This window comes from Bacillus rossius, chromosome 3 (genome assembly GCF_032445375.1).
Source record: "Bacillus rossius redtenbacheri isolate Brsri chromosome 3, Brsri_v3, whole genome shotgun sequence".
NCBI lineage: Eukaryota > Metazoa > Arthropoda > Insecta > Phasmatodea > Bacillidae > Bacillus > Bacillus rossius.
The window spans coordinates 40,914,774-41,203,131 of record NC_086332.1 but is presented as its reverse complement, the minus strand read 5'-3'; the positions used below and the strand labels follow the sequence as shown (position 1 = coordinate 41,203,131).

Sequence of the window (288,358 nt, the reverse complement as noted above, 5' to 3'; positions counted from 1 at the left end):
CCGGCGTGACGCGCCGCGAGAACGAATGGGCGCGGCCAATTCCCCCCCTCCTCCCCATTTACCAAGTCATTTCCGGAAGCCTCGCGCCCGATAACAGACGTCCGAGGACTTGGGACGGCCTCCGACGAGGGAGGGGGGGTGGGGGGGGGAGGGAAAAATTCACACTCCCTGCTTGATATTTCAGTGATAAATGCGCCATTCAAGTGTCTCAATCAGGAACACAAATTTATGTGCTTTTTTTTTATTAATATTTTTGCCGGACTCTCTCTCGTCGTGGATTGATTTCACATATGGCCGCTGGGAGGAAAAAAAAGAAGGGGGGAAAAAATCAACAGAATACAGGCGTTCTCTTCTGCTGGAGCGAGGGAGGGGGAGACGGTCGAACGGAGTTCTCTTCCGCCAGACGGAATATAAATATGGCGTGGCCGGTCGGTAGGAATTATTCTCCGGTCGAATGGCGCAGGAGCGGGATTCCATCATTTGAATATATTTGAATAATCGGCTGTCGCGGCGCCTGGACCTGACAGTTCTTGACCGTCCAGGCGAGAAGCGACCGCAACTCCCCCCTTCCCCCCCCCCCCCACACCCAGGGGCCCCATTGACGGAGATGACATCTGTTATCGGTCCGCGGAACTACTGTATATGCGGTGTCAGCCGTTCTCGCCTCGCCTCTTCCCCTCTCTCGACCCCTTCCATTCTCTCCAGCTACAGAGCGGTCAGTAGCCGGCCGATGGCCACTGATTACTGCCCTCCTCCTCCGGCGCTGGGCTGCCTCCGGGGAGTGCCGCGTGCGCAGGGCCCGCGCGGCGTGCCACACAAACAGGAGCTGCGCGACTCTCGCGACCCTCTCCCTTTTCCATAGTGCTGTAAACACGCTGTCCAAAACAGCACTGCTAGGTTTAACTAACCTTAGATATACTTATAGATAATATTATGAAGAGATGTGCGTTTGATGGTTTGTACGAAAATTAATGAACCAATCTCAAAAATGCGTTTACTGTTATAAAGCTACTTTATTCCAGATTGACACAGACTGTGTTTTTTTCTTCTTCTTTTTAACAAATTATGTTTCCGTAAGATATAGCAATATATGTAACTGTTTGTACTGGAATCACTTAAAAACTATTACAGAATTCCACCCTTAAGGCGGCGAGGGGGTAAATATGGTATAATATTATCAAGCATACCTACCAAAATAATCAAGCGCAAGTAAATATGCTAGGAAATAATAATAAACATACCAATTCATTTTGTGAAATTCCATCCCCAATGGGAGTAAAATAAATAACTTTTGTATGTGGAGAAAAATTCGTTTCTCTGTATCTGCTAGAGCAGAAGATAACAAATTGAGCATGAACTACATACTATTACGAGTGAGGGGAACCAGTTCGTAAGGATAGCCCAATTAATATTTTACAGTTTTTTTTAATTAACTACTAACATTTACATTACAAATTAAATCATCATACTTAAAATGTCTGTTCACAAATCACTATGTATCTGCCAAGTCCACAGTTCACATTCCTCACTGGAGCTAGGCTCAACAGTGGTTAGACCCTTACCTCGCACCTGTCCACACACACAGTCTCGCGCCACTCGGTCGCACTCGCACAGCCCCATCGCTCCTCGTCGCGCCGCTCTCGGAACTCCAGCAGAGGCTGGCGTCACCGCTTTTGTACCCGTTGACCGTCTTTCTGGAACGGACTGAAGTAGTTGTGATGTGCGCATCATCCCGGGCCGACCCGACTCTTGAAACATCCAGAACAGCGGCGCGTTATTCACACCAAAAGTGAGAATACATTCCAGCCGAATTCAAGTAGATCTTTCCTACTTTGTAAAAATAATGGACTCCTAAAAAGGAAGCATGAAGACGATGAAGACGCTTCGACATCATCGACATCGAATTCTTACGGTAATCTGGGTGAAGATGATGCCTTCTACGGTGATTGCTACAGCGACTCTGAGGCTGTTGACAAAGGTATAGACTGTGATGAAGCAACTAAAGCAGGCAAGATCGAAGACTGTGGTGGTGTCCTGAGACCGAAAAGATGGAAACTTCGTGATATATTAAATAAATCGGATCAAGCTTGTGATGATCATTGTCTCGATAATGAAAGTTACCCTGAGGATGGTGTTAAAAAGGAAGACACCAGAGAAAATAATATTTATAATAAACAAACAAGTAAGATGGTGGTAGAAGAGACTGATTACATATGATGGAAAGATCCAAACATATTGGTTGACCGGCTAAGACTTCTACATGACTCGCTTTGTGCAGGAAACTATTCGTGCATCAATGAAACATCATTCATACTCAAAGAACTGAGGAAAGCTGTCTACATACAATAATGGATTGTTTTACTTGCATTTGTATAATGTAAAGAAATAAATAATTGCAAATATAAAAATTTAATGTTTTTTTTTTCTTCTTGTAATCAGATTTCTAACTCAGACTAAGTTCTCGTAACTTGTGCTTCCAAATGTGCTTCCTTTTCGTTGATGGTGCGGCCTTTTCGTTGATGGTGCTGCCTTTTCGTTGCCGATGCTTCCAAATGTGCTGCCTTTTCGTTGGCGGTGCTGCCTTTTCGTTGACGGTGCTTCCAAATGTGCTGCCTTTTCGTTGGCGGTGCTTCCAAATGAGCTGTCTTTTCGATGGCGGTGCTATAAAGGAGCTGCCTTTTCGTTGGCGGTGCTTCCAAATGTGCTGTCTTTTCGATGTCGGTGCTTCCAAATGTGCTGCCTTTTCTTTGGCGGTGCTGCCTTTTCGTTGTCGGTGCTACCAAATGTGCTGCCTTTTAATTGATGGTGCTGCCTTTTCGTTGTCGGTGCTTCCAAATGTGCTGCCTTTACGATGACGGTGCTGCCTTTTCGTTGTCGGTGCTTCCTTGTGTGCTGCTTTTTCGATGTCGGTGCTTCCAAATGTGCTGCCTTTTCGTTGACTGTGCTTCCTTTTTGTTGACGGTGCTTCCAAATGTGCTGCCTTTTCGTTAGCGGTGCTGTCTTTTAGTTGTCGGTGCTTCCAAATGAGCTGCCTTTTCGTTGGCGGTGCCACCTTTTCGATGACTGTGCTTCCAAATGTGCTGCCTTTTCGTTGGCGGTGCTGTCTTTTCGTTGTCAGTGCTTCCCTTTTGTTGATTGCGCGTAGTACAAAATGTAGTGATTGAATATTTACTAATTTAAAACCTCTTGGTGTTACTAAAATATTTTTTCAAGGACACTTGGTCCTTTAGTATGTATAAAAAATGACACGATGGATTAATGAAATGTAATTAGATAACGACGAAGTTCATGCGGTCCTGAAATGACTAGCCTATACGTCTGATAATGTCATGACTCGGTCTCATGGACTGAAGACAATTGATCTATATGTGTGGCTTTGTACATGAACGACTTATAGGTTATTCAGATTATTGAAAAATTAGACTTTTATAATAGGCTAATCGGCACTGTATTAATTCGTTGGTCAGGTATATTGACTTGAGTTGTTTTTCGTAGAGCGAATGATTAATAAAATCCGCGAAAGGTAATGGAAATCAGAATCTAAAATTTATTTAATAATTAGTTACAACTGTCACTGTTCAGGAATCAAACCGTGGACAGGAATCCATCGATTCAATTTGAAAATTAATAATTGATTCTTTCGGAGACTTTTGGAATTTTCCCCGCATTTCTAGCTAAATAATTACATGATTTCAAGATGGCGGCCAAATTTCAAGATGGCGGGCACCTCAGTAATAATAAATGATTACTGCACTGTAGCAGGCAGGGGCGGATTCAAAGGGGGGGAAATGGGGGAAATTCCCCCCCCCCCCCCAAAAGCCAGTGGCAAAAAAATGGAATGCTGTTTTTTATCACCGAACATTCATTTGTCAAAGGATCTGAAAATATTTTTTGTATCAAATATTACAATTTTATGATTTTGTCGAGGAATTTATTACAACTAAATTGGGAACATTGCTTGGTAACAACTGTATAATGATAGCATGTATCTTGAATGGGAAATTTGTGCCTTTTTTTATTTTTTATTTTTTTTATTAAGGATTTCTCAATTCGGATGTGGCAACTCTGCTTGATATCTGTAGTGTCTGAGATTGTTTCGCGCGCTTTAAAAGAAAACTAGCAGAAAGACAGTGATAGAAAATGTAATAGTGAGTGTTCCGTAAATCATGTTTTTGTGAGGTGTATGGTGGCAAGGATTACTCGAGCATGGTGAGAGTCTCTTAGACTAGCCTACTGTAGCTTCACAAATGCCTTTCAGTGAAGTCAACACAAGTTTTTGCGAGATACCAGGCGGAAGCATCTCATTATTTTATACAGTACAAGTCAATTAAGCATTTTAAAATAAATTTTAACTTTTTTGTACATCTGATCGGACCATAAAATTAGTTTTTAAATGACAATAATCCTGCCAGAATGTGTGTATCAATATCTAACACGCATTTTTTTTTACATGATTTTGACTCTTTTTTCAACTTAAAATTAATTTAACCTGAAATATTTAAGATATTTTAATGTCCTTTGTATTATTATGATTTTTTTTTTAAATTGTGAAATACGAATATTATAGTGAGGAAAAATAACGCATGTGTTACGTATGTAGAGAGAAATACATTGTCATAAAGATTTTACTAAAGTTGTATTCAGCTCAAAAATAAAAACCGTAGTAAATATTTTCAGTTCTATTTATATTAATTTTGCGCAAATTAGCTTTGAATAAGATCCCATGAACCGGCTTCAAGTGTGGTGGAATTACGTGATACTGCACTGACGATATGCTATTGCAATGCATAGAGCAGACTGTGGTATCATCTAGTGGCAGACTTGGAACTAAGTATATTTTGTTACACCATGACCAGTGTCTCACTTCTTGACTTCATCAGCGAACAACTCTGGCTCTCTGGCCACAGTCCCAAACAGTAAACTTTCTAACATTTATGAAAAAATATTTATTCAAATACTCTAACTTTCGAAAATTATAAAAAAGCAAAAACAATAAGCAGAAGCAAACCTAACTGTTATGAATAGAATTGAATTAATTAAAACAAAAAAATAACATCTGAAGTTAATAATATTTTTACCAGTATGTTTAATACACCAACCACAGTTACAAACTGTTTAAAAAGTCTCATCTGGCGAATATTAAATTGTAACCTAGCTAAGAAATCCGCATGTAAATAATTTCTTAGTCAAATGCAAAAAAAAAAACTATTAAATGTGCATTTATAAAGTAATAATTAATAAAAAAAGGGCAGTCAGCAGAATTCAACTAAACTGTGATACAAAGTCAAAGGTGACCATGTATTTTATAAATATTAAAAAACATTAGAAATATAATAGTTTATATAAATACCTTAAAACAACAACATCCAAGGCATTACAAATATCAAAACACTCCATCGTTTCATATTCTAACATCAAAGACACATTTAAATTGCTCGCAGTAAGCGACATTTTATAACTGTTTTCTTACTCTTCACAAATTACCACAGTCTAATACTGTCACAAAATTATGTATATATGTGCGGATTATACAGTTAACCCAAACATGTTTAATGCTGTGTCTCGCGCAAGTTCATTAAATTAGGGGCCTACCGCCTAGATAAATTTGCGGGTATGTTGTATACTCGAGTGTTACACCAAACTAAAGATATTATTGTCAGCTGCTGAAGTAATATCCACTAGGTGTTGGTAAAATAATATATCGCAAATACTTAACACCTGTTAAAAATTACACATTACACTCGTGTACAAGCTAATTTGTCGTGAAGGGGCTAGCTCAAAATAGGCAAGGCAAAAGTGCAATAAATTGCCAAACACTTTCTTGTGTTGGTTTCACTGTTTCATAGAAACTCAAAATGTTGATTTGCAACATTCTTTTGTACTGGTTTATGATTTTTTTTCCAAACAGGCTGTTCAACAAGGAGGAAAACAAAGCTTGCTATCTTCTTTCTTTGGGCCACCTCAGAAGAAGTCACGTGTGGAAGTGAATTCTGAGGATGCCTCAGAATCAGTTGAGCAGCCCACTGATTTGAATTGTGGTAAAACACACAATGATATTGTTTTGGAAAATGATTTTACTTCGATTATCAATAATGATGAGAAAGTTGCATCATCTTCAAGCTCTTCTGACCAATATCATATCCAAAAGCCTTATCCAGATGAGGTTAACAATGGCATATTACATTCAGCATTACTTAGCTCTTCGTCTTCTGTTGGAAGTGTTTCCAGTGACATTGGCCACTTTGTTGGAGGAAATATTGATGACTACACTAAGTCCGTTCTGCTAGAAAATCCGTGGCAACCACCAGAATCTTATGTCTTTCCACATTCCACCCGTGTTGTCTCTGGATAGCCTGTGCGGAATTTTGTGAGGCGGAGTCATCTGCAAACCTATAAAGAATGGCTGGTTCTATCAGATGTTAAAAAAGGTCTGTTTTGTAAATATTGTCCATGTTTTACAACTAGGAATGAAGGTGGGTACTGCAGAAATGTTCCCCTCAAAACTTTAGTTACAGAACCTCTTACAAATTTTAAAGATTTGATTGGAGCTAAAGGTTAATTGGAACAACATGCAAGCCATCAATACCATATGACTGCAGTTGCCATGGGGAAGAACTTCCTTAAGACATATCATAATCCTTGCTCCGAGGTAGTAAGTCTTGTCAAAGAACAACATTTGGAAGAGGCTGAGGTAAATCGGAAAAAAATACTACCGATTGTGAAAACAGTTATACTACTTGGAAGGCAAAATATTCCTTTCCGTGGTCATCGGGATGATGGTCCACTTACTACCGATGCTCCATCTTATAATGAAGGAAATTTTCGGACAATGCTTCGTTTTCGGGTGGATGCTGGAGATAAAATACTTGAAAATCACATTAAAACTGCTCATTTTAATGCTACATATATCAGCAAAACTGTGCAAAACGAGCTTATCGACTTCTGTGGACTAGACATATTAGATACAATTCTCAAGAGAGTAAGATTATCTGGGTTTTATGCTATTATATTTGACGAAACCAGTGACATGTCAAATAAATCCCAAGTGAGTCTTGTCCTTCGCTATGTACATTTTGGTCAGAACACGGTTGTAAGGAAAGATTTTGTTTCATTTATAGATGCATTTGGTGATATGTCTGAAACCACAGCTCTCCAAACAAACAACAAATTTTCAATACTTCAGAATGGTACCAAAGATAATTCAACAAACAAACCAGTCACAACGGCCACTGAAGAACTGTCTCTTACAGGAAAGTCACTAGGCCAAATTATTATCAGGAAAATAAAATCATTGCAGCTTCTTCCCCTCCAGTGTGTAGCAATTGGTACTGGTGGCTGCTCTGTCATGTTATCAGAAGACAGAGGTGCAGTAAAGGAAGTGCAGAGTTTGACAACCAATGTTGTGGAAATGCCATGTTACAATCACAAACTTAACAATTCTCTATCTCAGTTTTCAAAGATACATGTGGTCCAAAATGCAGTGGGTATAATGAAAGAAACTATCTCTTTCTTTTCTTTTCCAAAACGCAGTAAAACTCTTCTTCAGTTTCTTGGGAAAAAACTAGCTCATTTATCAGATACAAGATGGGTCGAACGACATGACGGTGTACTTCAGTTTGTTTTTGATTTGCCAAACATAATAGAAGCTCTCGAGAAGATTTCTAGCTGGAAAGACAAATCTGTAGCTGGAAAAGCAGCATCACTTATAGCTGCTCTATGTGAAAGTAAATTTTTGGTTGTTGTCTTCTGCCTTAGTAATGTTCTGGCCCTTAAACTTCCTTTGAGCAAACTTCTTCAAAAAGAAACACTTGACCTTGTACATGCTTCTAAGAGTATTACAAATGTTATTTCGGTCTTAGAGACTCGTCGTGCGGATTGTGACAATTACTTCAAAGAAATTTATGCCGAGACAGAGAAAATGGCAGAGAAACTTAATGTTGAGCTTCGGAAACCCAGGACTGTTGGGCGACAGGTTCATCGCAGTAACTACCCAGTACCAGTAGAGTCGCAATCTGTAAAGGATTATTAGAGAATTTCAGTATTCATACCACTTCTAGATGGCATATTACAAGATATCAAGACAAGATTTTCTTCTAAAGACCTTGATATATTTAGACTCCCAGTTCTACTTCCACAATTGATAGTGAACACAACCTTAGCTGAAATAAACGATTCAATTCGGTTCCTGGTAAACAAGTTTTCTCAATTACTAGAGGGCACCAAAGAAATTCAGCTAATAAAGTTAAAAGGTGAAATTTTTCACTGGCAGCAGACATGGAAAACTGAAAAAGCTCGTGGTGCCGAACTTCTCAAAACAGCTTTTGATGCACTAGCTGCTTGTGACAAGGACATATACAACATTATTTATACACTGCTTCATGTTCTTTGCACATTTCCAGTCAGCAATGCCAGTGCAGTGAGAACTTTCTCAACGTTACGTCGCACCAAAACGTGGCTCCGAACTACAATGATTGAGAGACGACTTGAGGGTCTCGCTCTTCTCCATATTCATTATGACATACCAGTGGACGCTTTTCACGTGATTGAGCGTTTCTCAAAATCTGGCAAACGCCGTATCTTTCTCTAATTATATATTTTTACTTCATGATGATTCTTAAATTGCAATATGAAGCAAAATAATTTATTTCATATGCTTTTATTCAGCAAATATTACATGTTCTACGTCATTTCATATTTATACAACGAATATTATTACATTAATATAAAATAATACACAATAAACAGTGTATATTACATTAATTGAAGTGTTTTTATTCAAAACCAGCTCAATCTATTTTTAAAGATTTACGGGAATTACCAAACATAATTTACAGCCAAAAAACATGGTTTAATTTTTTTATTTTTTTTTATTGGAAACGAGGAAGGTCTCTAAGAATTTAAAATTGCAGTACTTTCAAATTAGCTAGATTTTGTAAGTAGCCAGTTTTGAAGTAATCCAGTTAGATAACCAATTTTTTTCATGAATAATTTGCAATTACTCCCACTTCATTTCCCCATGAGTTTGTAAATGCCCCAAGTATTACATTCTACTTGAGATAAATTGTTACAGTAATAAAAAATTTTGCTTCCTAATTTTAATATTTAATTTTTCAAAATAAATTTTTGATTTTTTTCTTCTGGTTGGTATTATTATATGCCTATGTTATATTCTATAACAATTATTTTATGCCCAGGATTCCATAAGAACCATGTTGTCAATACCGTTCAATGTTCTTCGGGCACCAGTTCCCCCCCCCCCCCAAAACTGATCACTGGATCCGCCCCTGGTAGCAGGTAAAACTTAGACTAGCATGATGGTACGATGAGTACACGCACAATATGGTGACCTCCAGCAGATGAAAACAAGATGTTGGTAATGGCCACTGGCATGTTGCAGCTCCTGGTAGCGTGTACTGAATGCAAAAATGTCGGATCCATGATGGTTGTCAAGGTCAAAGTCGTATATCAAGGTTAAGGTCAAATTTCAAGGTCAAAGTCAAATATCAAGGTCAAGGTCAAATTTCAAAGTCAAGGTCAAAGTTCAAGGTCAAATTTCAAGGTCAATGTCAAAGTTCAATGCCAACAGTTGAGGACGAAGGTATGGTGACAAGAAAATTATACTAACATGGTATCAGCACTCTAGCAGACGAAAGCAAGATGACGGTCTCCAGCGGACGAAGACAAGATTACGTACATGACGTCATACCAGCTGATGATGTATACCTTGGTATTGGTGGTAACAATATATACCTTGATATTGGTGGTAGGTCAGTCTGTAGGTGGCTTCTGTGGAGGAAGGATCTGATGTTTTTTTTTATTTTTTGCCCTCACCGGTTTCTAACCAAGGACAGGAATCGATATAATCATTCAGAATTCTATTAAGTTAATTTGTTTATGAATTTTGGAATTTTTACCGAATCTCTAGCATTAAAATTACGGATTTCCAAGATGGCGTCTAAATTTTAAGATGGCGACCATAACGATGATTGCAACATTAATAGGATCCAATATGACTGTCGTAACATAAAGTGTAACGATGGCATAGTACTCAACCAAGATGGCGGGCGTAACGAAATATGCAACATTTATATAATCCAAGATGGCGACCGTAACGATAACTACAACAGTGGTTTTTAAGATTTTTATTATTTAATTCGATCAAATAATTTTTTTAATGATTTTTAAAATTTTTCCCGATTTTCTAACATAAAAATTTCGGATTTGAATGATTGCGAGCGTAACGATAATTGCAACAGTTACGACTTAATACAAGATGGTGGTTCTGTCTCGAACAGGAAGTGCTATTATTACTTAAAATTAAAAAAAAATTCAAGTCCCGATATGCATATTTTTTTTATATACTTACCTTATTTTATTCTCCCTGTGGTAGGTGACTCGATAGCCGAGTGGTTAAAGGCGTATGTTTACCAACCTAGAGCTCAGAGCTGCGCTGGTTCGAATCACAGTGCCTCCAATGTATTTTGCATTAAAAAAAAAAAATTAATATGTCGATAAGGACCATAATAGCTCTGGTAGGTAATGGAACATCGACCTTATGTGGTGAGACAGAGCGACGCTGGCGCTATCTAGGAACAAACAACAGAAACCAGGTCGACGGAATCCAAGATGGCGGCCTCCAGTGGAACAGAAAAAAATCAAGAGCGCCGCTGGCGCTATCTAGGAACAAACAACAGAAACAAAGTCGACGGTATCCAAGATGGCGGCCTCCAGTGGAACAGAAAAAAATCAAGAGCGACGCTGGTGCTATCTAGGAACAAATAACAGAATCAAAGTCGAAGGTATTCAAGATGTCTGATCCAATATGGCAGATACAATATGTCTGCCGGGGTCAAGGACCAGTTAAAAGGTCGTTAAAGGTCAAGGTCACGGTCATCCAAGATGGCCGCCGTGATCTACTTGTCCCGTTACGTTGTGTCCCGTTATGTTCATCCAATATGGCGGACCGACAATCAATCTACTACCCGCATCCTGTTTCAGGAGCCCCTATTACATGCTACTAGTGTACTTTTTTTCATCTTTGAACATTCAACTACTATTGGTGAGAAAAAGGGGGGGGGGGGGTTGGTTGGTGAAAAGGGCTTAAGTTTGGTGTTATTCTATAAAATAATAAAGCTCTTTAAACGAGAGGTAAAATATTGAATATGTTAATAAGCCATCAAATATTATTAATTTCCTTTTTACCATTTTGCAAAAATTCCAGTCCTAAGGAATGTAAAAATGGTAGTTTTGGTCTTAAAAAGAAAAATTTCAATTTCTCATCATTCACTAGAATGGTATGTAAGAAATTGAGTAGATATTAACATAATTCATACCGAGTTACTAACTGTGATTTTTCCAATTTTAGAAATTTGACAGTTAAAGGCGTTTAATCAATTAGTGACGTTAATTAATATCAGTGTTGTAAACAGTCACCCGTTTACAGGTTGATTTCATTATCTCATGTTTATTGTAAATTAATTATTATATTTAAATATGTATTCGTATTATAAGTTGTACCAGCAATCACACTAATAGTGATAGCTAAGGCCAGCCAGTATGTTTAGTCTTTGGAAATTGCAGCTGTTTAATAATTTATTGTCTTCATTTTATTATTCTTTGGACGCCTATTCCCTTTTCTGCAAGCTTTACATGAGTTAAACACAGGTTTAATTACCGTACATTGGATTTTACTACAACTGCTGAGTATTTCTTCCTGCTAGTTGCGAGCTCGCTGGTTGCTACAACAATCCTGGGAAGTTGAGGTTGGAAAGGAATAGGGAGGATTCTAAGACGCCATGGTCGAGAGAAGACGTTTCCCTTGCGATGTGTCGCCAAAAACCTGGTGCCCACAAAGGAAACAAGAAGATTGTGTCAGCTACGATAGTATTCAGATAGGAGAATTCTGAGTTCATCTACCTTAGAATACAGGGTATACGCCCTACCACGACATACGAGGCGTTTCGCGAGTGCTTCCAGCATCGCGACTTCTACATCTGATTCCTGTCATCTCGTGGTGAGAACTTTCCTTGTACCACGTTTTTCAGTACCATTTTGGTGTCGCCGATCCAGTTAACGAGTCGTAGCCTATGACAGTCGTAGTGGATTATAACTCTATTGCAGCGTCCCTTTCTACAAGTTCCTGCGACCATCCACCGATCTACCCAGAAGTCCTGAATGGCCGAAGAACCTGCCCTACCACAAATTGAGCTAGTACCGGTAGTTTCAAACCTTGAGAATTCAGCAATGACGGTGTAGTATCGAAACTGGACCCGAATCCATTCATGTCTGGCTATCTGTAGTTGGTAGGTTATTTATAAGCTGGTACAACGTTAGGATAATCTGAACATAATCTTGCGCTTCATCTGCACGTGCAACACCAAACTTGTATGTGTCGCAACCTATTGTGACCTGCGATGCATCTACACAGACGTCTAAACGACGTGCGTCATGTAGTAGTTGTCAGTCATTCCGTCCCTAAAAGCACCGAGGCAAAGCCAAGTCGCAGCCGTGGTCGCAGACTTCGTCGTCCATGTCTCACCGAGGCAGTCGTCGCCGAAGATGACGACCAGTGAGTCCGAGACCAGACTATCCAGAATCGACGAAGCAGTCAGTGCAGGTTTACAGACTTTGTTTACGAAAATGCTTAATGCCTTAACTGAATAGGTATTCGTGCATTTTTTGAAATAAATTTGTGAAACTTTAACATTGAGTGTTTTTATTTCTACAGTTTTAAGGTACCTGCATTTTAACCTAGTAAAAAAAAAATTGAAAAAAAAAAAGTTGTTGTTTGGACTTACACAGTACACCAGATGCCGCGGGTATCAGGTCCAGGCGACAGGACACTTAGTCCACCTCTGACTGTGGCACAGTATGGATCATCTAGTTTGACTAGTCTGGTTGATAAGACTCATAATCGTCTATTTTTGAGAATTCAATTACATCTTTACCATCTTTAATGACAACGTTGATAGGAGGAAAATGTAATTCTACCATATTTTCTTATACACTCCATTGCATGAGTAAAACAGTTTCGATCTCAGAGTTTTGAGAAAGAAGTGTATACAATACTTCGGTAGGAAGCGCTCTGAACCCCAGCAGGTTCCTAGGTTATATTAAATGACTACATATTGCACTCCTGATGGTGACTAGATGTGGTTGTAAACTCAGAAATCCAATCAAAATAATGCATGCAAGAAGAAGCAAATATGTAGCAAGAGATGGTTGTGCCCCTGCTTTCAGGCTACCTGCGCAAGTAGACGCCAACCCCCCAGGCTGACTCATCTTAGTGTGAGAAAGGTGGTGTCCTGGTGTCCAAGTAGGCGGGTCTGATCGGTGGATACCTCGCTGTCTGCCTGAATGAGCTGAGACGCTACTCAGCCATTGTTGTTGCACTGCTTCCTGAAGCTATTGCCGCTGGCTTCCTAGTGAACCTGAATACTTGCTGTGCCAGAATCTACCTGAACTCTGTGGACCCAGTTTATCATTCAGCTCTGAACAGAAATCTGCCTTTGTGTCAACATTTTCTTCTAGGACTGGCCAACTGCAACTGTGTCACTTGCAAATATACGTCTACCTGAAGATACAGCCAGAGGACAGGCGAATTGAACCGGGCCCCGAAAACCTCAAGAACCGATCTCCTTGGTATTACTTTCTCTGCCCTCTTTTTGTACTGACCACCCCTCCTTGGAGTCGTCATCACGTGTGCGCAGGCACGGCTTGTGCACCCGACTCACGTAAGTAGGGTTTGCGCCCCTAATTTGTTCTGTTCTGGTCCGTACATGGTTTAGTACTCAGTCGTTGCAGCAAGCATGAGGCGAGTCATGGCAAACCTGAAATAATTAAAGTGTTTCTAAGCAGTTTTTGTTGGTCAAATCTCTTAGTCTTTTATCAATTTTCTCTGCAATTCTCTTCTAAATTCATTCTCTGCTTCCGCCATTTAAATTCATTTTAACTTAGCTGGTTCTGCATTTTTCTTTTGTATTCATAATTATTATATGCCTTAAAACTTTTGCCATGATTATATTCAGTCTCCAAGCTTCAAGTTGCTGCACATGTTTTTTGTGTCATTGCCTGGCTTGATGAGCATTTTGTAATGTAGGTACTGATTCTTTCGTACTATTTATCGATTCAAGGATTTTACTTGTTTGTATGCTCAATTCCCTATTGGATAGTGAACTCAGTACTCTAAAAATCAACAATTTCTATTTACACCTTTCCTGGAAAGCTTGCATGCATATGTAGTTGTGTAATCAATGGTTTATATTTTTTTATTACTCTTGCAATAACAAGACACGGTAGTCTTTGAATATTTTAAATGAGTAACTACCCTATGTCAATGGATATTCTAGTGTAACCCCTAGTTTAAAAACTATCTAGTCTCTTGTTTTGTGAGAGTACTTTTCCTTAAAACATTTTAACAAGGAACGTATAGTCATGTATTAATTTGCTGTTGGATATACTATTAACTTTTTGTTTATTTAAAGATGTATTTTCTTGCTCAGTAATTGAACCTGCTCACAGGATTATTTGTAATTTTGCTGAGAAGTATAATTATCTTTGATTAAGTTGTGACTATTGAGGCCTTGATTGTACTATAGTCACAAAAAGAATAAAATCATAATTCATGACTTTTTTTCCTACATTATGTTCAGCTTAAACTTGTTATCACAAGGTTACTTCTCTTGTCATTATCCTTAAAAGAATGGAAAGTTAATATTACTGTTTTTGGCAGTTTTCCAGTGTTTTAGCATGACTAACCTATCGGCATCCTCGTGAGCCAATGCATTGCGGGCTAATTTTATTTCTATGGCTACAAAACCATTTTTTTATTTTAACATATACCCACTCAACTGCAATCTCACTCTAACTGCATTAAGCTAACCAACCTGCTTGCTATACTAATGTCCTCACAGACCATACAGGCTACAGTAGAGGCAGGATTGCAATAATTCACCCCAAACCTTTAGAATTACTATTGGTAAATGGTAAAAATTTTTAACAATATTTTTTAGCACTTTTAAAAAACTTATTGCAACATCTACCACAAAATGGACAAAGAAATTCTATAATCTGTAACTAGTTCAAATAACATACAGCCATAATGTAAAGGGGCATATGTTTAAAAAAACTGCAACTAATGAAACAAACAAAAAATAATTGCAAAAAAATGTATTATCAAAAATGTGTTGTAACATTTTTTACACTGTTTTTCAAAGTTAAGTATAAATATCCAAAACACCATAGAAATCTTCAAACATTTTCACAAATTAATATATTCCCTGGTAAGAAAACATGACCAGCAAATTTTCATAATGGCATTTGACTCACATTATAAAACTTCAAAAGTAAACATAAGAAAAAAAATCCCTTTCGGCACAGCGACCAGGCATAGGTAGATTTCAAAGTACACATATTTTTCTGGAAATGTTTTGGTAAACACTATTCTTCATCCCTTGCACTAATATATGGTCGTATAAAATTTTCTGTACAATGGTTAGAAGGTAATATTAATATAGTTTAAAATAAATTCAAACATATTTGATACTAAGGAAATTTTTTTTAAATTTCAACCCTGTTTTTAAGGTAATAGTTTGTTTCATCAAAAATTGTTTCAGCAAAGGTTTTAGAAAAGTTTAGGAGGTTTACAATAAATTATAACAGATTTGATAGTATATCTTGATAAATATTTTTTGTCTTTATACCCTTATTTCCACCCCTTGCAATAATGGTCTGTTACATAAAATTTATTTTAGACAAAAGTTCAGCAATATTTAAAAAGTTAAACAAAAGTAAACATTAATTCAACAGAGTACATGGTAAAGAAGTTTTATTTATTTTCTTATTTCGACCCCAGATTTTTTCAATCCCTTGTAGTAACGGTTTGTATCATCAAAATATGTTTCAGACAAAAATTTTAGCATAAAAATTATAATAATTACAAACAATTTCAACGGATATTGATAGTGTACCTCTAAGGGTGTTATGAGTTTTTTTTCTAGTTCTACCCATAATTTTTTCAATTCCTTGCAGCAATGTTTCATCCAAACAGAAATTGTTTCAGACAAAAATTTTGGATAAAAATTATAAGATTTACAAACAATCTGAACAAATTTGATGGTATGCTTACAAAGGGAGTTATAATTTTTTTTTGTGATCCAACTCTTGTTTTTTCAACCCCTGGTAGTTATGGTTGGTCGTATTAAAAATACATTTAGACAAAAGATTTTGGTATTACCCCTACAAGTTATAGTATGTTCAAATAGATGTGATATTTTCCATATTATGGGAGCTACATAAATTTTTCTGTTTTTCAAAAATCTTCCAAAGTCTACTCATTTATTTGGATACTGCCCATTAATGAACTTGACAGAGATTTTCAATTATTAGATTTTTATGTACCAGTTTGGAAGTGATTTGTGAAAAATTGTGGCAGTTATTATGTCCAGATACACCTACCTGCACACACAAACAAGCTTTTAAGTCAAAAGATATAAAAAATATATAAAAATTTTCCGGAAGTTGCACCATGGTAACAGCTACAATACATAGTATTTCTTTGAAATCTACCTAATACAGTACTCTGAAGCCAAAAATGATAACGATTGTCTCCAATATAAATGAGTTTCCTCATAAAAAGGCATATTTGTACATACTGTGGTATAAAACTGAAACCATATTCAAAACAGTAAAATAAAACCAACCTGGTAAATACACTACAAATAAATTGTAACATTACTTTTAGGCAACAAATATGCATTACAATTTATTTAAAACAATGCTTTATTATAAAATTCTCACAAAAATGATATTTCACTAAATAATTTTTACCTTTGCCAGATTTAAATAAAGATGTATCATTCCTACTAGCAAACAGGGGGGAAAAAAAAGTACAATAAACATCACACTGCAAATAATTTACTAAACAAGGGACATGACTAACAATGCAAATATGTATTCACAAAGAAGGTTACAAATCAGAAGCACTATATAGCTGCCCGGGTTGAAACAGAATATACTCATCTGTAGCTGCTTACAGAAGCCAAGTGGTTTTGAAGAAACCAGAACAGTGTAAAAAGATAAATGAATGATCAAAAGCCAAGGAAGGATCATACACTCCCCTTCTCACTGGCCAAGAGGAGTGAGGTTCGCACCAAGCATACATGCCTGCTTACTCAAAAAGATACGAGGAGAAGAGGATGGTAAGGAAGAGCGAAGAGTGGGGGGGGGGGGGGGGGGGGGGGGGGGGGGGAAATATGAACACTTCCCAGTGTGAACAGGAAACTTTCTTAATCTGCTCCCAGAATGATTAATGTTAAAGACACTACGTAAGCAGTCTCTCAATGAACTCAATACTCCCCCCCCCTCCCCCCAAGCATAAAAAAGCTTGCTACATAAAGTTGCGGTGCATATTTAACATCAGGTGGTCACAATCTAAGGGCGGGGCCGCAGTGGTCAGATCACTCGCATCACTTCCAGACGGTCCTGTTAGGGTCGAACTGGGAATTTTCCTAAGTGGGAAACATGGACCACGTTGCCATGCATATTACACATGGAAACAGTTTGTACTCCTTGTTCACAAAAATAATTAAAAACTAAGACGGAACAGAGGAACATAAAACTTATAAAGTAGGAACTCAACACCACCAATTCAATTAGTAGTTATAAAAATGTCTTAACATTCACAATACTTCTTTATTATATTCACTGTTTTTCCCCCTCAGAAATAAACATTTTATACATAGTTTAATTTAAAGGCAATAAAACATCACAGTTCATGTTAATTTATAATCTATATAAGAAAGATCTTAGAGGCAGACACTAGGTTTTGAGGTAGCCTATTTTTGTTGTTGTTGCTAATTTTGGCTATTTCCAGACCAATGTAGATATTATTGCATTTTGTAAAATTTATCTTACATTCAAATTAATACCCTCCCTTCCCTCACCAAATGCATTTTAGAACTTTTTTTAAAATATATATATGCTTCAATCAATCTTACACTATAAGAAAGACCTATAAAACTATTGATAGTTTCAATATTTTGAAAAATGCTTCAATAGTAACTTAAAATTTCCAAGCCCACAATCATAGTTCTCTAACTACACATACTATATTTACTTGTGATATATTTGTTTGTTGTTCTAATTACAATATTAAAGAACCAGTGTATGATAAAGGTCTATATCATAAAGGCACTTTGAAATACCAACCACTGATACATAAACTGTATAAATACTACCACATTTCCTAGCTTATAATACAAATTTTCCCATAAAACATAGTTTTGACATCAAACCAGTTTCACAGTCATGCTTTTGCGAGTGCAAGCAGGCTACCTCAGTGAGGGGCTTCTTAATTCCAGGGGTGGCTCTGGTGCCCCTGGCCCCCCGGAATCCAATTATTTCAATTACCGTGTTTTATTACACAATCGTTGCACCGTTATTTTAGGACATCAAAATATGGAGAGAAAAATTTCTCACATAAAAGTCGCATGATTATTTAGATTCCGTGCTCTTTAGGTAGTTTTTTCGTATAAAAAAAATGTATTTAAAAGTTGAAATCTATTACGTATTTATTCTAATATTAAGCTTAATAATTTAATTAACAGAAATACAAAGTTGTCTGATGTGTAAATTTTCTTTTAAAGACATTTCCAAACGTTATAACCTTCATATTATCTATCGCCTTCGTCGCCGCTGTGTACCACTTATAAAAATGTAGCCAGAGCTAGTTGGCATCATTCAAGTTAGGTAATGTTGCTTCCCGTATAGAGAGTGTACATTTAGTCGAATATCAATACTGACAGATCATCGATTGCATGCAATGCGCGCACTCTGTCTAGTGCCGAGTTAACTACATTTGATAGCCCACGCTTTCTCGTGGTGTGCACTACGATAGTTATGCGCTTCGACTCACATTAACGTTACAGTTTTGGTTTTTGTATTTAATATTGAACAAAATGTTTTTGTTGCATGACTTATTAATTTCAATTGTTTGGCGTGCTTTTGTATACTCTACTTTTTAAGTGAACATAATTTCCTTGAATAGGTTTAGCTTTTTATGAATAACTTTACCTAACAAAAAATTCTTTTCTCGCATAAACGTGGCCCCCCTACTTTTCAAACTTGATTTTAGTATAAAATGTGCGACAATTATGCGATAAAACACTGTATTCACACAGGGCCTATTAAGCACTTATCTCACTATCCTCAATTATATTTTCTCTATTTATTTATGTTTCCAAGGTTATTAGCCTTTTCAGTACACTTCTGTATTTTGATACACATTTGTTTCAAACACAAAACCCTAAAATGTGTTTATAACAATTAAAGAAAAAAAATTTTCAGTTAAATGAAAAAATCTTAAAATCCATTCAAGATACGAAAATTGACATACAATACCTTCAAATAATTTTGGAGATTTCAATTTTATCTGCCCGTAAACCAAAAGACAAAGTTTTGCATACTTTTGAAGGATGTACAGATGGAATTATTTGAGCCACCCAAATTTCTTAATTACTTTCTTTGAACAGCAAAAATAAAACAAAATGTTTAAGGATGTAATTAATAACAATAATAATTGTATCTCTAAGCTAGTACGTACACAAAAGAAACTTACAACAGCAACCAAAAATAAAAACATTTGTTAAAATCTACTAGTATGCAGATACTTGGGAAAATCTTGGGCAAGAAATGGAAAAATTTTGGAGTGAAGCAAACATACTTGATAAAAATAAAGAGTACAAAATGTTATCAAAGTTTACCAATATCCATCATAGACTTTTTAAAAAACAAAGAAAAAAAAAGTGCAAAACAGATAAAAAAAAATGTGACAAAATACATGACCTAAAAAACACAAACATTATTTTTAATGTGATTAATACATAATAACCGTTCTCCAGAAGAGAAAATTGACTTATGTTCCCAGATATGGATTAGTTGCACATGATTTTGTTTTGACAAGCTATTTCATACTTTGCATTAAGAAATAAATATTCATAATTCTTTATACATGTAATTGACATGACAATGGCTAAGAAAAAATTAGGCAATTCTAACTCTTTTAGTAATATGTAATGTAGCTCTTCTTCACAAGACTACAATATTTTAGTTAGTAAAAGTAACTAATAACAGCATTGCACACACTTAAATACACATACACATACTAACCTTACAATCATGATCAATAAGCTACATTGATTTTCATATGCCAGTTAAAAAAAGGTGGAAATAATACTCATAGGGAATTATAAAAAAAGGTGGAAATAATACTCATACAGAAATTATTTTGGTAAAAGAGAGGCCCAGAGGCAATTTACATTGATAGTTAACTACAATCACAGTTAGGTTTCATTACATGCCCACTTATCAATGAATGGCTAAGAAGCAGCAGAAATACACTGACATTTCTTAAGTGATTTTCTTATTAATTGTTTCTTCTATATTGAAGGGTTCCTATAAAATTTGTACAACATTCTTAATTAGCTCAGACCAAGAATGGAAAAAAAATTCTAAAAACTGAATTACTCCAAAGGGCAAGATATCCAAGTGATGTCAGTTTAAAAAAAAAAAAAGCATTTTAAAACACAATGAGATGGAAATAGCACTTTTGTTTCCAGATTTGATTTTTAAACTGTATTTTTATTAGTGTGAAAATGACTAAAATGTGCTTTTACAGAATAATTTTTAGAATGAAACTCCCAGTACAGGATCTTATTAAAGAGTCTAGGGGACTTGAAAAACACCTTTATCTTCATTTATACACCATTAAAATTCATGGTTATCACTTAAATCTCAAAGTTAACCTATGCACAAAGGGAATACTGTGATCTAAGAAGATGGGTCGCAGAAATGTTAAACTTACGGTGTTGATAATAAAACTAAAAAGGTTAGACTAAACGCAAGTATAGCATCTAACATGTATTGGTTTTATTTATTGATTTTATTTCTTTCATCCAGGTCCAGCAAAAATTCCGGACACGTTACAGATGCACTCCTATCACGTACGACCATCCCGTAGGGCAGACCTGCCAACATTCAAATTTAAAAAATCATGAGGTCCTCGATAAAAATTTTCAGGCCCATAAATACAGGTTAGATATAAAAAACAACAAATGAGAATCTTTAAATTTAAGTGACATACCTGTACATATGTTACATGGTCTCTGCTTCAAAATTTATTTCAACAAATTATAGGTTGCAGATTTAATTTAGTTGAACATAATTTAGCGCTGTCGTGTGATCATGCGGGCCGCAACTAAAAAAGATGTAAAATAACAATCTGCTCGTGTAACATTATTATCACTGTTCACAGCAAAATTAATTTTTTTTATTGGAAGCAATACACTTCACGTGTTAGTTGTGTTTTTTTGTAGTGACATGTTTCACAATGTCTCCTCTTCCACTATGCGAGATAGAAAAATCAGCATGGCGCACGCTACAAAACGCAAAATTGCTTCCTTTACGTGACTCGAGTATTGATGGCAACTCGTTACTGTAAGCTTTCGTAAAACTTGTTTTGTAACTTTTACAAACAAAATCTTGGGGCCCCAAAAAATCGTGAGGAAACACTATTTTGGCGTGAGGGCGTGAGATGGACCTAAAAATCGTGAGCCTCACTCCAAAATCGTGAGAGTTGGCAGGTCTGCGTAGGGGTACACAAGGTTCGAGGAAACCGGAAGTTTCATGAAGAGAACGAGTTCTGGATGTCTGAGCACAAGTGAGGCACAGGTGGGACGGGTGCAACAGGCCAAAGCACAAAGATTTTGCAACTGAGATTCTGGATCGCATCAATGAGGACCCAGGCTTCCTGACAAACGTGATGGGGTGTGGGTCTGTAACGTGACCAGAAGTTTAGCTGGACCTGGTGGCAGATTTGGTCTCTATCCACCATCCCATACACTGTTCCACTCCTGGGAGTGGCCATTTTAATATATGCCTCAACTGTACAAACAAAAAAAAAAATATTTAAGAGAGATTTGTTGTAACTGTAGTATATAACAAAACTTTATGTGTGTGTGAACATTATAGTGCACTGCACCTTTCTATCTATCCCCAATTTTGACTTATGCACCATCAAAGCTAGGAATATCATTCTGGAAGACACTGTATTACTGAAACCATAAAAATGTATGAAAAACAACATTCAATTCTAAAATCAGTATCTTAAAATGTAAGTAAATTGGAAACGTAAATCGAGGACCAACAGCATAGGAGATTCTAACAGTGATAGATAGCTAAAAGCAGTGCAGCAGAAGAGAGCATAGTCACACAAAAAATAAGAGAGAGGTGCATTCTTTATCAGAACATCTAGTGTTAATAGAGTTAGTATGGCTAATGTTAAAAATTAATATGCTACACACATTTTGAATTTCAGTAACAAATATTTCTTCTACTTCAGAGACCGACCTCAATTCTTTTTGTAAAGTCATAAAAAAAAAATTAAAAAATATATATAAAAAAATTATAACTTAATCAGATCAAAATCAAACCTGAATGGCACAGATAAGACTCACATTACTTAAATAATTAACAGTGTTGTTTCTCTCAAATCCAAATAAATATCTAATAGCCTATTACTCATTGTAAAAAAATGCTTGGACCAAAAAAATAAAAAAATTAATCTGTCCTCCAATGAGGATACTGAAAATGGCAAATCTTGTATCGCGAGTACAAGTAAAGATGCGGGAGCCAAAGGCAGGTGGGGTCAAGAGCGAGTCTTGCCCACGTTCTCAGCCTCCTCCACAGTGTCGGGCAGGTTGCGGCCGAGCGTCTCGGGGAAAAACAGGGCCAAAATTGCCGCAAAAAGTGACATTCCCGCAAATAACAGCAGTGGTATGCTTTCGCCATACTTCATCTGGAACATACCACAACACCAAAACTTTACCTCAGACATTTTCTCGCATGATAGATATTTATAGGAAAATAATAATAATAATAACAATAAATAATAATAATAATAACCTATACAAACTCCATTTTGAAACAAACATTAAGGATAAAAGAATAAGGGAATTAATCATAAAGAGATTTTACATAAATATAGAATATGCAATTTTGCAATAGATTTCGAGAAGATACCATTACTATCAGGCTGGTGAACACTATAACTACTGAAACGCACTCCCATGTTCACAGTAAGCTCTATTCTCAATAAAACCATATTTTTAATATAATTCAGTAGACTGATAATTGCATAATGCATAATTTCTCGTGCCACACGCTACATTAGATGTGCCTCCACCAAAAGGGCAAGAGAGCAGGGGTCAAGGCACGTACCAGCAGCGGGGTGAGAGGCGCCACCATGGTTCCCAGGCGGCTCAGCATGCACGACACCGTGATCACGGAGTGTCTGATGGGCGTGGGGAACATCTCTGCCGTGTACACGTACAGCGCAGTGTATGAGACAGTGATGACCATCTTCGACAGGAAGAACAGCACTAGGCGAAACCACTCCAGCCCTAAAACACGCACTCGACTAGCTGAGATCTTTCGACTGGCTACTCAGAGCACAGCCAATCCCCTTAGAAGCGTTCCAGTGCTAGACCGATAACGATTCTGAAACATCCTGATCCACTGGCTTCTGGCACCCATCACACAAATTATTAAGCTGATCATTTTACAATGAAAATCTCAACATAGCTCTCATTACCTAATAACTCACCACATCACATTGAGATAGAAAAATAAGAAACTGAAACATTTACAGTCTTATCTTACTATTACAATTTACAGGATGTTTTTAAGTGAGTTAACATTTTGGCAATTGCATGTTTTTCAAATAATCAGTACGTATAAAACCCAGCAAGAAACAATGTGACCAACAAACCTACATGATTTATTCATAATAATAATACCTTTTAGAGACACTACATGAACTGAATATCATTTTTAAAAATGTCATCGTACTGATTCAAAATTTGACAAAAAGAGATGAAAAAAGAGACATATTTTAATATAAATGATTTTGCATAATTTTATGCAAAAACAAATTACAAACTAGTTATTTTATAGTTACAGTATATGACTTTCACATTTCTGGTTACAGTCAAACCTCATTAATACGAATCCGCTTAGTACGAAATTCCCGTTTAAACGAAGTACTTTCACAGTCCCGTGAAATGAAGTATGTTTTCCAATGTTATTCAGTACGTTTAATATGAAATACGGTTAATATGAAATACAAAGTTGTTCTGATTCCTCAAGTTACTGTTTACATGTGTAAGTAAACGGTTAATACGAATTTCACGGGCAAAGTTTAACAAAACATAATCACGTATACACAATTATGTAAACAAACATTTCTCCAAAGATGTATGTACGTATCGTACAACACAAAATGGTTTAAAAACAAGATGAAAAGCGTAACTCTAGTGGTGATGATCATAACTAAACTAGCAAAAAAAAAATGCCGTTTTGTAAACTGAAAACTAAAAGGAAGGTACTCTATAGCTTATTTATATAAGTCGGAAGTGCACATACGAAGTTGAGATATCTATGGTAATAAGTTTCGGTATTTCCTTTTGTGTGCACGTGTACTATAACCTACATTTTACAGTTTTTCTAGTGTAAAATGACTGCAAAACGTAAACGTAATGATCTAACATTGCAAGTAAAGCTTAATATTATAAAAGAAGTTGACAATGGAGGAAAAACAAAAACTGAAATCGCTAAAGAATTCAATATTCCGCTCTCGTCCTTGTCGACGATACTAAAAAATCGTGAAAAAATTGAATTAGCTTTGACGAGTTCTTGCGAGTTATCTAGAAAAAGACTGCGTGGTCCAAAACACGAAGAAATGGAAGCTACCTTGTTACAGTGGTATCAAGAAATGTGTGCAGCAAACTTGCCAATTTCTCGCCCAATGATACAGAAAAAGGCAGATTACCTAGCATTGAGGTTAGGGATTTCGGACTTTAAGTTCAGCAGTGGTTGGCTACAAAGATTTAAAGATCGCAACAATCTTGTTGCAAAAACTGTATGTGGGGAGTCTGCAGCTGTTGATACGACCAAAGTGAAGGATTGGTTACAGTCTGTTCAGCCAATACTTGATCAGTACGATCAAGATGACATATTTAACATGGATGAGACAGGTATATTTTATAACTTGTTACCAAAAAAGACATTGGCTGTAAAAGGTGAAAAGTGCCATGGAGGGAAACACAGCAAAGAACGGCTTTGTTGTGTTGTAACCAAAGCGGCAAAACAAAAATTCCTCACCTTGTTGTGGGAAAATTCCAAAAACCAAGGTGTTTTAAGAATATAAGCAATCTCCCATGTGACTATGAAGCCAACTCAGCTGCTTGGGTAACCATCCCAATTTTCCAGAAATGGTTAATTAAACTTGAAAGACACATGGCTTGCAAAAACAAGAAAATTTTACTGCTGTTAGACAGGTGTTCTGCTCACTCTTCTGCAGGACTTGAGCTGTCACATGTGAGATTGCTGTACCTCCCAGCCAACACAAGTTTCCTGCAACCTTTAGATCTGGGGATCATCCAGAACGTGAAAAAAAAACTACAGGACTCGTCTCACCTCATACTTGATTTGTCAGATTGAGTTGAAAAAGGAGGCAAACTTCAAGTGGAATGTTTTGAATGCAATGAAAAATATTGTTATGGCATGGGATGCAGTTACACCTGTTACCATTGCAAATTGCTTCAGGAAAGCTGGTATTGGTGCCAGTGAAGTTCAGGCTCCAGAAGTAGAAGTAGAAGATTGCAATGTGGAAGAATGGGACCAGCTTGAGGAACATCTACAGTTTCAGGAACCATTCAGTGAGTTTGTGCGAGTGGATGACGATGTGGCAACAAGCGCAGCACCAGTGGATGATGAACTGATGTGTATCAACAAGGCTCAGTCTTGTGCTGTGCAGGCAAGTGTTGACGAAACTGGAAGTGAAGAAAATGAAGATGATGAAGTTTGTTCATCACTACCGAGTAAGAAGGATGCCAACAGTGCTTTAGCAACATTAGAAAATGTGCTATCAAATATTGATGTTGGCACTGAAACACTTCTGGCCTTTGATAAACTTTGTTCTACAGTAAACAATGCCTATAAAAACAAAATAACGCAAACCAGAATTGACAATTTTTTCAAACGGAAGGTTGAAACAGATAATGTTTGAATCTATTAAGTGCTATGTAATTTTGTATGCAAGATTTTTTTAAGGTTTTTGTTTGTATGGGTTCTTCTGTAGGTATTGCACTGAGTTGGTTTTTTAGTGTTTTTAAATAATTTTATGTATGTAGTGAAGCCAGCATATATTACAAACCGAGTATTTTCTTGTTGGTTGTAACTATAGTTATATCAATTTTTATTCTTCTGTTGTGATGTTTTCCAATAGTTTGGTTAATACAAACTTTGTTATTACAAAGTGCTAAGGTTTGAACAGTTAATGTTTGTATCTATAAAGTGCTATGTAATTTTGTAAGTTTTTGAAGCTTTTTGTTTGTATTATGGGTTCTTCTATAGGTACTGCATTGAAATGTTTTTTTTAGAGTTTTCAAATAATGTTATGTGTATAGTGGAGCCAGCTTATATTACAGTGTATTTTCTTTGTGGTAATATTACAGGGATTACAAGTTAAATCAATTTTTTTTTTTTCCTGTTGTCATGATTTCCAATAGTTTGGTTAATACAAACCCTCGTTATTACAAAGTGCTAAAATTTGGACCCTACAGGTTTGTAATAATGAGGTTTGACTGAATACACAATGCTGGTGACTTCCTTGAAGAACAGTAAAAATTTGTAACATGTATCACTTTTAGGCCAGTAGCATTTCACAAAAATCACCCATTCAGAAATAATTCCTACAATTATTTTTTGTTTCAATGGCTTCATTTGTGACCCAATATGAATGATTACCCTACATTTCCACCCTCGAGGGAGTCGTGGAAAAGTGGTGGGTGGTAAAAATATGCCCCCCAAAAGGGACGTTTTTGCAATTTCCTCTTATATCTCCTAAACAATTCAAAATTTTGAAAAAGTGCTTCGAATAAAAGTTGCAGAACATTAAATTCTGCATCAGATGAAACCAAAACAATTTTTTTGGACCATCCGCTACTTAACTTCAGTAGGTCGAAGTTTGACCAATTTCTCACATTTACGAAGTACCGCACATATTTATGAAATGCAATATGAATTGGCACCATACACCCTTTATGACTTATTTGATCCTCTGGGAGAAGTCAACCTTGATGTAGCTGCTCACATCATTGATGGAGGATATTTATTACGAGTGGTATGGAAGAATTGTGATACCTTTCAAGGTATATATCATCAACAAGAATGTTGACTACTTGAAATGCCACTACAAAAGAAAAGCAAACACTGGTTTTTGATGGCTACCCTGAAGACCTGCCTACCAAAAGCATTAAATCTGTAGATTGGATCAGCAGAATGAAGACACACATTACTCCTGAGGTTATCTTCATAAAGTCAATGGTGGTTACGACTCAGGAGAAATTCCTTTCAAATGAGGAACAAGGAACGAATCATTAGCTTGCTTACCGAGAGGTAGGAAAGTGAAGGCATCCATCGAAGATGCCCAGTCATGAGAAGGTTGCTCTAGTCGGCGAGGATATGGATTTGTTGGCCATCCTCACTGCTCTAGCCACACAATCGGCCAACATTTATTTCCTCAAACCAAGAAGAGCAACACCACACCACCACCAAAAATGTTCGCCCACCACAGCTGTAAACTTGCCGACATCAAAAATTTCCTTATCTTCCTCCATGTCATAAGTGTACAGTGGTGGTAACTGCTGCAAGACCTACATCAACAGATATATTCCTACCTTGCGGCCGGCATTTCTTAACGTTCCCCTCCCAATATGTGCCCTTGAATGGTAGTGTGGGAGTATCTTCCTGTTCTGTTTTAAAACATTCCAGAGCTTTTTTTAAATTACAGAACTGTTAGGGATCCCTCCCTGTTGTTGATTGGGAGGGTATTGGAGCTTCAGCGGCGACCAGAGGCCAGGGCCAACCAACATCAACAACAGCCATATTGTCAACTGCCCATGTGCAGGTTTTATATCATTCTGGTACACCCAGTATTGAACATGTGCTATTGGACATTGCCAGCCAAGCCTGCTTATTGAAAGAGGAGTGCCTTAAAAAGCTCCTGGTTTGCAGACAGGCCCGCCCATCTGTCCACACAAGATTTGTCCAGCAAACCTGTCCATGTATGTCTTGCAACTGGTTCCTAGTTGACGAGCCGATCCGACCACTATCTTGGATCATGATGACACATCCGTCATTTTTTTTAAACATATTCCTCCCATCTTGTGCAATCAAAAATTAATTAGTTTTTAAGGACCCTTCACCACCATTAAGAGGTAGAAAACTATTTGTACATCACAAAATCCCTCAAGAAACAACAATGTTGAATAGTACATGCACTATTGATAAGATAATACACATGTGCGCGACAATTACGTGCACTTGGGGCACATCTTAAAATATGGAAATCATATTTTTTTTTGTAGAAATGTCAATACTAATTCATAAATTGAGAATAATTAGCTACAAAAACTTTAAGACACAAGACAAATGTTTGTTAAAATCACGAGTACAAACTATTTATCTTATAGTACAGTAAAACTGTTTAGATGTTTCTCAAGGTTCTTAAGACGTTTAGACTAATTGACAAAACTTATTAAAAGGGTCAAACTTGTAGTATGAATATATGTATGTCTTCAAATGTTTTAATTTGGGTTGCTTAAAAAGGAGGGTTTTAATGTATATGATATAAATAAGCATACAACTGTAATGTCCCTTTGTAATCCAGCAGAGAAAATTACCCTGCATCATGGATAACAAAAGATATTAATGTAGCACCTTTTCTTAGCAATTAGCATAAGAATGCAAACTGCTCTGTATGAGGTGCATTCAACACATTTTGATAGTTACATTGTCAATTACCTGTTTTGATTGATATATGTAAATGTAAGTTAAATATATGATTTCAGTAGTTTTTAAATCACAAATTGATTTTATGTATTCATACACAATAAGTGATTTTTTTATTATTTAATGGAGTAAGTTTTTCTAAAAGAATGAAAACTGATAGTCGCAAGTGCAGCATGACAACCATAGCCTCAAGCATCAGTCAGACTCTAATTATTTACATAATTATTTTCCCAGCCATATACATATAAACTAAGGAATAAGCAGCAACACACGGAACCGTTACACACGCATCTTACTTTCAAAATTTAACCTCAATTACAATTTAACTAGATTTTTTAAATAGTTAACAAACTGACAATTGCATTATTTTCAAATGATCAATATCAATCCCAAAAAGAAACAATCCTCTAAATGATTTATGTATAATAATGTTGCCTTTCAGAATTTTTTTTTGGAAAAAATTGAGAACTAGCTTCAAAAAACTTAAAACACAAAACACACATTCAACATAAGTGAGTTAGTATAGTTAATTTAAGTAACTAGTACATATAGGTTACAAGGAAACCATGTCTAGAAGTTTTTCAAGGTACTATGTAATTAACAGACTGAACTTATTAAAAGGGTAAATTTGTAGGTTTTTTTATAAATTTTCGCTAACATTTTTCAACTTATTAAATAAAATATTTTATAAGTGGGATTTTCAAAAAAATAATGCCTTTTTTCAGTCTTTATTTTAAAAGCAATTCATTTATAAAAAATATCCTCAATAAAATGGCACTCATTGTTTTCAAAATTGTACAAAATATATCTTTACACACTTACAACACATCTACCAACTTTGCCATGTATTTCCTCATCTCTCAGACGAAAGGTGTAAAGTTGTCTAATAAAGATGAAAATATAACACACTGCACTTTCTTGCATTTTGCTATAGCAGGAATGTGAAGTAAACTACAGCCGTGACCACCGCAGCGATGATTTTCTGGTAACTATTCACTATACTAGTCTCTGTGATGCAGTCAAGTTAAACGTATCCTAAATAACTTCCAAACATAAGACACACACAATTAATCCAGTTAAATTGTGAAATTTTTTATGTATTAAGCATGCAACTTAATGTTTGTTAGCATATTGTACTACCAACTATTTTTTAATGTTAAACAAGCTTTAATTTTTTTTGTGTTTCAGAACTAGAAAAAATTGAAAATATTTTCTGAACAAAACTGAAATAGAGGGTATTTGTACATATACCTGCCCCTCAAAGTAACGCTGATCAATTTGCACGGTTTATAAATTCTGTGTCCAATGGAACCAAGAACGAATTTTACGGACAACTCGTTACCAAACTAGAGCAGGCCAAAGTTGGACCAATTTTCAGCATCAGAGGAAATGACTGGTTTTAACTTCAGGTTTTAGAAAATATCATCTTCAAAAATGATGAATGGGCCAACTGGGCTGTCTTCAGTATAGTACTATCGTATACTACAGTACTGTAGTACTCTATAGTAATAATACATTATAGTATTAATAGTGATAAAAAGTGAGCAAGTCTTCCAGTACTCACCAGAGTTGTGTACTGTAAACATGTAACCTTGGTAACATACAAATTCATGTGTTCTCATGTTGCAAATAAACTTACAATACAAAACTTTGGGACACAACATTTAATGCTACAGAGTGTAATAAATTGTTAATTTTAAAGAAAAAGGTTCAACATTTTTCTACTTTTAAAACCTAACTAAAATTCTATTTAATAAATGGTATCATTGATTTCTCAGGGATAGCCTAAGAGTAATACTGATGTATAATATATATATTATATAATAAATGATAGCAACTTTAATAATAACTATTATTTATTATCTAGGAATATATTGTTGGGACAAACATGAAATCAAAGATATTTAACATTTTGTTGGTTCTCTAAATCATCACAAACGTGCAGATACCTTAAAGTATTTTTCAAAATAAAAGTTGTAATTCATTAGATCCCAGCTACGTTATTGATTTTCAACAAGGAATTATATTTAAGTACTGCACATCTTTATGATATCCAATATGAATTGGCATCATACCCTCTTTATGACTTATTTGATCCTCTGGGAGAAGTCAACCTTGATGTAGCTGCTCACATCATTGATGGAGGATATTTATTACTAGTGGTATGGAAGAATGGTGATACCTTTCAAGGTATCATCAACAAGTATGTTGACTACTTGAAATGCCACTACAACAGAAAAGCAAACACTGTGGTTTTTGATGGCTACCCCGAAGACCTGCCTACCAAAAGCATTAAATCTGTAGAGTGGATCAGCAGAATGAAGACACACATTGCTCCTGAGGTTATCTTCATAAAGTCAATAGTGGTTACGACTCAGGAGAAATTCCTTTCAAATGACGAACAAGGAACGACTCATTAGCTTGCTTACCGAGAGGTAGGAAAGTGAAGGCATCTCAGTCAAGCATGCTGACCATATTATCATTGCCACAGCCATCGAAGATGCCCAGTCATGAGAAGATTGCTCTAGTCGGCGAGGATATGGATTTGTTGGCCATCCTCACTGCTCTAGCCACACAATCGGCCAACATTTATTTCCTCAAACCAAGAAGAGCAACACCACACCACCACCAAAAATGTTCGCCCACCACAGCTGTAAACTCGCCGACGACCTCAAAAAGTTCATCTTCCTCCATGTCATAAGTGTACAGTGGCGATAACTGCTGCAAGACCAACATCAACAGATATATTCCGACCTTGCGGCCGGCATTTCTCAACGTTCCCCTCCCAATATGTGCCCTTGAATGGTAGTGTGGGAGTATCTTCCTGTTCTGTTTTAAAACATTCCAGAGCTTTTTTCAAATTACAGAACTGTTAGGGATCCCTCCCTGTTGTTGATTGGGAGGGTATTGGAGCTTCTGCGGCGACCAGAGGCCGGGGCCAACCAACATCAACAACAGCCATATTGTCAACTGCCCATGTGCAGATTTTATATCATTCTGGTACACCCAGTATTTAACATGTGCTATTGGACATTGCCAGCCAAGCCTGATATTGAAAGAGGAGTGCCTTAAAAAGCTCCTGGTTTGCAGACAGGCCCGCCCATCTGTCCACACAAGATTTGTCCAGCAAACCTGTCCATGTATGTCTTGCAACTGGTTCATAGTAGACGAGCCGAGCCGACCACTATCTTGGATCATGATGACACATCCGTCATTTTTTTTAAACATATTCATCCCATCTTGTGCAATCAAAAATTAATTAGTTTTTAAGGACCCTTCACCACCATTAAGAGGTAGAAAACTATTTGTACATCACAAAATTCCTCAAGAAACAACAATGTTAAATAGTCCATGCACTATAGATAATACACATGTGCGCGACAATTACGTGCACGAGGCCAACACACACATGCGGCACTTGGGGCGCATCATAAAATACAGAAATCATATTTTTTTTGTAGAAATGTCTATACTAATTCATAAATTGAGAATAATTAGCTACAAAAACTTTAAGACACAAAACAAATGTTTGTTCAAATCACCAGTACAAACTATTTATCTTATAGCACAGTAAAGCTGTTTAGATGTTTCTCAAGGTTCTTAGACGTTTAGACTAATTGACAAAACTTATTAAAAGGGTCAAACTTGTAGTATGAATATATGTATGTGTTCAAATGTTTTAATTTGGGTTGCTTAAAAAGGAGGGTTTTAATGTATATGATATAAATAAGCTTACAACTGTAATGTCCCTTTGTAATCCAGCAGAGAAAATTACCCTGCATCATGGATAACAAAATATATTAATGTAGCACCTTTTCTTAGCAATTAGCATAAGAATGCTAACTGCTCTGTATGAGGTGCATTCAACAAATTTTGATAGTTACATTGTCAATTACCTGTTTTGATTGATATATGTAAATGTAAGTTAAATATATGATTTCAGTAGTTTTAAAATCACAAATTGATTTTATGTATTCATACACAATAAGTGAATTTTTTATTATTTAATGGAGTAAGTTTTTCTAAAAGAATGAAAACTGCTAGTCGCAATTGCAGCACGACAACAATAGCCTCAAACATCAGTCCGACTCTAATTATTTACATAATTACTTTCCCAGCCATATATAAACTAAGGAATAAGGAGCAAAACACGGAACCGTTACACACGCATCTTACTTTCAAACTCTAACCTCAATTACAATTTAACTAGATTTTTTAACGAGTTAACCAACTGACAATTGCATTATTTTCAAATGATCAGTATCAATTCCAACAAGAAACAATCCTCTAAACGATTTATGCATAATAATGTTGCCTTTCAGAATTTTTTTTTTTTTTTTGAAAAAAATTGAGAACTAGCTTCAAAAAACTTAAAACACAAAACACACATTTCAACATAAGTGAGTTAGTATAGTTAATTTAAGTAACCAGTACATATAGGTTACACTGAAACCATGTCTAGAAGTTTTTCAAGGTACTATGTAATTAACAGACTAAACTTATTAAAAGGGTAAATTTGTAGGTTTTTAAAAATTAAACGTTAACATTTTTCAACTGATTAAATAAAATATTTTATAAGTGGTATTTTCTTAATAGGTAAGGGTCAGAAATATTAGCATCTTGCTATAGATGCAATTTGTTTGCTAATTTATATTTATATGCTTTTTTGTCTAATTTCCAATATACGTAAATCCATTTTAGTTAATTCACCAAATGAATACTTTATTTCAGTCCAAATTTTAAAAGTGATTCATTTATAAAAAATATCCTCAATAAAATGGCACACATTGTTTTCAAAATTGTACAAAATATATCTTTACACACTTAGAAAGAAACAATTCAGTCTTGAGGACTTGTAACCTGACTCACCTTATATTTGTACTTCATAGTTTGTATAGGACACATGCACAAATATAAATAAATTATTTTTATGTTTCTGTCTGTAACTGAAGACTTAAAAGCACTTCAGTCAATATCCAAATACAACACATCTACCATCTTTGCCATGTATTTCCTCATCTCTTAGATGAAAGGTGTAAAGTTTGCTAATAAAGATGAAAATATAACACGCTGCACTTTCTTGCATTTTGCTATAGCAGGAATGTGAAGTAAACTACAGCCGTGACCACCGCAGCGATGATTTTCTGGTAACTGTTCACTACACTAGTCTCTGTAATGCAGTCAAGTTACATGTATCCTAAATAACTTTCAAATATAAGACACACACAATTAATCCAGTTAGATTGTGAAATTTTTTATGGATTAAGCAAGCAACTTAATGTTTGTTAGCAATTATAATAGATTAGACCTAATAATAACAAGTTTAACCAATTAGTAAATTATTTTAGTAGCACTTACAGTCAACTCAATTAACTGTGTATCTGTGTTTGTTGGCATTCTAAATTTACTATTATTCTAAATTCACTAATTTTCTGTATTTTAGTATTTTTGTATTTTTGAATTTCTTAATATTTGTTTTTAATTTTTCTTGTTTTGTGTCCTTTGTCTGTGGTGTCTCTAGTGTATTGTGTTTTTTTTTGTACCGTGCACACCCCTGTAATCTCTTCTCAGTGTTGGTTTGCATGTCACAATTTATAAATAACTAAATATTGTACTACCAATTTTTTTTTTTTTAAAGTAAAACAAGCTTTAATTTTTTACGTGACAATGTCCAATAAATTGATGAACGCTGGCTGCATGCACGAAAGTGTCCCGTTATGCACATTGTCCCATTACGCTGTGTCCCATTACGCTCATTGTACGCTTGCGCCGCATCTACCTCTCTTCCACTTGATTAAACAACCATCGATTTGACTTTTTCGAGGCACATTTAACTTGAAACACTCCCATTCGTTTCCTACTTTTCCTATCATCGTCCTATCCTTAACAGAATAACACAGATTGGAAGAAGTTAAATAGCAAACAAGTATAAAAGTTATAGAAAAAATAATCTCTTCGTTAAAGTAATAAACATATTTGAATTAATGAGTGCAAATAAAAGTAAATTTATCAATTAAATTGTAGATTTCATTTCACTCCTCCTTTGTATCCATACAAAATAGTGATAATTCAATAAAAATTATTCAATTTTATTCATAAAAGTATACAATCATTTCATCAATGTTTTGTTATGACGTCACGTTAAACTATCGTCCATAAACCAACTTTACAGACAACCATTTTTTTTTTGTGTTTTTGAACTAGAAAAAATTGAAAATATTTTTTGAACAAAACTGAAATAGAGGGTTATTTGTACGTATACCTGCCCCTCAAAGTAACGCACATCGATTTGCACGGTTTTTGAGTAATGACGCGAAATAAATTACGGCATGATTTGAAGTAGCATGATCATTGATTCAAAGTAGAGCTGTTTTCTTTTAAATGAAATTTAATTTCAGTGCACGCACAATGGCACTTGTGTAGTACAGTAGAACCCCTGTCATTACTTTTTCAACGGAGGGCACAAAAATGGTGTATGATGCGTATATGAAAAGGGAATGGCAATAATAAATTTTTTTTCCAATCTAGCATACTAACATAATGTCAGATTAAACACAAATACATATGTGTAAATAATGACATTATATTAATGAAAGATATGAATTCATCATTATATATACATACGTACAATAAAACCACCAGAAATGCAAAATACAGATGTAAATAATCAAGTAAAGCTGACATGAGACACAGTACCCTATAAAATGTTATGAAGTTCTTTCTTGGAGGGGGGGAAAAAGCAACCAAGCCTAAATTAGAAATAAAGAAAAAAAATTAGGCTATTTCTTGGAAAAAATATCAGAAATCTTTGTTTGTTTTTACAAAAAAATTAAATTAACAGAACCACTTTCAATAAAATTTTAACTTTAGAAACATAGAATACAAAACAATCCGATCATAAGAAAACAATAACAAACAGGTACATATATTCAGTTCAAAGAGTAATGAATAGTGCTGAGCCGATACCGATAACCAATACTAAATATTGGCCGATATTAACGTATCAAAATCGTCCGGACTGATACTTTTTTGTGCCGATAGTCACAAAATTTTGTATTTATTTTCACCCATTGTGATAGAAAACATTTCATAAATCAGCTGTCCATATAAAAACGCACAGAATTTAAAACAATAAATTTTATTCACAGAAAACCACGTCTTTTTAACATAAAGCACCGCCAAGTATTTTCTAACCTAGGCGTCACTTGTTCAGCGATACAGCACGACGCACGTAAGTAACAACGATCGATGGCTGCGCAGTCATTTCGCATGCGAGAGTGATATTTGCGATTGTCTCGAAGCAAGATTTATACTACGTCACGATTGTTGTTAGCGATACCTTTGTATGTTTACTATTTACGTGATTTTGTCAAACAGCATTATTTTCTTTCCAGTTTATTTGTATTTTACATGGTGCTGCTTTCTTCAACAAAATATAATATTACAGAAATGAATCACAAGAGTGATGTATGGAGTTTCTTTTCTGTTAGTAAAAGCAATGACCAAAAGGCTTTGTGCAATAATTGTCACTGCCTTGTTTCTCGTGGTGGAAAGGACACGCAATCTTACACTACTACTAATTTGAAGTGTCACATGGAAAGATCGCATCCATCTGTAAATAATAAATAACTAAAGTTAGATGTTCCGCAGGCGTCTGCATCGCTGTCATCTGAAACAGCTGCAACATTGTTTGTTTAAACTGCCGCAACATCGTCTGAATGTAGGCCTACAATGGCATCATCAGCCAAAATTGTGCACGCAGAATATATATTACGTTGAAAAGACACCAGTTAACCTTATCCTCCTACTCACAAAAGGGCAACAGAAATAACATCACTGATTGCAAATATGATTTGCACAGACTTTTTGACTTTTAGTATTGTGGAGTCAGAAGGTAAGAAACATTTTAACTGAGGCCTAATACATTTAAACTTTGTAACTCTTTGCTTAACTTGCAGGGATGATGTGTTAAGTTAGGCCTAATGTAGGCTATACTTTTAATGTTGCTTTTTATAGACTTAAGTGACAATAATATGTGATGTGATTAAAATCCCAATGTTTTTTTTATTTCAAGTTTCAATAATCTAATGAGATACCTCGACCCGAGGTACAAAATACCACACAGGACAACCTTTTCTCGCAGCGTAATTCCTGAGCTGTATGATGTAGTTTACCGGAAAGTAACAGACATTTTGGAGGCTGCAGACCATATCAGCTGTACAACTGACATGTGGTCATCTCTGGCAAATGATGATTTTCTGTCACTGACATGTAATTTCATTTCTCCTGATTTTGAGAAGATCATTGTGTGTGTGGAAGTTGTGCCGTTCAGTTATATTAACCACACTGGGCAGAATATATGTGATTTTATCACACAGTATCTAGATGATTGGGGTATAGGGTAAGGTGCATCGTATTGTAAGAGATCATTATGCTTACATGGTTCGGGCTTGCTAATTATTACAAATTCTGAGTGTTGGGTGTGCTGCTCATACTTTACAACTTGTCATCAAGGAGTCGTTACTGAACCATAAAAATGTCTCTGATGTGTGTAGCAAAGTTCGGTGTGTGGTAGGGCATTTCAGGCACTCTATTTCAGCTAACAAACATTTGACTGAATTCCAAGAAGCCAACAAAATGCCATGCCACAAACTGAAACACAATGAACCAACCAGATGGAACAGTACCTTTAATATGTTGGAGAGGTTTTTGGAGCAGAGACGTGCCATATCATATCTTGGTTCAGACCTCAATTTGAATGTGGAACTAAAAAATGCTGACTGGGAATTGGTAGGAGAAATTGTGAAATTGCTGAAATTTTTCTTAATGTCCACCCAAACCATTAGCAATGAGAATACTAGTATTTCAGAAGTTATCCCCCTTGTTAATGGTTTGACAAAACTTCTGTCTACTTGTAAGCCCAGGAAATAAGTTGAAATCTGCCTACACTGACATGGTTAACAACCTAAATACTCCCTACGCAGATATGGAAAAAAAGTTCATTGCAGTTTAAGTACTCTGCTTGATCCACACTTCAAACAATTAGTTTTTTCCAGTGAGGAAGATGTAACTTCTGCCAAGTCAACTCTTAAACAACAGCTGAGTTTGTTACAGTTACAGACCCCAGAACTTCATTCACCTGCCCTTGACAATACCGCTACAAGTTCCAGTGACACTTGTCATTCCATACATTTTTGTACACAAATCTAATTTCCAGTAGTAGTAGTGTTGGAGCTAGTACATCTTTATTGCCTACACAAGAACTTACTAGGTACCTTGAGGAATCACTCTGTGTCATTAATACAAGCCCACTTCTATACTGGAAAACATCTCACCAATCACTAAAAAACTTGCTCAGAAATATTTGTCAACACCTTGTGGTAGTGTGGCACCAGAGAGACTTTAGTACAGCTTGTGCTATGTGCACAAACAAAAGGAGCTCCATGAGCCCTCAAAAGTTGCGAAAGTTAGTTTTTTTGAACAAAAAATCAAAATATTTATAGTGCTCTAAAAAAGTGGATATTTTGAGATGCTTCAAAAATTCACATCTTTTGAAACAAAAAATGTTGCTTAAAAACTTTAAAAAATTAAGAAGAACTGCAAGAATGGATGGATTTATTGTTTTCACCATTTGAGATAATAATGTTCTAGTTAATAAAAACTTAAGCATCTCTGCCTTTTTTTTTAGTGTGGTGTAATTTGCTACTTGTTTCCATCATAGTGAAGACAAAAACACTTTTTGAACACTTCCCCCTTTTTACAGTTTCCAGTGTTTACATATTGTTGTCCTGGTTCCATGAAAGAAGTAAAACTATTTTCTACTGCAATTGTAAAAACAAATATTGACAGCCTATTACGATAATTCAATAATAGAAGGTTAACATTTCTTGAAATATAACATTTTTCATGTCCTGCGTATAGAACAACCGTGCACCTAGACCAAAAGTCTCCTCCCATGAGAAAACCCATTTTCTTCCTAATCTGTACTAGAATAAAATTGACTTTAGGTCAATTTTTAAAATCTTCATGTTACATAATGAGTTGAACTTAATTATTTTATGCCCATCAAAAAACATTGCAATTTAAGATGCATAATTTTTTAATAGGCTTTATGTTAGCTACTTTAAAAATAATGTTTAAACTTATTACTTGTAACTGTTGGGGAGGCGGGGAAATGTCTCAGTAACATACCAAAACAGTGATGCAACACTGAATGCTTGTAAAAATAAATGCTAATAAAGTAATAAAAACTATAGGACTTACCATGGCTTCAAGTTCAATATGATATATATTTTCCATTTCTGAACTTAGGTTGTTGCTTCATACATCCAATTAGGTAAAACATACTACCCAACATCATGGATGAAAGAGCAAGTTATTATAGCAACGTTTCTTAGCAATGTGCTTAGTTACACACACTACTCCGTATGAAGTGCATTGACAAAGCACATCCCATACAAAATAATACACAACATACCCCCCCCCTAGGCCTGTGCGAATAGTGTTTTTTGGATGCGAAGCGAATATCGAATCGAATACTAAAAATATTCGCGAAGCCGAATCGAATTGCGAATATGTATATTTCTTGACAAGGCAATATTACACTTAAATTATTAAATACTGGATTAATAGGTAATAGTAAGGCTTTGATTCAAAGTTTAATCTGTATTATATTTTTAATAGTAACAAAGCAAAGTAATAAGCAAGAAATTGAATTCTAAAAATTACAATGAATAAAGAAAATCATATTTTTTATGCAGTTACATTAGAACTACAATGGTGCTTTGTATTTTAGGCAGTTAAGTAAAAAAAAAATTAACTATCTAAAGATTTGTTATTATAGTTAAACATACCAAATGTCATTGTTCAACATATCAAATGTCATTTTAAATTTGCCTTCAAAAAAACCAAATGTTCAACATGTTGAGGGAGAAGGCATTCCCTTCTACTGGTAACAACATTACCTGCCACTGAAAACAGTCGTTCAGAACTCACTTGAGTGGCAGGAATCCCTAAATATTTTGAAGCTACAACACACAAGTTTGGATATTTGTTGCTTCCATGATTTCTCCACCAACCCAGTGGATCGTCACTTCTTGGAAGACGCGGTTCACTGAGATAATTTCTTATTTCGTCTTCTTTATGGTTAGTGGCTGGTTGGTTGGGCAGTGAGTCAAGTGCAGCCCACAAAACAGATTTTTCTTCACTAGATTTTACAATCACCTTTTCATTTGCTTCTTTTGGTAAAATTTTTAATTCAGTACCAAGAATACTTCCTGCCTCAACATCAGACATCAGCACGCCCTTAAATCTAGGGTCTACTAGCATTGCAATGCAACTGACTTGCTCCTTCTTGAAATTTGGAAATCTTGACTTCAAGTTTTTGCACAATGCTTTGGCAAACAAAATACCATCTTTCTGCTGTTGTGCATGGCTTTCTAGGTTGGATGTTAGACAGTGGAGAATTGGTATTATCATTGATGTGGTTGGATAACTTTCGCCACTCATTTCTTCTGTTGCTTCAGCTAATGGTTGTAGCACCTCAACAATACTTTCTGCTTGTTTCCATTCCGATGATGACAACATTTCTGTATTTCCACTGTTGGCATGTTCTGCGACCAAGGCAGCTTTTATTTGTAACAGCCGCTTTAACATGAGAAATTCAGAGCTCCAACGTGTGTCTACATTTTGTATTACCTCAAGCTGAGGCATATTTAGTTGTGCCTGGAGTTTGTGCAGTCGTTTTCTAGCCGAACTACTCCTCCTGTAGTGAGCAACAATACCTCTAGCCTTGCTCAGTAGAGTTTTCACACCGGGACAATCCTTTTTACTGTCTTCAATGGCTATTTGGAGGGTGTGGGCAAAGCAATATCGTGAACGTTCATGAAACAGTGAAGAGAAAGCCAGCTTAAAATTGGCTGCATTGTCTGTAATGGAAAATATGGGAACAGTACATGTTTCCGTACATATTCCCCACTCTGACAAAAGAGACTTGATCGTTGTGCTGATATTAACACTCGTGTGGGACTCTTGCAACACAACAGTGTTCAGTGCAAATGAAACGTAGGTAAAATCTGGTTGCAGGTAATGACACGTCAGGCTGACATAACTGTCAGTGGACCGAGATGTCCAACTATCTGATGTCAGAGACAGAGCTGATATTCTAGGCAAATCATTCGACAACTGGGACTTAAGCGTTTCTTTGGTTTCATTGTACAACGCTGGTATGTAGTGTTCTGAAAACGTTGTTCTGGAGGGCACTTGGTAAGTGGGCGCTATGTACTTGTTGCCAAGTAACTCCCTGAAACCTTTGCCTTCAACAAAGTCATAAGGCAGCATCTCAGAAGCCAACATTTTTGCAATTTGTTTAGTGATGCTTTGTGCAGCAGGGTCACCTGGTTGCATTTTTTTGTGTTTGTTAACAAAATCGGAAATTTTTGGTTGTGTTAGGCCTACTTGAAGATTTTTTGATGTTTGAGACATCTCTGAATTTTTGCATTCCTGTAACTTCGCATACAGCATCTTGTGTTTGTTTTGCAAATGGTTTTGCAGTGTAGTAGTAGTACCTAAAAAAAAAAAATAATTAAATAACCATTTTCATAAAATTATAATTATATTTAATGTTGCATACCTAACCTAACCAACCGTTCACAATCCACACCAATTCACAGTATTTTTTATGTAGCTCACCTAGCCTAGGCAATTATTAATGGGAGGGGTGAAAACAGAAAAAATAAAAAAAATAAAAAAAAAATAATAATTTTGCTAGTGTTCTTTCATTGTCCCACAAAGCATCTTAAATGCTACAAACCAAACTCAACCATTCATATGACTTTGTATGTTAAATGTCGCAAACTTAACCTAACAAACAATTCAAACAAATTTACAGAGTTTTAAATGTAGCTAAGTAACCTAGCCTTCCCAAAAATTTTACATTATTTTTACTGTAGCCATACTAACCTAACCAACCATTAAAACGATAAATTACCAGGAAACTACTTAAACTATTGCAATTCCATTATACAGAATTAGAAAAAATGTAAGCAAGAAAAAATGCATTTGGAAATTTTTGATTACTTTGTTTTGATGTGCCCCTCTCATCAGTAACTATCCTAACATAATCATTCCAATAATTGAAACCATTTTATTGTATTATAAATAAAGCTAACCTAACTGTTCAAATGGTTGACTGTAAGTATTGCAGTGTTGTTTCACAGAATCATCAAATATGGTGAGAGGTATTTAACAATACCTTTTTTTAAATTTATATTTAATTGTTTTCAAAAGAACTTATTATATTCTATAAAAATTATCCATTTTAAATTAAACGAAACGTCTCTGTATCTTATGATAATATACTATAAAATATTTTATTATTTGTATTTCTTAGTCGGAAATGGTAACAAACACAAAATAAAAGTTTTTTTTTTGCACAATCTTATTTTGAAAGGCAGAAGGATTATTGAAATCTCTAAATAAAGTGTGATTATGTCCTCACAATATCATTTGCGTCTTTACTCCTAAAATTAAACAAGTTTATTTTATAGTTAAGTTCAAACAGATATTTACATATAAAAAGAAAGATTATATAATTTCAAAAGTATTGAATACTACTTCCGTGAAAAACAAAAAGCAGATGTATGCTAGTAGACATAATTTTCTTTATACAATTTGTTTGGACTTGGGTAGTGTAAATAAACTTGCCTCGTGGCGTCGAGAAGATTTTATTGCAATCGTTGCACATTGCCGCCGAACTTCCCGATTCGGTGAAATAATCCCAAATAAGGCTTGTTCTTTTACGTTTTAAAGAAAAACCCGGTGATTCGTCACAACTTCGGCTTGAACTAGCCATTTTACGTGGTAAAGAGAATGTTTACTCTATGTCGTCATAACCTCACAGCTCACACCTCACGACTGAAAACAAAGAAGCAACTACGGCCGTGGCTGCAACTGGAGATTGTCGATTTTCATCTGTTCAATACAATCGATTTACGTGGCCATTATTATTCGTATTCGTAGCGTGTTTGATGATTTGCAGGAAAAACAAAGGCTGTATTGGGACTCACTGAGCTAGCACTTTCTCGCACGACGGTATTTACCGACAGTTTTATTTTTTTTTTAAAAAAAAAAGCTTCGCAATGCATGCGAAGCTTCGCATCACGTTCGAAGCTTCAAATGAAACGAATAGCAAATTACTGGCGAAGCCGAATCGAATATCGAAACAAGCTTCGATTCGATTCGCAAAGTCGAAGCTTCGCACAGGCCTACCCCCCCCCCCCCCCCCACACACACACACAAATCATGCGCACCATTATATATATATATATATATATATAAATTAGGGATGGGTCGTACTGGTTCTTGGTTCCTACGGTCCTCAGCATTTTAACCGGCACCAAGAACCGCAGCTTAAATGTCGGTGCCCCAGTACCGGCAGTATAGCAAAACCCTTTACGAAAATAGTCCTTCACTACAACTTAACTGCAGCATGAAATGGCTCAACTCACGTCCAATCCACATATGAATTATATTTTTGGACTTTAGTGAAATAATATTCATCTATAACTATAAATTAAATTACACGTGAAAATATTTAATAGTCTCGTCTATCTGTAAACAAAGTACGTTTTTCAATCAAAACATAACAGTTGAATGTGCCATAGATGTAGTTCATCGATGTCTGCAATTTCATAAGGTGCCTCAGCAGAGGTATGAGAACAGAAAGACGTCATTATTGTTTCACTGGTTTTTAAAATAAGCAGTTCATTGAGTCGTTGACACGTAAGTATTGGTGACTGGTGTATAAAGAACAATTAAAAGTGCAAATTCCATAGTATATTTGTTTAATAGAATTGATGATTGATTTTAAATATTTCCGTCAATTTTCGGCATTCTAAAATTTTATGCTTTTTGTGAAGTGCTGTGAAGCCATCTAGCGGAATGGCTAACTTTCTCTTTTAGGCAAACGGGACTGCTTCGAAAGTGGCACGTCTTTGTTTTTCGTGTAAATAGCGTTGACAAAGATCCCGCGGACACATGATAAAAAATAATGTTTTTAAAGTTGTTTATATTTTAGCAAAGCGGTGTATGTATTTACTGTTGACTGGTCAAACAAAATGCTTGTTGACACTTGTAAAGTACATATAATTATTCTGGCAAAATAGTGCAAATTGTGTTAACAAATGCCATCAGAAGTGTAGCAGTAATTTCCTGTTGACTGTGCAAACAAACTGAATTTGATGTAAACAATAAGTTTGATGGACAATTTATTATTTTAATTCTTTGAAAGTTCACCATCATTTTATTTATTTCCATTATTGAAATATTTTCTTTTTATTCCTATGTTTTAAAGGAGGGTGTATGTAGATTTCTTGAGGTAATTGATAGATTATTACAGTAAATTTTATTTTTATTGAGTGTTCTTTATATTATTTAGAATTATTTTTCACTAATAAATATTACATTTGTAATAGGTTGGGGTGTTTGCTGTAGCTTGAAAACTATACTAAATCTTTTATTTGCTTTGATATCCTCTTTAAAGACTGAAACATTATGCCAATGAATTTCTTTGCAAGCATACAATAAAAACATTCAGGACAGAACAATACAAATAAATTATTATTTTCAGTGTTATAAAAGTAAATTGTTGAAGATGTAAGTCTGGATACAGGCTTAGTGCTTGTATTTGTAGCCAAAACAATACATAGTTTATTACTCGAAACACCTCATAAATAATGTGTGAATAATGTTTTTTTTTTTTTTTTAAGTCAGAACCGAGAACCGATTTTTAAGAACCATACCGAACCGAGAACAGGAAAAAAACAGGAATTGACCCATCACTAATATAAATTAATGTAAATGTAGTACCGATGGGTGCGAAGGAAAAGACCAGCAGACTAGCGCAACAGAGTGCGAGGCAGGCAGCCTGGTAATATCTGCGGCGGAAGCGGTCCATCGTGAAGTAGATGACAACGTACGCCGGCACTTCTATCAAGCCCACCATCATGAAGTTCACATATTTGTCCCCCGCCACCACCACGGAGTTAAGGGTCAAGCCGAAGAAAACAAACGCGCTCGCCAACCTGCAAGCAGAAAGTAACCAGGCCGCTTCACACCCACACTTCTTGGCCACTAACAAAACTAGCTTAACATTACACTAAATGACACACAAAAGGCAACTCATTACATCCTTTGTTAGTTTTTACACAAACAAAAAGACATGGAAGCTGAGATATAGATTTAGATGTAGATATCAGCCTGTTTTGTGCCACATAATTAGGCACAACTGAATAAAATTTATCACATGATAAAGCCTGGAGACAATTAACATTTTTCCTGAAAGTTTTGAACATGATTACTCCAAAATTTGTGTTTTTGCATTTTAGCTCATGTGATGAACTTCCCGTACACATCTGATGACACAACATTTGACTGACCAGCAAAAGCAGCAGGTGATGAAACGTAACAGCAGTACCCTGGATGTGAGGATGCCTCGCACCAGACCCACAGAGCCTTCCTCCTTGGGGAGCTGCTCCTCAACATCCTGCAAAACGGATCCGGATGTTCACTCACTCCAGCAAAGGATGGTCTCTACTCACCACAGCCAATACCCAAAACAGGTTGAGGGGGCAGAGGGAATGCACATTAAAAATCTAAAATGAATGCGAGAAACTCTTCTTCCAGCTTAAGTGTACATGATACCAAAACTTCTAAAAGAAAAATGAAATTATCAGCAACATTTTTTTCCCGTTAATTGTACTACTTAGTTTTTTATGCTACCAGTATATACATGAACAACATAAACATACTGTAAACACCTCAATTTATATCAGGATATACAGTGTTTTGCACAGGGAAAAAAATTCAAGAAAACCCGAGCCATATGTAATGCAAGAAAGTCACACGTCTTCTTTCCATTTTCCCTGACAATTCTTCCTCTATTCAGGAGCACCCCCACTTGGAAAGGGGGCGAAAAGGGGTTGAGACACTTGTAGGTGTCTTAGTGGCCCACCTTACCACTAGGAAGCAGAGAAACAAACGACTAAGTTGCAAAAGGCGCGATTATGACTCGTTCAGGGGTTTTAACGAGGCAGGGGTTCTATGCCAGAGCAAGCACAAGATCGACAGCTAGTAAATGACAAGCTGAGACCATTTTCGGTGTAAAGCTGTTCATTGTGCCTATTTGTAATTTACTGGTATTTTAAAAACCTTCAACTTCTTGCACTTTTGCCTCATGTTCGTAGATTCATGAAACACTGAAATGAAGTTATATACAGCAAAACCCCTTTTCTAAACATTTCAGGGGCAACAAAGAAAAAACTGTTAATTGCGGGAAAGTGTAAACTGAGGAAAAACTAAAACTCATTGAATACAAACATACCAAATTTCCTGTATGCATTCCTTCTTAAACAAATACCCTTTTTTATCGCATAATTGTTGCACTTGCGTAATTGTCGCACCCATATTTTAGGGCGTCAAAATTTTGATAAAAAAAACTCTTGCGTAGCACAATGTTTTTGGTCCCGCTATTAGATTCCGAGCGCTTTGTGTGGGTATTTTTCCGTATAATACGATGTATTTTAAAATATAAATCTAATATTTATTTGGACATTACCTCTTACTTATTTAATTAACAAAAATACGAAGTTGTATGATGTGAAAATGTTCTTTTAAAGACTTTTTAAACGTTATAACTAGGCATGTGCGAGAAAGACTTTTTTGAATTTGAGACGAGATCGAGAAAGCAATTTAAAAATTCTCGAGAATTGAGTCGAGATCGAGAAATCTGTACTTTAGTTAACAGGATAATATGATCCAAAAAAGTAAAACTCAATAATCTGACAAACATACATAATAATTATTCAATAATTTTATCAAGTATCCACAATTGCAATTGCCATTACAACTTTACCTTTACACTCAACAGTTTATTTGCCTACTGTCGTATGTAAACATACGTTATTGACTCCATAGTCTATACAGTTTCCTTGAGCCATGGACGGTACTTGATCATGAAAGTCTGAACATTCACCACTATTGATATGTCACTATCGATACGGACCGCAATTTAAACATCATGTTGCTTGTTATATACTGCTGGCCGTGTGTATAACCTAAGGCCATAAAACAAAATGCAATCGCGGAAGAATTCTGCAGTCATGTTTATATTTTTATTTTTTACCGTACCGTTTTACGTTGATACTTGATATTGATACCGAAAATGATTTATTTTTAACTTTAATGTTGGTTTTATTAACGGAAAATAATCATTTTCTTCTGTAATTTAATGTGATAACCACAGCACAATTCATTGTTTACGTTTACCGTTTCATGTAGTGACTTGTGAACGGAAGTTGTTTGTTTTTAACTTTTTAATAATTTATCGTGTATACTATCGTAACAAGTATATTTTATTTTATTCGATCTACGTTACGTTGAAGATATGTTAATTATTTCAACACGCAACGCAAAATGCTGCCTCAATATATTATATTACCTGACCTATTTCTTGTTTACAAAATTCTCGAAAATTCCGAGCCAAAAAAATTATCTCGAGACGAGATCGAGAAAATTTCTGTCTCGACTCGTTCTCGATGATGTCGAGACTCGCACATCACTAGTTATAACCTTCATCTGTTCGTCTGCTTCTCCACTGTGTACCGCTTACAAAAATGTAGCCAGCGCTCGTTGCAATCATTAATGTTTGGTTATGTTGGCTTTCCCTATAGAGCGCGCACACATAGCCGAATATTGATACCTTGCCAAGTGCATGCTACGCACGCTTTCTGTTTGTTTATGTTACATTCCGTATAGAGCGCGCACACGTAGCTGAATATCGATATCTCGCCGAGTGCATACAACGCGTGCTCTGTCGAGTGCCAAGGTAACTACATCTGATGGCCCGCACATTTCGTGGTGCATACTACAATAGTTACGCGTTCGTTCAGGCTCGCATTCGAATCACAGATATTGTTTTACTATTTAAAGTTGAAGAAAGGTTTTTGTTACATGACTTCTTAAGTTCTTATTAATTACAATTGTTGGCATGTTCTTTTATACTTCACTTTTTAAATAAACATACTTTCCATGAATGGGTTTTGTTTTTATCAATAACTTTACCTAACAAAATTTTTTTTACGCATAATCATTGCTCCCCTACTTTTCAAACTTGATTTTAGAATAGAATGTGCGACGATTATGCGAGAAAACACGGTATTAGCTTAATGAATTTTGAGCATTCTTAGCACTACAGGGCAGCATGAGGATAAAGTGTTTGCAACATCCACAGTGCGAGAGTTCATGCAGATAGGTTGAAAATTAAAATTAGCTTCAATAATAACTGAAAATCGGAAGACACACAAAAAGTATGCCTGGGAGAGATCATAATGATAGGCAGTAGGCTTATATGTACTCTATTTCATTAACCCGTTCACTCCTGACGAAACAGTCATGCTGTTTTTTTTCCTTTTCGAAACTACTGATGCTAAACACAATAGCCCTAAATTTTTTATTTTTTGTGTTTGGCCTTCACTATTTAAACATTAAAAGGCTGGACAAGTCTTTTCTAAACTTTGTCTCACTATACTATAGACCAGGCCTGCCGTTTTTACGGATTTTATCCGTTTTCACTGATATTTACAACGCTTCGCCTATATTTTCATATTTGAATTTTGTTTGTGTAAATATTTACATTCAACTACCTATTTGAAGTTGTCAAACAATACAAGCATCCAACAGCAAAGGAAACACTCACATTAGGTGTAGCGCCATGGAACTTCCAATCGTTTAACCACAAACCAAAAACATATACTCCCACATATCGTTTCTTGAAGTACAATATCTATGATTTCAGGGGAAATGTTTTTTGTTTGTTGAGTTAAACGCTAAGAAGTGTCATGGCGTCAGTAAACATTGGAATTTTTTTGCCATTACAATGTTTTAGGTGCGGCATTTGTTTACAAACTTCTTACGTGATTTAAGTTGTAGTTTTGGTCTTAGCTAATTGTGATGGAGAAAAAACGAAAGGCTTCGCCGGATAGGTTACTTTATAAACAGCGTTATCGTAAAGAATGGAAGCAAGAATTGAAATGGTTGAGGCGTGGCAAAACGGAATTTTCCACCATTTGTTCGACTTGCAACTCGAAACTGAACATGACAAAGGGCGGCTTGAAGGATCTTCGGCGGCATGAAAATACGCAAGTTCATGCGAAAAACCAACGAGCTGCTGATCAGAGTTGTTCTTTGACGAGTTTTGTAACCAAACCAAACAAAATAATTGATGCAGAACTGTTATGGGCGAACTTCGTTTGTGAAAACAATTTATCTGTGAAACTCAGTGATAATTTCACGAAACTTGTCCCGCAAATGTTTCCAGATAGCGAAATCGTAAACTTTCATTGTTCTCACATTAAAACTAGCCACATACATAATTATTCAATCTTTGGGTACATCAGCTGCAGATTATGTTCCCTATGCAATGAAAACACAATTTTTCACACTGATGATTGATGAATCAACTGATGTTACAGTCACTAAGCAGGTTGTAGTGTTAGCAAGTTTCTTTCCATCAGAGATTGTTGAAACTCATCTGTACAAAGTAATGGCTTTGAGTGGTGCTGCAACTGGAGAAAATCTCTTTGCTTTGGTGAACTCCTCATTTGAAGAGGATGTTGTTATTCCCTGGAAGAGATGCGGTAAAGAGCACAGAACATGAAAAAGTAGCTACTTAATGATGTGAAATACATTTGTTTTTTTAAACTTGTAAATAACTTAAGTTGTATGGATGTATTTATAGTTTGTAAATAAGAAAAGCACCAAAGCATATGCTGAAGAGAAACATTTAAATAACTTTTCATTTTATTGTGATACCAACTATTAGTTTTGTAATGTAAGTGGCAAATCTTTAACAATTTTTTACATTCATTTTTTTTTTTAAATTATGTTTTGGAATGCAATGTATATTTAAAATTACCGCGAAAAATAAATTATGTCAATTACGGCTAAAAATTTTACAGGATTTTACAGGATTTTTAAATGCTGTGAAGAGGATTTAGGAACCTACCTTGGTGGCAGGCCTGCTATAGACTATAAATGCAAAAGGTTTTGAAACATATAGCTATTAATTCAATAATTGTATTTAGCCTGTATTTCATAAGAAGCACATCCCCATGCCCTATTTTTTTTTAAAGAACATAACATTAACTTTCCACAGTAAGCAACAGAGGCAAATATGCGAAATCCCACCTCTTTGTTGAGGGACACGAGTTCAATCTTATGGAGGACGTTGTCTCCCAGGGCGACGCCATTCTTCTTGGCCGCGTGGCGGAGGATCTCCTCGGCCTTGTGCAGCTTCCCCTTGGAGACGAGCCAGCGCACCGACTCTGGGATCAGCCTGGCACAAGCACTCTCGTCAGGTCTGCCGCCCACACACGTTGCACCAGCATCCACTGGCACCCTCACAAGCAAGGATACATGCTTTGCTACTTGGCATTGCTACAGTAACAAGATCAACAAACAGAACTAGGGGAAAAAAAAAAAAATACCAGCCTTTTAACTTGCTTCATCTCATTCTCCTGCATGTTACACTTATTGTCACTTTAATCTATAATTTTTTTACTACACTTCAACAAACTGTTCACGAATTTACCTAGTAATTTAACAGCACAGCTTTGCCTAACTGATACAAAAAATGTTTAGACACTGACAAAAGAACCTGGAAAATATGTGCAGCAATGTTTTTTTTTTTGCATCACTACAAGAAACATCACAGACCGAATTCAAACCCATACAATACAGTGTACAAGTAGGGAATATATTAAAGCTTAGCTCATACTTGGCACACCAGAATTTCATCATGATAAAAAATTAAACCTAAATAGTAGAGGCAGCATTTATGAACGAGTGTGATGCCTTTGTGCTTTGTCCGTTCAATACACGTGCGAAGTTGATGCTTGTTACATGACACAGAAAATGACAAAAAATTAAGCCCTATTTGTTTTTATAATATAAAAATTTAGTTCACGGGAAATTTTTACTATTAAAAAAAATTAGTTTTCCCGAGGTACTATCCGAGGAGAAAAAATTATTTTCTCAAAGTTTTATCCCGAGTTTCGGGATCCCGTCTACCTCTACTAAATAGTTGTACGAATTAATTATGGCATAATGTCTCATAAAGGCCATTGAAAAATATGAGGAATGATGAGATGAAAATGGCGCATTGCCTCATGACATCCACCCTATTTTAAACTTACAAAAAATCCAGAGTAACATTGGCTCTTATAAATACAATATGCATTGCACAGTTAGTAGGTTGGCAATGGCGGCCATGCCTGTACTCAACATTTTGATTTCAATATTGTTACCTAACATTTATTTTTTGACTATTCAATACAACATTTTATTGCACAATCGTCGCACATTTTATACTAAAATCAAGTCTGAAAAGTACGAATGCTAATTCTATGTGGAAAAAAGCATTTTTTGTTAGGTAAAATTACAGTGGAACCTCATTATTACGAGTACGGGATACTACGAGACCTTCGTTGTTACGACAGTTTTGTAATACACCGTCAGTTTGACTACGTAAATCATACTAAATTAAACCGGTTATTACGAGCACCTCCTTGTTGGCCCTTTCGTAAGTACGAGTGATTTGAATGGCATTTTTAAAAAAAAGAACACACCATCAGTTGAAAAAATAACGTTGGTTCACACAGTAAACATAAACACAGACAGCTGCTTGGCTACATGGCTGCCAGACGGACTGGGCCCTTTGCAGGTATAAGCCTGGATGAGGGGAGGAAGAACTGGTGACAAACAATATGTGCACTCTCTCTCATTCCCTCCCCCTCTCTTTCTGTTGACGGCGCCAGTTGCTCCCCCTCCTAAGTCGGCAGAGGGGTAAATCTAAAAATAGACCAGCCAACACCCTTTCATTCTTCCTTCGTTCTTTTTTTTTTTCACTCTTCACATACCTTCCCTCTGTGACTCTGAATGGCGCCGGTCTTTGTATCGGGCCATTTCATTCGCGATTAAATCAAAAACTGTTGTAGATACGAAAAATTCCATTAAGACACTTTCTATTCATAATTTAATTTCCTACAACCTTTCTTCGACACTTTTTTCACTATAGTGCACCGTTTTCAAGTTATGGTGTGTAATTAAGACTGTTTGGATGGCCCAGAATCTAACTTGACTTTAATTTTTTATATTCGGTTATTACAAGTACTTGTTGGGAAAATTTTTGCCACCGTTGTCAGCTCTCGTAGTATCGAGGTTCCACTGTATTCATAAAAACAAAACCTTATCATGGAAAGTACGTTTATTTAAAAACGTAGAGTATACAAAAATATGCCACAACAAAAATATTTTATTCAACTTCAAACAGAAAAACGAAAACCGTGGCACAAAAGTGAACCGGAACAAATACACAACTGTCATCGTAGTACACACTTACCACGAAAGTGTATGGACTATCAAATGTAGTTACCTTAGCACAAGACAGAGCACGCGCATTGCATACAATCGGTGAGCTATCAATAGCTATATTTGACTACATGCACATGCTCTGTACGGTAATCGACATAACCAAACATAAATGATGCCCACCAGCGCTGGCTATATTTTTATAAGCGGTACACAGCAGCAATGAATACGAACAGACAAAGATTATAATGTTTCAAAAAGTCTTTAAAAGAAAGTTTACACACCAGACAACTTCGTATTTCTGTTAATTAAAGAAGTAAGCTGTAATATCCAAACGAATATTAGCTTTCAACTTTTAAACACATTGTTTTACACCAGAAAACTACCTAGACAAAGCGCTCAGAGTTTAACAGCCTGACCAAAAATATCATGCGACATTTATGCAAAAAAAAATTTCTTTCAACACTCAAAAATAATGGTTTGACGTTATGCACGTTTAAAGATAATGCGATAAAACATGGTAAAAGGTTAGTGTTTGGTTAGTGAACTACACGTCCTAAAAATATTGTATTTGATACAAAGTTTCACTTAAAGTAAAATTATTTGTATCTGGCTCCTTAAAAAAAACAGTGTTTTAGGGTGGTTTGTGAGGTACCTACCTGCGGTGTGCACCGAGCTTATCATCGCGCATAGCCTACCAGATGTAAGAGATGAAGACGAGGGCAGGCAGGTAGGTGGTCCTGAGCAGCAACCTCCAGCTGCGGAGCCACATGGCGAGGGCTCCGAGCAGGGCCTCACCCACTGCGTAGAACACACTGATGACGGTCCCGGCCAAGACCCGCTTGTCTGGCCCCACCAGTTCCATGCCTGTAGGCACAAGCCAGCCGCTGCCACCGTGACGTTGCCTCATCCCCGCCACAAGCAACTGTGCCACGTTCACTGCCAGGCAACCTTACCCTCCCCCTAAGCAGAAAAAAAATAAATACCTACATAAAAATTGGAAATAAATAAACTTTAAATTTAAAAAAAAATTTTTAATATAGCCTAAGCCTAAGCGATAGAAAACAGAAATATGCAATTTTGTTTTGACATTTTTTTCCGTGCTCGTGTCACCAAGGTTGTAGTTTATCGCCACATGGTTTACCCGCCAAACAAATTGGAAATTAAGGTTGTTTACTATGACAAACTAAGGTGCTGTAACCACATGCAATAACATATGATAGATAGCTTCACAATATTCACTTTCAAATTTTTTCTCATGGTTTGCTACTAAACGCAGTACTGTTGCAACGTAAAATGTAGGAAATGCTTTTGCATAAAGCAGAAAAGTGAGGCATTAATACTATATAGAAAATGACAATGCAAGTAAAATAATATGCTAAATATAAGAATTCATAAATGAAAACGTAAAAAAGAGGTTCTACTGTTTTCGTACTTTTTAATGAATAAGAGATGGAACCACAAACATTAGCTTACCTATTTAACTGGGTGAATGCAAGGTGATTTTTTAATTAAATTACAACCCATTATAGATCAGTATTGGAATAAGCCAGAGCGCAGAGCACATTACCAAAAGACTTGCGAGGGAACACTCACCAAGGACAAAGCTGGTGGAGTAGACCCCTGCACTGACAAGCGGGTCCAGAGACTCAAACACAGCAAAGGACTCGTAGCTCCACGCAAACGAGCGCACGACCCCCATCATGCAAGTGAGGCACAGGGCAACCACTAGGGCTGTCTTGCGACCAATCCTGCGACAATATACATAGTAGCTACTGCAACACACTAATTTTTTCTTCTTCATTTGATTGGTTAAATTTTAAAATTCCTAAAATATTAATTTAATTTTAAAAAAAATTTTAAAACTTTGGCATCTAAAACCAGTATGCATTTTCAAGAATAAGTGTATGAAACAAAAACATTCCGTTCTTATTCATGGTGGAAGCATTCTCAAACTACTCATGAATAAAATTATGAGAAAACACAATAATAAATAAAGTAAATTTTGGAACAAATATATATAAGGTAACATTTGTGTTAAAAATAGAAAAAAATAATAGTTATAGCAAAAAGAACTGTATTAATCACGAATTAATACAATATTCAAAGATAAAAGAAGAAAAATAATCTTTAAAATTTTGTGATAATCTTTGAGGAGGCTATATTATGTATTAAAATGTTTGTAAATACTTAAGAAGACAAAAAAAAATCTCTCAACTATGAATATTACATAAACATCAAACAGTCAAAATAACATTAGATCTTTACACAGACAAATAAACAAATACTCATGCCAAATACAGTAGAATCCCGCTGATGCGACCCCTCACGGTTTCCGGAAAAACGGACTTATAAACAGAATGGTCGCAATAGAGAATTCGGGGTGTCGCCGCATCGTCGGATACATACACGTGAATGCCGCTAAGGCAGTGTCTCGGCGTGTCCACTATCGCACGAAAAGCAGTCTCAGCTGACATGTTATCTTACACCCCCCCCCCCCCCCCCCCCCCGCACGAAAAGCTGCTGTGGTAGCTTCTGCGAGAGCGTAAGAAACTCGTCCGGCCAGGCTGGCGGTAGCGGCGGCTTGACATCATACGTGACGTGACGCTTACCTCTCCATCCCCTGCTAATTTTTCAAGGTTAATCCCTCCCAGAGCCACAAAAAATGTAAAAACACCTTCCCCTCCTTTTCCAACTAACATTTCAAAACATTCCCTCCCTTATTTCAACCTTCTGCGTGAGAAACTGTCATGTCAGCATCCTCCTCCCCTCCCACACCGCGTGCGACAAAAGCCAGGTTGTATAGTCCATTCTCGGTAAAATAAATATTTTTATGGGCTTATACGACTGTCCTTCGCCGTTAATAAATACGTTATAATAAGTTATTATGATACAATTCGTTTATTAGTAACACAGCAGTTTCTGCTGAAAAATTACTAATACCTCAAATTTTATTTAATAGAAAAATTTAGCAGGGCCGTAAATATATTTATTTTGCTGCAAAGTTACTTTTCCATCTGCATTCTAACGTATTTTTTTTTCTTTTTTTTACGCTGTGAAGGGACGTGGAAAAGATAATTGCTTGAGCTGTCAAAATAAACATCGCTGACGGCTAGGGCGGGAGCGCATCCTGTCGGCCTGTCGCTGTGATTATCTACTCCAAAAACATGTCACAGCATTTCAGGATCTCATTGTTCTTATATATTTTGTTTATAGCTGAATGTTTTCTACCTGATCCACACAAGTTCCTTCGCCACGTTTTGAACGAAAATAACCACCAGCCGGCTAGCATAGCCGAACTCGCGTGACGCGAATTCACTTGGCGCGAGTATTAAATACTTTTATCGGAACCCATTGTTTGGGGTATGCGAGTCCGAGGTGTATAGCATAATTCCACGCTTTTTTTTTGTTTATCTGCGCATGTGCGAAGTCAGCGATGTTATAGAAAAATAGCCGAGAACCAAACACCTGGCGACGTCGTTAACACAGTGAACACAGCTTTGTGTGGCCAGTGACACCTGAGATGCAGCTGGCAAGATCACACTAACCAGTTGAAAGACAAAGGCACGGGACCGGGACGGCAATAGACGCGCGCGCAGATTACCGGTATTGGCTAGCGTGGACAGTCTGGAGGGTTGGTATCTATTTTTATCCGTCTTTTGTATGCCTGCCTGCTTACAGTACAGCGCTGGCCAAGATAAACGTGAACACATAGCGCCCAACAAAGTGTAACAGTCTTGTTTTTCAGCCGATTTTACTCAAATTTTCGACTTTCTCTGTTCAAATTTTTCACGGTTTCTCAAAAAACGGTTGTATAAACGGAATGGATGCATCAGAGGGGGGTCGCATCGGCGGGATTCTACTGTACAATGGCAATTGTATATATGTACTAGGTAAGAAAATATTCCCACATTTAACATCAATGAACATCCCAGTAATTTATTTATTTGATAACTTTAAGCAATGGTTGCGTAGGAATTTTCAAAAGTTCAAAATTGGATTATTTTCAATAAAATACAGGAATGTTTATTAAATTCACATATGACACAGACTTAACTCACTGAATGATGTGCAAGAAAATGACTTACTCAACACCAAGTGGTATGCACTGAAGTTAAACTTTCCTATCAGCCTAATACATAAATACTGCTTTTGACTATACTATATGTACTACATTAACACTGAGACTCGTCAGTAGCCAAAACGTGGCAAACTAAGCCAGGGCTCGCTACTTTGTCACCAAAAAATGCTGAAACTATCGGCCTCATCAAAATCATACTATGTCACCATGTAAAACAAGAAGAATCCCTAGAAATTTAGTAATCATCAAACAATGTTAAAATTTAAAAATTCATTCAAAATATTGGCCTTGCGCCATGGACTTGGCAGCAATACTAGGAGGAACGAGATTGAAAAAATAAAAGCAATGAAAATGTTATACATACTGTTATCACATTAAAACAGAATTCATTGATGCTTTAAAATAAAACAGAATTTCAGATGGTTTTGCAAGCTGTATTTTCCCGAAAATAATGCAAATGAATCTGAATCAAATGGGATCACAAATATTTTTGATAATGAGTTTATGAAAAAGACTTTATGGAGTATAAATCACAATTCAAGTACTTAGCACCAAGCTGCAGTTACAAGGAAAAAAAATTGTGTATAATGACTGTAGTTCAAAAGCAATCCTTCAGAAAGCAAAGAATGCAGTGGTTGCCAAGGAGAAGTGGAACGAACCCTGGACTAACTCTGACATTCTCCTTCATCCCACATGCCAAGTGTTATCTTCTCTCGTTTGTCACACATGTGCAAAGGTTCAGGAAGTCCTGGACTAAAGTGGCACAGTGATACAGTTTACAGGCAGAGCATATAGTTTTCCAACTAAGCTGTTCCCAATGGCAAGATACAAATTTATGATTATGAGTTGTGTAACAGGATTTCACCACCACGGAGAAATTTGAATGCCTTTTCCACAGAGGTACATTACATTTCTAAAGACACATTAACCTAGTTAAACACTTTTAATGAAAAAGTACAGCCATCTAGGCTGATTTTCAGCTACAACTGTTACATACAAGACTGCAAGAGAAACAATTGGCAAGGTGCCCAATTAGGATGAACCCAAGAGGAACAGAAGAACAGTAAACAATCTGAAAATTAAGAACCAATGTGCTCCAAAATTAATAATACACCACATAACACCGAAATGCGAGTTAAGATACATGTAGCACCAAAATGCAAGTTTTATCATGGAACAAACAACATTTAACCAAAACTTTATTTAAATTACAAAAAAAGTAATATTTTAATGTTTAAAATTCAAGAAATGTTCTTTATTTCTGGACAAAAATTGTACTAAAGTGCATAGATCAGAAATATATTTACAGTAGAACCTCCCATATCCGACCGTCCCACAACCGACTCCTCCCGATATCCGACCTAGTGTCCGACTGTCAGTGATTCACACGGGCTTCCGGTTGGTGAGCCTGTTAGGCTTGAAGGAGTGACTCATCTACGATATGCTTTGTTTTCGTATCAAAAACTGTCAGTTCAGCCGTGAATCTTGATGTGTAATGTGCTCTGACTATAATCTTGTACAGTTCTGTGTTTGTTAACGTCAATACTGTTTGAGTTTTTCCCCATTATTTATTCACGACTACAGAATTTAAAGTGTGCAATACGTAGTGCTTTACGTGTGTGACAATGGCAACTCAAAAACGTAAACGTGTTTGTGTTTCTCTGCAACAAAAACATGAGATTTTACAACGATTGGACCATGGAGAGTCTCTTATTAAATTAGCTTCTGAGTTGGGTGTAGGGGTGACTACGATAAAAGATTGGAAAAAAACCCGTAAAGATCTGGAAAGGTACTCAACAACAGTTGAGACAGAAGATGCCTTAAAAAGTAGAAAAATGTTGAAAAAACCAAAACTTGAACTTGTCGATGAAGCATTATGGGTTTGGTTTTGTCAGAAAATGCGCAAGGGAATACCATTGTCAGGCCCCATCGTAAAGGAAAAAGCCATAAAATTGCATGAAAAGCTGGGAGGTGATCTAGAAAAATTTAGCGCTAGCGAAGGGTGGCTACATAAATGGAAGTTGCGTCATGGCATGGGAAGCCTACATTTCACAAAGGGTTGAGGACCAACCCGAACATGCCCGAAGACTTCACCTTCGGCCAACTTCGGGACTTTGCTTTTATTTTCATAACAGCACGGCCATGTTGGTGGATATCAAAAACACTTATTAATAATAATTGTGAGGTTAAGTGTTTAATTCATAGAAAGCAAGTGCATATTTAGTAATAATCTTAAGATTATTATTCACTGTTATATTACAAGTATTCGTTATGTTCAGGATCTTTCAACGCACTAAATTAAAACAGCAAGCATGATGTACCTCGGGATCAAGTGAAAAACTTGGATATGCGATACTGAACTTTAACTAACTTTCAGATTTGCGTGTAAATTAAGAGATATGTATCATCATTTAGTTCATATTTTCTCTCTACAGGTTTTAAAGTTTAGCCTAGGTTGACGTATTTTTTTTCGTATCACGTGTCCAAATTGATCCCTTGGTTTTGTGGTACAAGATGCTTGCTGTTTTAATTTGTTACGTCGAAAGAGTATGGACATAACAAATACTAGAACATCACAAGACAAACAAATTATCTCAGGTGTTGTGAAATAATTTATTTTGTAACTGTTTTACATTCATATATAAATTGTAATAACACAAGTTAGTATGCCCATGTTCTTTCAATGTACCAAATCAAAACATCAAGCAAAATGTACCACAGGAACAATGTATACAAGATCATGCCTTCTGGATCAAGGGATGAATTTGAATATGTTATACGGAACTTTTACCAATTTCACTTTCGGGACAAGTATGTATCACAATATCATTATCACATTAATGATGACATTAACATGGCACATTTATGTCATTACCATATCTGCATTATTATGTGACTAGCATGATTATATGGGGGTTTTAGTTGGTGAGTATTCTAATGCTTGTTTTGCACAAAATATGTTTGTATTAAACTAGCTTTCTGGTAACGTATTTTATGCTATGGCCATGCTTATTCTAGATTTAGAACATACCTACTACAGTATATATTTTACCTGTGGTATCATATTCTATACTTAAGAACAAGCCCTACCTGTACTAGTATAATAGAACACCATACTGAAGATATATTACATTTCATTATTATTTCTCAAGATATATATCTGATGTAACAGAAGCATATGAATGTCCTCCGTCCAAAAGTTTTTTTTCCAGTGTTTGTACTTTAAGAACGTACAGGTATGTGTGAATGCACAGGTATTATAATATTTATAATGTAAGCTTTAAACTTTGATTACTTGCAAACCTGTAGAAATTTAAAGTCTGTTTTCAGGATAAATTCAGGGCTAAGACTAGTGTCAAAAAAAGTTTTTGTCTAATTTTTTTTTAGTTTGTGGAAAAGCCACAACGTAAGATTATTACCCACCTCACTCCTAACAGCAAATAAAATGCACAGAGTAATTGTATTGTTTTGCGGCTTTTAAATGAATAAAGAAAAAAATTCTGAAAAACTTTTTTTCAATTCCTGACATGTATCAAAATATTTCCCAAGAGAATGTTGAGGTACTTTAAGTTGTTTATCGTTTTTAAAACTGCACAAGATTTTATTAAGTTTGTTTTAATCAACAAAAGTAAGAAGAGTAAAAATTATAACTTTTTTTTTTACTTCCTGATATGTTTTTCAGTCATTACCCAAGAGAGCAATACTTGCAGCAAGAAACACATAACTCCATATGTGACAAAATCTGATTATGAGGCCCTTGTTTTTATTGAAGCAAGCTTTTTGCAAGCACAGCAGGGACTCGCACATGGCGGCGCTTGCGATATCGCAATCATGAATGTTAAAACTATAAAACTATTGGTAGACTGCTTGATGTAACACAGTGCTGTCTTACAAAATGATTCCAAAGCATTTCAGGAAGCAAAAGGTATTTTGTAATTTTTATTTTCTTGTTTGCAAAAAATCTGATAAACTATAAAATTACAATAAACACAAAACACTACTACTTAATTACTATAACATTTTATAAAATCATAAAAATAAACCACCTACTTTTCTGGCTGCTTGTCTTAAGTTTACATAAAAAATATTTACTGTTCTGCCATTAATCTCACTTAGTGTTGCAGCATACAGTATCGCAAAATGCAGTTACTACTACAATCACCACACGTTTATATTCTATACATCTACCTGAGAAACATTAAGAGCTAAGTGCTTTTAACTATTGTTACCACTTGTATTTATAAGCAGTAGTAGTTTTTTTTTTTTAATTAATGTGTGTAGGTGCTAATTTTGCCATTGCATTAAATCACCAAACACTCTTTGTGATGTAGGTATACGATATTTCCAATTATTTATGTAACTGAATGTTTGACAAATATTAAAAACAAAAAAAAATATTGAAAGCTGTGAATACATGAAGAACAGTATACATTTAAATAAGATAGGCCTACCAAAACTATTGAGCTTATCAAATTATACATATACTCACCAAATGAAATGTGTTGACTATCTGGTGTGTATCATGTTGCCATGAATATTATTTTTCTGCTATATAGTTTCTGTTAAATACTATGTATTACTTTATTGCTCTACAGTTTCTGTTATGGACTTTGTCTCCAGATTGCCATTTATATGACTTATTCTCTACATTCTCAGTACTTGTAATTGTTTCTGTTTGTTGCAGGTATGTAAGGAAATTAGAAAATGAGCTGAATCATTAAACTCCTTGGACACTCCATAGAAAGGAAGAATTATTTTCTGTTTAATGCTGGCATGTGAAGACATTAGAACATTTTCTTGTAGATTAAATTCTTTGGACATTCAATGAAAATGAATTATTTTGTGAATTTTTGTTATAATAGTGCTTTTTTTATTTCACTTAGAATTTTATTTCATTGGCAGTTAATTGATAGTAACTAAGAAAGTGAAATATTTTTTTTTTTTTTTTTTTTTTTTTGAGAAATAAAGAGTATTTTTTACAACCTTATATTTCATGATTGTCTATCTTCAAAACTTACCAAACTTGGGTGATTCATATGGAAAAAAAAATGCTGTCATTTAAAGGAAAGAAAAGTGTAAAGATTTTTGCTGAACATTCATAATAAATAATTTTACCTTTTGACATGTCAGTTATCTTTAAAAAACATTGTAGTTATTAGTATGTACAAGAAAGAAAGTGCAAGATTTTATGCCTTTAAAATATTAGTGTTTAAATATTCAATGTGTCTTCGTTTTTTTTCATTCCACAGCACATAAATGAATTTTTTTTATAAAGTGAACATATAAATTTAAATGTAACATGTAACCTTTTATGTGGTATCGCTTTCAAGATACATTCACCCACTGTGTTGGTACATATCAAGTAAACCAACGAATAAGTGTTGGTACATATCAAGTAAACCAACGAATAAGTGTTGGTACATATCAAGTAAACCAACGAACAATTAGAAAAGCTACAATGATAGGATTTTTTATACAGGAATGTTACGGATAAAATAATACAATGGAAAGAGATTACTGTGGACACAAAAAAAATTTAATATTTATGTTTTTTTTTTCATAAAAAAAAATATTCTTTAGTGACAATCTAGGCTGCAAATGTCTCATACATTACTGAATTTCTATACTGAGCATTACCAACACAGAGCTTACACAGTATTATTTCCTCTTTACATTATACCATCAGGTGACACTACAAAGTCTCATAACATGCTATTGTTTTAAACAACCTCAGTATGTACCTTTATGGACAATTACTTTTATGGTGAGAAACATAATGTAGTAATTTGTGCATAAAATAATTGTTTATATAATTTACTTAATAGTCATGCAGTATAGCTGCACAGTATGAACCTCACAAATATAATGAAACCAGTTTTTAGTGAATGACCACAATATTAACTCTCAGCATTTTCACACACATGTCTTGAAATATTGTGGTAAATGTTTTATAGACTTTCTCACCTCTAAATCTTTTTTCTCTCGTTACCCACACATCCCTGGGTCATCTTTGCGGAGCCGGGCTTATCCCAACCGCCTTAGATTTAACCCTGCCACGTGACCACGCCGCAGGGTCGACAATTATGGAACTCGCTGACTCCAGAGGTAAGTGTTTTAATTTAATGTAGCCGTGCATATGTTTGCTGGCCCAAACAAAGACATTAAAGCACTTGTAGATTCACGGCTCGTAGAGCCTGTTCGAGTCGTAATTCAAAAACTTACGGGTATGGCCGACTCCATGCAAATCCCCAATAAGACTGCTGTTAGATGTAACGTAAGCACATAATGAAGCAATCAGAAACTTTTGTCAGGGTAAAGTATAAGGTATAACGCATAGTGTAACACCGCAATGCATAGCATGCGAATAAATGCGAGAACAAATTGACAGTGATTTCCAGTGCCCCCTTACCTAAGTTAGGCATCAGCCAACCATGCTGCCTGAGGAGTGTGATACTACTTCTCTAGTTAGTAATTCAACCACTGCCACGATCCTAATGAACAAAGCTGGGGCCGACGACCCACCAAACAGCTGCATAAGTTAGCCTGGCACCCTCCCGGAAAGAAAATAAAATTTTTAAGCTGTAAATATATAAAGGTGATTTTGAATTTTCCATGAAAAACAATTGAAACATGCTATAGATACAACACTGAATATAATTATCCTGAAACATGTTGAATTCAGTTAAGTTCTGTTACATAGTTGAACAGTGACGAGATTCTGCAAGATAGGAATAGCCTCTGTCCGTAAGTATGGGCGGTGGGCCTTCACTAATCAAAATTCCCGCGCGTCTTGTTAAAAGAAAAACAAAGTCCCGAAGTTGGCCGAAGGTGAAGTCTTCGGGCATGTTCGGGTTGGTCCTCAACCCTTTGTGAAATGTAGGCTTCCCGTCATGGCATACGACATCTTATTATTGCGGGGGAAAAACTCTCAGCTGATGATAATGCTGCTACAGAATTTGTAGCAACATTTGAGAAGTTGGTCACAGAACAGAAACTTGTACCCGAACAAGTGTACAATGTAGATGAAACAGGCCTAAATTACAAAATGCTTCCAAAAACCACTCTAGCTGCTAAAAATGAACCTGTGTTAGGAACAAAGCTGGCTAAAGACAGGCTCACAATTGCAACTTGTAGCAATGCCACGGGAAGCCACAAAATGCCGCTGTTCGTCATAGGAAAATCTAAGAAACCAAGAGCATTCAAAAATCTAAACATGGCAACACTTCCAGTTTTCTATCGGAATCAATCATCTGCTTGGATGGATGGCGATTTATTTAAGGAGTGGTTTTTTGGCGAATTTGTCCCCGCAGTAAAAAAACATTTAAAGTCTAAAAACTTACCTGCTCGTGCTGTTTTGCTGTTAGATAACGCTCCTAGTCACCCCTCTGAATGTGAATTAAATAAAGGAAACATCAAGGCTTTATTTTTACCGCCCCATGTTACACCTTTAATACGTACAACCTATGGATCAGGGCGTCATTGAGTTGTTAAAGAGAAGATACAGAAGAAAATATGTCGGCTCTCTGCTGGACAAAACAGAAGAAGGAGGTAACCTTTTTGAGGCGATGAAAAGTTTCAACATAAAAGACGCAATCTACACCGTTGCTGCAGCCTGGGACAAAATTAATCAAACTACCCTTCAGAAGGCTTGGAAAAAGATTTGGCCATCATTGAAACAAGAAGAACCTGAGACAGAAGCACAAGTTGAGACAGACAACACAGAAGTATTACAAAATTTACAAGTGTTTCAGCATGATCTCCAGATGAATGATGTAGAAGAGTGGTTTGTTGAAGCTGATGTTTCGGAAGACACCAATGAAGAACTAAATGACGACGAAATTATCGCTGTTGTGCAGAACAAAGCCGTGGAAGAAGATATTGACTCGGATGAAGACGAAACCACCGGTGACAACGTAGTGAGTCATTCTGCTTCTAAGGACGCCTTCGAAGTTGCGCTGAAATACATTGAGCAACATCCAAATGCAAACCCAATGGACGTATTGTGGGCAAAAAAGTGGAGGGACACTTCTGCAAAGTCAAGATTGACAAAATTAAAACAAGTCTATTACTGAATTCTTTAAATAAGGTATGCTTAGATTTTATTGATCTCATTTAATTTAAAAACAGTAAATGTTTGAAATATATACAGCAACATTTTTATAAGTACATACTTTACAATAAAGTTGTATTACAGTACGATATAGCTGTTTTTCTATATGAGAAAGTCGTTTTTTTTGCTCCTCCCGATATCCGACCTTTTGGCCGTTCCGACCATGGCCTGGTCCCGTCATGGTCGGATATGTGAGGTTCTACTGTAATTTAGTTTATAGTGCATCTCTTATTGAAATCTGTTTTAAAACTAATTTTTTAATATAAAAATTAGGGATGGGACGAATCCACATTTTGGTCGAATCCGAATCCTTGTTCGAATCCTCAGTGTTTGTCATCTAATCTCGAATCCCAGTCCCACAATAAACTTCACCACATGTTATTAAAAAAAATCACACATTTATTTCAAAAAATTACATAGGCCTATGTATTAAAAAAAATCACATGTGTATTTATAAAATTGTAAAATAAGTGCATAGTGTTTACACCTGATATAAAATAGAGACAAATAACCTCAAAAACCACAAACGTAAGTTTGCATCTGTCTAATTCTCTGTTAAATTAATCCTTCCTATGTTTTCAATAAAATATGTTTGTATAACAGACACCATTTAAAAAAAGTTACATTTTTTCTGCAATGTTATATTATTGAAGGTTGGAAATGATCGAGTAGTTATGCCAATTGACAAAATGCAGCGTAGTTTATCTTATGTTTGTGCTATTTCCGTTACCTTTATAATACAGTTTAGGTATACAATTTTCTAGAGCTGGGCGAACCTCAGTTCTCTGGTTTCGAACCGAATCGAACTGAATCGAACCATAGAAAAAAATTTCGAACCGAGCCAAACCTCATACAGAAATAATTGTTTTGAATTAAAATGAACCGACCACCAGCGTTTTGGTCTTTAACTGAATGGTGAGAAAGAAAGGTTCTCCAGCCATATGTAAAATTAAAACATTATATAGGTTAGCTTTATTAAAACATTGCAAAACATTTTATAAGTAAAGTTTATGCAATAAATAATGAAGGAAAGAAAACAGTTTAGAGAAAATCATTTTGCATTTAATTTCTTTATATATGTATACTTTCAATTCATTAAGAAGTTCCATGTAAATTTCAAAAAGACTATCTTCCTTTTTTCAGTGTACACTAACCTTCATTAAAAAAAAAAATATAAGATTATAAAGATGACGAACATTCAGCATAAGGCCACATAACATATTTTTGTGGTAGACATAACCTAAGATTTTTAAAAAGTAAAACTTTTTAATAGGACATTAAAAAAAAGTCGAATGTGAATTAAGTTACCAATCTACATTACAAACCCGCTGACTGCAGTTGCTGTTTTCTTGGAAGAATGCTGCTCGTCAGAAGAAACTTTAGACATTTTTTGGGGTGGTTCTGGGTCATCTTTATCTTTTCTCCATTTGGAAAACTTAAACGACATAAGCCTGCTCATCGCAAATCACCTCAAGAACAATAATATTGTAAACGTAACTTAAGTCAGTGTGGTTATAAAAATTTGCGTCGGAAAAAAGAAAACACGAGAAATAATGATGGCTGCCACGACTACGCTAGTCAACTTAGTACCGTACTGTAAAATTTACTGGACCAGTACTTTTAATAAACAAGATTAAATTAATATTTTCAGTACCTGACTGTTATAACCAAAAAGGCCAAAGAAAATAAATACATTACAGTAATTTAAAATACGTAATTTTCGTAATCATTTCCTACCGCATTTGTCTTGTGTTAACTTGATCACGTTAGTTTTGCCGAAATACGAGAGTTCTCGTACATCAGGGTGGCCACATATTTTTGAAAATGAAATTCCCTGCATTTTCCCTGTTTTCCAGAAAATTCCAAGTTTTTTCCCTGAAGGAGATAATTGTGCTACAAGTTAAATTGCATTAAAAAAAATTACATATTATGCAATGGTGTAATCATTAACGTAATTACAACTTATTATGACTGATTAAATATCCTAAATAATAATAAACTAATTTTTTATCATATATTTTCTTACCTATTATCAGATCTGTAACCACAATATTCTAGTAATTAAAAACAAAGTTTATGGATGGAAAAGAATGAGTTACTTGTTTACAGCATATCTTAAGTAAGTTAAATAATGTTTGTTGAAAAACATGTCCACAAAACTTTCACGGAAAATTGCATAAACATACACTCTAGAATAAGTGTCCTACTTTAAAAAAGACATCCTGACAAACAAATTTTAAAAGCAAAACTAAAAACATGAGGCATAAAACATATTTTTTTAAAGATTGAAATTAAATAAGAAATGTTGAATGAGATGGAACACTGAATAAATGATGACTAATAAAAGGCACTTTGGGAGTTCGGCGCACAAACTAGTGTCTTATTTTGAAATTGCTTTTATCTCATCTTCAATAAGAGCAGACTGTTTCATGGCATCTTCCATCAATTTTCTCCGCTTCTCTTCTAACTCTTTAACAAGGGAAACTGACCTTCTCTTCTCTACTTCTGCATGATGTAGAGCTTCTTTTTTTTCTTTTGCATCCTTGAGGGCGTCTGAGTATCGCAAACGAGCACAGCGATATGACTTTACCAGATCTTTTGTTAAGGTCATATTTTGAATGCCTCCTAGCGCTGAAACTGCATCATAAACTTGTCTCTGTGACACTATTGAAGATTCGTGTAGGTTTTCCACTAAGAATTCTTTATTAATAGAGAATCCTCTCTCAACACTAGAGTTCCCATGAGACAAACAGAAAACCATCTTCAAAAAGTCGACTAATGCCTGATAGTCTCCATTCTCTGGAATAATGCTTAGCCACAACTCAGCAAGAGAAGTGCTTTCAGATGAAAAAGTTTTCTTTTTCTCACAAAATTCTGATGATTTACACACACTTTTGAATTGCCTGTCAACATTATCAGCAACTGTTCCCGACAACCATTTACTTTCAACAAGTAGTTTTAATGTTGTGGAAAGACGAGCATCACAGACTTTAGGAATAACAGCAACAGACGGATCCAGACATGAAATTCCCTTTGCCAAAGAATATTTCAAGGGTGACCTAATCATTATCTTCTGACAAAGAACCTGAAAACATTTCATGCAGTCGTCCTTAAAAAGCAGTATTTCTTTCTCTGTTGAACCTTTTACCTTCTGCAAAGCACTTCTTGTAGCATACCCAACATCTACATACTTTGGCTTAACTAAACTTGCTTTATCATTGAGTGGAACATCTTTGATGGATTTAGATTTCTCCAAAATATGCGTTACCACAAACCTCAACATGAACTTTTCCAACAAGTTACTTAAAGACTCGTAAAGGAGGGGAGCAAGTGGAGCATCCGACTGGAATTTCTTCAAAATGGCTCCATTTCCAAAGCTATAGCTTGAAAGAAAACTAACTTTGGAATCAGAAATTTGTCCCCAATAGTTTTAGAAACAACACAAAAACTCTGGCAAGATGGAACACGTTTCATTGCTGTAGCCTTCTCCACAAACACTTTCAAATGAGGAACCATTAAAACAGCACGTTCTGCAACACCAGAATTTTCCAGCCATCGTATGGCACAAAACTTTTTTGGAAAATTTGAAGACCTTGAAAATTGAACATAATCTGCTCTTCTTGCTGGTACATTCTTAAATAAATTATACAGAGCACGAAGGAACTCTACAATTTTCCAGTCTGTGGCTTTTATGGCAGCTTTCAAGGCACAATGCAATGTGTGTAAGCCACAACTACCTATGTCAAGGAATGATGGATCATTTTCACTTGTAACTATTTCTTCTTTCAAATCCCAGAGGAACTTAAAATTTACATGAGGTCCATCCATGGATATCTGTAGTATTTTTTCATGTCGACTTCTGAAAGTGCTTCCACAAAAGCCTTAACAAGATCACTTGCTGAAGAATGTTCTAAAAAAGCAGATCCAAAATAATGGGTGCGCAAATTGTTTTCACTCCAAAACCTAACTGTTATGTCCATTTGACCTTTTTGAGCAACTTTATTAAGACTCTCATCAAAACCAACAACACAGTATTTACATTCCCTCAACTTCCGAATCAACTCTTTATGAAAATGTGGGGCAAGACCATGCACTATTGAGTATGCCAATTTTGTTCTTTGTAGCTGCATTTTGCAAGCAATTTGAGAGTCTGGAAACATTATAGGGAAAAGATTAACACTGCTAGCAGCATTTCGCATTGAGTTGTGTGATAATATCATATTGAGACACCAAATAATTTCTGCATGTACAACAGAATCATTCAATAAAAAATGGCTTATGTTTTTGAATGTAGTTTCTTGAGAATGAATATCAGGTTGCGAATCTTGTGAAGAAGTGCCAGCAACTACTTTTTCTGAATTAACATTAGTCATTTCAGAATCTGAACCAGGTAAGTCTTTTGGTTTAAGAAACACTCCCATCAGCAGAGATCTCTTCCTAGCATTAACAAATTTAATATGTTTTTTACTAGTCATGTGGCTAGTAACTGCTCTCTTGCCCATGTTACTCAAGCCGAACACATTCTGGCAAAAACTACACCTTGCTGCATACTGATTGTGTACAACTGGCCTCAACCATTCTGAAAAATCTTCATTCTGCAGCCATGTTTCTTTAAATGCAGATTTAGTATATTTTGAGTGTGACATCTTGGCTCTAAAAAAAAGAAAAAATATAATTAATTTCCTATTACTCTCAAAAATCCTAAAAATACTATACTTAATGCAATGTAAGTCTAACTTGCCTAACCTTTAAAGAAAATTAAAAATGTTTAAACATAACTGAATACCGGCGGCCACACAGTTTAACGCAATTTTTTCCCCAGTGTTATTGTGAAGATAAAAAAAAACACTCGTGCGGCACTCTTAAGTTTCAACGTACTCCACCAAGACGCACGGTGATATAATTATGTGCTATTGAGATTTCAGCTTGACTTGCTACATATATATGAAAATTTTTAACTATGCTTTGTAATTGTTGAATAAACTGACAAGTTGTAAAATTGACAAACAAAACAAAAGCTTACCTTATCAATGTTTCCACAAAACATTCAAATTTTCACACAAACGCATCAACCACAACATAACTAGGCCTATTATACATTCTTGGCCCGCGCTCCCGCCATTTAATTCAGGTTATGCACCCGTATTTTCAGATACGATGGACTACAAATTATTGTCAAAATGGTTATAGTTTCAATTCACCACAAAATACACTTCGGAATTTGTGAAAAATTGCTGTTCAATGGTTTATTATGCAAAACAAACAACAAACACTAACTAAGCAAATAAACCATGCACAATCCGGTCATGTCTGATATTCATGCGCTTGCTCCAAATACAAATAGCACGGCAATGTTCAGCTATTTCGGCAAATACACGAAAAATACGACATTCAGTATACCAGAATATGGTACACTGGCCAGAAATACAGTACGTTAATTTTATTGTCTGCTTACATACGCACGTTGTATGGTGCTATTATCAGCAATATGGTACAAATACTATATAAATGGAATGTTGGTACCGTACCAAATTCCACGTAGCCGATGCGCGGTACGGCGTGGAAAATTCTGCATTTTAATAAGATAGTATAAATTAAATAGCGTGTTTTATAAAATTAGCACTAATAAAAACGTTGAGAATTGCACGTTGCCCTTAAATTTTACGGAGGAAATGTTTCTATAATGTACAAATTCACATTTGAAATAATTACTACCAGCAAAAAAAATTCCAGGGTCAAATCACTAATTCCCTGTATTTTTCCCGGTTTTCCATTGCAAAATGATATTCCCTGTAATTTCCCGGTTTTCCCGGATTTCCCTGTGTGTGGCCACCCTGGTACATGCGCTTTAGTTTAACGTATGGGATACGCAATTTTTGGTGATTTTACAACACTTCTCGTACACGCACTATAGTTTGGCATTTGTACGATAGTTTATATTACGTAGTACGAGAAATGCATACAAAATTCTCTAAAGTAAACAAAAAACAAAGCGCGCCTATATGAAAAAATGCTATGAGAGTTATGCGATGATTAATAATTTTTTTTTATTATTTTGTCTGCGCTTGAAACTGCTGAGGCGACGATTATACGATAAAAGTCGGAATATTACAAGTAATGGAATTCTGTTGTGCTGTTTTTTGAATGGTCTCAAATGGAGGTTAGAAAATGATAAAAACGTAATTTTTTTTTAAACGAACGTTCAGTTTTTCAAATATATTTTAAGAGGTTTCGAACCGAACGTAAGTATTCGGTTCGGTTCGAAATTTTCAATCTTCGCCCAGCACTACAATTTTCAATTACTACCTAAAACTCTTAAAAACCCACCTCGAATCCCACCTCGGATCCTACGAATCCTCGAATCCATAGGATTCAGTATATTCGACGAATTCAAGATTCGAAAATCCCATCCCTAATAAAAATGTACCAAACAAATTCACTATTTTAGAATAATAGTATTAAAACACAGTATTTATAAAAATCTAACAATGAAACCGAAATATTCTGTTTAAAAACTGAATTTGGACTAAAAATAAAACCATAAAATTTGGTCTCTTTCATTGCAACCGGGTTTCATTTGCTCAACTCATGAATCACAAGCCCAGAAAAAAATCAATTTTTGCTCTGATTAGAAAAAACCTACCTCATCACCATAGAATAGTTGCAAAACTTAATGGCAGCAAGGATACTGAAGTTCTACAAAGAACAAATATCTACAGAAATATGTATACTGTAAAAAGATGGTAGCAAGATGTTAATAAATGTACATTAAAAATATGCAAATCACAAAAAGTTTTCTCTTTATGAATCATTTTGAATGCGCTCTATCTAACCTGTCTGAAAGAATACCCGTGATGGGCAGACCCACGAACTGGCCAATGTTGTTGACAGTGCCGACGAAATTCCTCTTCCACTCTATGTCGCATGTCAGCTGGAACTGAGAATCACAGAAAGACATACACTATTTAGTATCCTTAGTGTGATACCGGTTGGAGCAACAACGGAGGGTACGTGAAAACTCAAACCTCGCTTGCAACAGTCGACTCAGTTTCATCGTAAACCCAGCTGTCGCACTCCACCGTGGTGTTCCCCAATTCACAAGTCGCAGTTTCGTTTTGGTGCAGTGTCCAGTTGAGCGGAGCAAACCGCTTGCACCTGGAGAGCTTGGTGCCATCCAGCGGGACGGCTGTGTCGAACCAGTCAGAGCGGTAACGTGGAGGGCTGCCATCACACTCCGCTACCAAGCATCTACAACACACACATGGATGGATAAACACTGATACTATCCCACACCAGTCTTCTGAGTGAAATTTGATAAGTCGCCTCAAGTTTGCTTCACTCTTAGTACTATTTAACTCAAGGGTAAAATAATTGCAACCTCAGGCATAGGTAGGTGAATTGTTTAAACAAAATAAATAAAAATTAATTTTCGTAGTTGAAATCTATAATTTGATGTATGAATAATAGATAAATTCAAATGAAAACCTGGCAACATATGCAGTCTCAAAATGTGACAAACATGCATTCACATGTTTTTAGCACATTGATTGACAAAACATTTAAAATCAAAAAATGTTTTAAAATAAAAATTACTGTTATGCTGAACAACACAAAATCTTCAATATTTAAACTTAATTCGCCAGACACAGAATCTTATATTTAAAATTTTATTTGAATGGTTTTTAAAGAAGCAGTATAACGGCTAAAAGCCACCTGGCTTAAATTTACACAGAAACCTCCATGACATATATGAAGGGTAATTAACAGTAGAACATAGTGTGTGTATTGCAATCGAACCTCGGACATTATAATTAAAATTTATAAAGTACAGTAAAGGCACACCTCCTATTGTTTAAAAATCAGGATGCCTAAAAACACGAGTGCTTCCATTCTTACAATATTAAAAACCAAATTGTGATGATATTACACTATCAGCGACGTAAATATGCACTGAAATCCTAACATCCACTGATCCTTGTGCTCACAGCAACAGCAAACAAATGAGGAATGTCACAGTGAAAGACATTGCTGCTAGGTGATGGAAAAACATTTTAGTGTGCCAAACTTATAAGAAGATCTTCCGAAACTGTAGTATACCTAACCTAACTAATGTGAAATACTGCTCTTATTACTAAAGAATGTTAAAAAATAAGACTAACAAAGAAAAAAGTTTAAAAAAAAAAGTATGGTTTACATAGTATAAAACAAACATTAATCCATAACTGGCTCAGTAAATTGAAGCAACCCATGGTTTTGTTACATCCAATAATAGTTATATTCTCATGTTCCTAGAAACAGGCTGTGACTCTCAGGGAGGTCCCTGCAACAGTGGCTTAAAGGACCACTGAACTAATGTGAGCTAGCTCTAGTACGTACTACTGGCTCTAACAGCGAAGTGTGGTATCAGGAGGGCGGAGAGCCCACCTGTAGTCCACGTCGCCTGCAGTGAACACATAGCTCAGGTCGAAGAAGGCGGAAAATGTGATGGGCAGTGCAATGAGCACGTAGTTGTACAGCTGGAACCTCCCAAACTGGCCCAGCTCCTTCAAAACCTCCTCGAAGTTGGATTCCATAGCTGCTTCTTCCGCTATCTCCCACCTGCTCCGAGGCAACACACACGCATCTCTTGGTCATGCGAATGTTCCAAGTGATTTAGAAAGGAACAAATTACCATGCATTGCAGCGCAAAGTACAATTCCCACATGACGCCCATGCAGAACTACAAATGGGTACATCATGAGGACCAGAACCACGGGTAGACCTCACAACTTATAGAGATTAAAGATCTTTGTAAGAAAACATTAAAAAACCATGTGCTAAACCAATGAGCAGCAGCCCAAACTATCCCAGGAAGGAGGAGATTGTAGCTCTCTAAATGCAAAAGCTAACATATCTCCACACCCAATTGACTGACCACTGAATACATTAACTTGCAACAAACTTACTGGTGAATTCAAAATTAATCTTAAGGTAAATAAGTAAAAACCTAAGTTAAGTACATAAATTATAACACAAATAAAAAGCTAAGTCCATCCTACAAGCAAATGAACATGAGAGAGCCTTAGATCCGTGCTGGGCAAGGAGCTAAACGGAGCAAAAATCATGCCTCACGCCATCAGCACAGAGCAGAGTGGTTGTCCATTTGTACGTATTCGACTTACTTCAGTAGTCCGCACACCTGCACCCAGCACAGATAGTGCAAAGCATTTAATGTTTCAAAGGTAGCCAAAGCTTAGGAGAGAGATTACGATTAAATTGAATTTATGTTACCTTACGGATGTGATGTTATTAAATTGAATACTGCCATGGTTCTCGCACTGTGTGAAAGATAACTCTTTTACTTGCCTACCAAATACGTATTTTTACAATTTGTGCTTTTCTCTTTGGTTTATGTTGTCTTGATTCCGTAAAATGCATCCAACATTTTCTGTTCCCTTGATCCTGAAGGCATAATCCTATGGTACATGATGCTTGCTGTTTTAAAATCTAGTACATCGAAAGATACTGCACGTAACAGAAGCTTCTGGGAAATACGGCAAATAATAACCAAAGTGAAAGGTTGATTAGGTAAGTTCTACATTAATAATTGTAAAATTAGAGCAATTAAATATTTTTAAAATTATTTTACATATTATTGACGTGACGTCTAATAAATGGAATAACGCCGGCTGCACGCATTAAAAAGTGTCCCACTACGGATATCCCACTACGGATGTCCCACTACGGATGTGTCCTGTTTGTACGCACACGTGGCATCTCTCTTCATGCTCATTGTACGCATGCGTGGTATCTCTCTTCCACTCGATTGGAACAACCATCGATTTGACTTTTCAATCATATTTTCGTTGTTTGAATTATTAATATTATGTAATCTAACGATTGTCCACCGATTTTCAGCACAATCGATACGGTTATTTAAAAGTAATGTTGAATATTCAAATACGTTTTGAACCAACAATGGTGTTTTACAGTTGCACATAATAATTCAAATTACACCCGGGATCTTTTGCACAATGTTTTAAAAAATATTGTAACACATTATAAATGAGTTTGGTGTATTTGGGATGCGTATTTGTTATAAAATCGTGTTATAAAAATGAAATAATGTTATTCCCCTACAGTGAACAAAATTTTTATAAATATATATATTACATCTGAAACTATAATCTTTCAAGTATGGGCTCGTGGTCATGCGGTCAGCGTAGCTAACTTCCTATTTAAAGGTTGTCGGTTCAAATTCCGGCAGCTGCGAAATTTTTTTTTTGTACTTGTAAAAATAAATACGGCGCACATCACATTCAAAAGTAATAAATATATTTGGGTAAATATGTATTGTACGGATTAGCGCCAAAAAAAATCGTACAAATATGAAATAACTTTCATTATATGCTCTTTTACGTCCTCTTTTCAAAACCGCCTGCGGAGATTAAAAATTCCAATTACTTTTGGAGATATCGCCGTTCTTATTTTGCAATACAAGCCCTATGTAATCATTCAACAGACGCCATTTTATATTTTGCCGTGTGTGCGTGAATGCCTAAATAACAGAAATTTTCCATTAGGTAAGGTTAGTTACATGATAAATACTTCAAAATAAACGGAAATTAAAAATAATATCAATTAATTTTACTTGTATAGTTTTAAGTATTTATAATGTAACTGACCTGACCTAACAAAACGGGACAAAGGTAGATTAGGTCAGGTCAGCTACAGTATAAATACTTTGAAACTGAACGGACATTAAAAATAATAAAAATTAATTTTAATGGTAGTTTGGTTTTAAAGTATTTATAATGTAGCTGACCTGACCTAACAAACCGGGAAAAAGGATGAACAGTAGGAACTCACGTAATTTTCTTTTTACGTGATGTAGTCGTTCAACTACATCGCGAAAAAAAAAAAAATCATACTTGTAAACAAGCAACAATGGTGAACGCGGGAAGCCTACGATTCACTCATCATTCTGGACATACCCGAATACTCACGTTGGCAAGCCTTCTTTCAACAGACGAGAGGCAAACGCCCGATCGTGCATCTTCGGTTTTTTTTTTTGTTTATTGTAAATAAATATGCAACTCATGAAAACTAATGGTCAATTAGATTATGTTAGCTACATTATAAATACTTCAAAACATTGTGGATGGTTGATTTGGTTAGGATAGCTACAATAAAAATACTGTGGAATCATGTAAACGGTTTCCTAGCGCTGGATAGCTACATATTAAAAAGTTATTTGCTAAGCAACCATAAAATGATTTACAGTTTTTTTAATGTAGCTATACTTACCTAATATAACCAACCATCCACAGTGTTTTAAAGTATTTTTAATTACTTCTTGCTAATTTTAAGAAAAGAAGGCTTGCCAACGTGAGTATTCGGGTATGTCCAGAAGGATGTGTGAATCGTAGGCTTCCCGCTGAACGCCGCATCAGTGCACATCATGAAAATTAAAAAATTCCATATCTCCTAAAGTATTTGGAATTTCTGATCTCCGCCGGGTTCAATAAAAAGAGGAAGTTAAAGAGCACAGAATGAAGGTATTTTCGGATTTTTAAAATTTTTTTTTAAAAAAAATCACCAAAAAATGAATATTAAAAAATTCGATGTCTCCAAAAGTAATTGGAATTTTTTATCTCCGCAGGCAGTTCTGAAAAGAGGACGTAAGATAGCATATAATGAAAGTTATTTCATATTTGTACGATTTTTTTTGGCGCTAATCCGTACAATACATATTTACCTATATTTGAATTAATAAATGCAAATAAAAGTAAATTTATTAAATAATTGTACATTTAATTTCACTCCTTTGTATCCATACAAAATAGTGATAATTCAATAAAAATTATTCAATTTTATTCATAAAAGTATGCAATCATTTCATCAATGTTTTGTTATGACATCACGTTAAACTATCGTCCGTAAACCAACTTTACAGACGACCAAATTTTTTTTTTTTTATGTAGCTGACCTAACTTAAAACAACATTTTACTTTTGATAAATCTACCTTATTTCCAGAAGCCACATCAAATATATGTCAGCATTAATGTATACACTATCATGATTTAGTAACAAGTTTTTGATGATCACTAGGAATTTCAAACCTTCCTTTTCGGGATTAATCAAGAGACGTATTTTCCAATTTTTTTCTAAGTGGAAAAGCCTCATCTATGGTCTTATAAAAAATTTTTTTTTTCCAAAATAATTTATTAATGTCAATACAGTAAACGTGTTCAGCTAACTAATATTGTTTAACGAGGCCAAACACATTGAAACTATCCAGAAGTGCCTCATACGCTAAAAAAGAAAGTGAAATACGCAAGTCAAAAGTACACAACCGCACAAATGATTTCGGACACACACTGAAGAGCTTAATGCAACAGCAATATCTGAAATTGGTAAATATGTAGAGTCGCGGTAAGGTAAGTGCCCCAGTACTCGTCACTGCTCCAATGGTCGTCACTAGCAACTTCAAATGTAAATAATAGAGAAGTAGCTCAATATATCGCCAACTTAAATATTGACAAAAATTTAGTCGACGTTCTAGCTGAAATTACCACAATAGTTTTCGGAACAAACACTATTTTCAATCAAAAAAAGTCCGTGCATCAAAAGTTCGTAGAGCAGTGAAGATAAATAGGGGAATTCCTATACTAAAACACTAAGGACGTTAGTGCACATTTTTACTTCTAATTCTGTAATTTTTCATGTTTATTCGTGATGTTTTGTGCTGAATGTGTTAGTTAAATGTTCTTGAAGAGGTGAGAGTGTTTATTTAAAAAAATTCGTTTTCTTTGTATGATTTAGTTAGGGTGACGAAAACCGGATCAATAAAAACCTTGTATTGCTAGTGTTCGTCATACCTGACGAGCACTGGTACATTTAATATTTTATTTAAAGTTGTGCTAAGTTACACCCTAAAGTTCTTAAATAATATTGGTTCTTTGTTGTTAATAGACAAAGTACGTTATTATGATCAGATCCAGTAGTCGTCACCTATGACGACTTCCGATGCATGTGTATGACGACTTCTGGGTCGGAAATTACTTTACTTTATTGATTGCAAAAATTGTGTAGGCATTGTTGTTTACATTAATTTAGGGGTCATTCAATATATATTTTGACATTAATAAGTAAACTAAACATTGTAATGTGTCTCGTTCTTTAATTACAGGGCAAAATGCCAAAACGGAAAATACTGTTGTATGAAGAGTCAGCCATGGAAGCTGCTCTTAAAGATGTAGCGAATGGTATGAGTATAAAATGTGCAGCGGAAAAAAATAGTGTGCCAAGGAACACATTGTCCGATAAACACAAAGGCAAATCGCCCTTGGGTAGGAAGATGGGCGGGCCCTGATTCATTTTTATATTTTACTTGTGATACCGCATAACATGCTATGTTATGTTGCAGCAACGAATTGAGTCGTATTGCGTACGCGTACAGTATGACGTCGCGTAAATAATAATAAATATAATATAAACAATTAACAATATTTGATAATTAAACAGTTTTTGTTAACCAAGAAACAATTAAATCTCATTAGAGCGGCTTTATTATATATCTTTTAAGATAAGAACAAAAAAACGTGAAAATACGCGATAGTGAAAAACAAAAACATACATATTTCTAATTTGTAAAAAAATACTTTGTTACGTTGTTTCTGTTCCAATCTCAAACTTTGTCTACACACATAATACCTTTAATAAACAGTAAAAAAACTTAGACGAGGAATTTCCAAATTATACTTTATTAATAAACAAACATCGTTCTTTGTATCGTAAATTCATTGAATATGCGCGCACATGCGTAAAATATACAAGAAATGCGAGTAACAAAATGCAGCCGTGTGTAACGTTTCGTTACTCGTTACTAGACGGCACACCCGTTACTCAGTAACGAATACATTCGGTTTGCTACAGCTCTATGTGCTGTCCCTCTTTGTTCCGTGAGTGCTGTAAGTAAATTCAAAATTTAATGAGGATTATTCATTATATTACTGAACGATCTTTATGAAATGCCATTTTGATGTTTAAAATATAGTACCAAATAAAATTTGAAGCCCAAATAGTACAATACTACCATTCTGGATCCATGAATTAAAACTAATGCAGCCGAAATCGCACATGACGACTACTGGCACAAACATGTGACGAACACTGGCAAACACGAAAATTTGCATGACGACTACTGGCTCGAAATCACACTTTTTTCAAAATTATAAATCTACAAAAATAATTTGTGTTTATCGTAGAGTGTTGGATAGCATTGTAGAGTAAAGTTTGAGGTTAAAAACAAACATGTAGGGGCAGTAATACACCTACAAGGTTATGTACACAATTTTTTTTTTTATAAAACTCTTCTTAGCATGACGACTACTGGTACATCTACCTTATATGCGAAAAAAAATGCTAAAAATCCGAAAATACTTTTATTCTATGCTCTTTCACTTCCTCTTTTCAAATCAACCGGCGGAGATAAGAAATTCCAAATACTTGAGGAGATATCGAATTTTTTCATTTTCATCACAATACCTGCGTATTCATGCTGCGATTACCATTGTTTCTTGTTTACGAGTATCTATTATGTTTCTTATTGGACAATTTTGTCACGTGAAAGTTCCGTGATTGGCCAGTATTCAAATTAACCAATACGTGATTATTTATTTATTTATTAATGTTCCGTCGGAGGTATCACGACGTAGGTGAACGACTACATCATTTCCTTCTAATGGCAAAGGAAATGTACCCGCCTCCAACTTAGGTGGGCTTTTAACGTTTCTAATTTTAAAGTCTTATTTTTTATTTGGATATTGTTGCGCAAGTAATAAGTAACAAAAAAATTTTACGTGAGTTGTTAATGTTCATCATTTGTCCGGGTTTGTTAGGTCAGGTCAGTTACATTATAAATACTTTAAAACTAAAGAACCATTGATATTAAATATTATTTTTAATGTCCGCTTAGTTTGAAAGTATTCATAATGTAACTGACCTGACCTAATCGACCATTTTAGTTCCTACTGTTCATCCTTTGTCCTGGTTTGTTTGGTCAGGTCAGTTACATTATAAATATTTTAAAACTGAACAGCCATTAAAATTAATTCACATTATTTTTTTTGTCCGCTTAGTTTGAAAGTATTAATAATGTAACTGACCTGACCTAATCAACCATTTTATTTATTACGCATTCACGAACACACGGCAAAATAAAAATGGCGTCGTTCGAATGGTTGTACAGGTGTAGTATTGGTAAATTAAGAAATTCGATATCTCCTAAAGTATTTGGAATTTCTGATCTCCGCCGGTTTTAATGAAAAGAGGAAGTGAAAGAGCATATAATAAAAGTAATTTCAGATTTTTAGAAATTTTTTTTCGCAAATACCGCTACTCTACATGTTAAAAATTAAAACATTTGATATCTCCTAAAGTATTTGGAATTTCTCCTCCGCCGGTTGATTTGAAAAGAGGAAGTGAAAGAGCATAGAATAAAAGTATTTTCGGATTTTTAGCATTTTTTTTCGCATATACCGCTACTCTACATATTTACCCTGAAATTTTGCCAGGACACATTTTTGATTGGTCTACATGATTCTCCAACGTCATGGGTGGTGTGGACCGGTTCTAAAACATTGGTCAACTTTTGGTCCCTATCTGTGTCCTTTGGTAGCGTAGAATAAAAAGAAATCTCACAATATTTGAGGTTTCCAATTCAAAAATGTGCTCTTAAAAAGAAATCTTAAAGGTAGTCTCTCCTCGGTTTCTGCAAAATAGAAATATTATCATCAAAAACTACAATATCATAATATACACTAATTGATTTTTGACAGTGTGATTAGAATTGATTTATTAGCATTCATTTGTGGCTAACCGAATAATTAAATTTCGTTGAACTCCTCTAGCTTTCATAAGTTAAATTAATATTCAAATCTTAGCTGCGTACTCACAATGTATGAAAACAATAAAAGAAACAATGAATAAAAATTTTATTTTGGCACCATATATTTACTCCACTCTGGTGACTACATTAAAAATCAGTATATTCGGTCATCGCAATTATAGGCAGGGCAATTTTTTCCGTGATGTCATTTACATTAAGGCCGGGTTTATAGAAAACGCAAGAACGCAGAAACGCAAGAACGCAGGACGCGACAACCGCAAGAAATTCACAGTCGTTTATAAAAAACTCAAGGACGCCGGCCATCGCCAACGTCAAAAAATAAAATTTCAGGAATAAGTCATGATTATTTTTAAAATCTTTATTGTACTTATCGTACAGGCAGGGAAAATTTTGGATAAGCTGAATAAGAAATTAATCAGCTTCCTCCATTGCGCTGTATTCACTAGAAGAATGCCAGACCAAAACATAAATAAAGAAACACAAGCGTCACGATTACAATCGCAGAGCCTTCTATATGCATTACATGACAGTTTCAGTTTCCACATACTAAAGCAACCAGTATAGAAGGCCGAAACGCAAGGAGAAAACGCAAGAAGTAGAAAGTTCAACAACTTCTGCGTTGCGTTCTTGCGTGTCTTGCGTTTTTTATAAACGTGCTGGTAGAAGAGTTAAGGTTGGACTTTTTCCGTAGTTGCGTTTCTTGCGTTTCTGCGTTCTTGCGTTTTCTATAAACCCGGCCTAAGATAGGGACACAGACCGCCCACATGTTGTCGACGGGCCTTCGAGCAGACGCAAGTCTGATGCGGATATGAGATTTGATTTTATCTCCACCAATACATTTACATTAATACATTAAAATAGCCAAAACTTATTATTTTGTTCACATACAAATGCCATCAGAGTCGACAGCTGTACAAAACCACGTGGAGCCGGTAACACAACATGCATGTCATAATATAAATATTTATGAAATAGAGCTCAGCCAAGCAGTACACTATATGATTTGTATTAAATTATTCACATACTTAACAAATGTATTATGACTATATTTCTAAACTTAAACAATGAAATAAATTGCCTCACACAAAGAGAGTCACAATTGGGCAAGCATCAATAACTGCAAATAACTAAGCGTTAGTGATAGATAAGATAACCCGAATAGAGGATGTCTCCACAAAACAGTCACGAAACAAATGTAAGATTGTTTATTATCTTACCGGCTCGCAATTGCTCCTAACACAACAGTAAACAACACCACGCTTGTTACCCGAGAGAGAAAAAAAACTAAGTCAGGAAGTACCATAGATGTTAAAAAAATATTTGTGAAGCTTGTGAAGTACTTATGGGAAATACTGACCACGGTAATATAAAACAGCCTGGCAACTTCTTATCATTTTGTCCTAGCGGTCTCGTCGACTTAAATATATTGTTTGAAAATACTTAATTTCTGATATTTTATTGGAAAATGGAAAATTTAGTGTTTTTCTGATAAAAAATAAAAAGCAGAGTAGATAATTACTTGCTAGAATTTTCGTAAATGTTTATTTTATTCAAAATCTCGATTATCAGCCCATACATTTTACCACTTCACTGCACGCTGTTTAACAACTTAAGAAAAAGTATCGGTTAAATAGTATCTTTGCTAGACTAAAACATTAACTGAAAATTGCTACAAAGTTACAAATTATTGCTGTGTATTGCCGTCGTCCGGGGTCTCGGGCTCGAGTCCCGGTGCGGTTCCTAGCGGGAGTGGCTGTTGCGAATGTAATGAGTCCGGGTGGGCGCCAGACTAGTTCTGGTGCTAGTCGGTAGTTGGGTCGTGGGGTCGATTGCCCTGCGTGGCCCACTAGGACCGTCGGCGGTGTTACGTGGGTCTGAGAGATTCCCTACTCGGCGGTGGTTGGGGATAGCAGGTTTAAAGAAGCGTACGCTGGAGTGAGTTAATAAATGACGTGTGTCATTTATTCAGTCGACAGTGGCTCTGGTGTAACGTTGTCGGTTACACGCCACGTCGCACAATAGGTGACGTTACAAGATACAAATCACACAATTACACTCAACTGAGTCTGAGAGTTACTGAATTACCGTAGCACAAGTTTACAAAAGGAATGTTACACGAGGTTGCGTTATATAAGTTCACGAATGTTACGTGGAGAGGTGCGTCGCACAAGTTTACAAAAGAATGTTACACGAGGGTGCGTTGCACAAGTTTACAAAAGAAATGTTACACGAGGTTGCGTTGCACAAGTTTATAAAAGAATGTTACAACGTCAGTAGTTGTTCCGTATTATCGTGTCCCTAGTCGTTTCTGAGCCTGACTGCTCAACGAGGGGTGAGGGTGATTGGAGGCGGCCAATCCCGTAAATCTGCGTACTGAGGCGGTGCTCGCGTCCACGGCAGTGGAGCGCGGACCGCAGCTAAATTCGCTCAAGAGTTCCCTTACGGGGAGTGTCAGCGCCGGAGCGACTGAGATTAACAAAAGTTCTGTCCTCGGGAGTCGGCCCGTACCGGATAGTGCACCTACCCCGCGGACTAAGTGTGGTGCAGGGGGGGGTGTGATATTTATGCGGCCGGATTAGGTCCTGGACCGAAAAAGCTGGACCGGGTACACACGGAGAGATTATTAAAAAGGTTTTGAAGAATGACTATAGTTACCAGAAGTGAACTCGGTGTGGACAAAGGATGATGTCTCTCCGTGGGACGTGCGTCCGCCCCGGTCCACGAGTCGCGCTGTACTGGCGTCATGTCATGGCGTCCGGCCGAGGCTCGGTGGCCCTCGCGCCAGGGTTGACCTCATTACGTTAATTTCTGATCTGATAAGTTAATAAGAGAATTTAATGATGTTAAATTCTTATATAAATTATAAAGGCTGAATTAAGGTCATTTGCCCCTTCTATGAATTGAAAGTTATTATATTTAAGAATTATTGTGTTTGAATTTTTACGTCACACCAGCGACTGTTCGTTTCTTGTCAGATTGTTTTGGTGTGGTTAATGACGCAACACAAGGTTTGAATAATTATGTCATAAGGTCTGATTGATTGATTCAGGCAGAAGGCCGCCAGGGGAACACTCTAACGCGTATTTATGTAGTTGCACACATGAGTGCCCGGGCACTGTCAACCGACTTTAAATTACTACGTAATATAGTTAATAATTAGTGTTTGTTTTTATACGTGGTTGATTGAAGTGATGGTCTGTTTATTTGGGGAAGGCCGGGTTCTACCTTAGTTGTTGGTGGCTCGCCTGACTCGGGTGGGTCATGGCTAGGGGCGCGTTCCGTTAGCGGGGTGAATACTGGCGGTTGCAGGTCGGGCTTTAGGGTGGCCTTCGGTCGGACGACGTCAGTATTAAAACCCTACAAAACTTCCAAACAAATTTCAAACAACCTAAACTTGACTCACTAATCCAGAGCCCTCCCAAACACATTTAGTTTTAGTTTTGGTAAGGAAAAAATAAAATAAATAATAATTGCTCTCCTCTCCCAGCTAATCTGGGATTAGAAACACCATTGTAAGCTCTCCTCTCTCAGCCAATCTGAGAGAATAAATTCCAACTCATCATAAAGTGGAATAATTGGAATTAGGGATGGGCTAGAGGTGGGTTGTTACAGCAATTTTCGGTATCTGTTCCAACCTGATACTGATATGTACAGTAATGTAACTAGATACAAGTATCTGATACTTTTGTATCAGAGCAGTAGCGGTCCCAGGAAGCGACAAGGTATCAGCATTCTCGTTACAGGGTACACATCCTCCGTGCCGTCATCACCAGCGTAAAAAGGTATCGGTGTCTCTGATACATTATTTATCACGCCCGGTAATTCTCTGCCTCTGTTACTCTCATGCCCGCCTGATACAACCAGTATCAATCAGTTCAACATTCACTGCAGTTCGTCCTGGCCGTGTATTAATTACCACCATGTACATTGTTGCGGGCTGTCATGCTATGTAGTTAGTATCTTTATAGTGAAATAAGGAATGGATAAGTGCAGGAAAAAGACTTCATTTGTGTGGAATTTTTTTACGGAAAATAATGAGTTTGCTAATTGTAATTTGTGTAAACAAAAACTGAGTTATAAATCATCATCGACTAATCTGAAGAAACATTTGAAACGTAAACATTGATATAGTATGCTCACTAATGTACGTATCTGTTTTTATTTTTTTATTTTTGATAAAATCGTAATCTTTTAATCTATGAAAACACTAGTTACTAATTGTTTTCGGAAAAAAAAGTCCATATGTTGATTACATCTGTTATTAGTGTCAACTGAGAATTTATTTGCATTTTCATAGCTGTTAGGTGCACAAATATAAATATTATATCTTGTATTAATGTACTTTTTAATATTATAATTTCATTAGTTTTATTATTGAACGAGACTGTGCACGCACTGCGCACTGAGCGTACTTTGATGTGGGACAATAACCAAACGACTCGTAACAATTTCGCTTTGCGCCTCTCCTTCAACGCCTTCCCCTGCGCTTCCTCCCCTACATTATTTCCCTTCTTTATCCCTTATTCGTCAATCCTGCTCCCTCCCCTTTCACAAGCACCGCCCAAGTGACCGTCATCTGCGATCGGGTTCTGCGCACATTGGCGTGGTGTTGTTCCAGGCGAATTCTGAACTGATACTAAAGTACTTGATACTTTTCAAGTGTACTCGTTTGCAGTTCCTGATACAGACGCATATCAGTGCCAAAGTATCAGGTTGATACTTTTCGACCCACCTCTAGGATGGGCAGTACGGTTCATTCCAGTGAATGGTTCGGAACCAATTCGTTCTTCAAAGTGAACCAGTTCTTTTAAATGGTTCAGTGGTTCATTAAAAAAAGTCTCGTACAACTCGAAGGAATCGCTCGTTTTCTCTTGATATTCGGCTTCGGCACTCGCCTCACCGAGTCGGTTCTTTCTAATGCTCAATGCTCAAGTCTTTCTTTTCTCATATTCCTCAGTACTATACTGACTCATCGATTCCGGCTGTTGTTTGAAAATTGAAATGACTGTCGTTATGGTTTGACTTAGTAAAATTAATTTTAATTTTATGCAAAAAACATTGCTTTCAACAGCATGGAGAAAAAGTTCACTATTTCATAAGCGAAAGATTGAGGAACGGTTTCAGAAACGTTAAAAAAAAAAACCAAAGGCTTACAACATCGTAAGCACAGTAATTAAAAATATCTATATTAGAACCATTTAAATTTAAAATTAAACTCTGAAAAAAAAATTGTTGATATCAATTCTGCAGTGTTAAAATTAATTAACATTATAACTGAAATTCGCATTTGCAAAAATTATTTTGGCAATATTCATTAATTGAAACAAATTACCATAACAGTAAAATTTATAAAAATTATATTAATGTATAAGTATGTACTTAACCAGAGGAAAGCGTATTAATTAAACATTACTTTGATTTGTAACACAATGCACAGAAACACACTTGTCGTCGCCTGGCCGACTAGCCCCTGAATGATAGTATTTTGCCGGCTACTCAGTGTTCGGTAGAGAGGGGTTCGGGCCGTGTGGCCAAGGGACTAAGTCACCAGGATAGCAATTAATACACTCAAAGACGGTTTCCAGGTTCTTTATATACGGAAAATCAAACCCTTTACAAGGGGCTGCTGCGTTCCCGCCTGTGACCGATCCTGTAGGGCAGAGCCCGGTTCCGCGCACTGTTGCTGTATGGGAAAATACGTGATGTCCCATTCGTGTGGAGCAAGACCCGAAAATTACCGTCTTAACGAAGGCTAAATTCCAGCCCACAAAAGAACTCCGCGACTCGTAAACTGCCGGAGAAAACACGCACGCGAGAGAAGTGACTGACTGCATGCCGCGACTGAATGATACGATGACACACCTAAATGACCACACGACTGTGACAGAGCAATCACTTCCTTCCGGCAATGCATGAACTGCAGCGAGACACTGCGCCCATTCTCACACGTCTCTCGCCTCCTGAGTCCAGCTGCCGACTGACTCCCTCCCCGCCTCGCGCGACCCAGCGCCCGCATCCCACCCCTCCTCGCGAGCCCGCGGAACACGCTGATTGGTCACAGGCGGAAGCCACGGCCTTGGCGCCCGGTGAACACGTGAGAACTTATTCTACATAACATTTCATACAATATAATAAACTATTTACATCAAAGAAAACACGACCCTTCAAATAATAATAAAAAAAATTACAAATAAGAATGTTTCTTATGTATTTTATATTAAACTTCCCCTAGCGTGCGAATCTCCCCCCCCCCCCTCCTGCCCTAGCTGCACTGCACATCGGCGCACACGCAACACTGGGCAGGAGAAGGCGTTGGCGCGGCATAACGGGCTGTGAGAGCTGGGTCGACACCTGGGTCGACGTCACACTAAAGAAATAATACTAACGACACTAGAGTTATTTATCTCCACGCTCTTCTGTGAAGTTGGTCACAGTTATCGCTCGAGTTGATTAATCGGTATACATCACGAGCGAGAGTTGAGAGAAGTGTAAGCAGATATCTGGGGGAAACAGAGAGAGAGAGAGAGAGAGAGAGAGAGAGAGAGAGAAATAGCTAAAAACAGTGAAACAGTACCCTTGCGTCCTCCGGGGGGTTGGGGAAGGGGGGGGGGGGGGCAAAGAATTGTGGGGAGCGAATCAGCGTCCAGCGATGACAAGAAGAAAGAAGGATGAACCAAGAACCACGAGTCCGCGCCGGACGCGATATCCGAGAGTTGTGGAGGAGAAGGAACAAAGAACCACTAGCGAACCAGCGAACCTCTCCTTCAGTGTTCTTCCCACTGTCCGCGATTGCTGAGCTGGTGAACCACGGTTCTTTTTCTGGGAACTAGTTCCTGAGTGTTCTTGGACACGAACCGATTCATTTGAATGGTTCGTGAACCATCGGCCCATCTCTAATTGGAATACCTCTCTCTCCTTCTCATCAGCTAGCGACTCTTAGTGAGACCGCGGGCTTCCTTCTCTCTCTCTCTCTCTCATCCTACCTCTCTCTGACTACCTATCCGCTAGCGACTCCTTGTGAGACCGCGGGCAATCCTCTGCTAGCGACTCTTCGTGAGACCGCGGGCATTCCCCTCTCCTGCTCCCAGACTCTCCTGCTAGCTACTCCTTGTCAGCACGTCCTCGGTCAGCTACACTGGGCCGGACGGTCCACTCCCGCCTCAGAGTGTGAGGCTGCTCTACCCAAGAGCTGGCGCCGGGCAAACAAAACACAACTACTGAACGACCGAGCGACGTCCACCCCGTCTCCACATCTTCACCAGAGACGAGGCCGCGACAAACTTTACCCGTCGTTTAAAACCAAACAGTATTTTTTTTTAAACCCTTGTATATGAAACTTCCATTTAATTCACTATTAATGAAGGAAACCTACTACTAGTGCTATTAGTTCGCAGGCCATCGCGAGCTTTTCTAAGCCTACGGAGAATGAAGGTAAGTTACCAGATCTATTTATATGAACGTGGTACCGATCCAAAATAGTTCAGGACGCTAAAATATTTTATTTCCGTGTTTTCAGGTAATTGTGGAATTTTGTTTGACTACATTGCATTACATTAATATAAATGCCAATTTAACTCTTGAAATGATTCGGTATTTTAGGCAGTATAGAGACGTGGTGGACGTTTCTCGTTAATGTTGATACCCTATGCCAACTCTCTCAAGAAAAGCACCCTCCCATGGGAAGTTGAGTCGTGGACCGTTCGGCCCCTTGTGGCTTACCGAGGGACATCACTCACGCAAAACAACGATGATGTGTAGCTTAGCCTGAACACATGCTGACCCACGTGTTGCAGACACGATTATTCTGAAAGTTATTTGGTAAGTGAGCCTTTATTCAATGTTAATGTTGACACTGTTCCGGCTGCCTCCCCGTCAAAGCTATCAAGTTTTGCGGGATGGGTCTCGGGGTTTGGGTTCGGCCAAGTGGCGGGAGGCAGGGACGTGTCCGTAGAGGTGATCCTTGGGCTGTTTAGGCCACCCAAGACGCCTTATAATACAAATGATGCACTCCGCTACGTGAAGTGTGGTTTTTATTACACACCAACCTCTACATGGTGCTATCCATCCCCTGGCCGCGACTGTTCGGGGTTAGAGAGCTCTGCGCATGTACGGCTGTTCGGCGATGACCCCGCTTACTATGGAGAGGGGGGAGTTTTGAGCGAACAGTACGTGGCAGACGTTGCTGCTAAGACCTGCGCGGTGATGCGCGGTGATGCACGGCCAGTGGTGTTGTAACTCACGATCTAGATGCGGTTGCGGAATTGGCGCGAAGGTGGCCTCTCAACGTTGCGCGAAGACGACCAGCCTCTTCGAGCTCCCGGTGGGTACTGACTCACTCGTGTAGCACAGCGCTACAGCAGGCCTGCCAATTGCGCGCCAGAAGCGCAGCGCGCGGGAAACAGACGCGGCCAAGTTTAGGACCTATTCGCACGTTGAACAATGGAATTAACAAATAAAAACATTTGATGAAATATACATTACATAGTTTATGTCTGTGAGAGAAAACATGTGCCCTTGATGCTATAGTCCGGCGGAAGCACATTGCCACACCCGGCGGAGTGCTTCCGCCGAGGTGGCCGGTAGTGGTGCTAGCTGCGGGTCGTTCGGTGCACTCACACTCGTTGCACCATGTTGCACGCGCGGGCGTGTTCGTGGCACACGGCTTTGAGAGGCGTCGGAGAGGCATCGCGGCCTGTGCGACTAAGAGGCGCACTATCGGCTGGCGTCAATGTATTTATTTTAACTTGTCAACATAGGGTCAATTCTAAATCAGTATTATATGCCATGGAATGGGTCTATTATATGTTATAGTCTATGGATCTGACACACGTTGCACGTGATGCGGTATTACGAAATTATAATGTTGTTTGTCACCTGACATTGATGTGTAGATAAGGTGTCATTAGAGATTTATTGTTCTATTTAGTGTTTGGTTAGAGGTGATATTTTCCTTTGAGATACGCGAAGTTTTGCGATGGGTCTAACTGGTAATTCAGTCTTGGTAAAATACCTGATATTCGCCTTCAATTTATTATTTGTGGTAAGCGAATGATAAATTTGGTACTGCAATTTCTCTGTAAATCAATTTAGTTACGTTTTCTGTTATGATAGTGTGTATAGTAGGACGTATGTGGTAATTATGTTTGTAAAATGTTGGGTTAGAAAAGAGAAAACTCATAAATTAATAAGTTTTTTTAATACTTAACCCTAAATTAGTACCTCGTGGTTTAGGTATGCAATACACTAAATTTTTTGATGTATTGGTAATTAAAGTAACAATTTTGCGCAAGCCAGCAATGTATTTTCCATTATAAATTTTTAGAACGATTTTACAGTATTTTAAATATAGGTGTTTGGTAAGTTGCCACCCAAGAAGGTGATGGAAAAGATTAATAGTCTGATAGAGGACAGTTGAGTGGTGAATTGGACAGGGGACTTCCCGAGAGATAGGAAACAGCGGCTGAAGGTGGGAATGAAATGGTCAGAAGAAGGGTACGTGACATCAGGGGTACTGCAGGGGATGAACGATGTTGGAGGGGAATTGGATAACAAACTGAGAATTCATTGATTACTGCATGAACTATGAAACTGTAGAGGAAGCGCACACCTGCAGGAAGACTTGGAAGAAGATGGAAGGTTGGTCAAGGGCAAATGAAATGGGGATAAATATCAACAAAACGAAGGTGGTCAGATTCACAAGGAGGTAAAAGGTTGTTAAGCAAATATATTGTTGGAAGGGGCAAGAGATTCAGGAGATAGGGGAATACAAGTAGGCTTACCTGGGAGTAACCCAAAAGAGTGACCTAGGTTGGGGAAAGCAGGTGCAGCAGGTGGTAAAGAAGGGGTGAAGAGGGCTGGGGCTGATTGCTAGGACACTGAAGGGGACAGAGCGGAGAGTAAAAGAGAAGGCATATTCAGTGTTGGTGAGGCCAATGCTTGAATATGCAGCAGCAATTTGGGACCTATACCTAGGGGTAGAAATTAAATAACTGGAAAGGGTGCAACATAGAGCAGCTAGATGGGCGATGGTGTGTGGAAGAGGAGGGAAGGGGCGAAGGGTGAGACCTATAGGCCACCGGTGATGGAGCTGGGGTGGGACACACTAGGTACACAGAAGGAGGAAAGTAGAGAGATTGATGGAAGTTTTTTTAGGGTCACAAGGGGCGAGGGGGGCTGGGGAATCGTGGGAGACAGGTTTAACAAAGGGGTGTATAGAGTGAGGAATATCATGGGTGGAAGATTCAGAGATATTGGAGAAGAATGGAAAGAGGTAGGCAAGTATTCCTGGTGAGGACAGGGCGGGAGTAGCATAGGATTGAGGGAAAGGTACTGGATGTGAGAAGAGGAAAGGACGGGTAAGATGCTTGAGAAATTGGGCAAGTAGGGAGGGGACTTCTTGCCACAGGGCAGAAGCCCAATTGCAAGTGTATCAATCAATTAACTGGGACTAGTACCTATATATTGCAGTAACATAATATTATTGACATCATCAACATGGCAGCGTTGACGTCATTACCACTGCTACATTCTTGTGGTACAAGCCTGGAAATAAAAATATCAAGAGATTATAGGATAGCCGAAATAGCAACTTCTGGTTCAGACATTTTACAGCTCATGTGAACAAAGCATCTCTTCTCCAGTTATGGTGTAACTAAGGAAGGACCTGTATTTTTTCAGTTACAGCTTTTTATTAAGAAACCTTCAATATATAGATTTTTAATTGAATCCTTTATTGGGGGTGAAATTTTTTTCATGTGTGGGCTGAATTCAGATCTTAAGTTTGTGTTGAAAACCACGCAGACATAAATTTTTTTCTGTACTGAAGTTAGCTATATCCGTTGGGACTATCCAGTTTTTGAATTAAGTAATTTTAATGCAAGTTGCTTTTAGTCGTATACTCGTCTCTTTCGACTGTTGTTTGGCTTTGCAGCAAGTGAATCAATCTTACTGGAAAAATAAATTTGTAGGATATGTAACAACTATAAGTTACAAACAATATTCTGGTTGGCATACTGTTTGTTGCTATGTTTTAGTGTATTTAAATGTTTTTTTAAAGATACCCATTTTCACTTAGTTTTATATTATTAAAATAATAATTAGCCAAATAACTTAAAATTAAATTTTTTTGCAGTAAACTGTTTGGATGCATGGAATGTGTGTAATAGTTGAGTTGATCCAAGTGGAATATTTGAGATCTTACACAGTTCCTACGTTTCAAAATCATTCTCAAAAGTTTCCAAATGTTCCAGAAATTTTTTTGAATTACATAAAATAAATATAAACTTCAATATCAACCTGCACCTGTAGGCAAAATTTTATTAAGTGTATAGATAATGGTGTGCAGGAGCTGTGATGTATTCTTCAATTGCGGAAAATGGTTTGAAAGTAAAATGTATGCAAAATCCCAATTGGGCAGAACTTTATCTTGTTGAAACTTAAAATTTGTATTGTCCTCACTCATGTGTGGAAATAATATTTGCAACATTTCTAAACAATAGCTACCCATTCTCAGTGAAAAAATAGCCCATTCAGATTTTTTTTTTGTGAAATTAGACAAAAAAATTTACGGTAAATATGTATTGTACGGATTAGCGCCAAAAAAAATCGTACAAATATGAAATAACTTTCATTATATGCTATCTTACGTCCTCTTTTCAGAACCGCCTGCGGAGATAAAAAAATTCCAATTACTTTAGGAGATATCCAATTTTTTAACATTCATTTTTTGGCGATTTTTTTAAAAAAAATTTGAAAAATTTGAAAATACCTTTATTCTGTGCTCTTAAACTTCCTCTTTTCATTAAACCCGGCTGAGATAAGAAATTCCAAATACTTTTGGAGATATCGAATTTTTTAATTTTCATCCTGTGCACTCATGCGGCTATACAAGACGTGTGTAATAATTTGACCGTTGCCATTTTATATTTTGCGGTGTTCGCCTGAATGTCTAAATAACAGAAATTTTCCATTAGGTAAGGTTACTTACATTATAAATACTTCAAAATAAACGGAAATTAAAAATAATATCAATTTATTTTACATGTTGTATAGTTTTAAGTATTTATAATGTAGCTGACCTGACCTAACAAACCGGGACAAAGGATGAACAGAATAAACTCACGTAAGTTTCTTTTTACATGATGTATTCGTTCACGAGTCCTAAGATCCACATTAAGTTCTGCCATTCCCGATTACACCCGAATATTCACCTTCGGCCAACCTCGGGATTTATTTATTTTTGCGCAGGAAAAATGAATTGAAATATTAAAAGTGGTCGGATAGGTTAGCTACATTAAAACACTTTAAAACCCTTTGGATGGTTAGTTAGGTTAGTATAGCTACATTAAAATAAACAGAGAAATATAAATATTAATAAATAAACCCGAGGTTGGCCGAAGGTGAATTGTTCGGGTGTAATCGGGAATGGCAGAACTTTATGTGCATCTTAAGTTTCTCCGTTCGGGAACATCGCAAAAAAAAAAAAATCATACATGTAAACAAGCAACCGTTATGGCCGCATGAGTGCACAGGATGAAAATTAAAAAATTCGATATCTCCAAAAGTATTTGGAATTTCTTATCTCAGCCGGGTTCAATGAAAAGAGGATGTTTAAGAGCACAGAATAAAGGTATTTTCGGATTTTTTAAATTATTTTTTAAAAAAATCGCAAAAAAATGAAGATTAAAAAATTCGATATCTCCTAAAGTAATTGGAATTTTTTATCTCCGCAGGCGGTTCTGAAAAGAGGACGTAAGATAGCATATAATGAAAGTTATTTCATATTTGTACGAATTTTTTTGGCGCTAATCCGTACAATACATATTTACCAAATTTACTTTTGGTGACTTTCTCCAAATCCACAATTTAACGGGGAGTTGTGCCCCACATTGTGAAATTGTGATGATTTCGGTACTCCTCCTGTTAAAAGGAACATGGCTTCATTGAAGAATATCAGCTTATTGGAGAAATCTTCACTTTCCAATGCTTCTTGCATGCAATTGTAAACATCAAATCTTAGAATTTTTTTTTTGTATTAAATTTTGCAGAAATTGTAAGTGTAGTGGTTTGAATTGTAATCCTTTTCATAACTTTTTCCATGCTGTGTTCCGGGGAATTACAAGTTCATTGACTCCAGCTACAGATGAATTCAGTGGACTTCGAATATAGCTTTGTTAGTTAGGTACCACTTATCTTTTGCCTTTTAGCCTACCTCAGAATATTCTTGTGACTTGGTGCTTCCTTTCTGTAGAAATTTCTAAACCCACATTGCATAGAAATAATGGAAGAAATCTTTGCATGCTCATTTTCACAACTACTTTTCTCTGTTATTGTCATTTTGAAATTTAATCTTTACATTCTAAAGGAGTGTTGCCATCTATTGAGCGATATTGGGGGGAAAAAACTTGTAATGTTTCTCTTTATTTTCCAGTATCACTGATTAGGATATTATGTGTATAATTTGGAATTGAAAATATGAATTTTTTAAATCTGGTCATTCATTTCTGCTAACCTCATATTTTCAAAGAAGCTGGAAAATATATTTTTTTTTTATAAATTTCTTATTGAGTATTTAACTATTGAACTAATAAAGTCTCCCTTGTCTATTAACACTCTTAAGACTAAGAAAAGGGCATGGTACACTAAAAAGCCCACACAAGATTAAAAATGGCCTAAATTGTTAAATTTTCGCAATAGATTATGACACAATTAAAATTTAAGTACGGTATGTGTGGTTATGGTGATTGGTGGAAGGTAATGCTGATAGCCAGTCACTAGACTTGTGTCTCACACTATGTCATGGCGACAACTTCACACTATCAACGCATGGTGCTGCAGATGTCTTTAGCCAGCCGTACACATGATACTTCCACAAGCCTATAGCAATTGGGAGGTAACGAGCCGGGAGCAGGATAGTCTGTTTCACCTAAAATGCTACAGACAACAAGAAACACCTGTTTTGCCTGATGTCATATTTGAGATTATGTAATCATTATTAACATCATCCTCAACTGCTTCCAGCCTGTAGCCGGGTCAGCAAAGTAAACTACCTCCATCTTCCTCTTTTCTTCCACCATTCCTAATCTTTCACTTGATTCCACTTCTCCTCTCTCCTGCACTACTTTAACTATCTGATCTTCCCACCTCCTCCTTGTTTTATCGTGGGGTTTTCTTTTGCCATTATTATATATAGCTTTTTTTTATTTTATATTTTACTATTAAAATTTTTTGATAATTTTTCACATATTTTTTTAATGGTTTTTAATTCATATTTTGAAATACATTTTGGATTTTTTTTTTTGGATTTTAAATCTTGCTGTTTTATAATTTAAAAATTTTAATGATATAAATTTTCTTGAACACCAACTAAACTTAACTGATTACAGTACACTCCCGATTATCCACAAAATTAAGTGGCGAGGCCGCCGCGGATAGTGAAAATCGCGGATAATCTGCAAAAGAGACGAAAATGGGAAACAAAAAAGGAAACATTAAAAAATTAAAAAATGTATGTTCAGTTAAAGTTACAATTAACAGTAAAAATTATTAAATGATGTTAAAATTTTAGTATTTTACTGAATAATTAACATACAATACATTTCAGTGATGTAAACATAAAAGTGCTCGGTACTAACTTCGTAACAAGGATACAGCACATACTTGTACGTACTCAGAGACTTTGTTAGACATTAAAAAAGCACAACTCTTTAAATTTACAACTTTTTGAAAAAAATCAGTCACTTGCTTTTGTTTCTTACTTTGGAAACATTTTTTCTTAATTCTTGATTGAATTTCCACAACATAAGTTTTTCAGCCAACTGCGCATCGTCGTCTTGTTCCTCTAATTAGTGAAGCAGTCCGACGATGTGTTGCAAAGCCGCTCTGCGCCTTCGCACTGGGCTCGCCTGTGGCTGTACTGTACTGTATACTGCACACAATACACTCGTCAGTAGAGTTCAAATTTGCTCACTTGTAATAAAATACAGATTTGCATATGTACTGTATTTTTTCGTAGCATGCGCGGATTATCCGCCCGCGGATAATAGGGAGTTTACTGTACTTTTTTTGACAACTTTTCCAAATGTCTTCCAATAGTTTTAGTTGATCCATCCACAAATGTGTATCATGAAATGTTGCCTCCTTAAAAACACAAAATATCTAAAACTTTGAGCTCAAGCTTAGAAAGAAATTGTGACTGCCTATGTTTTTGTAAATGGAAAATTCAGTGCATGTTAGTACAGTGGAGTGCTGATAATCAAAACTTAGATAATCTGTAAGTCTGTTTAATCTAAAACCAAAAGATATAAACAGAGGTGCACACCCCCCCCAAACACTATGACTCACCCCCCCTAACCTAATGTTACCCCCCCCCCCCCCCCCCCCCCCGTAATTTTTAATGCCATTTTCTCAATGATTTACTCAATTATTTTATAATATTATACTTTTTTAGTATTATATTTTATCACATTTTGCATTAATTACAACTGATTTTCTAATAATAATTTTGGTCATATCAGGTAATATTTCCATCCTGAACCGACAGATGTCAAACTGCTTTTGTTGAGGAAAGTGCAGGGTTGCCAATTTGATTTACAGGATCCCTTTCAATTATCAAAGCACCAGAAACATATTTTCACATTAGAAGCTATAATTATATAAATAATATATATATATTTCTCGTCTTTTAACCACCCCCTCCTCCCCTGAAATTTTAATGACGCAGTCTGCGTCGTTACCCCCCCCTTGTGGGCACCCCTGATATAAAGAACCAAGGTTACAATAAAATCAGTGATACTAAATAAAACAAAGTATATTTCTGCTAAAATTACTATAAGATTCAAAGTTAGACAATGTACTGAAATAATATTATTACTAAACTACATTGGCCTAAAGAATTCTGTTAATTTTTTTTTAAAATTCTGCTCTTTAAGCACCCATTTATATCCGAGATTTGGTTAAGTTTAAACATCTTTTAAAACAAATTGTGTATTCACATGTAATAATACGTATTTGTCATCACACATTATTATGAAATTTAAGTTTATTTTAAAAAATGACTTCGCTTAATCTGTAAAATTCGTTAATCCAAAAAGGGTCTGGTTCCAATCATTTTGGATTATTTCGGAATTTACTGTATTACCATCTTGGTTACTTTGGGTTTTTATTGTCTTTTGCAGTCCCTGCAAATACATGCTAATGGCTGCTTGTGTATGTTGGCCAATTGCGATAGTGCCTACCTATTGTGGTACTTCCTTCAGGTGGGGCCTGCTTGCTCTTGGTGCCTGCATGAAAGCAGTGCCAGTGTAATTGCCATGGCTACATTGTCTTATGTCATTGTGTCTGTGTCGTGCCCTCCGTGAAAGTGTCAGAACTGTTGGTGGGTATGTGACAAAAAAAATAAATTACACTTTCAAGTATGTCTGCCCTGATTTATTTTGCATTTTTTTATTTGTTGTGCATGTTTTGTAAAGGAATTACAGCAGTGAGAAAGTTAGTTATCTAATTCACATGTGTTTGATATATATATATTTTTTTTACAGATCTTTGGCATAGTGCTAATATCAGTGGGTGCTGCTGTTAAAGCAAAGTACCACGAGTATGAATTATTCCTGGATGACAAGTTCTTCTCTGTACCAGCCCTGCTTATAGCAATTGGTGTTATTATCTTTGTTGTGGCATTTTTTGGCTGCTGTGGTTCTGTCAAAGAGAACTACTGCATGGTGCTAACAGTAAGTACTGATGACCTTGAAAATAGTAATTGTGTATATCAGCATTTTTGACTTTTTCTCAATCAAGATATTGCTGAATCAACTGTTGAAATTGGCGGCACACTACATACATTTAAACAAAATTTTTATACACATTATTTATTTATTTTTTTGTTGGTTTTTAAATTGTTAAACCCTGCATAATACAAATAAACCAGTTTAAAAAAAAAAACTGTAGTATTCAGAAAAGAATATGTTGAATTTTGATTTGAAAAGGCTACTCATTTGAAGATTTTATGTACAACTAGCTGAAGTATCTGTGCTTTGCTATGGCATTCTACAGAACACACTTGCATAGTTCATTATAAATACCCCTTCTCATGGGAACATTATTGCCATGCCTTGAATGAAAAAAAAAATCAAACAATGCAATCCATGGATAAGAAGAAAGCATCAACATTGCAATAGGAAAAGTTTAACAGTTCTCTCTATCAGAGTTACGTTTTGTTACTATCCCACAGGAACCGTTCATTTTTCTGGGATGGAAAGTACTACCCTATGTACTATTCCAGGACCTAAAGTAACTATATTCCGAATTTCATGAAAATCCATTACATACACACAAACAGAAACTTTCACATTTATAATATTAGTATAATAGTACATTTTTATTTACTAAAATGTTTCGGCACACCTCAGAGGCCTCTCGACATGCTAGTGATAGGGAAACCCTGGTATACATCAGTGGTATAGGTTAACACTCTTTTTGGTTTAACATATAACATATCAAAATTAAGGGCATTAAAACATTTAGTTGGGGTAGTGTGGCTTGCACAGAATGAATGGAACACAAATGGAGTGTGTCTGTTTATGTGAATGTTGTGTTACTTGACGTAACAAAATATTTTTTAATTGACAGGGTAAGGAATTGCTGTATATGTAAGTATGTAGCATGTTTGTCTCTACAATCTAAAGAATGAAAATTCTCTCAGAACTGACTAGTTGTTGGTAGTTCTGTGCTTATATAATAGAGATGATTGAGTCTGCAAAGTTTTGGGTCGAATCAAGTTCAGTATTTATGTCTTTTGAGTCAGGTTGAGTTCGAGTCCTTTATTTTTTAATTTTAGTCAACCTCAGGTAATAGTTGCAGATTTTTTATTTAGGTGTGGAGTATTAAACTGGATTATGTTTTAGGACAAGTGTCAAAATAAATTTAGAAACAAAGAGTACAAATTATATTTTTGTAAACATTATATTCTTTATGTATATTACCATAAATACTAGTAAAATTTCTCATTCAATTCTTACATTTTTTAAATTATAAACCTTGAATAAACATTACATTTTGCTAGAGAAAGTTTCATTTAATGATGAAGTCTGGTTTCATCAGTTGTAAAAATTTAATTATAGCAGTAATAGCATAAATTCTTTGAAATATTTCTGATTAAAAAACATCCATACAAGTTGTGAATAGGATGATTTTTTTGCAAGGTTTTCTTTATAATGTATGACTAATACCATGAATGGACTGAGTATGGCCCGGAAATGATCACTGAGCGACAAGGGTGGATAATGCAGATTCTGCGATGCGTCACGATTGCCTTCTGCTGTATGAAGATGGACATTCTAACATTCACTTCCTAACCCCTAAAGTTTAACATCTTCAAGTTTCCGTTGCACAAGTGTTGCAAATAGGGCCCGGCAGGATGGAGGGACAAACCATCTCGTACAGGGAGAGGCGAATAGCTGGTAATATGCTGTGGCGAGATCAGTGGGAGAAGGAGCGATGGTGTTGGGTTTGTGTTTCAGTTCTCTCTTCTGCTGGTCGTCATCTTCATACTGGAATTTTCAGCAGGAATTGCTGGTTATGTGCTCAGAGATAATGCAGAGACATTTTTAGAAAGCAAGCTCAAAGAGTCCATTAATAACTACAAACAATCTAATAGCACTGCGAAAGTCTGGGATGTCATGCAGACTAATGTAAGTTAATTTGTAATTTTATCTGTATTAATTCTTGAAGACTATATTGGCAAAATGTTTTAGTGGTAATGGTTTATGGAGAAAAATCTTACCGTTATTTGTACAATAGTTTGGTATTTTATCTTTTAGACATACTGTCTAATTTTAATGTTACTTAATCACAAAAATTTACTAGTCCACCTATATAGATAAGTTTTGTAAAATAAGGATAGTGCTGCTATATTACGGTAAAAATATCCTGCCTTAAAAATAAAAATCATCATTGACCAAATTGTGTAAAACTAAAACATACAATAAAATATTTTTATAAGACTATAACTACCCAACATATCTTTAATTAACCAGATATGTATACATTTTTCGATTATTTTTAATTTTTCATGCATAACTTTTCATTTTAAAATGGGTACCAGTGCTGTTTCCTCAAATGAAAGTACAGAGCCTGTCTTTAGGAACAATAAAAATGGTGATTTTTGTGATCTATTATAATTTTGTAAAAGAACATTAACTGGTCTAACTTTTACAATACTTATGTGAATGTTCTAGTTGAACAACTATGTGTGTATGTGATAAAATTAATACCTTCATCCCGATAACTGCTCAAATGGTCTCCAAACATCCTCTGATTTTCATAAGAATTCAAGACTTAAGAAAACATTTTCAAAAGCATTTAAACAAATTTAACAATCAATATTATACATACTTATCGCATTACAGAAAATAAGTAAAAAAAATCTCATCATATAAGATAAAATTTGCTGGACCCACAAAAGATGAACAATAATGTCAAGAATAATAAAACAAATTGACATTACCTATGTTAAAATTGTGAACATCAATTTCTTAATGTGAGTGGTTTTGTTTCAAGTGATCTATGTTTAATATCTAATACTTTTGCTCATTATTTTTTGAATGTATGTATGTATCATCCACGTACAACCCTCAATTTTCAGTAATAAATGTGAGCCCTCACACAATTCCTGTTGCCTTCATTTCTGAGTGTCTGGTCCTTTGGGGCATAAAATCTTTTAAATCTACTATGTCAATAGACCCTGATGGTATACCAAATTTCATTTTTGAAAGGATGCTCTTTTAGACTTATATGCTAATAGCTTTGATGCAACATTTAATTTAACACAAGTATAAAAACTCAGTTTTTTCAACTAAATGGAAAACAGCTGAAGTTATTCCACCACAAAGAGCCCTTCAATGCTGATAGCGTGATAGGCCTAGCCCATAACCTCCAACTGTTAATCTGACTGATCTATTTCCACACTGGTGTGTGGAGGAGCATCTTAATTCATCTTCTGTGAAGCCTTATTCCAAGGAGTGGTTACAGTAATGTATCATAACACTGCATGGTAATCAAAATAAACTCAACGTTTTGCTTTGTGAGAACAGATAATATTTACCTAGCTTTTGACTGAAAAGGGCTAAGACAGTTGTGTTTCAAACTATCGAGCAAAACATGTGTTTTCAATTTTTGGGGGGTGGGGGGAATGGGTTACAAGATGGTTGCAGACAGCAGACGTGACAGAGTACAGGCGCAGTTCATGGTGTTCCAAAATCCAGAGATAAGACATTTTAATGAAACATGTTTACTGGTACTGACGATGTTATAGTTATTAAAAACCAACACAGTCTTGTTAAAATTTTTATTTCTACACAAAGTTAAAAACTTGCATGTGAATCACACTACATTTTTTAAACTCAAATTTTGCATAAAATATATCATACATACAGTACTAGAATCCTCTTCATATTGAATTACCAGCATATGCAGATGTGGTACTTGGCATGAACTTTGAGGTTTTCTGCAGGAGTGGTTAAGGCAATTTGTGAGAAGTGTTGTGGTGTAATGTTCCCAGTTCAACTGCTGTGGCATAAACAAGCCTGAAGACTGGGACAGGGAGTACCATGACACAAACGGAACTTTGCCGGCATCTTGCTGCCACACCGAGTATGGGTTGTGGGGTGGCGAGCCGTGTTCGACGGCCAGCCCGTACCGAAATAAGGAAGGATGTCTCCCGAAACTGGGTGCCTACGTGGCGGACCACGCAGCGATGCTTGGGGGAGTCGGCATAGGTATTGCTGTCATCCAGGTAAGTTTCTTCCGAGACCTCAGCTTGTCACGTTGTTTGCATACTCCTTGTGTTTGTATGGTGACCTGGCCTGTACGTTACCCTGTAGAATACATTTTGTGGTATCCTCGCAATTTGAGTGTTAGATCAGTGTGTCTGGCAAAACATAGCATTTCCCAACTTTTGGTCATTTTAAATTTTCATTGATCAGAAGGCAATATTTCCTTGGAAAAAAAATCGCTATATGTTTTGTTTTGTATTACCTTTCAACACTTCTGTAGTACAATGCACTTGTGGATTCTTTAATGATGTGACAAAACTTTTCCCACTTTAACAAAAATCTTGGAAACTGTGCACAAAATAATGTTTCTAACATTACACTCCGAGGCAATGTCACAGATTAAATTCAGCCTCACATGCCAGAAAAACATCTCTTTTGAAAAATAAACTGTCACTACATTGCAACGAAGAAAGACAGAACACAAATACAATATATTTGACATAGATTATGGTTAAGCTATACAGAATGAACTTTTTTTTTTTTTTTTTGTATTTCATGTGAATTTCTTGAGCGAACATATTCCTCCATCTATTCCCTGATTTCCTGACAATTCTCTGTGTTCTCCGTTTTCCTAGATGCTGTTGCCATGCGTTAGTATTGGCTATTTTGTCTATGTGTAAAGTTGTGTCATTGGTTGAAAGAGTAAGCTATGTTGTGATTGGTTGTTGAGGCATCACGAGTCCGGCTCCTTCCAGTTGGAAAGAAGCTTTAGTTGTAGGTCGCCATGTTAGTCGTGACTTGGGCGTGAGTGAAAAATTTTACTGCTGAGGTCCAGGTCACTTTTTTTTTGTCGAACCGTTAATTATAAGTTTTCAACCTAGGCCCAGTTGGAGCCATTTTTGGTAAATCTGTAGCCACGCTGGGCAGACAATGTTCTGTCTGCCATTTGTACCATGAGTCGCTAGTAACCCTGGATTTAATTAAACGAACTGTATGTAAAAGTGATGATCTGATGAATCAATTTGTTTTGAGAAGTTGTGCAAGTTATTTTTTTGCTATGGATGTAAAGTTTTCCAAGTCGTTAAATGGTGACCATGTTTAGTGTTTGGGAAAGGGAAAGCTTAACTGACTAACTTTATTTATGCAAGGCATTCTTCAAGTAAACAGACATAATCTCAAAAAGTAAAATCCTATTGAACTTAAATGATTCTTGGCGCCCAGCAAAATTCTTCAAGTGTTTATGTATGTGCAATTCAGATCATAGCTAGCCGGTTGATGACTGGATTGTAACAGTTAAATAAAAACTGACTTTCAGTAATATAATTTGGTAGAGAAATGTAACTAAAATAGAACGCGTGAAACACAGTACACATGATAAAAGCGAAACTTCTTTGGCAGTTCAAACCTCCACTTGTAAGTATCACAAGGGGTAAAATGACAAAGAGAGAGAAGACAATTTTCTAAAAATAACTTAGCACAGGGTTTTTGGTTGTCATTTCATTTTCAAGTATTTAAGAATCGAAACCTTTGATGTGTTTATTAGAAAATTGATCAAAATTAAAATAAATTAATGAACATGAATTAACAAAATAATTACTCCAAAATAACTGCTCAGGGTATCAATAATTATTGAACAATCAATAATGATTAATTAACAATAAATATTACCCACTTTTGAAATACACCATAACGAAAAACTGTGTGTTTCTATTTCTTCAAACAATTCTGCCATTTGGATAATGCCAAATCTGAATTAAATGTGAAATTCATAACAGTTAACGCTAGCTATGCAGGAAATGCAGGGACTGTCTCAACCGCGCTCTATCACTGCTGGTTGAATGAGGAATGCGAGGGTGCTAGTAGCAAATATAAAATTTAAGGTATGCAAGTTACCTGTATCAATTTTTTGCAACAAGCTCATGCGCACGTACACACACTCATATTCTTTCATTCATCTATCTCTCTCGGGGCAGGGGATGAATCATTGCACAAAGAGGAGAACAAAAATGAACCCAGCAACGTATATAGCATAGTGCTCTATTTATCTCTCTTTGGCCAAGTACCTATTCTCTATCCTTTTTGTGTCAGAAACGTTTGACAACAATGTTTCACGAAAATGTTGCATTAAAATTGGGTCTTGATATTTTATTCTCATTGTGTCCAAAGAAGTTTCACTTCAATAAACATCTCTCTACCTTCTAAAACCTAGCGGTGCAGTTAGTGGTTGGGTAGGAATAAAAAATTTTAATACTATGTAGCAGTACATGTAACATACATTTTGACTTATGGTATACATAACAAGATATCTTATAGTTGATTATATTATTATGGGGCAAATAATAATGCGTAATAAATATTTTAAATTGAAAACCAAGTGAGAAAACAATGATCGTTTAGGTATGTTAGCAAATTTTAATTTTACTTACATTTTAAAATAATGAATTTACAGTCCATGCAAACAAGTCTTGATGAATTCTAAGAGCATTTATTGATATTGGCATGATAATATTACTGTATAATTTCTTTCAAAAGGCTTTTACATGCTCTGCACAAGTCCATTCATTACTACAATAGTTTATTTTTTTGTAAAACCCGAAAAATTGAGTTTAGAAATAGGTTAAAATAATTATGTATTGGTGTGATGTTTTAGTTATGAAAGCTGAAATGAGAAAAAGAAGTGCAGTTTGTACTTGCAAACAGAATTTTTAGATAAGCTTGTTCGTCGTGTTTCAGTTCTTGGGCATGGTGATGGCGTGCAATTTGGCCCGCACCATCAAGAAGTCATATGAGTCTGTGTAGCACAGAGACAATGTTGCCTTCGTGGTTGAGTACATCACATGTTCTACCATTGTTTCCTTATGCCACAGAAATATTTTTTAGGTATAGTATTTTTACTACTATAGAGATAAATTGTGGTTTTTATGCTAGAAAAAAGTTTGAATTATGTATTATTGTTCAATTTTTAATTAGGGAATGTTAACACAGTATCCTTTAGTAAAACATGTAGCTTTTATTTTAGGAGCATTGTGGTTTTATTTTAAAATTATTTTAATTTGATAATGCAACTATTAAGCTAAAATAGTGGGTAAAATTTTATTAGATTCACATTTTGCAAAGGTTCTGTAATGTAGCAGCCGTTGTGGATGTCGGGACTCCAGCAACTAGATGTAATATTTTCTCTCTTCGGTTTAGATAATGTTGCACATTACTAATCAGAAATGGGCACTGTGTATAGGTATTACATTAGCGTATTTACTATGGTATTGAGACTGAATCCCAAAATGGAAAATATTTAATTTACGAACCGAGGCTCAGAGGCGGATGCAGAAATTTATTTAGGGAGGAGATTAGGAAAGAATAAATTTTGAATTAAAAAAAAAAGAACATCAACAAGGCATTTGAATAGTTGCATTATTATTCTCAACATGTATCACTGCTTTCGTGGATTGTAATTCGAGGTAGTGTAACAGCTCACCTTTCATCACTCAATATAACCGAGATGTCACTTTTTTTTTCTTCCCAAAATTTCTAGATGGGGGGGGAATATCTTCTCCTCCATTTTGCATCCACCCGTTCTGAGCCTTTATTCTTGTAGATTTTAAAAACCCAGCAAACATTAATTTCTAAGTCACCCAGTGTTAGAATTTAAGTAAAAACGTTTGCAAGTAAACAAGAACCAGCAAGAACTGTGAAGATGACAAAAAAAATGTAGATTATTACCTTAGTTATGAGTATGCGAAGAAAAGGTATTGATGTGGATTACTATAATAGGAAATCCTTAGGGAAAATGAATATTTTATGACTTGCTCAAGAAAAGCCCAAAAATGTTGTTCAGAGTATAATTAATAATGTAATTTTAATATCCATATATTTTTTAAAATATATTATGTAAAATAAGATAAATAAAGTGAGATTAAAGTAGACCTCTGGGGTAGATGTAGATCACTAGAAATGATAGAAAATAGTGATATACATACATTTAAAGCTAATGTTACATTAATTGCACAAAAATTTTTTTCCCCCTTGTGATATATTTGTTATTGCATAATGAAATAATACTACATATACACTGTCACTAAAATGGTTAATGCCACCTTTTGTAACTGTCTGTATTAGTGATGTGGTAGTTTTTTTTCTCAGCAGAAACTCATATAAATATAAAATGTGCCTGAAATATTAAAAAAAAATTTAACTTAAGACTGGTTAGGAAACTTGGGCAGTTTCATCTATTGTGTTAGTTGAAAATGCATTAAAATAGTTTGCGGATTAAATCACATTTGCAGAGCACTAGGATATTTTTTTTTCAATAAATTGTTAGTCAATATGTACAGTGAAGAATGTAGAAAGTATTATAATAAAGTGTGTTTTCTTAGCAAACACTTTGGCTTGTTCATTCACATACTCCTTAATTTTTTTTAAATAATTTTACTAACTCGTGAGTTTTTAAGTCATTGAAGACACTGCTTACTACTAAATAATTGGAAAGTTATTTTCTATTCCCCCCCCCCCCGACACACACCCAGGGTCAACCACAATACTGCTTAACAGGTCACATATTCAGACTATTGCAAAAATGAATAAAATCCCCATTGATCCATTGAAGCATTTCCTTGTCATATGGCTGAGCAAAATACCAGACTGGTTCTCAGAAATTTATGAAAATCGTGTCCACACTTAATTTAATGTGTTATAAACATTGTCATAAGCTGTGTATTTTTTTTGTTACGAAAACTGTAACATTATAGCTACTCAAACTATACATAATTTTAGTGTACTCATCTCAAAATAAAAAATGGCAGTTGGCTGAATACTTTAAATATCATTAATTTGTTTTGTTTTATGAAAATAACTACAGTAGTCTCCCGCTAATCCGAAAATCCGCCTTATCTGAACAGGGCTAGGACAAAAAAAAAAAATAATTTTTATAACATTTAAGGACTAGGAAAAGTAAAGAAAAACATGTTTTTTCAAGTAATGTTGTACGTTTATTAATATGTACATAAGAAACTTATAATTTATTTATTTCACTGTCTAACTGAAAAATGAAAAAAATAGGATTACATACATAGTACGTGTACTTAAATACATATGTACGTATTTAAAATTTTTGAATTTACTTACATACTATATGTAGAATTCATGTTCTGTACAGGATTGACACAAAACAAAACGTAAAAAAGCAAACCATTTTCTAAGAGGCAAAGTCAGTAATCTTCCTTTGACGCAATGCACTAAATCGGCTTGAAGATACAATGTTTCGCCAACGCCACATAAACATAACATCTGTTGGGGTTGCATCGGCATATTGCTCGACGTAGCGCAAAGCCAGATCAAGGCACTGGCTGCGGCAGTGTGAGAAACATCAGTGGGCATGTTCCCTTCCTCCTCACTGTCGTCTGCATCGAGATCAGTTGACGTTCCTTGCACAGCTACAATATCTTCATCTGTGTATTCCTCGTGGCCACAGTCAATGGCCGTCCACTTTTCAGCGCACTCATCTGCAGTTTCGCAACCTGGTACCATTTTTTTCACTAGACCATTTGGACAAACTCTAAATCAGGCCAGAGATTTTTCCATGATTTCTGTAAAGATTCCTTTTGTGTTTTCTCCCAAGCTTCTGCTACCCAGTAAATGATATCTTTGATGGTGATTTTCTTGAGTTTATGCAAGATTGTCAGTTCTTCATTCTCTTCAAGCAGGCTACGAAGAAGCTCTTTTCTGTAATTCTGTTTCAAAGCCTGCAAAACTCCTTGGCTTGGTCCATTGGCTGCAAAATTGAAGTGACGTTTGGTGGGAGAAAAATGGCTATGATATCACCGCAAACAAGTTGCATTTCTTCAGGATGTGACGAAGCATTGTCTATGAGTAACAAAGCACTAGGAGGCAATCCATTTTCTTAGTTAAAGGTCTTTACTTTTGGCACAAATTGTTTTTCAGACCAGTCTTGGAACAAGACACGATACATCAAGCTTTCTTTTGGTTTCTGTAAAATACAGGGAGAGTGTTCATGTTCATGTTTTTAAAACAGCGTGGTTTTTCCGATTTGCCGATAACCATCAGTGGAAGCTTATTTGTGGCAGAAGCGTTGCAGCAGGCTAACACAGTTAGGCGTTGTTTATCCATTTTAAACCCTGGTGCAGATGATTCCTCTTGTGATGCAAGACTTTTGGTAGGCAATCCTTTAAAGTTAAGTCCTGTCTCATCCGTGTTATAAACTTGGTGTGGCAAGTAGGAAGGAATGATATCTTTCAACTCCTCAAGGTATTCAATAGCTGCTTCGTTGTTTGCTGACAGTTTCTTCCCAGTTATTGTAAGCTGCCTGATTCCATGTCGTTTCTTCATCGGTCTAAGAAATCGCAACTAGCCGTAAATTTTTGCGTCACCATCCATGAGCTTGTTCAATTGAAGCACTTTTTCTTGAATCAGAGGGCCAGTGATGGGGATTCCTTTTTGTCTTTCTTGGGTAAACCATAAAAAAAGTGCATACAATTTTTTGTAAGACACTCATTTTGCTACGTTTTTCAATAATTTTTTCACTTGTGGTAGTACAAAACTGCTCCATTTTACCTCTGTTCTTTTTCCAATCGGAAATGGTTGCTTTGCCGGCACCCAATTCTTTCGGTAACAGAGTGGCACTTTCACCTTTGTCAAGTCTTTTCAGCACTTCCAGTTTTTCATTTAATGTACACGAGTTATGTTTACGCTTGCTTGTCATGATGACCAACAGCAGGGACAAGCACAAAATGTAAAAAACCACACTACACACCGCTCACAAGGGCTCACAAAACACAGGGCAAGTGCGCAGTAGCAGGTGACGCACTGACTGTCTAACTCCTCAGAGTTGGGAACGGAAGAGGAGAGGAATGTGTAAGCCTATGCGGGAAGGAGGATGGGAGCTTTATTTACTCTGGTTGAAGGTCACTGCCCTTCCGCTAATACACACTCACGAACCGCCCTTCATTTCGACCTAATGTTGTCACGTAATGTAAGCTGTTGGGTTTTTTAAACTCTGAATATTTGAAATGGCAGTTTAAGCTATATGATACTAATATGTACGCTAAATAATAAAGGTGTATTTTTCGTCTGACCTTTCATACATATGACATATCAGACACTAAATACGCCTCAAAAAGACAATATATGGCATATGACAAAATTCCGCCTACTAATCCAAATTTTCGCTAAACAGGGTTCGGTCCCAATTATGTAGTTCAGATTTGCAGGATTCTACTGTATTTTGATATCATTAATTTCTTTAAAATACTGTATTTTACAGTAAATATCCTTTCCATTATATACCAAGAACAAAATCATTATAAAATTTAATTTTTTCTGGGTCCCCAAAAAAATATCATTCCCTCACTTTTTTTATTAACACTTGCATTGTACTTTTGAATTTGATAGTATATTGCAGCACTTATAACATTTTGTAGTTGGCAGTACTGCCAATGTAACCAGATCAGCATTGTTGTACAGCACAAAGAGATGTATTGCAGTCAACTAATTTTAGTTTCATTATTTAAAGTTTACATTTTTATGTATCATGCCTTCACCTCAAATTAGAACAAGGTAATTATTTTATTTTGTAATAATTATTATATTGTTTTACATGTTTTGAGGAGTAAACAACTTGCCTTAAGTTGCTATTTAATTTGAGGTTATGCACAACCATTTTTTGTAGGCTATGTTCAAATTCAAAAGTTCAAAATCAAAATTATTAATGAGGGAATGAGAATTTATGAGAGAATAACAATAAAATATTGAAAATATCAGTAAATTTAAAGAAATATATTGATTAAAATGTAAAAAAAAAAAAAAAACTAGTTCTTGAAAAAATTAATTCATGATTAAAGAAAATGATGATTTTTATTCGAATTTAATGTAAATTTAGCAATACTATAAAAAATGTCATTCCATTCCCTATATAATCATTCCCTCATAATTGATATTATTCATGTACATACTATTTTAAATTGAGAAATACTGGGGACCACATACTAGTCAGTTGAGGTAAGGCACTTGTGTACTGTTTATTTTATACAAAATTTGTCAATTAAAGCAAATTATATATATTTTGAAAATTCATTTTTCTCAATTTCGTGAGAACTAGTCACTACCATGTCTTGCTATCAAGCCAGTATTTCTTACTTTTTCCTTTGCCTTTGCTATGCACCATTCCACCTTGACATATACGAGGGTTATCTGAAAAGTTTCCGCCCTCAACATGAAGATGGTACATAGCACTCGTCAACAAAAATTGGGGAGGTTGTTTGCTCATGCTTTAGATGTTTAGAACATACCCTCTCAAATTTCAGCCATTTTGGACTGCAGTTATTTTTTAGCAATCATTTGTGTGAATCTCTGCAAAATAGTTGTTTACGAAGGTGATGGCCTCACTAGAAAAAAATCTCTGTCCGAGCACAATTTTTAGCCTAGGGAACAATAAAAAAAGTAAATTGGATTTAGATCTGGTGAGTAAGGAGGGTGATCAAGCAGTTCAAACTGTAATTCGTAGATTTTCACCATGGCAACTGCTAAGGTGTGTGCTGGTGCATTGTCTTTGTGAAACAATTTTTTTTTTTTTTTTTTTTGGTTTCTGCAATTTCTGCCTTCCATCTTTTCAAGTATTGATGCATAGTATGCTCTTGCCGTGTTTTTCCTTTTTCAAGATGATTAAGACGATTCCATGACTATCCTAGAAAACAGTCACCACCACTTTCCTGGCAAAAGGAACAGTCTTTGCTTTTTTTGGAGCTGATTATCCCTTCGCAGTTTTTATTGTGTCTCAAAAGTTTGTCACCCAAGCTGGTACGGCCATGTTTGAATTCAACTGTCCAAATCATTACTGTGGTAAGTGGTACATTAATTTAGCATAGGTGTTTTACCTTTCAAAAACAAATGAATCAAGTATTTGAGAAACAACATAAGTCACAAAAAACAGATTTTACAGAAAGTGAATAAAATGTAATAGTCAATGGCATGTGGCAAAATATGTATATGTGATACTATGGATACATTACAACATTAATTTACTTCCTTTTAATGTAAAAAAAAGAAAGACAAAGTATTTACAACCCCCCCCCCCCCCCCCAAAAAAAAAAAAAACAATATTTAAAAATGCTGGACTTATGTTGTTTCTCAATTTCCTACATAAACTCAAAATAAATTTGCTATTTTTGCTTTATGGTAGTCATAATACTCCACAAAACATAATATTTATTTGTGTACACAAAGTAATACTATAATTTTACTTATAACATAAAAAAATACAAATAATTATATGAATATAAATGCATCCAGTCCCTAATGCACTAATCTTGCTGATATGAGAAAGTCTACACGATGTAGTTTTTAGATCTACCTTTGTGTATGCAGCCTACACCAACTTTAACATTGAGAGATTGTATTTTAATATAAATAAGTATGCACATGTCCCTCTTCAAAATGGACTATTTGCTGATGATTTGCGGTAAAGTCTACATTGATGTGGTTTATCATCATGCTGGTTTTGCGTTACTTCTGTTAAACATGTTGGCCACAAGAATAGCTAATTAATTATAGAATGACTGGCAATCTTCTGTGTGTGGCAAGTAGTTTTGCAACTTGTGGAGGTCATCTATTTTGTTCTGGTTGATAGGGATGCATACCTGCCAACCTTTCCGATTTTTCCGGAAGTCTTCCGAATTATAACTGCTCTTTACGATTTTCCGAAATTGTCTGAATTCTTCCTATTTTAAAATAGCTTCGCGGTAAAATAAAGTCGGTGTCTTCCAAATCGATTCAACATTCATGTCGATCGATGTATCGTTTGTTGTGCTCATGACTATCGATTGTTTTTTTTCTCGTTTACACAGTTCTACAGAGAGTACGTCGTCGCTTGTTCGTTCGATGGTTAGTTAAGACGGGTGATTTTGATTTATAATTTACGAGCTGCTATTACGTATTAAAATTTGAATTTCAAATACATTTAAACTGGCAAAATACGCTGTGGTCAACGAGTGCAACGTGAAACAGCTGTTTACGAATTTGTTTACTTTGTTACGGGCTATTGCCGTTGCCTCGTTTAGACGTTTGTGACAGGTTATGAAGCACAAACTGTCTGCATTATGTTTTCAAAGATGAGTAAGAAAAAACAATATTATTACCAGACATTCCGTGATACGTATAGTGCAGAGTTTCCATGCATTTTAAATTCTGACAAAGGGGAAAGGTTTGGCTTTTGTAAGATATGCAGATGCGACATCAACATATCGCATGGCGGTAAAAGTGACATCAGCGTGCACATCAAAAGTGCGAAGCATTTATCCAACGTGAAATGCCAAGAAGATAATCACAAACTTTCAAGGTTCTTTGTTAAATCTGGGGGTGCAGATCTAGACATTACGCGAGCTGAGTGTTTATTTACTTCGTTTTTGATAGAACATAACATTCCTCTAGCGGCCGCAGATCATGCAGGTGCGCTTGTCAAAAAAATGTTCCCAGACTCGGAAATTGCCAAGAAATATGGATGTGGGCGTACCAAAACTTCTGCTATTATGAAAGAGATGGCTTCGGATGCAAAATCCGGAGTAGTGCAGTACTTAAAAAGTGGGCCGTTTTCAGTCGCAACTGATGGTAGCAACGATACTAGTTTTAAGTTGTATCCCATTGTAGTTACGTTTTATGATGAAGCACAGTATAAAATTGTAAATGTTGTTCTTTCCATTCCTGTTCTGGAAGGTGACTGCACCGGACGGAATATTGGTAATTTAATGCTTTCCCAATTTGAATGTAATGGTATTCCCATTGAACACTGCATTGCATTTTGCTCAGACAATGCAGCTGTTATGATAGGGCATAAAAATGGTGTTGCAGCAGTGTTGAAGGAAAAACACCCTGGGCTTATTGAGATTGGCTGTGTTTGTCATCTAATAAACTTAGCTGCAGAAAAAGCTGCATCTTCTCTGCCAGTAAAAGTCGATGACATTCTTGTAGACATTTTTTATTATTTGGAGAAGAGTTCCAAGAGAAAAGAAAGGTTACACAAGTTTCAAGATCTGTACGATACAGAAGCCAAGAAAATTCTTAAACATGTGTATTCAAGATGGCTTTCTCTTGGAAGAAGTTTGTTGAGGGTTTTTGAGCAATGGCAACCATTACTTAGCTTTTTTAAGGCAGAGGTATTAAATCAGAAACAATCTGTGAGTCTAACCTCTTACAAAATTCCTAAGCTTCAACAGTCATCCTGTGCAAGCTCAAGTGGAGCCCATCAAGGCCTAGATAAAGAGACAGAGAAGAAAAGGAAACCAAGTTCTGTTTCCTTTACCAGCCATAAAAAAGTTGCTTCACCTTCGGCAAAAAATGATGTTTCTATTCTGAAGAATGAAAGTCCTTTTATGAATCGAGAAGAAAAACTATTTATGTTTCTTTCTTCTGACTTCAATAAAGCACTGTGTGCATTTCTCCTAAGTGTTGTGCCATCATTTGAAAAACTGAATGTCATTCTTCAATCATCATCACCTCATATTCACATTTTAAGAGAACTGTTGTTTAATTTTTTAAGAGAATTGATTTCAAACTTTGTAAAACCAAGAACTGTAAATAGTTGCTCATTACTTGAACTTGACTACCATAGTGTCCAGAATCAAAAAGATGACGTGGATTTAGTTATTGGATGTCAAGCATCTAGAATTGCACAAACACTTGATGAAAAGAAAAAACAGCTTTTCTTTGCAGCTGTTAGGAACTACTTTGTTACAGCTTGTGACTACATTGTTAATAAATTCCCCATCAGAAATGCAGTGTTGAAGAATGCAGAAGTGGCAAGAATGAAAAATATTCAGGATTCCAGCTTTTCATCTGTTCACTATTTTGTGGATTTGTTTCCTATTATTCTTCCTGTTCAAGAAGGCGAATCAAGAGATGCAGCTATGGATAAAGTGACAAAACAATTCTCAGCTCTTCAGATTGATGATATTTTGGGCATTGTTGACATGGAAGAGAGTGAAGATGTGAAGTGGGCTAAGTTAGCCAAAATTCGTGGAGTTGATGGTATTTTGAAATATGATAAAATTTGTAGAATAATGCTGTCAATACTTTCCATTCCACACAGCAATGCGGAATGTGAAAGGATTTTCAGTTTGGTGAAAAAGAACAGAACACAATTCAGATCCTCCATGTCCAGTGACACTTTAGAATCCCTTTCAATATTGAAGACAAGAAAATCAAATTTGTGTTACGAACAAAATTTTAGTTCTGAGTTCTTAAAGAGAGCAAAGAAGGCAACAGTTGCTTCTTTAAAGCCACAGTGCTCCAGTGCTCCAAATTAGCTAAGCATTTATTTATTTATTTTTCTTCTTATAATCCACATTTTTTGACTATATTACATTAATTTTCTGGCAAAATTATTATCGGAAGCAAAGATAGATTCTGTGAGTTGTATTCTTGTGTGAAATATTGTGCTGATCTTCAAGTATCACAGTGAACAGGTAACAACACACAAATATTTTTTAATGTAGCTATAGCTTATTTGATAGTGGGTGGTTTGTGTAATTTAGTTGTATTTTAGCAGTACAAGTCTGCATTGTAGCCATATAGGTAATTTTTTTTGTCGAAATCGGTAATTTTATTTGTGTTAATAATCTTCCTAATTCAGATTTTCATAGGTTGGCAGGTATGGGGATGTAACCTGCAGGATACACCATGTTTTTTTTGGAAGAACAAGGTCCGCAAGTGTGCAATTTGGAACCCTAAAATGGTGCTTGACAAGGGAATCAATGAATGGTTGTGCCACAACAAGTCCAGCATTGTCACTTGCATAACTGAAGTGCATGAACTGACTTGGTTTGAAGCTTGTTTTATGGTCTCTAGGCACAGATTTTCCATAGGACCCTTGTGACAGCACATTCCTCTTAAAATACTTGGGCCACCATTGCTTGATGTCGAGAATGCCGATGGAATCTGCTATTACAACAGTGAAGGATCTCTTGCAGGATGAAGTTACAATTATCTCAACATACTCCTTGATGGTGTACACTCTGTCGTACTTCTTGATTATTCTCTTGAGTACTGAGAAATCCCTATTGCAGGACAGGAAGGAGTGTCCTCTTATTGGGAAGTAATGTTCGATATGTCTAAAATGTTTAAGAGAAGTCAAAGCAGACAACATTCTGATAAATGTATGGTTCTTATTTTGTGCGCTGCACCCATCGTAAAATATGTACAACTCTTTGACTCCCTTCAATGACGTTTTCAAGAACTCAAAAACAAATGAACATACCTCATTAGGCCCCTTTGTTCCAATTCCCTCATGGTACACAAAGAAAGTTGCTTTGCCATCTTTTAGATTATGTATGCAGAAAACACTGATGGTTAACTGTCTTAGGTAAATCACATCCTGGACTGGAATGCAAGGCAACTGTAAATTCTGCATGAAATCAATGCAAATGGCTCCCAAATCACCCGTTTTATCAGCTTTGATTATCTCGCTGATTTCCTTTATTTTCGCTGAAAATTTCTTAGCCCGACGCAATTGCACACATTTTTCTGCTTCAGCTACTTTCTTTGCTTTTTGGTTTAAAAAGGGGCTTTTAAGTTTTACATCCAACTCCTCACAAGTCGCACATGTATCTACCTGGGGTTGTCCAAACGACAGAGAAAAATGCTCTCTGAAAACTTTCAGACAGAAGCGATAGTTTGCAGCTGACATCTCAGGGTACTTCTCTTGGAAGAGTGAGTACATGATCTTGACGTTTAGCTTCTCGCTTAAGTTGTGGTATTCTTTGCTACTGTAGTGTGATATATAAACTGGAAAAGAGGATATATGCTGCTTCATAGCATTTATTACCAACCCTGATTTGGTATTACCTGGGATTGATTTTCCACGCATATCATGTGGACTTTTACCTTCAGAGAGCAACTTTCAGAGTCTACGAACACGTTCCTCCGAGATAGCATGTATGTTACAACAAGCTGTTTTACATACTTGATGTTTTCCTGAACTCGTTGATATCTTGTATACATATGTACATCCTCTCGATGGTTTAGAAGAAGCTTCCTTTGAAATGTGACGTCTACGTCACATCACCTTTTTGTGGAAATAATAAATCTATGGCTATACGGGAATCAAGCAAATTGGTGCTTTGTGGTGTTTGAGCGGGGTATTTGAGAAACAACATAAGTCCTGGACTTATGTTGTTTCTCAAAAACATAGCAAGTAGAGAAGGCTATATCTATGCAATGATTGCGTGGACTTACGTCGTTATTTGCTAGCATGTACAACTACCCTTCAAAAACCTGTTATTGTTGGTAACTCATTTTCGCCAAAATGTAGACTTATGTTGTTTCTCAAATTCCAGACTCAAATATTCAATGACAGCTCGATACTCAATTTTCCATTTTCACAAAAACATGTGCATTGACTCATAAAATTTACTGTAAAAAAATATATGCAAGTCCAAATTGGCTGAAATTTCAGAGTACATTCTAAAGCATAAGCAAACACATTCCCCAATTTTTGTTCACAAGTGCTGCTATCTTCATGTTGAGGTCGGAAACTTTTCATATAACCCTAGTATGTACCTACTTCACTTTGCCTTTTAATCCTTCAACTAGTGTTGCTAGCAAACTATGTTTATGTAAACACAAAAATATATTAACTCTGGTTCTGGTCGAAAATTGAAAACATTGTTGCCACCAAATTATCAACATTTACAGGGTTTGCCAAAGTTCTTTAAACAAAGAATTTTTTTTTTTTTTAAAAGAAATTCACATGTTCTATCAATGTTTCCTTATGCGTTATGCCACAGCCATATTTTTTAGATGTATATTTTTTAGGGATGTGCGAAAGTGACTTTATCCACACGAAATGAAAGTGAAAGAAAATTTATCAAGTTTCGCGAAAGTGAAACGAAAATGAATTTTTCTATGAGATAAATATATTCTTAACGAAAGTTAAGCGAAATTTTTTAATTAACAAAGAAAAAAAGTGCCCCAAAATTTGCTCTTCAGTAATACATTCTATTACATAAATCATTTTGGTGTCTTTTGATGTATATATAAATATTACTATTTAATATAATCAACATCCACCCTAGACCACACAACACAGACCCATGTAATTCGTATATTTCAAGAATCAATCCAGATCTTTCAGCGCACAGACTATTTCCTTTACAGTCGTAATGTCGCAGTCTATTATATATTTATCACGTGCATGGTACTGATGAAAAAATACGTGAATACTGCGGAACGGTCGCCATCTTGCACCACTGTCACACATGGCTAGCTCAGGAAGCTGTAGACCAGGCAAGGGACATGGTCAAAACAAAACATAACAAATGGTTGCTGCCAAGTGGTCATTACATGCAGTGACTTGTTGACCTCTTTGTCTAATTGGCTGTATATTATGAGGATTTTATATGCCAGTCAGAGTATGTAAAATTTAAATAAAGCAGACGCCAATGTTTTTGTTTGGCTGTGCGCGAATAAAAGTAGGTAAGTTCTTTGTTTATGTGTATATGGTAAATACTAAATAGTGTACTAACAGTTCTGGAATGTATGTTTTACGAATATAGTACCTACACTACTGTTTGAAAGCAAATGAATCAGGTAATTTTTCAAATATTGCATGATTTTGTTTTGATACCTAGGCCTACTGTAATCACGGTTGAATTTTGTTTACTTTATCTGCCATGTTTGTTCAAATCATGATTTTACCGTATTTTCATTAACGTGAGTTTTTTTCATCACCACGTAAATTAATCTTAATGGAAATCTTTTTCTAATTAATGTCTTTATATGATCTGCATATGTTATTACATTATTAGTAATAACAAACAAATCATAAAAAGACATTACAGTAGAATTTCAGTGCTAAGTACTTACAGGTACCTCAAGTTTTTGTACTAAGTACTGAAACATGCATACATATCTTTACAAAGAGAAAAAAATATATTAAAAAAATAGCTACAGGAGAGCCGCAATGCCATATGTATTCGCAACTGCGACTTGCTTTTTTCCCCTTGTCTAGTTCTCTGAGTATATCCACTATTTCCTTAAGCGTGAATTGATTTCGTTTCTTTTTATCTCCAAGATCATTCATATTGTAGCACAAATACAATGCGGTGTCTAAATAACGTAACCTGAAAATAAACTCAACAATAACAATAAACAATCCCGGCACAGACATCAAACAGTATTTTTAGCGTAGCGTAACACTTTGGTCTAAATAATTAATACTTCTCTCAAACCTCCGTCTTTCGATGTATCGAATGGTGTTGTGTTGCTCACGTCGCATACTACGTACGGTATAATCTATGGTTGTGCGCGCAACTGTTTGTTAACTTTGTTTTGAGAATTTAGAGGTTAGAAAATACGTTGCGGTGGTATTTGTATACCTTTGTTCTAGTACATTAATCATTTAGCTGGAAAATAGGGATGGGAAATATAGTTCTTTGGAAAGAACTAGTTCGTTCGGAACTAGTCACTTCAAAGACTAGTTCTTTAGGAACCGTTCTATTGAACTACATCGGTCGCGGACGGTATCGTGGTTTCCAATGTTTAAACAAAATATTCCATACATGACACCAACACAATCGTTACGGACTTTTTGTTTTATGGGCATTTCTTTTTCTATAAATAAAAGAGGCACACAGTAATCCGATGCTTGTAAACAATATCTCCCATTACAAATGAACGACAATCATATTGTTTTTCTTTCACACACTTCTTACATTTTTGAATGTGTATCAATTTATTTTCTGCAAGTAAAGTGCTTATTTTCACATGTGTACAAAACAAAATAATGGTATAGTGTTTTCTCATCTGTGACAACCTAAGCTGATTTTTTTCGTATTAGGTAAGTTTTATTATGTTTCTTTAAATTTTAGTGTAGTTTTGTAATGTGTGGTCTATGTGTTATTAAAGTTTAATTTCAGATTGTATAGGCTATCTGAAATTTAACGTAGGTAATTACACTTATTTACGTGACACGTTTTTTAATGCCAATATGTAATGTAAATGTCTAAAGAATATTAGATAAAAATTTAGAGTTCACGATCGTCAAACGATACATCATTGCGCAAGAAAGAACGAAACGAAAATAATGACCGATAGCCTAACTTACTGTGTGAACATCTATGTCTTTGAACTAGCTAGTTCAGTGTATATGTACTCCCTTTCTCTTCGGTCTTCGTAGTTCAGATCAGTACTTGGAACTGAAGAAGCGATGGGGAAATATAAAAAAAGGGGGGGGGGGGGATGAGACCAAATAAAGAACAAACGTAAGAGAGGGAAGAAAGGAAGAAAGAAAGACGTGGCATATTGGCTGACTTGATTGTTTGCTTGAGAAGAGGGGGGGGGGGGGGGGGAAACTTTCGCGCATGCGCAGTAAGGACCAAACAGAGAAGGAGACGAGAAACACGCAAAGAACGAAAGAACGATTGTTTTTGGTAACAGCGAACGAGCGAACTAGTCACCTAGGGATCTTTCGCGCATGCGCAGTAAGGACCAAACCACGACCAAACAGAGTAGGAGAAGAGAAACACGCAAAGAACGAAAGAACGATTGTTTTTGGTAACAGCGAACTAGTCACCTAGTTCGCTCGTCAGAACAGTTCAAAATGAACTGGTAGTTCGCGAACTACCCATCCCTACTGGAAAAATATTTACCAGTTTAAGTAAATTTTGGTGTAGTAATGCCACGCTACTAGTAGAGTTTATACGTTATAGTGAAAATATGATACTTTAAACTGAAACCGTTTTGCATGGCGAAGATACGATTTTTGGCGGGGACTGAAAAAAAATTCGTTAAAGTGAAATATACGTTATAATAAGGTACGTTATTGTACCGGTATTTTACTGTACATTTTTATTAAATTACGAGTTCTTTTTCAACTAGACCAAACGAACTTCGGTAAGCTATTGAACTTTCGTTTGGCTCGAAATATTTCGCTAAAAACGAACTTCGACAGATGAAATTCTTACCGAAATCGAAAATGAAAGTAGCAAATTTTCGATTTCGGTATCGGTATACCGAACATTCGCACAACCCTAATATTTTTACTCCTATAGAGATAAATAATTGTGGTGTTTATGCTAGAAAAAACAGCTGAAATTATATGTTAAAGAAGTTAGTATTTTGGCACATAATCATTTCTTGATTGTCTCTGAAGTATCTGTAGAGAGAACATATGGTTGTGTACCGAGTATAATGTGATCAGAAAGATGGTTGCCAAAATGTAACCGATGTTACAGTGGGATAAAATAAAGACAACATTAAACAGTTAGGTAGTTGAGCAAGAGAAAATAAGTATTATCACTGATCAATATTGTAGCCACTTTTGAGATTCAACATTTTTGACGGAACATATCAATTGCTTATTGATTGCAAAAACTATTTTAACTTTTTGTACTATTTTTATTGTAAAAAAAAATGCAAGCTGGTACAGTAAAATTATGTTCTACTGCAAATTATGTTAAATAAAGTAAAGTTTTGTTATAGTGCATCTGAAAGGTCCTTACAAATTCATTAAAAATTACCTTAACCCCATTTTACTGATATTAAACATTTATTTATGCATTAACACATGCAAAACAAAGATTTTTAAGGCTTTTCCAGGAAATTTAATAAAATGTTACTACATTAATAAAAATATAGATAGCTAATAAAATAAACTGTTTAATATTAAGTACCAACCATCCATTTAATACAGTAAAACTTGCTTAAGACGTTCCCTTATAATAAGTTTTCCCGCTTATTAAGTTAAAAAAAATTATTCCTTTGATCACTTCCATACATTCCTATGTTAAATTTTCCCATCCATAACATTTGTGTTGTTAGATGCTTCCCGCTTATAACGTTCAACATTTTAGGGGAGGGGGGGGGGGGGGAGGGGGAATTTTTCATCTTGAAACTTTTACACTTTGTTAATATTTTAAAATGTACATATTTGTACTTTAAAACATTAGTTTCTGATAAATTTTGACCAAATAAAATAATAATTCCATCAAATATATATATGTGTATAAAAATATAATGACGAAATAGTTATTTTTTCTAACTGAACAATTTTTTTTTCCACCGAAATAACTCTCACTCTGTTTATTCACCGAAAAGGGCCTTTTTAATTTACCAATTTTCATTGCCCCTAATTATAAGTCACTTTCAGTAGTTCTTCAGCAAAATTTAAAATCCTCTAGGAAACAGCGAGTTGACAGCCAACATATTTTCACACACACACACACACACACATAAAATTGTGACTTTTACGAAAGTCTAGGACTTTCTAAAGATAAGCGTTTAAATCTATATGCCTAACAAGGATGAATTACTGACAAAATAAAAAAGGGCTAATTGTTTTGTCAACATCAAGATTTAGAGACAAGGAAAGTTGATTTTATGAGTATAAAGCATTGACAAAATGCACTGATGGAGAAAAAAAAACAATTTTATTTTGGTACATGAATACACTAATGTAATAACGCCCACTAGCTCATGGCAAGGTCTGTACATTTACACCTTGCGAGAAATCAAGGTTCGATGACTAAAAAGGTTTCATTTCAACATGCCACAAATGACAGTGACAGCTGAATCTTAATTCTCTACAAACTTGTATGTGGCTACCAAAACTAAGAGTTTGCGCAACTTACTGTATAAGTAAACCACAGAAAGAATGTTTAAATTACAGGGAATATGTGTAAATTTAGACTACACAGATGAATCATAGGGACCTCAATTTATTCTGATTTTTACTACTGCTTCACATGTAGTGTGACTTACATTACACTATTTTTTTTAAGTTATACTATACTTCTAATGCGACTTCCAACAAAGTTGCGTTAAACGTTTAACGCTACCATGGAGGGGGTAGAAAGCACTGTTGCGTTAAACGTTCAACGCTCCTGGGGAGGGGGAATAGAAAGAGACAGAGCGAGAGTGAATGAGTGGCACTCGAACGCATGCACGTAGTATACTTGTTACAGGCCAGCGCGAGCATTAGCAACGAGCAGCGTCCAATATTCCAAGCACATGCGTGTGGTATTATTGCTATGCAGCGAAGTAAACAGTGTAAGCATCGTGAAATTAGCTGAAATACGTACTTGTTATATTTTAATTTATAATATTCATTATTTCATTTACTTGTTGATAAAAATGAAAAGTGAATATTAAATTAAGAAAATAATAAATATTTAAAATTAAGAATCTTATAATATTTAGTACAAATTATGTCATATACATTTATTATTGTCTAAATTGATTTATTTAATTTTTCAAATTTAAACTGAACTTTATTGACTGTGTTGACTATCTTTTTCCAGCCCTTTTATTATTTTATTGTAGTTAATTATTTGCATGCAATTAAAAACTATTTTTTAATGATACCAAATAAGTATAACTTCTCACGCGCGTACCTTAGTACATGCAACTTTTTTTTTACTATTGTTACCCATTTACTCCAAAATAATGCAAATTTTTTAAAAAATAAAATTTACAGGAAATATGAACACAGTTTTATTTGATCACCAAACATTAACACTACAGTAATTGACAACAAGAGTTTATACTCAAGCCACGCTTGCTCATCAGTCATCACTATCATAGGGCTGAAGGGGAGACTTGCTACTCATGAAAAGATCTAGCTCACAGTACACTATCCAAATTTTTGGTTTGAGGTGGTGAATTATTTTTCTCATTGCACCATTTCACTCTTGTAGTTCAATCTATGTTCTATCAAACAAGCATAAAGCCATGCTGCATGTAGAAATATCAATGTGCATTTTACATGTTTAATACACTGAATATGAAAGATGCTAGATGAAACATCCACACAACATCCTAGCACTGGAAACTTTGTTTCTATTTTCAAGCTACTTGCCATAAATAAAACAATGTCCTGATGCAGGACCAAAACAATTATGTTAACTACCAATAGCTAGAACAAGAGCTTATTACTAGAAGCTAAGAAATGCAGGTTTAACCATTTTATTTTTAGTAATATAGGACACACACATTCTATCAAACAGACAGTAATTACTATATTGATGAACCATGTTAAAGCTTAAATTACAATAATGGAAAGCATTTATTTATTACTGAACAAACAGATAAAACACAAGCAAATGCATAAATACCACTGTGGAATTTGAACAAATGATGCACTGTTCATGAGATCAACTCTAACATTTACCACTATGTTGCTACAATGTTTATGTGAGGCAGACTTTGTCTTTACTACCGTTTAGTGAGTGGTTTTACCCCCTGTTATTCTTTGTTGATTTCAAAGATTAGAAATAAAGAGTAGCTGCTTCCTGTTCATGAAACCAGGGAGCTTCTTTACGTGTCTTTAAATGATGTAGTAAGCATTTCTTTCCCTCCCCGTGCATCACAACATCCAGTTGGTGTAGAGTTTTAGTTTCTAAAAAATAAATACATGTATTCAGATGAAGAAAAAAATATTAAAATAGAATAGTTTCCTCTGACTTTTTGTCAAAAATATTTTTTTACATTTGTGAGGGAAATGTTTTAATTCACATCACAATTTTTATAGCACATATCTCCAGAAAAAAAATTATATTATGGTTTTTGTTCAATAAAAACTTGTACAGTTAAGTTTTCTGTTAATATTTGTTGTACATTATACACATAGAAACATAGTTTGGTTACTTTTATTATATCAAATGGTATATTTCTTCTGTACCAGGAAAAAATTCGAATTTCTGCAAATGTCATAACAGTATATCTGCCGAAAACTGTGTATCAGCACAGCTTTAGTTTGGAATTAGTAGTACAAACGTGCTGCATTAAAGTATCCACATTAATTTTTCCTAAACCTTTTAAATAGTGTTCTAACTACAGTAAAAACCCCTTAGGAAAATTTCCTGCATAAAAGGTTAAAAATGTATACTAGACCAATAAATACCCTTTTAACAAAATTTCTCTGTTAATAAGTCAATTTCTTATTGTCTTTAGAAACTTCTTAACAGGGATTTATTGTATTTTGCTATATTAAAATTTGAACACTTTAAAATGACTATGCCAAAGACTCTCCCCCTTGAAAATACATGAGTACTTACTGAAACTAAAGCGCAGCACAATTGACAATGATAAATAATCGAACAAAACATGAGCAATATCACAGAAAATGATATCATTATTAACAAGAAATGTTCATTGTGAAAATCATTCCTACATTTGCCACTTCAACTGATGGCACCAAATTTACATAAATTCTTGTTACCTTATGCATATACCTAATGCACATCATTTTTTGGTGGACCCAAACCATCCAAAACCAGCCAACACCATGTGGAAAAAGCAATTTTCCTTAGAGGATGAAGGGCAAGATAGCTTTCCTGTTGCGGGGGTAGTTGGGGAACTCCTTCTTATACGCCCTGTGCTTTCCCAGGGCCCACACAGCCATCTGATACAATCCCGCCAGGGTGAACAGTCCCGCTGAAAAAGAAAATGTGCATCCTGCATTACTTCATTTATCGTTTTGAACAAATTGTGTTTACATTGAACCAAAATATCAGCAGATATACCGTGTTTTATCGCATAAAGATCGCATGCGCGTAATCGTCGCAACCATATTTTAGGCTGTCAAAATTGGGATAAAAAAACTTCTCGCGCAAACGTCGCATGATGTTTTTGGTCCCGCTAGTAGATGCCGAGCGCTTTGTGTAGGTATCTTTTCCGTATAAAACAATGTATTTTAAAGTAGAAATCCAATATTTATTCGGTCATTAACACTTACTTAGTAAACTAACGGAAAAATATGAAGTTGTTTGACGTGTAAATTTTCTTATAAAGACGTTTCTAAACGTTATTTCCTTTATCTGATCGTCTGCATCGCCGCAGATTTAATTTCGGTCATTACCACTTATTTATTTAATCAACGGAAATACAGAAGTTGTCTGACGTGTAAATTTTCTTTTAAAGACGTTTTTAAACGGTATTTCCTTTATCTGATTGTCTGCGTTACCGCGGCGTACCGCTTATAAAAATGAAGCAAGCGCATCATTCATGTTTGGTTATGTTGCTTCACGTAGTCGAATATCGATATCTCGCCGATTGGATGCAACGCGCGCTCTCTGTCAGGTGCTGAGTTAACTACATTTGATAGCCCGCATTCTTTCGTGGCAAGTGTATACTACGACACGTTAGTTCATGTCAGTTTTAAGTGGCTTGCGTTCGCGTTAGACTTTTTCTATTTAAAGTTGAAGAAAGGTTTTTGTTTAAGGAATTATTAATATAGATTGTTTGGCGTGCTCTTGTATACTACACCTTTTTTTAAATAAACGTACTTTCCATGAACAGGTTTTGTTTTTATGAATAACTTTACCTAACAAAATTTTTTTTTCCGCATAATCGACGCACCCCTACTTTTCAAACTTGGTTTTAGAATAAAATGTGCGACGATTATACGAGAAAACACGGTAACCGCATGCCACAACGGATGACCTGCATGCTTTACATTGCCTCAACAGTTGCAAAATAATTATAATTAAATTTACATTTGTATTTTTGTATTTGTTTCGTACTTCTGTTCATAAATGTGTGTCCCGATTTTCAATATGACCCTAATTTATTTTTTTTACTACTTGGGTTATTCACTAAATCTCTGTCGGGTTGAATGGCCTTGCGCTCTGTTGACCTATATATCCACTTCAGTTTATTAAATTGCTGTCTGATAAAAAAATGTTAGCTTGCTTGCTGTCTGCATTCCTTGAAACGTATTTCTACAAATTTATATCCAGCCTGGATCAAAATAAACTGATAAACTCAATGAAATGAATTTCAAAAACATATAACTGTAAATTAATCTTGTTCGTTGACTTATTTTTACCATGACAAGTCAACCAAATAAATACTCCAAATGTGTAAGTAAATTTCACTGTGAATTCTAAGTGCCTATGAAGATATGATTTTGCAGAGATGCGATTAGCCGATTAATACTGTGACTAATAACTCCAAAGGGGGTTAGCCACCCTGATCCCTCGCTGTCTTTCACTCTAAATATTAATGCAAAAAATGTGCAATACAAAATAGTCAGATAATTAGCTAGTTAAGTTAGTGAGCAAATAAACCTTCATTAACTACTAATTTATAGGGACTGGGAAACTTTCTTTTGAAATGCCAGAAAGCTACACTTCAAATGGGAAAAAAGCTTTGTTTTAATTTCATTGCTTTGACCAAAATAATTTTACTGCCTTGTATAACCCAGAAAAATATAATATAAATATTTGAAGGATATATATATAAAAAATGTTTTTTTTTTAAATAAGTATTATAATCCCAATAATTTTTAATGAAACTGGTACCAATAACTGTCTAAAGTTTAATCAAAATAATTGACACATGCCAGTACTCTATCTTCTTATACATATACTAGATAATGCCCGGCATGCGTTGCAATGCCTCAATCAATTTTTTAATTTATTAATAATGTAATTTTTTAAACGTATACTAAGCATCTCTCTTTATCTCTCTAATTCTCTATATCTCTCTCTATCTTTCTATTTATATCTGTATCTCTCTACATATCTTTCTACATATATATCTCTATATATCTTTCTAGCGGACCCGACAGACATTGTCCTGCCCAAATGTACTTTTTGTGAGATATGGATATGGCGGTAAGTATTTCTACGCTGGACATTTTGTATCTTCTCATTATACATACCCCTCCTCTTGGGCACGCCACTGCCGTTACCAAAAACCTTTCCCATGGTTATGCAGAAGGCAACAACAATGCAAAAGCCCGTTGCCATGGAGGCTAATTATCAACAATATTTGGTTTTTTTGCTTTAAAAGCGTGTTTTTTTTAGTTTTTTCTTAACTCAGAATCGAGATAAAATATCCAATTGTGAATCCAAACCATCCTCGAATCCCCGTGAACTCACACACAAAATTTCATCAAAATCGGTCCAGCCGTCTAGGAGGATTTCAGTGACATACACACGCACACAAGAAATATATATATAAAGATATTATCAACACATGAATCTAAATTTGCGTACGTAGTTGAGTTTAGGTCAAAATACCTTTTTAAAACCAGTGTTTAGGTAAATTGTTAAAAGTACAACTAATCTGTTAAAAAAAAAAAAAAAAATATTATAAATTAATGAAAATGGTATTTGAGAGTTCCTCTCATTATACTTGATGATTCTGGAAAATAGCATTGCAAGATTTCAAGTAGTTTACTGGTACGGGATTTAAGAGTTTTAACATTATTTGTCAGGTTAAGTTAGTATACTTGTAAAATAAAATATATTTACAACACTTTAAAATAGAGCAAAGGTTTGATTAGGTTAGAAACATTATGTGCTTTTTGTAAGTTTTTGAAGATATATATACTGAAGATGAACAGTCAGCCAGTCTTCATTTTGGCACATTCTGTAATCATGCTCTAATCAAGCAGCTTGCAGTCAGATTTTTTTGGATGTTCTTTTCGGGCATTTGTTGATGTTTGTTGCAACGTGATATCAGATACTTCTTTCAAACAGTAACGCTCGTATGTATTTTTTCTTGTTATGGAGCAACAGTTTACAACATTGGTACTACACTAGAACCCTGATTTTAACCATGCGCACAGACCCACGGATTGCATTCGTAAAATCACTACTTGCATAAAATCGGGGTGGCATCATGCCATCAGCCTAGCCAGACAAGTCACGTGTGTGCCCACTTACGTTGCAGATGCTACCACCGCCACATTTTTAAACAGAATGTTGTCTTCTTCTTGTAGGATCATAATTTAGAGTATTAAAAACCACACAAAAACATTTTTACAAGCTTTCATTGCAATTTTTTCCGATTTCCCTACAGTTCCTGAGAATATAATCATAAAATTGCTGCTTCATTAAATCCGGGGTTCTAGTGCCTTCCAGTTATCAAAAATATTAATGTTCAATAATCCACCCCAGCCATGGTCCAAAATGTGCCAAACTAAAGAGTCTTCACTGTACATCCATGACTAAACTACAATACCGTGTGAATGATCAGGTGAAGCATACCTGGCAAGCACTGGGTCATGATGGTGAAGGACAGCCAGCTCCCCACCTCATAGGTGTAGTTGGGGCACGACACCCAGTTGAAAAGAGAGGTGAAGGGGTTGGAGGTGGCGACCGGGACCTTGCGGACCGAGGTGCCTGCCGGCCGCAGGTTGCGCAGGGTCACGTGGATGCTCAGGTTGCCCAACTCGCACAGCTACGACACCCCCCACCACAGTACGTCCCATTCTTAGTTTGCATTACATAGTAAATGGCACAAACTGCTGTCAGATCCATACTACCCGGCCCGTTAACATTAAAAATCTTGTTTTGTCTACCATTGATAAGTATTTTTTTACATTTTTTTTTTTAAATTTCACTGTATGTTGATTTATTTAAGACCATAAAAAAAGTATCTATCGACAGCATTATTACTGCTGAGTTATTCAGACAGAAAAAAAAATTAAATGCCATACACCAATTATTATTACCACACATGAGCAACTATTTGTAGCAGTCAGTCTCTGTAAATACAAGGCATTCTATTAAATCATGTGCTATACTCACACAGAGCCAATTTTAATATTTAATGACTTTAAAAAAGTTTGCAGACAAAAATGGTTTAAAATAAGATAGGGTCTTCATTTACACCTCCTTAGAAGTAAAAATGGAATATTATCAGGTGATGCTTTTGATGAAATATAAAAAGAAAATGTATCTCCAAAATTATCATTGCAAACTTTGCTTTACAAAATTTAATGTTTCTAATATAAATACATATTGTCATTGATTTACAGTTGTGTCTAAAACCTTTGCGCTCAATGGCGCATATCTGAGAATTCTCTCCAAACAAATACTTGAATGATTTCTTATTAGGCATGCCCGTGTCCTTCCCCACGAACAGTAATATTGTATGTACCCTTTTTTAATGTTGTTGAAAAGATGTAAAGCATGATAAAAAAAAAGGAACCTCAAAACACCACATATGATATCCCTCTTTCTGGGCAACGTTTAATATATAAAAAAAAAGTAATCTTGAATTTTGAATCTATGAACAAATTTCTGAAACTTTGGAACTGAGCCGAAAACATGGGTAATTTGGAGGGGAAAAAAAACCTTTCTTATACATATACAATAAACGGGTGGAGATAGCAACATCGTTCTTGTGTGCAGGTATCCACTGGGTATTGAGAAATGGAGTTAGAAGATTGTTTTGCATTTGACTCATCTGCTACATCTGCTACTAATACTGTCGTAGAAAATACTGCCAAATGACAAAACTCACACAAGTCATCCAAAACAGTATCAGGTACTTACTGATGCTGTTGCAGAGTAGCTTTATTTCCCGGTTGCATATTTTTTTTTTTAAGTAGTTATTTCAAAACATTATGACAAGTCCTTCAATGCAAGTGGTGATTTTGACAAAAAGTAAAGTACAGCTGTAATTTTCAACTGTACGTAATTACATTTCTGTAACTACGAGTATCTGCCATTGATCACCAAACTGAGAATTTTTCCGATTTACCTCTTGGTTATCAAAGAAATCTTTAGAATGTCTACTTACTAATCCATAGAAATTTTTTCAAGCAGAAACGAAGGTGCACTACATGCAATTGGACTCACAATGAAGCCGGCCAGGCCGCAGTATATCTGCATGGTGCGGGGAGGGGTGTACAAGGGGTGGTTGACATGGTAGGCCACATAGGCCGTGAAGAGCCAGTAGTAACTACAGTTCTTGAACAGGTTGAAGAGAGGCATGGTTGCGTGGGAGAACCGGTGCACAAACAGTGTTTCCAGTAACCGCTTGGCATAGTGCACCGCCCAACACACTGCCGCAATACTGCAACACAACATGACCCCATCCGACACTGTCACTAGCCTGCCAACACACTCTAGCCTCTGATCAGGTTGCATTCAATTCCAACCATGTGGAGCTCCTTTAAACACCACTGGGCCTCCAACAATGTCTCCCTGCTCCGATTCTTCACACCTGTACCCTTGGTCTTATCATTAATGCAATTATTTTAACGTTTTAAAATTGTATTTTTCCCAATTTCATGAACACACTCAAACTATTTAGTAGCTGAGCTCTCTAAATATTAGAGATTCTTAGGGTGGTATCAGCATTAACCTACTCCAACAGGACAGCATCATATTATCTGCCTGTATGGTAAACTAAATTTATAAGCCAATCAAATTTCTGATTTTCCTATAATGTTGTACATTATAGGAATTCTGAGGGTGTTGCACTGTTTGCAAAAGCACCAGTTATTCTGCTAGGTGGTAAGAATGATTGTTGAATGGCTGTGGGCTTTAGTAAGGGCTGAGTACTGCACATCACACTGCCCCCAAAACTCACATGATTTTTGATAACTAGTGTTTAAAATGTTTCTTGTAAAAATACACAAAATAATTATTGTATCATGTGTACTGTGGCTCATACCACCATGAATATGTAATTTAACAATGCATTTACTCAAAAGTAATCTGTAGCTGTACTTTATTTGCATCAGTTATTTTTATAAAAATGTATTTGGAATGGCGATATGGCTTGTAAAACTGTGAATAATGTAAAAGGGCCAGTATAAGAAAGAAAATGCCTCTGTCTACATGGTCTCGCGCACACACACCCTGAAGAGAAGACAAATGAGTAGTTATGTTTCTGTATTTCATTCTTAATTTTTTAGGCATGAAACTACCAGTAAATATTCTTGAAAGCTATGAAATGATTACATTACACATTAATGGTCATTTCTCCACCATACATGTTATTATAGTTACAGCTCAAATCTCATAGTTGTCATATGCATGATGAGAAGACTGTGCGCCAGTTCAGAGCCTTGCGCTTGGAGACGATACTGCGCTAGAAGAACCCACGAGCATCGCTCTTTATCATCCCGCCTCACAAACACAAACACACCCCTGTCTAGGCATGACCCTCAAACAACACCTTTAAGGTGTTGAAAATAAAAATAACGTGTGCATGCCGCCACGAAGGTACTTACTGTACGACCTGGTGGGGAGGTACGGTGTTGGCCCCCTCTCCGTAGAAGAGCCAGGGGCGCTGGTACAGCCACAGGTACACAAAGAGCGGACCCGCGTACTCCGCGAGGAACACAGTCTTCCAGCCGATCTGCGGACCCAGGTCCTTGACGTAGAGGCGGCAGTCTGCCCGCACGTTTAGCGAGCTGAGGGTGTCGTCGTCCCCGAGGGACTTGCCCTTGGGCTCCAGCCTGAGCGACTGCCGGCAGGGGGGCAGCCGCTTGCACTCCGCGTGCAGCCGCGCCTTCAGCTCTCGCACGCTGGTCGACGGCAGCACCTGCGGTTCAACCGTGCGTCACCGACACCAACCACCAGGCCGGCACTGCATTCCAGCAACATTTACAAACACGTCAACATTTATTCCAGTATTGCCAAGAATTGTTGGGAAAAAAAAAATATGTTTGTTGTACAATTTTTTACAAAAACTTTTCTTTCCTTTTGTCCACGAGTCCATCAACATTCACTTGCTCAATACCTCCAAATAATTGTACCTGTACCGAAACCCAATAAATCCTACTTTACACATAAAATGCCTTAATGTGTACTTTCAATTGTATTTAACCTGGAAATAAAAAAGAGTTATTTAGAGCATAATTTATTTTATTCTTGATTAATAAATACGTGTAGGTATCATATAATTCAAGCACTTAAGACCTTCCTGCACCATTTAGTAGTACATATTTTCAACATATAATTACAATTTATTTATACTGTACTAGCTATGGTACCCTATGGTATCCAGCTATGGTACATGAGGGCAGATAAATGCTTTATATATACAGTATTGGTAAAATAACCTTGAATTTTAAGGCTAAATACAAAAATAAATTTGTTTGAAAATTATAAGAATTTAAATGTAAGAAATTTAATAATATTTAAAAAAAAAAAAAACACTCTTTAAAAAACTTTTATCTACCAGTGCAAAGCCAGGTACAGCAATTATTTCAAAATTATTTTCTTCCAAAATATCACAAACAAACAAAAATACATGCTATAATTATACAGTTGAGAACTATTTAATTTACAAGTATTCTATGAAAAGTAAAGTAAACACATTAAGTTTGACTTACACTTGCCAGTCACAACAAATTACATTAAAATACTTTCTCCAATTGTAGGCTACACTTTGTTATAATCCCTCAGGAACTGTAGGTAGGTACTTACATTTTTAAGGATAAATATCCTGTGTTATTTCAGAATGTTTACCTACTGAATACGGAAAAATGCAAACAATCCGTTCACCAATTGCAGAGTTACGTTTTGTTACCATCCCACAGGAACTATATATTTTTCTGAGATGAAAAGTATTCTATGTACTATTCCAGGACCTACAGTAACCGGACACCAAATTTCATGAAAATCGGTTCAGCCGATAAGGAGCCAAGTGGTAATAAACATACACAAACGTTCGGATTTATAATATTAAGCAGGATAGGATTAATCAGTTTATTTTATGAGAAGATAGGTTAGTCACAATGTAATGCGTGTTACTTCATACATTTTATTGGGATTGTATCATTAAGTGAGTGAGTGGTGGTGTAAAAGATCATACCTGCACCAGAATCATCACTACGAGATTTAGTTTAGCAGTGACTGCTTTATTATGATGATAAAATGTAATTGTTCTTGATAATGTGCAAGAGCCATAAACATAACTCAGAGGTAGAGCACTTTTAATTTGATCTCAAAATATATTTAACGATTATAGTTTCAAAACTTGTGTCGCTCAAAAATTATTTTTCCTTACATTCTAGTTTTGAATCTCAACAAAATTATGAAATGGTTATTAGTTAAAAAAAAAATTGTGTGACAACCACCAAGACATAAATAATCACTAGAATGAATAACCAAATGAAGAGTCAGTAATGAGCATGCCACGAAAGTGTGGTATTGCTTCCCTTCCCAAAACAAAATCTACCAATCAGTATCTCACTGTTCTAACACAATTTAACACATCAATAATTTTGCCACAGCAGTTGCAGACAGCGATGACATCAAACACACACATGCAGCACAGTTTTAGTATTGTGTTACTAACATCTGAATTTTAAACATCAACAGTTTTTAATTGGCCAAAAATTAAAAAAAAAAAAAAAAAAAAAGGCACAGTGTTATAAATTACATTTTGATTAAACCTAATGCCTTAAAATTATTCTTAAATCAATTTTGACAATGTTCTAAAATATCAGCTATGTATTCTTTAAGTATACTGAATCAATATAGATTAGTCAAACCGTTATATAGGTCTACTATTATTTTAATAAATTATAATCTGTTATACCTTAGTGCATGTTTGTGTATCTTTCTGCATAACCTAAGCTAGTAGTGGGGAACTGGGTGTTATATTACATGGTTGTAGGCCTTACCAGTATCTGAGCCATTTAATAACAGTTTCAGTACAAACGTGACACACGACACAACACAATTTAATGAATGAATGGATGCTTAATGTCTCTTCAACATCGGGACAATAACAACAGACAATGAGGGTGTTTAAGTGATGTGGATGGAGCGGTGACGGAATACGTTGGTGAAGGAAACTTGAGTACCCCAAGAAAATCCCCACTGCAAACATTGGATATGTTTCCCGCTAGCAAAAAATCCAGGGTATACTGTCGGGAATGGAACCGTTGGCGGGACTCTAAAGATCTGAACACCACAGCATCTACAAACATTGAAAAAAAGAGTGATTGACTTACCTGTTGGGACAGACACAATAAAAATTACCTAGACAAATAAATTAAGGAAAAACTGTCATGCACACTGTTTATATATTAATTTAAAAATTATATCTTAGACATAATTTAACTTCTAATAAGACGTATAAGCAGGGCAAAAACTCTGTAGGATTCTCAGGAGAGGGGGAGGGGGTGCCACGTAAGTAGGTACTATATCAATTACATTTCAGTTACGATTTTGCAACATACATGTTAACCTGTCAAAAAGTTTGTACAAAGTTTTGAATGCTTATACTTACATTCTTCAAAGTCGCAAGGGACTTTGATCCTTGTGTACTCAGTATCTCCACCTGTAATATAAAAATCACTGCATCAAGCTCAGCCTGGAACCTTATACATATGTATGTAAATATAACTTATTGACCATGAAACAAAATATGTCCTGTAATACATCAATATTTTGGTTCCTTTGTATAAAATTTTATTTCTTGAATTCCTTCAATATTTGTTACATAACTCTAAGTGATTTCACACAGCTACACTTCATCTGAATTTTCAAATAATATTTCAGACAGTAAGCTATTAAATATTAAAAGTACCATTGCTATTATTTATTAAAATAATATTGGAAAGAAAATAGTGATTTTCGGTTCTACTTATTTCTCGGTTCTTAGTTCGGCTGAAGTTCTTTAAAAAGGTTCTTGGAAATTCTTGTAGTTAAATTTAACGTAAGTTTTAAAAGTGTATCGTGCCTACCACCGGCATACCACAGGCATGCAACAAATATTAAATTGACGACAGTCGTCGTGCCCTCCTAGATGCAGAGGCCGTACCTGTCCGCCGACGTGGGCCTAAGGGAGGTATGTTCCCCCCAGTGCACCGGCTGTGAAGTGCTACGAGCAGGGACGCACCCGCGTGCGCCCTGGTACGTCAGCGGACGTCAGGGTGTTGTAAATAGTTATGTTTTGTATGCACATTTTTAAGTAATCACGAGCCTCCACAATTATATATAGGTCTGACGTAACAGATCTCTCACGTCTGGAATAGTGTATGCAAATGCTGTTTAAATACTTAGCTTGTCTTTAATCTGTAACTTATTAATTAATCCATTTGTGTTTTTGTTTCATTAATTAATTACTTGTCATGTCGTTTTAATAATTCTTTGATTCTTTCAAGTGCTATGTTAGTAATGTAATCGCAGCCTGGCGCACCGCGAGACAGGCCTCTCCCACGCCGGCCGATTTCCCCTTCCCTCCTCCGCGGCCCGCGGGCCTCAGTTCGCGGACGGGCAGAGAAGGGCAGTGGCGAACCAGACGCGGGGACAAGCAGACGCGCGCTTGCTCCGCTCCGCTCGGGAGACGTGGATCTTAGCTCCGAGTTTGCAGTCAGTGTAAGCGTCACGGGACTGCCTCTGCAGTCGAGCTGCTCTATATCAGCATTCGTTGTACCGCTGGACTTCTCTCTGTCATTACGTATCGTTTCGGGACTATAGTTGCATACGTCATAGGCCGTGTATGTGCCTCTTCAAACCGCCGAACTCTCTCAGTCAGTACGTGTAGTTACTGGACCTTTTCCGCTTATGTGACGGGCCGCGTACGTGCTGCGTAGCACTGTTGAACTTTCGTAACCGGTACGATTCGCTACGGGGTTGCATTCTCTGTCACATCGGGTCACATTTTGTGGCCAAGAGTTATTTCCGGGAGTCCGGGTTGCGGCGGGGAGGACGCTCGTTCCGCGACGTGCCGGCCAGGCTGCGGCAGGATTCTTCACGGAATAAAGGGGCTCGTGAAAACTGACACCATCGTATTATCCTTGTTACCATCTACCGTTCCTCCTACCTACATAACGTTCCCTCCAGGTCCCGTATTTTCCGGTCCCGGCCACGTTGGCCTGAACTCACTCTCTCACCGACGAGAGCTACACGGGCAAATCAGGATAGTTCACAACAGGGAATTAGGGACCATAGGCCAAGGGACGTCAAAATAAATAAATAAATATTATGCATGTATTAATTTTTCCACAGGTCTACTCTAAGTTGAAATGGTCATACATGTCTCTTTGTGAAAAGAAGGGGAAAAAAAAATAATACTGGCCTCAACAAAGAGTACTTCTTAGTTTAGCTGACATTTTCCTGTGCTACCAGAATGATTCACCTTCAGGAGTCCAAATACCGTCAAATGAAGAGGCTCCATATTGTGACTGCAGTGGAGTTTAAAATGTAATAAAACAATTCCACTGTCCTAGGCAAAGTTAAGAGATTCAATACTGCTATGTGATTTGTAATTGTCCAATATGATCAGTTTAGGTTGTTCCTTGGTGGGTGTTTAATGCTTGCAAAATGCTGGAGTTCAGACAGAAACAGTTCACTTGTCATCTATCCACTTGGACTAGCAACTCCGTCACTTCCAGGTGGAGCACTTTTGAGCATGAAGTCTCTGAAAGATTCCTTGCAAAAATAAAGAACGGGGGCCAACAATAGCTGTAACAGTCACCAACACCCCTCATTCAACAGTAGCCATTTGTCCAACTTACTTTTTTCCCATTTCAGCAAGAATCTTTGAACAGATGTTGAACATGGTTTGTCCATGCTGTCGTCATGTGTTGTCCATAATACTTGTTTAGTTCAGTGTTGGTTTTGCTTGGCCGAGATCAGCTGATTCAGTCTTGTTTTCTGTGAAATGTTATCTTCATGTTTTTTTATTTTTTTTTATTTTCGGTAATTTTTCCAAGACAAACAGTGCAAAACTGCCATGGCATATCCAAAAAACTGCATTAAATTAAAATTACCCATTGAATGAATCTGTTAAAGAACGTACCAAATTTAAACTTTTCTTTTACATATTGCAATTTAGTGTCGAATAGACATTAGTTTTGTTAAAACCCAAAGCCCTTTATGTCTGCTCTGGAGTTCGTAAGGCATATTTATGATGTTTTTGGATCTTGATCAGCCAGTCTTAACCTTACAATTTTTGTCATTATGATTGTTTTTTTCATTTAAAAAACCATAAAAGAAATTGATTCCAATGATGTTTTAATGAGTGGTGTGGCTATTTCCATTATGGAGGTAATGAAGAATTCTCTAATCTTGCTTATGCTGAATTTGACTTGCATAACAATTACGCATTAATTTTTAAGTTCTGGATAAAACTCAATGATTATTACTGCCCAAAACCAAAAAAATCAAAAACTAATAAGAGTACATCTTAGGCACTGTACCAAGGCACATAACCACGATTTCATTTTGTGGGGGATATATTTTTGGCATTGTCTGCTTAACATTTTTAATAGCACTTCAAGTGGTTTTAGACAAAATATTTTTTTTTTTGGCAGTCTAAAATGTTCTATTTGAAAAATTACCAAAGAAAACTAGAAAAATTAAGTATTTTATTTGAGAGTACAAAAGAAAAATGTATTTATGGATAGCAGAATTTCGGAAATTCTCCCTCTGGGCTACATCGCTGACTACCAGCATTTCCCTTGAATAAATACACAATATGTTAAAAGTATATTAAACTATAAGAAAAAAGAATTCTTGACAGTGATTATTCACCATGAAAACAATAAGTAAATTTTGTTTCCAGCCAGCTATCACAGGCACCAGTCTGCAGACGGCACACACAGAGCCAGCAGTATTTACCGTTGCTGCTTACTCAGCACAAACTGGCAGTGCGAGGAAGTTGATATTCAACCTTGGGATTGAGCCAACCAAGGTCACAAGCACTGCTACATACAATGAGTGGCCAACATCCAGACACAACGCCGCAAACTGATGGGGCTTGCAGGCCGCCAACACGCATGGGCCCAGCAACTAGCAGAACCCCACACCAGCTTACTTTAAGGGAAAAAGGAAGAACTGAGTTGTTATTAACATGTAATTTTAAAATCTGGCCAATATGTTTTTGATTACAAATGATGTTTCATGATTTGGTATTCAAAATACATTCAGATTTAATTTCCCCGTAGAATGATGCAATTTACCAGAATTTGATCATTAGCATATTGTTACGATTTACCGGGTTCGTAAAGGATAGCCCAATTAAAGATTTTATTACACTACAGTTTTATTTATTGCCACTACTTATGTCACTTACAAATAATCTTCTAAAATGGCAAATAATCAATCGCACTTAAAAAAATGTTGCTTCCCCAGTCACTCGTTTCTTACAATCCACACACCTCGCTGGGCCGCACCTCTGGTGCAACTCTCGCTGCAGCACCCCTCGTGGATCACCGCCACGGGACTCCATCACCGCACTCCGCCGCCACCGTCACACTTGCCTTCGCAGAGGAACCGCTGAACACCTCGCTCGGAACTCCGCCGCACCCGCGACACTATCGCCCGGAACTGAACTCTTCGCCCTGGAACCTTCGTCCAGGGACTTCGCTGCTTTATCGCCCGGAAACTCCGCCGCGGGAAAACTCCCGACTCCACTGAACTGACTCACTCACTGCCCTGGAACCTTCGTCCAAGGACTTCGCCACTCAGCCGCACCTGTGGCACTATTGCCCCGGAAACCCCGCCACGAGAAAGCTCCCGCCTGAACTCTCCCTGACTGAGGCCGGCATCCTCGTCTTATATATCAGCCCAGGCATCTTCCAGAAATCACGAGCACGGCTGGGGCCAGTCGCGTCCTTCCGCACCGACCCGACGGCAGAAATCTCTCGAAACACGTTACGGCGGCTCACGTAACTCCGCAGCTGTCAGGTTTCGGATGTCAAACTAACAGCGCCGCGTAGGGAGCTGAGGGCTGGAGGGAGGTGAAGCTGCGACCCAGGTGCGAGCGGAATGTCTCATGTTACGCGGCCACATGATGTCAGCAAGCTGTGCACCTGCACGTGTCGCGATCTTGCTCATGTTCGTAACATTGCCCCTTCCTTACACCTGTTCGTCCCGAACAGGTAACGCATCTCCTCCTGGGTGTCCCCATGTTACTCAAAGTTTAGGCCTCCTGCCTTTCCTCCATCGCGGGCTGTACAGCCTCACCAGATAACCCTCTCTTGCAGTAGATGTAGCTTCTCTCATCACTCAGTTACACTTCTGCGTCGCAGATGCCCCATGTCGTTCAGCCAGTTGCCCGAGCCGGGCCGACTGTTGCCTTGGACAGGCCCGATACTCTTGAGAGCATTGCTCATTGCCTTCCAATGGTTCGCTTGTTTCTTCCCTTTTTCTCTCTTTTTCTTCTCTCGTAGCTACTCGTTCACACAGCATTACTTCCCAGCTCTTCGTCTCTTCATGGTTCCTGATTCCCTCTTCGTTCTTCTGAATATCATCTGGACTGCACTCAGATACTCCCTGCACCATCTTCTTCACTCCTTGCACCATCTTCATCACTCTTTATGTTCTCATTGTCTCTTCTCGGTCTTCCTTCCCCTGATCTTGGCCTTTCTTCATCTCTTCTTGGTCTTCCTGCATCTCTTTTTGGTCTTTATTTGTTTCTTCTTTAGACTTCTCTATCTCTTCTCAACTTTTTGTCAACTCTTCTTGGCATTTTCCCCTCTCTCTTTGGTTTATCTTCATTTTTTCTTGTTCAATATTCCTCACTTTGTAACCCATCTTCACTACTTCTGTGCTTTTCTTCAGCTCTTCTTTCATCTTCATGTCCTGGCTGTTCTCCTCTCCTTGACTAATTTCCTCATGACTGTTTTTCTCTTCGTTGTTTTCCTCTTGGCTGGTCTTCTCTTTGCTGTTCTACACTTGGCTGGCATTCTCTTCTATGCTTATCTTCACTTTGATCTTCATTCCATTCTTCATTTCATCCTGACCCTTCTTCATTCCCTCTAAGCTATTATTTGACTTGCTCTTCATTTCTTCATGATGGTTCTTACTCTCCTTCCTTTCACTCTTCATTTCTTCCGTAAAGTTCTCGATTTTGGTTCTCATTTTTTTAAAATTTCATTATTGATCTCTTCTAGGGCAACCCTTAACTTTCTGATTATCTTCTACACTAACCTCTTCAGCAGCCATCTCTCTCTATTTTTATAATTGAATAACCTAAATAATTATGTATTTATATTACTGTTTTAATTTTTAATGACCTTGACTAAACTTATAACTACTCCAACAGTAACTCTCTTACATTCAAAACTAACACTAACTACAGTATACTCAAACTAACTCTAGAAACTGCAATTTCACTAAAGTTCTAAACACAAACTTTATTCTCGAAAAACTAAATTCTATTTCTCTAATTTTATTCTAATAATGTTACTGAATTCTAAATCTATTAATTAGGGCTATCCCACTTCTGACACCAAAATGTTACGATTTACCGGGTTCATAAAGGATAGCCCAATTAAAGATTTTTTTATACTACAGTTTTATTTATTGCCACTACTTATGTCACTTACAAATAATCTTCTAAAATGGCAAATAATCAATTGCATTTAAAAAAAATGTTGCTTCCCCCGTCACTCGTTTCTTACAATCCACACACCTTGCTGAGCCGCACCTCTGGCGCACCTCTCGCCGCAGCACCCCTCGTGGATCTCCACCGCACTCTGCCACCGCCGTCGCACTTGCCTTTGCCAAGGAACCACTTGACGCCTCGCTCGGAACTCCGCCGCGCCCGCGACACTATCACCCGGAACTGAAATCTTCGCCCTGGAACCTTTGTTCAGGGACTTCGCCGCTTTGTCGCCCGGAAACTCCGCCACGGGAAAATTCCCGACTCCACTGAACTGACTTACTCACTGCCCTGGAACCTTCGTCCAAGGACTTCGCCACTCTGCCGCACCTGCGGCACTATCGTCCCGGAAACTCCGCCGCGGGAAATACTTCCAACTGAACTCTCCCTGACTGAGGCCGGCGTCCTCGTCTTATATATCAGCCCAGGTGCCTTCCAGAAATCACGAGCTGGGCTGGGGCCAGTAACGTCATTCCACGCCGACCTGACGGCAGAAATCTCTCGAAACACGTGTCGGCTGCTCGCGCAACTCCGCAGCTGTCAGGTTTCGGATGTCAAACTAACAGCGCGGCGTGGGGAGCTGAGGGCTGGAGGGAGGGAAAGCAGCGACCCAGGTGTGCGCGGAACGTCTAATGTTGTGCGACCACATGATGTCAACAAGCTGTGCACCTACATGTGTTGCGGCCTTGCTCACGTTCGTAACAATATTTATAAAACCTAACCGAATATTATGTGATAGGAAATTATATTAAAATTTTGTAGGATTGAGCAAAACCATCGTCGAAATTTAAGTTCCATGTTGGCTTAAAAACATTGTTTAAGAGAGTTTAATTTTCAAATTTTTCGGTGATGGGACTTCCGGAAGCTTTTTTTTTTCCTGAGGGCTATTCCGTAACCTCCAGATCCCATATTAAGGACCCTATCCAAAATCAGGGCCATGCAAAGTGTACTGCCACCACTGCCAGCATGCAACAATATACCGTTTAGTTAGTTATTTTATGCATTTACTACACTTGGGTAATGAGCAAACCTTATGAAAATTAAAAGACCAAATATTGCTATTTTTGAATACCAACCAGTATTTATAAAACTTGCAAGATAAGAAAACATATTATGCATATAAAAAAATTTAATAATAGTGTCTTTCTATGTTTAGATTAACATGCACTGTAAAAAAATTTCTAAACAACTTAAATTCTAAATTATCAACTCTAACGAAGGATACATATATCATACTCCACATTGCATTTTTATAACACTGTACTTAAAACGCCTTGATTCCATATTCTTGTCCTGATCACAATTAACCTGATGTTATGGTATTTCATATAAAAAAAAAAAAAAAAAACCTTTTTTTTTTTTTATTGGAAACAAGTTAATACAGTGACATTAATTTGGATTGGATTTGATTTGTTTTGAAAATATCAAACTAAATTGATGGTAGGAAGGTAAACTCGATTATACATTATAGCTAGTCATCTCTGCTTGTGATATTTAAAGTTAATAGAAAACTAGCTTAAACTAAAGTTTATTCTATTTCTATTTTTGCTCTAGAATTAGAAATTTAAAAATTACTTTTTAAAATAACCTACTAGTAGGCCTACTCACCTGCATCGTCAAAATTTTCTGCAACTCCAAGTATTGTATTCCAATGAAGTTACCACAACCTCGATCAAAGAAGGCGCCCTGTCTACCTTGAAAGCTAAAATCCTTCTAATACATCATTAACATTCCAAAACATAACCAGGAGCCAGGATGACAACAAACTTTTTTTAATTATCTTTTAAAATCAATTTCGCCAAGATTTCCGAAACAAAATTCTCTCATACCTCTTTCAAAATTTCCCCAAATTACAAAGACGTTAACAGAAAGATACATTACCATTTTTTTTTTTTTTTTTTTTAGTTGTTTGTATGGTTAACGGCTTTCGCCCACAACCAGAACTAAATCATTACAATCTTTATCATATCGTAGCAATCAAATCTTTTACTGTAAATTAACACCCATGCCTTACCCGGGACTCGAACCCAGAACCCCTCGCACCGTAAGCCGGTGTGCATCCGACTACGCTACGGAGGTCGGCATACATTACCATGTTTTGTTACTTTCAGGAAATATATTATGTAATAAAAAAATCTTAAATAAAAGAGAATAGATATCCACAACTTTAGATTTTTTTTCACATAGGCTGATTTTCATTTTTGACATATCTCAGATAATTAGGCAGTAGAAAACTAGTTGGTCAAGCTAATTTTCAGTACAGCTGCAAGACATAACTTCTAGAATTCATTCTTCCCCCAATTTATAACATTTAAAATGTGATTTTATAGTTTAATATACAAAATAGCTAAGAAGTTAAAGAATGGTTGTCAAATATAGATTCTAAACTCTAAAGTCACTACGCCTTCTGGCAAGGAGCGAAAAACAGGTGGGCTAAACAAAATGTGATTACTGTTAAGACTCTGTTTCATGAACTAAGATTAAACCAAAGCCTAAATAAAATTTAATTTCAGGATAGCTTTTATTTTAGTTTTACGACCCAACTGTTACCGTCTGACTTTGAAATATTACTTTAAGTACAGTTTACCTTGGATGAACTGCTGGCATTTTTGTTATCCTGGAACTAACAAGCAACAGAAAAGAAAATGGCAAGAAATCAGGCGAGGTTAATTGTAGACAGTGATAGTGAAACTTACTATTTGGGAGAATACAATGGTAATTTAACGTGTGATGGCGCTGACCTCATTCTTTTGAGATAGATATGGAATGTTGTTACCAAACATGAACAGAGGTTGACGCCTTATGCCTTCTGCCGAGGTGATGTTAATAAGGTGGAGTTGCTTTTGGGTGCCAACTAGCAATATTAACTATGTGCTAGTGCGTAGCCGAGACTCTTGACTCAGGGCGTGACGTCGCCACGTGGCCGGCAGTCAGTAAGGGTCGTTCTGTCAGAGTTACCCCCGGCTGTTTTAGCCACCAGGGACGCTATGCTACGGGTGTTGTAAAAGATACGCGGAGGCTCAATTTAAAGTGTTTTATTATAAGGCACGCTATACATGCGCTGCGTCGTGCATGGCCCGCTTACTGGACGCTGCGCTCTACAGGCCACGTTTCTGATGGGCTTGTGCCGCGCTACCCTAATGTTCCGTGCACACTTCACACTCCACTAACCTTAAACAGTATTTAAGTAACACTGGGAGTTCCGGTGATGAGCACGAATTAAGTAAGGGTGAACTCAGGTCGACTAGCCGGACTGTCCGTGAGGCTCGGAGCTGATGGGTTTAAAACTCACGCAATTCTGGTAGAGATGGCAATGGCGGAGGTCGAGAGGCTCCGCGGGCGACTTGCGACTGGTCTCCTTGGAGGGCGGTGATCAACTGGCGATGGCTGTGACGTCCGCACGACTCCCCAGCCTCGCTCCCGCGAAAACGTGTCGTGTGCAAAAGTAATCCCAGGCCATGCACGTCACCTGATCACGCTAAAGTCCAGAATTACAAATAAAATTTAATCAAAGCCATTACTCAATTAACATTGTTTTTAAGAGTGCTGAAAGTTAATTACAAAGTCCAGATAATGAGGTCACCTCACAGTACCCCCGTGGTCGACTATCGCGCGGGCGACAGTCCATTAGACGGGGCAGCTTATGTTCGAGGCGTGGCACCACCCTGCACCCAGGTGCGTTCACGTTGCACACGCTCGGGGCGAGGCGGCGATGTGCCATAGCAGTCTGTGCGGATTCGAGGAGCACTAATGGTTGGCATCAAATGCCCCCCTTTTCCTGAGGCCGCTATGTTCATCGACGCCCCGATCACACGCATTGCCTCGTTGCACTGAGGCCGACACTGCCTTGGGGGGTGGTCCCAGGGCTGCTGGGTTTTGGGCGAACAGGGGAAGCAGAGGCTTGACACTGAGGCGGGATACGTCGGGGTGTGGTTTCCGGTCTACTGGTGGTCATAGTGGGCGCCAAATGAACTCCCTGAGGTGCCCCGGATTTTGGCGGACTCGGGTGGACTGTCGTGGTCCCTCGGCACTAACAGTTCCCCCTCCCACTCCGGGGGCAGTCTGGTCACCACCCTCCCCCCTGCCAGAAGGAACAATGGGTACCTCTTGGCTGCTACCCCCGCAGCATCTTCTCGTCGGCGCTCTGCACACTAGGTGGGACTGCCTGACCTCAGGCTGGTCGGGGGGGTAAAATACCTAGGGGGCATGGCTGAGTGGTCGTGGTAGTTGGCCCGCTGGGGCATTCGCCTCTGGGGTCCAACCTGTCAATCAGATGCCCAAGTCCCCTTAGCTCGCTCCTCGCACTTTGGCTAAGATGGCGGGAAGTCGTGACCGGTGACATGGTGGGTGATGTGGGGCGTGTGACTGGTGATGCGAACAGTGACATCGGTGATGGTGTGTCAGCTATGATGGTGGGCCGGCATACATCCTGCGTGTCGGCGGGTGAGGTGGTGAGTGGTGGTGTGGCTGGTGGCGTGGCAGGTTGCGTAGGATGAGGAGCTGGTGACGGGGGTGGTGATGTCGGCGATGTGGTGTCCATGGTGGTGCGTTGGTGGTAGGGTGATTGGCCGACTGGTGACATGGCACGTGAGGCTGGTGCATTGGGGTGGGGGCCCTTGGGCACTCCTTACCCTCAGAGGGATCCTCAGTGGTGGAAACGAGACGCAGGTCGTCCCTGTGGATTTTTTGGCCCTACCATTTGGGAGTCTGATGAGGTATGTGGTGGGGCCTAGGCGTCGCAAGACCTCCCGGGGGGCCGCCCACTTGGGGCTTAGCCCCACGCAGTAGTTCTTCCCGCCGGATGACAGGTGGTGACACCGGGCATAGACCATCTGCTCTGGCTCCAGTGGTGTTGGAGGAGTGGTTGACTGTGGGGTTCGGGTGGCCAGGAACTGGGCCTGGTGCCATCGTGCCTCTTCCCTTAGGTCAATGGCTGGTGGGCGGGTGACTGCCCCTGCTGCCTCGGCGACCCACAGCTCACCCGGTAGGGCGAGGTTCTGACCGTGGAGCAGTTCTGCGGGGGAATGGCCGGTAACGGCATTGACTCGCCGGCGCAGGCAGTAGAGCAACTTAGGCAGGTGTACTCCCATTTCGAGTGATCATCCCCCAGACGGAGGTGCAACTGAACTTTGATGTCCATTGAGTTCGCCCTCGGGTGGTACGTCGAGGTAGTGTGATGCTAAACTCCCCAGCATCGGCAGTCTGCCACCGAACATCTCCCTGTGAACTGGGTACCGTTGTCTGTCAGTAGCGTCTTTGGGTACCTGTAACGGGGGAACACCTCGCTGTCCAGGAGGGCCACTATCGTCCCTGCGCGTGCATTAGACACGGCGAACGCCTCTGACCATCGCATGAATACATCGGTGGTCACAACGAGGAAGCGCTTTCCCCGGGTCGTGCGGGGATAGGGCCCCATGACGTCGAGGGCCAAAGTATGGAAGGGCTCCTCTGGTCGTCGGGGGTGGTGCTGTTCTACCCTGTCCGCACTGCACGCCTTGCGTTGCTAACACGGTTGGCAGCTGCGTATGTGCATGCGGACATCCCGCGCTACCCTTGACCAGTGGAACAGCTTTCGGAGTGCATGTTGGGTCTGTTCAGCCCCTGGGTAGCCGGCCAGATCATGGTCGTGAAAAAATTGAAGGACCCCTTGCCTCGCCTCAGGGGGCACATGGATCTGCCATCTGTCCATATCACCTGGGGCCCGATTCTGCAAAACCCCGTCCAGACTACGCTGATGGGGCTGAACCCCTTCCCCACACGCGGCCAGGTTGCGCTGCATGTCGGGTTCGTCGACCTGGGCCTGCCTCACATGCTCCATTAGGGCGAGTAGGGTGGCTCTTGTGTCTGCCTGGGTATTAGGGTTCACCCGCTGGATGGCGTAGAGGGCCGCTGGCGCGGGTGCTGTGGTGCCGCTGGCTGGCGGGTGAGGTGGTGGCAGGAGTTCCTCCCATCCCTGGGGGTCCTGGAAGACAGTAGTTGGGTCAGGGTGACGGGACAGCTCGTCTGCCAGCTGGTTCTCTCGCCCAGGGACGTGTTCTACGCGGAATGCAAAGCTCTGGAGCATGAGCGCACAGCAGGTAAATTTGGACTTCCGCCCCTGGGCGGAGTTCAGCCACCGCAGACACTGGCTATCAGTGCGCAGGGTGAACGGCCTCCCCTCGTTTACATGATCGCGGCGTTCTGCGGGGCCGAACTTGGCGCTGGCACACTAAGCCACTCGCCGCTCTCCATCTCCCCCTTCCTGGTAGAGCACCGCCCCCATGCCCTCTTGGCTGGTGTCCGTCTGGACGAAGATGGGTTCGTCTGGGTCCAGGCGCGATAGAGTGTGGCACTCTCTGAATCGCTGCTTGACCGCGGCCAGGGCCTGCTCGGCGGCGGTCGTCCACCGGAACTTTGACTTGGGCGATAGGAGGTCGGTCATGGGTGCTGTGATTGTGGCGAAATGGGGTTTGAACGACCGCAACCAGTTGAGCAGCCCCATCAGTTTCTGGAGCTGCTTCCTGGTGCGGGGTGCCTGTTTGATGTCGATGAGGTCCAGCTGGGTGGGAATGGGCCGGAATCCCTCGGCGCTGACAATATGCCTCAAGAATTCCAGCTCAGCGGCACCATTGTGACACTTGGGCGGCGAGCACGTGAGTCCGTGTGTGGCGAGCCGTTCGAGGACCAGCGCGAGATGGTGGGCATGGTTCTCCCACGTCCGTGACCAGATCATCACGTCGTCTTGGTACGCGGTGGCAAACTCGCTGATGTACCCGTCCAGGACGCGGACCATCATGGTCTGGAACGTCGCGGGGCGTCTATCAGCCCGAACGGCATCGCACAGAACTGGAAGCACCGCCCATCGGGAGCCGTGAATGTTGTCTTGGGGCGGTCCTCGGGATGTACTGGGACTTGCCAGTACCCCGACTTGAGGTCGAGAGACGAAAAGATGCGGGCGTCCCCCAGCCTGGTGAGTGCCTCAGTGATGTTAATGAGGGGTGGTGGTGCTTGGATGGTGATGTCGTTGACGGGCTTGAAGTTAATGCAAAAACGGAGAGATCCATCCTTTTTGCCAGCCATGACGATCCGGCAGTTGTATGGGGATTCTGTTGGCTCGATGATGCCATCCTCTAACATCTCTGTGATTTGATCACTGATAGCGAGCCGCTAGCGAGGTGCAAATCCAAACGACTTCTCGAAAGGGGGCCGGTGTGGTATGGTTGGTATGCAATGTTCTGTGATAGTGGTGCGGTGCAGTAGGTCCGTGGCGGCAAACACCTGTGGCTGCTGCCCCAAGACCGCATTGAACATGGGCACATGTACGGGGGTACACCATGGCGGAGGTCCACCAGGTGGAGGGGCTCGCCCCGCTGCGGCGGGGTCCTGTAGTTGAGTCCATATACCGTCCGTTGGCCCCTGGTCCCCACATGGACCCGCTTCCCCCGGACTTAGACCGTGGTGTCCTCCTGCTCCAACTAGGGCAGCCCCAGGATCAGGTCGTCACTGGTGCTACTCCCTTATGCCGACCCTTACCTGGGCACGCCCTGTCGTGAACATGCTGACCCCAGTGGTGACCAGCTGGATGATGTCGACCTCCCGCACCAGGTCCGCCTCAGGGATGAAATGGGCAGCAACGTAGGTATGCGTGGCCGCGGTGTCCACCAGCATGGTGATGGGCTGGCAGTTCAGCTCCACCAGGATGCGGATCAGAGCAACAGCCTCGGGCCCCACTCGGCCCAGCCTGGGCCGACACCCCTGGGTGGCCCCTGCAGAAGCGTGCGGGGGCGGTGCCATCGCCAGGTGAGTGGCGTCGCTCGCGGCGACCTGGGGGAGGCCGCGAACGGGTGAGGCGAGCAGCCCCCACCCACACCGGATAAGTGAGACGGCAGCTGCGATGCCTCTGCAGCAGCGTGCGGGGGAGACACCGATGCCAGGTGGGCGGCGTCGCTCGCCGGACTTTTGGGGCAGACCACGAACGGGTGAGGCGGTCCGCCCCCACCAGCACCAAGTGGGTAGGTCGATGCTGGGTGGCCCCTGCAGTAGCATGCGGGGGCGGCGTCGACGTCATGTTGGCGGCATCACTCGCTGGCGCCCTGGGGCAGGCCGCGAATGGGTGAGGCGGGCCGCCACCACCCGTGCCAGGTGGGTGAGATGGCAGCTGAGCGGCCCTTGTAGCAGCGTGCGGGGGCGGCGCCGACGCCAGGTGGGCGGCATCGCTCGCCGTCGACCTGGGGCAGGCCACGAACGGGTGAGGTGAGCCGCCCCCACCCGCGCCAGGTGGGTGAGATGGCAGCTGTGTGGCCCCCGCAGCAGCTTGCGGGGGCATCGTCGACGCCAGGTGGGCGGCGTCGTTCGCCAGCGACCTGGGGCGGGCCGCGAACATCGCGAACAGGTGATGCGGCCCCCCCCCCCAGCTGCGATAGGTGGGCGGAGCGGCAGCTGGGTGTTTCCGCGGCGCCGGGGTGCGTCTCTCGGCGGAGCTGGGCGGCTAATTGGGGGGTGGTGGCCAGCTGCGTCACCGCCCCCTAGACGGAGTTTTTGGGAGCTTCACCTCGCCCCCTCGCGTTCGCCAGATTGCCTCGCGGGTCGGGCACACCGTGTGCCAGTGGTACTGATCTGTCACCCAGTAGCAGCAGCGGGGTGGCCAGCTGTCCTGGGCGCCTTGTGTTCCCCCGCGGTGGTCGACGCGACGCGTATGTACCGCAACACGTTGAGGAGGGCCCGGTTGGGGCATCCCCTCCCCCATCGTGGACGGGTCGGTGGGCCGGTATTTGCCCCTCGGCGGCGGCGGGCCTGTGTACGGCACTATGGCACGTTCGTCCTCTGCTTGCGTCGCCCCCTTGGTGGACGTCCGGCCCGCAAGTCATTGCTTCGCGCAAGAATGGACCAAGTTCGGGGGACACTAGCTCCACTATGAAGGGAAGTATGTCGCTAGTTGGACCCCAGGTGTTAGGCGGCGGTATAGTCTGAGCTTGTTATAAACAAATGTCTCTACCGCCTCCTCGTCCCCTTGGCAACGGCTGAACATCTCACTCCGACATGTGTTCAGGGTTCGGGTGTCATTGAAGAATGCCTCCAGCTGGCGGGTGAAGTCCTCCCAGTCTGTGTCGTAGCTGCCCGCCTGGGCCCACCACTCACGCCCCCCCCCCCCCCCGCGCAGCTTCGCGTTCACGCGTTCCGCCTGCTCTTCCCGCGGTATCTGGTGCCACACGAGCCTCGCCTCGCATGCTCGCAAAAACACGCGCGGATCCTCGTGGTTGAGGTCCGCGAACTCCGGGAGGGTAATAGGCCCGAAGGGGGGGGGGGGGGCGGGACGTGGTAGCTAGCTGACCCCCTGTGTGCCCTTGTGCGCGTCGCTCGCAACCCCCACACAGAAAAAGTCCGTCCCGGAAATTTACGAATTCCAGCGCATCTGCGCATGCGCGGTGTTTAATTGTTCCGCACTGCTGACATTTCGCTACCTCGCCTCGGTAACCGAGACAGTGGACAGTGGCGCACTTTGGACCCGCTTGGGTTCTGGGCTGCCCCTCCGTCTTGACGCATACCGTTTCGCACGTACAGTACAGGTGGGGGTACTCACCGGTGCTATGGCTGGTGGTGTGCGGCTTGCCGCACCCGGCGCAATAGCTCTCCATGGTGATGGCTATGTCCGGCCTCTTGTCCATTGGCTATCCGCGTCTGTCCGACCCGAGCGTCGGGTTGAAGCGTCGGTGGCGGGCGCGGGCAAATCCGGGGGTGCGCCCCCTTGCGCTTACGACCGAGCGTTCTTGCCTGCACGCACGTGCCTCGTGGTTGTTTACGCGGCCGCGGCTGGTGACATACTCTGGCGTCTCGGTGATCTTCGGGCGCGCTCGTTTATCCTCGGCGCGCGATCGGTCGGGGCAGTCCACTCTCCTGTGAGGGGTTTGTCGGGAGGGGTTGAGCGTACGATCTGCGCGCGAGAGGGGGGTGGTGTGGAATCGTGGAATGCAGGAGGGAGTGAGCGAACGATCTGTGGGTGGGAGGGGGGTGGTGTGGCCTGATTACCCCGGAGCGTCCCTTTCCGCGGCGCCTGCACGTCTACGCGCGCTTTCTCAACCCTTTGTGCTGTTCCTACGCGTAACTCTGCCAGATTTTCTGCGATTCGGATGGCGTTTGCGGCGTTGTTATGTTGCCACACTAGGTGGGCGCCATTTGACGCCTTATGCCTTCTGCCGAGGTGATGTTAAGGGGGTGGAGTTGCTTTTTGGCACCAAATAGCAATATTAACTACGTGCTAGTGCGTAGCCGAGACTCTTGACTCAGGGCGTGACGTCGCCACGTGTTCGGCAGTCAGTAAGGGTCGTTCTGTCAGAGTTACCCCCGGCTGTTTTAGCCACCAGGGACGCTATGCTACGGGCGTTGTAAAAGATACGTGGAGGCTCAATTTAAAGTGTTTTATTATAAGGCACGCTATACATGCGCTGCGTCGTGCATGGCCCGCTTACTTGACGCTGCGCTCTACAGGCCACGTTTCTGATGGGCTTGTGCCGCGCTACCCTAATGTTCCGTGCACACTTCACACTCCACTAACCTTAAACAGTATTTAAGTAACACTGGGAGTTCCGGTGATGAGCACGAATTAAGTAAGGGTGAACTCAGGTCGACTAGCCGGACTGTCCGTGAGGCTCGGAGCTGATGGGTTTAAAACTCACGCAATTTTGGTAGAGATGGCAATGGCGGAGGTCGAGAGGCTCCGCGGGCGACTCGCGACTCGTCTCCTTGGAGGGCGGTGATCAACTGGCGATGGCTGTGACGTCCGCACGACTCCCCAGCCTCGCTCCCGCGAAAACGTGTCGTGTGCAAAAGTAATCCCAGGCCATGCACGTCACCTGATCACGCTAAAGTCCAGAATTACAAATAAAATTTAATCATAGCCATTACTCAATTAACATTGTTTTTAAGAGCGCTGAAAGTTAAATACAAAGTCCAGATAATCAGGTCACCTCACAGTCCCCCGTGGTCGACTATCGTGCGGGCGACGGTCGATTAGGCGGGGCAGCTTATGTTCGAGGCGTTGCACCGCCCTGCACCCAGGTGCATTCACATCGCACACGCTCGGGGCGAGGCGGCGATGCGCTATAGCGTTCTGTGCTGATTCGAGGAGCACTAATAGTTGGCATAAGGTACTGCAAGGTTGTGTAAGCAGTGAACACCGACTGCTAGAACTTGTGCTTAGTAATTGGAATTATATTTTAGTTATTATTGTTTGTATGAACATAGAGTTAATAATTTAATTTTTTTAGCAACTTAGTTTTTTTAAATGTTCGCGCTGCCAGGTTTTCACGTTGTGTGTGTGTGTGTGTTTGTGTGTGTGTGCATGCAAGAGAGAGAGAATAGTGCGTGTGAAGTTAGTAGGAGTTGGTGATGCTGCGCATCAGGAATAGCCTAAGAAATTTTTTACAACAGGAAATAAATCCGAAAATATACAAACACGCCCGAATGGGCATGTGATCTAGACCTGTGAAACTTAGGCTACCCATACGTCAGTCGGCCCTTGGCCCACACGAGTTATGGTTGCATCTCGGTGACGCTCAGTAAAAATAACTTTGTAACATTTTTTAAACATTTTCCAACCTACCTGAAACATCTTAGATATATTTCAGAAACGTCAAAATGTCCGTTCTGTGAAATATTACAATAAAACCTCCCTGAAACATCAAATAGTAACCTTTCTGAAATGTTTTCACTAATGTCCCATCAATATTTCTGAAACATTTAACCGAAAATTTCCATAAATGTTCTGAAATATAAAATGTATCATCTGACCTAAAATACCTCTGGAAATTAGGATGATTGAGGGTAAATTTATAATTTAAAACAATATTTCACTTTAATTGATACCTTAATGTTACTGCTGCATTGTTCAGGTGGTCGCAGTGAAGTGCAGTGACTGTGTTCCAATTCATCACAGCATGCCCTCGTACACATCCTCTTGATCACTCTGTGCATAATGACCCCTTAGAAAGTGTTAATCGGTGGATAGGAATGATCTTATTCGTATTTTCTTGTTTTCGTCAAGTTTTGCTTGTCCTTTGTAATGTGTCATCTTTGGATTATATAAAAAAATAGATATTGTAATATTATTTTGTTAGAGATTATTTTAAAGATGTGCTCTGGTAGGGAATCGAATGTAAATTTTTGTCGTTTTTAATGTAAATATAATTGATTTTATTACTTAATAATTTGGCTTGTACAATTGCTGAAAAATCAATTAGAAATTTGTTTATAATTTCTATCATATTAAGATTAAAAAGGCCTGCCGACAAAATCCAACAATTCATGTAAATTAATGAAACCATATTCTCCACCCTACTGAGCTAAATTTAAATATATAAATATATGAACCAAGTTAAAGAAATAATTTAATTAATCTAATTATACATAAGATGTTTTCCCAGGTCAGCGTACCAGACATGCCTAACATTAATTTAGGCTAAAAAATATTTTCTTATTCTAAAACAAATTATGGCCACAAAAGTAAACTGGAAATAAAAGTCTTCAGTATGCTTGCAAATTGAATGAAACTTATATGAATGTCATAGGAAGCCCAGCACTGGCGTCCATGGTTCCTGTCCAATGCATTTTATTTTAATGGGGAATTTGAATGTGATATATAGTGGCAGGCAGGCATGCATCTACATCAGTAGGCCCTACATGGGGAAAATGGGACAAGCTAATGCACAAAGGTTCCATTATTAATACAATGACAATGTCGTCTTGCAATTAATAAATTAAATTGAGGCTCCCCAAGCTATCTGAATGTGATCTCCTTAAGCTCCAGCACAGAAAGTATGCTAATATTTATTTAATCCATAACAACCAAACCCCACTTGCAGAGGAGATATGATTACTGAGCATTTTAAAATATAATTTTCACAACTCATTGTGTTATGGCCACTTTAATTTTGTTTTTGAGTATCAAAAATGAGCACTTGTCCATCGATGTCTTTATCTGTATTTGAACAATGTCTTGATAATTTGGGTGTGGTTTTCTATTGCATTCAGATGTTGACATTCTTAAAAATCACGACACTGTTATTTATTGTGTTTGGTATCCGCAGTCTAGATAATCATGTGGTATTACATTAACTTAAAACACTTGATAAACACAAGAAAAAATTACATTCAATCTCAAACAAATGTTATAGAAATAAAATAAAAATCAAATATACCTATACACAATACACTGAACATATTATAATAGAAAATTCCTACTTGTAGGTTGCACTGGAAAAATGTATTAACATAATGAACAGCTATGAGACTTGACCTGTGCTCGTATTGTGATGTACTTTTCTCCTTATTCAATGCTATAGTATATATGGCTGGTGCTTGTGATTTGGACATTTGCAAGAAAGAAAAGGTGTGCTTGAAAACTCTCAAAAGACATGTAACAGTTTTATAATTAATGTATTATAATTAATTAATCAACAGTATTATAATTAATGTCTTTTTCTTCTTAAACACTCATATACTAATTTACAGAGGGTCTAAATATGAAACAATGCAGTCTTAATACAAATTCATCATATAGCTTTATAATCGGCATATTGTTTTCCATTTCACACCAGGTCTACATAAATGAGACTTGACTGGAATCGGCTGTCCTCTCTAAACGAGTAACTTGTCTGACCAGCCTAAATGAAGTGAGATGGCGGTGTAGTAGTGGAATATAAATGGGAATGAAACAAATGTGCAATGAGAAATACTCTACACCACTGCAATGCCACTTTCCCTAACTGAAAGACTTATTGTATCAGACAAGAGCTCATATTGATTCCGCTACCCTAACATTGAGATGCCAGTGACTTGCTGACGATACAATAGTGACAGACCATAAAAATTCTGGTTTCCTTAATTTTTCCTATAGATAGCATGTTAATCTATTTAAAGTTCATGGATTGTGCTAGGTTTTATATTTCTATTTTAATACTACCAAATTGACTAAATAAAGATAAAACAATATGGCAATAGTGTATAGGGGCTCTTAAATCCAAAATTTCAAAGTGAGCAACATTGATTCGTAGATTTTTGTAAAATTTTCGCCCATTGATTTGTCATTGATTTTACAATTTTTAAATTGGTAAAATATTTGAATTTTTATGCTTTTGTTTTCTAGTTAAGAGCTGAATTTTTATTTTTTATTAATTATTTTTAAACGCAGCCTATAATTTATTTACTTTAATTTATTTGAACCGGATCATGATTTCTCTTTTTTATACATACTTACGTTTTTGGATGCAGCTTTGACCATTGCCCATTAACTTTTGCTTAGAATAGGTATAACATTTTAGTGACCATTTAATTATTTTATTGCAGAAAATATTTATTTTGTATTCACGACGACGGATGTACTCGAATGTACATTAAGAAAGCAGTAGTACAAGTACCTACAGGAAAAATGTAAATCAAGATTCTACTTCAAATAAATGTTAAGTTATGGCAATTTGCTCACTAGAAACACGAGTAGGTAGGACCTTTTTTTACGATTTTTTTTCCGTGCATCAAAGTTAGTTTTTGTACATATTCACTACGACGCTACCAATAAGTTTACAAACAATGAGTATTTTTTTTTTCTTTCAATCAAAGAAAAATTGAGCTATACTCTAAATAGTTTTGCCAAACCTGTTTATAGTGTAGGTCAAAGTCTTGCGAACTGTCAGCGAGACCGCGTAGGTAAGGAGCATGCGCGATAAGTGAACCGGAAGAGGAAGTAGGGGAAGGGGAGCGCTGCAAGAAGTTTGAAAAATTTATTTAGAAGTGGCAATTTTTTTTTGTGTGGTATACCCATTCAAAATACGTTGTCCATGTAGTGCTTAACGAGCGATGAACAATAGTGCAACGGCGCGATGCCAAGATGGCGATGCCACAGCAAAACATCGCGTTATTGTGAACGTACGGTTTTTGTCAGCGTTACAACCAAAAATAAACTATTGTACGTATATAAAATGTTTCTTACTGTTACATTCACACCAAGCGTCAATACTTGCAGGGTTTTTTTCCTTCCTAAATATACACGTGTTTGAGAGAATAATTTTTTAAAAATTAAAATTTAAACATTTAATTGTCAAAATCTCTGTGCGTAAATACATTTCAGAGATTTCATAAATAAATTTAACAAACAAAACCTTAAAATCTCTATAATAATATAATAAGCAATGCACCAGTTTAAAAATATTTAGAAAACAAAATGCTGACATGCATTTAAGACTTGAAATGACTTGCCATGACTTGGACTGGCTTGGCCTGGCCTTGACTGGTCTGGCCTGGCCTGACTTGACATGGTATATAACATGATATGACATGACATGACATATCCTTACTTTTCTTTAAATAAACGTTCTAGAAGATTCAATTGTTATTCAGCAACTCAAGCCATGGGCGTACGAATAATTTATTTTGCTGGAGAGTGAGAAGGGGGGGGGGGGGGGGGGTGGGACCGAATGGATATAACCACTTTTCCCGCTCAAATCTTTAAAATTCTTTCCTTTTGTTGGTAGGAATGATAGATTTCGTTAAATTTTTAGGATTTCATGTGTGTACGCCCCCAACTAAAGTGAATGCTTCTAATAACTAATTCAAGCAGTGCCTGTAATGTATGTGTACATATTTAACTAGTTTACAGTTAAATATTGAAACTCGTTCATGATCTGGACTATTTCATGCCAGCAAAACATGCCAGTGTTGGGAAGGGACCGTAAAGAGCACGAGCCATGAACAGGGCCGCAACTAGAGTCTCTGGCACCCCGGGGCATGAATGGATTCATGAGGGACCCCCCCCCCCCCCCCTCTTTTTTTGCACATACCACACCAATAAAGCAGGGGGTCCGGGGGCCCTCCCACGGAAAAATGGTGCTATTTAAGCATCTTCCATACCTACATGTAACAGTTTCTGTGCTACTGTACCTTTCATGCATGAACCCACTATGTCCATAAAGTAGTCCGTATAATCACTAGACTTGTTCATTAAATATGTTGAGACGTTATATTGGATATCAGATTAGACATTCCTGGCATGCAAGTTAAACTTTTTACCAGTTACCAGTTGTAGTAGGAATTACAATGCAAGCGATTTCGGCGCCCCCACAGCTTTGCGCCCGGGGCGTATGCCCCGCTTGCTCCCCCCTAGTTGCGGCCCTGGCCATGAACCATGTTACACAGGTTCCATCTATGAAACTACAGGGCCTCGTGGATACATGCAACCCAACTGCCAGATGGCTGCCTTGTCTGTAGAGGCTACTGGCAGTAGCGGATCCAGAGGGGGGGCTAAGGGGCTCAAGCCCCCTCCAAAACCATCTGGGTCCACTATTGTTTTAGTGTTTGTCTTGATAAAGCCTAGCCTCAGCTGGGTCAAGCCCCTCCCAAACCAAAATCCTAGATCCGCCACTGGCTACTGGGGCCTCAATGCGCAAGCCAGAGTCGACTTTAGCGCTTCCTGGTCTCCGTCCAATGCAAGCAGTAATCATAGAACATTTAGATAGATATGGAACTGCGACTCTTACAGTGGAAACTGAAACCACGTTTGGCGCGACATGTGACGCTATCTGTCGGGTGGGCCCATAACTACTAGCCAAAACAACTCGGGCGGGAGGTTCAAATCCAAAGTGTTTGGTTTGTAATGTAAGTAGTTTATTGACACAAAAAAAAAAACTACATAAAATGGCTCCTAGCATGCGAGGCTACTCTTAATACAATGTGAATCATTACATGCTCCAACCATATCAGCTCTTTCATGTGACACATAAGAATACAAAGTTAAAAAAAAAAAAAAGAAGAAGAAAAATATAATAATTTAATATAAAGATTAAAAAACTACATCTCAGTCTCGGCAACTACAGTTTCTCCCCCGAGGTGGTAACGAGTCCAGGGCCATGTTGATCCTTGGGAAGGGAGGGGGGAAGTACTCCTGACGTGACACCCGTCTCCTGGCAACACTGCGAGCCATTGATTGGCCACCACCTGGGCGTCTGGCGCGCTGCCACGACACCCGACCGCTGCCTTCCCTTCCTGCCTCCCCTTCCCATGCCAATCACTCCTCCCCCTCCCATGCATCCCTTTAACCCTGGCCATGGGATACCAGAGCATGTCTCTCTCTCTCTATCTCTCTGTTTGTCGACAAGGGGGACGGACTATGGTCACTAAAAAAACTGTGCGGTTGAGAAATGCACACATCAAAAATTAATTTCTAAGTATAAGGAAACGATATAAAATTAGTTAAATGCAATAAAATCAATAAAAACGTTAATCTTACAAACTTTCTTAGTTAACAATTTATGGAAATGTTTTACTAATGGAAAGGCATATTACATATAATGGCAAAAATATCATGCTTTGGAATAATTTTTGCCATTGTTGAATTATTTTGGTAGCAATGAAATAGGCATGGCTGTTAAAACAAAATCGTTTATATGCTTGTTAGAAACGAAATACGTGCCAAGGATGTTTTAAATTAAATATTATATTTGAACATTGTATTTAGATGTTGTTTTCGTATCATAAATATTGATTCTGTGTCAAAGGTAAGGTTAGCAGACGTGGGCTGACATGGCATTTAAAGTTTGTTAAAGTTTGTATTTTTTGCAACAGAAACTAAGGTTATGATTATGATTTAAACACCCATTATTTGCAGCCATTCAGTTTTTAATTTTTGAAACAAAGGATAAAGCCTTTTAACATATGTTTTGGTTGTTGCGTTGTAGAAAATAAAAAATCTTAATAATATAGTTAATTTTCCCGGAAACTAAGGACCACATAAAAATCCAGGTTGACAACGTTTAATTCTAAATACCGCACAGTTCCTGGATTTCCGAAGAAAATAAGAGTGTTAGTTACAGTATTGAGTTGCCACTCTTTATCTTCCCTGCCTCTTGTGAGGTGAGTTCCGCCACGTTTGTGCAGCTCGAATTAATGCTTTTAAACACTTGTTTCTTTTATCAGGGTGACTTAAATTTCATCTAAACGCTCTACTTAAGCTTCGTAAAATATTTTAAAAGTCAATTTTATCCCGCGACTCCAGCCTTTCGAAACTGGCTGCAGGAAGTAAAATATTATGAAAATTATTTAATAATAATAATAATGTGTTGTCAACTTCTTGTTTTGGAAGAAATGTAACCCTAGAGAGCACTCAGAAATTTTTACTTCAAATAATCGATCAAATACTTGGCCTGCGAGATACTGAATCTTTGAACTAACTTCAGCATCCAGTACAGGATGTTTTGACTCGTCATCAAACTAAGGACTTAGGCCTACTTAAAAAAATAATCAACCCTAGAATCTAAAAAAAAAATATTATAAATAAAGCACATACTTCTAATTACATATCAGTCCTTACGTTACAAAAATAATTATTAGAAATTCATTTACTTATTATTTTAATTTTAAATGGACATTCAAAGCAAACTCCTATATAGTATCAAAATGGTTACCGTCTTAGAACCTTCCTAGCTCTCAAACTTAAACCGACAATTAAAAAAGATTATTACTCCTCATCTAAGGATTTTTGATGTGTAAATATGTTAGCTCTCGGTATACGGTATTTGATAGGAGTCATTTCGTGAAAAAGGAAAGTAAGTCGATTAACGGAAATGATTAAACAAGATGACGGACCCACGTGTAGCAAATTGAACCCGTATATAGTCACTTTTGAAAATAAGCGGACATGCCACAACATATTGGTGTGCCAAATGAATCTTTATAATACTGAAACTACCCTGGAATATATTTGGTGAAATAAAATATTTATGGTAAAAAGTAAACCCACGGTTGAAAATAACTTTTATAAAAATGGCGTTGCAGTTGAATAATACGTATTCTGCCAAGAAACTTACATCAGTCTGCTGTTCTTGATATTGGTTTCCCTGCTGTACATTGGTGTTCGTTGTGTTCTCTTTGTATGAATTATTGTGAGCATTTTGGTCCCTTCTACCATTAGTTTGGTAATACACTTGCGACGAAAATTGTGGTGATTTTCCCTGCAATTCCGACCTCTGTTCTTGTGTTTTAGGCGATTGTTCGGCTCGTTCACTATTATTTCCAGTGTGACTGCTGTTTCCTTGCCTAACCATGCGTGTTTCTGAATCCATAACTTTGCCGTCTCAACTGACCATTTTCGTCTTCCTGCTGGTTGTGACGATGATTATTCCAAAATTTGTATTTGCCTCTGTAACTACGATTATCTCGGTACGGATGGTTGTATTGTACCCTCAAAGTATTCGCTAGTGGCGGTCGTTGATTTGTGTGATCGTTAGTTTTATTCTGTTGTTGCCAGTTATCGTTCCTACGATTCTGCCAAGGCTGATATACAGGTCCCGAACGCTGATTGTAGGTACTGTCATTAATGTCTTTCTGCGAATTCGGCTTATCTAATTTCTCTAGTCGGTCGTAAATTAATAACTGCTCTTTGAAATCGGCTATCCCTAAATATTGTCTTCCTGACAGATGAAGTTGGTATTCGACAGGTAACTGTGACAATATTAGCTATATAATTCATCATTTTCCATTTGATGATCCATATATCGCGTCCTTTCATAAACTTCGCTAATGTGTGATTCAATGTTACGGCCTTTCTTAGGATCAAACTTTTCTGAGTAGAGTTGTACCCTCAAATTGCTTTGTATTTTCGTATTCCAGAACTGTTGTAGAAATAAATTCTGAAACATACAGTACTCATTTACCGTTTCTCGTATTATTTCCCACCAATAATACGCTGTTTGCTTAAGGCAAGTTTTAATTTCTCGCGATCTGTCAACATAAACATGTTACAGTATTCTTCGAACTTCAAAAAAAATCTTTTCGGATTCTCAGTACTTTTACCCGCATATATCGGTACATCGTCCAGCCATTTCTTTGTCGGGTGGTGTAACGCTATCAGTGAATCTGTGACTATTTGTGTTCCAACATGACTGTTCGGAGCATCGGTAATATGTCCTCCTGAAATACTTCCTACGCTAGAACTTTCTGTTATTCGTGTATTACTGGCATCAACTACTACTGGTGTCCTAGCTATACACGTGGTATTATGCGATCGTACTTCCTTTTCTACCTATTGCATTTTTACTTCCAACGTAGTTATTTTATTGTTCAATATGATATTAGCATCACTACATTTCCTATCTTGATCAACAAATTTATTTCTGTGTTCCTCCACGACTGTTGGAATGGTATCCTCTATGGCCAAAAGTCGGTCGTTCACCAAGCTAAACTTATGGTCGTTTTCTTTATTTGTTTTGTCTATGCTAATGCGCAACCTTTCAGTGTCGGCAGCCAATTTTTCCATGAACGCATTTAAATGTGCCATGTTATCTAATATTTCGCGTTTGTCCCTTTCACGTATTTCTCGTGCCTCGCGTTTCTCTTTGTCACGTAATTCTTGTGCCTCGCGTTTCTCTAGTTCCCTTTTTTCCTCTGCCTCACGTTTCTCTTTGTCACGTAATTCTTGTGCCTCGCGTTTCTCTAGTTCCCTTTTTTCCTCTGCCTCACGTTTCTCTTTGTCAAGTAATTCTTGTGCCTCGCGTTTCTCTAGTTCCCTTTTTTCCTCTGCCTCACGTTTCTCTTTGTCACGTAATTCTTGAGCCTCGCGTTTCTCTAGTTCCCTTTTTTCCTCTGCTTCACGTTTCATTTCCTGCATGAACTTAAACAACTGTTCGATTCCTACAGACTGATTTGTAGCTAAGTCTGCATTTCTACTTCCTCATATCTCTCCGCCTCCCTTTCCTCTTCTACCAGCTCCCCTACATTTCTATATGTTTCGTTCTCTACACCTTCCATTGTCTCGTTTAATCCTAACTCCTATTCTGCCCTAGAGTTCGCTCTGCTACCTCTTAAAAAGTATATCTCCATAAACAGTAAATACCTGTACTAACCCTTCGAGCCCCACGTTGGGCGCCACTTTCTATGTTATGTAAGAACAGCGTATATAGGTGTAGCGTATAGTCAAAAGGCCCCACTTTGCGGCGACACTTTCTATGGAAACTCCTTATCTTCAACTTTGTTATCGATTCGTATCAAAGTTGAAAAGTCAAAGCCCATAGAAACCAACACCTACTTCTATCATATACTTGGTCGGTTTAATGCAATATTTAAATGTACTCTGAATATTAAAATTTGAGTATAGGTTAATAAATTACTTCCGGATTCTAGGGCGCCAATTAACCTTCATAAACTGTATATCACTGACCTGTCCAGCCAAATCTACCATGAAATCTAAATATTAACTTTGTCAGATCTATATTTTTAACAACTATCTGTCCAGGTTTCATTACAACCATACGAATACAAATTCCTGCATCATAGTCGATCAGCAATATCTTAACACATAAATGCTTATTTACATAACCTTTTAAGATAATACTAATATAAGATTCGATATTCCGATTTCCATCGGTGGAGATTAGCCAGTTTCAGTTAGTGATACAAGTGAGTAGGTTAATAGATGTATATCATATAATTAAGTCAAACAATATTATTCTGACTAAGCTCAGTGTGAGTAAAGCAATTGCAAGAACCTCTTTCTCTCTAGGGTACTCTAATAGGCGTTTAGTTAGTACAGAAATGAACTGAAGATTGACATTAAAATTGGTCAAACAAAGCATTCAACAAGGCAATTTAAGTTGGTTCAAGACAAGTAAATATTAAGTAATATGGGAAGGAATAATATCAATGTGTGGAGATGGAATTTGGAATATCACAAAATGACATAAACACTTTCGAAGTAAACATTTACATGCACAATACACTAAGTTTGAGTACATACCGTTCGATGATACATAAAATTGGACAATAAATTAATCAAAGGATATATCGACAATTATGTACGATGCTGTTCAAACGTCACGTACAATAGGATGTGTACAAGCTGAGTTGAAACAGCTCACAGCACGATGGAAGAAAGTGGAATCGTCAGCAGCAGTCCTCGTCGGGCGTGTTATTTGCATTGCAGACTTGTTCCAGACGATCGCGGCGACTTCTCTTCAAAGACAATTGTAGTACCATCTATTGTAGAACGAAGTTAAATTGGTGTAGTTCAAAGTTTATCAGCTCCTTCTCGAAGTTCTCCGTCGAATATGAATTAAAAGTATTTGTAGTTCAACTACTTAAAACATAGTTAGTTGACTAACTTTAACATATCTTGAGTTCCAGTTAGTTTCATATATCACATCGTAGCAAATTATAACGGTATTTCACATTTTTTTGATGTGCATTCATATTTAATTACGTAGTCAGTACTTTAGAATAATACTTCGTTTCATTACCTCAATGTCTTATTAACAGCAATTAATTTTCCTTACACTTCTGATATCATAAAACGTTCTACCATTAAACATTTTTTTCTTTACAATAAAGAATTCCAATCAAAAGATTGTCTTTTTCCTTTACATCATAAAATCAAAGCACTATTGCATAGAGCAATTAATATAAATGTTATTTTACAAAGAATTATCATTTATTGTTGGGAGAAACAAAATAAAATATTCAATTATGTGAGATGTAATATCACAGTAAAAAGTAAACCCAAGGTTGAAAATAACTTTTATAAAAATGGCACTGCAGTTGAATAATACGTATTCTGCCAAGAAACTTACATCAGTCCTGATGGCGCTGTGGTAACTTGCGCGCTTGATGACCTTTTGGGTTAATGTTCAAAGCTCGTCCCTGGGGAAAAATAAAATTATTGTTTTCAATTATAAGTATTTTATTTAGGCTTTAAGCGTGGTCGCTAGCAGGTGGACCCGTGGTGCAATGATATTTCTATCAAACTGTGGCATAACCTACCTCGACGCGCAGCAAGCGACCAATCCGGCGTTCCCGGAGTGGGATCGGGAACACGGGAACAAACTAATATGGCCGAGCCGGGACTCGAACCAAACCGTCCTGAGCAGTCTGTCGTCAGTGGGGTGAGCATATGCCACTGTCATTGATGACACATGTGATTATCAAAAGTTGAATACAAGTGTTCAGATTAGCTGCAACACACTATAACTACAAAAATTAGTTGTTTTTTTTGTAAATTATAAGAAAAATTACATATTTTGCTTACCTGCAGTTTTAATTCCTTTTAAAACGTTCTAGAACTTCTTTTTTTTTCTTCAATTTTTTTTTCCAATCAAATTGCAAGATATTTGATATCAATTTATGCGTGCTGGATTACCAAACTATAAATTTGACATCTTAGCATTCTCTCACTTAAACATTGTATGCGAGTAAAATAAGTCATGACTTATGCCTGGCCACGGAAAGGGAACGACTAGCTGAAGAGGACACCGCTAGTAAGATGTGTTCTCGTGTGCTATTACCGCCTCCCCTCCACTCCTTGTCCTCCCCTCCACTCCTTGTCCTCCCCTCCGCGCCGACTCCAGTGCTATGATGTGTGCCGCCCCACTGTGCTTGCCGCATGCGCCCTTGCGCCTGCGCTAGACGTAAGTACGGGAACCTCGGGCTTTGCACGGCCAAGTGATTGTAATTTCCATATGTCGTCATTTGTGTGTTTTGTGCACGGTGGCTCCACCAGAGTAAAGTAATTTATACTTCAAGTGCCTTTTCAGTTTTCTCCTTTGTTTCGATTCCACTCTTAAAATTAAAACATCATTTTTTGTGGATATTGTCGTCACGTAATTCTTACGCACTGAAGTCGTCAACCGACCACGAGGCTATGCAGGGTGTGGGCGTGTCCCGTACGCCTAGAATTTCGGTTTGTTTAATCACAGTTTTCTTTTTCTTCCTATTTTAATAACATTAAAAATGCTTTTGGTTTGTCATGTTTCTTTCAGGCTTCTCGTGCCTGGTAAGGGCTTGCTTTTGTGTCCACTTGACACGTCTGTAAATGACGTTTTACTTTGCGACGCTACATGCGTGTCAATTGATTATTGTCTTGTTTAAAGTAGATTCTTCCCTGGAGCTAGGCTGACTCGTATATGCGTTTGTATTTAAGCCTATTTATTATTAACTTTGTAATTTACGTGCCGCGGTACGGTTGATGTTTGATATTTAAAACGCGTGCGTGTCGCGTCATAATGTGTGGCATTCTGTGATATTGAATTTTGCCATTAGTAATTTACGTTTGTGTGTCACGCATTTCATATGTGCGTCAGAATTCCCATTTGTTCATAATTAATTTCACGTATTTAGTTCATGGTAAAACTGTAACTCTGAAGATAACATAAATATTTATTTGATTATACGAAATAAATATAATGTATAAGTAACATTTTTATTTGCTGGATGAAAATTTATTTTCATTAACGTAACTATTACGTGTATTATATGCATCCTTAGGGATTAAATCCTTGTAACAGTTTTAAATAATTATGTTATAGAGCAGCTTGCAAGCACTTGTCACAGTTAACGACTATCTTGAACTAACATCTTAAGATATTTATTAAATGCAGTTTATATATAATGATTTTAAACGTAACGTGTTTTTTTATATTTTCATTTATTTATTTTCATTGTTATTTTCCCCACACACAATTACAGCTGTGTACATTTAAAGTAACAGAACTTTTCTTTACAGCATTGTCTCGTCGTTCGTCGCAGTTTTGTAGTCTGTCGGGACTCGTGTAATCCTGAGACGCTGCACAGCAAAGTGCGCACTGGAAAGGCAACAGTAAAGCCCATTAGCTGTGACGTTGCGTCTACTGATCGATGGAACGGCTGGGGAAGAAACTTTACCGCCAGAGCATTTATTATTTACTGGCCATGTCTGCCTGTGGCTATTAGGTGCGTTAGAGGACGTTGCCTGCTCTGACGTGTCCGAGAACTCGGTACAAGGAGCACTTAGTGGCTTTTTGTGATTGCTAAAAATTTATATTGTAGATGATGTAGTCAGTTGGACAAAGCTACGGAATAAACTAAAACCCTTTTGAAATTTACATGTTATTGAAAGAAGCCCTGTTGATATATTGTTAGTCATTAGTGTGCATATTTTTCGATAAAATGTTACATTAATCGTTGCTCGGTAATCACTGAACGCAAATTATACTTATTGTAATGCAAAAATGTTTACACTATAAACATTAAGTGACTTATCAGGCCAAAGCACAACTAACAAAACCTCAAGGACTCAGAGGTGGGGCAGGTATGTTCTGTTATAATAGTGCGCTATGCTTGCCTAAGTATGGTGTAGGTTTAACTGATCGAAGCTAATGGCAGCGCTCACAAAGGGCTTTAGGGCCTGCATCGATAGTCCAACGTTCACTCAACTGCACTGAAATTGAGACATTAACATCGACAGACACCGCATTAAGACAGAAGATCGTTAGAAACCAGTGTTGTAGAGTTTAAGAAGTAACAAACAAATCTCCGATGCTTGTATATAGGTAGGGGATTGCATTGTCAGAGCCCAGTCTAGAAAGGTTCTTGAGATACTTGAACATTATTTTCTCTTACAGTAAAATACATTATCATTTAATTATATTAATTTTTTATAGTCAACATAAATTCTAAATGTTTGACGTCAACCTTCAGTGCATCTTTGAGTTTTGGCGCGGTCAGTCTGAAGTGCCTTCCCCCTCAACCTATTAAATACCAGCTACGTAACAACAAGCTGAGTTATACGCAAATCAAACAAGGCTCTAGTTCCCTCACAGTGAGCCACAGTGAGCCACAGTGAGCTACGTGTCGAGGAAGCCTGTCCGCGTGGCGCCCCGAGCTGCCGTCACACGGCCTCTGCCTCACTTCGTGCGGTCCCGCGGCCCGTCCACGCGCCACGACCGCGGCCAGTGCTGCGTCCACACACGGCGGACATGGTGGCCCCGAAGAGACAACACTCGGCGCACTTCTGTTCACTCAGGGGCAGAGTGCCGCCTGCCCATGAAGGATGTGGGCGTCGAGGCGAGCTGAGACCACGGAGCAGGGCCCAGCAGAGGATCAATAACGCATCGCTAGAGACCTGTAAAATTCGCGGATTCATTTCGCGAAAGGATAGAGTCCAAATACTTTTTGACATTATTTTTGCTTCAGTGATTGGGCCACAGTTTATCTGAAGGACTCTAGGCCAATTAAAAAATCTTTAAAAGAAGAATTAGCGAATCACGATCATTCCAGTCAAACAGGTGTTACGAGTCGGTAACCAATCAGCAGATGTAATTTGCACTAGTGCATAGAGGATCATGGAGTCTATCCTTTAGGGATTTGAAATCGCGAATTTTTCCGGTCTCTACGCATCGCTAATTATTATATAGCCCGTGCGACAATCACACCAATGGCTTTGATGTTTTCTTGTCTTTCCAGTGAGTGTTTATATGATTTAAATGTATGCTGTAATATTCACAGTGCTTTTATAACCTATATTTCTAGGGCCATATATTTTTTTAGCGAAAAGATTCCGAGAGTAACTGGAAGTTGAAACACTGTAGCATCGTCTGTGTTTCGTGATTGGGCGAGGTTAAAATCAGTTACACGTCTACTGTTACAACACCAATCATAGTAAGTCAGTGCGGAAGCAAACACCTCCTGGCTCTCTCGCAGACGGTCACCAATAAGAAAGAATAAACCGCTGGTGCAGGTATAGCTAGTTGCAGTCTAATAGGCGTTAAGATTTTTTTTCGCGAAAAATGCATGCCCCTACCTATTTCCTTTTGCATAAATGTAACCATAACTAAACAAAAAGTTAAATATAAGTACCCCCAAAAGTTATTCTCTTTCTTCTATGATCGGGCGTGTGACTGTATCCCTAGTTTAGTTGCAGTTTGGTGTTCAAAGAAATTGTCTAAAATTGGAGATGATCTCTTTTTTTTTGATAAGTAAAGAAATTAAAATTTGAGAGTAAAAATTAATTGTTTTTAAGTTTATTTGTTAGGAATCTTAAAATGGGAACAATTGTAATCATGCGAAAATATTCACCTATCGCCTGTGTGCATGAATATTAACGGGTTTTGTAACAGATTTCCTATACCCCGAATCGTACATAAAATTTAGTTTGTAAAATATCAAACATCTATTGCAATAACTATTGTTTTTTTTTTACAGAAAACAAGGCGGGAAAAATTACTTTTAATACTCATTAGTGCAAGACATCATAATCAAAGTGTCTACCATATATCGCTAAAGTTAATATGTTGCTAGTAATTTTATTTTAGCTGGATTTTAAGATTAATTTTGTCCTTTTTTTTTAGTGAACGAATAGGTCCTTGGGTTTTGTTATTTGGAAATCCACAGCCGACGCGTTAGGCATCTGAACGGCGTTGCTGGCGTTGAAGCGTCCCGCCATGCTGATGTGGTTGACCGTCCACGGTGCCACAGGAGGCCGGGGACCTGCTGCCACACCACTCAACCCCACACACCGCTCCCACACCACTCAACACCACCACTCTGCAGAGGCCGCTCCCGTCCAGCTGACTGTTGCGACGAGCGCACCTCCAAGTCACGGCACAGGCCGTCGGAACACGAGCGCAAGGAAACTTCCTCCTGTGGACTGCTGGGCGTTTTACAGACACAACGCATTGGCTCAGTGGCGTAGCCAGGATTTGTGTAGGGGGGGGGGGTGTTAAGAAGCATGCCCCCCAGCCCCCCCCCCCCGTATTAAAGCGGGGGGCCCGGGGGTCCTCCCCCGGAAAATTTGGATTTTAAGGAATAAAATAGTGCTATTTTAGCAGTTTTCGGTTCTTAAATTTAAATATTGTAATGGTAAAATTTTTATTAATTTTAATATGAAATTTGTTTGAGTGATGAATAAGAAATTAATTAAAGATTTGGTGCTAAGGGGGGGGGGGGGGTTGAACCCCATAAACACCCCCCCCCCTGACTACGCCCTTGCATTGGCTAGAAATTAATGCCATTAATGTCATAGGCTAGAAATTAATGTTTGCTCTCAAAGCATTAAAACAACTTGCAGGCAACTGTCGAAAATCGTTTACACGCACATTTCACAACGCGTTTCCTCACCAGCGCCTCCCCTTTGATATCGTCACGGCCTAACAGGAAAAGAAGTAAAAAAAAATGTGTGCATGAGTTCACACTGTACAGGTCACACGAAATGTTTAAGACCATCAGTAAATTAAGATGAACATGTTTTGGCTATCAAATTTTGGCAGAAATGACTGATTATATTATAGTTCTTAAAACTAATTATTTGTTATTAATTTTATTTATTATTTGTTAACACGTCAAACTTCGGAGTTCTAGGGAAAAAAAATTATATTAATGAAGTTATATTTCTTTAAAAACTTTGAGGGAAGTTTTTGTACTAGCGTGTTTGTATGCCAAATAAAAAAAAAACTAACATTTTGTAAACTTTAATAGTGTTAGCAAACCAGCTCGCTATGCTAGCAAGAAGAACACATACATACTTCTGCCATTACGCCAATGATGGCGTATTTTTATCTGACAGGAAACAAAACTAATCACAAGAACAGTAACGTTAAGTTTCCCATGCCAAATAACTGAGTGCTCGAAACCAAGCCACACGTAGAAATAAACATAAACAAATCAATATTTTGCTTCTAGGAAACTTGAACACTGATTCTGTGCTTGAAGTTAGAGTGCTCTCAGTAAAGTGCACTTAGCATACGAGGTGAACGGTAACAACTAACAGCTAGGATTTGTTGGGATTAGTCCAGGCTGATGTGCGTACGTGTCAGATAGAGTTACAAGGGGATCAGTTTCTTTTATTATGAGAAAACACATTAGACTGTTTTTACAAGTTGGTCCGTATCCACCCATAAGTGTTTGCATTAGATGTCGACGAAAGAAAAGAAAACATGTTTTGAAAGTACACTTTTATTATTAACAGGAACACATTTTGAACAACATATTCCATAGGTGTAAAGTGTGGTGACTGGTTTACATGATTCAGACTGAGTGAGGATAGCTCCTGTAGGTTTTTATGAACCATTTTCTTGTGTTAAATTTTCCCATCAGTAAATTTTAAGGATGTTATGGAGTCAAAAACACATATTTATATCATCAGTACAACTATAGGTACAGCAACCATCTTTTCCAGAGATCAACTGGTTTACGTTTTCAGTTATATCGTACTATTCCGCCATACATATGTACAGCCCAGCTACGCAAAACCATCCAAGGGTAAGTGAAAACTGTCAAAAGAAACCTTTGAAAAAAATTCTTACACTTAAACACAGCTTGGTAATTTGGTATTCACGCTGTTAAGTTGGCAGCACATTTGAGACTGTAGTCGCATGTGGTTTTATTCGCGTTCCAGTGGACCCTTATGTAAGTTATAATTAAAATATATTTTCAGTATTTTCCCAAAGTGTGTTCACTATAACGGTACATCGAGCATAAAGATTTCTACACTAAGAAAATTTTGGCAACATTTCTAAACATGAAATGAAAGTCTTAAGCCTATGCAATTGTATGGAAAATTTAGTGTATAAATATATTGTAGGTACATTTACCATTGATTTGACTCTTTCATAAACTATAGGAGATATATATGTGTAGGATAAAGTGACCACACAATTGTATAAGTTTATAACTTTCACTAAATGTTCGGAACATATGAAAAAATTTCTAGCGAGTTGTGACTATCCACATTGTGGCTTCACTGCGTATTTCCGGGTTTCTTTATTTGTTGGCCAATAGTTCCCTCCCAATGATTTCACTCATAGTTTATAAGCATTATTTTATTATTGTTAATATGTGATAGGTATAAAAAGTTGGGACCCAACTGTTAAAGTTAGAATATGCTAATATATTCCGTATGCGAAAGTTGTCCAAACTAGCAACAAGTTAGGACGTATTTTTTTTGTTTGTTTTATAATATGAAACCTTACCTCAGAAACAGAAATATTCCAATACCAATAAAAAAAAACCTCGAGGAAATAAACCTCACTCAGGTTCCACACTCAAAAGTGAACAGCCTTCCATCAAGAGGCAACATACAAAAATAAGTGGACGCAAATCTTCTTTCATTTGATTGATGTGTCTGGTTACCATCGTCCATTGTGACTCACTTCTGTGTTTAAAGTGTCTTAAGTGTCTTAAGTTTCATCGACAGTACTTCTACCGTGCAAAGGCCGTTGTCCACACTACTGGTGAGTCCTACGGATCAGCTTCTACGTGGTGGGTGGGTGACAAAGGTGTTGGAAACGATCGCTGTAGCCATGTTGTTCCAACCAGGCACCCTGAGCCTGAAAGTAACCCTATGTAACTATCGTTTCACAATGAAGTGCGCACGAGAACCTGAAACCATCGTGATGCCGGGAATACCGAATGAAATGCCCATTTCAGTTGAACATTGTTCGAGTTTTTCTATCGCGAATCGACACGTGACTTTACCAAAAACCATCATATCTCAAGTTAATGATTAGTGGTGTCAAGTAGCAAGATGAATAAATCGAAATAGACTGGATCATTGGCAAACCCATGCCCATATAAACATTTTAGTGCGACATAAAAAAATTATGAATGAAAATCGAATGGGCGTTGAAATAAAGTTAATCATTTTCGAATTATTTTGTTGCTGGCTGACCGAGATTCTGGTACAACAACTTATTTTTAAACGATTAGATGATGTAGCATCCATTGGGTTAGATACATTTTTTCCACTAAATTGATTTAAAAGTTAAGTTTGTAAAAGAAAAAAAAATAATTCTAAGCTCATACCAAGTTGAGTTTTAACATTTCTCCTAACGATCTTCTCACAAAAAAAACTCAGTTTGTTCATATAAGCATTTTTACTTCAATTAAACGCTCTCTACCAGGTCTTGTTGTTCCTTCGGTCTCTAATCTTATTTGCCGTAAACCGGTACGAAAAGAAACTTCACAAATTAAAGCACCGCAGATATAGTATTCTTTCTTTGGAATAAAAGACCAAACAACACTATATTCCAGGTGAAAGTGGTACAAAATCCAATGCTAACGTCAAGTTACGCGAGGTTAATGCTGTTTGTAAATGCACTTAAAGCGAGATGATGTTTGTTAATGGTTTTATTGTATGTACTACAGTTTGTGTTACCGCTGTATCAAGTGCTGGTTTAATTTTCTCAAACACGGTAACTGTGTTTTACTATCCTTATCTCATTAAACGTTTTAACTATCCAGATGATTTCTTTTCCGCTATAAACCTACATATTTAATTCATACGGCGGACAATCGAAATTAGAAATCGACAGTCGGTCATCGATTACTAGAACTCTGTCCACCAAAAATTAATGTTTGTAATCGACAGTCAATAATTGTAACTGGCAATCGGTAGTTCATCGTAAGCATCGATAGCGACAGGCTCCCGCTGTGCTCGTGGTCTCGGAAGGAGTGCCGCGACGCTATTGGCCGGCGCCGCGCAGCCAATCAGACGTAGCCCTGCGCCTCGATGCGCAGCGCCGCCTCGTAGCTGGGCAGACCCGCGTCCTCCGGCTCCGGCTGGGGGGCGGCGTGGGGGCGGGCCGGGGGCGGCGCGGGCCTCTTGGCGTCCTCGCGCACCACGGCCTCGTAGGCCGGGGGCGGTGTCGGCGTGCTGAAGGGCGGGCAGGACGCCGTGTCCAGCGAGCCGCACGAGGACGACGGCGCCAGCACCCCAGCCACCTCGTAGCACTGCGCACACAGCCCCAGCTGCACGTCCGCACACAGACACCACTGTCGTGGCCACGACAACTCGTAGCACTGCGCACACAGCCCCAGCTACACGCCCACACACAGACACCACTGTCGTGGCCACGACACCTCGTAGCACTGCGCACACAGCCCGAGCTACACGTCCACTCACAGGCACCGCTGTCGTGGCCACGACAACTCGTAGCACTGCGTACACAGCCCCAGCTACACGTCCACTCACAGGCACCGCTGTCGTGGCCACGACACCTCGTAGCACTGCGCACACAGCTCCAGCTACACGCCCACACACAGACACCACTGTCGTGGCCACGACACCTCGTAGCACTGCGCACACAGCCCGAGCTACACGTCCACTCACAGGCACCGCTGTCGTGGCCACGACACCTCGTAGCACTGCGCACACAGCCCCAGCTACACGCCCACACACAGGCACCGCTGTCGTGGCCACGACACCTCGTAGCACTGCGCACACAGCCCGAGCTACACGTCCACACACAGGCACTGCTGTCGTGGCCACGACACCTCGTAGCACTGCGCACACAGCCCGAGCTACACGTCCACACACAGACACCGCTGTCGTGGCCACGACACCTCGTAGCACTGCGCACACAGCCCGAGCTACACGTCCACATACAGGCACCGCTGTCGTGGCCACGACACCTCGTAGCACTGCGCACACAGCTCCAGCTACACGTCCACACACAGGCACCGCTGTCGTGGCCACGACACCTCGTAGCACTGCGCACACAGCCCCAGCTACACGTCCACACACAGGCACTGCTGTCGTGGCCACGACACCTCGTAGCACTGCGCACACAGCCCGAGCTACACGTCCACACACAGGCACTGCTGTCGTGGCCGCGACACCTCGTAGCACTGCGCACACAGCCCCAGCTACACGCCCACACACAGGCACCGCTGTCGTGGCCACGACACCTCGTAGCACTGCGCACACAGCCCGAGCTACACGTCCACACACAGGCACTGCTGTCGTGGACACGACACCTCGTAGCACTGCGCACACAGCCCGAGCTACACGTCCACACACAGACACCGCTGTCGTGGCCACGACACCTCGTAGCACTGCGCACACAGCCCGAGCTACACGTCCACACACAGGCACTGCTGTCGTGGCCACGACACCTCGTAGCACTGCGCACACAGCCCGAGCTACACGTCCACACACAGACACCGCTGTCGTGGCCACGACACCTCGTAGCACTGCGCACACAGCCCGAGCTACACGTCCACACACAGGCACCGCTGTCGTGGCCACGACACCTCGTAGCACTGCGCACACAGCCCGAGCTACACGTCCACACACAGGCACCGCTGTCGTGGCCACGACACCTCGTAGCACTGCGCACACAGCCCGAGCTACACGTCCACACACAGGCACTGCTGTCGTGGCCACGACACCTCGTAGCACTGCGCACACATCCCCAGCTACACGTCCTCACACAGGCACCGCTGTCGTTGTCGTTGGCTATCTGTAGTTGTGAACTTAAGTGACATTCACAGTTTGGTCTCGACAACAAACTATTTATAACTGGCTAATCGATATTATATACAGTGCCGTAGCCCAGAGTTTGTGAAGGAGGGGGTCCTGTATAACCATTGCCATTTTTCACAAGAAAGTATATTTTATAATGGTATTTTTTTGGACTTTTAAAAAGGAAATAATTTGTTTAACTTAAATATCAGTGAATAGTAATTTTGTAGTACTTCAGTGTTTGCACATAGAATTTTTATGCAATTTTTTTTTGCTTGAGAAAAGAAAACTGGATATTTTATATTATCTTTATTTTTATTTAATTGTTTTAATACTTTGTTCTTAAGTGAATTGTTTGATTTCGATAAAAACAAGTCATAAATGAATATATATAATGTCAATAAATATATGAAACACACATGTCATGTTTCTATGAAAGAAATATTTACAGTGTGCAAACTGGCATGAAATATATATATATATATATATATATATATATATATATATATATATATAGACTTTACTTGGATACACAATTCCTGGCGTTTCTGTGTATGAAGGCTGTAATATGGTGGATTTACACTAATGTTGCTCATTAAGGATTACAATAATATTTCCAAAATGATATCTTTGTAACCTTACTTAGCTAAATTTCTGTTATTTTCTAATTCTGATTTCGCAATTTTTTTTGACGTGAATACCATTTTAAAGTTGCTTCCACAGTGGGAGGCAATTCAGAAAAACGAATGATAACAAAATCGGGGGATACAGTTTGGTGTTGCAGCTACATATCTATCATCTCCATCCAAAATTTAATTACACCATTGGATAGCTAAAGGATCAGAAAATTCGTTACACTAAGTGAGGACTGTGGCGCATCGCGCGCGGTGGAGAGAGAAGCGCCGCCATTTTGAGGTCATTTTGTTGCGTTTAGAGATTTCCATTGAGTATAACTTTTGACTAACACGTTCGTTTGACTTTCAATCATCAGGTCTCGTCAAAATCTATCGTTTGCATAAATAAAACATTAGTGTAAAATAGCTACAGTGAATATATATGGTGTTAAAAAAATATATAATTAAAAATTAATAATGTCGGACATTTACGCGACTTCTTAGTGTTAAATATGATTATAACTTACATAAAATAGCGTATTTTATATTTTGTATAGATAATATGACCTGTTACGTACACGTATTCACGTACAACACACGGCCGTATCCATGACACAGCCACACCCCATTTTTTCTTTTTATTTCCGGAAGGGAGGTCCGAACCCTATGATACGTCCCTGATGTGCGTCATTTGCATTAAAAGTCATCAATAACACTGCGGTTTGTGGATTGATAATCACAACTCAATAACTTGTAAAGAATTATAAATTTTGATTGTTGATACCTGGCTGTCAATTGCAAACAGCTCATATGTATTTAATATTAATAGTTAATTTCTTTTTTTTTGGTTTACTATAATTGAGTGTTTTTAATCAAGTAATTTAGCAACTGAAACTGATAATACATATTATGAATGTCGACAATAACATCGAAAGCTGATAGTTGACTGTTAATAGCCAGAATATTTCTATTTGTGTTGACTCAAAAAAAATACTTATTATCGGATCTTTACAAACCACAGCGTTAAACCTCCAGTGTTACGGGAAACCACTTTCGCTTCGTGAAAACCGATTTCCAAAGGTGCCTCAGTCGCCGTCGATTCCTTGCGCCTGGAAGGCAGGCAACCCGCGATGCGTTCTATAGTCTCCTGTTGCGTACTTTCCAGGCCGCCAGACGAACGGCATTCTATCTCTTCTTTCGACATCGAGTTGAGAACTGGGCGTTGAACAGCAAGTTTGAAAAAAAGGCAAGGCGTATAATCGTACGGATATAGGCTAGGAACACGCCTGGCTTTAAAAAAAAAAAAACCTTCTAGTTACTGATTCTACTTTGAATTAGTTGTTCTTAGCCATGACACAATCTGTTTAAACATAAGTATACAATTGTGCATGACAATGTGTGTTAAATATGTGTTTATAAAAATCTTACTTTTTAGTAACCTGACAGTCAGGCTTCAGGCGAACATTCTTTGCACTGCGGTCCATCATTAGGCGTCAGCGACTGTCATATAACGAAGCCAAGTGGAAATCAGCTTTTTCTAAATGTTTGATGCAACGGTCCGAAAACATACGAAATGTCAACTTGGCCATCATAAATTATAAATAATAATTAAATAAAAATAGATATTAACGTATATATATAAAACAACGTTTATAAAAGGGACTAACAAGTACAACATTGTTTCTCCTAGCCCCGTAAAGATTTATAATCCCATACAGATTGTCCTAGAAATGTATGATTGTTGATTTTTATCACCTATAAAATATACTCGTAAGATTTAAAACGAAAAACATGGGGCGCAAGCGATTGATAATAGTAAGGATTATAGGTAGAGACCTGTAAAATTCGCGGATTCATTTCGCGATAGGATAGAGTCCAAATACTTTTGACATTATTTTGCTTCAGTGATTGGGCCACAGTTTGTCTGAAGGACTCTGGGCCAAATGAAAAATCTTTAACAGAAGAATTAGCGAATCACGATCATTCCAGTCAACAGGTGTTACGAGTCGGTAACCAATCATCAGATGTATTTTTGCACGAGTGCATAGAGGATCATGGAGTCCTATCCTTTAGGGATTTTAAATCGCGAATTTTTTCCGGTCTCTAATTGTAGGGAGTAGCTGTCGTTGAGAGAACTCACAAAACAGTTCGTATAATTTGCAGTGCAATGAAAACGTTTGTTAACCATTCACGCATCAATAATCTATTGCAGGGGCAATGAAAGACTCGTTGCGCGGCGTGTAGCTCGTCATCTAGAGTGGCATGGTTATTCTCTTTGAAAGATTTGTGCAATGGGAGTGCATGACTTGATGTAAGCTTTTGGACATACGCCATTGCCTAGCACAAGTATGTCTGTAGAAGAAAATTACAAAATAATAATAATAATAATAATGACAAAAAACAAAAATTAAGCAAAAAATTGCTGTTGTCAGGATTTAACACCACACAATACTCCTCAACAGGAATATGGTCAACAAAGAAAGAAAAAACAAAGAAAAATGTACTAACAGAACGAAAAACCCCCACAAATGATGACAGCACAAAAATACCGAACCCAAAAAATTCAGCACAGTCTCGTTTCAACTGTTGTGCTGAATGTTTTGGGTTCGGTATTTTTGTGCTGTCATCATTTGTGGGGGGTTTTCGTTCTGTTAGTACATTTTTCTTTGTTTTTTCTTTGTTTGTTGACCATATTCCTGTTGACGAGTATTGTGTGGTGTTAAATCCTGACAACAGCAATTTTTTTGCTTAATTTGTGTTTTTTGTAATTTGTGTTTTTTTTTTGTAGTTTTCTTCTACAGACATACATGTGCTAGGCAATGGCGTATGTCCAAAAGCTTACATCAAGTCGTGGCATGGTTGTTTGGCCGTGACGTCACCCACCTGGGAGTCCACGGTGAAGATCTCGAGCGGCACCTCGTTCTCCTCGTGCCAGTACTGCGCGTTGCGGCTCGCCTGCTTGCTCATGTTCTTGTGGCAGCAGTAGCAGATGAGGAACACGAGCAGGATCAGTCCGCTCAGCATGGCCCTGCGCACACGCCACCACGAGCACGTACTCAGCCGGCGTATGTCCGTGCGTGAGCAGGGCCGGTGCTAGGTAAATTGGCACCCTGGGCGTAAAACCTTAATGCCTACCCCCCCCCTCCCCCGAGGGCTGGACATCTCAAAAAAATTTTTTCCTTGCCTCAAAATACATCACGTAAGCCTAAGATTTTGTCAACAATGAAATGTAAGCAGGCTTGTGTTTTTTTTTAATTTTTTACTTATTACAAATCATAAACAGGTCACCGTGGACTTCAAATAATTACTTATATTAATATAAACATTCCAAACTGTTACAAAAATCCATTTTCATCTAGTTTCAATAATCGCTGAACATATTGTATCAGCTGTTATGTGTCGTGCTGCGCCGCCCCCGGCTACTTGGCACCCTTGGCGGTTGCCTAGTTCGCCTATATGGACGCGCCGGCCCTGTCCGTGAGACTGCTCGCTCATCACATCATGAGTAGAGACCCGGAAAAGTCGCGGGTTCATTTCGTGTTATGCTAAAATTCGAATAATTATACCTTAGTGCTGCTTGTGTCATTGGTTCACTGTTAACCTGGAGGACTGAGGGCCAATATTAGAGACCCTCACTCATAGGAGTGTCGAATCACAGGCCACCCAGTCGAGACGACTCACAAGTCAGCAAGCAGCCAATGAACAGTTGGCATTTGCCCGAATGTGTAGAGGATATTGGAGTCTATTCTGGAGGTCATTGAACCCGCGAATTTTCCGGGTCTCTAATCATGAGCTACAGGAAACATGATGATGCTCTTTGGCTGAGGTCACGCTTAATTATGCTATTGCTCAAGTATGCAAGTGCGTCATTTCTACCTCTCCCCTGCCGTCTCCACCACTCCCGGTTCCCCCATCCACGTACCTAACTAGTTCCCTACATGCGAGCGTAATTTTCGTAACGCTCTAAAATTGCAGCAAAGAAGTTTCACTTTAAAAAGGTTTAGAGTTCTCTCTCTGTGAGCCGTTATTGAAAAATCCTGCGGGGGGTGGGGAAACACACGCCCGTTTTATATAAGAAATGTGATTGAAGTAATTCGCGCGCAAATCTGCGCAACAAAACCATTTTGGCCCTTACAGTACGAACCGTTGTATGTTGGTACGAACCAAAAAAAAAAAAAGAATCTCACGTTCGCATCAAGGCTATGAACAGAGATAATATTAATTTTTTTCCAGGTTATTTTCGACGGTTTCAAGTGAGTGTAGGTACAAAGTGTTGGGAGTGAGTTTCTCTCGCACGAGCAACCGGGGGAGGGGGGGGGGGGAACCTTAATCGTGTAGATTGTGACTAGTCGACATATATCATTTATGAATCTCTCGTGACTCTTATTTTCTCAAATCAAACTGTTTTTGATGTGAAAAATTTAAGCTTACGGTATACGGCATTTGGTGGGAGTAATGTGAATGCGACTTCCGTCGCATGGAACAGAAACTGTGTAACTACGGCGCTGTCATCTGTGGCGGACAGCGCGAACCAAAGTTCATTAAGCTAAAGGAAAACTTTACAGTATTAACTGTTTGATAATAAAATGGGCAGTATTTTAATAAAATTCCTTGTCGAAAATCAGGTCCAAATCCGGGGTTTGGTACGTACAGACTGATCTAGTTTCCAAGCCAAAAGCAATCGTGAAAAAAATTTAAATACAAAACTTTGTACTGCTTCAAGTTAGTGGTTTTAATTCAAAAGTGTAACTTAAAATTGAGTTATGTTAGAACAAAAACTGCATGTTCCTTGCAGGTAATTGCAGAATGTAACACATATTGTAAACGCATGTATTTTCAAGCATTAGATAAAGGAGGAAACAGTAAATTCAATTTTATAACAAAAGGTTCAAACAGAAGCTTTAAAAAAATTACCAACAAGAATTATCCTTATCAGACCACGTGTCCTATTTTTTTTTTCTTCACATTATTCACAACTAGCCAACAAGAGCATTGTCGGGATTGCGATCGTTTCATTCCTGTCGGCCCCAGCGCAGTCTTCACCAGTCACGTGTCCTCTCGAGACTCCACGCCCTGGAGAGGGGGGGGGGGGGGGGGGGAGTCCTGTGGTCCGGACCCTCCCTTCCGGGATTCAAAAGAAAAACACAATTAGAAAATAACAGCAATTTAGCTACAAGATGTTACAAATATATAATGTTGGTAATATTATCGTAATCCTTAGTGGACAACATTAGTGTATTTCCTACATATTACAGCTCTCATACATATCAGAAACGGCATGAATAGTGTTTGCAAGTACAGTCTGTTTTTCATGCCAGCTTGCATAGAAACTTGACATGCGTGTTTCATGTATTTTTTTTTAATATTATGTACGTGTCTTAACGAAATCAAACAATTGACCTAAAAACAAAAATATTAAAACAATTAAATAAAAATAACAAAATATAAAATGTCCTGTTTTTCTTTTTCAAGCAAGATCATTACTTAAAAGGTCTATGCGTGCAAACGTTGGAGATTCAAGTGTGAAATTTCCTTTTTTCAAATAATTCCAAAATTGCCATCATAAAGAACGCTCACTCGTAAAGACTGACACGCTGGTTCCACTGGAAGCCCTCCCTCGCGAGGCCCTGCGCGCCGCAGCGCCTCTGTCGGCCGCTGGCCGAGTTACCTCCCGCCCCTGCTCCAGTTCGGTTCAGGGCTCGTTCTGAACACGAGGGAGGGGCTCAAGAACTCCTCGATCAAAGCTCAGCGGCCTGCAGACGAGCCGTGGCGGAAACGGAAGCTCTGGTGTCGCGTGTGAAACCGTCACGTGTCATTCCGAGTCCCCGCACGATCCGCGCAGATGTACCCGCGATGATCAATTCCACGCGGCGCCGGGTTGGGATGGTTGGGGGGGGGGGGGTGGATGAATGGATGGAGTTTCCTTATTTATTACTAGCCGAAGCACCGGGCGTTACCCGGGCTAGAACACACATAATATAAGGAACATCATTACCTAATTTCTAGTCTGTAGGACGACGTACACTTGAAAAACGAGAAATTTTGATTTTGAAGTCCCATTGGTTGCACTATCTCGGTGCATCAATTGCTACGCATTTAGCAAAACCGGGACGCCAATCTTCAGCTTCATTTTTGTGGGAAGGCAGGTAACCCCAAGGCAAGACGTGACGGAAGCACCAAACGATAGCGCGTTACAAAATTCAAGGCAACACGCCATCTACTGACGAGGTTCTAAACTGAACTGTTAATTAGCGCCTATAGTTCGCTAGCAGCCGCGAGCTACATTAAACGGATGGGTTTCGCCAAGGAGCAGGATAGGAACTTGCCAGACCTTGCTGTATGACCGTATGGCGGAATAAAGAAATGACACAAACTCAGTGTTTGTGTAATAATGTTCGCAGGCTTTCACGGCCATTGTCTGAAGTAGCTTGGCTTCTGGGTTGTAGCCGCGTCCTTGGCGAATAATTCACTGCTTTTGTGTCTATGACATACCTTAATTATCGTATTAGGGACAGTATGGGAAAATGGTACTAAATACGCGAGACAAGTGACTGCAGCGAAACTGGCGGTATGGAGTGTACCTACGTGTTTAAGTGCGTGGAACCAGTTACAGTGGTGGCATATAGCGGCGTGGAGTTGGCGAAGCGTAAGGATTTGACTCTTTGCTTCTTTCCTAGATGGTATCCCATTTAGAGTGTACTAGGAGAATGCTTTTTCTTTTCAGTGTTCTTAAAATCTGATTCTTCACTCGCCTAAAACTGGCTTTCTTGAGGCCTTCGGTATTGTACCACAGTAAGTTATTGTTTCAGACTTATAGTTTATTTTTATACCTTTTTAATTCATGCATAAATATATTTGCACATAATAAATTTATAATAGCAGCACAAAGGACACACATATATGCATAGACTATATTGCAAACTGCCGCACCATTTAGAGAGCGGTTTTGTATTTTGTCAAAATATATGCTTAAATCATTCTTCAAGTCCGTTGAGCAGCCTTAGACTTCCTTCATTGACAGGAATTTTATAAGCGTCCACTTGCTTCATAGATTCTGTTTCTTATTACTAGAGACCTGCAAAATTCGCGGTTTCGATGGCCTTCAGGATAGACTGCACATACCCCTGTACACTCGGGCAAATAACGCAAGTTCATTGGCTGCCGACTTGTAAGTCGTCTCAGCTGGTTTGTCTGTGATTCGACCCTTCTTTGGTTGAGGGTTTATAACTGGTTGAGGTTCGTCCAGATGAACAGTAAGCCAATAGCAAAATTATCTAAGAGCAGTGGTGGATCCAGGATTTTGGTTTGGGAGGGGCTTGACCCAGCTGAGGCTAGGCTTTATCAAGGCAAACACTAAAACAATAGTGGACCCAGATGCTTCTGGAGGGGGCTTGAGCCCCTTAGCCCCCCTCTGAATCCGCTACTGTCTAAGAGGTATATGTGTTTGAATTCTAGCCTATCACCGAATGAATCCGCGAATTTTGCAGGTCTCTACTTATTGCTATACTGTACTGAACAATTTTTCTTAAAACAGAATGCAGACCGTATCTCCTATTACATCATGTTCGTAGTAGTTCTACTCCTGGTGCAGTTCTTTTCTCTAGTGTTCATCTTCTTGAACAAGTCTTCGAGGTTGTTGTTGGTCATTAGTAGAGACCGGAAAAATTCGCGAATTCATTTCGCGATAGGCTAAAATACAAATAGTTATACCTCAGTGCTGCCTCTGCTATTGACTCACAACTCACCTGGATGACTCCGGGCCAATGAGAAACACCCAAACCAAAGGTTTATCGAATCACAGGCTGCTATGTTGGGACGTCTCACAATACAGCAGCCAATGAGTGGGTGACATTTGACCGAGTGTACGTAGAACTATGGAGTTCATCCTGCAGGTCATTGAACCCGAGAATTTTTCTGGTCCCTAGTCATTAGGCAGACATGGTGTTGGCCACGAGGATGGCCGGCGAGGGGAGGGGAGTCTCTCCGGCGGGCGAGAGCGCGTGTTGGCGTGCGTGCAGGAGAGAGCTCACGTCTCGTCAGGACGGAGGGTCGGAGTGAGGGATGAGGGAGAGAGGAGGGAGACAGCTGCGGGAGGAGGGGCCGGAAGACGTCGCCGCGGCACGACACGCCCGCGCTCAGTTCAGCGCGGCGCGGCGGCCAGAAGCTTACAGCCCGCAGCCACGTCACGTGACTGCCGCTCGCTCGCCCGTGATTGGTCGCCGAGAGCCCAGGTGCGTGCCGCGTCCTGTCACGTCTGTGGTGTCGGCATCGAACCGCTTCCTATACCAAATGTTGTAACAGGGACAGTACGGGGGGAAAAAAAACTGCGTTAGAAATACGCGAGATCCGGCGGCGTGGAGTGCACCTATGTTCTCAAGTGCGCGATACTAGTTTACAGTAGTGGCATCTTGCGGCGTGAAGTGGAAAATAATTGGAAAAAGTGTCTCGCGCTTCGCCGATGCTAATTGGCCAGTGTTTCCCATATTGTCCTGTTACAATGTTTACTTGTACGCCGAGAGAACTGTCAAAAACGCGTGTGACGGTTCGTTAGACGTTAAAAAAAAATGTGTTCCTATGTGAAGCGTTTTCTTTCTTTCTTCTAATGTATATGCCTGTTAATATGAGTTCATTCAACACTTCACCGCACCAATGTAAATTCAGTTGCTGGATGACTGGACGTTGAATAGCGTGTGAACAAAACTTTGTTTGGATTAACATGAGCGAGAAGAAACTACAACTGTTATAAATGCACGCGTGTCATTTCAGTTACGTATTTTGTTAAAATACATTAAAACGAACTCTTCAAATTACAAAAAAAAGATCAGTTTCTTTAACAAAAGCACGTGACCTTTTGAAGCACTTCATAGTCCGAGAACTAACCTACCATTTCACGTTCTCAGATTGAATTCGACCAACTTCAGCTGCAGGTTCACCACGGCAAAGTAAGTTGAAAACACATTACAACTTATGGTCTAAAATGCTTCCAATAACTGTTATACGCCTCTGAAGTTGGAGCTTGAACAAAGTTCAAGTTTTCTGTCGTGTAATGATTTACTTGAAATAATTGGGGGTAACAAACACATTTCCCATGAAAATATTTGATGTGTTGTTTGCATTATTTTCCCCGTGATGAACCTGACACTGAAGTTTATCCTAAATTAAACCACCGTGCGATCACACTGTCCGACATACGTCTTTGCGTTTCCTCTGAACTAGAATTCTATAGCGTGCTTGTACCGTCGCTTTTCGGCACTCCCTAGAAGACCTCTATAGGTAACGGTAAACATTTATCCCTCTGATGTTGAATATCGCGTTTTCGAAGTCAAAGAAGAGACAGTCTTCTACCAGCGGCAGCACATGGACAGTTTGTCCAACAAGTGCGTGAACACGGAGTACAGCCGGAGTCCACACTCGTACATCGTGGAATGATGGGTTCTCCACTCGTACTTATAAACAAATGAGATGGCGATGTATTGCGAATTTAGTTTTTCGTCAATACAGTTTACAAAAGAGCGTAACTTTACATGCTTGTGGTTGAATGGAAGACATATTTCTAACACGACGCAGTTATTTTCAAGGGGAGGGCAAGGGCCTGGAAAAATTCGCGGTTCCAGTGACCTCTAGGACAATCCCTTACATACTTGGGCAAATGCCACTTGCTCACTGTCTACTGACTTCTGAGACCTGTCAACTGGGACGCTTGCGATTCTATACTTCTTTGGTTTGAAGACTTTTCATTGATTCAAAGTCCTTCTGATAAACTGTGAGCCATATCACAGAAGCAGTACGAAGGTACATACGTTTATATTCTAGCATAACGTGAAAATAATCCGCGAATATTTCCCGCTCTCTATCTGTAGCACACTATCTGCGTTCTAATTAGCCCTCCTCCTTGGCCATTCAGGGCTAGCAAGGATGTAACAAGTAACATTATTGGCAAATACACTAGAGACTAATACCGGACAGCTCCAAGATTTCTGTGTGAAAACCTGGCGTTGTTTTCACGTCAGTCAGATAGATGGCAGACGGCATGCCCAGGATGAACAATGTACAAACATTAAAAAAACGGAAATATCTTTATTATAATTTTTTAGAAAACTTATTTAATAATTATACAGAATTATGAGGGGGGAATAAACTTCAATTGCTTAAAATTTCTTAAAAATAAGTGAATCGTTTGGCACAAGAAAATATAATATACAACGTAACGATATATCTAAAAAAATTTATTTTGTCACACCTCTTGCCGCTAGGTTATTTTTCACACTACCTCTTGCTTGTGTTGTTGATATAGAGCCGTCCGGTATTGGCCTAGTGTATGTCAGTAACAAGCAGACCGTTCCTCCGCAATGAATCACCATCGCTCTTTGTTTACATCGCGCGCACCGTACTGGAGGGCGAGCGGCGAGCACTTGATCAGCCTACACGCGTGCTGGTCTACTCGACGCGTGCTGTTCTACTCGACTTTCTCCGGCCCGCCGCGACCCAGCGCTCTTCCCGCGCCGCCGAGTGAAAGCGACCCCGGGCCGCAGATCGAGCGAGCTCCGCCCGTCGGCACGCGGGTTTACGACTTCCCCGCCGCCGTCTGCCCCAGTTCAGCACGCCAAACAACATTCACAACAAACATTCCCTGATCTCAACTCGGGCGACTTTCAAAGCTTACAACCCGACCGGACGAGGCTGACTACTAGAAAAATCCTTCCCGTTAAACCACAGAATGTAAATTTAAATCGAAATGACAGCAGCGGTCATGAGTAGACACGCAGCCATTGGGTAGGTCCGTGGAGACCGGACACTTTCTTCCAGGGGAAAAAAAAATTAAAATAAGCTAGGATAATAAAATTACAAGCCACTTAACTGCATTAAGTTAAAGGAGATTATTTTGGAACGATAATTTAAATTCTTAGTGGGCTACACTAGTGTATAGCGCGGCAAACCTCATACTCAGAAGCGGCTGGCAATGTGCTTACAAGTAGTCTAATGCCGGTTTGCACGCGCGTTACTGTAAGCACGTCTTTTATACATACTTGGTACGTGTCTTTCATGTATTTAATAAAATTATTATATTTATGACTTTTTTTTAGTGAAATAAAACAATTGCTTTCAGAGCAAAATATTAAAAATAATTAACTAAAAACCAAATTTTAAATTTAAATTTCTATTACATCAAGCAAATTCATTAATTAAAATTATGCGTGTAAATATTGGAGTTCCAAAAATTTATTCCCTGAGATATTAGTGCGATGAATGAATAAAAATGTCTCATAACACAATGATATAGTGGTTATACTGAACCTTCTCATTCACCAAATCCTAGCTTCGGCATTGTTATGGGAAAATGTGGTTCACCATCTAAATCATTCGCCATATCATTCTGAAGATTTAGAGTTCATTAAAGGAATATGTTGAATATAAGACACGAGATTTAAGATTTAAGTGGTACGGATTACCAGATAATGACAAAACAAAATGGTTAGTAGCTCGTATCATTAGTATGAACGCATTACTAATATTATAAACCTGACCAAAAGTGTTATATAATTAGCATATGTTTGTTACCATACTGAAATACAGCATAAAAATATACATCGCAGGTTGTCGCGGCCATGGTCGCTAACTACTTCTTAGCTTTTACGTAAAGGCCACGTTCGTGCAATTCGTCGTTTCGGCGTACCTTGTTGCAGCCATCTTCCAGTTAAAAAGTACATTAAACATCATACAATTTAAAAAAATATATATATAATATTTTTAAGTGGGATATCAAAATAGATTGCCGCAGAGCGACAAACTAAAGACATGTGGATGGGTGGGATGGAACAACTACAGTCCTACATTGAAAATTGTCACCATAAAGTTATGAGTAGAGACCCGGAAATTTCGCGGATTCTTCTGGCCTCAGGATAGACTTCAAAGTTATAGGTGTGCTCGACCCCATGTTTACTTTCCCATTGGTTGATTTCTTAGCGAGGACATTTTTATCCTTGTTATTTGGCACTACCTGATTCGCCGACTTCTCTCCTAGCTGGGCATCATTGGCTCACGGTCGTAGACGGGCGTGTCCAAACAACTGCAGCCCCAATCATGAACACAGTGCGAGAGCGTGAAGGTTTGCATTCTAGCTTGCGAGTAAATGAATCAGCGAAATTTCCGGGTCTCTAATTATTGATTAATTGAATCCAAGGATGTTCTTAAAATATTTATGATGTTTTCATCAATTTACAGGCAGTCAGTTTTCTTTGAAGATAAACTCACTAGGATAATCAAAAGCTTCAGGGGGGTTTACCCTGCTCACAGAAGGACCCAGAGCTAAGAAGTGATGATCCAGCGTGGTTTCGACGACCATCCAGTTACTTTGAGCCGCGAGCGCACCCCTCGTCGGGCGGACCGCGAGTGCGGGACACGCGAGCGCGGTCGTCACAGCTTTGAATATATATACTGTACAGAAGTCGCGAGTGGATAGGATTTACTCTACGTTTTTCAGAAGCGTATGATGAGCAGCTTGGGAACTTCACCGCTGCAGTGCGCTGCCGGAACGCCCTGTATCGTCTTAGGTTGTTATTTGCACGTTAGAGCGCAGCACTGTCGCCCGCTGTCATTCCCCCGCACCCCCGGCCCAACATTCACTGCAGCTCAAGGTCGTTCAACGGGAGGGGGAAGGGGTGTTTGAAGAGTTCGACACTTGTCCGCTAGAGATGCCCTAGAGATGGTGGCGATTGCGGCGGTGAATTAACCAACTACCTCAAAACCGTATTAGAAATGTTAACCTGGGCTGGCGACTTCTATACAGTATATGTATTCTAAGGTCACAGCGAGGTCCCCTCTGCCCGCAGCCGGCGGCGAGGGGCACCGCAGAGTCCCCCGGAAGCACGGCGGCCGGAAGTGTCTGCAGAGGCTGCTATCAGCGGCGGCCACCCGGCCTCGTCGCCAGATGCCACATGACCGTGAGTACCATCTCCCTGCTCGTCCGCAGTCAGCGGCTCTTCGAGGCAGGGCCGGGTCCAGTCATGGGGGGGTTTGCCCTCCGGTTACTAATACCATATATGGAAGTCGGGGACTTATTTCCGAAAACAGAGATCAATATTGACTAAAACCTGCTCGTGGAAACTCGGTCATAGAATATAATATACAATATAGAATACCTAGGCATATTGATGATACCAACCTGACAAAAAAAAAAATTCAAAATCATTAACCTAAAATTTTTAAAACCATTCAAATCAAGCCGAATTAAATGATTGGGGCGTTAAAAAGGTCTTGGGGAAATAAACGGAGAGTAATTTCAACTTATCTACAAAAAAATTTTATTCACCTGGATTGCTTCGAAACCTGCTAGATACAAAATCTAGGTAGCTTAACCTATAAATACGACATATGTTTTAAATGCTTGGAGATATACCTACTCTCCAATAGAGTTTAATTAAAAATCCAAACAATGATACATATGGGACTGTAAAACCTTTTTTTGTAATTCCTGTAAAAGTTATGAAAATGAAATAATGAAATAATCAAGCCAGTGAACTGAGCTATGTATTTAAGAATATTACAGCAATTAGATAGATACACAAATAAAACTTATTAATAACACATTTTCTTAAAGTCAAATTTGTATAATCTAGTAATTTATCGTTTTAGAAAATGTGAAAAGTTTTCCAGTGACAATGTTTGAACCACGTAAATATTACTCCTTAAATGTTACAACCGCGCGCTTTGCCACCGCGCTACCGAGAATATTGGAACCTAGGAAGGAGAATATGTATTATCAATAGTGTGTTGTCAGTTTTGTAACGTATTTAAAACCATGCTGCAATAATCCTTGCAGTCAAACAGCTCACAAAAAACGGTTTACCGAAACAACACTTACTGCCACGGTCCTGATGCTTTTTTGCCTTTACAGTGTGTGAAACTATCACCAAGCAGTGTTGCCAAATAAATATTGATAAATTCCTTGAAACAAAGCATGAACTTCTCATTAAAGATATACTCCACCATATATACAGTATAGTTACAAAGCAGTGTTGCGAACTTCATAGTGATAATAAATTCCTTGAAAAAGGCTCAGATAACTTTCTCATTAATGATACGAAACATTTTTCCGGTATATTCTTGGACAAATGTATTAATGTTGGTATGAATAAACAGCATTCCATTTTTCCTGCAAGTTTCCCCTCTTGAATCTGCCACTGCTTTGAGGTTCTGATAGATCTACTACATTGTATTCCAGCCAATACATTCTAGCTCTGGCGAACAGTTTTCATTCTGTCAAGAAGCCGATTAAATTGTATAAACTATCTGTCTTCATACGTGGTCAGATGAAACGGGTGAAAAATAAGCTATGTTCGATGTGAATTTTGTTAAGTTATTTACAAAATCGATTGGCAGAGATCAATGCCAACAAGTCCAGGATAGGTAGGATGAAGACTTTACCAAACTCTATAAATATTGAAGGCATGATTATGCCATACAAGAGGCAGGAAACCAGCGATATCAGCTGGGCTATGGTGGTAAGGACTCGAGGATGACCATCAGAGGTCTCTGGTTTGATTATCAGTCGGGTCAGGTGTTTGTCACTTGTTGAAAGTTTCCTTCCTTGGTTCTCAACCCCTCCATATCGCAGAAGAAGAAAACCAAAACAGTAACTTCATTTCATCATCATAATCATAATTCTAAATGCCTCCTTATTTTCTTCTTTGTTTCCGTATCTGAACAGAACAAATCCTCCCTTGTTTTGGAACGTGGTTCTTATGTTCTTTTGTTCAACATGTTCCTTTGATATAGCCCACAGTCAAAACTGCAATTTATTCATGGCGCTATTCCCGTCACGGCGCGAGTTCATGTAGGCTAACGTTTTGGAACTAGCCTGGGGCAATATTCGAAGTTGAGAGCCCAACGACGATCCCAAAAAATAATATACTGAAAATGTCTTCCATTTGTTTATTAATTTATAATTAAAATAATAATTGACACATGCCACAAAAAAAAACTATAGTGAAAACACAGAATAAAAAAAATATATATTTTGAACATTAGAACACAGTAACGAAGCTTCGTGAGTTCGCAACCACCGGCGCCAACCACCGCAGCCAGTTACGCCCGGGTCTGGCTTGGAGAACACAATTACAGCAGCTGTCGCTGTGCGACAAGACGTCCGTTGTGTGACGAGATCCGTCGGCATCCGTCCGCGGCTAAAAATAGACGCACGGACTTCGCAGTGACGACAGAGGCACAGAATGTCTACTTGCGCGATGCCTCTCCCGCGGAAGAAGGCCCCTCCTACAAGTCAAAGGCCTCTCCTACAAGTCGAAGGCTAAAAAGAACGTAAATTATTAAATTGCCGTTCTTGCGCCGCTGATAGAGACATTTGTACTCCGCGAAAAATTTCCAATGCTAGAATGTTGTCCAACATGGCGTGGTGATGTTCAGGCGAATCGAATACGCCTCTCAGAACAGTAGTCGCAAGATTATTGGCGTGATATTCGCAGAAAAGCGTCTTCCTCCGTCCGATCTTGACCAGTAATGAGAGTAGCAGTTCAGAATGACCAGCAGTGAAATGTTCACGCGAAATTCAGCCTCTAAACAATTGCCGTACATCTGTATGACAAGTAAAAAATGTAGTAACCACATAAAGAGAACGGAAAAATTCGCGGATTGATTTCGCGTTATGCTAGAATCCAAACGCACGTACCTTCATATTGCTTCTGTGATTGGCTCATAGTTTATTTGAAGGACTCTGAGACAATGGAAAACGTTCAACCAAAGAAGTGTCGAATCGCAAGCATCCAAGTTAACAGGTCTCAGAAGTCAGTAGCCAATGAGAATGTGGCATTTGACCGAGTATGAAGGGGATTGCGGAGTCTATCCTGGAGGTCATTGACACCGCTAATTTTTCCAGTCCCTACACATAACACAGCATTGTCCACTTTCTTGTTCACAATTGAGTTTTAAAATAAATAAGTTTCTTTATGGAGAAAAGCTTTTGGCAATCGCCGTACCAAAGCTAGGTTTTAACGACAGTCGTGTTTCAATCGAGTAGATATAGTCAGAGAAAGTTTTATGTGTCGCAACGAAATTCGCTGGGTTGTTTGACTTCGCTTCTCTCCTTATTGGCTGCATTTGCGGCGAAAGAAGCTTGAGTGGGCCAATGAGGCTTTGAGCCACAAATATTCGGCGGATTCTTTTCTTTCCGAGCCTGACTCAACTGTTCCATGTACAGGCAAGCCACCGAGTGTGCTCATTGGCTGATAACAACCTTACAGTCTTTCGTCTTTCGGACTGTTGCACGTGATTGGTTCAACACCTTGTCTCTTTATTAACTCCAAAATCATGGTCTTTTCGTAGCACCACTCTTCGATACACCTACATCTGTGGACAGCTCTTTTACGAACATGACAAACATCAAGTCAAAACTAATGTTCATATGGTACATGCGTTTTGAATTGCTTAATCATAATCAGGCATTGAAAATCCTAATTTAATCAATTAACAAAAATCTGTGCCATGTGTTGGGAAAGAGGTGACATGAGTATTTTCTTTTTTGTAAAATGTTTTTGCTTTCCTGAGTATGAAGTCCAATTTGAAAGTTGCTATTAAATTATTTTCTTCCGTTCTGATGTGATTTAGTTTTGAAACAGAACTTCTAAACGTGAGAAGTTATTTTACAAACTTTGACTTATACTGGTTAAAATATTTTAAAAAGAAAAAAAAATATGGACTACGTGTAATTTAAATGTAAACAATTTGATTGTGTTATTTTTGCCATTTTGTAAAATAACGAAAGAAAATCGCCGAGAGAATAGAAATCAGTCATCGCAATCACATTGACAGTACAATATGCACGGTAACTAGTGGCCCGCCTCTCTCTGACTGGGGAAACTGATTCAACGCAAGCCTGAAGACCACTACTCCAGTGTTGGAGTTCAGCGCTCGTGAGACCCACACCGCCTCTATGGCGTGTCTCGTCCGTAGTTTGCAGTCTTTCCTATGCACCATACTCCATACCTGCTGCTACTGTTCCGTACGCCATAGAGCACAAAAGTTTCAGACACTACTTTATAATGTAACGACAGAGAGTAGGGAAATATACAGATGGAGTATAAGGTCCGATTATAGACGAGATGGGCGAAGCCAAAAGGGGAAGGGGATTTCAGTGTACTGCACGTACCAATATTGCGGTTTTTTTTTTTTTTTTACAAAAGTATCAGTTGTCCTTGTACTGGAGGTTAAATTGGAGAAAAATTTCAGCTCACATCATTACATTTGTATTATGAAGATTCATTTGAGACTTTTAATATATATATATATATATATATATATATATATATATACTAGCTGACCCGGCAAACGTTGTTTTGCCATATAAATTATTTCTAGGGAATTTCTACCTGCAGTACCCGGCGTTGCCCGGGCTGAATACAGGGTGAACGGGACATTTTTAGAAATCAGATTTAGTTAGTAATTGTCTTCTGAATTTTAATGTCAAGTGTGCAAAATAATTTATAGCACTTTCAGATCCCAACAGACGTTGTTCTGCCAGTGTATAGTTTTTAACCTGTATACTTTTTAAAATTGGTTGTCTGTATGTAGTCTAGACTCTATAAAGCACTATAGAAAAAAGCTTAAAAATAAGAGATTACTAATATTGAAAAGATTCCATTATCTAGCTAATGCTCGGAATGCATTGCAATGCCTCATTCAGTTTTGTTTTGTAATATGTTTGAAGTAGTTACACATATACAAATCATCTATCCATCTCTCTAAATATATATTTATCTCTATCTTCTTCTATATATATGTATATATCTATCTCTATTTATCTCTTTATATCTACATATATACATATATAACTCCCACTATCTCTATCTATTCTATATATAAATCTCTATATAGCTCTATACATCTATATATCTCTTTATATATCCCATTTCATTCTCTATACCTCACTCCATCTCAACGTATCTCTCTGTCTCTCTCTATCTCACTCTATATATATCACTCTATCTGTCTCTCTTTTATATTTAAATAAATTGCGTCATGTGTGCGCACTTATACAACAAAAACAGACGAAGTGTCACTATATAATATGAAAAAAACACATTTTTTGAAATGATTTGTGTTCCAACTATTGAAAAATAGTTATACCGTCTCAGAAACCTTCACGGGCATGCGCATAACAACTCACCAAAATTTCATCGCAATCGGATGAATGGTATAGGAACGCATACGGCACAAACAAACGAAAATTAAAGACATGACAAACACATCAAACGATGGTTCGTTTAAAATTCAAGGCAACTAACTCTATCTATTGACGAAGTTAAGAACAAAACAGTTATGAGCTCCTTTATTTTGCTAGCCGCTGCGAACTCCACTAAGTGAGCTGGTCTCACCAAGGAGAAAAAAATGAATTTGCCAGACCTTACTATGTTTATGATCGTGTGGCAGACATAGAGAAATGACACTCACTCACTATTTGTATGTCTATGACCTATGATTTTTTCTATTATAAAATGAAATTATCACTTTTTCACTCCCTTAGGGATGGAATTTCATATTAATATGTGGTCTATGTGTTAATCCAGGTAATGAGCTCTCTGTAGGGGGGGAAAGTTGATCAAGTGTTAATTGATCTGCTATCGACCGGGGTTGAAAAATATAAAATTCTATTAAAAATTAGGGGTTGGTGATAGAAGGGTGAAAATTTAGGGTTGAATGTATTTATTGATGCCGCTTTATAAAAAAATTAAAAAAAAAAAAATTTGTCCGAAAAATTAAAAAAAACAATTTAGGGGTGGACTACCCCTAACATTTAGGGGGATGAAAAATAGATGTTGGGCGATTCTCATAGATACCGGATAAGCACAAAAAATTTCATCAAAATCGGTCAAGCCGTTTCGGAGGAGTATGGCAACGAAAACTGTGACACGAGAATTTTATATATAAGACTAGCTGACCCGGCAAACGTTGTTTTGCCATATAAATTATTTCTAGGGAAATTCTAGCTGCAGTACCCGGCGTTGCCCGGGCTAAACACAGGATGAAGGGTACCTTTTTCGAAATCAGATGTAGTTAGTAATTGTATTCTTAATTTGAATGTCAAGTGTGCAAAATATTTTATATCACTTTCAGATCCCGACAGACGTTCTGCCAGTGTATAGTTATTTACCTGTATATATCTAAAAATTGGTGGTCTGTATGTAGTCTAGACTCTATAAAGCACTATAGAAAAAAGCTTAAAAATAAGAGATTACTAATATTGAAAAGATTCCATTATATAGCTAATGCTCGGCATGCATTGCAATGCCTCATTCAGTTTTGTTTTGTAATATGTTTGAAGTAGTTCCACATATACAAATCATCTATCCATCTCTATAAACATATATTTATCTCTATCTACATCTTTATATATCTATGTATCTCTATATCGCTATTTATCTCTTTATATATACATATTTACATATATACCTCACACTATCTCTATATCGTCTATATATAAATCTCTATATAGCTCTATACATCTATATATCTCTTTATCTAACCCATTTCATTCTCTATGCCTCGCTCTATCTCAACTTATCTCTCTGTCTCTCTCTATCTCACTCTATATATATCACTATATATCTGACTCTATTTTATATTTAAATATATTTTGTCATGCGTGCGCACTTATACAACAAAAACAGACGAAGTGCCGCTATATAATATTAAATAAATACATTTTTTTAAACGATTTGTGCTCCAACTTTTGCAAAATAGTTATACCGTATCAGAAACTTTCACGGGCATGCGCATAACAACTCACCATAATTTCATCGCAATTGGATGAATGGTATAGGAAAGCATACGGCACAAACAAACGAAAATTAAAGACATGACAAACGCATCAAACGATGGTGCGTTTAAAATTCAAGGCAACTAACTCTATCTAATGACGAAGTTAAGAACAAAACTGTTATGAGCGCCTTTATTTTGCTAGCCACTGCGAGCTCCACTAAGCGGGCTGGTCTCACCAAGGAGAAAAATATGAATTTGCCAGACCTTACTATGTGTATGATCGTGTGGCAGACATAAAGAAATGACACTCACTCACTATTTGTATATCTATGACCTATGATTTTTTCTGTTAGAAAATAAAATTATCACTTTTTAACTCCCTTAGGGATGGAATTTCATATTAATATGGGGTCTATGTGTTAATAAAGGTTATAAGCTAGCTGTAGGCGGGGAAGGTTGATCAAGTGTTAATTGATCAGCTATCGACCGGGGTTTAAAAAATATAAAATTCTATTAAAAATTAGGGGTTGGTGATAGAAGGGTGAAAATTTAGGGTTGTATGAATTGTTTAATGCCACATTATAAAAAAAAATAAAATAAAAATTTTGTGCAAAAATTAAAAAAAAAATGTTAGGGGTGGACAACCCTTATCACTTAGGGGTATGAAAAATAGATGTTGGCCGATTCTCATAGATACCGGATAAGCACAAAAAATTTCATCAAAATCGGTCAAGCCGTTTCGGAGGAGTATGGCAACGAAAACTGTGACACGAGAATTTTATATATTAGATTAACCAGTAATATTTTGATCTAATTTTCTTCCGAGCAGCTTAACTACAGTAGTTATTAAATCAGGATAGAACAGCTGATAAAAATATAAACTCCGCCATATTGATATGTGAAAATCAGGAAAAAAAAATTGGGGAAAAAAAAGACCACGTCTCACAGCTAATACTCAATCTGCATTCTTGCTTAATCTCTGTGTAATGAAAATTTGAAAAATATACCTGCAACATTGTATTTTGTAAAGAAAAATTTGAATTAGAAGTATGAATATACATTTTCTTGTATTTCATTAAGGGCATCATGATAGTATTAGTTTTTTTTTTTTTACTTCTAAGCAGACGTAACTAACAGACGCGACCGGTTTTTGTCAACAATTTTTTTTTTAATAATTTAATATTAAACATTTAATCTCTGTTTGAGCATACCACTTCATTAAATGGAAAGCAGTGACCGACTGTTACAAATAGTTTCTCGTGTGAGATAATGATTGGTGTTTAGCATTGTATTATTTATTTTTCTTGCAGAATAAATACACGTGCAATGATAAGAGTCAATTAGCACTAATTTGAGGTTTTAGAAAAATAAAAAAAATTGTAATATCAAAAATATTAAAACTTATTATAATGAAATATGATGTACAAAATAATATCTTTTAATGTAAATAATTCTGGTAGTATGTTGTGGCAACAGTGGGGAACTCTGAGCACGTGACTCACTACAGACGCAGGGACGTAACTGGTGGGAATTGTAGGGGGGGGGGGGGCAGACGGGGCTTGTGCCCTGGGCGTCGCCTTTAAAGGGGGTGGGGGTGGGTGTGGGGCGCTAAACTGGCAGAGTAACGTTACTATAGATATTCACTTGAATATCGAAGTGTTAGGGTGCAAAAAAAAAAAAAAGTTGGAGGGCAGATGAACAGAATTATTTGTATTGAAAGAGAGATACATATATGTATATTGGCAAATATTTAAAAACTGGCAATATTTCTCGTACTATCCAAATTTTGGATGTATCAAAAATGAAATGACTGCAATGAAATCAATTTATTTACCGTCTAAGTGGAATCGAACGTGTTTGGAATAGAGGAATTAACATGTGGTAGCGATATGAGGTGTTTTGTTTATTTATTCGTTTGTTTATTCAGACTTCAGTTTCGCGCAGTTAAGGCGTGTAGGACTTCTCTAACACTGAACCATGAGACATAACCTACGTATAGTAAGTTATATCTAGGAATAAAAAAATAAAATTACATAGTTACAAATTACAAATTACAACAATTACTGATGAATCATCTACCAATTTATCATCCAAGTTTTGTGCTTGCATGAACCATATAAAATACTGTATTAAATATAAAATATATATAATCAAATACAAAAATAATACATATTAATTTTATAAAATACAAATTTTTAAGTATAATTAAATAAAACCCTAAAACATATTAAAAATGTTTAAATAGAAAATAAACAAAGGTTTTGGTTTGGTAGGTGTGAGGTAAAGTGTGTGTCCAGATGATATCTTGTCCCGGGACGGGCCTGCGCAGGCGCTATCACGAGCGGCGATAAGGGGGCGAGATAAGGCGGCTGGCGAGAAGCGGGTAGCGAGGGGAGAGGTGCAAGTGCAGGGAACGAAGCAGTCAGGTGCAGGCAGTCGGCGAACCAGCACTGCAGGCCACGGAACACGCGCAGGTAACATGCCCGTGGCTCCCTCGACCTCTCTTTCAGCTTCCGCTGTCCGCTGAACACTGCACTTTTCAGTTCACTCTTTCATATCCCTTAAGAGACGTTCAACGTGTATACTTAAAAATTTTCATTTATACTCATAGGCGAAAGTAAACATCACATTTTTAAATTCCGAGAGCCTTAAATGTTTGATTTAAACGTCAATAGCACTTGCTAATTCATGACATAAATATAATTATATGAGTGTTTTTTTACTTCACCTAGATGAGAATTCAGAAACTAAACCAAAAATTAAGGGCGGAATTCATAGTGGTGATATAAGCAATACTTGAAAAAAGTACTGCTTATATGCATGCTTAAGTATGGCATTAAATTCATAGCGAACAAAAAGAGCACTGCTTTAGGACTACTTAAAGTAATACTTCACGAAGCACTGCGTCAAATAAGTGCTGCTCAATACGAATTCACAGTCATGAAATAAGTTTGCCTTGTTTCGCAAGTATTCATAATCAAATAAGCCATGCTTATTCATTGATATAAGTAATACTTCATGATGTCGGCTATCTAGGTGACTCAAGTACTGGTACGGATTTGTTTGTTGTAAGGAATAGGTTATGTAAGGTATTAATTCCCGTTAATTTTTCCATATATTAAATTAAAATTGAGAGAGTAACCAAATTAAATTTGGGGAAAAGAAACGAAACAAATAGTTGCCGCTTAGTTTTGTAAACAATACAGGCTACGTACATAACCTCTTCTGCAGCTAGTGTGTTGTTTCGCTACCACGTGGTTAACTTCACCCGCTTATAGATATAGAGCTGTAGCAAACCGTATGTATTCGGTACTGAGTAACAGGTGCGCCATCTAGTAACGAGTAACGAAATGTTACACTCGGCTGCATCTCGTTACTCGCATTTTTCGTATGTTTTACGCATGCGCGCGCAGATTCGATGAATTTACGTTACAAAGAACGATGTTTGTTTATTAAGTAAAGTATAATTTGGAAATTCGTCGTCCAAGTTTTTTACTGTTTATTAAATGTATTGTGTGTGTGTAGACAAAGTTTGAGATTGGAACAGAAACAACGTAAGAAAGTATTTTTTACAAATTAGAAATATGTATGTTTTTGTTTTTTATTATCGCGTAATTTCACGTTTTTTTGTTCTTATCGTAAAAGAGATAATATAAAAAAGCCGCTCTAATGAGATTTTATTGTTTCTTGGTTAACAAAAACAGTTAATTATCAAATATTGTTAATTGTTTATATTTTATTTATTATTATTTACGCGACGTCATACTGTACGCGGCGTACAGTACGCGTACGCAATACGACTCGATTCGTTGCTGCAACATAACATAGCATATGCGGTTTCAGAAGTAACGAGTAACGTAACGATACGATAATAACGAGTATAAATTGTTATAGTAACGAATATATACGGGTACGCTTTTTTCGTTACTTTTACACCTCTATATAGATCACAGACACAAGATGGCCAACATAATTTAACAACACAAACATTAAAAACATATTTATGTAGTTGTAAATTCTTTTTTAATACATGTTCATATTTATGTTATTCAAGTTCACTATCAAATAAAGTATAAATATCATCTTACATACCTATTAATTTCATTATTTTAATCGCATATATGGTTTGAAACGTGGGCATTTTTATTTTCAAACATGTAAACTATGTATTTACAGCAGAATATTTGCTTGCGTTACGTTGGCACAAAATTCGTCCTTTACTTTTTGAGATACTTCATCAAGTACAGCATGGCAAATATAAGTAGTGCTTGTTCAAGTATTACTTCGTCAAGTATAGGTTTATGAATTCATTGCTGGAATAAGTACTACTTGAAGAATAAGCACTACTTTATAAAGTATTACTTATTCGCCAAACAAGCCTTCGACTATGAATCCCGCCCTAAGAGTCTTTTGAATTTAACTGCACTGCAGTGTGTGATTCTCTCTCGCTCTCTCTCTCTCTTTCTCTCTCCCAACATTATTGTTACGAAAGCGAAAGAACAGACCGCAATGCCAGGTTCGGAGCTGGCTGGCACCCTTGCAAGGCAAATGGAGTCACGCGCCGTGTCACGTGCCGTACACTGATTTAAGGCACGCCACGTATGCCTGGCCGGATTACAAGGGTCGTTGCTACCCCCTTTCCCCACTCCGCTCCCCGCGCATCGTCCTGAATCGGCGCTGTTATCTATCGCTGAGAGGCCTTGGGAATTCCGCGGGTCGCCGCGCGGAGTAGCGAGAATGAACACCGCCTCTCTCGATGTTTCGGGCGTCGGGTCGGCCCGGGATGACGCGACTCGTCACAGCCGCTCTCGTTGGTTCGAGAAGGACGCCCCTGATGTGCTTAAGCCGCGACGCCGGCCTCCACGCGAGTTCCGAGAGTTCCGCGAGCAAAGGGAAGTGCGAAATCTACGAAGAGGGTGAGAGGACTAACCCCCCCCCCCCCTTCGCCACCCTGCGAGTGGCACAACTCGGAGTTCGACTGGATCGTGAGAGTGCGGCGACCGAGTGGCGCGAGACTGTGTGTGTTGACAGGCACGTGGTAAGGGGCGAACCACTGTTGAGCCTAGCTCCAGTGAGGAGTACCAACTGCGGAACTCGGCAGACATTGAGTGACTTGAGAATAAACTTTTTTTTTAAGTGCTAGTGATTTGTGTTTGGACATTTTGAACTACAATTATATATTAATAATGTTAATATTGGTAATTAATACAACTGTAATAGACATTAATTGGGCTATCCCTTACGAACAAAGTTTTCTCCCCACATAGGTCGTAAAAATATTTTCATCGGTGTGAGAAGTTCCGACTTATAAGCTACTGCATTAGTGTTTCACGATCGGCGTTTTACGGTTGAAGATAAAGATGGAATACGCAACAAGCAGTAAAGCTGGAGATAACAAAATCGCAGCAGTTGGTTCCGATTGCTTCGCCTCAGAGTCGCAGACTGTTGTAGCCACGCAGTAGAGGTTCTTTACACAGTGCCGTAGAGCGGAGAAGCTCCATGACGCGTCCAATGGCGCGTGTACTGTCTGTCCATGAGCTCTTCAGCCCTGTCAAGGCATCGGGGCCCGACAAGTTCTCTGCACCGTCCGTAACCGATTCTCCGTCCTTTCACATTGAGAATTCGTTCCAGTCGGTGGTCGTCTCTCGGGGCGTGCGCATCTCTCTCGCGGGCTGTTGGCTGGGAGTTCCCTGCGACCTATTGGGTAACCGAAGGCTGGCAGTGCGTGTTGGTTTTGTGTGCGTGCTGGGGGCGGCCTAGCAGCGCCAACTGCTACCGACCGCGTCCCGCGGGTGGCGGATACGGGAGCCCAGCTCGAGAGTTGCAATCTCGCTGGGGTGGCTGTGAATAACCAATAGCAGTCCGCGGACCAATGGCCGGCCTGCGGAGTCGTTATTACGGCTGTCGGTGTGAAAGGTAGCCTGAATGCAGCTCGGCGCGTGGCAGGAAGCAGCTTCGTCGGCGAAGGCCCGCAGGGGAGCTCGATGTGCTGAAAAAATGCGAAGTGTAGACGAACTGCGGGCTGGAACTTGCGGAGCTGTGAACTGCTGCGCGCGCAACGGAATTGAAATGCATCGGAACTCTGAAGGAAGACATCAGGAACCTTCAGCTGGGGCTGCTGTAGGTGTGGCAGCAGTAGCCTCGAGCGGCGCGACCTTAAACCGTCTCGGGGATTTTGGGTGGCGAGGTTGGTTCCCTCCCCCCACCCTGGCTTGAAAAGTACTGCTGTTGACCTGAAGAAGGAAGATGAAGATGGCGCAACGTCAGGCTGCCTTTCGCTCCGAGAGCCAGCAGTTCGAGCCGGTTTACTGGCTCGTCTGCCCGCTTCTGTCTTCACTGTGGCTGCCTGGGCAGCTGTGGCTGGGCTGACGTGAAGTCGCCCGCCCCTGGGGGCGCATGCGCCCCTGGCTAATAATAACCCAGGAGCTCCCAACTTTAAATGCGGGCCGCAAGGCCCAAGCACCCAACTCCACCAAGGTTGATTTTCAGCCCCTCCAACTCTTCTTACCTGGACCCTTCTTCCTCTTGTCCAGTAGTTACCTGCTTGCTTAATGCATGTTAATTGATCCCCGCATGAACCGGCCCAGGGTTTTCCCTGTGTCTATGCAGGTTTTACCTGGGTCACACTTAGCTAGCTTTTAAGCTAGGCGACCAATGGGGCGTCAGTCATGGCGCCAATCGCAGCCATGGCTGGCCAATAAACCCCAATAAGCACATGATGCACGCGCCCTTGTCCTGCATGGTTAAAAACCCGCATGGTAGAGTGTATAGGCTTCGGCCTGAGACACACTTAGGTCCTCCCCTAACCTGGACCCTCCCCTACACACTTAGAATTAACTTAGGCTAGGAAAAAAAAAAAAAATTCGTTCCACACGCGATGAAGGACTGGATAATTTTCCTAACCGACTTCGGTCAACCTGAGACTCTGTCCACTCCTGAGTGCAAGCTCGATGCACCAGCTCGCGAAAAAGCACGATTAAATTAAAGCTACAAAACAAAACATATATTTAAATTTTTATGTTTATGTTAATTTAATGTTTCTTTACATTTGCTTAAATTAAACAGCGTACACGTATTTTCCCCTTCTTAACTTAGTCTAGGCTGGCTGGCAGCCTGGTGGGAAACGACAAAGTCGCCCCCGAAACAACCAGTGCCACCAAACCAAATGCGGAAAATATATCCAAGCTCCCGCCCATTTGCATAGTAGTCTTTCTACTCTGTCCAACTCTTCTTCCAGAACCATCCTTCTGTTTCCTGTAACTAACCTGTTTGTTATTAATGCATGGAATTTTGCATCCCGCATTTCAGTGGTCAGGGTTTTCCCTGTGTCTATGCAGTTTTTACCTGGGCCCAACTTATCTAGTTTTTAACCTAGAATAGTCAGTGAGGGGAGTTAGTCAGGGCTAAAACGTTGCCATGGCTGGCCAATCCCCTCCTAGCACATGATGCATGGTTCCTCTCCTGCATGGTTCATAACCTGCATGCTTAGAGCGTATAGGCTTCGGCCTGAGACGCACTTAAGAGTCTTCCCTACCCAGACCCCTTCCAAATACACTTAGTTATTAGTTAGGTTAGAAAAAAAAATTCGTTCCACAACAATGTTTCACGAAAACGTTGCATTAAAATTCTACCTTGAAATTTTACTTGCATCGCACCCAAAGAAGATTCACTTCAGTAACGTAGTATTTATATAAATTTAATAATTTTAAATATTTTATTAGTGTGTATTAAATAAACTTCTGTACATTATGGTAAAACACTTATTTATGTGTCTAGGTTTTGGAATGAGGTGTAAAAGAGGCAAGGTCAGAAAGTCGGTGCGTAGATAAGGCGACAACGAGCACGCGCTAGCTGAAGCTTTGTGCCGGCGCAGGTCTGTGTGAAGGAGAAATAGTAGAACGTATTTTAAGTCAGCCCGAGTTGTGAAAATTGAAAAAAAGAAAAAAAAGAAAAAAAAGAAATTGAGATAAACTGGAGGGTAACATCAGATTATAGGTGGATGTAGGATGTCTTGTCAGAGAAAAAGGCATTGGCTTTAAGATAGGAGGATATGAGGAATTAGGTTAAGCCAGTCTGGGGATTAATGACATAAATAACTCTCGTAAAATGGCCAAAATGCCGTGAAAAAACCTACAACTAACTCATTAGGATCGCATGAAACTAAATGATTCTTGATTATAGTGTTATTTAACTTTGAATTATATGTTTTTTTTAATATATGCTTCTTTAGGCACGTCATGGGAAAAATGATGTGAGTGAATTTTAACGATGCGCGCACATCATGCAACGAAGTTTCCTCAGGAAGTTGGTGGACCCATATTAGGGGACATACCAAACGTATTGGTGTGCCGAACTACCCTGTAATATATTTGGTAAATTAAAATATTTATTTGTTATGAATATTAGTTATATAAATTATGTTTATAAACTTTATCAACTGTATTTATTTAAGAAGAGGTTATTTCCCCGTATGTATAATTTATTTGAATTAAAATAAAAAAATATTATTTATTAAATAATTAAAATTAATAAATTAAAACACACATTCAGCATATTTATTGATTTTCATTACTAATTAAATTTTATCTCGATTGTTTTACTAAATGAAATAATTAATTTTTGTTTCAATAATTTTCAAAATAGTTTAGTGTCTTAAATCAAAAAGAAGTATAACTTCTAACGCGCGTACATTAGTACACACACACAATGCGTCACGGAGCCAGTGCCAGCCGCTAACGGAGCCAACTAACACTTAACGCGATAAGATTTGAGTATTTCAGCTGCGCGGAACATCACCGACAGCAACCTTTTTGGAGTAATACCGGTTATTATCAAGGAGATAACAAAGTGGCGAGGACTTAATTTGCGAGGACTTGGAAACAACACCTCAACACCTATTCTTTGCACAAGAGTGTTTTTTTGTGTTTATTGTGTTTTACTTTTATTGTATTTGAGGTTGCGCATTTGTGAGCTTAAGGGGCCCGCCTCGTCAGGGGTGTATGTGTGTTAGTGAGGCGGGATGATAAGCGCGACGCTCGCTGGTGCTTCTAGCGCGGTTTCTCCTCTGGACTGGCGCGCAGTCTTCTCGTCGTGCACGGAGCAACTATGAAATTTGGGATCTAGCCATAACTTTATGTGGCGGAGAAATGTAGATAATATTGTGATGCAAGTCCCTTAAGTACTTTCAAGAATCTGTACCGGTTGTTTCATTCCTCTGAAAACACTTCTTTTAGCCATTTTATCTCGTCTAAAAATACAGTTTAAAAACTCAATGCGGACACACGCCTACTTTGCGGCCCTCAGCGTATTCTTAAATGCTTTTCGTAAACAGAGCCCACTCTGATATCTTGAGTAGTTTTGTATTCGCGTGGTTTTCCCTGAAGCTCTGCACACCATGTGCGTGCCGGGGTAGGCGGGGCCCTTAAGGTACCTGTACCTAAATATGATCTACCTAAGGCTTGAAATTTAATTTAACTCTGACTACTAATACACATATTGATGAGGGCACATCCAAGACTAGTCTGTGGAAGATCCATGCGAATGCAAGTGTTTGCAGCAAAATCGCGACTAGCGGACCATGTTTAAAACCGGTCCATTAAAGGTACATGTACGTTTTTATACTTGCAATTGTAAATCACCAAACAAATAACAAAATGGGACTAAAAACCAAATCGGCATTTCTGAGTGATGTCTCATTTTAAGCAACCTTAGAGATCATTTTGCATACAATAAATAGTTTTACCCTCATGTTTAAATTGAATTGTAAGTTATATATATTTTTTTGCTAGTATGTGAAATCATGTGCAATAATTATCGAGTGGAAAATTTATATGAAAGGAAGACTTTCATGTTTCTTAATTTCGCTGTAATATCACCCAACTGAGACTCAGACAACTACCACGAGCCAGCTCACTGCCTCGCGCTTAGGGACGATGACGTGTTGCAAGGCGAGCTCAGCGCTCCCTATCTTCTCTCGACCAGGCGTGACTGGTTGGGGGGGTTTGCGGTTTGCTGCTGGTCAGGCGGAATATGACCACCAAAAAAACTGCGCGGTTGAGAAATGCTAACATCAAAAACTAAGTGTTTGAAATATAAAGAAAACATAGAAATTTGTTAAACATAATAACTTAATTATAAAAAGTAATTTTAGAAACGTTATTAGTTCAGAATTTATGAATGGTGTATTAACGAGAGTGGAATATTAATTATAATTGCAAAATATTATACCTTGGAAGCATTTTTGACAGTGTTGAATTATCTTGGCAGCGATGAAATAAGCATGGCTGCCATGTGCACATTTGCAGACGGATGCACGTGTGTATTTGTTTTTGCAATTGAAACTGAAGTTATGATTTCAAACACTCGTACTTTGCCGCTGTTTACTTTTTAATTTTTTTTTAAACAAAAAAGATAACGCATTTTAACATAGTGTTTTGGTCGTTCCGTAATGGTGAACATTACCAGCAGCGAACGATCACAAAAAGATCCAAGGTTGCCAAACTTTACTTGAGATAATTTTGACGACATTTTGGGTTAATAGGTTGTTTATAAATGCCCCACAGTACGCTGATCTGCAAAGCAAATAAGAGCGTTAGTTTTAGCATTGAGTTGCGACTCTTCTTCCTGCTTGCCTAGTGGACAGGACGTAGCGCCAACCTTCCGGCTGCTCTCGGGGTCTGAAGGGAAACAGGCGGGAGAGCGAGCTGGCGAGGTGACTCATGGTGCAGGGTTCTGTGTTATTGTGAGGGGGGGGGGAAGGTGCTCCGCCACCCGACAGTAAGAGCTGTAAGAGTCGCGCGTGTCAGGCTGCTGAACAGGATGTGCTGTTGTCAGGAATATCGTCACGAGGCAGGGCAAGATTCCCGCGTGGACAGCTGCGGCATCTCGTCAACAAAGGATTCAAATATCACAGGAACGCAACCAGGTATTCCTTTTTTTGATGTGCAAACATCTTAGCCATTGTTCTACGGCATTTATTAGTAAGTAGTAATTTTGTGAAAATGTAACGGAATACGATGAACGGAAATCCGTAACCACTGTTGATGCGTCTGTGTGGAAGATTCGGAAAACTCGTAAAGATGGAGTGCGCGTTTATTTATTTTTTTGTCACGATTAATTTTATATTTATATTTATTGCGTGTTTTAGATCGAGTGTTGTTACCAACGATGCTGTTTAGTGTATGTTAACAAGATTTATAATATTACCTGCATTAAAAATATCCTTCCGTTAAAAACAAAGTAGATACGTTACTCTTGATATTATACAACATAAAGTAGAATTAAATCCTGATTAACGTCCAAATAACGCAGGCGACACTCGCCCGAGTGTGAACAGGTATGTGGAGTCTATCCTGGAGGTCACTGAGCCCGGGCGCGGGTGTTTATTCACGCGTAGCCGAAGGGGAAAGAACGGCGCCTCATTTAGTTGTCTGAGCTGCGCGCCTGGGTCATAGAACAACGATGCAGATAGATGTAGAAGTGCGATTATTACAGTGGAAACTGATACCATTGTTGGCACGACATGTGTCGCTATCTGTTGGGTGGGTCCATTACCACGTTCTATGTAACTCGTAAGTACTAGCAAAGGAAAAAATGTTAGGTTTATAAATTTAATTCAACTACTTGATGACTAATTGCTTAATATTAATAACAGAAATTTTATATGTGCGAGAAACACTTATTAATGTTTTTAATTTAAAAAATCGTGTTCTATATAAATTAGTACGAGATGCAAAATTTCTGGTATAGCTGGAGACTGGAGATATTCGCGATTTCAATGAATTACAGGATAGACTCCGCGATCCTCCATGCACTCGGGCAAATTACTACTGACTCTAGACTCCTGTTACCTGGGATGCTCGTGATTCAATACATACTTTGCTGAAGGTTCCTAGTTGGCCCAGAGTCCTTCATATAAATTGTGGCCCAATCACTGAAACAGCAAACAGGCAAACGTATTTTGATTCTAGCCTATCGCAAATTAATTCCACGAATTCTTCAGATCTATATGGTAGGTATACCACACCACACCATGTGTGGCTAGCAATATAAAGTGAATTAAATTTCACTAGTTTGTTTGCCTGATAATAGTTTATGGCTTATGCATAGAGGCAAACACTTTTCGCGAAAAAATTCTGAACTATTAGACTGCAACAAGGTATACCCGCACCAGCGGTTTATTCCTTATGATTGGCGGCCGTCTGCGAGAGAGTTACTGCATTATTTGACCGAGCCACTCAGGACGCGTTTCGTTCTGCACTGAATTACTGTGATTGGTGTAGTAACAATCGACATGTAGCTGGAAGAAACTCACCCAATCACGAAACTCAGACGATGCTACACTGTTTTAACTTTCAGTGAGTCTCGAAATCTTTTCGCGAAATATGCCTTACTTATGCATAGGGGCATGCAGATTTCGCGAAAAGATTTCGGGACTAGATGAAAGTTAAAACACTGTAGCATCATCTGTGTTTCGTGATTGGGTGTGTTCCTCCCAGGTACTTATCGATTGTAACCAACATCAATCACAGTGATTCAGTGCGGAAGTAAACGCGTCCTGAGTGGGTCGGTCAAATAAGGCAACGACTTCTCTCGCAGACGGCCGCCAATCACAAGGAACAAACCACAGGTGCGGGTATACCTTGTTGCAGTCTAATAAGTGTTCAGATCTTTTCGCGAAAAATGCCTGCCCCTACTTATGCATAATTCTCACAATCAATACAGATGTTAGTAATGTATAATGAAAGCCACTATCTAGCGGATGGGCCCAAATCTGCAAGTAAACTAGGTTTCAGTCTCGGCAACTAGAGTTTCTCCCCCCCCCCCCCCCCCCCCTGGACAAAGTGCGAGTGACTGTAGCGGCTGGAGATGTCCCTGAACGGGCCTCACGGCAGTGACGTCATCACGTACTGCGCTGTGTGCGCGCGCAGCCTGTCCGGGCGGCGTGACGTGGCGCGCCTCTCCTCCCGGGAAACATTTCCGCTGCTCGGTTGTCGCTCGTCACATGACGTCACGGGGAGCGATGGGTCCTTTACATCAAAGGCTTTACATAACGTTGCGTACTTGTACCATTTCTTTAAATATAAATTTTTTGACACTTTTATTTCTGAAACAATGTTATACTTCGTACAGTATTTAAACTGATTGCTCTTTTAACTTTTAGCTTTTAAACAACTAATGTAATATTTCGTAAGTAACTATTATTTATTTGTTACAATTTTTAAAATGTTTACATTAGTCAAAATACCGCACGTAGATTAAAGTGACTAGATGCACGGGATTTCTTTTGTGAGTGCTACATTTCCCTGTTTAATTTAGTGAATCTTAGTCAAAGAGGACATAATTTAAAATGTGCTCTCGTTTCAGTAAGCAATAATTTTTCCAACAACACAATGCCTTTTGTATGATGAATTTTTCGTACAGCGTATAGTAGGTTAGTAAATTTAATTACTCTTTCAGTCAGGCACAGGAGCGCCACAACACAGCCAGCAGCCAATGAACAAGCAGTATTCGTTGTAACACTTCAGAGCACCGCGGGGGCCGGCCTATCGCTAGCTGGTCGAGGCCGGAGGAAAGCTGTTTTCCTCGGCTTCACCGCAGGCAAAGTTACTTTTCCCAGCTCTCGCATTCTCCTTCTTTCTCACTCGTCCCAATCGATAACACTTGCCCACGCTGACGCAATCGCGAGTGCGAGGAAATGTAAATGCAGCGGCCGTATTCCGCCGTGTTCTCGTCTGCCACTGCGCGCAGAGACTATACACACCTGCGTGTACTCCACAACTGTTTAGCTGTTCATTGTCTAACAGTCGCCCACTGGCGGAATTCCATAGTTCAGTACATGAACATTTTCCATTGGTTCAGGCCGCGTGGTGGGTGGCTGACCACCGACATTTAAGAAATATAACATAGAGCCTCCTAGTCAAATGTAACGTGACTTTAAGTCATTATTAGAGACCCGTGAATTTCGCGGATTCAATGACCTCCAGGATAGACTCCAATATCCTCTACACACTCGGGCAAATACAAACTGTTCATTGGCTGTTCACTTGTGAGTCGTCTCGACTGGGTGGCATGTGATTCGACATTTCTATGAGTGAGGGTCTCTAATTGGCCCTCAGTCCTCCAGATTAACAGAGAACCAATGACAGAAGCAGCACTAAGGTATAATTATTTGAATTTTAGCATAACACGAAATGAATCCGCGAAATTCACGGGTTTTTAGTCATTATTACAGACCGGAAAAATTCGCGAATTTTTTCGCGATAGGCTAAAATACATATAGTTATACCTCAGTGCTGCCTCTGCTATTGGCTCACAACTCACCTGGATGACTCTGGGCCAGTGAGAAACGCCCGACCAAAGCTTTATCGAATCACATGCTGCTACGTTGGGACGTCTCACAAGACAGCAGCCAATGAGTGGGTGGCATTTGACCGAGTGTACGTATAACTATTTAGTTCTTCCTGGAGGTCATTGAACCCGCGAATTTTTCCTGTCCCTAGTCATTATCAGTTCGTAAAAATGGCCTAGAAATAAATGTCCGGGAGCAGGGTTCGCCAGGAAAAGCAGACCGCTATCTTGGATTATGACGCCACGGATGCCATCTTGGATGACCTTGCAATTTGATCTCGACCCGATGACCATTTTAAATTACCTTGACCCCAACATCAATTTTCAATTCCACCATTTTATTTTCTAGAACTTTCCACCATTTCGTTTTCTAGAACTTTCTTGTATGGAGTTCTAGTTTGTAGTGAGCATAATTTTTTTTCCGCCTGAAATGAGAATTAAATTTTGAACAGCAATACACTGAGTCAATCAATATAGCTAATAAGATTTATTGTTTTAATGAGCTTTAGAATTTTTTCAGAATTTGTAGAATATGTAGAAATTGTGCTGGCCACCTTTGGCTAGTATTTTGTTTAACATTAAGCATAAATTAATTTATGTATATTTATTTTTAGGGTTCTTAATTTTAGTATAGGTTTATATAATGAAATTTGGTTAATGTTTCGTTCTAAGTTTGTTTGGTTTTAAGTTTTATTTATGTTGTTAACTTCTTTTGTTAATGTCAGTTTCGCAGTTAAAATTGAGTTAAATTCCAGTTTTAATTATCTTTTAAATAAAGTAGGAGTTGGACAGACTCTTCAAGACGTTTATAAAAAATAATTGGGAGTTCGCGCGGCAGTCGCAAATTGTGTCGTCGCGAGGCAAGAAAAAAATACAGTTGGTAGCAGTGCGAGTATTTGCGTGCAAGAAAGTTGATCCCAGATCGTGCCGGAGTTGCGTGCAACATGGACTCCTGGTGCGACAATGGATAAAGAAATGTTGCTAATATTGACCAACCTATCACGTAGTCAAATGTTTTTTTTTTTTCGCGATAAATCATCTCTTAACACTGCGGCATGATAGTCAGTTCTTTGCCTTACACCCGTGTATCTCCATGTTCGCGGACTTCCAGCCAAGCCGGTGAATCAGCTGCACATGAACTGTCTATGCTTTAAGGGCCGAGACCGTCCAAGTCGTGGATCACCCTGCAATCTACTTCAACTGCACGTAGTTCGCCCTGGTTTACGTTCCCTACACTAAGGCAGAATCTCACAAACCTGTTTTTGTTCCATTTCGTTGTGTTCGAATATTGATTGTTACGAATAGGTAAGGATAGCCCATTCAATTGTAAACATTTTTAATTGCTACTAATATTTTCGTTACTAATTAAATCATCGCACTTAAAAATGCCTGTTCACAAATCACTAAATGTCTGCCAAGTCCACAGTTCTCACTCCTCACTGGCGCTGGGCTCAACAGTGGTTCGCCCCTTACCACGCGCCTGTCAACACACACAGTCTCGCGAAACTCGGTCGCACACGCCTTCTTCGGCGAACTCGCACTTTCGGAACTCCCACGGAGGCCGGCGTCGCCGTTATTATTTTTATTTTTACCAGCAAGCCGTCTTTCTGGAATGGACTGGAGTGGTTGTGACGCCAGAACAGTGGCGTGAATACCACGTCAGTCCACGCGGCGGCCTCTGAAAGCCCGCAGGATTCCCAGGCCGAGGGATAGGTGTCAGCGCCGTTGAAGAAATGGGCGGGTGGCAGGAGTGGCGGGGCTGGGCCGCTCTAAACCTCTAAAGGTATGCGCGAGTGACGTCAGTGGCCGGCGTGTTGGGCCGACGGCACCTAACAAGGAGGGAGATATAGAAGTGTGACTCTTACAGTGGAAACTGAAACCATGTTTGGCGCGACATGTGACGCTATCTGTTGGGTGAGCCCATAAATACCAGATAAACAAAAACTCGGGATAGAGGTTCTCTCTATTATTAATGTTAATATATCTACTTGACGACTAATTACTTAGTAAAAGTGATTTCAACTGTGCGAACTTAATGGTGTTTTGTAATAAAAATGTCATGATACGTATAAATGAGTAGAGGATGCAAACATTTCTGGTTTGCCACACCACAAAATATGTAGCTACCAAAAATAGAGTAAATTAATTTTCGCTGGTTTGTTTGCTTGATAATAGCTTATCCATTACTTCTCGCAATCAATGTAGCTATGTTAGCAATATATTATGAAAGCCACCATCTAGCGGACGGGCCCAAAACTGCTTCAAAAAACTAGGTCTCAGACTATCTTTGGAATGCCCGCTTATGTACCTGGCGCGCGTTGCGGCCTAGCTTCCCATTGCGCTCGTACGTAACATTTGTTCCATTCCGTTATGTGAATATGCTCTCATGAAGAGCACGGCTTACATGTTGTATCAGCAATATTTACTTTACGATGTTGCGTAAGCGTTTTCAGATTTACCTTTCCGCACCAAACATGCGAACACCTGCCCAAATGAAAGCAATCGTTCAACTGTCTACCGCCCCACTAACATTAAAGTCGCCGTGTTGTAACCAACAGCTCATGAGCTAACGTCGGCGCACGAAGCACGCGCATTTGTCGCTCATTGGCTGAGATGTACAGGCACATATTGTTTCTGAGACCAGTGGAATTCTTCCATGGTTCATAGAGTGCATTATAAAGTAAATTCGTTCAGTCCTTAGTGTAGCACGCCCGTGCGCTGAGGATTTGAAAAATTCATTTCATAACAGTGTACAATTTCAACATTCGAAAATAATTTTTGTTTGTTAATTTTTAACAGGTACCCAAGTAAATTTTAAATAGATATAACGGGCCAGTGGTTGCGGATTAAAATTACTTGCTAAGAAAGGCTGAGGGGAAGCATGGAAAGCCTAGCCTCATTTAATTTTAATAGCTACGTTGGTATGGATGAGATTAAACTAATTAATTTTAACAAGCAGCACTGGAAAACACCATAGCTCTAGGGAAGGTTTCATTATGCACATTTATGAACAAAGAACCGCCTGGCTTTGTGCGGAAGCAGCTAAAAGTAGCACATTTTAAATATCTACACCTGAAATTAAAAACGAATTGGGAGGGGCCTTAAGATGGCAGAGGTATTTTTTTTTTACCACGAGAGAGGGGAGACTTAATACGTGAGACTCAATCTCCTGTCCTTCTCCACTTTCCAATCTGCAGTCACGAATTAAACTGTCAGCCTTCGCGCACCTCAGCTGCGAAGCCAGGCCGTGTGAAACGAGCCAGGGCAGTTTCTGAATGAAGATAAATTGTGTTTATGACTGTAGTTTGAGCCTGTAAGGTTAAACCAGAGTTCAGCACGGTTGTACTTAACGCGCGTGTTTACGTATACGCTTCTCCGTGTTGCATTTCGCCGGCGGGTGGGTTTTGATTAACACGCGCGTTCCTGAGCTCGAGTGATTGTCCCCACGTTCATTGGACACGCTTCGGACACGACCTCTGAGTCAGCCACTCACCGTGAAGAACCGACGGTAGGATAAGACAAAACAGTTGACAGGTTCTCAGATATGTATAAAGATGCCACATCTCTTTGTGGTTTTTCCATCAGCTTTTAAAATCCGAAAATAAAACCTCTAAAAGATTAACATGGAAGATTAAAACAATTTAACTGTAGATTCTGATTACAATATTTTTGAAGAAAATCACACTCTAAAGGTTAATAGAAGGCAGACCACTGAAAAATTAAGTACACCGGATGCAGTGAAAACATGTAAATACGCCTTACTAACTACTTGGGTGTTTATAGCCTACTGATGTACAGCGAATAGTTAAAGAATTTAACTTTTTTGAGCGCATATATTGAGAGCTTGCTATCTAAATTTCCAATGAATAATTTCCACAAATGAAAGAAAATCAGAGTGCAGAAATAAATTACAACATAACGGAGAGCTATAATTAGAAACACGAAAATTTCGCGCATTCATTTAGTCTCAAGTTAGAAAGAAAACCTTCACACTCTCGCACTGTGTTCATGATTGGGCCACAGTTATTTGTTCACGCCCCTCTACAACCGTTAGCCATCAATGTCCAGCTAGGAGAGAAGTATGTACGCGAATCAGGTATTGCTAAGAAACAAGGATAAAAATGTTCTCGCTAAGAAAACAAACAATGGGAAAGCAAACACGGGTTTAGCACACCCATGAATTTGAATTCTACCCCGAAGCCAGACGAACCCGTGAAATCTCCGTGTCTCTAGCTGTAACAAATAACTAAGGACTGGTATAATTCGCGGTTTCAATGACATTTAGGATAGATTCCATAGTCCTCTAAGTATTCGGGAAAATTACACCTGCTCATTGGCTAATGACTCGTGACACCTGTTAACTGGAATGCTTGTGACTCGAACACTCCTTTCGTTGACGTTTATTCATTGGCTCAGACTCCTTGACGTAAACTGTGGTCCGATTACCGACGCAGCACGAAGGTGAACCCTATCACGAAATGAATATTCGAATTTTCTGGTCTCTAGTTATGCATTACTTTGGCTCTAAACTGAAGAAGACTTGCTACTAAACCACGAGGAATGAGGTTATAGATTTCGCGATACGCGTGCAGAATGGGTCTTGCCGATAAGAAACCCAAGGAAGGCAGCGAACAGCGGTTATGGTTTCACCGGCGCTGCAGCTGCGGCGCAGAAAACAACGTAAACACCGCCGACACCACTGCGCGCGCCCGTTGGTTCCCGCTGGAGTCACGTGACCTCATGACGTCACTGCAGCATGCCAGGGACGAAGCCAGGGGAGAGGTCCTGTGGTCCGGACCCTCCCTTCCGGAATTAAAAAGAAAGAAAAAACACGCGTAAACAGAATTAGAAAATAACATCAATTTAGCTACATAAGGTTACAAAGATATAATTGAGGAAATATTACTGTAATCCTTATTGGGCAACATTAGTGTATTTCCTCCATATTACAGCCCTCATACACAGAAACGGCAGGAAATGTGTTTCAAAGAACAGTCTATATTTCATGCCAGTTTACACATTTGTAAGTATGTCTTTCATACAAGTCATATGTGTTAAAAATATTTATGTTCCAGCTTTTTTGTATCGCTTGTCTCAAAATTTGTTCGTGTGAGTTCATTGACCTTAAGTTATTGCCTGACAACTGATATTACTCCCAACGAAACTGTGAATCAATAAAGCGCAACATTTAAACGGGCGAGTGTCCGATAACCGTGTTTCGGTCGCTCTGGTAAATTATCCTGCAGATGGATCAGAGTTGCTTTTTACTCACCCTAAGGTACTCGCAAGCCAATCAACGCCCGAACTGCACTGCACCACGGAAGTGTTGGGTCTGCTTCGTTCATGGATGGGGATCCGTGAAATCACGCTAAAACTTCTGCAAGTTAATGAAATTTCATACAGATTCGTGACAGCATGAAACAATTTTTAACAGTTTTTAAGCGTTCTACAATGGCACGGAAACGGAGACGAAACCCCCGGAACACTTCATTATCGCGTGTCTGCTGCTTCCACAATGCCGTAAACGTAACAAATGGCAACCAATGATATTTAGTTTTAAGATTACAAAATATTAAATTAACTTAAAAAAAATTATGCTTAGAGATTATAGCACGGTCAGAATTTACCTATATAAGAAAAACAAACTACAAAGTACTAATAGAACATTAAATATGATTGTACTTGAATCAATTTTTAACATATTTAGAACATAGACAAACATGGCTACCACCGCAGCCAAGTACTCTTTTTCTATTGGTCGCACGGAGCAACATAAACTGAAGAGTTCAGCACTGCCGAGGTAATCCATGCGGGTCCGTCTCCGTCTGTGTGATATTGTAGGAACTGTTCCGTTAGACCCATCTCTGTTTACGTGATCCGTCTCCGTTTTCGTGTCATTGTAGAACGAGTCTTAAAAAATGTTAAAAATTGCTTCATGCTGTCACGAATCTGTTTGAAGTAGTTTTGCCAGTTATTTAATTCTACTGAATTGCAGTAGTTTTAAAAATTTTCCATAGATAGATCGTGGGGAAAAAATTATAATATATATATACTTGGAATGAGAAATGTCAGGTCTCGGAAAGAATGCGCATAAGTAACTCTTGGTACAACGGTACCACTTTTTGAAAATCTTCTCCTAAAGTTACTATTTTCTCACGTCTCTTCTACAAACTGATTTTACCCCTTTTTCACTCCATTAGGGGCGGAATTTCATAGTTATATGTAGCCTGTGGCTAACTATATGCAAAAAATCATGTAAATCCTTAGCTCCGTTTCTGGGTGAAAGGACAAAAATACAAACATACTTTCGCATTTATAATATTAGTAGGAATTTGTGTGTTGAACCACTTTTACATAATATAATTTTCTTTTAAATGATTTTCGTGAAAAAAAAACCTTTCTATACTATATTTTTTATGAGTATCCGAGGGGGAAAATGGGGGGGGGGGGGGGGCAGTATTGCCCCCGGGCATTGACCCCCTTGCTCCGAGGCAGACATCACGCGGGTGATCGTAGAGGCGACCTGACGCGCTGGAGCAACGTGTTCATCAGCTAATGTACGTCGGCAATCAACCCTACTGCACTACTTTCTGCATAATGAGTTGGGCGCGGTGCCGTTGGCACGGAACAGCTGTTGACGGCACAGAATGCCTGCAAAGAAACCACGCATTTGTGTTATTCAGCCCGACTGAGTCCTAGTCAGCTCCGGAGTCAGTCTGTGTTAAGGGCCCCGCCTCGTCAGGGGTGTATGTGTGTTAGTGAGGCGGGATGATAAGTGCGACGCTCGATGGTATTTCTAGCGCGGTATCGCTTCTAAGCGCAAGGCTCTGAATTGACGCGCAGTTTTCTCGTCGTCACAGGATAACTGTGAAATTTGAGCGGTGACCGCAACATTATATGGCTGATAAATGAAGATAAAGGTGTAATGCAAGTCCCTTAAGAGGCCACTCCAGTGTTTCAGGGGCACTACGCAACCCGCGTTAACCTCATAAGATTCAATGCTATTTTCATTTTCCATATAACTTATCAACTAATATAGATTTCGAAATGATGCTTGCTTGATATGTAAGACAACGATGCTCTTATCAAAGCCCCTTTCTTCAAAAACGTGCATAAATTATGGTTCAAACCTAGACAATACACTTATGCATATTAGTAAAGATTAGTATAAAACCATAATTTATACACGTTTTTGTAGAAAGGGGCTTGGATAAGAGCATCGTTGTCTTACATATCAAGCAAGCATCATTTTGAAATCTATATTAGTCAATAAGTTATAAGCAAAATGAAAATAGCATTTAATCTTATGAGGTTAACGCGGGTTGCGTAGTGCCCCTGAAACACTAGAGTGGCCTCTTAAGTGCTTTTAATAATCTGTACTGGTTGTTTTACGCCTAAAAATTACTCTCAAAACATGCGTTTTAGCCATTTTAACTCTTCTAGAAATACAGTTTAAAAACATGATCAAAAATTAAAAGTACTTTTCGGGCCTCAGCGAACTATTAAATGCTTTTCGTAGACATACCCCACTCGGATATCTTGAGTAGTTTTGAAATCGCGTTATTTTTCCTGAAGCTCTGCACACCGTGGGGGCCCGCCTGGTCAGGGGCGTATGTGTGTTAGTGAGACGGGTCGCTGGTGCTTCTAGCACGGTATCTCCTCTGAACTGGCGCGCAGTCTTCTCGTCTTAAATTGGAGAACTATGGTACTTGAAGTAATCATAACATTATATGACGAAGAAATGAAGACAGGTTTGTAATGCAAGTCCCTTAAGTGCTTTCAAGAATCTGTACCGGTTGTTTCATTACTAAAAATTACTCTGAGACACGCGTTTTAAGCCATTTTAACTCTCCTAAAAATACCGTTCAGAAACTAAATCCTGAAACAGAACTACTTGTCCGCCCTCGGAGCATTCTTAAATGCTTTTTGTAAACAGACCTCACTCGGGGATCTCGAGCAGTTTTCAAATCGCGCTGTTTTTCCTGAAGCTCTGCGCAACCCTGTGTGTGCCCGGGTGGGCGGGGGCCTTAAACCAAGCCTCCAGTGTCGCTGTGACACCTGTGCAGTTACAACAGTGACAACTGACACATACTCGACAAGGACTAGGGACTAGACGTAGGCCGGTGTCACAACATGCGGTTGAACCGGAGCGGTTACCATTTTCCACTCGATCATTTTTCAATTTTTTTTTACACTTTGACTACATTTAATTAAATTAAACAAAAAATTTAGCACTCGCAAAAACAATCATGTGTGTGAGTGCATTCAGTCACTTTAATCAACGTGTGTTATTTTGACTAATATAAGTAAACATTAAAAAATTTATAGATAAATAAATTAAAATAACTTAAGAAATCTTACATTATTTTTTAAAACTTAATTTATAAACACAAAATAAAGCATAACACTGTATCAGAAAAATCTATATATAAAAAAGTTTTATAATATTTAAAGGAAAAAATACAAGTAAGTACATAAACTACAACAGTATATAAAACCTTACCTAAATATTAACGAAATCTCTTCTTCAGTTTCTTCTAGACTAATTGTTTACCTCTGTAATTTTGACGAATTTACGTAATGTATTTTTGTGAGACTGCGTTATGAACTCTAAGGAAAGCGGTAGAAAGAATACCCAGCCAAAACACACTGCGGAAGTTTCAGCCACAACACAGTCTGTGTTCGCGCCAGCCCGAGAGTTTTAGAGGAAAATGAGCTACGGAACAGATCGACAATAGTTTCAAACGGCAGAAGTGTTCGAAGTTACCAGCAACAGAATGAAAAATTATGTAAAACTTTCTGAACCAGGTCCACCCACTTTCCATTAACAGAACATTTAGCTAGCTCCCCATTATTTTTCATTCAACAATATTGAATAATATCAATGATTACGAAATTAAGATGTTATGTAACACCCGACCATCAAAAATTCTTCAACATTCGCTTTAAAAAAAAACAATTATTGTATTTGTTAACGGGTAAAATCGGTAGGATTGAATATAACAGGTTAATACTTGAAATTCACTTTTTTTTTTGCAGGAACAGTTGTGTGGTACCTCCAACCACCTTACAGCTGTCACCATAGCTTGGATTTTTCCATATTTTTTCTATAATTATAATTTTGAACTATTTATCTTATTTTTTTGCATGTCAAAGCATAATTAATATCTCCCATACCTTCTTATAACCACATGTTTACTGACAGGCTCTAGTCTGTAAGCACCGCGAGGAAATAACTTATTATTTAACGCGGGCGACTACAACTAGCAAGACTACCACACCATTTCACAAGTGATGACTTTAGCAAGTAGCCAAAGCCAAGTCCTATACCATGGCAAACAAAAAAATTAGCATAGAAGTTAGTTGAAAGCACTATCAAAATATCTGAAACTGCAAGATGGCGGGCCAGCATTCTGGTTCTTATCAGCGGTGGGCGTATTTGTATTCGTGAATACGAGTACATGTATTCGCACAAATATTTTTTTAATAAATACGAATAATATTCGTACTAGCGAATGTGAATACGAATACGCTTGTATAAATATTTTCGTATGAATATTTGGATCCGCATATTAGAGAATGCGAATACATGAATAAATTATTCATATTATATAATACGAATACAGGAATAAAATATACGAATGCGCGCGTATTCGTATTCGTAAATATGTGCCGCTATCTAAATTTATGTATTCGTATTCGCGTATTTGTATTCGTCTATCAGTGGATACGCCATTTTACCATCTTTATTAATATTTATACGGTTTTCCAGAGTTCTAGACCACAGTTTCGGGTACTGGAGAGAAAAAATGTTTGATCCACACTCCACCGTTCCCCCCTTTTACCTTAACTATACCATTCCAATTTAAAAACAAACTGAAAACTTCAGTCAGTTGAAACATAAAATATGTCAATAATTTAAGCAAAAGTTATGACAAATGAAACGACATTAACAACGTGAAGCACAAACAAAATAATTGAAGATGAATTGATCCCATCTATTAAATAATACAAAAATACACGATAATAAATTAAAAAAAAACTCATAAATGAAACGGAAAAAAACAAACAATTTTAATATTTAATGTGATGACAGTCTGTACCCAGTACACGACCCAGCCACTCGTGTCCACGACGTGCTCTCGCCACAGGGACCTGCTGATGCGAGCGAGAGAGCCGCTCGGAGCTTAATGAGCAAGAAGATACTCTTGGCAAGGAGAGGCTATACACTTTGCGCTGCAAACCTGACCTTTCCACAGCCCCATTGGATACCGTTTTTCCCGGGCACATCAAACGACTCGTGACCTTCTCCCCCATTACAGGGCAGGCCATAGCCGCCTCTATGCTTCCAGGTCCAACCCTCCCAGAGTTCATTTCCTCAGCGACGCTTCTTTCGTGTCCGTCCAAAGAAAATGAATTAGCATTATCCGATGGTGGATGTTCAGAGGGCAGCTGGGGAAGTGCATCCGAAAAGGCGAGGTAAAATCCCCGTGACGGGGATTTGATAAGGGAGAGAGTACGGACAATGAGTTTTGAGATGAATAGTGATTGGAGGAGTGGTAGTGGCAGGGGAAATCCCTCCGTAGACGGCAGGGTATTTTGTCCTCCCCCTCTGATACCTTGAAGTGGGGGCAAACGGGGGCAAATAAAGTGCTGTGTAATCAATTTTTAGATAGTAAAACTGCTTAAATAGCACCATTTTCCACCTTGAAATACAAATTTTCCCGGGGAGGACCCCCGGCCCCCCCTCCCACCGCTTCAATAGGGGGGATCGATGATTCTTTATAAAAAGGTATATTGCCCCCCCTTTTTTTTTGGAAATTTAGTTGTTGCGCCCCTGGTTGACGGCAAGGATCCGCAACTGGTGAATCCTGGTTCGAACCCAGAGCGGTAGGGGGAAGGGAGGCGGGAGGGAGGCGGACCCGCCGCGCATGCGCGGGCTCCGCGCAGCACTCACCCGCTGAGCAGCACGTTGACGTCGCCGTGGGCGGAGGCGCCGGCGCGCGCGCCGTGGGTCGTCATGTTGGAGCCGCGCAGCAGCTTGTCCGTGTGCACGGCGGCCATCACCACCGTCATGGCGGCCACCATGGCTACCTCCGCGGGTGCGCCATCGCCCGTCGGCGCCTCCTGCCGGCGTTCACGCCGGAGGGTCTAGGCGGACCCGTCCTCGGCTGCCTTCAGACGTGAGACTGATCCGGTGACGATATCCGCTTCCTGCACGCACTTCACACGCGCTTAGAACTTCTTGGGTTGCAAGAACATCAATGAAGCACACTGTCTTGGGACGCGGTATTTATTTATTTTTTAATCCTCCACTTCTTTAATTTCCCCTGAAATCAGATAATTGTTTCGTACTTCACTCGTTTTCAGCACTTTCACGAACCCTGGTAACATCACCCTAACTACTCGTAGCTGTTCGCCGAGAATCAAGGTGCAAACATCCCCAGGGTTATACGAGCACAGATCTTTCATTCACTTCCGAAGGCAACAGTCAACTCGCAAGCTGTTCCCCAAAGTTGGTATCCAACCAGACGGAGCGAGTGACGTGCACAAAGCAGGATGCCCAACTGTTCGCAAGTCGCCGCTGAGGGATTGAGGCGCGAACACGCCCGGCGCCAGGTGTCCTCCACTTGTCGGAGCTGGGGTCGCCTCGGCGCGAAGCTCCCGACGGCGGCACGCGACGCCTACTGGCCCCGGCGAGGCAGGCCGTCGCTCGGCCGCGGCGGGCGCTCGTAGGCGCCTGGCGTCGCCCGTGCTTCCCCCTGCGTCGCGCGCGCCACGTGAAACCTGGCTAGGTATCGATTGCGAGGGCCAGGGTTCCCCCGCGCGCCGTTTCCAGCGTCGGTCCACGGGCGGGATGGCGCGGCCGAGTCCTTCGATCGCTCGCCGAGCGAGGTACACACACACCTTCGATCGACCTATCGAAGTGCGTCGCACGACTATCCTGGCGCGTTTTGCTCCGCAAGTTGTCGGCGAATCAGCGGGAGTCGTCGCCTTCCCCAGTCTGCGAACACGTGTTTGTAACTCGGCGGTGTTCGTCTGATCGTCTGCTGCGGCCTGTTTCGGAGGGACACATCGAGGACTTGTTTTCTTCTGCGGAATCCTTAGCCAAATAAGTTTTTGTTCTTATGCTTCCTGACATTCACTTATTTAGGGTAGCAAGCGTTTCGGTTCGGGCTCGTGGTGGCGGTGTTACTGTGAGCCGAAGACAGGACGAAGTCCACGCACGAGTCAACCCACTAGAAGGACACTGAGCCCGTGAAGATGCCCGGGAGGTGACCGAGGAGAACAGCGATAGCCCGGCAGCACGCGGGCCGTTCAACTGGCCGTTGCGCCAGGGACCACGCCCCCTCGCTGGCAGCCACCCCTACCCGAGGGAAGGGGGAAGCAGGGGCAGGGGGGTGCGGCGGCGAGTCACGCCATCCACGTGGCGGTCACGCGACCCGGGGCCTGCTGACGCAAGGGCTGAAGGGCGGTTTGAGGTCAGGCGAGGCCGCTCCGTCCGGGTTATAAGCGGCCCTTCCTCGATTAGCAGCAATCGAACCCCTGTCGCCGTGACGTCACCACTGCCCTGCCCGCGTGGGCTCGTCTTAATTAGGGCTTCGTCTAGGTCTAGACTGCCTGCGACCTACTTGTCCCGCTTCACCTCAGTCGCCAGGCTCAGTTCGTGCATTGTTCACTTGGTTACTCTGGATGGCCGCAGTTCCTGCTTTCAGGCCATCTGTCTGACCGTTGATGTTGAACTTCTTCTAACTTGATGCCATCTTTTGCAGGGTACATCAAAAGTACTCTTTAAGATACATTAAATTTTTACTAAGGTTATGTAATTTTTTGAAAGTTGTTTGACATACTTTAAATTTAGTTCGTCCAAATTTCTCCAGTAATGGTTTCATAACACGAAAAAATAAACTGAGCTTTTGCGACTAAGTTAGAGGTTTCCAAATGCAGGACTGTAATATTTAAGTAAAGTAGTGTCACTTAATTAATTTTTTTGCTAACCAGAAATGAACATTTTCTTTTCCTTTCCTGCGATATTTCTTTAATCACAAAACATACATTTAAAAAAGTTAAATAATTTTTTATTTAGTAAATATAAAACCCTTTTCTTGGCTCTTTATTAACTTACTGCCACTATCGACCCTGTACTGAAAAAAAACTATCATGAAACATTTATTAATTGGTAATATCACTATTAAATAATAGTTTGTTTGCTTGCGTGTTAGTTTATATGCACAACGTGTATCTTTATGACTTTTAAGTGCCAGAGAAGTACTACCAAATATATATTTCATTTAAATTTTTGGAATAAACATAAAATATTATATTCTTGTGTGGGAGCCATTGCATGTTGCTTGTGTGCTGTCTAGTGAGGTTTACAATTGCCCGTATTGTGGATTTTACAAAGAGTTCTCTGGTGGAGTTTGCAGTAATAGGACCCTCAATATGATTGTGGCTTTTACAATACCTGGCGTGGTTAAAGTGGAGACGATTATGCATTTCAAGGTAGTTTATAGAGTATAATACCTGACAGGCTTACTTACTGTATTGGCATAGTTTAACATGTGCTGTCTGGTGGGTTTCTGGTGAGACTTGCTGAATTGTGTGTTCACTTAGTTGAAGATCGCTTGTTTGGTAGGATTAGCTATTTATTAATAATGTTCGCAGGCTTTCACGGCCATTGTCTGAAGTAGCTTGGCTTCTGGGTTGTAGCCGTGTCCTTGGCGAAGAAGGTAAGTAGGTAACTAACTACTCCCTGATGATGGCGACTGCAATGTCGACCGAAGCGTCGGTGAATTATTCGCCAAGGACACAGCTACAATCCAGAAGCCAAGCTACTTTAGCTATTTATTGCCTGGCTAGAATCTGAGTGTTTGGAACACCATTCAAAATGACAGAGTAAAACTGTCTGACGCCAATAATAATCCAATAACATTAAACAACACGGTTTGCGGCGCAGTACACTCGCAGTCGAGGCTATCGATCAACCTGACACGCGTCCGTAAGACTGGCGCGTTCCATCGATCTGCGAGTCCGTACTGCCAACAAATAGCTCGCAGCTCAATGGGCGACCATCACTGTGTTGACTTAGTGTACGACGTCAGTGACCACTCGAGAATCACCGGAGGAGGTCTCGAGGCAATTATTCGCGCTAATCGACAAAGCAGCGACGGTAAATACAGTATGTCCATAAAAGAATTTGGCAGTTATAAATTTTAACAGTATCAGCTGTAAGTATTGTAGAGTGTTGGTTAAAGGTCACAATTAAAGAGTAACGCAGTTTTAGATAAGTGCATGCGAGAGTACTGCTTTTTTGTTTTCTCGCTTGCAGCGCCACCTAGGCAAATTAGCGACTCCTGAGCGTAATTTCCCCAATTAGAGGAGGGCGAACCTGTAAACTTTTAATAGTCGAGACGACACAGCACTTTTTCGCTGGCCTCCATTTTCACCTGACATAACGAAGTGCGATTTTTTTCCTGTGGGCCTTTATAAAAGACTAGCTGACCCGGCGAACTTCGTACCGCCTAACAGTCAATGAATGTCGTGTTAACTTTTGGCTAAACTTAATTTAGGATTTTATTAATGTAATAAAATGAATACTAAAAATTCAATAAAAGTAAAAATATCAAGTATTTCAATAGCGTGGCAGCAAGACGTTTGCTTTAATGAAGCTATGTATTTTGTTGCATGGGTTGCACTCGGGTTGATTCTCTTCAGTGAAGCACTTTGTGATATACAATATTTTTCGATTTGTTATCAGGCGCAAGAACAAATAAAGCGGCTGGTTTGCCGACACGTGAACATGCCACGTACCATGAGAAAAACATGCATTTTCTAGATTCAGACCACAATGAACTTAAATATTGGCCTTGTAATTTGTTAATCCTCATGGTGAATGCAAGACAAATCGGAAATTGAATTTGTTTAAACTCAAAGGGCATATCGGAAGGAATCATCGGAATCCTCGGAATGAGAACTTCCACACCTTTAAATTTTCCTTTGAGTATCATTGCGTGAATCACATTGATCATCAGTTTTATCACTAAACGCGTTCAATTGCATAGTTTTGGTTGGTTTATATTTCGAAGCATGATGACTACCGAGCCAACCTTCAGTTGTAAATTGTGCGGTAGTAAGCCAGGCACATGCAAGAAGTTTAAAAAGTCAGTTGGATAGTTGGTGGCTTCGTCTTCGTTTGTTACAGTCAATAGATTTGAATGAATGCCGAGTACCAACGATTTGATTCTGAATTACGAAGTTTAAATCATCCACATATTTGTTCTTAGCCACCAAAATTGCTCCCTCACTCAGCCATTTGTTATTTTTGTGGTTAGCAATGATGTTCGGGAACACTTTGTTGATGAGCTCGTCTTTCAATGAGACGAAATTGCAAAAATTCGGAGGAAATGAAATCAATCCGCTCGATTCGTAAACAGGAACACTGCCATTATCGATAGTCAGCAATTGCTTGGATAAATCTTCAACAGATAGATCTTTCAGCAATGTAACTCTCATGTTTGCTGCCAGCTGAAGTTTCTTCACAGAGCGGCACAGATTGGATGATTTGAGGCAAGTGTTTATTTTATCGGCAGATGTCGATCTTGGGATGATTGGCAGTGTTTGGCGGAAATCGCCAGACAGTAAAATCATTGCGCCTCCAAAACATCTCGAGTCATTCCGCGGATCTTTCAATGTTCGGTCAAGTGCTTCCAATGCGCGTTTGTGCGCCATTGTGCATTCGTTACAGATGATGATTTTAGATACTACTAAAACTTTGGTCATTGCGGAGTGATTCGCAATGTTACATGTCAGTTGTTCAGTAGTTTGAATGTTTAACGACAATTTTAACGCTGAATGAGCCGTACAGCATCCTTCTAACAATGTGCCCGCTATTCCAGAAAAAGCAACTGCTACCGCAATGTCGGATCTCGCACGAACAATGGTCAAAATCAAGGTAATGAGGAATGAGTAGTATAGGATAGGGCATCCGGGCGCACGGGTTCTGGGTGTGGATTGTGATTGTCGGTCCGCCATATTGGATTGTGACGTCACGGCGGCCATCTTGGATGAGTGTAACGGGACAGCGTAACGGGACAAGTTTGACCTTGACCTTTGACCCTCAAAATTCGCCAAAATTGGGCAAAAATTGCCCAAAATTCCTCAAAATTCGCCAAAATGTACATTTCTGTGGAAAAAAATTCCGCCAAAAAATCTCAAAAAATTCCACAATTCAAAAATTCCCGTTTACGAGAGAAAAATTCCCATTTCGAGGGAAAATTTCCCGTTTTTAGTCCTTAAAAATCCCAGCGGCTAGAAATGTCCATATGTAGGCTTAAGCATCCATGTCTACAGCCTACGATAAGCCTCTGACGTCATCATGGATTATGACGTCACCTTTGCAATTTTCGTTACGGCCGCCATCTTTAACTTTTTTATTTATTATCCGATTTTAATGAAATTTTTTTTAAAAAATATAAAAAAATTAAATAATAATACTTTAATAAAATATTAAAAAAAAACATACATTTACGACACGGAGTTTGGAGTCCTCGGTTCGAACCCAGTGAGGGCAAAAAAAATAAAAATTAAAAATGGCGACAGGCTCCTTCCTTAATGGTGGCTGCAGGCAGACTGACTCCCACCACTTTTCTTAAAGCATATATATCGTCACCTAGTATGACGTCATGTCCGCCATCTTGTCTTCGTTGCTGGAGACCACCATCTTGTTTTCGACGGCGAGAGTGTGCTGACGCCATGTTAGTTTAGTTCTTATCCACTAGAGTGCAGTAATCATTTATTACTGTGACACCCGCCATCTTGAAATTTGGACGCCATCTTGAAAATCCGTAATTATTTAGCTAGAAATTCGGGAAAAGTTCCAAAATTCATTAAATAAATAGCTCATTAATTTAAATATTGATTCGATCCGCTCCTGTCCTCGGTTCGATACCCGATCGATGCATTAATGTTTAATTATATGAAAAAATAATAATTTCAATAAACCATGTTCAACCTTCTTAAAGAGACTTTAAATCCTCTACTACCATCATCCTATCAGACATCAAGACCGCCATCTTGAAAATCCGTAATTATTTAGCTAGGAATTCAGTAAAAAGTTCTAAAATTAATTAAATAAATCACTCATTAATTTACATATTGATTCGATCCGCACCTGTCCTCGGTTCGATACCCGATCGATGCATTAATGTTTAATTTTATGAAAAAAAAATAATAATTCCAATAAACCATGTTCAACATTCTTAAAGAGACTTTAAATCATCTACTACCATCATCCTATCAGACATCAAGACCACCATATTGGAAATTCGTAATTGTAATGCTAGAGATTCGGGAAAAAGTTCAAAACTCATTAAATAAATTTGTAATCTATATACTGATTGATTAGATCGACTAAGGTCCTTGACACGATCCTGGACGAAGCTATAATAAATTTAATTAAAATACCAGAAAAGTGTAAGGTTCGAGGAATAAAACACCTAAAAGTCTTTTACAAACATAATATTTATTACACAATTTCTATCCTACTACAGAATCACTTGCGAAAGCCAGCAATCTTATAAAAATTTAGCCCTGCTTAGACGTACAACGACTACTTCTTAGCTCCAAATGGCTCCAAAAGCTCCAACAGCCTCCAAATGCTTAACACAGTTCTAAATGGCTCCAAATGCTCCAAACGGCCTCCAAATGCTTGACAGCTCCAAATGTTTCCAGCAGCTCCAAATGCTCCAAATGCTTGACAGCTCCAAATGCTTCAAAAGGCTCCAAATGCTCCAAACGGCCTCCAAATGGCTCCAACAGCTCCAACAGCCTCCAAATGCTTGACAGCTCCAAATGTTTCCAGCAGTTCCAAATGCTCCAAATTCTTGACAGCTCCAAATGCTTCAAAAGGCTCCAAATGCTCCAAATGACTCCAATAGGCTCCAAATGCTCCAACAGCTCCAAAAAAAGGCTCCAAATGCTCCAACAGCCTCCAATGCATAACACAGCTCCAAATGGCTCCAAATGTTCCAAACGGCCTCCAAATGGCTCCAAAAGCTCCAACAGCTCCAACAGCCTCCAAATGCTTGACAGCTCCAAATGTTTCCAGCAGCTCCAAATGCTCCAAATGGCTCCAACAGCCTCCAAATGCTTAACACAGCTCTAATGGCTCCAAATGCTCCAAACGGCCTCCAAATGCTTGACAGCTCCAAATGTCTCCAGCAGCTCCAAATGCTCCAACAGCTCCAAAAAAAAAGGCTCCAAATGCTCCAACAGCCTCCAAAAAAAGGCTCCAAATGCTCCAACAGCCTCCAATGCATAACACAGCTCCAAATGGCTCCAAATGCTCCAAACGGCCTCCAAATGCTTGACAGCTCCAAATGTCTCCAGCAGCTCCAAATGCTCCAACAGCTCCAAAAAAAGGCTCCAAATGCTCCAACAGCCTCCAAATGCTTAACACAGCTCCAAATGGCTCCAAAATGCTTGGCAGCTCCAAATGCTTCAAAAGGCTCCAAATGCTCCAAATGGCTCCAACAGCTCCAAAAGACTCCAAATGCTTCAAAAGGCTCCAATTGCTCCAAGAGCTCCATCTTCAATTGGTTCCAACTGATTCCTATTACTTTTATCGAACTTGACATGATTACTAACATGTCTTTATCAGTATACATTTTGACTGGCAGTGGTAACGTTTTTTACACCTTTAAGTTATAAGTTTTATTTAGAAATCAGATTTCGATAAATGATAGCTTCCATCTGGAAAGAAAATATATTAATTTATCTTCAAGTTTATACACATACATTTAATTTAATCCATTATTGTATGTAGCCAGCTTCCCTCAGTTCTTTGAGTATGAAGGATATTTCTTTAATGTTCGAATAGTTTCCTGCACAAAGCGATCCATGTAGTAGTCGTAGCCTGCTAACCAATATGTTAGGATCTTCCCATGAGGTATAATCAATCTCTTCTGCTGCCTTCATCATCCTTGCATGTTTATAATAAATATTATCTCTGGTGTCTATCGTTTTAACACCAACCACAAGGTCACTTTCGTCATCTTGCCAGTGATTATCACAAGCTTGATCAGGATAATTTATTTTATTACGTCGTTTCCATCGTTTTGGTCTCAAACCACCATCACAGTCTTCGCTCTTGCATGCTTTTGGTGCTTCAGTACAGTACTCAATCATGTCAGCCTCAGATGTGTCACCACAATCTTCAATCATGCCAGCTTCTGATGTGTCACCACAGTCTTCAATCATGTCAGCACCACAAACTTGATCAGGATAATTTATTACGTCGTTTCCATCGTTTTGGTCTCAGACTGCCATCACAGTCTTCGATCTTGCCTGCTTTAGGTGTTTCAGTACAGTACTCAATCATGTCAGCCTCAGATGTGTCACCACAATCTTCCATCATGCCAGCCTCAGATGATTCATCAAAGTCTTCGACCTTGTAAGCTTCAGGTGGTTCTCCATCTTTCACATTTTTATGGAGACGACTAGATATTGGAGTAAATATATTTTCATTTCTAATGTGGTTACAACTTCCTTCGTTTGTTTTAAATTTTAAATTATTATCTTGATCTAGATCAGTAATTTTAGCATTAGCTTTTTCGCCTTCGTTCCTCTTCCGCGATGTTGTAGCCCAGTCTTCGTTATCTTCATTCATCTTAATTGTACAGGTCTTGTAATGTCTATCCAAGTAATATCTTCTACCAAAGGATTTCTGACACTGACTGCAATGAAATGGTTTTTGACAAGGACCCAAATTACACTCGCTTCTCTCATGTCGTTTAGCATTCTTTCTCAAGGTAAACACCTTGCTACAGTATCTACAGTGATGACGTTTTGATACAGCAACAAATCCCGTTTCAGGATTCATATTAGTTATTGAGACTAATGCCAGTTGCAAACTAAGAGTTTTAAATTAGATATATTACTTAAATAGAATTATTTAATTATTTCATCAGCGAGAATTAATTTATCTCATTCAAAGGTACTTGTTGCAAGTAGTTCTGCTTTTCAACAACAGATGTCGCCACATGTTACTTGCAGGTAAATAATATTTAGTTCTTTTATGCGGGATGCGGGATGCTCACTAACGATCGCAAAAGAAGGATGGCTTCGCTAGACTCCAAGGAGAAGGAAGTTCGTCCTTCCTGTTAGTTCCTCTTAGATTTCTCAGAGATTATTATTATTCGACTGAGTAATGATTTTTTTTTAAATTTCCACCTGATAAAAATATTACAAGTGCTGATTTATTGGCAGAATTTCAATAATTAAATGCAACATTGAATAAAAAATGACATGACGCATTAAGTAAAAAATTCTTCATGCAGAGATCAATTCCTCATCAGTAACCAGAAGCACTCGGAGAAAACCATCAGATGTCTAGTCAGGAATAATCAGAAGCACCCAGAGAAAACCATCAAAATATTGTCAAGAATAATCAGGAGCACACGGAGAAAACTACCATAATATTGTCAAGAATAAACGGGAGCACACGGAGAAATCCACCATAATATTGACAAGAATAATCAGGAGCACACGGAGAAAACCACCGCAAGTTTTCTTTGATATCATAAAATTTCAGGAAAAAAATAATAAAAAATAAAAATAAATTAATAAAAAATTAAAAAAAAATAAAATAAAAAAATACATAAATATATTCTGCTAGCTTGTGAACTTCTCATTGTTGAACAAAGATAGAGTTCTAGTACAAGCCAGAATTTTATGTATTTTTTTATTTTATTTTTTTTAAATTTTTTATTAATTTATTTTTATTTTTTATTATTTTTTTCCTGAAATTTTATGATATCAAAGAAAACTTGCGGTGGTTTTCTCCGTGTGCTCCTGATTATTCTTGTCAATATTATGGTGGATTTCTCCGTGTGCTCCCGTTTATTCTTGACAATATTATGGTAGTTTTCTCCGTGTGCTCCTGATTATTCTTGACAATATTTTGATGGTTTTCTCTGGGTGCTTCTGATTATTCCTGACTAGACATCTGATGGTTTTCTCCGAGTGCTTCTGGTTACTGATAAGGAATTGATCTCTGCATGAAGAATTTTTTACTTAATGCGTCATGTCATTTTTTATTCAATGTTGCATTTAATTATTGAAATTCTGCCAATAAATCAGCACTTGTAATATTTTTATCAGGTGGAAATTTAAAAAAAAATCATTACTCAGTCGAATAATAATAATCTCTGAGAAATCTAAGAGGAACTAACAGGAAGGACGAACTTCCTTCTCCTTGGAGTCTAGCGAAGCCATCCTTCTTTTGCGATCGTTAGTGAGCATCCCGCATCCCGCATAAAAGAACTAAATATTATTTACCTGCAAGTAACATGTGGCGACATCTGTTGTTGAAAAGCAGAACTACTTGCAACAAGTACCTTTGAATGAGATAAATTAATTCTCGCTGATGAAATAATTAAATAATTCTATTTAAGTAATATATCTAATTTAAAACTCTTAGTTTGCATCTGGCATTAGTCTCAATAACTAATATGAATCCTGAAACGGGATTTGTTGCTGTATCAAAACGTCATCAGTGTAGATACTGTAGCAAGGTGTTTACCTTGAGAAAGAATGCTAAACGACATGAGAGAAGCGAGTGTAATTTGGGTCCTTGTCAAAAACCATTTCATTGCAGTCAGTGTCAGAAATCCTTTGGTAGAAGATATTACTTGGATAGACATTACAAGACCTGTACAATTAAGATGAATAAAGATAACGAAGACTGGGCTACAACATCGCGGAAGAGGAACGAAGGCGAAAAAGCTAATGCTAAAATTACTGATCTAGATCAAGATAATAATTTAAAATTTAAAACAAACGAAGGAAGTTGTAACCACATTAGAAATGAAAATATATTTACTCCAATATCTAGTCGTCTCCATGAAAATGTGAAAGATGGAGAACCACCTGAAGCTTACAAGGTCGAAGACTTTGATGAATCATCTGAGGCTGGCATGATGGAAGATTGTGGTGACACATCTGAGGCTGACATGATTGAGTACTGTACTGAAACACCTAAAGCAGGCAAGATCGAAGACTGTGATGGCAGTCTGAGACCAAAACGATGGAAACGACGTAATAAATTATCCTGATCAAGTTTGTGGTGCTGACATGATTGAAGACTGTGGTGACACATCAGAAGCTGGCATGATTGAAGATTGTGGTGACACATCTGAGGCTGACATGATTGAGTACTGTACTGAAGCACCAAAAGCATGCAAGAGCGAAGACTGTGATGGTGGTTTGAGACCAAAACGATGGAAACGACGTAATAAAATAAATTATCCTGATCAAGCTTGTGATAATCACTGGCAAGATGACGAAAGTGACCTTGTGGTTGGTGTTAAAACGATAGACACCAGAGATAATATTTATTATAAACATGCAAGGATGACGAAGGCAGCAGAATAGATTGATTATACCTCATGGGAAGATCCTAACATATTGGTTAGCAGGCTACGACTACTACATGGATCGCTTTGTGCAGGAAACTATTCGAACATTAAAGAAATATCCTTCATACTCAAAGAACTGAGGGAAGCTGGCTACATACAATAATGGATTAAATTAAATGTATGTGTATAAACTTGAAGATAAATTAATATATTTTCTTTCCAGATGGAAGCTATCATTTATCGAAATCTGATTTCTAAATAAAACTTATAACTTAAAGGTGTAAAAAACGTTACCACTGCCAGTCAAAATGTATACTGATAAAGACATGTTAGTAATCATGTCAAGTTCGATAAAAGTAATAGGAATCAGTTGGAACCAATTGAAGATGGAGCTCTTGGAGCAATTGGAGCCTTTTGAAGCATTTGGAGTCTTTAGGAGCTGTTGGAGCCATTTGGAGCATTTGGAGCCTTTTGAAGCATTTGGAGCTGCCAAGCATTTTGGAGCCATTTGGAGCTGTGTTAAGCATTTGGAGGCTGTTGGAGCATTTGGAGCCTTTTTTTGGAGCTGTTGGAGCATTTGGAGCTGCTGGAGACATTTGGAGCTGTCAAGCATTTGGAGGCCGTTTGGAGCATTTGGAGCCATTTGGAGCTGTGTTATGCATTGGAGGCTGTTGGAGCATTTGGAGCCTTTTTTTGGAGGCTGTTGGAGCATTTGGAGCCTTTTTTTTTGGAGCTGTTGGAGCATTTGGAGCTGCTGGAGACATTTGGAGCTGTCAAGCATTTGGAGGCCGTTTGGAGCATTTGGAGCCATTAGAGCTGTGTTAAGCATTTGGAGGCTGTTGGAGCCATTTGGAGCATTTGGAGCTGCTGGAAACATTTGGAGCTGTCAAGCATTTGGAGGCTGTTGGAGCTGTTGGAGCTTTTGGAGCCATTTGGAGGCCGTTTGGAACATTTGGAGCCATTTGGAGCTGTGTTATGCATTGGAGGCTGTTGGAGCATTTGGAGCCTTTTTTTGGAGCTGTTGGAGCATTTGGAGCCTATTGGAGTCATTTGGAGCATTTGGAGCCTTTTGAAGCATTTGGAGCTGTCAAGAATTTGGAGCATTTGGAACTGCTGGAAACATTTGGAGCTGTCAAGCATTTGGAGGCTGTTGGAGCTGTTGGAGCCATTTGGAGGCCGTTTGGAGCATTTGGAGCCTTTTGAAGCATTTGGAGCTGTCAAGCATTTGGAGCATTTGGAGCTGCTGGAAACATTTGGAGCTGTCAAGCATTTGGAGGCCGTTTGGAGCATTTGGAGCCATTTAGAACTGTGTTAAGCATTTGGAGGCTGTTGGAGCTTTTGGAGCCATTTGGAGCTAAGAAGTAGTCGTTGTACGTCTAAGCAGGGCTAAATTTTTATAAGATTGCTGGCTTTCGCAAGTGATTCTGTAGTAGGATAGAAATTGTGTAATAAATATTATGTTTGTAAAAGACTTTTAGGTGTTTTATTCCTCGAACCTTACACTTTTCTGGTATTTTAATTAAATTTATTATAGCTTCGTCCAGGATCGTGTCAAGGACCTTAGTCGATCTAATCAATCAGTATATAGATTACAAATTTATTTAATGAGTTTTGAACTTTTTCCCGAATCTCTAGCATTACAATTACGAATTTCCAATATGGTGGTCTTGATGTCTGATAGGATGATGGTAGTAGATGATTTAAAGTCTCTTTAAGAATGTTGAACATGGTTTATTGGAATTATTATTTTTTTTTTCATAAAATTAAACATTAATGCATCGATCGGGTATCGAACCGAGGACAGGTGCGGATCGAATCAATATGTAAATTAATGAGTGATTTATTTAATTAATTTTAGAACTTTTTACTGAATTTCTAGCTAAATAATTACGGATTTTCAAGATGGCGGTCTTGATGTCTGATAGGATGATTGTAGTAGAGGATTTAAAGTCTCTTTAAGAAGGTTGAACATGGTTTATTGAAATTATTATTTTTTCATATAATTAAAAATTAATGCATCGATCGGGTATCGAACCGAGGACAGGAGCGGATCGAATCAATATTTAAATTAATGAGCTATTTATTTAATGAATTTTGGAACTTTTCCCGAATTTCTAGCTAAATAATTACGGATTTTCAAGATGGCGTCCAAATTTCAAGATGGCGGGTGTCACAGTAATAAATGATTACTGCACTCTAGTGGATAAGAACTAAACTAACATGGCGTCAGCACACTCTCGCCGTCGAAAACAAGATGGTGGTCTCCAGCAACGAAGACAAGATGGCGGACATGACGTCATACTAGGTGACGATATATATGCTTTAAGAAAAGTGGTGGGAGTCAGTCTGCCTGCAGCCACCATTAAGGAAGGAGCCTGTCGCCATTTTTAATTTTTATTTTTTTTTGCCCTCACTGGGTTCGAACCGAGGACTCCGAACTCCGTGTCGTAAATGTATGTTTTTTTTAAATATTTTATTAAAGTATTATTATTTAATTTTTTTATATTTTTTAAAAAAAAATTCATTAAAATCGGATAATAAATAAAAAAGTTAAAGATGGCGGCCGTAACGAAAATTGCAACGGTGACGTCATAATCCATGATGACGTCAGAGGCTTATCGTAGGCTGTAGACATGGATGCTTAAGCCTACATATGGACATTTCTAGCCGCTGGGATTTTTAAGGACTAAAAACGGGAAATTTTCCCTCGAAATGGGAATTTTTCTCTCGTAAACGGGAATTTTTTGAGATTTTTTGGCGGAATTTTTTTCCACAGAAATGTACATTTTGGCGAATTTTGAGGAATTTTGGGCAATTTTTGCCCAATTTTGGCGAATTTTGAGGGTCAAAGGTCAAGGTCAAACTTGTCCCGTTACGCTATGTCCCGTTACACTCATCCAAGATGGCCGCCGTGACGTCACAATCCAATATGGTGGACCGACAATCACAATCCACACCCAGAACCCGTGCGCCCGGATGCCCTATCCTATACTACTGGAATGTCTTCCCAGTTCCACCGGGGACATCCAGGAAAAATAAGCACTATTTCCGTCATAAATTGCCTTAATTTCTTCTGTTAGGGGTTCAACAGGGGTACATTTGTTTGAACTGATTGGTCTTATTAATGTCGATCATGTTCACATTCACTTTCCAACTCTCGATTAAATGCGTCATTCATTCCACGATCTGTCGCTGGCATTCCGAACATGAATAACAAACTGCCGCACATGAGGTAACACATGTCTTCGATCAAGAGCAAAGCCTTATTATGCAACTCCTCATTCGCCTCATTTCTTGAACTTACACGAATTCGATGAAAAATATCATCTGACATATTATCCTTGTATTTGTTCCACAGGTCACGTGGATTCGATGTGAATCATGTCAAAATGATGATAGCGAATAATGTGCGTATCTGACTTAGAGATGCTGTAATAATTGCTTTAGCGATTGTTGTGACCCAATGAGTATCGTTTTCAATCAAATTGAGCTCTTAACATGCAGCACGAAATGTTGTGCATACTATACCATTAACAGTTCGTAGTGATTAAAATGACGTTGGCCTACGAACATTCACCAGCAACAACCGAAAATAGAAGCATTCATCATTCTTCGGATGAACTGTGTAAATACGACCAAGAGCATCAGTATAACGCACACCCTAATGAACAGGAATCACATCGCCTTGCTTCCGACGTTGAAATTTCTTCGATGAAGCGTTCCAATTGTAATAACGTGGCATCTCCGAGTAAAGCAACGTTCGTGCAAACGGATCGCTTTGGCAAATCGCAAAGAAACTGGTCAATGTTGTCACTGGAGGTGATTCAGCATGTTGAGCAAAATTCTACGCGGTGAAATAAACTCGTTGACCATTCTCCAGATGCGCCGCCAAGATTTCAACAGTGGGATGGCGTTTGTGAATAGAGAATGAAAATCTACGCCAAATCGCCTCATTGCAGTTCACATATAGACCAACTTGATAGCGCGTAATTTCATCGTTGGTATTGGATATTTGGTTGCCAAAAACCGCCATAACGCTGCCTTTCGCAATGCATTTGATGAACTTCACCGAATTGCAATACTCAACGTTGCAATGTGTCTTGAATGTTTTAGAAAGAAGTGGCGAATATGGAATAGTCCAACTGTTTTCGACCATGAAATTATTTCCTTTCACTTTCATGAAATTTCAAGAAATTTAATTAATTTTAATGATAAAAGTAAACAATACACCACAAAATGGGTAAAAACAATTGTTCCAAACATGGCGACGACAAACGGTATAGAGCTTTAGTTTTTCTTACTCTCTCTACTTTATTCGTTAGAATAGCTTCGCGGCAATTGCTTAGAGGACATAGAGAAATAACACTCACTGTTTGTACATCTGTAACTTTGTATGTCTATGGCCAACCTGCGTGACATGAGCTGTCAATTGCGGAATATGGCGGAGTTCCAAACCTAATTTATTTAAAAATAATTTATTTTTTAATTCTATCAATATTTTAATAGTTATTCTGCTATTCAGGGCGTAGACGAATTCAAAAAATTATAAAACATTAAAATCTGGCCAGTCGTTCTTGAGTTATAAATGGTGTAACTAACCCGACTTCGTTTTATATATAATTTTTTTCCCCGGGAACAGGATAAAAAGTATCCTATGCCCTTCTCCTGGTTCTAAGCTACCTCCCTACCAATTTTCAGCCAAATCGGTTCAGCCGTTCTTGAGTTATAAATGGTGTAACTAACACGACTTTCTTTTATATATATAGATTATGGTACGTTCCGTCGCTACCTAATGATTTGCCAGAATTGAAACACAGAATTTAAGAGGCTATTGCTTCCATTGCTTCGGACTTGTTAACCAAAGTGTAGGAAGAATTGGAATTTAGGTTGGATGGATGTGTGCCATATAAGGTGCACATATTGAACATTTGCAAGAAAAAACTAGGTTAGTATACCATTGAAACTGGAGCATTATTTTATTGACAGCCAGTATACACGAGACCCGGGCACTTTGGGTTGTCCGTTGGGTAGGGGGGGAGGGGGGGGGGGGGTTGTCGCTAAGTCGCGACTCTCGTGAGCCATGAGGGTACGAGTCGAGCATCAAGTGATTCCGAGCCCACTATGACTTTCGTTGCATCGCATCCGTGTCCGTGCTTGCAAGTGCAGACACGTGAGCGAGGCGACGGGATTCCCTGACCCCCGGAGGGCTCCGGACCACGGGGTCGTTACAGATCAGCTGCCACTGCCTGGCGCCGGTGAAGCTAGCCCGTCAGCAGTCCGGGTCGCTGACCACTGAGCCAAACGACAGCATGGCACTCTGCTCGCCTGGCTGAAGCTATCGTACAGCGAGTTAGCTCGAGTGTACGTGCACGTGTTTACTGATGTCAATTATGTTTCAAAGTTTTCATTTGAACTGTGAACAGATAAGCATGTTATCTCAACATGCCAATTATTTATGTTACTCTTTAACATTCCCACAATGTAAGTAGTTTCACCTTGCCTTGTCCGACATGCTGAATGCTGATAAAACAGTTTTTATATATAGGTACTATTGTTAACGCCCACGCTAAACAGACCTTATCTTGCGAACACTACAGGCCGCTCGGAAGGTGTGTTAGCGGCCTTCATTAATAATACTTTTGTTTTTATTAGTGCTTGTCTCACAATCTCGCTGACCCGTACGCATACCACGGAACATTTTACAATTCGTCTCTGGGCCGAGCAGGTACGAAGTGCGTTCCAAAAGTAATGAGAGTGATTTTTAAAAATGTATATTTATTTAAATAATCACAGTTAAATGTTATCTCCTTCAAAGTATCATCCTTGAGAAGCGATACAGCGGTTCCAAAGATTGTCCCACTATTTATAGCAATGGGAGAAGTCATTTTCTGTAAGTCTGCGGAGAGCGCTCGTCACAACTTGTTGAATGTTTTCGATTGTTGGCCCGAGGTTCCTTGTACGACATCTTTGTAAACTACTCCTTTTGCATCAGAAAACGCTTTTACGTTTTTACTTTTTTATACTGAATACATTATATCCAAAATGTTTTACGAACTTGAGTTCAGTCATTATCGCATTCAAAACAAATCAGGCGTTCTTTTTTCGAAAAAAAAAAGTTAAGTTATTCTTTCTGGCAATCGTTTTATAAAACAATAAGTTTTCACTTGACATCTCAGGAAGATAAAATTAATTTGCCCTTTGTTTGAAATTATTAACACCAGCTTATCTCTCGTTCAAACAAGTGCTGATAATCCAACTTAAAACAACGAGCTCTTTATTAGAAAACAAAATAAAACTCGATCTCTCATTGTTCTCGCTTCAAGCACATTTCTTTTTTGTTATTATTTCTTAAAGCCTTTGTATTACTTACGCAGTTGTACGAGTTATTAGCTCATTGTTCAAACTAGCCTCTCACCTTTGTTTTGTTTTTAGAAATTTGTCTGAAGGTTTGGGAGAAAACAATTCATATTATATGAACTGTATTTCTTTAGAGACCTACTGTATTTTCTAAGGCTATAAAAACCAAATCAGCGTTCTCCATTCTGAAAACGTTAGGACATTGATTAGTGCTTTTTTCAGGTAATTCATAAAATGTAATTCAATTTTATATTCATTACACATAAAAATAATATAATTCAATTAAATATAATTTAAGGTAGAGTTTGGGAATGAACTTCAGAATATTTAATCTTAAACCCAAAGAAGAAAATTCTAAATAAAAATATATCATAGCTATTAGCCTGATGAATTTAAATAAATTTCAAAGGATAATGTCTCATTTGTTTTTAAAGCTGTGCTCAAATTTTATGTTTACGAAAAAGCTCAAAAAAATTCGAGAGTTGTATATTTTTGAAATTCTGAGTTCTGGTAAATTTACTTTAGAAACATATGGTTAGTTTTCATTAGAAATAATGTGTGAATAATTTTTAGTATGGTCAGTTGAGCATCTGCCACTAAAATTCGTATGATAAATACACAATGAGAGCAGCCAGGATCTGATCAAGCACAAATATTGTTGTAAAGGTTGAAGGCAAGTTAACCATCGACATGCGGTTTGCGGTACAAAGCTAACATACTCCATATAAATCTCGGATTTGATTTTGCTTTGAAGTACTTAAATAAAAAAAGAGACCTAACTGCGTTTTTTTAAAACTAGCCTTTGAAAAAAAACAGTTCAATAACTTCATTTGCTACAAGAGGGTGATAAGCGAGGGTCTCCATCAAGATCCAAGGACAGTGCTTTATGTAGGTTTAAGCAGTTAGGCATCAGTGACGGAAAGAAGAATAACGGACAGAACAAATGAATGGCTTTTAACAGCATACATGCTAACGCAAACTCGCAATGCAATTGAAGCACATGTCTGAAATCCACCTAAACACACAGGGACAACGACAGCACCTCAAGCCTTTTCTAGGACACTGTGTAAGTAGGCAGCTGTCACGATAGTGAGGCACCGGAGTCGAGTGACTGGTGGGAGGACGTAACATCCTGCGTTATGGAGCGAGAAGACAGTCGTTAGTGACAGCAGATTGTTCCGACCTACGGCCGGCATTCTCACGGTCCCTCACACATGTGCGCCCTATCAGGGCAGAGTGGGAAAAATTCCAGTTCGTTTATACATTTCAGAGCAATATATTTAAACAGAACTGCTAGGGATCACTCCCTCTTTTTGATCGGGAAGGCATTAGAGCTTCGGAAATGACCAGCGGCTAGGGCCATACCATCCCAGCATAGTCACCGCCTCAGCCCCGCACCTCACTCAGCTCGTTAGTGACAGCAGTTGTAGTGACTGCACTCGGAATGACTCTAGGCCAATCCCGTGACAGCGACATGCATTGAAGAATGCCACCTATAACGTCCCCCGCCATGTGAGAGTTTTAGCGAGGCTGTTCCAGGTACCGTGCTGCTTGGTCGGGAACAGTTCAAAGAAAGCGTTGCTTTCCATAAGGTGGAGTTCAGATACAGCTTCTGTACGTCCAACACGAACTTAAAAAAATATGTTGGAAATTGTATTCAAGGGCTGTGCTTTGTGAACAACAGCTTGACCTCAGCCACTGGCCAGCACCGCAAGTGACGGGAAACTGGGAAGGTACGTAGTTATTGTGAAGAAGCAACTGTGAACATCGAGCTGTGAACATCGACCTCCCTAGGACTAGCGGCCCGCAGGCTTGTGGCCAGCCTACCACCGCGCCCGCCTCGCAGACCACCTAGAGAAGGTTCTCGAACTAACCTGACCGCTTCATCGCCGAGGTCGTCCAGTCACCGACGTGCAGAGGCTGGGGGGAAAATACAGAGCCGTGTGCGACACAGATAGCGTGAGCTACGGTACGTGCAGATGCATTATTGCGTCACCATAGGTGCACACACTAATTAGTGCACAAGCATGCAGCAAGTATTTCATACATGTCGCAGTGATATACATTTTGGTATAGTTCTATAATGTTGTGTTTATTAAATTTTTGTATTAAAATGTGTGTTAAAACTATTTTTTATTACAATAGGTACCTAGCTAGATCGATTTCTGAACCCCGAAAAATATTTGTTTTGTACATGCAAATTAAATCGAGTCGTTTTCATAAACGCAAGTAGATGCAGAACATTCAAATATTGCGGGACATATTTTTAATAGGTTGCAGGGAATGCCAAAAATAGCAATTTTCGTTAAGAACAAGTGTCCGGAAACGAATCCCTGCCAAATTACAGGCGCGAACAGTAGCGCGGAAAATTTGAATTTCGCGGGCATCACGGGACCACTCCACTGGCCGAGAGGACGCGTGGTTGCAGCCAATGGTGTTCAGACGCCCCCGCAAGGAGCAGGTGACGTATGCCAGATGAGTGGGTAAACTCCCCTCTCCCCCTCTTCTTACTTCACTCGTGGTTTAGTTTTTACAGCTCCCTGCTATTCGGTTTCATTAAAAGTTGTTTGTCTAACATCGGCGAGTTTGCAGTTTCCTCAGCATGTACAACGCAACACTTGTGTTATCGGTTAATAACTTTGAGAAAAATGTTATCTGCTGAGAAATCAAAGTCCGCATATCAGTAGCTCATTTACCATTTTTTTTCAACAAGAAAGAAATCAAATAATTCGTACTTCATCACTGACGCATGGTTATATATGATAAAGTCCAGGCTGACACAATTCTTCTCCTGAGCACAGCTCTTTGTCAGTACTCTGCTGGATCCGGAAAGCTTCGTCGTCCAGCAGGACAGCGGGAACGACACCCGAGTCTCGTCCAGAGGCAGGAGTGCGACTGCAGAGCCGTGTCTGCCGGGAGTTGGCCGAAGGATGACGCCGTTGACTATTCGCCGGCGAGGGAGTCACGTGTCGCGGGCGTGCTGCTGCTAGATCGTAGAGGGCCCGTTTACACAGAGCCGATAAACCTCGCCCATTCCCTAATCAAAACAATACGTTACTACTAATTTTTCTAGCCTTGAATAACTCTTCAATTCATTTCCAAGTCTTCAACAACCATCCAATCCCTCAAGCTCGCTGATAAATAGCAGTCGGCAAGTAAATTAGTCAGCATGGTTAAATAGATAAAGTTTACCAGCTGCAAGTAAATTCGCAAGTGAGTAGCCCGGCAAACATAGATAAAGTTTACTAGCTGCAATTAAATTCTCAAGTGAGTAGCTGACATCGCCTGGGAAATATCAAGCAACTGAATTAGACTGGCCGCTCAAGCTAGCGTGGGGGATAACTTACCGGGGTTGTTTTCCAAGCTTGCGATATTCAGGCTTGATGCAAGCCCGATGCAAGCCTGATGCGTGTACCCAGACAACGCCTCCTACAGGCGGAGTGGTATCCGCAGACAGAGGACCGCTGGGGGCGATGATTACTGTCATGGCGCCAACTCTTATCCTGCAGAGCGACAGTCACGCTCTAGATTGTATCAGCGGACAAGAAGGATGGATGAGTTAGCACGGCTGAAACGAGCGGCGGGAAAGAGAGATAGCAGCGGAGGGATCCAGGCGGAAGGAAAGAACAGTTTAAATCAGGCGGTGCTTTGCTGGTCCTATGAGTAGAACCATTGAATATACATAATGTATAGAAGTCGCGAGCCCAGGTTAAATTTTCTGTCCGGTTTCTCGGAAGAATTGTTGTAGTTCCAAGCTCCGCCGCTGCGATCGCTTTCATCGCTGGGTATCGGCCGTATACGCCCCTGGTGGTATTTGGCAGAACTTGGTTAACCAGCCCAGTCGTGACATCATCCTTCACCCCCCCCCCCCCCCGACCATCAACCCCTTTGAAAATCCAAGACCAACGATTCAAATTACCCGGCAGGTCTTATCAGCATCGTTAGGCGACCTTGAAGAGGTGCTTCCTTTACCGTCGTTTGAGAATGATGAAATCCCAAAAGATGCTAGCCACGGAAATCACTGAATGATGGGATTCTGTACCCGAGTGAAGTGAAAATTAGCTATTAAATCTTTGTATTGGGCCAATAGTCAGTGTTCCGTTCAAAATATGGTTTTATTTTAAAAGTAAAATACTTATTTAAACTATATTTCGCGTTTGTACAAATTTACTTTTAGATATTGGCAAGGAAAATCGACAACCTTCTCTTATTCAACGTTATCTATTAAGTAGTAAAAGGGGTAGATATTATTTAAAAAAAAAAAAAAAATGGAACCCACTAAATCAGTATTGGCAAGATATATATATAAATTCAATAATAAAATACGCATATTAAAATTTTTTTGTGTTTAACTTTTTTCGGTAATAAAAATTCAGGATGATTTTTGTTTAATTGGTTTACGTATATTGCTATATTTTCTAAATCACATAGAAAAGGGAAAAGAGTACATCAGTGAAAATTCAAAAAATTAGTTTAAGTAATACTAGCCATACCAAAAAATCAATATGCGAGATAAGAAATTTGGTAACTGCTCTACATTTCAAATAAAAATGTATTGGTTTCATGAATACTGAAATGTATGCGTAATAAGGCATATTATGTTATTATCCTAAGCATGACTATAACTAAAAAAATTTACAGTAATTTAAATCGATGCCAGTCGTATCATACAATAAGTGCGCGAGTCTTAGTTTATATTTTAATTGGCTTCTTCGTCAGATGGAAAAGAGTTAAGATTTCATCAAGGAAAAATATATTCTCAGTGACTAAACCGGGAGATAGAAAATAAGGTAGGTACTTAATTTTAAATAAAAGTTAAAATAGGCTTACGCTAAACCAATTAAAAATAAGTCGTAAAAATATTTTTATTTTTTAAATATGTTCTATACTTGACAGTTCTTTGTGTATAATTCTTCAAAAATCTTTGGAATTTAATACATACTTTTCTTAAAATGGTAGAATAGCAATACCCGGAAATTACGTGAGCAAATCCACGGGTTATTAGATATACTTTTACTATAAAATAAAAACAACTATACATTTGTAGTTCACGAATGTGATATTTTGTTTATTGCTTCACAACATTCATTTGCCAGTCTCAAATTTCATCGTACCACTTGTCAGAAATGTCACCATAAATGAGAGATAGATTTTTTTTGACGAATTTCAATTACGAGGAAACCTTTCGCAAGATTTTTTTCTTCGCAGTAGTCACTGGGACACTATTAATTTAAATCCACTAAGATAATAAAATTGTATGTATAATGATTTGTTTTTGTATATTTATATAACATCCCAACCAATTTTTAATGATTTTCATGTGAATAAAAACTTGTAAAGCAATTTAATTGTGTCATAATTCTTCTGATTAGATGGAAATACAAACTTTTCATCCGTAATATATTTATTATTGCAAAATAATATTCACTGTTCAAATGCAAATTTAAATAGATTATTCATACATGTTTCCTGCTAATTAATGGTTTAACATAATAATTTTTAGTATAAAATCCTTTTTCTCTTGTGTTAAAATGGGTTGCTAAAATGAGGAATTATAAATATATCACTTACTAAGTCCGTGCACAGATTTACACAAAACAGCAATGTAGATAATCTTTTTTGGTAGTTTCTAATTTTCTGCCCTGAATAACATGAATTTGGTTGAATTCATACCAAAGTGAATTTTTTGAACAACTTAAATTGATGTCATAAATAAATATTTATTTTATATTAAAAATCCACAAACTGTTTTTAAAATATAATATTTATCACGCCAGATGGAATAATAGACAAAAAATAGCTCTTATATGTTGTCTGTGTTTAAATAATTGTATTATATTTCATGGAAATAATATTTACCTTTCGGTTATTAAAAGAAAATATATTTTTATTCAAAATACGTGCGCATCGTTTTTACGAGCATAACTTGTGTATCTAACCTCAAAGCAAGGAATATAAAGAGTGGCAACTCAATGCTATAACAAAAACTCTTATTTTCTTTGGAGATCCGGGAAATGTGCGTTATTTATAAGCAACTTAACATGGTAAATCGTTAACTTTTCAGATCTATGTTGGAAAAATTGATATTTTTAGTGGTCATTCGTTACTGGGAATATTTACCATATAACGTTTAAGATTATTTATTTTGAATTACGAAACAACCAAAACATTATGTAAAAATGCTTCATCTTATGTTAAAAAAAATTATAAACTGCATAGCCACAAAGTATGACATCATACCATTAGTTTCAGTTACTAATAACATTACGTGCACGCGTTTGAACAGTCATCGCAGCCATAGTTGTTTCATAGCTACCAAAATCATTCAACGTTGTCAAGAATTATTCCAAATTATGTTTTGCCATTTTACTCAATGCGCCACTCCGTTAACACAACATTTTATAAATTCTGAACTACGAATGTCAGTATTTTTTTTTTTACGTTATTACGTTTAAGAAATTTCTGTAGTTTTCTTATAATTAAAACTTAAATTTTGATGTTGGCATCTTTTAACCGCACTTTTTTTTTCGGTGGCCGTACTCCAATTCAGTTGCGCCCGCCCGTATCTAAGCGCTCGGATTTCAACAAAAGGCACCGCCTCTCGATAGAGTGAGACAGAGAATTACGCGCATGACCTTGAAAAAAGCGACGCTACAGCGCTCTGGCGTGGAAGCTGGTAACTACGAGTACCCCTCTTGTGGAAAGAAGAGCTGTCTAGCGGCGGAGCTAACAACTACCACAGTTTTGGATCCGAAAATTGGAATAATAAATCCTATCCCCTCGCGACTTCTATAAGAAGTTATATATATTCAATGGTAGAACTTAGGCCGGTGTTCCAAGACACAAAAATTAAGGTTTTAGGTATTGATCATGCTATACCTGTAACCTAAACGTTTTCCCAGTGCACGATAGGACACGGTCAGTCCCTTGTTTTAAGGGAACGGATTTTTTTTGTCATCCGTTGCCAATCTGTTTACCGAATTCTGCGCATGCGCAGAGCTTACTTTTTCGTTGTATTCGTCCAGATGGCGGACCCGCGTCTGGGGCCATTAATTCGTATATAGTTTTTTTTATCATCGGGAGACGTACCAAGCGTGTTGTTGTGTCAAATGAAACTTTATGACAGAGGAACTATCACGGAATACATTTTGTACACTTTGATGGTCATTACAAGAAATAATTGCAACTTGAGTACTTATTAGAAAAAGGTTCAATTTTTGTGCGATGATGCTTCTATCTCTATAATTTGTGCCGTAATAATTGTATCGGTTGTAAAACGTCCGCTAAAATGCGTTGAAACCAGTTGCTGACCTCGCGCAGGGTGTCGTTTATTAAAACTGTTGCCGATTTGTTTCTTTGCTGGGATATGGTTTTGACACGTTCTGGAATACGGCCCGCGAGTAAGGTTAGGTTGTATCCCAACAAGGCAGTGCTTATTCGCTACCTTACCCGAAAGTCTTGGAATTTACGTTTCAGTTGAAAGATAAAAATACAAAACCGTCATTTTCGATTCAACAAATTAAGGCCGTAACAATATTTTTATGCTTAGTAATACTTATTCGCTAAGACATTAAAGCTTGAAATCATTGTTTGCATCTAATATTTTATTTCACATCTTTATAGAGTATCGTTATCAAATTAATTATTTAAGAACAACTTCAAGTGATATAATATATTATATTTAAACGTCTCTCCGCCACAATATAAGAGAACAGCATTACAGAACAAGAGAAGAGAACAGTATAAGAGGACAGTATAAGAGAAAAGTATAAGAGAAAAGTATAAGACAGCAGTATACGAGAACAGTATTAGAGAACTATATAAAATGACAGTATAAGACACCAGTACAAGAGAACAATATAAGAGGACAGTATAAGAGAACAGAATGGTATAAAAGGACATTATAAGAGAAGAGAACAGTATAAAAAGACAGTATAAGAGAAAAGTATAAGACAACAGTATAAGAGAACAGTATTAGAGAACGATATAAAAGGACAGTATAAGAGAACAGTACAAGAGAACATTATAAGAGAGTGTAATCAAAGTGAGTCCCGTCGAACAGCAAGCCGCAGAACATGATCTGCACTGCGGGCTGTGACCGAGAGTAACTGATCCAGGTGACGATCCATTCATCGGTGGTACAGTCCAGGGCACGTCTTGTGTCGCAGGTTCGAGTCGCACCTGGGGCATGGGTGCTGTTAGAACTACTTAGTCAACCCGCACTAGGAATTTCGGCGTGAGGCAAATACGTGTATCGAGCCTCCCTATACTAACATTATAGAGAGCGTGAGTTTGTAAGGAGTAAACGCGAAAAATAATGGAACATTTAAAATATTTATAAATTTTTATGAAGTAAATTATTGCAGATGGACAAAGACTATGTTTCATTCTATTTAGAAAAAAAAATTGGTTCCAGAAGACAGCAGTATTTGTAACTAAACAACGAGAAGATCACATTGACTGTTCTCTCCAAGCTTACTCTGAGAAAATTATCACAGATATAACAAAGTTGCAAAATTTAAGCTACCTATACACTAAAGCAAAACGAAAAGAACATTGAAGTTTTGGCGTAGGTACTAGGCTACTCTCCATTGCTATCGCTGATGTGGGGCGTGTCACCGTGAGTTCTATTTGTCTACCCACTGAGCGACTTTGCTTTTATAACGCATGGAAAGTATACCTAGTGATGAGTGATACCCACATATTACTTTATCTACCGTTGCAAAACTGGTTACCGGTTTCAGTAACCTGAAAAAAAAAATATAAAGTTAATCTAAGGGGAAAAAAAAAACTACGTATATACTCTTAAAGATTTTTCCAACAACCTGCTGTCATGAATCTTTCGGCTATGATCAAGTTGAATTTTTTTTTGTAAGTTACAGACCGAGAATGGTTTTCATTTCGAAAGATAGACTGCAAACTGTTGAATCGGCGACGCTGTTTTTTATTGGAGCGCGCTCGTTCTTGAGAACTATGGAGTGGGAGGCGGGGGTCGGGAGGGGAGGGAAAACTCCGGCGATCTTTCGCGCTCCGGGCTCCGGGCAGCGCCTCCGGGCAGCGGCTCCGGGCGCCCGACGAGACGGTACCGCCATTGAATATATATAACTTATAGAAGTCGCGAGGGGATAGGATTTATTATTCCAATTTTCGGATCCAAAACTGAGGTAGTTGTTAGCTCCGCCGCTAGACAGCTCTTCTTTCCACAAGAGGGTACTCGTAGTTACCAGCTTCCACGCCAGAGCGCTGTAGCGTCGCTTTTTTCAAGGTCGTGCGCGTAATTCTCTGTTTCACTCTATCGAGAGGCGGTGCCTTTTGTTGAAATCCGAGCGCTTAGATACGGGCGGGCGCAACTGAATTGGAGGAGTACGGCCACCGAAAAAAAAAAAAGTGCGGTTAAAAGATGCCAACATCAAAAATTAAGTTTTAATAATAAGAAAACTACAGAAATTTCTTAAAGCGTATCAGAATGGAATGTACAGTATAGTGTACATTCCCACTGACATTCGTAGTTCAGAATTTATAAAATGTTGTGTTAACGGAGTGGCGCATTGAGTAAAATGGCAAAACATAATTTGGAATAATTCTTGACAACGTTGAATGATTTTGGTAGCTATGAAACAACTATGGCTGCGATGACTGTTCAAACGCGTGCACGTGTTGTTATTAGTAACTGAAACTAATGGTATGATGTCATACTTTGTTGCTATGCAGTTTATAATTTTTTTAACATAAGATGAAGCATTTTTACATAATGTTTTGGTTGTTTCGTAATTCAAAATAAATAATCTTAAACGTTATATGGTGAATATTCCCAGTAGCGAATGACCACAAAAAAAATCAATTTTGCCAACATAGATCTGAAAAGTTAACGATTTACTATGTTAAGTTGCTTATAAATAACGCACATTTCCCGGATCTCCAAAGAAAATAAGAGTGTTTGTTATAGCATTGAGTTCCCACTCTTTATATTCCTTGCTTTGAGGTTAGATACACAAGTTAAGCCCGTGCTACATTCGCAATAGCAAGCAAACAGCACAGACGCACAGAAGTTCAACATACACTATTAGATATGAGCTGCCACATTGGCAAATAGCACGCGCACAGAAAAATAGCACAGGATCGGCGCACAGAAAGTTCATTAACTTTTAACTTTTAGGTTATTTTCTGTGCGCGACCATGGTGGTAGCCAATCAGCAAACAGTTTAAGTACTACTCGAGTGGGCTTATAAAAGAACAATTGTCACGAAAGTATTGGTGCTCTTGACTTGAGTAGTTTGTTATTGTTTTCAAACACGCGATAACATAAAAATGGAAGGCACATTTGATAGCTTTTTGATAGCTGTAATAGAAAGTAAAAATATTTTGTATGACAGGGGATCCGCAGGATACAAAAATGAAGAAGCTAAATTAAATGCTTGGAACTCTGTGTCTGAATGTGTTAAAGAAGCCGGATTTGAAATAAACAGTGATATATATTATTGAATGCTCATTGTGTTTTGTACGTAAACTTTGAAATATTTAAAATATTTCTGGGTTTAACGAAAACCGTACCACAATAACAACACACGAATCTAAACAAACGTCACGTATGCCAACTTCAGTGACCAAAATTGTGAACGGGAGTTTTACATTTAAAAAACTTTTTTGAATGCTTCCGGTATTATTTTGTGTTGTGTTGTGCGTGAATGTAGCATCAAGCTCTGTGCTATCTCTGTGCGTGTGTGCTATCTGTGTGCTGTTTGCGTGCTATTGCGAATGTATCCCGGCCTTTATGCTCGTAAAAACGATGCGCAAGTATTTTGAATACAAATATATTTTCTTTTAATAACCGAAAGGTAAATATTATTTCCATGAAATATAATACAATTAATTCTTTAAACACAGACAACATATAAGAGCTATTTTTTGTTTATTATTCCATCTGGCGTGATAAATATTATATTTTAAAAACTGTTTGTGGATTTTTAATATAAAATAAATATTTATTTATGACATCAATTTAAGTTGTTCAAAAAATTCACTTTGGTATGAATTAAACCAAATTCATGTTATCCAGGGCACAAAATTAGAAACTACCAAAAAAGATTATTTACATTGCTGTTTTGTGTAAATCTGTGCACGGACTTAGTAAGTGACATAATTTATAATTCCTCATTTTAGCAACCCATTTTAACACAAGAGAAAAATGATTTTATACTAAAAAATTATTTTAAACCATTAATTAGCAGGAAACATGTATGAATAATCTATTTAAATTTGCATTTGAACAGTGAATATTATTTTGCAATAATAAATATTTTTATCATCGTATATTACTGATGAAAAGTTTGTATTTCCATCTAATCAGAAGTATTATGACACAGTTAATTAAATTGCTTTACATGTTTTTATTCACATCAAAATCATTAAAAATTGGTTGGGAAGTTATATAAATATACAAAAACAAATCATTATACATACAATTTTATTATCTTAGTGGATTTAAATTAATGGTGTCCCAGTGACTACTGCGAAGAAAAAAGTCTTGCGAAAGGTTTCCTCGTAATTGAAATTCGTCAAAAAAAACTATCTCTCATTTTTGGTGACATTTCTGACAAGTGGTACGATGAAATTTGAGACTGGCAAATGAATGTTGTGAAGCAATAAACAAAATATCACATTCGTGATTTACAAATGCATAATTGTTTTTATTTTATAATAAAAGTGTATCTAATAACCCGTGGCTTTGCTCACGTAATTTCCGGGTATTGCTGATATTCTACCATTTTAAGAAAATATGCATTAAATTTAAAAGATTTTTGAAGAATTATACACAAAGAACTGTCAAGTATAGAACATATTTAATAAATAAAAATATTTTTACGACTTATTTTTAATTGGTTTAGCGTAAGTCTATTTTAACTTTTATTTAAAATTAAGTACCTACCTTATTTTCTATCTCCCGGTTTAGTGACTTTGAGAATATATTTTTCCTTGATGAAAACTTAACTCTTTTCCATCTGACGAAGAAGCCAATTAAAAAATAAACTAAGGCTCGCGCACTTATTGTATGTTAAGACTGCCATCGTTTTAAATTACTGTAATTTTTTTAGTTATAGTCATGCTTAGTATAATAACATAATATGCCTTATTACGCATACATTTCAGTATTCATGAAACCAATGCATTTTTATTTGAAATGTAGAGCAGTTACCAAATTTCTTATCTCGCATATTGATCTTTTGGTATGGCTAGTATTACTTAAACTAAATTTTTGAATTTTCACTGATGCACTGTTTTCCCTTTTCTATGTGATTTAGAAAATATAGCAATATACGTAAACCAATTAAACCAAAATCATCCTGAATTTTTATTACCGAAAAAAGTTAATTACAAAAAATTTTAATGTGCGTATTTTAATATTGAATTTATATATATATCTTGCCAATACTGATTTAGTGGATTACATTTTTATTTTTATTTTTAAAAATAATATCTACCCCTTTTACTACTTAATAGATAACGTTGAATAAGAGAAGGTTGTTTAAGGTATGTTGATTTTCCTTGCCAATATCTAAAAGTAAATTTGTACAAACGCGAAATATAGTTTAAATAAGTAGTTTACTTTTAAAATAAAACCATATTTTGAACGTAACACTGACGATTGGCCCAATACAAAGTTTTAATAGCTAATTTTCACTTCACTCGGGTACAGAATCCCATCATTCAGTGATTTCCGTGGCTAGCTTCTTTTGGGATTTCATCATTCTCAAACGACGGTAAGGGAAGCTCCTCTTCAAGGTCGCCTAACGATGCTGATAAGACCTGCCGGGTAATTTGAATCGTTGGTCTGGGATTTTCGCGGGGGGGGGGGGGGGGGGGTGAAGGATGATGTCACGACTGGGCTGGTTAACCTAGTTCTGCCAAATACCGCCAGGGGCGTATACGGCCGATACCCAGCGATGAAAGCGATCGCAGCGGCGGAGCTTGGAACTACAACAATTCTTCTGAGAAACCGGACAGAAAATTTAACCTGGGCTCGCGACTTCTATACATTATATATATTCAATGGTACCGCGCAGAGGGCGGCACTGCGACACCGGGCAGCCGTTGTCCTACAGCTCTCTCAGGCTGGGAGATCGGGGTGAGCGCCAGCAGTGCTGATATAGCCGTTTCACAAATTTCGTTGGCATTTTTTTTTTTTTGGCAAAATTGCGCCGGCAAGTCAGCATGAGAGCTTTTTATAGGCCAAGAACATCTGATGATGCAAATATCCCTATTTTGAGGACATTGCAGTATAAACTCACTTTAACAACACTGACTACAGCAATGTGCTTCTGCGTACACACTAACGAATATTGACAACGAAAAAAAAAAAGACGTACAATACAATCGAGGGATTCCCCGTAAAACATAAACGAAAAAGGGTTGCGAACTTGGGAAAATTTAATTGCCTAGTTTTTTTTATTTAAATAAAGAAAACAATGTTACGTAACGCGTAGTTAGAACCCCCCTCCCGCCCTTGTAACGCATCGTAACGTGCGTTACGTAATACTTGAACGCCCCTTAAGGTATAAGGGCCAAGGACACAGCCAACTGTCTGGGTGACTATGCCCTAGCCTCTGGTCATAGCTGAAGCTCTAACACCTTCCCGATCAAAAAGGGGGGGGGGGGAGTATTCCTTGACAGTTCTGTCTCTTGCTCTGGAAGTTTCTAAACTGTTCTGTAAGCCGACTCCCGATCTATTTTTAAGGGCGCATATATTTGGTAGGTGGTGGAGGTGCCGGTCTTCGAGTCGGAAACAGTGCAGCTCTCTCGGGCCGGGCTCACAGCGAGAGCACAGCAGGCCACGTGCGCGACCTGTGTGAAGTCGGTCCACTATTGAAATCCTATTGTTAATTTCAGCCAATGAAATTTCGCAATGTATCCGACATCATCAGTTGGCATCAAGGTTAGTAAGTAACTATACTAACTACAAAATGATTATCCCGTGACATTAGACTTGCTTTTTCAACATATAAATAAATAAGTGTTATATAATTTTTTTAGTTTAACATTCTAACCACGACACGTTTGATTTGTCCGCAATTATTGCTAGTGACTTATAAGTAACATTCTTAATTCATTTTTGAAGCAGGAATTACATCTCAGTATTATAATATATTGACAATTTCTTGCCACTGATGAAAATAAACTTTTCTCTAAGTCCCGCCAAAATGACTTCCTATTCTACTATCATTGGTTGATGCGCCATGCGTCCGAAACAGAAATAAAATATATTAATTTCCCTCCTATGCGCATGACCGTCCTATGCACTATTGCGAATCAGTAGGTAGGAAAACACGGTGGTCAAATCTCTTGCGCACGACCTACTGCTACTGCTACTTCAGGGGGTAGGTCTCTCTCAGTCACCCTTGAAGATGGCTGTGACGAGGCAAGCCGGCACGCCACATCGACCCCTCCACAGATGTGGCCTCGGCCCGACACTTAGGCAGGGTTCCCGAGAGCCATCACGTCACCGTCGTTTTCCGGAAAACTAAAAAATCGGTCTCAGGATTTCGTCCGATTGAGAAGTCGACGAATTTCCGCGGTCCTAAGGGTCGCTACAGAGAGAGCGAGGGAGAGGGAGACAGTGAGAAAGAAAGAAAAAAAGGATAGACAGCTAGAAAGAAAGCGAGAGAAAGAGAGGGGGAGGAAAGCAAAGAGAGATAGAGAGAAAGAAAGAGAAAGAAAGAGAGGGAGAGAGAAAGAGAGTGATAAAGAGGTAGAGGGAGAGAGGGGAAAGAGCGGGAGGGAGAGAGAATGACACCGCGCCCCACCTGACCAAGGTTTTTACCAGGGAGGAAAGATTAGTCGCTGTCTCAGTGTCACTACGAGAAGGAAGTGGCAGTTGTTTGATAACAACCTTCGGCATTATTTAATTTTTTTGTTTATTTATGACATGTTTTCTGAGAGTTAGCAAACTGCGATAAGTACGGTTGATATCATGATCATATTCAGTTCACGCCGCGCCCTTTATATATTACGTCAGTGCTGTGAGTTGCGTGCAGATGTCTGTAACTTGACACAACAATAAAACCAAACTTTAAAAGTAAACAGTTTGCCGTTCAGAATTTTAATGGCAAGAACAGGGTGGTTAGTAGAATATGTTGCGATCCTCTTGTGGTTGCTTAGCCGCTGAGACGCTGGGTTCAGACTAATTGGGTCCAGGTTCGAATCCTGAGAAAGAAATTGAAGCGTACCCCAGTTAAAAAAAAAAATGCTAATGTTTGTTTGTTTGTGTGCAGATTCACTAATTCCCCCCGTTTTTTCTCCTCAATCCTTTTCAACCAACTATTAACTTTGATGAACATTAAGGTCACATTTTTTATAATCTTAATTAACAGAAAAATTAAAAATCGTTACAAACACCCAGTTACATAATGAAATCCTGCCGAAGTCTGTCTAGAGTACTGGAAATTACTATAATAATGAAATATGTTTCCTAGCAACTATGCGCGTGAAAATCTAACTCCGAGATATACAACATTTAGTGCAATATGACATAAAATGTGTGTTAACATTAAAAATTAGTAAAGTTGTATAACAAAATAGGTACCTACTTCGTTATTTAATTTATTAGTGTAACTTACAGAAGTATTATAGGCTATTCCAAAGATATGGCACAGGTCCGAACAGCTTAAATACCTATATACTTTTCTATGGTTTCCACACGTAATCGCGCTCACGTAACATTGAGCAGCATTCGTCATGCATATGCATTCGTTAAACTAAAATATGCGTCGAATGTCTCGAATAGACGACGGGTCGGTTTCACTTCGCCTAATGTGAGTGCCGAAGTGCTGCGACAACCAGGATAGAGGCAGGTACGACACGTTGTTGGCTTGCTAGCTCGTGGATGGTATCATTTGTACAACCGGAGCATTGTGGCTACTATTAGTAACGGTAAAGACGTCAAACATCTCAGGGCTGCTGACATATTTTAGCTTTAAGACGACCGAACCTACAGAAACGTCGTGGGCTACGAACCACATTGGTACAAACTTGGTGTTTAAGAGTTGCTTAGTTCATTAAATAAACGCTTAGAGTCTTTTTGCCTTTGTTATGTTGTTTAGTTTAAGACCTATCTCACGTTACTTCGTACCAATAATTACAGAATTTTGATATGCGGTTTCTTTTGTTTTTACCGCGCCACTAAATGTTGTGTCGAGTAGTCAGAGGCCCCGCCTACCGGGAAAATATGCGGTGTGCAGAGCTTCAAAAAAAAAAACTACGTGATTTAAAAACTGCTAAAGGTATCAGAATGGTGTCTGTTTACAAAAACAATTTAAGATTACGTTGCGGGCGGATAAGTATTTCTGTTTCCGTATTTCGTTTATAAACGGAATTTTTTGAAGAGTGAAAATGGCAAAAACCTGTTTTTTTTTAAGAATAATTTTCAGGCATGAAATACCTAGCAGATATTACTGAAAGCACTCAAGGAACATGTGTTACACCTTTATCTTAGTTTCTCCTCCATGTAATTTTATGGGTACTGGTAAAATATCACAGTTGTCTCATGCACGAAGAGAAGACTGCGCGCCAGTTCAGAGTCGCCATCGCGCTAGAAGCACCAGAGAGCGTCGCACTTATCATCCCGCCTCGCAGACACAGATAAGCCTTACTAGGCGGGTCCCTGAAGGGGGATTAAGCCTTGCGATCTGGGATTTTTTCTTCATATTTTTGCTATAGTTCTAATTTTAACTGTTGTCCTAGTTTTTTTTTTAAGCAAGTCAAGGCATATATATTATCTCCCAAGCCTTATACACCTTGTTGCAACTAGATATTTACTAGCAGGCTCTAATCTGTGCGCCGGGAGGAAATAACTTATTATTTCACTTGGGTGACAACTGTCTTATAACTACACCAGTTCACAAGTGTTGGCTTCGATAAGTAGCCAAAGATAAGTCGTATTCCATGACGACCCCAAAAAAAATAATAATTCGGGAGCTTTATTGCGAGCGGTATCAAATTGATTGGAATTTCAAGATGGCGAGATCTAATACTTCTTAAGAGGCCCGTATAGTCAGGGATATATCTGTGATAAGTGTGACGCTCGCTGGTGCTTCTAGCGCGGTATCGCCTCTGTGCGCAAGGCTCTGGAATAGCGTGCAGTTTTCTCGTCGTGCATAGTACAAAGATGAAATTAGAGCTGTCACCTTAACATTTTATGGCCGAGAAAAAAAAGATAAAATTTTAATGTAAGTTCCTTAAGTGCTTTCAAGAACCTGTACCGGTGGTTTTATACCTAACAATTAGGCATCATGGACTTCGAACACTCAATGCGTACACGTATAAGTACACGCGCTTAGTAAACATCTCCGGACTGCGTACTCAAGTCGAAAAATTATGGCTAACATATTTTTTGGGACGAAAAAGGCATCATTTCCGTTGATTAAATGTAAGTGGGTTAACAATTACAGCGAAAATTACAGAACTACGATTGTCAACTGGTTTAATTTCCAGCCTGAGACTTCTATGAAGAGGGGTTAAATTAAGTGGCGCAGCATTGCGAAAAGTGGTTGGAACTGAATGGATATTATGTGAAAAATGTGAAGTAGATACGTATCAAACTAAACCTGTCTGTTACTGCACTTGTGCTGTGCTGGTGTGCAGGTCTGTGCCGGGCTGGTGTTCAGGTGTGCGCTGTGCTGGTGTGCAGGCGGGCAGGCGCGCGATGGCCGCGCTGCTGGTGTCCAAGAAGGCGGTGCTGGTCGCACTGATGGCCCTCAGCGTGGTCGCCATCATCTACTGGGGCACCGCGGACAACCTGCAGCTCGTCGGCCTGGCCCCGCTGCGTGCCTCGTGAGTCACTGAGTCACTCCTCGCCTGTCCCGCTGCGTGCCTCGTGAGTCACTGAGTCACTCCATGGGGTGCAGCCACGTCTGTCCACCAACTGCTGCTGGCTGCGGCAGAATGTGTGTGTCGGTTTTGAAGGGCTATTAAAGAGTAACGGAGCATCTCTCTTAGTTGGAATCAGTATACCTACATCCCCATTTTTGAAATCCCCAGTTTTGAAGATCACATCGGGATGATGGTGTCCATCAGCGCAGCGATGCATTTACGAAGGCGATTTCGTAACTCTTCGACTCCACTTTTCGGCACATTCCGAGTGGTGTAGTTATTTCCTCCAGAATTCGCATCTTCAGTTCTTCTAAGGTGTGAGCACGATGTTTGAAAAAACTTTTCCTTGAGGTAACCTGACAGGAAGAAGTCACGTACGCCCAAATCCGGGTGGCACGCACTGACATAATTTGATTGTCTGTTATATTCTTCTTTGCTGTAAAGATCATCAAAATGAAATTACCGATTGTATGCAAAGATATCGGATAATATGATAATTTTTTTTCTTCTCGGTACTTTAGTGGAGTTTACCCATTTTTGAATGACTATCTCTGCGGACGTACAGAAATTTAACTTTGCAAAGTCTCCTAAAGTGCATTCTTACCTAGATGATAAAGTGATGTTTCCGGCTCCTAAATCCACGGCAGTTCGATCACTTCCACATCCAGCTGGGTGGTTTTGAGATATGTTCGTTGTTAGCCACCCACTGAGCCGCTCTGCATGAGACAGCGAAAGTGGGAGGCTCCGAGGGGCGTGTTCCATGCCAAGCGCCTGTGCCGTTCATCAGTGCCGAAGAGAAAGCGACGCCCACGTACGTGAAGAGAGCTGTAGGCGTCTAGGCGCGGTCACACGTGGCATACACACTAAAGCAGAGGCCCTGTCGTTGGTGTTGACTTCTGAACCCACTGTCTGAATACACCTGGCTTCTGTGTAGCCGCACCTGAGATGTACCAGACGCCTTCATCGCTGTCATATGGCCGGCGAGGGGCAGGCTTGCAACTTGCAGGCGACATTTACAGTTCATAACAAAAACTTATCCACTCCGCGGCTTTGGCCGGCATTACATAGTGCTGAACGGACACGAGCAGATGTTTTCGTAACGATGCGTATACGCGTCCGTGCGGTGTTACGTTTTTGTAAGGGTAAGCCCCTGTCAAGATTTTAGATTCCGTGTTCGTCTGTGTTGTCTTTTGATTCGCATATGTTTGGCTGTTGTCAGTAATTTGTCCTGGTTGTCTCCTCCATTTCATTCATCGTTAGTTTGTTACGTTCTTGTTACGTTATTATTCTTTATAAAATAGCTACCTTCGACTCATTTCCTTGTATTGCGCATTATTATATATTTTAATCGTCAGCCATGGTTTCTCGCGACAGAAAAATACTCTGAAATATTGTTCTATCCATTATTTCTCACCACGTTACCTACGCTTTTATAAACTAACAAAGATAAGCTATTAATAGACCGAGTCCCTTAAAGTTCGACAGGACGAGTTTATAGTGTAAGCCTCTTTGATGTGAACATGGTGATTGAATGGTCCTACCACATATTGAGGACGTTTCTCGAGGTTTATCCCACCCATTAGTTTCTTCATTGCTTCATTTTCATCTCATAACACCTCGTCTGTAATGACATACTTTAGTACACTTATTAATTTCATGTGTACAACCTGGTTACTAAGATGGAGCTCATCAGGTCCAGTTTTCCAGTTCTATGAAATACTGATGGAGGAAATCCTAGCAGGCCACTCAATGAGTAAGGCAGAGTCCCACAGATTCCAGAGCAGCGTGTGGAAACTCAAAATAGCCCGATATGTACCCAAGCAGTGTTTAAAATCGACACGATAGATAGCACTACTATAGTTAGCTAGTTAGTTTGTAAAATCATAAATAGCGTTAGTATTTATAATAAAATGATTATCGTAATTTTTATAATTGAATTAATGTACGAATTAAATTATATATAGAAGTAAAACATATATTATTATATAATATTATGGTTTGTTAAATGTGGGCTTTTTTTTCCGGTAATGTGTCAACACCTGATCGCTTCTTATACCTAATAACTGAATAAATTGAAATAGAAATGAGCAGGAATAATGTAAAGAAAAACCTCGTTTAAAAAATATTTATATTTTGCGTTCTGAAATTGTATCGAGCGTCCTGACAGTAAACATGTCATGAGTATGTATTTTTATTAACTATCTATAGGGGCAGGCACTTTTCGCAAAAAAAATCTGAACGCCTATTAGACTGCACCAAGGCATATCCACATCAGTGGTTTATTCCTTGTGATTGGGAGTTACTGCATTATTTGACCGAGCCACTCAGGACGTGTTTGCTTCCGCAATGAATTACTGTGATTGGTGTAGTAACAATCGACATGTAGCTGAAAGAATCTCACCCAATCACGAAGCACAGATGATGCTACAGTGTTTTAACTTTCAGCGAGTCTTGAAATCTTTTCGCGAAATATGCATAACCCTAACTATTTACAATGCGATACTGATAGTTATCTAATGCCTCCATTCTAGCCTATAAAAAACCCATTGACAATCGATTTTTTCAATACATTCTATAGTCACGCAGTTTCTATCACGTTACTTCATTTGCAGATTCATCGATGGCAGTGTAGTCGGTGATAGTATGCGCAGGGCCAATACAGGATATTGTGAAGGATGGTGTCCCAATTAACCCGATACAAAATTATACAATTTTTTTTAATGTTAGAATTGAATGTCACATTAAAATTTCAGGTAATAGTAAACCTTTAGAACTCCAACGGTTACACACAGTAATTTAAGAAATGATTTTGCTTGAGTAAATAAAAACACTGTACATTTTATAATTCAGTTTTTATTTATTTGGTTTTTAATTCAAATGTTGGATGATTTCGTTAAAAGAAGTCATATTAATGATACTTAATGCACGAATCACAGATATCAAGTTTGTAGAAAAGGCATTCTTACACTAAACCGTGTTCAAACTACACGACTACTTGGGAACACAGTTTCTTTCGCTTCTGTGTATGCGCCATACTGGGCATTATTGTAGCCCACTAAGGATTATAATCATACTTGTAGGATAATCTCTATGTAGCCCTATGCAGATAAGTTGCTGTTGTTCAATATTCTGACTTTGCTTGTTTTCTTTGTTATTTGAAAACCCAGAAGAGAGGTGTCCGGACCCCCGGCAAGGGGGTAAAGCAAGGGTGAGTGCGCAGTGTTCGAGGCGTGTGGTCGTTGCTGCAGACCCGGGGCCGGCCCTCCGCCGCAGATGTGGACGTGGCGCTGCGAGGAGGGCCAGTGCGTGCGCAGAGAGCGCCGGGAGTCGCTCGAGCCGCGCTCGTCGCTGAGCACCTGCCAGATGCTGTGCGGTCCCTCGCCGCTGTGGCCGCGACCCACCGGGGTGGCCCGGCTGTCCACCTCCTACTGCAGGTTTCTGCCCATTCACTGACAAGCTTGTACCGGGCTCGTGTTAACCCAGCTTGTGTCTGAGCAGCGCTGGTGCTCCCAGGTTCCAGGCGGACCGGCTGCAGCTGACGGAGCCTAACGCGGCCTCGGCGGAGGTGCGGCGTCTGCTGCTGCTGGCGGGTGAACTCTTCCTCGCCGATGTGCGGCGTCTGGCGCAAGGCGGAGCGCCGGCCGACAGCTATCCGCCGGACGGCCTCGTCGACCTCCGGGTGGACCTGCGCGTGACGGGCCGCTCCGCCGCCGACCTCTCCCCACGCCTGAGGCTCGCCACCAACGAGAGCTACCGCCTCGTCGTGGTCCGCGTGGACGCCGGCCTGCGAGCCACTGTCACGGCTCGTTCCTTCTTCGGCGCGCGCCACGGCCTGGAGACCCTGTCGCAGCTGGCGTGGCGCGACGAGGACGACCCCCCGGGGGTGCTCCGGGTGCTGGACGGCGCGCTGGTCGCCGACGAGCCCCGCTTCCCGCACCGCGGCCTGCTGGTGGACTCGGCGCGCAACTTCCTGCCCGTGGAGTCCCTGCGCAGGACGGTGGACGCGATGGCCGCGAGCAAGCTAAACACCCTGCACTGGCACCTCACCGACTCGCAGAGCTTCCCGCTGGACGCGCCTCGCGAGCCGCGCATGGCGCGCCACGGCGCCTACTCGGCGCGGCAGACCTACTCGGCGCGCGACGTGGCCGAGCTGGTGGAGCACGCGCGGGCTCGCGGGGTGCGCGTGCTCGCCGAGCTGGACGCGCCGGCGCACGCGGGGCTGGGCTGGCAGTGGGGGCCGGCGGCGGGGCTGGGCAGCCTCGCCGTGTGCGTGGACGGCGACGGCGCCAGCTGGAAGGAGCGGTGCGGCGAGCCGCCGTGCGGCCAGCTCAACCCCACCAACAACCACACGTACCGCGTGCTGGGGCAGCTGTACGCCGACCTGGTGGAGCTCACCCACCCCACCGACGAGTTCCACATGGGCGGCGACGAGGTGGGTACCGCCACTAACTCCTTCCTTCCCCACCAACACCCCAACTCGACTGCGTAGTGTGGGGTTGCACACGATAACATTCTGCAGGATTTCAAAGTGTATTGCTTTGGATGTTTGTTGTAGTATTCTTGAGATTATTCTCAATTGCTTGAACTTACATCAAAAAATACATTTCGGAAACTCTAGGAAAAATCTCGAGGAGAGGGTTGGTTGTTTTCATGCTGGAAAGACCATAATTGATTGAACCTGGTCTGCTTATTTTTTTAAATTATTTTAATCGGCCCTCGCTATTTTAAGGTGTAAGCACTTCTGTCATGTGGCATCTTGCAGGTATCGTGATTGTGTTTCTTTCATATACCCGAATATTTTCGTCATACATATCGCAGACATTAAACGTGAAAGAGAGTTTGTTTTCGAATGGCTCGGCCAAATAACGCAAGTGCCCCTCTTCGACCACCGCCTGTCACAAGGGACACACTTCTGTCGCGAACTCATCACGTTGTGTCATATGGCTCTGTGTTATATCCTAGTGTGATTGAGCAGTCAATAGTTTTGCTTTCCCACTCATAACTTTGAGATAATGGAAAATATTTCAATATCGCGCTTGAAGATTTGGCTTTAACAGGTATGTGACACTAAATTGAATAAGCATCTAATGAACAGCTTATATATTCTTGAGCATTATGCTTAGCGATGTGGAAGCGAGCCAGCTGGTAAGTACACTTCGTGTCAGTAGGGTCTCCACCAGTGAACAGAGGATGGTTAGCAGAGAACTTGATGATGGGTTGATGGTTCTGAAGGCTGGTTGGGATCCCGCTTTATTGTCACGGGACGATGTCCATGGCATGACCCAACCAGTAGTCGAACCCGGGGTCCATTGGCGCACCAGTCAGAAACCCATACCTCCAAGTGGTCAGAGCATGTAAAGAACTGGCGAGTCATCTCTGCAGTTCCCAGGCAGCGCGGAAAGGGCGGAAAAGGTCTGGAGAAAGGTGGCGCTAAGCGTCACAGGAAGGTGCTGCGTGACAACATCCAGGGCATCACCAAGCCGGCCATTTGTAGGCTGGCCAGGCGCGGTGGAGTGAAGCGCATCTCGGGCCTCATCTATGAGGAGACACGAGGCGTGCTCAAAGAAAACGTGATCCGCGATGCGGTCACCTACACAGAGCACGCCAAGAGAAAGACCGTCACTGCAATGGACGTCGTGTACGCCTTGAAGAGGAAGGGCCGCACTCTGTACGGCTTCGGAGGGTAGGCCAGCTGTGCCACACTGGGTCCCGTGTGCCTGCAGGTGGACTTCAACTGCTGGGCCAACTCGCCCGAGGTGTTGCACCCGGGCGGTGTCGTCACCATGGAGGGCATGATGGAGCTGTGGGGCGGCTTCCACAGGCGCGCCCTGGCCGAGCTGCGCCGGGCGAGCGGCGGTGACCTCCCGCGACACGTCATCGTGTGGTCCAGCGACCTAACCAAGCCCGAGGTGGTGACCCGCTACCTGCCACGCGACCGCTACGTCGTGCAGGTAGACACGCACTTCTCAATGAAAGGCATGATGGACATAATTTCAGCAATGCTTCAAGCCATATATCTGAGATCTCGTTTTACCAGTTTTCATTTTAAACTTCTTAGTGTAAGACATGCATTAGTACCATAAATTAACTATTAGTACTACCCATTTAGACATTTTAATACTCTTCTCTTGATATTCAGCTTATGATCCACAGAAACCCACAAGATCAACCAAACAAGCCAGCAGCCACATTTAACTGTACCGAACGAACAACAGAACGAGCCCTTTAACACGATAAATAAATTCCTATTTCAAATTAATTTACTCATATTTTACTTGCTTGACATAAAAAAACATTCCAATCAATTATATAAAATTTTAAAGATGATACTCAATGTTAAACCAAATATATACAATATTATGGTATTTACAACATTTACGAACTTTAAGCATGTGATGTATGGATATACAGACATAATGGCCTTTGTTTTGTAAGTATTGCTAGGTATAGAGAAACCAAAACCAAATAATTTTGCCAAACATAGACACAAACAGTTCAAATTTAAATTGAATACAATACAACAGTTTCGCAGCCCCAGTGATTGCCTCTGCTCAATCAGCAGGCAATTCCTTTAGAGCGCCAGTTAAGAACACTTTTTTTTCGTGTGTTTGCTTGCATCCTAGCTCTGTGTCACTGTCCACTTTGAAACACAGGTACTCTGTGAGGTGGTGGTGTGCAGGTGTGGGGTCCGAGCGACTGGAACGAGATGGAGGCACTGCTGTCGACCGGCTACCGCGTCGTGGCGTCGCACGTGAACGCCTGGTACCTGGACTGTGGCTACGGCAGCTGGCGCGGACCGGGCCCCGGCTCCTGTGGGCCCTACTCCACCTGGCAGACAGTGTACGAGCACAGGCCCTGGACGTCTCTGCGGCGCTCCGAGCGCGCTCTGCTGCTGGGCGGCGAGGCCTGCCTCTGGAGCGAGCAGGCCGACGGCTCGACCCTCGACGAGCGCCTGTGGCCACGCGCTGCCGCCCTCGCCGAGCGCCTGTGGACCGACCCGGCGCCCGTCTTCGACGCGGACGGCATCGACGACAACCTGCGCGAGGCGCACGGCCGTCTGTCGCAGCACCGCGAGCGTCTGGTGGCGCGCGGTGTGCGGGCTGCCGCCATCTGGCCCCGCTGGTGCCACCAGAACCCAGCGCTCTGCCTCGAGCCCAAGGTCGAGCCCATCAGGCGATGGTAGCACCCGCCACTTTCTCGCTCATTAGGTGGTGAGACCGTGCCATCTTTCACTCGTCAGCCGTGTCTATGCGCCTATTGGGAAGTGGCACTAAACCCCAGTGATGTGCCTTGAGCCCATGATTGAGCCCATCAGGAGATGGTAGCACCCGCCACTTGCTCGCTCATTAGGTGGTGAGACTGTGCCATCTTTCACTCGTCAGCCGTGTCTATGCGCCTATTGGGAAGTGGCACTAAACCCCAGTGATGTGCCTTGAGCCCATGATTGAGCCCATCAGGAGATGGTAGCACCCGCCACTTGCTCGCTCATTAGGTGGTGAGACTGTGCCATCTTTCACTCGTCAGCCGTGTCTATGCGCCTATTGGGAAGTGGCACTAAACCCCAGTGTTGTGCCTTGAGCCCATGATTGAGCCCATCAGGAGATGGTAGAACTCGCCACATGCCTGCTTTTTAGGTGGTGAGACCGTGCCATCTTTCACCCGTCAGCCGTGTCTATGCGCCTATTGGGAAGTGGCACTAAACCAGTGATGTGCCTTGAGCCCATGATTGAGCCCATCAGGAGATGGTAGCACCCACCACATGCTCGCTCATTCGGTGGCGAGACCGTGCCATCTTTCACTCGTCAACCGTGTCTAGGCACCTAAGGGGAAGCGGCTTTAAAACCCAGTGATGTGCACCCAGTCTAAGATGGAATATGAAAAGAGTTGGTAACTTCTGGACACTACCCACATTAAGTGTTCAGCGGGTATTACCAAATACCTAAACATGTTCCACTAACAACCCAAAGTGATATTTTGTCTGGGCGAATTTTTGGCACTCTGAATGTTGAACCCAAATGAGATTGTAATATCTGGTGAAGATCCATATCTTTTTCTAAGCAAGTACTACAAAGTCAATGACCATCATCCACTCATTAGTTGCAGAGGACATCTTTGGCTTCATGCCTATTGAGGAGTGAATTGTGATCGTTGATATCTGATAGTGCCACTAGAAATTACTGCTGTTCTTATCATGTGGTGATAGGTATTCTCTGCCCTCCCACAGCCGAGAGACCATCGACACATCTCGCATTCATCAAAAAGGTGCTGTTGACCTTCAGATAGAGCTTATTTTTAAATAGAAATTGCTGCTCATCACTCGGTCGAAGCAGCAGCTGCAGACTAACAAGCCAATTCCCATTTATCTGCCACAGGTATTCTCAGTGGCTGCATGCATGATGGAGTATGGTGCGTGGTCACTCCACTGGGGCATTTAGATTCCAGGACTTATTATCCGGCCCAAGTTTGAACCTACCAGACCATGACAGCCCCTGTATGTCGCACATCCCGAGCCACGCAGCAGAAACCATAACACATCCTATTCACCAGACAATGTGTATGCGCGCCTGGACTCTGAAGCCATTAGAACCCATCTCTATAATTTTAGTCCAATGTCGAGCCCATCAGGAGGCGGTGGCCGTTTCTCTGGCCTGAGAATTATCTAGCATGTATACTAAAGGTTTATATGTTTATATTTGACTCTATTAATATACAATGCAAATATTTTACATTCAAGATCTTTATGGCCGACTGTTGAACTAGAGTCAGATCTTATGGATGAGTGAGCCAAATTTCACGTGTTCGATTTCCGGCCATGTTGGGGATTTTCAATTTTTGGAAAATTTACTTTTCTGGCACAGGACTAATAATTGTTGTCGCTCCACCTTGGCTAACGACCGCGGAATCATCTCACGGTCCACCCCAGTCAAGATGTCTCAATGACTGGTGTCAAAACTATTCTCCGGCTAATCACCCAATTATCAAGATCTCTGTGGAATAAAATTATTTTTCTGTTATTCTAGGTGACCTAATCGGTACTTATTAATGCCAGAGCGCTAAATAAGAGACAGATTGTAATTAAACTAGTTACTTATACCGCCATTCCTAAGGTTAGATTTAAACCCACAATGTTGAAAGCCAAGTACACCGACCACTACACCATCGCAGCTTTATTGGGCGATTTCGTCACACTCATGTCTTTATGTAGGCCTAAATAGTTTTAGTATAAATATCAGCACACGCTATCTTTATTCGACTTTGAAGAAATTTAAGACCCTGTGAATAATTCGAGCATGATGGTTTAAGATCAAAGTTGATTCATTTTCAACCTAATTTTGTGTGGATTTTCTAGTTTACGCGAATGTATAGAACTGATGTGCTACTTTCTTCAGTATCTGTGATGCCAGTGAGATTAGAGTTTCTTCGCGTTGCACTATGGTGCGAATGTCTGAACAGTAACATGGTGTTGCCTTACGCGAGGAGTGCAGCACCGCAAGTATCTAGGGTTCTAGGCTGTGTTGAAAACAAATCTCATCGAAGCGACAAGTTTGGAGTGATGTGTAACCAGAACGTTCTACCATTCGTCTGGAAGACAACGCAACTCACTCGAAAACAATGTTACATATGCACAGTTTTGTAACCATTTATACGCGAAGTCTGTTATTAAAAATCTTTTTTTAATCATTTGTTTTTTTTTCCCCTTCTCTAATTAAAATCTTTAGCACTTCGGTGCATATTTTTGTTTTTCAAGAATCACAGAAGTAAGCTTCCATGAATTTGCTGTGTTCATTAATTTTGAATTTGCATCCACACATTTTAATCCTGCTGTTATAATGTAGCCTAACTACAGTTTCAACTTAGTGAACACAACCAACAAGAACTCAGGTATTCAAAAAACGCCAGAGAAAGTAATACTATCGGACACTATGCTTGCTGTAGGGAGGCGCTCGGAAGAGGTCCAACTTTGAAGTCAATTTTATTTAGTGTAAATGTCATTGTACACAACATAATACATTTTATGCTTAATAGAAATACTTTTAAATCAGCCTTATAAAAATTATTCTTGTAATTGGGAATATTTTTCAGGAAAGTTTTCACTCACAAAAGCAAGCTTATGTGTGAGTACCACTAATCTTTTTTATGGTATGTGTGGGATTCTAAAATGTTTTTATTGGCATGCTTTATTGTCTCACCGATTGCCTGTTTGGTATAAATTTTGCAATAGATTTTAAACTAACATCTTGCTGAAACTTTGAATATATGTAGCTCACAACTGGATGACAATGGAATATTAACTCACTTTCTTTTCAGTTTGTTTGTTTGTTTGTTATTTACAAATTTGTTTGGTTTCGTTTAGCAAAGCTCCCCGATTCGTGGCATTAGGCTAAGAGCAGAACAGTACAGTGTTGCGGGATGCGTAATGCAGAACTCGCAGGCGGTGCCAAAATCACACATACAGGACTAGGAGAAATGTCCACCATACGGTCATATAGTAAGGTCTGCAACTTCCTATCCTTCTCGGCGAGACACGTCCGCTTAGCAAAGCTCATGGCGTTGATAAACAGTTTAGTTTAGATCTTCGTCAATAGATGGGGTTCCACTGAAATTGACACGCACTGTCGTTTGGTGCATCCGTCACGGCTTGTCTCATTATTATTTATTGCTATTTTTAGTTTTAATCCTTACAAGTATTCTTATAGGTATTAAAAATTCTCAAACACCAATTTTCATTACAATCAGTTTGGAGTTTGGAATAAAATAAGATATTTAATTATTTTTAAAATTAAATAAATTTCACAACCCCTACAGATTCCTAACCCCATACCGATTGTCCTAAAAAAAATTTATTGTTGAGTTTTAACACCTATGAATTAACTTGCAATATTTAAAACGAACAACATGGGCCGCATGCAATAGTCAGATGATGCATGAATAGTTCACTAACAATTTTATTGCACTTCAAATGATATGAGCTGTTGTGTGAGTTTTCTCAACGAAAGCTACTCCCTACACTCCTTGTAATGATCGCATGTGCTCCACGTTTTTCGTGAAAGGATAAATTACCAAGATTGAAAACATGACAAATATAAAAAATAAACAAAAGCTACAATAAATATTATTATGCCTATTTTTCACAAGATCAAATAATTTTTAAGTTAAATAGAGTAATATATTTATTTAAAAAATAAAATAGATTAAAGGAAGAATACAAGTACATAAGCTATCAGAGAAAAAAAAACCCAAATCAAATATTAGAGAAATCACATCGGTTAAGTTTTTGTTCCAAGACTGATATATCATTTTTATTTAAAAAATATATTTATTTTTTTTCAGGGAGAATAGCCACAATTTTTGGAAGTAAAAAATCTAAAGATCGCTGTGAAATGGTTTTATGAAGAAGAATAGGTACAATTATGTTATCTTTATGCCGTGTAGGATAATTATGTGCTACCTCCCTTAGATAATGCAGGCACACTGTAAAGGACGAATTCATAAGGGACGGATGGTATCCGAATATTTTTACTGCTAGCACTACCTGTTGACAGTTGGTTGTATAATGTTAACGTAGTCATTTTAAACCGTGATATCTACGATTATTCAACAATACGTAAGTAACAACAACCATTTTAAAAGATATAATGTAGCGTGGATTTTATAAATGTTAGCGATCAAAATAAAATTAAAATATTCTGAATCTCAAATGATAAAAAACTTGATAATGAGCCTTTAAAACCCCTTTAAGTATAAATTCGCCTTTCTATTATTTTTACTAACGTTTATATTTGTCTCTATTTAAGTTATCACTTACGCTTATGTTTTAAACAAATCTTACACCGAAAATCTGAAGTAATGAAGTAATATTATATATACACATAATAAAACATGATTCCGAAGCTAATGGCTGTAGGGACGTATTAGTGGATGCGGTGTCGTATTCCTATAAATCTCGATTTAGTGGACGCATGTAGGTCCTTGTGAGAATTCAGAAACAACACAAAGATAGCCGCAACCACTACGACGCAGTTTTAGCGAAGGGATCTATTAGGCTAGTATTCGGATTCAACTATTGAGTATGAATATGAACACACAATTCGGACGGTATTTATAGCACCGGTGCTACGTTATATTCCACGTGTGTATCAGTTGGTGGTGTGAAACGAATAAGATGTTAGCTATGTAAGTAATTTAACTATACTAAGTATAAATTAAATTAAATTTAGTGGCAAGACTTTCTGGGTGTGTTAAGGAGACCAACCTTTTTTTTCAATAAGGTTAACGTAAACAAGATTTTAGGTTGGGAACTGTTACCGCAGTACTTATATATATATATATGGTTTTATGTTCGCAATTTTAACATTTACGACACAAATATTTTTACTCCGTGTTTAAATGAAATTATTATTGAACAAATCACAGATATGTTTTAATGTTCGAAACAAAAATTAAATCCAAAAATAAATACTTCTATATCACTGAAACAAAAATAAAATATTTCAAGGAAACTCGCACCGCATGTTGGTTTGTAATCGCCAAATACGGTACGTATTCTGGTGGAGCGTGGAGAACACCGCATCATGTCTGCGTGAGTGTTCGTAATCAGTCTGCTTGGTGTTGCGCGCATCCGAATACTAGCCTAATGGATCCCTCAGCTAAGGAATCCACTATAAGTGCTTCGTAGTGGATGCGGCAAACTTTGCGTTGCTCCCGAATCCTCACAAGGGATGCATCGGCTTTCCTTCAGGCGTCCGCTAAAAGCGAGGTTCCTAGGGATGCGACACTCGCATCCACTGATGCGTCAATACAGGCATTAGCTTCGGAATCGGGTTTTATTTTGTTTGTATATAATATTACTTTAGATTTTTGGCATAAGATTTGTTTAAAACGTTATAAGCATAAGTGAACAGAAACAAATAAAAACGTTACTATAAATCTCCGAAACGCGGACTTAAACGTATAAGGGTATTTAATGCACGTTATAAATATTTTTAATATTTTAAGATTCATTAAAAATATTACATTTTTATCGCTAATATTTATAACATCCACGCTACATTATTATTATTATTTATATTGGTCGTTGTTATTTACGTTTAGCTGAATATTCATAGGTATCACGACTCAAAATTGTTACGTGAACATTAGTACGACCAATCGTCAACAGGTGGTGCTAACAGTAAAAATATTCGGATACTATCCATCCCGTAGAAATGCGGCCTTTACATCGCGGCTGCATTAGCCGAGGGCTGTAGGGACGCATCCACGTGCGCTCGGACACGGCTCTGGTGTCCCGCGCTATGCGCTGTCCCGACCTCGCCCACGCCACGCCGCTGGCTTGCCCCGTCGCTTGGCGCCGCTATTGATTCACGTGGCTTGGCCGGCAGCCTGCGTTCTCCCACAGGGGGGGGGGGGGGGGGAGCAGAATCGTGGTTCACTAATAGACGGGAGAGAGGCGGCCTTCGCCCATCCCGCCCGAGTCTACATCACCACGTCCCCCGCTTCCCTCTTCCCCTCTTCACCCCGTCTTCAGACTCCTTTTCCTCCTTGCAATCAGCTTTTCATTGCCTGATTTGAAATTCATATATCAAGGCGCCCATAACTTCTTTTCTCCCGGCTCTCTCTTTCTCTCTCTCCGTACCTGACATTAAATTCTTAAAGGGGGGAAAAAAATCTGCCAGTGATAAAGAAATGTAACCTGCTTTGAAAATATATATCAATTCTGTAATCAAATTTAAATTTTTTTTTCTCTCGTAATAACTACAGAAAGCTTTTGCTTCTTTGTTGAAAAATGTTTTCTCCTTCAGTACTCGTGACAGCGATGTCAGTAATGAATTGGGCGGTTCTGCGGAGAAAGGTGTTCTGGTAACATGTGGTGCCTCAGTGCAGGCAGCTGTCAGTAACAAGGAAATGTATTAACGTCACTTGCAATTTACCCTGCAGGAATAAAGTCTCGAGTCATTAATCTTCAGCATGTGCTCACTATGTACGTGGTGAATAAAATTTGTCCTTTTATTAAAAAAAAGAGACAAACATTCAGGTTAATGTCAACTTGCCTTTGCAGTGTGTAAAGTTCGCACAACTGGCTGTGATTAGCGTCTCTGCTGGGGCGGAGGGAAAAATAAATGGCGCAACCTAAATAAAAACGGGAATTATTCTAAAGGTTTCCTACAAATTATATTATCATTAGTCTTCTGACTTTTCTTTTTACCATCGGGGTACACTCCAGCATGGGGAAAAAATACCTTAAGAACACAGCCTACAGCCGTAGGTATATTTCGAAGTACCTATTTCTTCTAGAAATATTTTGGAAACTTCTATAAAATTCTGAAATATTTTAAGAACTTAATGTACATTACATATTTATGTTATCCAGTGTTACAAAATGATCGATGTACATTTTCTCTTTCCATGCAGCGAAAATATGAATGTTTTTAACTGAATGCATCCAGCATTGAATATATTAGAACGAATTACATATTATGCCCACTGAGGTAATTATTCAATATTGTTGACGTTCAAAAACTATTTTTCATCCCTTGCACTAATAACGTGATATTATAAAAATTTTCTTTGAGCCTAGGTTTAAGCGATGGTGTAAAATAAATTCGAACAAACTTGATACTAAGAAAGTTCTGATTTTTTTAAAAATTAAATCCCTGTTTTTATAATTAGTTTCATTAATAATTGTTTCAGCCAAAGTTTTAGATAAAGGATAAAGATAGGATTTATACAATAACTTATAATGGATTTTATTGTACACTTTTAAACCTTGTTATTTCCACCTCTTGCAGTAATGGCTAGATAAAAAATTATTTTAAAAAAACGTTTCTAACAATATTTTGCAAGTTGAGACAATTAAGAATGGATTCGATAGCGTAAATGATAGAAAAGTTTTATTTATTTTCTTATTCCAACCCCAGGTTTTTATTACCCCTTGCAATAATTGTTTGATTTCTCAAGAATTGTTTCAGACAAATATTTAGATAAAAATTATAAGATTTACAAAAAAATTGAACGGATTTTATGGTGTACTTACTGAGGGAGTTATGAATTTATTTTCGTATTTCAACCCCTCTTTATCCACCCTTTTCAGCATTGGTTAGTTGTATCAAACAATATTTCTGGTGAAAGTTTTAGAAAATATTTAATAAGGTTTACAAACAATTTGAATGGATTTAATAATGTTATTATTAAGGGAGTTATTTTTAACCCCTTGCAGTAATAGTTGGTCATATAAAAAATCAATTGAGACGAAAGTTGTAGATATTAATTTATAGTTTTACAATACGTGAAAATGGATTTAATTGTGTTCATGGTACTGAATTTATATATATATATTTTCATTCTAACCCTAATTTTTAATCCCATTCTGCACTGGTTTGTTTTATCAAAATTGTTTCAGACAAACGTTTTAGATAAAAATTATACCATTTACAAATCATTTGAACGGATTCTATAGTGTGCCTACTGAAGAAGTTATCAATTTTTTTGTCCTCTACTCCTTGAAGTTATGGGTTGGTCGTATCAAAAATTTTATGTGGCCAAAAGTTTTTTGGTATTACCCTTACGAGTTATAATACGTTCAAACGGATGGTAGCTATAGCAATTTTTTCTGTTTTTGGTCGGATAGTGCCGATTAACGATCTCGACCGAGATTTTCCATGATTATATTTTATGTATCAGTTTGAAAGTGATTGGTGAAAATTCACAGCAGTTATCGTGATCCAAAAATGTTCTATGTATAATATATGTCATTATTTTAATATAAAGTTTTGAGTTGACGGTGGTTATGGGGTCTATGGACCGTGAAACGAAAAACCTATAGAAAATATTTCTGGTAGTCGCACCACGGTAACGGCTACAACAGGTAATATGTATTCGGAATCTACCTATAATATAATTAAACCGAACCGTCCCCTGGTCAGGACCAACGAGAATTCCCCTCCACCCGCCTGTCACCCTTTCTCGGTGACTCTGGTTGTGTCTGCGTTCACGTGACTTGATCTCGTTGTACTGCTCGGGAAAACACTGACGTTTTAGCATGACCAATGTCCAACAAACAGTGTTTTACTTAAATATCACTCATTAGATTGGCAGAATATGTCAATCACCGTGCTCTTTTTTTTTCTGGTCCTGTCGCTTACTAAACTGAAGTACGCAATAACATTTTCAATTGAATACAATTGTTTCGAAGGCACCTTGACTCAGCAATTCACGTACCTCGTCGACCAGTCACAGCGCTGGACTCGCTCAACCCTTCCCTTGCCCTATCAGTGGCCGCGTTCGCTAGGTTTCTTCATCCTGCAAGCAGTTATTTTACACCTTCTCAACTAGAGTTCCTTCATACATGTTAACTATACATGTTAAAATTAAGCTCACATAGCTCCTAAATGGAATTTTAAATTTAAATTATTGATTCATATTACGGATTATATTACCCCTTAAATCTAACCATCTAATCAACTAAAACGTTTTCTTTTTAACAAGACTGAAATGTGTAAATACACAAATTCTATAATACTAAGGGATTTGGCATATAACTAGTGTTGTTACACACCATCTGTTTGATTCATTACTATATCCTCCCACACAATTCCCTAATAATTTCTAAGTAAAATTGTTTACAACTATGCCTTTTCAGCTGGCCAAAACACAACCAAGAATAGCTCTCAGACTTTATGGAAGAAAACTTATGTGGCGTAAATAAGCAGTTATGTTTTAAGATCAATGCTTGAGAAATAAATAAAACTTATTTACATAAAAACTATCTTCAACACGCATAAATGAAGGTTTTTTGTTTGCAAAATAAAACTTTTTTTAGGTTTAAAGAATGGAAAAATTGTTTTCGAGAACGGTTCCAGCCCAGCAGGGCGGCACGTTGTTGAAACACAACACTCGCATGTCTCCTGCGTGAACCTCCGAAAGGCCTTCCTGATCCAGGTTTCCAATAGTTTCTCGAAGTTACTCCAACCAAACTCCACGGCAGATTCATAGCACAATTCTTCCGGTTTGAGCTCGCTGTCTACGAGACGTTACAAGTCATACTTAACTAACTTATTATTTAATGCATGTTACGTATGAAGATGTTAAACGTTTGAGAATTATATTTTTTTTAAATAAAGAAATGTTTTATCGAAATATGATAAAGTCGCAAAGAAACAGCAAGAAGCCGATATGCGCCTGAAAAACTAATATATTTATTTCGCTGGATCACCGCGAAGCACCTGAAATAAAATATCAATTTTCCGCCCAGGCGCATAATGGGAACGTCTAATACCTGGTCGGCTGCCTCGGGATGTCGCTTCAGAAGGGCTTTGGACCTAGGGCGCCGTCATAATATTTTATGGTCTCCTCGGTATGAAAATACCATTGCCTCGCCTCTTTTACGGCCGACGATAAAACCGCCGAGGGCCATCGGAGCCCCGGGTCCCCGGCGAGGAGGGGTTATGATTGGTTAGGAGCGGCCGTCTGTAGCGAGCAGCCCTGCCAAGTCACGCCCGCGGCACTCGGCAATCTCTCTTCGAGCTGCTCGATATCTGCGTGCTCCTCTCGCGGTGGTTGACGTCAGTCGGGGGGCGTTACTGTCGAAACAACTTTGAGGCACTGAGCGCTACACGAGGACCTAAAGCCCACGCCAGCGCTGCAAGGGCGGAAAGGATATCCCTTGAGCTGGAGTCACAATGACACGACCAGCACGACACGACAAATCCGATTAGGCGCCGTACCGTCGTTCCAGTACGACAGAGTTAATAGCGTAGGGTCACAATACCACGACAACATTAACACGGCGAACTCTAATAGGGCTCTCGGAAAACCATTCCAAGCCAAATGCGTCCATTAGAGTAAATGCGCCAAAAACAGCGTAGGCCTTATAGATTGATATCTGAAATGCATAACAATATAACATTTAGTTGTCCATTATATAAAGTGAGATAAAAATTATTTTATATGCAATGAAGCAAGGTACAGATTTGTAGATAAGGGATATAAACCAATTCAATTTTAATTATTTTCTAAAAATCGGAAATAAACGTTTTAAACAGTGAATTTACGCTACAAATATGAACGTGTACCCAGACGTAAAACAAAATTTCGTTCTTCAAAATAAATATTTACCAAGTAGGTAAGAATTTTTTAAGTTTAGTTCTGTAAGGTTTCCGTATTGCTTTCCGTCGAACGGCACGACACGAAGAAATCAGAAATATAACCTACTTGTTGCTGGTCGTCGGGCCTGTCGTGTCGTGTTCGTCGTGGCATTGTGACTCCGGCTTTACAGGTAACACGAGACAAGTTTCACGACTTCATAAACTGTTTCCCGTTCACATAAATAGGGTTTTCATTTTCACGCGGACATCCATTCTTCGACGTGCCAACTATCCCGAGATGGACATTCTGTTAGTTTTGTTTAGTTATAAAGATTTTTGCCAATTCGTCTTCATAAATTTTAATGCATACGAACAACAAACTTTTGATTGGCTACCAGGTAATTCAGTGAAAATATTGTTCTTCATAAAACCATTTTTTTTTTTTTTTGTGAAACTATACGTCTTTTGCTCCAACAGAGCTCACAATTTCGTAGCATCTATCGTTAACTCTAACACTGTATTACTTTTTTTTGTTTTGTTTTTGCGATCGTCATTTGGCTTCGTCCATCTTCTTCCCTGTTCAAAATTTTCTTCACACGTACTCCTTGGATGACTGAACTACCCGTTGTAACCGACTGCATCTTCTCGGAACATCTTGATGGTCATTCGGTAAGCGCTTTTCATCATCTCTGTTCTTCACCAAAACCGTAGTGGAGCGTGTAAATAGTTATAGGGGAAAAAAACGGTGATACTGTAATTATGTTGTAGGAAAATATATGCCAAAGATATATGCAGTGTTTTATCGCAGTTTTGTAAATATTCAGTTGAAATATTTTGAAATGCAGCAGTGTGAAATTACTATTATTTTTGGTTATGCGAATAGGTTTATTTGTTCGATGAGAAATGAAATACATTTTAGATCCAGACTAAAAAAAGTTTTTTTTGTATGAGAATCATTTTCGGATAATATAAATAATTTATGCAAAATCGAGTTTTTCTAACCCAACACAGCACGATCACATGTCATAAGGACATACCTCCTGATAAAGACAAAATTTAACATGGACCTTCTTTCCAACTTTTTGGTGCCACTTTTTACTTGGAAGCTAAGACGTGAAATTCAAAGATAACAGATAGAAACGGTTAGAATCCATCATGTACTCATAAATATTCATGGTACACCAAAAAATTTAGTTATATACTAATATCACATTATTAAATGTAATATTTTGAATGTAATGATTAGCTGAAATAACATTGATTTTCTGTGAATCATTTGTGATTAAATTATTAAAACTTTCCTTTTAAAAAAATTACTTTGACAGCAATAATACTAAAATCTTATTTATTCTTGTGATTTTTTTTTTTAAATTTTTAGCCTGTACTTAGTCGAATATCCGATTATCGAATAAAGAATACAGTGAATGTGTGAATGAAAGAAGTGACAGTGCAGCTACCTGCCCCAGCAGTGTGGCCTCGGACAGCTGAGGTGTCCGCGAGGCAGGAGCTGGCCTGACCCGCCCCCTCAGGAGTGCCAACCCCGCGGCACGCGTGGATCAATCGCACGGCAACGGGGCTGGCGAGAGACGGGAATTCATTGGTTGACGGTGGGCGGAGGATTACGGAGGCGGGCGTCCCCTTAAGGCCCGTCTTAAATTCGTACGGTAAACGCTGAACGTAGCTAAACTAGCGAGGCCTCAACGGACGTTAGCGACGTGAAACGTATAACCAATCCGATGATTGCAAAGGAAATGGGAAATAATTCTACAGACATTTACTCACATTTTTCGGGGGACTTTTTTTTTTTAATTTTATGCGAAAGGAAAAAAGTTTACAATGTACAGTTAAATTTTAAATAAATATCCTGTCTGTAAAAATTTATTTACTATGGATAAAATATTCTCAAAAAAATATTTTTCTATTTTTTATGACATGTGTTGTAGCTGGCGTAACGGATTCTGGTTGGGTGAAACTCTAAACGAACATATGTTGGTCAGCTTTGAGGCTGCCTGAGCACACACACACTGTGTGCAGAGCTGCAGTACAGTGACTTTGAAACTGATAAGCTATCAGCCTACGGAATGCATTTAGGAATACACCGAGGGTGGATGAGTGTTTCAATTTAAAAACTGTATTTTTAAAAGAGTGAAAAGAGAGCTAAAACGAGTGTTTTGACAATAAAATTTAGACATGAAACACTTGGTACAGATTCTTGAAATCACATGAAATCACTCAAAGGCCTTTCATGACACCTTTAGCTTAATTTCTCCGCCATACTATGTTATTGTTTACGCTCAAAATATCATACTTGCCCTATGCACGACGAGAAGACCGCCCACCAGTCAACAGCTTTGCTCTTAGAGTCGATATCGAGCTAGAAGCACCGGCGAACGTCGCACTTATCATTCCACTTTACTATCCTGATTAGGCGGGCCCCTAAACGTGGTTGCGGTTAGTGTATTGTCTTTTACGCAACGCCAAATGCTGTTGGAGATGGTGCTATTTGTTTCCGTGTGTTGAAGTTTTTACATAACGTTAGAGCAGTTATTGCAGACAGGGCTTTAATGCGCTCAGTGTGGGCGCACAGCATGTAAGGACAGAAGCGTCGTTTGGCGGGATGTAGAGAACTGGTGGCGGCCATTTTGTCAGCGGGGGGATGTGCCAATGTCCAATCAGAGAGCGAGTTAGCTGAAATCAAAGAGACCGACATTCCCCGTCGCTTCAGTCCTTGTAGCCCAAGGTTTTTTGTCGCAACTAATTCCGGGAAAGCTGAATTTTTGTCAGATGTTAGACCCTTATAAGACACGTATTTTCTCAAAATTCCTGCCTCTCCCCCTGGTGCTTCCCCCCCCCCCCCCCCACCCCTCTCGTTTGTTCTAAAATGTTGACCTTTACAGAATCGCTTGTAAATACGTAAATAATTGTGTAAAGTAGTAAATATCTAGCGTATTTGTTCTCAAAAATCTAGTTTTTAATTTTGTCTCTGACAATATTTTCTTTAATGTTGATAGTTAAGGTGTTATAAAATCACATACATAAACAAACGTGTTTTTAATGTCAAAATGCGCAGTTCTCGTTCTGGATGTTTTTAAATATTAGAAATACACAAAATATTTTCAAGTAAATTTTGTAGCACACACTTTCAGCTTTAAAATTATGTATAGTTTATATCGGGGAATTTATTGGTTACTGCTGGGTAGGGGGGGAAGTGAGCGCATGCGTATGTCTAGCGTGCACCGACCTACTATGTGCATCCTTTTGTATTTGTAGTCCGTTCGTGTAGCCTTCATAATTATTTGAAGAATAATACATCTAGTATTCATGTTTATATCAAATAATTCATAAAACAACTAACATACATTTTTCTTTTTTGCCCTTTGTGTTAATAATATATATAAATAATATTTATTAGCAAATACTTAAAGAAATTCTGTGTACATAAATTCTTTACTTAAATACGCATAGCCAGATTTGGTTCGGGGGGAAAGATACCCCTACCCAATTAAGGGCCTTCCATTATCCACCACCTATGGACCCGCCGTGTCCCGGACTGGCTAAAACCGGTAGCTGTCATGATTATGAATAACTTTAAACAAGTAAAAAATGTTTTAAATATTAAATTGCCGTTTAGATTACAGCATCACAGACCACTCACCGGCCTCTAATATAAAAGTAATGTATCCTTAATTTTTAACGAATTGTCCTTAATCAATACATGTTGACCTTCATCTGCATCAGTCATTGGCATTTACAAACTTTACTATAACACTAGTCGTCTGAAGGAAGTTCAATTTCTTCGTCGAAATTTGGAGAGTTAAGGCATGATAATCCATTACAGTTTCCACACAGCAGAACAGCTTAGACCGGATTTTCTGTAATTGCAATTGTTACCGCATGAAGTATTACAGCTGCAGGAAACAAGACAAAGAAGGTCATCAGGGGCAAAGGCTTTGGTACTGGGAACAGGTTTTAAAACTTTATTTTCCTGCAATTTTCCTTTGCATATTCATGCCTCCAACCCCAATCTTTAGGTGGAAGTTTATTGCCCATCCAATATTGCACCTGGAGGTAAACTCGTAATCAATGTCGGTGAGCTGCTTCTGATGTGGGGGGCAATTTTGATAAATCAAAGTTAGATTTTAAAGCAGATTTACTTGTCATGTATGTAAATTTGTAGTAGCGAGCTTCATTCAGATTAGAATATCTCCTAAGCCTGTACATTTCAAGTATGAACGTCTCTCCCTTTTCGAGTAATTCATCGCGAGATACGTATTTTTCCAAAAATAACTCTGCTTGAAGTTTGGCTTGTGGTACAACTTTGATCACATCAACAGATTTTGTCTTTCCCAAAAAAAAAAATTACGAGGTGGTGTCACAGCCTCTAATTGCATATGCAAATAAAATAAGTTTTCTGATGATCTTGTGCACATTTACTAATGTTTGTATGTCATAATAAACAACGGAAGGATTTTTGCCACAGATTTCTTTTAGAAAGAATACAGAGTTATTTTCAGGCGCAAGTGCTACAAGCAGTACCAAAAGATCTGTGTCTGATACCACAACTATGACTACATTGAATTTATTGAGATGTTCAATTCCTGTTTTTACGATGTCTAAGTCAGCATCTCCCTCGGCTATGAATGAAATTATTCCCATTCTATTTAATGCTTCAGATAGTTTCATAATTAATTTTTTTTTTGTTATTCGTATTAGATAGAAAAGCTTCCTTTTTCGTGATACATTTTAAATTTATCTCAAATTCTATGTTACATGATGAGTTTTTAGCAGATCTTCTGACTGTTCTTCTCCCTTAGTTGTTGGCTCTGAAGGTACCCATCAAAAACAACAGTTGAGTTCATTACATATTTTGTGACGATATATGTGTAGTAATTTTCAATTATTTCTCCAAAAATATCTTCAATTGGCCACGTTACACTATGGAGGAGAAAGCCTCCATGAATAACTATAACAGTACCTGTATCTTGTTGGGGTTTAATTTCATCAGTAATGCCCTCAGAAAATACCTTCAGGAATGATGACTTAGCTCCTTTAAGTAAAGAAACATCATCGAATAAGGATGGTGGTCGTGAAGCCAGTTCGTACGAAAGGTAAACATTTAATCTAGTCGAACCATCACACAAACAGAGTATTCTATTGAATAACTGTTGAGGATTCACAGTCACTCACTTTGATCGAACAGCCACAGATTTGTGACTAGATTGAGTCAGTACCATATCCTTCCTATGTAATTTCAGTTTTCCGAAAGACTGTCCCTTCATTTTTTTTCATAGCTGCCCTGCAGCCCGCCCGCCTCGACCCTAACCACTAAACCACTCTTCACGCTATTGCCGAGATAAAACAAGAACGTGTAGCTCACTCCTGCTCCGTCATCGCGAAGACTTAATAAACGAGATGCAATAAGAATATGCATACGTGGTGTGCCTGCCAATTAACCCAGTTCTTGCTGCCAAGGCTCAAACATATTAACCCTAAAAGCCACTTGACCCTCATACGTTTTATGGCAAATTTACCATTATCTAAATAATTTCGAAACGGGGTTGCAGTGATCCAGTTCTTGCCTTTGTCAAAGGCGATTCGGGTTAGAAACCAAGCAGGAACTCCCAGATTTTCGTCAACAGAAATCGAGCCGAGACTATGACGCAGGCCAAAGTGTTTAATCGGAGAGCTCTCGTTCCTTCCGCCCGTAATATGTAAAAATAAACACCAACCGAACAATTATTTTTGATTCCATTTTGTATTGCGAATGAATACATCGATATATTAATAATTAGCCTACTATTACATTTAGGTTTCTATTTAAATTTTATAGTTTTAAATCCTGCATGTAACAGAGGAATATTAAAAATAACAATCTCATGATAAGAGTAGATTGTAGGGAAGCCGGGTAGATGAATGTAGCAGGTCGGAGCGTGCTAGCCATACGCATGCGCTCACTATCCCCCCTCCCCAGCAGTAACCAATGAATTCCCCGATATAAACTATACATCATTTTAAAGCTGGAAGTGTGTGCTACAAAATTTACGTGAAGATGTTTTGTGTATTTCCAATATTTAAAAATATCCAGAACGAGAACTGCGCATTTTGACATTAAAACCCCGTTTTTTTATGTTTGTGATTTTATAACACCTTAACTATCAACATCAAAGAAAATATTGTCAGAAACAAAATTAAAAACCAGATTTTTGAGAACAAAATACGTTAGATACTTACTACTTTACACAATTATTTACGTATTCACAAGCGATTCTGTAAAGGTCAACATTTTAGAACTAACAAGAGGAGGAGGGGGGGGGGGAACACAAGGGGGAGAGGCGAGGACTTTTGAGAAAATACGTGTCTTATAAGGGTCTAACATCTGACAAAAATTCAGCTTTCCCGGAATTAGTTGCGACAACAGGCGATTTTTGGCCTTCATTTACTGGGCTATTGCCTGTTCTGTGGCGTGGGTGACGGCAGGCCACACAGGTAGAGCTTACACTGGCCTGCCACCAGATGCGTCTGGTGTAATCGCGCCGACCAGGTAACTCTCAGCTCGCCACGCAGTGAGGCTCTGCAGCGCTAACACACCCAACTCGCGTGACGGCCGACCTGTCCTTCCTGACAGTGGGCTAGGACTGATCCTGCACCACTATCCTGTTTTGTCTAGTGTAACTTTGCCGACTCTTATGTCATCGCTGTCGTCGAGGCGTGAACCTCAAATACAATTCAATTATAAATAAAATTTCGTCATCCTCTAAATTTAACGACAGACCAATTTTTTTCTCGATACACACTATCGATATAACAAACTCGAGCTTTTATTGGCCTTTGAACACTGGGCAAATATATTGCTTTATTTTAATCTACAAAAAAAGTAGAAAATGGCTTTAATAATATTAATGAAACTAACGAAACATATCGAACGGTTGGATTTCTGAAGTATTTTTGCAGGTGCATAACTAAACAATGCAAACCAAATAAACTGTTGGCTACACAATCCAGTTGTAGAGTCCAATTTACTTGTTCATTCCGGAACAAGGTCATTATTTTAAAATCGTAAAGATAACGTGTAATACGTGTTTCCAGATGACTCGTTACCGCCACGGGCTAAATATGCATCTCTTGTTCACAGTCTCCATCGGAAACACGCCTCTGTGGCAATCCAAACGGCAACGCTATCTAGAATTTTCCTACATAGTCTAAATATTGAGGAAAAATGTGTTTTAACCACATCCATTCTTAAAATGTTTCTTAAATGCTATTCGTAACAAGACGCCCTGGTTGAGTGGGCACGCAGAGTCTAGAAGCCCGGGGACTATAAGGACGACACCGGCTCCCGCAACACACGCCTCGTCGCCCCTACGCGCGCGGCGATAAACTGGCGTGAAGTCATTTAGCAGGTAATGTGACTCTTTCAGGGTTTTACCGGTGATACTGGAATGACAAAGATGAAAGTCTTGGGTACCTACTTATAACATTGCGTGCCAAATTTTCTATGCCAAAAAAAAAGTCTTTGGCATTTACACAACAGTCTAAAAATACTCAAGAACAAAGTTATGTACCTATATATAATTATATATATATATATACGTGTGTATATATACACGCACACGTGTGTGTGTGTGTGTGTGTGTGTGTGTGCGTGCGTGTAGGTACAAGTAACGGCTGTTACATGTTATTTTAATCAGACAGCCTTTAGAAATCTTGAGCAGTGGTTAAATGGAGCTCGAATGTTGTTCGCTTGCCCAGCCTGGCTGCTTCTATAAGAGCTATTGGGCAGTTTTTTAAACTAATATTTTTCTCCTAACGCTTTTTGTTCCGTTAGACGCCCAGCCACATAATCGTCTTCAGACAGGGTACATGTGCATATGTGTGAAGTTAAACAAAAATGTTAATACACAAATCACGTAATATAATACTATCGTTCATTTAATGTTAGGTTTATTTCATTTGAACAAAACACTTGTTTTTTTTTACTTACAGAAAATAAAGACTTTTTGAAATGCACCGCGAGGAATATATACGCAACCTGTAAATTTGTTTTCTTTATCATACCTATATTTGAAAATTTTGGTGTACATTTAATATGCATTTTGGACGTACTGTGCAGATTAAAACATAAGAGTGGCCACAGTAAATGTACTAAACTAGGAACTATCACTAAGGAATAATTATTGCATCTCGAGAGCAAACGTGTCGTTAGAAGCTCAGTAAGTACAACCATCTAGCAAATAGCAAGCCTGTGCACCGTCAACCGGCTAATATACGTGTACCCCTCACAGCATCAGGTGTTGGTTTACTGGGTCTTTCGCCGCGAGCACACAGATATTTACAGTATACGACCACACTTCACATCAGCTACAAAAATTTATTTGTGCAATAAGAGGATGGAAAGCAGCAGAGCCGTAGCCAGGATTTTGTCAAGGAGGTCCAGTAGAACTATTATATCATTTTTATGAGTAAGTTTTCTCTATAATTGAATTTAAAAAGAAAATATATTTTCACACTGAAATCTCAGGGAATATTAGACATCTAGAACTCAAATATTTGCACAAAAGATTTTTTTAAAGTAAAGATTATGTTTGAGAAAAAGAAAATGGAACATAATATTTTATGTTTTGGTTAAAACAAGTCATAAATACATATATACATTTATGTGGTTAAATACATGAAACACGCATGGCATTAAATATAGACTACTTAAAAATGCAATTCCTGCAGCTTCTGTGTATGAGGTATGGCGGGCTATGATGGGGACGAAATACATTATTGAAACCCACTGATTATTATAATAATCTTCCAAAATAATCTCGCTGTAAACTTTTGTAGATAAGTTGCTATAATTTTAATGTTATGTCTTAACTTGTGTTGTTTTTTTTTTAATCCGAACCCCCTGGATACGTCCCTTACAGTAGGCACTAAGGTACTACCTGGCGCGAACTCGGGGTATCTGGGAAGGAGACGCACCTGCGGGCTGGCGGCAACCTGTTAGATCGCCGGGTCGCTGCGAGCCTGCATGGCGGCGGCGCCGGGTCCCCGGGATGCTGGCGGTCAAGTGCTGGACCGCCCGCCCGCCTGCGCGCCGGCGGGTCGGCGGGGCGACCACGGCGCATGCGCGGTCTCTCGCGCCCACGTAGTTCCGAGCCTCGCCCACTGATAGCGCTGAGGGTCTGCAGGTGGGTCGGCGGGGCGACCACGGCGCATGCGCGGTCCCGCGCGCCCACGTAGTTCCGAGCCTCGCCCACTGATGGCGCTGAGGGTCTGCAGGTAGGACGGCGGGACGACCACGGCGCATGCGCGGTCCCGCGCGCCCACGTAGTTCCGAGCCTCGCCCACTGATGGCGCTGAGGGTCTGCAGGTGGGTCGGCGGGGCGACCACGGCGCATGCGCGGTCCCGCGCGCCCACGTAGTTCCGAGCCTCGCCCACAGATGGCGCTGAGGGCCTGCATGGCGGCGGCGCCGGGTCCGCTAGATGAGCCGCGGGCCGAACACGGCGCATGCGCGGTCTCGCGCACCCACGTAGTTCCGAGCCTCGCCCACTGATGGTGCTGAGGGTCTGCAGGTGGGTCAGCGGGACGACCACAGCGCATGCGCGGTCCCGCGCGCCCGCGTAGTTCCGAGCCTCGTCCACTGATGGCGCCGCGGGCGCTCTCCGGCCACGCGTACGTGCGGGTTGCCGGCCATTAAGGAGCATGCGGTTAAGATTGTTACAGTCATAGATGTATGTCCCGTTTCAAACCTTTTATTTTAAGTGAAACTTCTTTGCTGAGGAGCATAGGCGTGCCCAGACATTTCCTTTAGAGGGGAGGGGGGGGGGGGGGCTGCTAAATTTTTAAATCAGAAGCTGAATTTAGAATGTTAAATAGCCTAAATAAATTCACTCATTGTCGTGTTTATATTTTTGTGCAGTATCAACGAGATATGTTTACTAGTTAATATTTATATCCGTATAATTTTAACAATCTTGAAAATATGTTTTTTTCCATAGACAATCTTTAAAGGGCACTTACACATATTTCCCCCTCGAATTTTCCAATAGCTTGGTCCAGATCTACCTTGAAATGTACTTTTTAGTGAATGCAAACACAGCAATTCAGACAACATAACATAAACAAACCTCTTAAAATATTTTTTTTCTTGGCCATTTTAAGGGACCTCGTGTTTTAAATAAACTAAGGCGGCTGTATTGCCAGAACGATAAAATGTTTAAAAATGTTGTTAATTAGCACGCTGCAACACTGAAAAACAGTTTGAGTGTCACAGTGCCAGGAATATACGAATATTAACGAAAGCATTAGAAAATGCCGACCTGAGTGATTACATTAGGGGGGGGGGGGGGCATGGCCCACCTGGCCCCCCCTGTAGGCACGCCTATGCTGAGGAGGCTACAATTTTCGAGCGTTACGAAAATTCCGTTCGCATGAGGGGAAACGTTAGGGTAAAGAGAATGAAATTGAATCTAAAAGTGGAACTTTTTTAGGTTTTAATTCAGTTTTACTGGCTGCTATGAGATTTGGTTTCATTTCCTTCAGAAAAATTATTTAATTTTACTTGGCCCTTTTAAAATCATGAGAATTTTTATATTTTTAAAAGGATAAATAAAACGAAATGAAACTAAATAAAATTTTCTGGAAAATTTTTAAACTAAGTATACCACGCAGTAGCCACTAGCAACATTTGGTTCTCCTTATTCATGCTGTACCAAAACGTTAAAAATCCAACTTTACTAGCTAATTATGCAAACGGTAATATATATAAGTTTGGCCAATAAAACATTATACAACTTTAATTGTGTTAAAAGTAAAAATAAAATCATCTGGAACGGGACTTGCGCCCTTATGCTGGGATCGCAGTAGCGCGACGGCGGAAAAGACATGAGATCTGACCAATCACGTTCGACACATATGTCGTTAGCGCGACAAAAATTGCGGATGCGACAGAATGCCCGATTAAAAATATTTTCTATTTCCATCGCATCGCGGGTTCGTGGGCGCGGCATGTCAGAATTTTGTTTTCAAATGTTGTTAAACTGGTGACTTGGTAATTTTGATATTCTCCTTCTATTTTAAAAATTTTGTTTACTACTTTTATCAGTGAAATCTCTGAAACGTATTTACGCAGTGATTTTTTACAGTTGAATTGTAGATTTGAACCAGACACATTACTTTCTCAAATATATCTATTTAAAAACCTGCAAGCTTTAATGGCTGTCGTATATTTGGTGCGTATGCGACAGCAAGCAATATTTGCTGTACAATCGTTTATGTTTGGTTGTCGCGCTGGTAAAAACGGTAAGTTCGTAATATCGCGATGTATTGCTGTCGCGACGCCATAACTTTCCTATGCGGATGCATTTGGGAAGATGTGTAAGTAATAATTCGAAAAAAATAATTTCTTAAGTTAAAGCATTGAATAATTATATATTGTTGCGATTTACCGCGGGTTCGTAAAGGATAGCCCAATTAAAGATTTTATCACAAAACAGTTTTATTTATTGCCACTACTTATGTCACTTACAATTAATCTTATAAAATGGCAAATAATTGATTGCACTTAAAAATAATGTTGCTTCCCTAGCCACTCGTTTTTACAATCCACACACCTCGCTGGGCTGCACCTCTGGCGCAACTCTCGCCGCGGGACTCCGTCACCGCACTCCGCCGCCGCCGACGCATTTGCCTTCGCCGATGATCCGCTCGACGCCTTGCTCGGAACTTCGCTTGGGACTCCGCCGCGCTCGCGACACTATCACTATCGCCCGGGAAATCCACCGAGGGAAAACTCCCGACTCCACTCACTCACTCCCTGGAATCTTCGTCCAAGGACATCGCCACTCTGCCGCACCCGCGGCACTATCGCCCCGGAAGCTCCGCCGCGGGAAGGCTCCCGCCTGAACTCTGAACTGACTCTCCCTCCTGAGGCCGACGTCCTCTTTTTATATATCAGCCGCCATTTCTGGAACTCACGTGCGCGGCCGGGGCCAGTCGCGTCATTCCGCGCCGACACGACGGCAGAAATCTCTCGAAATACGTGCCGGCGGCTCGCGTAACTCCGCAGCTGTCAGGTTTCAGTTACTTGTCAAAGGCAGGGCTCCGCGTGGGGAGGGGTGGGAAGGAGCGGGGAAAGCGACAAATTGTCGCCGACAATCCTTGTTATCTTCCAGGCGCGCGCGGCGCATATCTTGTTGCGGCAGCCGCCAGCCAACTCTGCACCTGCACGTTTCCCGGCCTTACTCACGTTCGTAACAATATATTCAATGGTTAAAGTTACCTACTACATTTTTTCTGAGTATATTGGTATAATTCTAATTTATAAATAAATATCTGATCGCACAAAAACACAACACTGAATTTTAACCACATATGAAGGGAGCCCGCCTAACTGGAATTATGTTTCGGGCATGATCAAGGAGGCGGTAAGCAAAAGGGTAGGCAGAATATTTTCGGGGTGAGGGGATAGAACTACTTTTCCCGTTGTTTGCTTTCAAATTATTTCCCCTTTTGTTTGTGGGAGTGATAGATTTTTTTTTTTTTTTAGGATTTTAGTGAGGGGAGGATATATATATATATATATATATATATATATATATATATATATATATATATATATATATCCTTCCCCCTTCTGTTCCCGACAGCGTAACAATTGCCTCGCCACCTCTACGTGCCAGATGGAGACAGCATGCTTGCGACGTGCACCATGGAAGGAACTTCCAGCAGTGATCTGGCAGTTTTATTTCTGGAAATTATTGTAGCAAGATTCGTCGATGAGAATGAATGTTTATGTTTGTTTGTGCTACGATAAAAATTGTTTTGATAAAATATTTGCCATGAGCAAAATTTCGGTTTCACCCTTATCACACTACCTTGATCCTGGGTCTCAAACATGCGTGGGAGCTTCAAGTAGGACGACTTCTTTCACCTTCGTTTAGGTTAAAACCGCTATCTTTAAGGAGCATCTTTAACGTCATTTATCATGTTATAACTACGCCTTCAAAAGTCTGGAAGATATACACATTTTTATGTCTTTATGCTTAGGTTTGATTTTAGAGTAACTCTGGTAACTTCTAGATTTCTTGCATGTTGGCTGGTTTTGTGAATAGGTACTCTATTTATATACTGATCATATAATATTTATAAACAAATTACTTACTCAAATTGTTTTATCATTTCAAGTATTCTGGACCCGAGAAGCCAAAGGATTTAATTTTTATTTTTATTTCATGAAGTATATTTTCCATATGTAACATGTATGATTTCAATTTGTTTAAATATATTCAGAATTTTTTTGAAATGTAAAGCATTTTGAAGTTGAATGTTAATAAAATCAGTAAATCTAAAAATCCTAATCATTTCTTACAAATGGAATTATTTTAAAAAGTTTTCTGTAAATTAAAGTTTTGGTTTTATAGCCTTTTGATACTCAAGAACATAATCAGTAGGAATCCGCGGTATGAAGAGGGGGGGGGGGGTTATAACATTTATCATTCACGTTTTACAGTCACGATTTTGACAGCGCAAGCTGGCTACTCAGAAAGGGTTCTTTTTGAGTTCAGAAATAAATTTTTTTTGGGGGGGGGGGGGGAAGTAGGCGCCACCCTTCCTTCCTGAATCAACGTACTTGCTGAAGAACCATACTATGATTTCGCTTCATTAGGATATCGTACAGCAAAATTTATATACATGCTGCCATTTAAACTTATCGGACGGGAGCAATACCAGAGGGAAATGATGAATCAAGAGGATAAATGAGCGTTTCCAGGAAGCTAAAATTTAAATTCACTTAAAACTCGTTATATTTACGCTCAAAAAAAAACGCAGAATGCATAACAATATCTCAGATTTCCAGATTTAACAATTGCAACCCAAACGCTTCTTTATTATCCTTGTGCTTTTTGAACTGGTCAGATTTAGAACATGTACTTACTGTACCTACATATGCCATTACCTGCTTTACATTATTCTGATTTTCTTCTAACTCTATGGTTCTTAAGTTTTACGCTTTCCTCAAATTATAGTCTGATTAAGCCTGAATTTTTTATCTTAAAATATTGTTACGATTTACTGCGGGTTCGTAAAGGATAGCCCAATTAAAGATTTTTATCACACACACACAGTTTTATTTATTGCCACTACTTATGTCACTTACAAATAATCTAAAATGGCAAATAATCAATTGCACTTTAAAATGTTGCTTCCCCAGTCACTCAGTTTCCACCCGCCACACACCTCGCTGGGCCGCACCTCTGGCGCAACTCTCGCCGCAGCACCCCTCGAGGGTCTCCGCCGCGGGACTCCGTCACCGCACTCCGCCGCCGCCGACGCACTTGCCTTCACCGAGGATCTGCTCGACGCCTCGCTCGGGACTCCGCCGCGCCTGCGACACTATCACCGGGAAACTCCGCCCTGGAACCTTCGTCCAAGGACTTCGCCACTCTGCTGCACCTGCGGCACTATTGTTCCGGAAACTCCGTCGCGGGAAAGCTCCCGCCTGAACTCTCTTCTCAACTCAGACTAACTCTCGGCCGGTAACCCGGGCACATATATATATAGGCCCAGTCACCTTCCAGAACTCCCGAGCGCGGCTGGGGCCAGTCGCGTCATTCCGCGCCGACCCGACGGCAGAAATCTCTCGAAACACGTGTCGGCGGCTCGCGTAACTCCGCAGTGGTCCGGTGTCAGTTATGTGTCAAAGGCAGGGCGCCGCGCGGGGAGTGTTGTGGAGGGGTGAAAGCGACAATCCTTGTTATCTTCCAGGCGCGCGCGGCGCATATCATGTTGCGACAGGCGCGCGTGGCGCATATCATGTTGCGACAGCCGCCAGCCAGCTCTGCACCTTCACGTGTCCCGGCCTTGCTCACGTTCGTAACAATATCAATATGTCGACAAATAGTAATGTGATGCATTGAGAACATTTGAACAAAGTCTTTTGAGTTTCTTCTATATTAATTTAACACAAGCGATAAATTGATTTTTTGTGTCAACGAAAAACGTCTGTTACTTAAAAAAATACAGGCATATTAATATTTTATATGTAACCTACATATTAAGAATTTACTATAGGCAGTTACGCTAGTTTGCCCACCATGTGCTGCGCTCTGATGTGTGGTTACAAATACAGGCTCTTTCGTTGTCAATAACGCGGCTAGAATGCGTTACTGTCTCAATTCTCTAGATGATTTCCGCATTATACAACCAACCTGTATCTCGTACAAACGACAGCTAGATAAAATGGAAGGGATTGATATAGCATTCCTTTGAAAAAGAGTTCAAGGATAAGGCAATATAGAGCGACTATCAGTGGCGGATACAAGAATTTATTTCGGGAGAGTATTGTGTGTGCTATGGATGCATCCCTACGTATTCGGATGCAACGAACATATTTCCTTCACCAAGATCTCGCTTTTTTTTCATACCTTCAGGGAGGATAAATGCTCTGATCTTTCGTCCCATTGGTGACTATAGAACCGCAGTACTGGCGATAAACTTATAATTTCTGACGTATCGCATTCCCTCCAGTAGAAGAATTAAGACACTTATGCGAGTAGGTAACGTAAAGCTTTTTTTACCTGGATGTAATGATTTTATTTATTGTAGACATTTATTTGATGCATGATTGCTCTTTGATTCATGATTGCGTCCCGGTGACATGTAGAATGGAGATTATGAGCGCACATGTTTGTTTTAGACTGAGAAGTGCAAAGAACCGTTTGCCTGAGTCAAGACGTCGTTGTAGAATTAACGAACGCGGAACGTTGTAATTTTGTCACGTAATTATCAAGTGGTTTCTAGTCGTCGTTATAAATAATTAAATATATGTATTATATGCATAAATATTGTGCACATATTTACTCTTGCGCAATAAGTTTTGTTTGGTAATATTATGTAATCACATTTACTCTATTTCTATGTTATGCATATATTCGGACCTTCCCGCAGGTTTTTTTTAAAATTTAAATAGCAAGTTTGATCTTCAAACACGGACCTTTATACTCAGTTCTATACTTTGTAATCTTTTTTTTAAAATATATTATTACGCCTGTTGGTCTTTGATACTTCTTAAAGTCATTAATGCTTATCATGTACGTGGAATTAACGTTGTACAAGTACTGCAAGAGATTTACGATGTTTCTATGGCAATATTAAATGTTTAACGATTTGAATTTGAATTTCGTTTTATGTGCTCTGTGGCTACTCGGCTCTAACATAATAGCTGCTCCTTTCATAAAAAAAAAAAAAAAAAAAAGCATTTCGTACAGACATCGTTTACAGAACTGATATGGAGCCTACACTCAGCTTTTCCTTTTAGCTTGAAAAGGAATCAAGGGAGTTGGGTCAGCTGTGAAAGTTTGCAGTCGTGAGTTGAACTCATCCCCCCCCCCCCCCAAATTGGTTTCACAACAGTCATTTGGCTTTAAAGCATGTAGCAACTGTAACCGGTATGGAATTTAATGGAAACTAGCGTTGAACTTAAATTAACGATTCATTCTTAGCAAATGGCAGAACACAAAATGCTTTACGCTTAGGTGTCGCCATTTTGCGTAGGTGGCGCTGCAAGCGAGAAAACAACAAAGCAATACTTGCGCATGCGCTTATCTAAAATTGTTTGATTTACTCTTTAATTATGATCTTGCAC

The 288,358-nt window shown here is 38.9% G+C and overlaps 5 protein-coding genes across 18 annotated transcripts; 2 read left to right on the top strand and 3 right to left on the bottom strand.

Annotated features, from left to right (window-relative positions):
• Positions 1-15,153: 15,153 nt before the first annotated feature.
• Positions 15,154-81,701, bottom strand: LOC134530569 (organic cation transporter protein-like). 4 transcript variants are annotated; one of them, XM_063365522.1, is made up of 11 exons: positions 81,634-81,701; positions 72,948-73,121; positions 71,549-71,771; positions 71,357-71,460; positions 53,929-54,083; positions 53,031-53,199; positions 50,152-50,299; positions 45,345-45,451; positions 44,776-44,990; positions 23,275-23,456; positions 15,154-22,852 (listed from the first exon to the last, which is right to left on the bottom strand). In XM_063365522.1, the coding sequence occupies exons 2-11, from the start codon at positions 73,094-73,096 to the stop codon at positions 22,703-22,705; spliced, it is 1,602 nt and encodes a 533-aa protein (XP_063221592.1). In that variant the 5' UTR covers positions 73,097-73,121; positions 81,634-81,701; the 3' UTR covers positions 15,154-22,702. The 4 variants fall into 4 exon arrangements, with proteins under 4 accessions (XP_063221592.1, XP_063221591.1, XP_063221589.1 ...); XM_063365521.1 differs by lacking the exon at positions 81,634-81,701 and adding an exon at positions 80,066-81,484; XM_063365519.1 differs by lacking the exons at positions 15,154-22,852; positions 23,275-23,456 and adding an exon at positions 34,354-41,474.
• A 7,444-nt stretch (positions 81,702-89,145) lies between these two features.
• Positions 89,146-105,561, top strand: LOC134530564 (CD63 antigen-like). The gene is made up of 5 exons (XM_063365510.1): positions 89,146-89,456; positions 96,955-97,143; positions 98,932-99,102; positions 100,971-101,204; positions 103,918-105,561. Exons 1-5 carry the CDS (start codon positions 89,391-89,393, stop codon positions 103,981-103,983), a joined length of 726 nt encoding a protein of 241 aa, XP_063221580.1. The 5' UTR covers positions 89,146-89,390; the 3' UTR covers positions 103,984-105,561.
• Positions 105,562-121,650: 16,089 nt separating this feature from the next.
• Positions 121,651-141,347, bottom strand: LOC134530563 (probable very-long-chain enoyl-CoA reductase art-1). The gene is made up of 6 exons (XM_063365509.1): positions 140,887-141,347; positions 133,174-133,224; positions 130,160-130,473; positions 128,778-128,994; positions 127,179-127,371; positions 121,651-123,615 (listed from the first exon to the last, which is right to left on the bottom strand). The coding sequence occupies exons 1-6, from the start codon at positions 140,890-140,892 to the stop codon at positions 123,488-123,490; spliced, it is 909 nt and encodes a 302-aa protein (XP_063221579.1). The 5' UTR covers positions 140,893-141,347; the 3' UTR covers positions 121,651-123,487.
• A 26,628-nt stretch (positions 141,348-167,975) lies between these two features.
• Positions 167,976-280,861, bottom strand: LOC134531430 (uncharacterized). Its single transcript, XM_063367132.1, has 3 exons — positions 280,691-280,861; positions 175,777-175,921; positions 167,976-170,766 (listed from the first exon to the last, which is right to left on the bottom strand). Exons 1-3 carry the CDS (start codon positions 280,834-280,836, stop codon positions 170,524-170,526), a joined length of 534 nt encoding a protein of 177 aa, XP_063223202.1. The 5' UTR covers positions 280,837-280,861; the 3' UTR covers positions 167,976-170,523.
• Positions 180,963-263,321, top strand: LOC134530562 (probable beta-hexosaminidase fdl). Of its 11 annotated transcripts, none has more exons than XM_063365498.1 (7): positions 180,991-181,124; positions 185,724-185,834; positions 253,439-253,604; positions 256,892-257,077; positions 257,157-258,075; positions 259,367-259,594; positions 260,323-263,321. In XM_063365498.1, exons 2-7 carry the CDS (start codon positions 185,822-185,824, stop codon positions 260,824-260,826), a joined length of 2,016 nt encoding a protein of 671 aa, XP_063221568.1. In that variant the 5' UTR covers positions 180,991-181,124; positions 185,724-185,821; the 3' UTR covers positions 260,827-263,321. The 11 variants fall into 11 exon arrangements, with proteins under 11 accessions (XP_063221576.1, XP_063221573.1, XP_063221568.1 ...); XM_063365499.1 differs by having other exon boundaries at positions 180,991-181,835; XM_063365506.1 differs by lacking the exon at positions 185,724-185,834 and having other exon boundaries at positions 180,963-181,124; positions 253,462-253,604.
• Positions 280,862-288,358: the final 7,497 nt, after the last annotated feature.

Excerpts from the sequence above, each read along its gene's own strand:
- LOC134530563 (XM_063365509.1), bottom strand. Across the intron at positions 128,995-130,159 it reads CCTCCCCACCAGGTCGTACA|TATTGCGGCAGTGTGTTGGG; the intron begins GTAAGTACCTTC and ends GTTGTGTTGCAG. Across the intron at positions 123,616-127,178 it reads CATGACCCAGTGCTTGCCAG|CGGGACTGTTCACCCTGGCG; the intron begins GTATGCTTCACC and ends TTTCTTTTTCAG.
- LOC134530569 (XM_063365519.1), bottom strand. The coding sequence starts at position 73,096 with ATGGAATCCAACTTCGAGGAGGTTTTGAAGGAGCTGGGCCAGTTTGGG. Across the intron at positions 45,452-50,151 it reads TCGTGTCCCTCAACAAAGAG|GATGTTGAGGAGCAGCTCCC; the intron begins GTGGGATTTCGC and ends TCCGTTTTGCAG. Across the intron at positions 41,475-44,775 it reads CTTTTCCTTCGCACCCATCG|GTACTACTACTACACTGCAA; the intron begins GTACTACATTTA and ends TTTTTTTTTTAG.
- LOC134530562 (XM_063365498.1), top strand. Across the intron at positions 253,605-256,891 it reads CTGGCCCCGCTGCGTGCCTC|ACCCGGGGCCGGCCCTCCGC; the intron begins GTGAGTCACTGA and ends TCGTTGCTGCAG. Across the intron at positions 259,595-260,322 it reads GCGACCGCTACGTCGTGCAG|GTGTGGGGTCCGAGCGACTG; the intron begins GTAGACACGCAC and ends GGTGGTGTGCAG.
- LOC134531430 (XM_063367132.1), bottom strand. The coding sequence starts at position 280,836 with ATGCGCCGTGGTCGCCCCGCCGACCCGCCGGCGCGCAGGCGGGCGGGC. Across the intron at positions 175,922-280,690 it reads AGGTTGCCGCCAGCCCGCAG|GGCCATGCTGAGCGGACTGA; the intron begins GTGCGTCTCCTT and ends GCGTGTGCGCAG. Across the intron at positions 170,767-175,776 it reads TCTTCACCGTGGACTCCCAG|TGCTACGAGGTGGCTGGGGT; the intron begins GTGGGTGACGTC and ends CTGTGTGCGCAG.
- LOC134530564 (XM_063365510.1), top strand. The coding sequence starts at position 89,391 with ATGGGTCTAACTGGTAATTCAGTCTTGGTAAAATACCTGATATTCGCC. Across the intron at positions 89,457-96,954 it reads CCTTCAATTTATTATTTGTG|ATCTTTGGCATAGTGCTAAT; the intron begins GTAAGCGAATGA and ends TTTTTTTTACAG. Across the intron at positions 101,205-103,917 it reads TAGGTATTGCTGTCATCCAG|TTCTTGGGCATGGTGATGGC; the intron begins GTAAGTTTCTTC and ends GTCGTGTTTCAG.